This window comes from Denticeps clupeoides, chromosome 13 (genome assembly GCF_900700375.1).
Source record: "Denticeps clupeoides chromosome 13, fDenClu1.1, whole genome shotgun sequence".
NCBI lineage: Eukaryota > Metazoa > Chordata > Actinopteri > Clupeiformes > Denticipitidae > Denticeps > Denticeps clupeoides.
The window spans coordinates 19,071,999-19,316,702 of record NC_041719.1 but is presented as its reverse complement, the minus strand read 5'-3'; the positions used below and the strand labels follow the sequence as shown (position 1 = coordinate 19,316,702).

General features: G+C 41.4%; 17 protein-coding genes, 2 long non-coding RNA genes and 22 other non-coding genes across 66 annotated transcripts; 15 read left to right on the top strand and 26 right to left on the bottom strand.

Annotated features, from left to right (window-relative positions):
• Positions 1-457: 457 nt before the first annotated feature.
• Positions 458-528, bottom strand: trnaa-cgc (transfer RNA alanine (anticodon CGC)). Its single transcript has one exon. It is a non-coding gene; the product is annotated as a tRNA-Ala (tRNA).
• Positions 529-926: 398 nt separating this feature from the next.
• Positions 927-998, bottom strand: trnaw-cca (transfer RNA tryptophan (anticodon CCA)). Its single transcript has one exon. It is a non-coding gene; the product is annotated as a tRNA-Trp (tRNA).
• Positions 999-1,250: 252 nt separating this feature from the next.
• On the top strand, positions 1,251-1,336 carry trnar-ucu (transfer RNA arginine (anticodon UCU)). The gene is given in 2 exon segments: positions 1,251-1,287; positions 1,301-1,336. It is a non-coding gene; the product is annotated as a tRNA-Arg (tRNA).
• Positions 1,337-2,083: 747 nt separating this feature from the next.
• On the bottom strand, positions 2,084-2,155 carry trnaa-ugc (transfer RNA alanine (anticodon UGC)). Its single transcript has one exon. It is a non-coding gene; the product is annotated as a tRNA-Ala (tRNA).
• A 418-nt stretch (positions 2,156-2,573) lies between these two features.
• On the bottom strand, positions 2,574-2,645 carry trnaa-cgc (transfer RNA alanine (anticodon CGC)). The gene has a single exon. It is a non-coding gene; the product is annotated as a tRNA-Ala (tRNA).
• A 404-nt stretch (positions 2,646-3,049) lies between these two features.
• On the bottom strand, positions 3,050-3,121 carry trnaw-cca (transfer RNA tryptophan (anticodon CCA)). Its single transcript has one exon. It is a non-coding gene; the product is annotated as a tRNA-Trp (tRNA).
• Positions 3,122-3,376: 255 nt separating this feature from the next.
• trnar-ucu (transfer RNA arginine (anticodon UCU)) lies at positions 3,377-3,462 on the top strand. The gene is given in 2 exon segments: positions 3,377-3,413; positions 3,427-3,462. It is a non-coding gene; the product is annotated as a tRNA-Arg (tRNA).
• A 746-nt stretch (positions 3,463-4,208) lies between these two features.
• Positions 4,209-4,280, bottom strand: trnaa-ugc (transfer RNA alanine (anticodon UGC)). The gene has a single exon. It is a non-coding gene; the product is annotated as a tRNA-Ala (tRNA).
• A 416-nt stretch (positions 4,281-4,696) lies between these two features.
• trnaa-cgc (transfer RNA alanine (anticodon CGC)) lies at positions 4,697-4,768 on the bottom strand. Its single transcript has one exon. It is a non-coding gene; the product is annotated as a tRNA-Ala (tRNA).
• A 404-nt stretch (positions 4,769-5,172) lies between these two features.
• On the bottom strand, positions 5,173-5,244 carry trnaw-cca (transfer RNA tryptophan (anticodon CCA)). The gene has a single exon. It is a non-coding gene; the product is annotated as a tRNA-Trp (tRNA).
• Positions 5,245-5,492: 248 nt separating this feature from the next.
• On the top strand, positions 5,493-5,578 carry trnar-ucu (transfer RNA arginine (anticodon UCU)). The gene is given in 2 exon segments: positions 5,493-5,529; positions 5,543-5,578. It is a non-coding gene; the product is annotated as a tRNA-Arg (tRNA).
• A 747-nt stretch (positions 5,579-6,325) lies between these two features.
• trnaa-ugc (transfer RNA alanine (anticodon UGC)) lies at positions 6,326-6,397 on the bottom strand. Its single transcript has one exon. It is a non-coding gene; the product is annotated as a tRNA-Ala (tRNA).
• A 416-nt stretch (positions 6,398-6,813) lies between these two features.
• trnaa-cgc (transfer RNA alanine (anticodon CGC)) lies at positions 6,814-6,885 on the bottom strand. Its single transcript has one exon. It is a non-coding gene; the product is annotated as a tRNA-Ala (tRNA).
• A 411-nt stretch (positions 6,886-7,296) lies between these two features.
• On the bottom strand, positions 7,297-7,368 carry trnaw-cca (transfer RNA tryptophan (anticodon CCA)). Its single transcript has one exon. It is a non-coding gene; the product is annotated as a tRNA-Trp (tRNA).
• Positions 7,369-7,622: 254 nt separating this feature from the next.
• On the top strand, positions 7,623-7,708 carry trnar-ucu (transfer RNA arginine (anticodon UCU)). The gene is given in 2 exon segments: positions 7,623-7,659; positions 7,673-7,708. It is a non-coding gene; the product is annotated as a tRNA-Arg (tRNA).
• A 746-nt stretch (positions 7,709-8,454) lies between these two features.
• trnaa-ugc (transfer RNA alanine (anticodon UGC)) lies at positions 8,455-8,525 on the bottom strand. Its single transcript has one exon. It is a non-coding gene; the product is annotated as a tRNA-Ala (tRNA).
• A 416-nt stretch (positions 8,526-8,941) lies between these two features.
• trnaa-cgc (transfer RNA alanine (anticodon CGC)) lies at positions 8,942-9,013 on the bottom strand. The gene has a single exon. It is a non-coding gene; the product is annotated as a tRNA-Ala (tRNA).
• A 414-nt stretch (positions 9,014-9,427) lies between these two features.
• Positions 9,428-9,499, bottom strand: trnaw-cca (transfer RNA tryptophan (anticodon CCA)). The gene has a single exon. It is a non-coding gene; the product is annotated as a tRNA-Trp (tRNA).
• Positions 9,500-9,754: 255 nt separating this feature from the next.
• trnar-ucu (transfer RNA arginine (anticodon UCU)) lies at positions 9,755-9,840 on the top strand. Its single transcript is given in 2 exon segments — positions 9,755-9,791; positions 9,805-9,840. It is a non-coding gene; the product is annotated as a tRNA-Arg (tRNA).
• Positions 9,841-10,586: 746 nt separating this feature from the next.
• On the bottom strand, positions 10,587-10,658 carry trnaa-ugc (transfer RNA alanine (anticodon UGC)). Its single transcript has one exon. It is a non-coding gene; the product is annotated as a tRNA-Ala (tRNA).
• Positions 10,659-11,075: 417 nt separating this feature from the next.
• Positions 11,076-11,147, bottom strand: trnaa-cgc (transfer RNA alanine (anticodon CGC)). The gene has a single exon. It is a non-coding gene; the product is annotated as a tRNA-Ala (tRNA).
• A 413-nt stretch (positions 11,148-11,560) lies between these two features.
• trnaw-cca (transfer RNA tryptophan (anticodon CCA)) lies at positions 11,561-11,632 on the bottom strand. Its single transcript has one exon. It is a non-coding gene; the product is annotated as a tRNA-Trp (tRNA).
• Positions 11,633-26,605: 14,973 nt separating this feature from the next.
• dusp12 (dual specificity phosphatase 12) lies at positions 26,606-28,668 on the top strand. Its single transcript, XM_029001306.1, has 6 exons — positions 26,606-27,076; positions 27,161-27,274; positions 27,506-27,624; positions 27,713-27,800; positions 27,881-28,070; positions 28,498-28,668. Exons 1-6 carry the CDS (start codon positions 26,823-26,825, stop codon positions 28,645-28,647), a joined length of 915 nt encoding a protein of 304 aa, XP_028857139.1. The 5' UTR covers positions 26,606-26,822; the 3' UTR covers positions 28,648-28,668.
• A 799-nt stretch (positions 28,669-29,467) lies between these two features.
• Positions 29,468-36,644, bottom strand: olfml2bb (olfactomedin-like 2Bb). 2 transcript variants are annotated; one of them, XM_029001043.1, is made up of 7 exons: positions 36,269-36,644; positions 35,913-36,185; positions 34,296-34,403; positions 33,283-33,421; positions 32,482-32,886; positions 32,230-32,406; positions 29,468-30,197 (listed from the first exon to the last, which is right to left on the bottom strand). In XM_029001043.1, the coding sequence occupies exons 1-7, from the start codon at positions 36,413-36,415 to the stop codon at positions 29,596-29,598; spliced, it is 1,851 nt and encodes a 616-aa protein (XP_028856876.1). In that variant the 5' UTR covers positions 36,416-36,644; the 3' UTR covers positions 29,468-29,595. The 2 variants fall into 2 exon arrangements, with proteins under 2 accessions (XP_028856876.1, XP_028856877.1); XM_029001044.1 differs by having other exon boundaries at positions 32,482-32,883.
• A 3,191-nt stretch (positions 36,645-39,835) lies between these two features.
• Positions 39,836-54,983, top strand: LOC114802279 (ADAMTS-like protein 2). Of its 7 annotated transcripts, XM_029001035.1 has the most exons (18): positions 39,836-40,060; positions 40,809-40,945; positions 43,147-43,219; positions 45,280-45,382; positions 46,117-46,262; positions 46,606-46,729; positions 46,890-46,970; positions 47,486-47,661; positions 47,859-48,303; positions 49,773-50,070; positions 50,618-50,721; positions 51,278-51,404; positions 51,490-51,703; positions 52,101-52,256; positions 52,786-52,956; positions 53,142-53,318; positions 53,658-53,802; positions 54,609-54,983. In XM_029001035.1, the coding sequence occupies exons 1-18, from the start codon at positions 39,962-39,964 to the stop codon at positions 54,725-54,727; spliced, it is 2,895 nt and encodes a 964-aa protein (XP_028856868.1). In that variant the 5' UTR covers positions 39,836-39,961; the 3' UTR covers positions 54,728-54,983. The 7 variants fall into 7 exon arrangements, with proteins under 7 accessions (XP_028856868.1, XP_028856869.1, XP_028856872.1 ...); XM_029001036.1 differs by lacking the exon at positions 54,609-54,983 and having other exon boundaries at positions 53,663-53,796; XM_029001039.1 differs by lacking the exons at positions 39,836-40,060; positions 40,809-40,945 and having other exon boundaries at positions 43,179-43,219; positions 45,280-45,692; positions 46,606-46,724.
• Positions 54,984-56,418: 1,435 nt separating this feature from the next.
• LOC114802402 (tissue factor-like) lies at positions 56,419-58,609 on the bottom strand. Of its 3 annotated transcripts, XM_029001279.1 has the most exons (6): positions 58,439-58,609; positions 58,185-58,299; positions 57,890-58,083; positions 57,614-57,795; positions 57,287-57,455; positions 56,419-57,046 (listed from the first exon to the last, which is right to left on the bottom strand). In XM_029001279.1, exons 1-6 carry the CDS (start codon positions 58,494-58,496, stop codon positions 56,907-56,909), a joined length of 858 nt encoding a protein of 285 aa, XP_028857112.1. In that variant the 5' UTR covers positions 58,497-58,609; the 3' UTR covers positions 56,419-56,906. The 3 variants fall into 3 exon arrangements, with proteins under 3 accessions (XP_028857112.1, XP_028857111.1, XP_028857113.1); XM_029001278.1 differs by having other exon boundaries at positions 56,906-57,455; XM_029001280.1 differs by lacking the exon at positions 58,439-58,609 and having other exon boundaries at positions 56,906-57,455; positions 57,890-58,122.
• A 146-nt stretch (positions 58,610-58,755) lies between these two features.
• On the top strand, positions 58,756-61,467 carry LOC114802640 (uncharacterized). Of its 2 annotated transcripts, none has more exons than XR_003751749.1 (4): positions 58,756-58,891; positions 60,935-61,100; positions 61,202-61,307; positions 61,393-61,467. It is a non-coding gene; the product is annotated as an uncharacterized LOC114802640 (long non-coding RNA). The 2 variants fall into 2 exon arrangements; XR_003751748.1 differs by having other exon boundaries at positions 60,780-61,100.
• Positions 61,468-67,749: 6,282 nt separating this feature from the next.
• LOC114802729 (uncharacterized) lies at positions 67,750-68,688 on the bottom strand. The gene is made up of 3 exons (XR_003751772.1): positions 68,518-68,688; positions 68,313-68,425; positions 67,750-67,837 (listed from the first exon to the last, which is right to left on the bottom strand). It is a non-coding gene; the product is annotated as an uncharacterized LOC114802729 (long non-coding RNA).
• Positions 68,689-72,744: 4,056 nt separating this feature from the next.
• Positions 72,745-77,717, bottom strand: znf414 (zinc finger protein 414). Of its 4 annotated transcripts, XM_029001057.1 has the most exons (8): positions 77,608-77,694; positions 77,204-77,218; positions 76,613-76,759; positions 76,199-76,273; positions 76,007-76,114; positions 75,804-75,909; positions 74,745-75,181; positions 72,745-73,138 (listed from the first exon to the last, which is right to left on the bottom strand). In XM_029001057.1, the coding sequence occupies exons 4-8, from the start codon at positions 76,248-76,250 to the stop codon at positions 72,963-72,965; spliced, it is 879 nt and encodes a 292-aa protein (XP_028856890.1). In that variant the 5' UTR covers positions 76,251-76,273; positions 76,613-76,759; positions 77,204-77,218; positions 77,608-77,694; the 3' UTR covers positions 72,745-72,962. The 4 variants fall into 4 exon arrangements, with proteins under 4 accessions (XP_028856890.1, XP_028856889.1, XP_028856888.1 ...); XM_029001056.1 differs by lacking the exon at positions 77,204-77,218 and having other exon boundaries at positions 77,608-77,717; XM_029001055.1 differs by lacking the exons at positions 76,613-76,759; positions 77,204-77,218 and adding an exon at positions 74,416-74,489 and having other exon boundaries at positions 77,608-77,714.
• An 18,254-nt stretch (positions 77,718-95,971) lies between these two features.
• On the top strand, positions 95,972-96,840 carry LOC114802247 (proteoglycan 4-like). Its single transcript, XM_029000964.1, has 4 exons — positions 95,972-96,053; positions 96,296-96,412; positions 96,495-96,673; positions 96,826-96,840. The coding sequence occupies exons 1-4, from the start codon at positions 95,981-95,983 to the stop codon at positions 96,838-96,840; spliced, it is 384 nt and encodes a 127-aa protein (XP_028856797.1). The 5' UTR covers positions 95,972-95,980.
• Positions 96,841-98,019: 1,179 nt separating this feature from the next.
• On the top strand, positions 98,020-100,457 carry LOC114802246 (proteoglycan 4-like). Its single transcript, XM_029000963.1, has 6 exons — positions 98,020-98,125; positions 98,344-98,483; positions 98,889-99,045; positions 99,149-99,256; positions 100,044-100,172; positions 100,360-100,457. Exons 1-6 carry the CDS (start codon positions 98,020-98,022, stop codon positions 100,455-100,457), a joined length of 738 nt encoding a protein of 245 aa, XP_028856796.1.
• tpra (translocated promoter region a, nuclear basket protein) lies at positions 99,556-124,706 on the bottom strand. Of its 2 annotated transcripts, none has more exons than XM_029000664.1 (50): positions 124,526-124,706; positions 124,101-124,205; positions 123,950-124,017; positions 123,597-123,693; positions 123,162-123,265; positions 122,669-122,833; positions 122,383-122,475; positions 122,206-122,286; positions 122,041-122,128; positions 121,770-121,910; positions 121,588-121,682; positions 121,314-121,511; positions 121,098-121,205; positions 120,762-120,994; positions 118,982-119,145; positions 117,607-117,734; positions 117,123-117,271; positions 116,730-116,892; positions 115,551-115,685; positions 114,987-115,127; positions 114,687-114,846; positions 113,950-114,116; positions 113,477-113,629; positions 113,167-113,283; positions 112,405-112,608; positions 111,224-111,408; positions 110,983-111,130; positions 110,429-110,566; positions 110,122-110,253; positions 109,867-109,997; positions 109,568-109,778; positions 109,283-109,423; positions 108,764-108,941; positions 108,479-108,654; positions 108,178-108,251; positions 107,901-108,091; positions 107,565-107,795; positions 106,937-107,076; positions 104,040-104,120; positions 103,784-103,948; positions 103,514-103,645; positions 103,164-103,254; positions 102,823-103,001; positions 102,251-102,411; positions 101,924-102,030; positions 101,625-101,723; positions 101,332-101,473; positions 101,019-101,131; positions 100,833-100,904; positions 99,556-100,692 (listed from the first exon to the last, which is right to left on the bottom strand). In XM_029000664.1, exons 1-50 carry the CDS (start codon positions 124,674-124,676, stop codon positions 100,643-100,645), a joined length of 6,876 nt encoding a protein of 2,291 aa, XP_028856497.1. In that variant the 5' UTR covers positions 124,677-124,706; the 3' UTR covers positions 99,556-100,642. The 2 variants fall into 2 exon arrangements, with proteins under 2 accessions (XP_028856497.1, XP_028856496.1); XM_029000663.1 differs by having other exon boundaries at positions 114,693-114,846; positions 124,526-124,703.
• A 386-nt stretch (positions 124,707-125,092) lies between these two features.
• odr4 (odr-4 GPCR localization factor homolog) lies at positions 125,093-131,121 on the top strand. 2 transcript variants are annotated; one of them, XM_029001552.1, is made up of 14 exons: positions 125,094-125,266; positions 125,802-125,921; positions 126,014-126,151; positions 126,239-126,334; positions 126,499-126,605; positions 126,765-126,801; positions 126,917-127,048; positions 127,126-127,221; positions 127,293-127,349; positions 127,927-128,049; positions 128,301-128,388; positions 128,504-128,689; positions 129,033-129,149; positions 129,254-129,351. In XM_029001552.1, exons 2-14 carry the CDS (start codon positions 125,823-125,825, stop codon positions 129,325-129,327), a joined length of 1,350 nt encoding a protein of 449 aa, XP_028857385.1. In that variant the 5' UTR covers positions 125,094-125,266; positions 125,802-125,822; the 3' UTR covers positions 129,328-129,351. The 2 variants fall into 2 exon arrangements, with proteins under 2 accessions (XP_028857384.1, XP_028857385.1); XM_029001551.1 differs by having other exon boundaries at positions 125,093-125,266; positions 129,033-131,121.
• On the bottom strand, positions 128,400-131,870 carry LOC114802545 (phosducin-like). Of its 2 annotated transcripts, none has more exons than XM_029001555.1 (4): positions 131,753-131,853; positions 131,107-131,160; positions 130,763-130,893; positions 128,400-130,464 (listed from the first exon to the last, which is right to left on the bottom strand). In XM_029001555.1, the coding sequence occupies exons 2-4, from the start codon at positions 131,147-131,149 to the stop codon at positions 129,940-129,942; spliced, it is 699 nt and encodes a 232-aa protein (XP_028857388.1). In that variant the 5' UTR covers positions 131,150-131,160; positions 131,753-131,853; the 3' UTR covers positions 128,400-129,939. The 2 variants fall into 2 exon arrangements, with proteins under 2 accessions (XP_028857388.1, XP_028857386.1); XM_029001553.1 differs by having other exon boundaries at positions 129,140-130,464; positions 131,707-131,870.
• A 2,923-nt stretch (positions 131,871-134,793) lies between these two features.
• Positions 134,794-136,519, top strand: rwdd3 (RWD domain containing 3). Its single transcript, XM_029000546.1, has 4 exons — positions 134,794-134,950; positions 135,043-135,485; positions 135,582-135,697; positions 136,016-136,519. The coding sequence occupies exons 1-4, from the start codon at positions 134,872-134,874 to the stop codon at positions 136,125-136,127; spliced, it is 750 nt and encodes a 249-aa protein (XP_028856379.1). The 5' UTR covers positions 134,794-134,871; the 3' UTR covers positions 136,128-136,519.
• A 2,821-nt stretch (positions 136,520-139,340) lies between these two features.
• LOC114801983 (polypyrimidine tract-binding protein 2-like) lies at positions 139,341-146,685 on the top strand. Its single transcript, XM_029000545.1, has 14 exons — positions 139,341-139,525; positions 140,007-140,028; positions 140,106-140,166; positions 140,280-140,452; positions 140,534-140,677; positions 140,784-140,948; positions 141,599-141,709; positions 142,517-142,715; positions 142,861-142,976; positions 144,364-144,397; positions 144,919-145,011; positions 145,120-145,336; positions 145,474-145,551; positions 145,646-146,685. The coding sequence occupies exons 1-14, from the start codon at positions 139,518-139,520 to the stop codon at positions 145,773-145,775; spliced, it is 1,551 nt and encodes a 516-aa protein (XP_028856378.1). The 5' UTR covers positions 139,341-139,517; the 3' UTR covers positions 145,776-146,685.
• Positions 146,686-147,703: 1,018 nt separating this feature from the next.
• On the top strand, positions 147,704-160,465 carry LOC114802003 (pituitary adenylate cyclase-activating polypeptide type I receptor-like). Of its 3 annotated transcripts, XM_029000575.1 has the most exons (15): positions 147,704-147,811; positions 148,192-148,290; positions 150,818-150,927; positions 152,244-152,331; positions 155,351-155,461; positions 156,049-156,149; positions 156,220-156,317; positions 156,445-156,577; positions 156,667-156,820; positions 157,443-157,503; positions 157,605-157,674; positions 157,781-157,872; positions 158,357-158,486; positions 158,689-158,730; positions 158,935-160,463. In XM_029000575.1, the coding sequence occupies exons 3-15, from the start codon at positions 150,850-150,852 to the stop codon at positions 159,121-159,123; spliced, it is 1,347 nt and encodes a 448-aa protein (XP_028856408.1). In that variant the 5' UTR covers positions 147,704-147,811; positions 148,192-148,290; positions 150,818-150,849; the 3' UTR covers positions 159,124-160,463. The 3 variants fall into 3 exon arrangements, with proteins under 3 accessions (XP_028856408.1, XP_028856409.1, XP_028856410.1); XM_029000576.1 differs by lacking the exon at positions 150,818-150,927 and having other exon boundaries at positions 158,935-160,465; XM_029000577.1 differs by lacking the exon at positions 158,357-158,486 and having other exon boundaries at positions 158,935-159,099.
• Positions 160,466-162,418: 1,953 nt separating this feature from the next.
• On the bottom strand, positions 162,419-180,209 carry ghrhrb (growth hormone releasing hormone receptor b). The gene is made up of 13 exons (XM_029000470.1): positions 180,097-180,209; positions 179,453-179,561; positions 172,295-172,402; positions 168,429-168,529; positions 167,612-167,709; positions 167,293-167,425; positions 166,564-166,717; positions 165,416-165,476; positions 165,179-165,248; positions 164,840-164,931; positions 164,639-164,768; positions 163,730-163,771; positions 162,419-163,508 (listed from the first exon to the last, which is right to left on the bottom strand). Exons 1-13 carry the CDS (start codon positions 180,145-180,147, stop codon positions 163,326-163,328), a joined length of 1,332 nt encoding a protein of 443 aa, XP_028856303.1. The 5' UTR covers positions 180,148-180,209; the 3' UTR covers positions 162,419-163,325.
• Positions 180,210-184,011: 3,802 nt separating this feature from the next.
• On the bottom strand, positions 184,012-196,802 carry LOC114801841 (cytosolic phospholipase A2-like). Of its 4 annotated transcripts, none has more exons than XM_029000242.1 (18): positions 196,726-196,802; positions 196,265-196,359; positions 195,807-195,888; positions 195,571-195,719; positions 195,381-195,494; positions 195,254-195,291; positions 194,976-195,120; positions 194,362-194,498; positions 194,043-194,265; positions 193,649-193,763; positions 192,462-192,599; positions 192,289-192,378; positions 191,812-191,874; positions 191,426-191,653; positions 191,135-191,319; positions 190,607-190,796; positions 188,348-188,505; positions 184,012-184,356 (listed from the first exon to the last, which is right to left on the bottom strand). In XM_029000242.1, exons 2-18 carry the CDS (start codon positions 196,286-196,288, stop codon positions 184,276-184,278), a joined length of 2,160 nt encoding a protein of 719 aa, XP_028856075.1. In that variant the 5' UTR covers positions 196,289-196,359; positions 196,726-196,802; the 3' UTR covers positions 184,012-184,275. The 4 variants fall into 4 exon arrangements, with proteins under 4 accessions (XP_028856075.1, XP_028856078.1, XP_028856076.1 ...); XM_029000245.1 differs by having other exon boundaries at positions 191,426-191,650; XM_029000243.1 differs by having other exon boundaries at positions 196,265-196,356; positions 196,726-196,781.
• A 2,586-nt stretch (positions 196,803-199,388) lies between these two features.
• slc44a5b (solute carrier family 44 member 5b) lies at positions 199,389-233,965 on the top strand. 5 transcript variants are annotated; one of them, XM_029000237.1, is made up of 23 exons: positions 199,389-199,581; positions 213,430-213,478; positions 218,808-218,881; positions 222,826-222,910; positions 223,086-223,170; positions 223,251-223,379; positions 223,864-223,924; positions 224,001-224,124; positions 224,727-224,759; positions 225,916-225,999; positions 226,331-226,443; positions 226,537-226,668; positions 226,769-226,868; positions 227,342-227,434; positions 227,550-227,637; positions 228,560-228,822; positions 229,290-229,384; positions 229,458-229,561; positions 229,690-229,763; positions 229,848-229,918; positions 230,335-230,423; positions 231,209-231,293; positions 232,739-233,965. In XM_029000237.1, exons 1-23 carry the CDS (start codon positions 199,548-199,550, stop codon positions 232,873-232,875), a joined length of 2,202 nt encoding a protein of 733 aa, XP_028856070.1. In that variant the 5' UTR covers positions 199,389-199,547; the 3' UTR covers positions 232,876-233,965. The 5 variants fall into 5 exon arrangements, with proteins under 5 accessions (XP_028856070.1, XP_028856071.1, XP_028856072.1 ...); XM_029000238.1 differs by lacking the exon at positions 224,727-224,759 and adding an exon at positions 224,397-224,420; XM_029000239.1 differs by lacking the exon at positions 232,739-233,965 and adding an exon at positions 231,661-232,638 and having other exon boundaries at positions 199,394-199,581.
• A 1,207-nt stretch (positions 233,966-235,172) lies between these two features.
• On the bottom strand, positions 235,173-238,390 carry LOC114802223 (LIM/homeobox protein Lhx8). Its single transcript, XM_029000934.1, has 8 exons — positions 238,348-238,390; positions 238,184-238,267; positions 237,804-237,925; positions 236,951-237,171; positions 236,714-236,817; positions 236,207-236,302; positions 235,919-236,129; positions 235,173-235,661 (listed from the first exon to the last, which is right to left on the bottom strand). Exons 2-8 carry the CDS (start codon positions 238,265-238,267, stop codon positions 235,588-235,590), a joined length of 912 nt encoding a protein of 303 aa, XP_028856767.1. The 5' UTR covers positions 238,348-238,390; the 3' UTR covers positions 235,173-235,587.
• Between the last annotated feature and the right edge of the window lie 6,314 nt (positions 238,391-244,704).

The following is a 244,704-nucleotide window of genomic DNA, read 5'->3' as shown; positions in this document are numbered from 1 at the left end:
TCATACATGCAAAGCATGCGCTCTACCACTGAGCTACATCCCCACACATAAGGTGGCTGTGAGAAGTTGTTTCTGACTCCACATCTGCCACCATGAATTTTTCTAGTGAGAGGATAATATAAACAATACTGTTAACTACTATGTTTACTTTAAATGAACCAAGGTACAAAAGAAGGTACATAGGCCAAGTTTGGCTCTGTGACGCATTGGACAATGCATTGTTTTTTTGATTATTCATTTTACCTTTTGCCCTCCAACTACTCTATAAAAAATTCAAAGTGTTAAGTTTTGAAATGGATCATGATCCTAGCTTGCAAAACATGAATTATGATTGCCAACATTTACATATTAAGGACCACAACTTGATAGCCTTTCACTATGTCACAGAGAGGTTCAACTACTTCTAAATTTCTAAACAAAATTAGTAAGAGACTACTGCACTAAAGGGAAGTCACCATGGAGATGCTGGGATTGAACCCAGGACCTCATACATGCGAAGCATGCGCTCTACCACTGAGCTACATCCCCACTTATAAAGCATTGGTGAGATGTTGTGTCTGACTCACACATCCGCCACCAAGGATTTTGTAGTGTGAGGATTATATAAAAATATTTAAATGCTACATTCAGTTCAAATGAACCAGATACAAAAGAAGACACTTGGGCCAAGCTGGCCCCCTTGACACAATGGAAAATGCATTGGACTTCGAGAGTGTTGTAAGTCCCATCAGAGTCACATTTATTTTTCTCTGTGTGAGTCCTCAGCTACTTTGCTTCTTTACACATTACAGTGCTGATATGTCTATTCCAGTGGCTCCTACAAAATATTTAGTGTTTTATTTTGACATTCAAAACAAGTGTGAGGATGAAAAGGCCTTTTTGTGGTTTGCTGAACCTAATCAAAGATTTTCTTTAAAAAGATCACATGATCCCGACGTGATTTGAACACGCAACCTTCTGATCTGGAGTCAGCACGCTACCCGTTGCGCCACGAGATCCGCAAAGAAAGCCCTTATTCAACAACTCCAAGTAAACAACAGGACCCTAGATATGCCAGGGACCTTATGGATGAGAAGCCATGCTCTACCACTAAGCTACATCTCCAGCTGCTACTAATCAGACTGACCTTTAGTCTGACTCACACATATCTGCAACACTGCATTTCATGGTCGCATTGTTTAAAAAACATACGACCATTGTCTCTCTTTTTATTGTACAGGAAGGTTGAATACGTCTCACCAGTCCACCTAGGCTCTGTGGTGCAATGGATAGCGCATTGGCCTTCTAGACAGTCAAAGACATTCAAAGGTTGTGGGTTCGAGTCCCACCAGAGTCACTTTAGTTTACTTCCAGTGAGTCCAACGAAACACTTACTGGTTTAATGTTTATGCTCAATGCAAGTGTTAACTTTGAAAAGTCCTTCATCCTAAGGATCTCGTGGTACATGAATTATGATGGCCAGCATTTAATGATCAAGCACTACCCTTCAGACACAAACTTTCACCATGTCATAGAGATGTTTCAACTCTTTTTACAATCCTAGCTGAAAATGGTAAGAGACGGCTACGCTAATGAGTAGTCACCATGGAAACACCATGAATTCAACCTGGGACATCATAAAGCAAAGCATGCGCTCTACCCCTGAGCTCCATCCCCACACGTAGGTCTGTTTGTGAGAAGTTGTTTCTGACTCACAAGTCCGCCACTATGGATGTTTGTAGTCAGAGAATTATACAAACAGTATTATTAACATTCAGTTCAAATGAACCAAGTTGCAAAAGAAGGTACATAGGCCTATCTCGGCTCCGTGACACACTGGACAATGCATTGGACTTCTAGACTCTTTGTCTTAGCCCAAATCTACCCTCTGAAGACTCTCCAACTACTTTAGAACCATATTCAAAGTGTTAAGTTTGAAACGGTTCATGATCCTGTAAAGCGGTACATGAATTATGATGGCCACCATTGACAGGTTAAGGACTACAACCTGATAGACTTTCACTATGTCGAAGGGATGTTTTAACTACTTCTAAATTTCTAAACAAAATCAGTAAGAGACTACTACACTAAAGAGAAACTACCATGGAGATGCCGGGGATTGAACCCGGGACCTCATACATGCAAAGCATGCGCTCTACCACTGAGCTACATCCCCACACATAAGATGGCTGTGAGAAGTTGTTTCTGACTCACACATCTGCCACCATGAATTTTCTAGTGAGAGGATAATATAAACAATACTGTTAACTACTATGTTTACTTTAAATGAACCAAGGTACAAAAGAAGGTACATAGGCCAAGTTTGGCTCTGTGACGCATTGGACAATGCATTGTTTTTTTAGATTATTCATTTTACCTTTTTGCCCTCCAACTACTCTATAAAAAAATTCAAAGTGTTAAGTTTGAAATGGATCATGATCCTAGCTTGCAAAACATGAATTATGATGTCCAACATTTACATATTAAGGACCACAACTTGATAGCCTTTCACTATGTCACAGAGAGGTTTTCAACTACTTCTAAATTTCTAAACAAAATTAGTAAGAGACTACTGCACTAAAGGGAAGTCACCATGGAGATGCTGGGGATTGAACCCAGGACCTCATACATGCGAAGCATGCGCTCTACCACTGAGCTACATCCCCACTTATAAAGCATTGGTGAGATGTTGTGTCTGACTCACACATCCGCCACCAAGGATTTTGTAGTGTGAGGATTATATAAACAATATATTTAAATGCTACATTCAGTTCAAATGAACCAAGATACAAAAGAAGACACTTGGGCCAAGCTTGGCCCCCTTGACACAATGGAAAATGCATTGGACTTCGAGAGTGTTGTAAGTCCCATCAGAGTCACATTTATTTTTCTCTGTGTGAGTCCTCAGCTACTTTGCTTCTTTACACATTACAGTGCTGATATGTCTATTCCAGTGGCTCCTACAAAATATTTTGTGTTTTATTTTGACATTCAAAACAAGTGTTGAGGATGAAAAGGCCTTTTTTGTGGTTTGCTGAACCTAATCAAAGATTTTCTTTAAAAGATCACATGATCCCGACGTGATTTGAACACGCAACCTTCTGGTCTGGAGTCAGACACGCTACCGTTGCGCCACGAGATCCGCAAAGAAAAGCCCTTATTCAACAACTCCAAGTAAACAACAGGGACCCTAGATATGCCAGGGACCTTATGGATGAGAAGCACATGCTCTACCACTAAGCTACATCTCAAGCTGCTACTAATCAGACTGACCTTTAGTCTGACTCACACATATCTGCAACACTGCATTTCATGGTCGCATTGTTTAAAAAACATACGACCATTGTCTCTCTTTTTATTGTACAGGAAGGTTGAATACGTCTTACCAGTCCACCTAGGCTCTGTGGCGCAATGGATAGCGCATTGGACTTCTAGACAGTCAAAGACATTCAAAGGTTGTGGGTTCGAGTCCCACCAGAGTCACTTTAGTTTACTTCCAGTGAGTCCAACGAAACACTTACTGGTTTAATGTTTATGCTCAATGCAAGTGTTAACTTTGAAAAAGTCCTTCATCCTAAGGATCTCGTGGTACATGAATTATGATGGCCAGCATTTAATGATCAAGCACTACCCTTCAGACACAAACTTTCACCATGTCATAGAGATGTTTCAACTCTTTTTACAATCCTAGCTGAAAATGGTAAGAGACGGCTACGCTAATGAGTAGTCACCATGGAAACACCATGAATTCAACCTGGGACATCATAAAGCAAAGCATGCGCTCTACCCCTGAGCTCCATCCCCACACGTATGTCTGTTGTGAGAAGTTGTTTCTGACTCACAAGTCCGCCACTATGGTGTTTGTAGTCAGAGAATTATACAAACAGTATTATTAACATTCAGTTCAAATGAACCAAGTTGCAAAAGAAGGTACATAGGCCTATCTCGGCTCCGTGACACACTGGACAATGCATTGGACTTCTAGACTCTTTGTCTTAGCCCAAATCTACCCTCTGAAGACTCTCCAACTACTTTAGAACCATATTCAAAGTGTTAAGTTTGAAACGGTTCATGATCCTGTAAAGCGGTACATGAATTATGATGGCCACCATTGACAGGTTAAGGACTACAACCTGATAGACTTTCACTATGTCGAAGGGATGTTTTAACTACTTCTAAATTTCTAAACAAAATCAGTAAGAGACTACTACACTAAAGAGAAACTACCATGGAGATGCCAGGGATTGAACCCGGGACCTCATACATGCAAAGCATGCGCTCTACCACTGAGCTACATCCCCACACATAAGGTGGCTGTGAGAAGTTGTTTCTGACTCACACATCTGCCACCATGAATTTTCTAGTCAGAGGATAATATAAACAATACTGTTAACTACTATGTTTACTTTAAATGAACCAAGGTACAAAAGAAGGTACATAGGCCAAGTTTGGCTCTGTGACGCATTGGACAATGCATTGTTTTTTTAGATTATTCATTTTACCTTTTTGCCCTCCAACTACTCTATAAAAAATTCAAAGTGTTAAGTTTGAAATGGATCATGATCCTAGCTTGCAAAACATGAATTATGATGTCCAACATTTACATATTAAGGACCACAACTTGATAGCCTTTCACTATGTCACAGAGAGGTTTCAACTACTTCTAAATTTCTAAACAAAATTAGTAAGAGACTACTGCACTAAAGGGAAGTCACCCTGGAGATGCTGGGGATTGAACCCAGGACCTCATACATGCGAAGCATGCGCTCTACCACTGAGCTACATCCCCACTTATAAGCATTGGTGAGATGTTGTGTCTGACTCACACATCCGCCACCAAGGATTTTGTAGTGTGAGGATTATATAAACAATATATTTAAATGCTACATTCAGTTCAAATGAACCAAGATACAAAAGAAGACACTTGGGCCAAGCTTGGCCCCCTTGACACAATGGAAAATGCATTGGACTTCGAGAGTGTTGTAAGTCCCATCAGAGTCACATTTATTTTTCTCTGTGTGAGTCCTCAGCTACTTTGCTTCTTTACACATTACAGTGCTGATATGTCTATTCCAGTGGCTCCTACAAAATATTTAGTGTTTTATTTTGACATTCAAAACAAGTGTTGAGGATGAAAAGGCCTTTTTTGTGGTTTGCTGAACCTAATCAAAGATTTTCTTTAAAAAGATCACATGATCCCGACGTGATTTGAACACGCAACCTTCTGGTCTGGAGTCAGACACGCTACCGTTGCGCCACGAGATCCGCAAAGAAAAGCCCTTATTCAACAACTCCAAGTAAACAACATAGATATGCCAGGGACCTTATGGATGAGAAGCACATGCTCTACCACTAAGCTACATCTCAAGCTGCTACTAATCAGACTGACCTTTAGTCTGACTCACACATATCTGCAACACTGCATTTCATGGTCGCATTGTTTAAAAAACATACGACCATTGTCTCTCTTTTTATTGTACAGGAAGGTTGAATACGTCTCACCAGTCCACCTAGGCTCTGTGGCGCAATGGATAGCGCATTGGACTTCTAGACAGTCAAAGACATTCAAAGGTTGTGGGTTCGAGTCCCACCAGAGTCACTTTAGTTTACTTCCAGTGAGTCCAACGAAACACTTACTGGTTTAATGTTTATGCTCAATGCAAGTGTTAACTTTGAAAAAGTCCTTCATCCTAAGGATCTCGTGGTACATGAATTATGATGGCCAGCATTTAATGATCAAGCACTACCCTTCAGACACAAACTTTCACCATGTCATAGAGATGTTTCAACTCTTTTTACAATCCTAGCTGAAAATGGTAAGAGACGGCTACGCTAATGAGTAGTCACCATGGAAACACCATGAATTCAACCTGGGACATCATAAAGCAAAGCATGCGCTCTACCCCTGAGCTCCATCCCCACACGTATGTCTGTTGTGAGAAGTTGTTTCTGACTCACAAGTCCGCCACTATGGAGTTTGTAGTCAGAGAATTATACAAACAGTATTATTAACATTCAGTTCAAATGAACCAAGTTGCAAAAGAAGGTACATAGGCCTAATCTCGGCTCCGTGACACACTGGACAATGCATTGGACTTCTAGACTCTTTGTCTTAGCCCAAATCTACCCTCTGAAGACTCTCCAACTATTTTAGAACCATATTCAAAGTGTTAAGTTTGAAACGGTTCATGATCCTGTAAAGCGGTACATGAATTATGATGGCCACCATTGACAGGTTAAGGACTACAACCTGATAGACTTTCACTATGTCGAAGGGATGTTTTAACTACTTCTAAATTTCTAAACAAAATCAGTAAGAGACTACTACACTAAAGAGAAACTACCATGGAGATGCCAGGGATTGAACCCGGGACCTCATACATGCAAAGCATGCGCTCTACCACTGAGCTACATCCCCACACATAAGGTGGCTGTGAGAAGTTGTTTCTGACTCACACATCTGCCACCATGAATTTTCTAGTCAGAGGATAATATAAACAATACTGTTAACTACTATGTTTACTTTAAATGAACCAAGGTACAAAAGAAGGTACATAGGCCAAGTTTGGCTCTGTGACGCATTGGACAATGCATTGTTTTTTTAGATTATTCATTTTACCTTTTTGCCCTCCAACTACTCTATAAAAAAATTCAAAGTGTTAAGTTTGAAATGGATCATGATCCTAGCTTGCAAAACATGAATTATGATGTCCAACATTTACATATTAAGGACCACAACTTGATAGCCTTTCACTATGTCACAGAGAGGTTTCAACTACTTCTAAATTTCTAAACAAATTAGTAAGAGACTACTGCACTAAAGGGAAGTCACCATGGAGATGCTGGGGATTGAACCCAGGACCTCATACATGCGAAGCATGCGCTCAACCACTGAGCTACATCCCCACTTATAAAGCATTGGTGAGATGTTGTGTCTGACTCACACATCCGCCACCAAGGATTTTGTAGTGTGAGGATTATATAAACAATATATTTAAATGCTACATTCAGTTCAAATGAACCAAGATACAAAGAAGACACTTGGGCCAAGCTTGGCCACCTTGACACAATGGAAAATGCATTGGACTTCGAGAGTGTTGTAAGTCCCATCAGAGTCACATTTATTTTTCTCTGTGTGAGTCCTCAGCTACTTTGCTTCTTTACACATTACAGTGCTGATATGTCTATTCCAGTGGCTCCTACAAAATATTTTGTGTTTTATTTTGACATTCAAAACAAGTGTTGAGGATGAAAAGGCCTTTTTTGTGGTTTGCTGAACCTAATCAAAGATTTTCTTTAAAAGGCAAAAAGATCACATGATCCCGACGTGATTTGAACACGCAACCTTCTGATCTGGAGTCAGACACGCTACCGTTGCGCCACGACATCTGCAAAGAAAAGCCGTTATTCAACAACTCCAAGTAAACAACAGGACCCTAGATATGCCAGGGACCTTATGGATGAGAAGCACATGCTCTACCACTAAGCTACATCTCCAGCTGCTACTAATCAGACTGACTTTTAGTCTGACTCACACATATCTGCAACACTGCATTTCATGGTCGCATTGTTTAAAAAACATACGACCATTGTCTCTCTTTTAATTGTACAGAAAGGTTGAATACGTCTCACCAGTCCACCTAGGCTCTGTGGCGCAATGGATAGCGCATTGGACTTCTAGACAGTCAAAGACATTCAAAGGTTGTGGGTTCGAGTCCCACCAGAGTCACTTTAGTTTACTTCCAGTGAGTCCAACGAAACACTTACTGGTTTAATGTTTATGCTCAATGCAAGTGTTAACTTTGAAAAAGTCCTTCATCCTAAGGATCTCGTGGTACATGAATTATGATGGCCAGCATTTAATGATCAAGCACTACCCTTCAGACACAAACTTTCACCATGTCATAGAGATGTTTCAACTCTTTTTACAATCCTAGCTGAAAATGGTAAGAGACGGCTACGCTAATGAGTAGTCACCATGGAAACACCATGAATTCACCTGGGACCTCATAAAGCAAGCATGCGCTCTACCCCTGAGCTCCATCCCCACACGTATGTCTGTTGTGAGAAGTTGTTTCTGACTCACAAGTCCGCCACTATGGAGTTTGTAGTCAGAGAATTATACAAACAGTATTATTAACATTCAGTTCAAATGAACCAAGTTGCAAAAGAAGGTACATAGGCCAATCTCGGCTCCGTGACACACTGGACAATGCATTGGACTTCTAGACTCTTTGTCTTAGCCCAACTCTACCCTCTGAAGACTCTCCAACTACTTTAGAACCATATTCAAAGTGTTAAGTTTGGAAACGGTTCATGATCCTGTAATAGCGGTACATGAATTATGATGGCCACCATTGACAGGTTAAGGACTACAACCTGATAGACTTTCACTATGTCGAAGGGATGTTTTAACTACTTCTAAATTTCTAAACAAAATCAGTAAGAGACTACTACACTAAAGAGAAACTACCATGGAGATACCGGGATTGAACCCGGGACCTCATACATGCAAAGCATGCGCTCTACCACTGAGCTACATCCCCACACATAAGGTGGCTGTGAGAAGTTGTTTCTGACTCACACATCTGCCACCATGAATTTTCTAGTGAGAGGATAATATAAACAATACTGTTAACTACTATGTTTACTTTAAATGAACCAAGGTACAAAAGAAGGTACATAGGCCAAGTTTGGCTCTGTGACGCATTGGACAATGCATTGTTTTTTTAGATTATTCATTTTACCTTTTTGCCCTCCAACTACTCTATAAAAAAATTCAAAGTGTTAAGTTTGAAATGGATCATGATCCTAGCTTGCAAACATGAATTATGATGTCCAACATTTACATATTAAGGACCACAACTTGATAGCCTTTCACTATGTCACAGAGAGGTTTCAACTACTTCTAAATTTCTAAACAAAATTAGTAAGAGACTACTGCACTAAAGGGAAGTCACCATGGAGATGCTGGGGATTGAACCCAGGACCTCATACATGCGAAGCATGCGCTCTACCACTGAGCTACATCCCCACTTATAAAGCATTGGTGAGATGTTGTGTCTGACTCACACATCCGCCACCAAGGATTTTGTAGTGTGAGGATTATATAAACAATATATTTAAATGCTACATTCAGTTCAAATGAACCAAGATACAAAAGAAGACACTTGGGCCAAGCTTGGCCCCCCTTGACACAATGGAAAATGCATTGGACTTCGAGAGTGTTGTAAGTCCCATCAGAGTCACATTTATTTTTCTCTGTGTGAGTCCTCAGCTACTTTGCTTCTTTACACATTACAGTGCTGATATGTCTATTCCAGTGGCTCCTACAAAATATTTTGTGTTTTATTTTGACATTCAAAACAAGTGTTGAGGATGAAAAGGCCTTTTTTGTGGTTTGCTGAACCTAATCAAAGATTTTCTTTAAAAAGGCAAAAAGATCACATGATCCCGACGTGATTTGAACACGCAACCTTCTGATCTGGAGTCAGACGCGCTACCGTTGCGCCACGACATCTGCAAAGAAAAGCGTTTATTCAACAACTCCAAGTAAACAACAGGGACCCTAGATATGCCAGGGACCTTATGGATGAGAAGCACATGCTCTACCACTAAGCTACATCTCCAGCTGCTACTAATCAGACTGACTTTTAGTCTGACTCACACATATCTGCAACACTGCATTTCATGGTCGCATTGTTTAAAAAACATACGACCATTGTCTCTCTTTTAATTGTACAGAAAGGTTGAATACGTCTCACCAGTCCACCTAGGCTCTGTGGCGCAATGGATAGCGCATTGGACTTCTAGACAGTCAAAGACATTCAAAGGTTGTGGGTTCGAGTCCCACCAGAGTCACTTTAGTTTACTTCCAGTGAGTCCAACGAAACACTTACTGGTTTAATGTTTATGCTCAATGCAAGTGTTAACTTTGAAAAAGTCCTTCATCCTAAGGATCTCGTGGTACATGAATTATGATGGCCAGCATTTAATGATCAAGCACTACCCTTCAGACACAAACTTTCACCATGTCATAGAGATGTTTCAACTCTTTTTACAATCCTAGCTGAAAATGGTAAGAGACGGCTACGCTAATGAGTAGTCACCATGGAAACACCATGAATTCAACCTGGGACCTCATAAAGCAAAGCATGCGCTCTACCCCTGAGCTCCATCCCCACACGTATGTCTGTTGTGAGAAGTTGTTTCTGACTCACAAGTCCGCCACTATGGAGTTTGTAGTCAGAGAATTATACAAACAGTATTATTAACATTCAGTTCAAATGAACCAAGTTGCAAAAGAAGGTACATAGGCCAATCTCGGCTCCGTGACACACTGGACAATGCATTGGACTTCTAGACTCTTTGTCTTAGCCCAACTCTACCCTCTGAAGACTCTCCAACTACTTTAGAACCATATTCAAAGTGTTAAGTTGGAAACGGTTCATGATCCTGTATAGCGGTACATGAATTATGATGGCCACCATTGACAGGTTAAGGACTACAACCTGATAGACTTTCACTATGTCGAAGGGATGTTTTAACTACTTCTAAATTTCTAAACAAAATCAGTAAGAGACTACTACACTAAAGAGAAACTACCATGGAGATACCGGGGATTGAACCCGGGACCTCATACATGCAAAGCATGCGCTCTACCACTGAGCTACATCCCCACACATAAGGTGGCTGTGAGAAGTTGTTTCTGACTCACACATCTGCCACCATGAATTTTCTAGTGAGAGGATAATATAAACAATACTGTTAACTACTATGTTTACTTTAAATGAACCAAGGTACAAAAGAAGGTACATAGGCCAAGTTTGGCTCTGTGACGCATTGGACAATGCATTGTTTTTTTAGATTATTCATTTTACCTTTTTGCCCTCCAACTACTCTATAAAAAAATTCAAAGTGTTAAGTTTGAAATGGATCATGATCCTAGCTTGCAAAACATGAATTATGATGTCCAACATTTACATATTAAGGACCACAACTTGATAGCCTTTCACTATGTCACAGAGAGGTTTCAACTACTTCTAAATTTCTAAACAAAATTAGTAAGAGACTACTGCACTAAAGGAAAGTCACCATGGAGATGTTGAGGATTGAACCCAGGACCTCATACATGCGAAGCATGCGCTCTACCACTGAGCTACAACCCCACTTATAAAGCATTGGTGAGATGTTGTGTCTGACTCACACATCCGCCACCAAGGATTTTGTAGTGTGAGGATTATATAAACAATATATTTAAATGCTACATTCAGTTCAAATGAACCAAGATACAAAAGAAGACACTTGGGCCAAGCTTGGCCCCCTTGACACAATGGAAAATGCATTGGACTTCGAGAGTGTTGTAAGTCCCTTCAGAGTCACATTTATTTTTCTCTGTGTGAGTCCTCAGCTACTTTGCTTCTTTACACATTACAGTGCTGATATGTCTATTCCAGTGGCTCCTACAAAATATTTTGTGTTTTATTTTGACATTCAAAACAAGTGTTGAGGATGAAAAGGCCTTTTTTGTGGTTTGCTGAACCTAATCAAAGATTTTCTTTAAAAAGGCAAAAAGATCACATGATCCCGACGTGATTTGAACACGCAACCTTCTGATCTGGAGTCAGACGCGCTACCGTTGCGCCACGAGATCCGCAAAGAAAAGCCCTTATTCAACAACTCCAAGTAAACAACAGGGACCCTAGATATGCCAGGGACCTTATGGATGAGAAGCACATGCTCTACCACTAAGATACGTCTCCAGCTGCTACTAATCAGACTGACCTTTAGTCTGACTCACACATATCTGCAACACTGCATTTCATGGTCGCATTGTTTAAAAAACATGCAACCATTAAAAGCACAACAAATAGCTCCGCCGACATTTTCATGGAAAATAATCTTCTAATAGACGACCACCGATTAGAATGATTCAACCTTATTAAAGAGCTTTAATTATTCAAATTAATCTCATCGTCAAATCAATGTACTTGCGCTTTGGATCCGATTCCAACAGAGTTCCTTAAGCAAATAGCACCCGATATGATAATTTCTACCCTCAAAATTGTTAACTCGTCGCTTAGCACCGGCCACGTACCAAGTTCGTTCAAGGTAGCAGTCATTAGACCCCTGTTTAAAAAGCCGGATCTTGATCGCAGTCAGTTTTCAAATTATAGACCGATATCAAACCTTCCGTTCATATCAAAAATCTTGGAAAAAGTCGTAGCCCAGCAGCTGAGAGCATACCCAGACTGTAACAATATCCATGAAGTATATTAATCGGGATTTAGACCTCATCATAGCGCTGAGACAGCGCTGGTTAAAGTGGTTAATGACCTGCTGTTTGCCTCTGATCAGGGACGCATCTCGCTGCTTGTCCTGCTTGATCTGAGTGCAGCGTTTGACACTATCGATCATACTATTCTCCTTGCCAGGTTAGAGAATATTATTGGGATTAAGGGAACAGCCCTTGATCATATTTGACCAACCGATATCAGTTTTTGGACATCAATGGTGTTTCGTCTTCACATAATAATGTAGAGTTTGGTGTTCCACAAGGTTCTGTCCTAGGTCCGTTACTTTTTTCTCTATACATGTTACCTTTAGGTGACGTCATCCGCAAACATGGTATTAACTTTCATTGCTACGCTGATGACACACAGCTGTATCTGTCAGCAATGCCAGATCAGAGGCAGCAGCTGAACAAAATAGAAAATTGTCTGAAGGACATTAGACAGTGGATGCTCACCAACTTTCTCCTGTTAAACCCTGACAAGACAGAAGCGCTTGTACTTGGGCCTCAAGCAGCCAGGCATAAGCTGGCTGACTACACAATAACCCTGGATAGCCTTTCTATCTCACCGAGTATTGAAGTAAAAGATCTAGGTGTCATCATTGATGCAGGTCTCTCATTCAATTCGCACATAGATAATGTCACTAGGATAGCATTCTTTCACCTTAGAAATATTGCGAAAATAAGAAATATCATTTCAATGCATGATGCAGAAAAGTTGGTCCATGCATTTATTACATTGAGGTTAGATTACTGCAATGCATTACTGTCTGGATGCTCTAGTAGGTGCATGAGTAAACTCCAGCTAGTACAGAATGCTGCAGCCAGAGTTCTAACTAGAACTAGGAAATTTGACCACATCACCCCAGTCTTACGATCACTGCACTGGTTACCCATCAAATTTAGGATTGACTACAAAATCCTACTTTTGACCTATAAAGCTCTAAATGGTCTCGCCCTGCAATACCTGAGTGAGCTTTTGGTTCTTTACGAACCGCCACGCCCCCTTCGATCAATGGGTGCAGGGTCACTACTGGTATCAAAAGTACAGAAGGTCACAGCTGAGAGCAGATCCTTCTCCTATAGAGCACTGCAGTTGTGGAACGGCTTGCCTGTCAGTGTCCGGGACTCAGACACAGTCTCAGTGTTTAAATCCAATCTCAAAATCTGTTTTTTCTGGTTAAAATCCTAGACCCTCATTTCACTTCACTTTGACGCAGTGTCAATTATAAAGTGGTGGCCTAGTGGTTAAGGCAGCGGCCCCGTAATCAGAAGGTTGCTGGTTTGAATCCCGATCTGCCAAGGTACCACTGAGGTGCAACTGAGCAAAGCACCGTCCCCACACACTGCTCCCCGGGCGCCTGTCATGGCTGCCCACTGCTCACTCAGGGTGATGGGTTAAATGCAGAGGACACATTTCACTGTGTGCACTGTGTGCTGTGCTGCTGTGTATCACGTGTGACAATCACTTCACTTCAAAAAAAAGTATGTCGCTCTGGATAAGGGCGTCTGCCAAATGCCGTAAATGTAAAATGTTAATGTTAGACACAGACAAAGTTAAATTCACCCTAGTTAGGCTGTCCTAGTTAGGGTACCAGGCCACTGTAGCAACAATATACAGCTATAACCACATATCTCAGTATCGGTCGTACAGTGCAACCGTCTGCCACTGCTTCTGTTTGTTTTTCTCCGAGACACGGAATCAAGCACCCAGACAACTGGCAGACTACTTGTGAAAAGACCAGCAAATACATCCTGGTTCCTGACAACTGCTAAACAAGGACATCCCATGAAACAAACCAGCGGGTCACCACAACCACCACCACCGTTACAACTACAGCTTCAGGGATCTTCAAATGGACCAGTAAAATCATTGTGGACATGTAATCTAGAACATGACACTGACTACATCCTGGACTCCTCCAACCCTACAACTTTAGGACTTATTATTATATCATCCCTAACCCTGCAGGCTCACTCTACCCTGGAAGGGGGTCCCTCTCTGTATCACTCCTTCCCAAGGTTTCTTCCTTTCTTTTTTTCTCTCTCTCCTAGAGTTTTTTTTTGTGTGGAGTTTTTCCTTGTGTGCAGAAGGGTCAAGTGTGGGGGGTGTCAACTGTAGGGCCTGTCAAAGCCCATTGAGACATACTGTATGTGATTTTGGGCTAGGAAATAAATGTTGTTGTGTTGACAGCCCTGTGGTACACCAGTGCTGAGCATGACAGTAGTGGAACAGATGTGGCCTGACCTTACATGCTGTGGTCTGTTGGTCAGAAAGTCCATAATCCAGGTGCAAAGTGAGGTATTAATGTCCAGGGCTCTGAGTTGAGTGATTAATTTAGAGGGGATGACAGTGTTAAATGCTGAGCTGAAATCCGTGCATTTGAAAAACAGCATCCGTGAAAAACAGCATCCGTGCATAGAATGTTTTGCTTGTCCAAGTGTGAGTACAGAGTGCAGCGCTATGTAGACTGCATCCTCTGTGCTCCTATTGCTATGGTAAGCAAACTGGTGTGGGTCCAGAGTTGGTGGGAGAAAGTCCCTCAGATGTGCCAGGACTAACCGCTCGAAGCACTTCATGATTATGGGTGTGAGTGCTACAAGGCGGTAGTCATTCAGGCATGTTGGGCTAGAGTGTTTCGGCACTGGCACAATAGAGGTGGATTTGAGGCATGTTGGAACAGCTGCTTGGGTGTGGGACATGTTAAAAAATGTCTGTGAATACGCCAGCAAGGTGCTCTGCACAAGTACGTGCCCCGGGATTTTGTCTGGTCCAGCAGCCCTTTGATCCGGCTTTGATCCGGCTCAGTGCAGTGCAAACATCTGAGGAGGTGAATGTGATGGCTGAGTGGTTGGTAGAGGAGGAGATCCTTACAGCAGTTCGCTTGTAGTCTCTTTCAAAGCAAGCATAAAAGTCGTTAAGCTCATTCAAAAAGCGGATATTTGTGGTTGTGGGGGTTGAATTGCTGGGTTTATATTCTGTAATGGCCTGAATGCCCTACCACAAGCGTCAAGGATCAGCGTTGGAGAAGTACTCCTCAAGCTTTAGTTTGTAGCAGTGCTTGGCCTTTTTGATGCCCCTCTTCAGATTTGCCCTGGAAATGCTGTAGGCCAGTGCATCACCTGATCAGAAGCCATTGTTGCGAGCCTTCAGCTGGAGTCGCACCTCCTTGTTCATCCAAGGCTTCTGAATTGGGTATGTGGTGATCTGTTTCTGAGTGTCTATGGTGGTGTTCATTTAATCCAGGACAGAGGAGGTGTAGCTGTCTATGTCCGTGTGAGAGCCACAGGTGGCCTGTGAAGCAAACATCCTCCAGTCTGTGTGTTGGAACCTGTCCTGGAGTGTAATGTCAGCCACCACTGGCCACACTTTGATGGTCCTCACTGATGGCTTCACATGGTTGATGAGGGGGGAGTGAGAAACAAAGAAAGGCGATCTGATTATCCCAAGTGGGGGAGGGGGGTCACAGCATAGGCTTCAGCCATGTTTGTGTAAGCTTGATCCAAGGTTTTGTTTCCCCTGGTGTGACAGAGAATGCTTTTGTGAAAGCATGAAGTTCGTTCATAGCAAGCTTGGCATCAGCATCAGGGGGAATGTAAGCAGCAGTTATAATGGTAGATGTAAACTCCCGCGGCAGATCAAACGGTCTGCACTTAACCATGAGAAACTCTAGGTTAGCTGAGCAGTGTCTCCCAATGATAGTAGAGTTTGTGCACCAAGCTTTGTTAACATAAATGCACAATCCCCCACCTCTGGTCTTAACTGAGTCATTCGCCATTCTGTCTGCCCGGAGAATGTGGTGCTCAGCAAGAGCAATAGCATTGTCGTGTATTCCATTGTTTAGCCATGTTTCAGTGAAAATCATGACATTGCAGTTCCAGAGTTTCTTACTGTGATTGATTAGGACTTGAATCTCGTCCATTTTGTTCACCAATTACTGTACGTTGGCGAGAAGAATGCTGGGCAAAGAGAGCCAGAGTGGTGTTTGCTTTAGCTTAGCTCTTAGCCCTCCGAGCTTCCCCCGACTAGTGCTGTGCAATTAATCGCAATCGCAAAAAAAATCACGATTTAAGCACACGCAATTTCTAAACTGCTTAAGGCTCCGATTTTATAAATTAATTAATTTGGATTTTTATTCAGAATACGTTCTTGTGCGCATGATTTTAATATGTTAACCAATCAGAGCTGATGCAGCGCACCGGGCAATTACAGCTAAGCTGAGCGGGAGAAAGATGTTAACCAATCAGAGCGCACAACGAAGCTGATCGGGAGAACCAAATAGGCGAGCGGGAGGAAAGAACATAAAATATGGATGCAGGTCAAAATAAAAATCATTTGGTGCCAAAGAGAAAATCCGCATCAGTCGTTTGGGAATATGTTGGAATCAGGAGAGAGGATGTGTCACAGAGCAAGGTAATTTGCAAGACTTGTGAAATGATTATTCCAACGAAATGGAGCAATACTACAAATATGTTCCAACACTTAAAACCACGTCATAAAAAACTGCATGATCAATGCATGTTGACAAAGTCCATCGAAACAAACAAAAGCACACAAAGACAACCCAAACAGACTGAACAAGTATCCATTGTTCAAGCATGTGCAAGTGCCGTGGCTTATGAGAACGGATCAAAACGGCACAAAGAAATTACCAACGCAATCACCTATCATATATGCAAAGATATGATGCCTGCGCACATCGTCAGTAAAGACGGCTTCCGAAGACTAATTCAAACACTTGACAAAAGATACCAGCTGCCATCTAAGTGAAGTGATTGTCACATGTGATACACAGCAGCACAGCACACAGTGAAATTTGTCCTCTGCATTTTACCCATCACCCTGAGTGAGCAGTGGGCAGCCGTGTGTGTGGGGACGGTGCTTTGCTCAGTGGCACCTCAGTGGATCGGGATTTGAACTGGCAACCTTCTGATTACGGGGCTTCTTCTGTAATCACTAGGCCACCACTGCACCATCTCGCACTCCTTTCTTGCAAAAAACCTTTAAGAGAGAAATCTGTTTTTTGATTTTGATTTATGTTAGTTTTTATTTATTGTTATGACTGGAATTGAGTTTAGTTCATCTTTATTTTTTTCCATGTTGTCTGTTTTTAAGACAATTTATTACAGTTTTGATTATCAAGCAGTTAGTACTACTGTGTACAGTAGGTTATTAACTAGAGTTGAGGTTAGTTAATCTTAATTTATTTCACATTGTCTGTTTTAAAGACAATTTTACTAGTTTTGTTTATTAAACACAATACTATGTTATTTCATTGTGAAATGTTTTGTCATGCACTTCTTGTGCACTCAATACATTTAGAATGTATGTAGCTTGTTTGAAAAAGCAAAAACAGTTGCCAAAATCGCAAAATATAATCGCAATTTTTGTTAACATGATTATTTTGTCCATATTGCACAGCCCTAGACAGAACCCTCTGTGCTTTGAACCGATCTGTTATATATATATATATATATATATATATATATATATATATATATATTATAAAGATGCTGTGAAGGTCTCTTGATGCTTGCCACCAGCACCTCAATTCTGTTGGCCAAGGCAGCAGCTTCATTAGTGTGGGTGGAGGTTACTGTGAAGAGGAAACATTTATGTTCTAATCTTTATACAACATTGAATTAGCACTATAATGAAATAGTGGGATCCTATTTAGAAAATCACTAAATATGCCATGCAGGGAATGCAATGCATCAGAATATATCAACAACAACATTTATTTCTTATATAGCCCAAAATCACATACAGTATGTCTCAATGGGCTTTGACATGCCCTACAGTTGACACCCCCCACATTTGACCCTTCTGCACACAAGAGAAAAAAAGAAAGGAAGAAACCTTGGGAAGGAGTGATACAGAGAGGGACCCCCTTCCCGGGTAGAGTGAGCCTGCAAATGGTGTCAGTGCAGGGTTGGGGATGATATAATAATAAGTCCTACAGTTGTAGGGTTGGAGGAGTCCAGGATGTAGTCAGTGTCATGGTCTAGATTATGTGTCCATAATGATGCTACTGGTCCATTTGAAGATCCCTGAAACTGTAGTTGTAACAGTGGTGGTGGCTGTGGTGACCCTCTGGTTTGTTTCATGGTATGTCCTTGTTTAGCAGTTGTCAGGAACCAGGATTTATTTGCTCGTCTCTTCACTGGGGTCTGCCAGTAGTCTGGGTGCTTGATTCCGTGTCTTAGAGAAAAACAAACAGAAGCAGCGGCAGACAGTTGCACTGTACGACCGATACTGAAATATGTGGTTATAGTGGTATATTGGTGCTACAGTGGCCCGGTACCCTAACTAGGACAGCCTAACTAGGGTGAATTTAACTTTGTCTGTGTCTAACACCAGTAGTGACCCCGCACCCATTGATCGAAGGGCGTGGCGGTTCGTAAAGAACCAAAAGTTCACTCAGGTATTGCGGGGTGAGACCATTTAGAGCTTTATAGGTCAAATGTAGGATTTTGTAGTCAATCCTAAATTTGATGGGTAACCAGTGCAGTGATCGTAAGACTGGGGTGATGTGGTCAAATTTCCTAGTTCTAGTTAGAACTCTGGCTGCAGCATTCTGTACTAGCTGGAGTTTACTCATGCACCTACTAGAGCATCCATACAGTAATGCATTGCAGTAATCTAGCCTTGATGTAATAAATGTATGGACCAACTTTTCTGCATCATGCATTGAAATTATATTTCTTATTTTCGCAATATTTCTAACGTGAAAGAATGCTATCCTAGCGACAAAGTAACGGACCTAGGACAGAACCTTGTGGAACACCAAACTCTACTTTACTATGTGAAGACGAAACACCATTGATGTCCACAAACTGATATCGGTTGGTCAAATATGACCTGAACCATTCAAGGGCTGTTCCCTTAATCCCAATGACATTCTCTAACCTGGCAAGGAGAATAGCATGATCGATATTGTCAAACACTGCACTCAGATCAAGCAGGACAAGCAGCGAGATGCGTCCCTGATCAGAGGCCAACAGCAGGTCATTCACCACTTTAACCAGCGCTGTCTCAGTGCTATGATGAGGTCTAAATCCCGATTGATATGCTTCATGGATATTGTTACAGTCTAGGTATGCGCTCAGCTGCTGGGCTACGACTTTTTCCAAGAGTTTTGATATAAATGGAAGCTGACTGCGATCAAGATCCGGCTTTTTAATCAGGGGTCTAATGACTGCTACCTTGAACGAACTTGGTACGTGGCCGGTGCTAAGCAACGAGTTAACAATTTTGAGGGTAGAATTTATAATATCGGGTGCTATTTGCTTAAGGAACCTTGTTGGAATCGGATCCAAAGCACAAGTACATTGATTTGACGACGAGATTAATTTAATTAATTCATGCTCTTTAATAAGGTTGAATCGTTCTAATCGGTGGTCGTCTATTAGAAGATTATTTTCCATGGAAATATCGGCGGAGCTATTTGTTGTGCTTTTAATCTTCTCTCTATTCGCGACAATTTTAGTATTAAAGAAAGTCATAAAATCATCGCTACTATGATGATATTGAGTGGTCACATCCGTTTCTGTCTTATTCCTGGTTAGTTTGGCTATTGTTTTAAACAGCAATCCGGGATTATTTTTGTTTTTATCTATTAACGAGGACAGATACGTTGATCGAGCCGCGCTAAGAGCCTTCTTATAGTTAAGTACGCTCTCCTTCCAAGCTATTCGGAATATGTTTAATTTACTTTGACGCCATTTGCATTCTAATTTCCGGGCGGTCTTCTTAAGCGAGCGCGTGTGATCATTATACCAAGGAATTTTTATCTCTTACTATCTTCCTTTTGAGGGGAGCGACTATATCTAACGTACTACGCAGAGATAATTCTAGACATTTGGTCGCTTGGTCGAGTTCAGCGGGGTCTGACGGTGAGTTTATTAGCGTTTATAAATCTGGTAAGGTATTAATAAACCTCTTTGCCGTACTTGATGTAATTGTACGTTTGTCTCTATAACGATTGAGTTTGTTGTGTCTGAGACGTATTTTAAAAGCAATGAGGAAATTATCTGAGATCATTTCAGATTGCGGAAGAGTAATTATATCTTCTATATTTAAACCGAAGGTCAATACAAGATCGAGCGTGTGACCACCTTCATGAGTAGGTCCTGTTATATGTTGGTTAACTCCAACTGAGTCTAATAAAGACAGGAATGCTGTTATTAGTGAGTCTTCTAATTTATCACAGTGGATGTTAAAGTCGCCGTCTTCAGTGTTCAGTCATCTTCAGTCGTCTTCAGTCGTCTTCAGTGCTTCTGAATAAACCAGGCAAAACAGAATGTTACCAGCAGTTCATAACATCTACATAAATTAGCCTCACCATCTGCCCACTCACTGACCCACTCTTCCAACTGGGTGTCAGTAACTGCCAACTCTGCCTTCAGGGACTCCAGGTTCAGTAACTGGTTTTCCCAAACCTTTGTGGTCTATAAATGAAAAAATACAAATAAATAAATAAAGAATAACGATTATTTAACACATCAATAATGCAATTACTTCCAGATATCTGTGGCACAGTGAGGTAGCCACATTTTTCATCTTTTGCTGATTACAATGCATGGTCGTGCAGAGTGCTTCTTGTCCATCGGTGTATTTGTCTCTTCTGGAAAGGTAGGATCTAGACTTTGTTTACTGTCTGTTTGTACGCTCAGATGTAGGACTGTGTAGAACTATCACTTGTGTGGTGTGTATTGAAAGGTAGATTGTGTTTAAGCAGCACCAAGTGTTGTCATCATTATCTTACTCAGCTGGTCAATCACTGATAGTTTCAGGTTCACTGAGGTGTAAATTTCCTCACCTCACTTTCCCTTTCCATGGATCACCTCTGTCCTCTATCAACAAAACCCAAAAGGACTTCGCACCCTGGCTCTCCGATACATTGCACGGTAATCGAAGAGTACTTAGAGCAGTGGAGAGAAAATACAAGAAATCACAGCTTGATTCAGACCTATTACATTACCAGAATCTTCTGCGCAAATTGTCCACTAACCTTACTACTGCTAAAACTGCTTTCTACAAGATAAAACTGGAAGCCTCTGTCCACAACCCTCAAAAACTCCACAACATATTCTCAACCCTCTGACTCCCCCTGCCCCGTCCTCCCTAACTGCTGATGATTTTGCCAACTTCTTCACAGGGAAGATTGAAAAAATCTGTGAGACATTCTCCACCACAAATCCTACTCTACCCTCTGAAAATTCTACAACTTTCCTAGCTCACATCTGATGAAATCATTCATATAATATCATTCATATACTGTCCACTAGATCCAATCCCGTCTGCAATGCTTCAAACCATCTCTCCTGACCTCATCCGTTTCATTTCTTATATCATAAACAGCTCAATGTCATCTGGCCATGTACCATCTGCCTTTAAAACAGCCAGGGTTCTTCCAATCCTAAAGAAACCCACTGCTGGTCCTACAGACATCAACAACTACAGACCAGTTTCCCTCCTCTCATTTCTTTCTAAAATCCTTGAGAGGTGTGTGTACAATCAGCTATCACCTCATCTGTCACAGAACAACCTCCTGGATCCTAACCAGTCTGGCTTCAGAACAGCTCATTCTACTGAGACTGCCCTTCTGGCTGTTACTGAGCAGCTACATGCGGCCAATTTGGCAAAACTGTTATCGGTTCTTATTCTCCTAGACCTCTGTGCAGCATTTGACACCATTAACCACAAGGCTCAGCATTGCAGTGGTTTGCTTCCTACCTTGATGAGCGATCTTACCAAGTGACTTGGAAAGCATCCACCTCTACCTCACATAGACTCTCCACTGGTGTCCCTCAAGGCTCAGTGCTAGGTCATCTCCTTTTCTCCCTCTACACGAGATGGTAGTAGCCTAGTGGGTGGTAGTAGCCTAGTGGGTAAGACACTTGCCTGTGAACCAGGAGACCCAGGTTCAAATCCCACTTACTACCATTGCGTCCCAGAGCAAGACACTTAACCTTAAGTTGCTCCAGGGAGACTGTCCCTGTACTGATTTTGATTGTAAGTCGCTCTGGATAAGGACATCTGATAAATGCTGTAAATGGAAATCACTTGGTGAGGTCATTTCCTCACATGAATTATCCTACCACTGCTAAGCCGATGGCACACAACTCCTCTTCTCTTTTCCTCCTTCTGATCTACATGCTGCTTCCAAAATCTCTGCATGTCTAACTGACATCTCATCTTGGATGGCAGTCCATCACCTCAAAGTCAATCCCACCAAAAAATTCCAGCAGATTCTTCACCACATCAGGATCTTGCTATTTACCTGGACAACTCACAGCTCTCTCCTTCTACAACAGCCCGCAACCTTGTAGTAACAATAAACAACCAACTCTCCTTCTTGACTCACATCAGCAACCTTTCCCGCTCATGTAGATTCCTTCTCTACAATATCAGACAAATCCGTCCTTATCTGTCAACCCCGGCCACCCAGCTACTGGTTCAGTCTTTAGTAATCTCAAGACTGGATTACTGTAACTCCCTTCTAGCTGGTCTACCTCTATGTACCATCCAACCTCTACAACCCATACAAAATGCAGCAGCACGACTGATCTTTAACCTTCCGAAATTCTCCCACACCACCCTTCTGCTACGTTCCCTCCACTGGCTTCCAGTAGCTGCACGCATCAGATTCAAGATACTGATACTGACCTACAAAGCCAAACATGGAGTAGCACCATCCCACCTCACAGCCCTTATTATACCTCACACTGCACCCCATATACTCCGAGCCTCCAGTACTGCTCGCTTGGTCCCCCCATCACGAAAGGTCAAAGGAAGACATTCATCTAGACTCTTCTCCATCTTGGCCCCTCGGTGGTGGAATGAACTTCCCCTTGAGGTTAGAACAGCACAGTCACTGAGCACTTTCAAACGGCAGCTCAAGACCTTCCTAGAGAATATTTAGATTAACTTGTAACCTTCTTATTGTCTGACTTATGTATAGAAACTACAACAGAGTGAATAAAAAGATTCAGTGAGCAAAATTATGGCAACTCACCTGTTTTTGACATGTTTTGATGTCACTGCTACACGAGTGAGAAAGGCATTCCCCTGTTCCACCTCTTCCCCTACTGTTAATCCAGCCCCCTCCGGATATCCACCCCTCCATTTTACATGTTTAGAATACAGTAAAATCAATACATTTTATAAGGAGCGTTTAACATAAAGTGATTCTGTTACATTTAATAACTGCTCACTTCACATTTGAAGTCATGAGCCGTCTCATGAAACACACAGAAGAACAGAGTTATGTTCAGAACTCTGGGCAACTTCTTGCTACTCTCTGGAGATAGGATCAATATTTGCAGGTCACATTTATACAAAAAATGTAGTACTTAAACTACTGGCCAGTTTTTGTTGAATGTACAGGGGATATGCAAATATTTCTTCCCTGTACATACTGAGGGCACAGAGGAGCACTCCATGCTGACAGACAAAGCAGCAAGAAAAAAAAAACAATAGCATAGACAATAGGTTGAATGTATAATATAAAAGATCAATATACAAATAACTAGTCCTAGAGTATTCAGACCTCTTTAAATTTTCACTCTTTGTTATATTGCAAATCTGCAAAATGTCAACAATTCTTTGTTTTTCTGTCAATATGGGGTGCTGTGTGTACATTAATGAGGAACAAAAATTACTTAAATGACTTTAGCTAATTGCTGCAATATAACAAAGAGTGAAAAATTAAAGAGGGTCTGAATACTTTCCTTACCCACTGTACAAACATGAAATGGTGTAGAAATGGACAAGACTTCACATATTCTATATTTGTCACGACCGCGAGCTGACGGGGGTGAGAAGCGCAGAGGCGGGCCATGCTGGGAAAGGGGTTTTATTAATAATAATAAATAAACACAAATAAACACGGCTTGGTGGCCGAAATCAATTTAAATAAACGGGAGAACTCAAACAAACCCGCAAGCGTGTGTCTGCGCTCCCGAAGGGGCGGAAATTCCTGGCTTTTAAGTGCTGTCCGGATTGGGCCCAGGTGATGAGTCCTGGTGCCATCAATCCTGACAATATTCATGGTGAGAACCAGGTCCCATCTCTACAGGACTGAAATAGTTTAAATGCACAAACTGAAAAGTTTGCAAGAAGGCTTTGCATGTAATGATATGAGCAACTTTTAGAGGCGCACGTGCCTCTATCTAGTGATAGTGTGTTTTGCAATATAAGATGGTGGTTCTGAAACAAACGTAAGAAAAGATAGTTCTCTTCAACAACTCTCTGTGTGGTCAATTAAAGAACTTACAACATGAAATGAAACAATAACCTTTGGAAGCACAGTAGACATGGAGGTGTTCATGGCTACGTCAGTAAACACATTGGTTTACTGGTTGACAGCAGAAGTTTAAGTATAGTCTTGGGTCACAGTTGATAAAGAAAAAATATATTTTAGGAATCAAAGTCTCAATCTCAGCCAAGCTTTTATGCCACAATGCCTAGTTATGTCATATGTCAGTCTTGCCTATTTATGAATTATTTCATTCAGACTGAAATTGTCTTGTTTGTTGCAGTGTTTAATATGCAGTCTTCTTTATTTTCTATTGCACTTCACTGACTTGACTTACTGCTATGAGAGACTGATAGTGAGACATATAAAGGTCCGCACCTTCTTTAGCACAGGGCTCAGATGTTGCCACGTCTGTATCTGAGAGTGTGGGTGGCATATCACCTGCAGGCTCCCCAGCAACCGAGTCAAAGAGTGAGTCAAAGTCCTCCTGCATCATATCTGAAGTCCATTCATTTTAAATTCTGCAAGGAACAAGAAAAACAAGTTTCATGCAGCTCACTAAGGGTGGTGGGTCAAATGCAGAGGACACATTCTTTGGCACATTCTGTTAAATTGTTAACTGTTAACTGTTTAAATTGTAAATTTGTACATATATACAGATACATATTTATGTTATTTTTTGTGATGCTTTTACCTTCTGCTTCTGTCCACTTTCTGCCGTGACAAGTGCAATTTCCCACTTGTGGGACTAATAAAGGTTTATCTTATCTTATCTTATGTTACATTTAGTTGTGTCCATGTGCTGTGTTTCACAATGACAATAATTTCACTTCACTTCACTTGAAATTGCTGAAGGCACTGCTCAGCAGCCACCATGATTTTATTTCTCTAATGAATAAACTGCAGTTGAGGGCATAATTATTATACCCTCTTTGTGAAATTAGACAACACTCTTAATGAGTGTTTGTTATTCTGGAATCAAATACTCCATAAATAACAATGTCTACTAAGACAAATTAGGATATTTTATTGATACCTGGCCATTAACAGTCAACAGTGTACTCTTTCTGAGCCACAAATGGTAGATTGCTTAAGTTCACTGACACTATGGTCTTGTGATTCTGTGTTAGTTTTCACAAATTATTCATTATTATGGACTCACAAAATGTATGTGTGTGGGGGGGGGGGGGGGGGGGTGTAAAGATTATGAAACATTAAAAACAAAGATTATATTAAGCTTGGTTTATAAAGCATCGATTACAATGTTTTTACAATGTACATTAATTTCTCAATCCTGAGAAAACCTTTTTGACATCTTTACAGTGGGGCAAAAAAGTATTTGGCAGCCACTGATTGTGTAACTTGATGAGAGACATCTATCATTTTCATCATAGGTACATTTTAACTATGAGACACAATATGTATAAAAAGCCTTGTGCAGGTGTATAATCTTGAGCCTGGTCTACTTAGAGGGCTCACTGGTCTTGGCCATGGTGGAGGTTGGAGCCTGACTGTTTGAAGGTGTGGACATGTGTCTTTTTTTATAGATAACCAGTTCAAATAGGCATCATCAATACAGGCAAAGAGTGAAGGATAGAATAGTTTTTAAAGAAGCAACGGGTCTGTGAGAGCCAGAATTCCTGCTTGTTTGTAGGTGATTTTTTCTGCACCATTATGCAAAGAAATTCTTTAAAAATCATACAATGTGATTTCCTTTTCTTTACAGTCTCTCACACTTGAAGTGTACCTATGCAGAATTTTGGAATAATGCTGTAATATAACAAAACGTGGAAAAGGATATGTGCTGAGAATACTTTCTGGATGCACTGGCATTCTCTTAACTTGTTAAAGCAAGACAGGATAAAATGATGAAGATGATAAAATAAAATGTTTTGCCTTGATCCTTCGTCTTCTTCGTTCGCTCTTTATTTAAGCAAACGTCCGGCATGCTCGCTGGTACTGACGTCAATGAAGCGTGGTGGAATAAACTTGGAGCCCCTCCCAATATGGCGGCGGTATTGACGCATGCTGAGAGGCTGAATTCGACTCCTAGTGTTTATATCTATTAGTACAGTATTTCACAGAATCGAAAAACTATTCCGGCTCCAGTAGGTGGCGCTTTCCGGGTGTAAAAAACTAAAAGTCTTCGACATGAAGAAGGAGAAGAAGAATGACTGGTTCCGTTTATGCATAACGTTCCATGTTTTGGGCGTTTGTGTTCACATGGTCTACCGCACAGTTGAAGACGGCGTTTCACTCCAGTACATGGTTGTTACATCAGCAGTCCGATGATGATTGAAGTGGAAACAGGACTTTACATCGGTGCTGCATGTGACATCGGGGACGTGGAGCGTTTGAACCAGCTCGGCATCACTCGTGTGCTCACCGTGGACTCGCAGGCAGCACATTTACCTGAATTCATCCGCACTAAATTTGTCCAGGCCTTCGACGATTCCTCCACTGATCTGCTCAGCAGGTTCGACGAGTGTCACCAGTTTATCGAAGCTGGCAAGGGAGCGTCGTCTTCGGTCCTAGTTCACTGGTAAATTATAGCTACGCACTGAATGCGTTTGTCATGGGCTTTACCTGTTAATATAAGCCTTAACCTGTTTTTTATTGGGTGTAGTCATGCTGGACAAAGTAGGAGTGCTGCCATTGTCACGGCATATCTAATGAAAACTCATAAACTGTCGCTGGAAGAAGCGCAATGCACTCTTCTTCGGATTAAACCCGATGTGAGGTGAGTTTATTTATTCATATGTTTCTGTGCGACCTACCGACTTTAACCATAGCAACAAACAGCCTTCAATACGTTCAAATACACCCTGTAATTACTCTGTAAGCCTATAAATTGCGGCCTTCTGTGATCACATGACACATCAGGATGGATTTAATTTAATAAATTGCAGTATGTGATGTTTTTTTTCCTGTATTTTGAATGATTTCCATGTCTTCCTTTCTGCTCCTGTAGAATTAACCAAGACTTTCTTGACCAGTTAGCTTTGTATGAGTCAATGGGCTGTGAGTTGGATGCCACCACATCCTTGTACAAGCAGTTCAGATTACAGAAGGTCACAGAGAGGTATCCAGGTATTAGGATTCTAATAATTTATTTCTCAGCATAGGCAGACTTGAAAGTAGAACAGTATTTTCTGACCGTCTTCTATATCCATGGCAGAGCTTCAGACGGTTCCAAAGGAGGTTTTTGCTGCAGATCCTGGACAAATGCAGACATCTGAAACGGTTTATAGGTGCAGAAAGTGCCGGTGAGATTGAATAATAATGTCCCAGGGATTTACTCCTTATTTGAAGGCCCATTACAGTTCCATTTTATTCTGTCTTACAGACGCGTTCTGTTTCGTGGCTCCAGTATTCTCAGCCACTGTGTGGGCAGCGGACCAGTGTCATTTTCCCATAAGAAGTGTGAGCGGGACTCTCAGGTGTCCACAGCTGGAGGGCGTGCACAGTGCACATCCCTCTTCATTGAGCCAGTGCAGTGGATGGAGGAGGCACTGCTTGGTGTGATGGATGGACAGGTTAACTAAATTTTTCATCAAATCATATGTTGCTGGTACACTGAAATGGTACATGTGTGTGCAAAGCCTTATAGATTTACAAAATAAAGATAAATTAAAATGGATTTGCTCATCTTAAATGACTCACTTTAGTGGTTCTTTTTAGTTCTGTTATGATAAAATTTTGAAATTCATTGCAAATGGGTATATCTGTGGGCAAGAGATAACGTATCAATACGTCCTGGCTGATCAAAGTGGAAACAAGGACATTATTGCTGTTTTGAGAGATCTTCAATTTCTTGTGATAGCTTATTAGTTGAATTAAGAGGAATAGATTGATTTTTACTTTAGTGTGACATGTGACTGATAACTATCTACATGAACTTTATATTAAAGACTTTTAAAGGCACTGAAACACCATGTGACTCATTTTTCTTTTTGATTCTAGCTTCTCTGTCCGAAATGCAACTCAAAGCTGGGCTCCTTCAACTGGTATGGGGAGCAGTGTTCGTGTGGGAAATGGGTCACCCCAGCTTTCCAAATGCACAAGAGCAGAGTGGATGAAATCAAGCCTGTTAGTATATCTGCTTTAAGATAATAAAGAAAATGTATGCCTCCACTATTGCACTGGTTCCGTTTTAGATTACTGTTGCAAAGCCTGTTACTACAAAAGCATTTAAGAATTTAAAGATGTACTTTCATGAAATAAGCAAGAGGTCTATACCAGAGCTATACCAGAAAAATGAAGACATAAATAGACTAAAATGTCTTCCTGTGTAGACCACAAAGTATCAAGTTGTTATCCAAGTAACATGAACTGTTCAGTAACATGAATTATATCAGGTTCTGAAACACTATTATAACTAACTTACTGTGACTATAGAGACTTTGTAGTTTAGTAAAGAAGCTTATTGCATTTCACTTAATCCCTGAAGATAAGGAAGGTAGAAATTATGTTTCTTTTCTGAACAAACTGAAATAAAAAAAACTTTGGTATTTAAGCCCATGTCCTTAAATTGAAGATAAGTCCAGCAGACCATGTGGTGATTAAGAGGATTTCCGTTGCTTATGTGATAATGTAGGGAGGTAGTAACCTAGTGGATAACACACTCGCCTATGAACCAGAAGACCCAAGTTCAAATCCCACTTACTACCATTGTGTCCCTGAGCAAGACACTTAACCCTGAGTGTCTCAAGGGAGGACTGTCCCTGTAACTACTGATTGTAAGTTGCCCTGGATAAGGGTGTCTGGTTAAAGCCGTAAATATAAATAATGCATCACTCCCACACCAGATTGTAATTACAATCAGACATCAAACCTAAACATGTTGCCAGTATTGTTCTTCAAATGAAAACTTTATGCAGTCAGACATACTACAAATAACAACGTCTAAGCTGCAGAAAATATCTTTGGCCATAATAAGTCACAAAGCATAACATAACATAATTATTTCACATACTGTATCACACCTGTATGTCTAGTTCTATGTGTAGGAAATGAATCTACAAGACATCATAAGTCTGAAGGATTCATACATACTAAAGTTCAATATGCAAATTTAACTTCATAGGTCACCTGGTGACCATTGTCCCAGCCATACAGAACCCGTTCTTTGGGGTTGTACTCAATCTGAACAGTGTACATGTAGTTGTTAACCAAGGCAAGGCTGGGAACCATCTGAGTTTGTGTGTGAGTGTCAAAAGCATAAGACACATTGGCATGGGCATGGCCAATACTATCCACAGCATAAAGCACACCACAAATCATAAAGCAGTTGCCGTAGTGTTGTCTCCGCAACCCAGTGCGCCAGCTTCGCTCTTTCAGCAGGTTGTGTGGGTTTAGCCGACTCAGAGTGATCACCTCTGCGTGGAACCCATCCTCGTCCAGTGAAGGATACACCAGCCACACTCCGCTTTCATCCGCAGCAAACTCTATATCTGAGTGGCCTTGCCAGGATGCCGGGAAATCGGCGTCTCCCACAGACACTGCATCATGCAGAGTGCTCCACGCTGCCACGTAGCGCAACCTCAGGTCAAAGCGGATGATGTCTCGAGAGAACGCTCTGTTGTAGTAGAGGGCTCCTCTGTATACTGTGTGTCCTGTACCAGCCCAGCTATATGGGAGCTTGTAGCTGTTCCTAACCAGCCCTGTGGAGGCAGTAATGTTAATATTATTATTAATTTGGAGGATAAGTAATAATAACATTTTGTATTGTTAATTTATATATAAAAACTGCCAATTAGGAACAGGGGAGATGCTCCTAATTGGTTATTTTTCAAGGAAGCAGCCCCGTAATTAGAATGTTGCCGGTTTGAATCCCGAGCCGCTAAGGTGCCACTGAGCAAAGTACACTACTCCCCGGGCGCCTGTCATGGCTGCCCACTGCTCTACAAGGTTGATGGGTTAAAAGCAGAGGACGCATTTTGTTGTGTCACCATGTGCTGTGCTGCAGTGTCTCACAATGGCAATCACTTCACTTTCATCTTTGTCTTCCACACAAACCGCCTGTCCTCTCTTGCCACCTTCAGCATCCTTCTCCCAACACACTCAGTGTCCTCTACATCCAACTCAATCTCACGTCTCTGACGACTCCCTATCAGTTCCTCTAATGCGTTCATTCTTAATTGTGAGCATACAGTCCATAAATATTAGGACATCGACACAATCCTAATCTTTTTGGCTCTATATACCACAGTTAAATTGAAATTAAATGAATAAGACATTTTTACTGGAGACTTTCAGCTTGAATTTGAAATGGTATTTACGTCCAAATCAGATGAACAGTGCAGGAATTACAACAGTTTGTATATGTTGCTCCCACTTTTTGAGGGACCAAAAGTAAAGGGACAAATTAACACTCATAAATCAAACTTTCAGTTTTTAATACTTGGTTGCAAATCCTTTGCAGTCACTTACAGACTGAAGTCTGGAGCCCAGAGACATCACCAGCCACTGGGTTACATCGGTGGTGAAGCTCTGCCAGGCCTCTACTGCAACTGTCTTCACTTCCTGCTTGTTCTTGGGGCCTTTTCCCCTTCAGTTTAGTCTTCAGCGTGTGAAATGATGCTCGGCATCCCTTGTTCTTCAAAACCAGTACAAATTCATTTATTTTCCGCTCACACATAACTTTCCAAGATTGTATTAAACTATCTGGTTCAAAATTCCAATGCAATCTCTCTAATACACCTCCCTGCTTCCACAAAGTTGTCAGAGGGACCAACAGCCTTGTTCCTTAAGGCTGTCCTTACTTCCTCTTTGCTATGTCTTTACCTCCTGGATCACCAACTCTTCAAACTTTTTCTTCCTTCGTCAGCACTTCATTCATCAAAGTTTTCTTTCCATCTGCTCAACACCCTTTCCCTGCTTGTGAGGACATTTCCACAGTTCTCCTTTATCCTTATAACCTGCTGCACATATTTCCCAGCTGTCTCACTGCTTAGCCAAATGGTACAAATCCTCTTCTCCCTTCCTTAGTGTCAAGCCTCTAATACAACTCACCACGCCTGAGCTTATATGCTAAACTATATAGTTAAAATGTTATCATAAAACCCTGTTTTTACAATTAAACAGATCCTGAATTTTCAATATGTTGAGAACTATTGCAGCCATTTTAATGATGATCATCTTGAAGATAGAAGGAGGGCTCTGAACAATGCTAAAGGTTGTCCACCCATTGTAATGGGTGTCCATTTGGAAAATGTCTGCGATTGGCAACAGAAGGAAAATTCATGACTGTTCCCACACTGTGATTATTTTACATGCTTGTACAAGGAGTGTAGGAGATATGTGGGTTTCAGAGTAGAGTTTGATGCAATGTTCTCCCCAGTCTGAATGTATTCCCTTGAATATGTGGTGGCTGGTGACTGCATGCTAGTGAAGTAAAAAACAATGATTATATCATTACAATGGCATCTGGAAATAGCTCAACTATTTTAGACAGTCAGTTTTCAAAGATGAGGTATTAGAAGCTAAAAGAATTAGCAAATTTGATTCAGTAGATCTAGTAGATATCAAAATGATGGGGAACTTGTGAGGTGTGCTTATTTAAACTTACGTTGGTAAATTGTCAACTTATTTACAATTGTTTTCAATGGTTAACCAGCATACCTTATTTTGATAGACATCATGTAATGTGAATTTCATGTGAATTTTGTTGGAATTTAACAGAAAAGTTAATACCTTGTTTGAAGGTTTCCATATTTGAAAACTCCAGCAGGGTGTCTCCATAATAGTGGTTTGTGACATAAATGGCATTCCCATTGCTTGTTGGATCTTTCATCCAAGCTCCTTCTTTGTCACCATAGGTGTTGTGCGTTAAAGGCTCAGCGATAGTAGCAATTGTGTCTTTGCATGTGCCTATGGGTAGAACAGACAAACATTGCAGGTGCACCTTGACTAAGAATAAAAACAGCCCATATGTTGTAATCTTACCTGGTTGATTTGTGGTCAATACTTTGCTGGCTTCAGCAGAGTTCTGTGTCAAGTTCTGTTGGGGTTTGACTTTGGGGACCCGTGTCCCCTGTACTTCAGACTCAACAGTAGGACTAGATCTATCTATGTTCACCTGAACAGCAATCATGGCTGTTGTAGTAAGATTGCCTGTGCTCAGCACACTGACTTCATCCATGGTAAGATTTCTTTCAGATACAGTCGCAGGAAGAGGTGTGGTTTGTTCAGAGCTTGATACTTGGGGATGATCCTTGAGATGTTGCTCTGAAATGTGCAACTCGGTTTGAGAGAAGCTAGATGTATGCTTGTGTTTAGAAGGATGGTCATCAATCAACAGGTCAAAAGGTCTTTCATCACTTTCATCCTCTTTTGGCATTACCACAGCTGCTGGGCAGAACATAAGAGCCAAGAAGTGAAACTTTGCTCAAACATAATGCCTTTTATTCATTATATGTTCACTCTGAGCATTTTAAATAAAACAAACTTCAAGCCAACATTACTTTGAGGTAAAATATAGCTGTAACAAAAATGGTGAAAAAGTGAGGTGCTGTGAATATTATCTAGATGCATTGTAGATGCATGTAAATATGTATGTTTTCAGGAGAAAAACAATTGTGGCCATTGTGCTGAACACCTTCTCTGGCCACTACTGCCCTGCCTACTTCTCTGAACTATTATGGCTGCTGAAGTGATGTTTGTTTTATTCAGTGCTTTAAAAATGTATTGATATAAACTGAATTAAATGTAAAATGCTTTTTCATTCTTCATTTGTTTGTAACCTACTATCCTCATCCATGGAGCTATAGAATGTTACCCCTCTGATGACCATGTCATTGGGGCGAGACCTGTTCTGTGGCTCTTCCATGTTGTTTTTGAGCTTGGTGATGTTCTGGCCACCAACAGATTTCTCTTGATACTTCTTCTGTTAAAACAACACAGACAACATTTTAAGAGAAAAAGTGAAGTGATTTTTTGTGTCCTCTGCATTTAACCCATCACCTTTAGTGAGCAGTGGGGAGCCATGAAAGCCGCCCGGGGAGCAGCGTGTTGGGACGGTACTCAGTGGCACTTTGGTGGTTCGGGATTTGAACCAGCAACATTACGGGTATGCTTCCTTACCCACTAGGCTGTAATTAATCTATGCCAGATAAATATTAATAATAAAATTCACATAATAATCTAATGCATCTCACACTTTTTCCTAGTTTGACTTTATTTCTAGCCAGAGGTGATACATCACTGTTCAAATATTCACATTGCTGGAAATTTGCAGAAAATATGCAGAGTTTGAGCTGCACTGAATCTAAAGCACCGTCCTTCCCCAGCACCTTATGGGTTTTCCCTAGCATTTTTTTTCCTCCATAAACCATAAAGACTACCATGAAGCAACCTTCAACCTTGAAGGTGTATGCATTTCCTAATGCATGTGCAAGTTATCCACAAATGAAATGGCATTTATAAGAGCAAAGGCACAAATAATCATTTACTCTACCAATAAATCATCTCCATACCAACCTCCTGCTATTCAAATACTTCAGGGAATTAAAATGAAGTTGAAACATTTCTTTTGATTCAGATTTTATTTTACAAACTTGAATGAAATCATGTGCGTTTTATATTAAACTGAGTTGACTTCAGAATAAACAATGGCTTATTCTGAAATGGTAATTTTGCTAAATATTGCAAACCACTTCAGAAATGTGAATAAAGTTTACAGACTGCCAGTGATAAAGACAGGGCTAACAACATGCATGAAGACCCCTCTTCTTACATTTTAAAATCAAATCCTTGCATACCTTTTCAATTGCATCGACTCGATGGAGAAGATTTGTTGTGACTGAGTGCAACTTCAGTAAATCCATCCCATAAAAAGCTCCCTCTAGTAAATCCATTATTTTGGAGAGCTATAAAAATGTTAGAGAAAAAAACAATTCAGCATGTTAGTATGTGCACTGTCATTAAATATTCTTTATGAAGTATTTCACCACCACCATCAGAATATTTTCATTCCATCCTTCTGTGTGTTCAATCTGCCACATTTATAATGACGTTGTAAGCAATCACTATTGAGGCAATATTGAAGCACTGGCTGGAATTGCAGGACCACAAGGCCCTTTGTAACACCATAGATGAAAGAGTAAAATGTGAGAGTGAAGTGACGTCATTGTGAATCACACCACAGCACACCATGACACAACAAAATGGATGATGATGACACTTTATTAGTTTCACAATTGGAAAATTCACATTGTCACGGCAGAGAACTGCCGTAACAATGTGCCACCCACAGTGGCACTAAAGTATGCGCCCTCTGCTTTTAACCCTTGGTGAGCAGTGAGCAGCCATGAAAGGCTCGGGTAGCAGTGTGTGTGGAACGGTGCTTTGTGGTGCTCAGTGGTTCGGAATTATAACCGGCAACCTTCTGATTACGGATCCTTACCCGCTAGGCCACCACCGCCCCTAGCAATCTTAGTCATAGTCTGAATTCACCCTCATCAATTCTTCCATCACCACTGTGCCTCTGATCAAGGTATTAAGTCACAAAACACGTATCACTCGACACGTATTCTAGCATGGCATTGGTTTTGTATCCACGTTTCCATGGTGCGAGTCACAATAACTGATGTCAATCTAACATTTGTGGAAATATTCCTACAACCCTGCACTCTCAGGAGGGCATTCCTCAAGTTAAACTGTCGAAATAATCTCACCACAGAACATGTGAGGAAGCCAGTCTCTAAAATAAGTGCATTTAATTCAGTCTGGCTAAAAGTGTCGGATAAATTAGTAAATGTAGATTTCTTGCTTGTTTTCCAGTGCTGCTCGCTGTGGCCGTCTTTTTTTCCCATCCATTTTCTTCTTTATGGGTTTACCAGATGCTGGTGGAAAGAAAGCACAATACGGCCAATGCCATGCCTCACTGTATGCCTGGTTTTCTCATTGTCTGTTCAGCACATTTCTCCATCGAAAATCCACAGTGTCTGTAGTACCTGACGGGGTGTAACTCTTTTAGCGGTGCAAATGGTATCATGCTTTTTTTTTACCTGTTTTGTTTCAGGAACCTCGAATACTACTGTTCACTTCAAATGTGAACAATCCCATGCACAGGGTTCACAGAATAATAAAAAAAAGCCAGAGAACCCCAATAAGTGTGGGGTGGTAACACACTTGCCTATGAACCAGAAGACCCAGGTTCAAATCTGGCTTACTACAATTGTGTCCCGGAGAAAGACACTTAACCCTAAGTGTCTCCATGGCGGGGCTGTCCCTGTAACTAATGATTGTAAGTCGCTCTGGATAAGGGCGTCTTGTAAATGTACAAAATGGTGAATATCGTTTTGAAATGTCCAAGCACCACTTTATTTAGCACTTAAGTGTTTCTTTTGAAAGATATAGAAGTAGTTGTCCTTCACCTTAATGTCTTTTCCTCCAGCATCCCGGAGCTTTTTGAGCCTGATCTCCCCTTCGCACGGATTGAGGGCAGACGGAGGAGCGACGCAGACGCACTTTCTACAGTCCGAGCCCGACGCCACCGTCTCCAGCACCGCGTGGAAGAGCTCCGGGTCCCGCTTCTCCCGTCGTCCCGGCAGGCGACATGCGCTCCGGCCGAGCGGCCGGACCACGCATTTACAGCGACAGTCCGAGCCTTCGGACAGGCTCTTCACTTTATCGTAATCACCCAGCAGCTATTCATTACACATATTAACACATTTGTTAGTCGGGTGATAAGTATCATTCCGAATTTATATGAATTTGTATGAATGTGTACCTGCGTTAAAAGGTTTTCTTGATTATCCGTTTCATCCTCAAGCGGCGTCTCGGCTCCGTCTGGCTCCAGTTTCCCTGTCACCTCTGTCGCACCGGTCCGGCACAAGCATAAAACCAACCAAACGCGCCAGAATGACATTCGAAACATTATTTAGATTATATTATACGGAAGTCCTCCCTAAAAACACCCGAATCTCATTTATATTCCCATAAACGAACAAATATATTCATTAAAAGGTCAGAAATGGCAGTTAAAAGAGCGCAGATTCTGCTGCCAGTCTGTTCAGCAACTTCCATGAGAGGAGGCGGGAGCTGCTGGGAGGACCATCATGAGGACCATCATTCTCTCTTACACACAACTATGTATGTGCAAAATTCAAAACGATATCATTAGTAAAGAAATAACAACTCCTGACAAGCCATAACAAATTAAACCACGTAAATGTCACAAGAATGATTATTCTTGCTAGTACAAAAAAAATGACCACTAACCTGCTAACAGAAATTAGCATACAGAAAGTTGTGTGTTCGGTTGAGATAATATCACCTTAAGTTGAAGAAACTGTTGTAATGTTGTAAATGCTGTAACACTATGGCGGTTTTCCTTGCAACAAACAATTATAGATTAAAAAAATAGATTTTCATTCCCTCCCATGATGGAAATGTGGAGCTTTTGGTTGCTTTAATTGTCCCAACTATACCACACAGGGCACCAGTACTTCTATTTTCTATCACTAAGGGCAGGTCTGGAATGGACGAGATACCAGGCGCTGGGATGTTACACAAGGAGAACTGAACCTGGAGCAAGGAGAACTGAACCTGGGTGGTAGTAGCCTAGTGGGTAACACACTCGCCTATGAACCAGAAGACCCGTGTTCAAATCCCACTTACTACCATTGTGTCCCTGAGCAAGACACTTAACCCTAAGTTGCTCCAGGGAGACTGTCCCTGTAAATACTGATTGTAAGTCGCTCTGGATAAGGGCGTCTGATAAATGCTGTAAATGTAAATGTTCAATAGCATTATCCCAGCAGAAAGATCAGTATATGCTCTGTTTTGGTTCTATCTAAAGGCACCTGTGCTCAGAGTCCAGCCCCGTGCCACTGTATCGGCATGTACCATTTGAGAGCAAATGGTCTATGGAGACATATCCCTGGAGGGTCAACTCAACCTCCAGATGGTAAAGTATCTTGACTGATGTTAAGTACAAGGATGACGATCTCAAGTCCACAAGTCCATTGCCAGACCTGTCACCCAAGACAGGACAAAGGCTGGTCTCAGGTAACAACCAAATATAAAGAAATATCAATTGTCCTCAGTAAATTGTTACATTTTTTACATTTTTAAAAATGCAATGTAATGTCATGCAAGACAAAACATTATGTTAAAAATATATAATTTATACATCTGTTCTTACAGATTGTCTAAACAGCAGCAGCTAGAAGCTGTCTTTTAATTGAGTTGTTCAGTTATTGACCAGAAGGGGGCGCAGTTAGGCCACTTCTGAACTTCAGTAATTCACCTGCAAACCATTTAAAGCCCAATATTTCCACTGTCTCATCACTAATAGACCTGCTGTGTTCCGATATGGCACATCAGCAAACTCACTTGGCAGATAATAACGACCGCAACTGATTTATAGACATTCTGAATGCAGTGAGCATAACTGTGAGAAGGTTTCCACATCTGCACACCAGGCATTGTTTAGATAAAGGCAACAACACCTCTTTTCCTTAGTCTTATCCATGCAGTTACTTGAAAAATCATCCAGCGGTTTGCTTTTAGTCACCTGGAAAAATAATCTTCTGGAAATATATTTTTTCTTTTTCTACTCTCCTAATTAATGGTGTTCACATTAATTTTTTTTAAAGACAAACTAGTTAATTATTTCCATTACTTCCAAAACAGCCTATGATGTTCTTCATTCAACCCCAAACTCTGGTGTGTGTTGAGTTCTTGTCTTGCTCTGAAACATTATGATCACTGGTTTGAATTTTGAACAGACTCATAGATGGGGGGTGGATCACTTATCCTCCATCATTCCCTTGTTGTAGTTCTGGTGCATGCCAGAACATTGAATTATCCTTTTCTGGCCTTGTTGGTTCTACTCCCTGGTTGTGTCACTTTGCACTGGCCATAGACCTTCACAAATGCCGTCCAAATCAAATTCTATTTAGTAAAGTGTCTTCTGGGTCAGAGTCCATGTACTTTAACTCAATAATAAAGCCCTGTGGACTATTGCCATGCCAGCCCTATGGATTAGACAAAGCCAGTCCAAACTGTTCCCTGATCAAGATATCTTTTTTGGTAGATTTGGTAAACTACAATGCACTTGTAGTGCACTACAATGCACTACAATGTGACCCTCTTTAAGTTTGCCATGTTGAAGTGGCTTTTCATAAAAAGCCTGTGCCAAAAGAACTTAGTGTAATGTAATAGTCTAGAGCTCCCTTCTCCACTGGGTACTTTGCTGTGCCAACAAACACTGCTTTGCAGACAAAATATCTCAAAGAACAAGCCGAAGGCTCTGAGGAAGCATTCGTGATTCTTAGAAAATTGGAGCCATGTGCATGGGAGAGATCTAAACCCCATGGCCTGAGGAGAGTTCCCTGAAATCTTGAAAAATGCAGATGAAGATGCATTCTGACTGTGTACTAGTCTGAAAGTGGTAAATATGTTTTCTATCTCATTAACATTTGTTGCATTAGCCTTTGGCTTTTAAAAACTTCTTAAAACGTACATACGTTTGGGTGGAAGGACTTCTTTTGAGAGGCACAACCATGTTTTTTGTATGACGTCACCGAATGGACACAGAAATGGTTTCACTGACATCTCTAAAATATAACTTCATTTTTGTAAAATACTATAATGGGAATGTAACTAATATTACGTACAGTAAATATACATAAAGATACAGCCCTCTGTAAGATCGTTTCTCTACCTAAGAAAATACCTTTTCTGAGTGCAGGTTTTTAACAAAAAGTCCACGCAGCAGTGGTAGCTGTTTACTGTCTGATTTTGAACCTTGGTGCTGCTTGCTTTTTATTGTAACATATGGCATAACTTACAAACTCTGGATGGAAACAAACACAACTTAAGAAAGAACTTTTTTTCTTCATTTACAAAATCTGGGCTTGATTTACACAAGCCTCATTCCCAGAAAATATAGTTTTCACTGGATGTTCATGGCTTTAAGTGGAACAGAACAAGCCGCCACATGTGTTTCAAATAAGGCAAGGTTGGACCTTAACACTTAAAATTGTACTTTTAATCACTTAGCCTAAAATTAAATAGTTTATTAAGTACAGTTTCTTTCATTAATTTATCTGGTTATCTTAAAAAACCTAACTAAACTGATATTGGTGTCTCTTAGGGTGTTCATATTTGAACTCTTGCTTAACAACTTTACCTTTTTTATCTTGTTTGTCTCAAATGCTAAAAATGTCGTTATTTCAACGAATAACCACAGAATTGTTTTAGGAAATCGTTGTAGAAAAGAGGAACTGGTATTCGTATTTAATTTACTGGACATCGATCTGAATGGCTGAGAACCCGCCCACTCTCTCCTCGTGTGCACGTCGTAAAGCCATCAAAGGACCGGGGCTTCCCTGCCCAGAAGACCCCTCAGTGAGAGCCTCCCCCTTCCCGGTCCTGCTTCAGATTAGGGGACGAGGTCTCCCTGGTCAAATGAGCCATGTACAGTTTTCGGATCGCGAGATTCGGTCACGCCGCGCTTCCACATTGGCTCTTGTTTCTATGGATGTGCCATTCATCTTCAGGCGTAAGCTTTAAGGTAAATGAAAATGCTTCTGATCCAGTCTGCTCTTTTTCTTGGAGTTGTCATTGGGACCGGTCGCGGTGAGCTCGGGCTTCTCGCTCCCTTTTTTTCCCACCGTGGTTCCGGCTCTCTGCGGTTCGAGATCAAAGCCCAGCCGGAGCCTTTATATCCCATCGGAATTTCCGAAGTTGCGACAGCGTGGGGCTGCTTTTAACGCAGATCACCGGCTCGATTACTGCATATAAAGCCAGCGCTGTTCGTTTCAATTCACGTGAATGAGTCTCTTTACCTGCTGAAATGCAATCTGTTCCACTGTATTCCACATCACTGCTGCTCCACAATTTCGCAAACAAGAGACCTCGATTACAGAGACCTCGGCCATGAAATGCATCTAACACGACTGTCCTTGACGCAAATACGACGTGAAGCGTGAATATATTAGTGTTGTCCGATTCGCGAATGAATCGTTGTATCCGGTTCTTTTAAGTGAACGGTTAGACCTCTTTGTTGCATGCACATGTAGTGCGTTTTTTCCAGGGACTATTCAGACCTGTTTTATGTACCTTCTCAAGTGCTGATCCAAGAGTTCTGAAAAGCAAGGTCACTCACAGGCACAGCTGCTGTCTTCAGTTGTTCCCCTTGTGTGAATTGTATCTTGAAATAGGTCTGGGGACAGAAACGGATGTAAGCATTTCGAAACAGGACTGTCTCTGAAATCCACCCAGCTGAAATCTACTCATGGATTTAACTTTTTGTGCTTCAGGACAGTCGGGAGGACAGTTCAGTGCCACAACCCGATGAGGTGGCACAGTGGTGGGGAGAGTGGAGCAGCTGGACCACCTGCTCTCGAACCTGCGGTGGAGGGGTCCGCTCCCAGGAACGCCACTGTCTTCAACAAAGGTGAGAACAAAGAGACTTCTTTGAAGTTATACCTTGCACTTCAGCCATCCATTTGGTTGCTCGGGGGGGGACAGTGGAGGGGTGGTGGTGCTTGTCTGGGCTAATGCCCCATGTCAGGGCCACTGGTTGATTCATTGTGTCAGTTTGACCCCCATTTGAACCCTTGCTGGGTAATGCCACTTGTAATCATCTTTATGAAATTTGCTAATGCACTTGCTAATGTGGCCACTCTATTATTTTAGGTGGATATAATCTGTGAATAGTGAGAGAGGCGTTTCCCTCTTTTATCAGGGATCTTTTTTTAACTTGTGCTGTGCAACAGAGCCTTCTTGCACATTGCCTCCATGTTTCCTGACAAAGAAATCAAACGTTTGGAATTTTTTGTATTAATCATTTCCCATGCTCTTTTTGTGCATTAATATTTAAGTTTATTTGTTTATTTAAACATAGATGTCACCATGTGTGTGTGTGTGTGTTTGTGTGTGGTATATAAGTTTGAAGTTTTGATGTCTGAAGTTGACTTGTCATTTCAGCTATATACATGTTCGACAGTACATAGTGAAACAAAATATCATTTCTCTGGAACCTGGTGTTACATGTAACTTTTGAACAATGAAACCAAGTTATATACTGACATAAAGTGCGCGTGTGCGACACCGAAAAACTGGGCTACATAGAGTGCAAATGGTGCATTAATAGATAATATTACTTAATATAACAGAGGTAATGTGTGCGTGTTTGTCAGACCAGAGTGGAAAGTGTCTGAGTGTTCAGGTGTCTGATGGTTTGTGGAAAGAAGCTATTACACAGTTTGGTGGTGAGGACCCAGAAGCTTCATTACCTTTTTCCAGATGGCAGCAGGGTGAAGAGTTAATGTGAGGGGTGTGTAGAGTCCTCACAATGCTGGTTGCTTTCTGGATGTAGCGTGTGTGGTAAATGTCCATTATGGAGGGAGGAGAGATTCCGATGATCTTCTCAGATGTCCTTACTATCCGCTGTAGGATCTTGTGGTGCAGTTTCCATACCAGACAGCGATGCAGCTTGTCAGAATGCTCTCAAAAGTCCCTCTATAGAAGGTGGTGAGCTTGGGTGGTGGAAGATGGGCTTTCCCCAGTCTCCACAGGAAGTAGAGATGCTGCTGGGCTTTCTTTGCTGTTGAGCTGATGTTGAGATTCCAGGATCCAGGATTCTCCTTTAGATGAACACTGTGGAACTCTGTGTTCTTGACTATCTCCACATATGATCCGTCGATGTTCAGTGGAGAGTGTTCCCTCCGTTGTCTTCTGAAGTCAACAATCATCTCCTTCTTTTTGATGAAATCAGAAGTTTGCTGGTTCGAATCCTGAGGCGCCAAGGTGCCACTGAGGTGCCACTGAGCAAAGTACCGTCCCCACACACTGGTCCCCCGGCGCCTGTCATGGCTGCCCACTGCTTACTAAGGGTGATGGGTTAAAAGCAGAGGACACATTTTGTTGTGTGCACCATGTGCTGTGCTGAAGTGTATGACAATCAATTCACTTTCACATCACTTTCATACCACCATTTATTCATTCATTTTCAGATCATAAAATAAAAAAAAAACCTTCTCTTTCAATGTGTTTTCTTTATTTTCATGACCATTTACATTGGTAGATTCTCACTGAAGGCATCAAAACTATGAATGAACACATGTGGAGTTATGTACTTAACAAAAGTGAAATAACTGAAAACATGTTTTATATTCTGGTCTCTTCAAAATAGCCACCATTTGCTCTGATTACTGCTTTACACACTCTTGGCATTCTCTCGATGAGCTTCAAGAGGTCGTCACCTGAAATGGTTTTCCAACTATCTTGAAGGAGTTCCCAGAGGTGTTTCGCACTTGTTGCACCTTCACTCTGCGGTCCAGCTCACCCTGAACCATCTGGATTGGGTTCAGGTCCGGTGACTGTTGAGGCCAGGTCTCCATTTTTTGTTAAGTACATAACTCCACTTCATTCCCACCGTGTTCATTCATAGTTTTGATGCCTTCAGTAAGAATCTACCAATGTAAATGGTCATGTACTGTATATATTGCTGGGCCTCAATATATTGCCGTATTAATACTCTGACCTTCTTTTCGTTGTCACTGTATAACTGGTTTACGTGATATTTATTCACAAGCTTTATTTATTTTGTTGTATTAGTAACATGTTTTTGTTGTTTTTTCTGTTCTTGCTCAGACGTACAACCACACAGGTCAGTACCTCCTTATGTTCAGGATCATCAAAGCAATACCAGCTGTGTAGGAATCAGGTAAGAGAACATAAATCTTTCATAGTCACAAATAAAACTTAAATGTTATCCTCTGCTATGCAGTGCTTGTGTTTTTCTGTCACGATGGCTGGATATGGCGAGGAAGAAGGATGCATATGCACAACGTCGCGAAACGGGGGTTTAACACATGGTAGACAAGGTGGACAAGAACAAGGGGACCATCACCAAACAATGACCCGACACGAACAGACATAAACAGGGCAGCTTTATTCAATTATACATAGGTGATAACAATCAGGAAACATAACACAGGACCAACATGAAACTTCGGTCCGAACTCCAGACCCGGGGGACTGGATCATGACATTACCACAACTCGTGCCACCCAAAAACGGTCCATGAAAGGGGTGGAGGAAGTCCATAAGGACGAGTGGGGGCTGTCCTGCACTGACGGCTTCAGGCCCGAGCCAAAGCACGGCTCATCTGAGGGGGACCGGCATCCTGTCCGCCATCCACAGCGCTTGCTGCTCCCATCAGTCTCCTCCACGCTCCGCTGAGAAGTCCACACCTGGACTGTGCAATGGGTCTCCTCGACCCCATGGTAGCTTTCATAGGCCGTCAAGGTCTGGCCGCACAAATTTGTTGGTACTCCCTCCTCCGGAATTGCCAGGGGAAACATAGACAGTGTGACAGATCTTCTCGAGAGTCTGTCAGGCTTGGGGAAACAATAAAAACATGGCATGGATCTTGGCAGGAAACTGCCGATTAAAGGAGGTGCATAGCTAGAATCCAGACGAGACGGCAGCGTCAGGTGAAGTCCATACCCAGAATCGTCCTCTCGACAAACCACGGCTCCTTGGATCTCTGCGGGGCGGCATTGGCTACCTCCAAATTTGATCGGGTCATTCTGTCACAATGGCAGGACATGGCGAGGGAAAAGGATGCATACGCACAATGTCACGAAACTGGGGTTTAATACATGGTAGACAAGACAAGGGGAACATCACCAAACAATGAACCGATGGCGAACAGACTCGAACGGGGCAGCTTTATACAATCATACATAGGTGATAAAAATCAGAAAACATAACACAGGACCAACATGAAACTCCGTTCTGAAATAAGGACCCTGGAGTTGCCCCTGCCGGACTGGATCATGACAGTTTCAGATCCACCCTCGAATTGTGCTTAAATAGGTTAATCTTCATTCTGTTCCAGCTTTAGCACTCTTTCAATTGTTAAAAGGCCAACTTTGTATTAACAGTTCTTGGATATTTCTTGTTCATGTGTATGCCAATATTGTATTAACAATAACCAATGTATGTACTTACTATATAATTGTACTGTATAATGCAGTAGTGCAGTGCACAGTTCTGTGTACATCATTGTCGAGCTCTGTTGTTCAAGAAACACAGATGTACCCAGATATACAGTGCTTCTGGAAAGTGTTCACAGCACAAACCTTATTCCAAAATGTATGAAACTTTTTTTCTTCAGAACTCTACAGACAACACCCCCTAATGACAAAGTGAAAAAAAGTTTACTTGAGGTTTTGGAAAATGTATTAAAAATAAAAAGCTGAGAAAGCAAATGTAAGTATTCACAGCTTGTGCCGTGAAGCTCAAAATTGAGCACCGGTGCCTCCTGTTTCCCATGATCATCCTTGAGATGGTTCTGCAGCTTAGTTGGAATCCACCGGTGGGCAAAACAGTTGATTGGACCTGATTTGGAAAGGCACACACCTGTCTATATAAGGTCCACCTAATCTGAGTGATTGGGAGAGAAGGTCCTTAGTCAGGGATGAACCTGATGGTCACTCTGAGTGCCAGGGGTCCTCTGTGGACAGAGGAGAACCTTCTAAAAGGACAATGATCTCTGCAGCTATCCACCAATCAACCCTGTATGGTAGAGTGGCCAGGTGATTAGTAAAAGGCACATGGCAGCCCGCCTGGAGTTGGCCTAAAGGCACGTGAAGGACTCTCAGCTAAAATGTCAAGTAATTTTTTTTCACATTGTCATTATGGGGTGTTGTGTGTAGAATCATAAGAATTTCCCTTTGTATTTCATATTTTCTTTTTTTTGTATGTTTGCATGTATAGCCTTGTTCGAAGAGCAGAATAAGCTTCAAGCAGCACCAGTGCTCTCAGTTCAATGGCAAGGCATTTGGCAGAAGACACTATGTATGGGTTCCTCTATATCCAGGTGAAATCTTGATTTTCTTATTCCGCTCAGGAGAACTGTAGGAATTTAGTCGATTCAAACTTTAAAGGCACCTGCCTAATATGCAGTGCAGCTCTATCATGCCTCCAAAACTGCTCTAGCCTGTCAAAGCATGGACTCCACAGTACCTGGGGTCCAGGATCAAGATCAAGATCTTCAATACAAGATATCTTGTATTGAACAGTTGTATCCTGCTGAAAGAGGCCAAAGCCTCTTAATTAACCCAATATGCTTCACAGTGGGTATGGAGTGTGCCTATGATGAAAATGACACACCTCTCTCATCTTTTTAGGTGGGTCAACTTTTGGTGGCTGCCAAATTCTTTTTTGCCCCAGTGTAGGTGGTACATGACAAAGTAACATTTGCTCGAATGTCAGGACCCAAGGTTTTAGCATCGCCCAGTGTCATATTGCCCCTGCATCTACCTTTCACACGATCTACGAGAAAACATGATGCATCAGTCCGAGCCACTGTGCATAAATTAGCGTTTGTCACCAATTACTTTAATTTGCACTTCATTGGCCATTCTTTTTTTGTTGAAAAAAAGACCTGTCTAAGACCTGTCATTTTGATTCAAACTTGCACAGATTCTTCTCACATAGTGATTTTAATGAAGTGGCTGATTAGATAAAGTGATTAATTTACTGTGATGGACGTGCATTTGTTATGAAAAATGTATTTGTATCTTGATTGTATCCCTGGTGTCATCTTTTCAGATGACTACATAAGCATCTCTAACAAGCCATGTGACCTCCAGTGCACAACTACCACTGGTGAGAGACAGCTGCTGGTGCCAGCCCATGATGGCACATACTGCAGAGATGGCATTTTCCAGGGTGTCTGCATTGAAGGACAGTGCCAGGTACCCTGCTTTGCAATTTATCACAACAATAAGAAATGATTAACAATAAACAAAGATGCACTGCTATCTGATGGTTTTTCTGATTTCAGCATCACCAAGGTTAAATACTGAACCTCTAAAATATAAATATAATAGGAATAACATTTCTACATATGTAGTAATTTAATTATTTTGCTTGTTTCAAATGGTCAGTGGTGATGAACACTAGTTTTATTTCCATTAATATTTGTAACATTTTATATGATATATTTTTATTTAAAGTAAATAAATGAACAAGTGCAATACTGTTTATTTACAAAAACACCCTTTTTCCAATAGTATTTATTTTCTCTGTTCCACTAAGAGGGTGGGCTGTGATGGACAGCTTTACTCTAGGAAAATCATTGACAAGTGTGGCATGTGTGGGGGCAATGGAAGCTCTTGCTATCGTGTATCGGGGTCCTACCGAAAAGGAATCACACAGTTAGGTATACCTTCTACTGCACATACATTATTTTAAACTTTCTGTAACCTTTACTACAACACATCCATAGACTGTTAGGAAATAATACATTTCAACATTTTCTTAAGATGTACACACAACAGAAAATAAAATCCTGTTTCTGTACTGTACTGTGGTTTATACAGGATACTTGTTTATAACCAACATTCCCTCTGGAGCTACGGACATACAAATTATTGAACGTCGAAAGACAGAAAATATCCTGGGTAAGACCTTGAACAATTGACGTCACAATGTCCTCATGATTGTGGGAGTTTAAACATTCCAGTTAAACATGCCAGTTCAGAAAAATATTTCTGAAATCTTGCTACTTTTATAAAGGGATACTTGCTCATTTTGAATGTCTGCATTTGGGAGGGATGTTGGTCTCAAAGATGAGGTGGCAACCATTCAAAGTGCCAGACATCAGTGTAGCCATGTCAATTCTTGAAGATTTGAAACACCTTTGTATTGGTTACTTGTAGTGTACTTGTCTGCTCAGCACCCATCAGTGGCTATATAAAAATAATTTATAACTATGGGTGGGAGGGCTTTGATCTGAGTCTGGAGTGGGAAGCATGGGAGAGTTGTTTATGAAAAGCCCAAACCTGGTATTTGAACAGCACCTTCCATTCATTAAAATGATTTATGTGATGTTTAAATTGCATTTTCTTGGAAACTAGGAACAAGAAAAACTATTTTAACCCCTGACTTTTAAACAAACCCTATGGATCTTCTTCAGCTCTCTCAGATGAAGCTGGTAAATTCTTTTTCAATGGCAACATGGTATTTGACAATCCACGTAACTTTAACATTGCTGGGACAATCTTCAAGTACAGAAGACCCATTAGTGTCTTCTCAGATGGCTTTGAGTACATCATAGGCCAGGGTCCCACCAGCGAAGGACTGAACGTCATGGTAGGTACTTAGGTATGTACTGAACACTTACATAAAATGACCTTCTCATAATATGCTCAGTCTTTCAGCAATGGCTAATATCAACTGAATTCTAAATTAGAAATTATAATTAAATTATAAATTGCAATTCTGAGATGGCAGTGCTACTGTAAACGTATGTAAGATGACTTTCAATCCTTATTTATTTATTTCATCAGTACTATAATCAGAATGGGAAGATGCCTCACATTACGTATGAGTACACAGTACCTCACTACCCAGATCCCAATCTGGAAGTGCCACTGGCTGCAGCAGTGCTTGAAGCCAAAGAGAAGGTGGCACCACTGATGGGAACGCTGATGCTTTCTGCTCCAACTCCGGACCTTCCAGCTACAGTTTCACCAAGCAGTAACACAACTCCCAGCACAAGGTCGAGTGAGCTCTCCTTCACCCACAATGAAATCGAGAGCAGTGAGCATTACAAGAAGCATGGAAATAACCAAAGCATACCAATAGCTCCTCAGATCTTGGAGCCAGGAGACTGGGAGCTGCAGACTCCTCTCAATCTCAGTAGTGTTCCCAGCCTCCATCTGCTCTTTTCTTCTACACTTAATGAATTGGAGAAGAAACAGGGTCTGCAGAGGGTCCCAGACAGCAGGTTGGGTGAGTAAGTGCTGTAGGTGTTTCAGAGTATCATAATTTCCCAAGGACATGGAGATCATGCCACCAATCAGCAGTGCTTTTACATCGGCAATTCCATGTAGTCTGGACACACCTACTCTGTGAAGGCTACATATATTTATTTTACACTGCTTAAAAAAATAAAGGGAACACAAAAATATGACATCCTAGATCTGCATAAATTAAGTGTTTTTATCAAATACTTTGTTCTTTACATAGTTGAATGTGCTGATTACAAAATCACACAATTATCAATGGAATTCAAATTTATCAACCAATAGAGGTCTAAGTTTTGAGTCACACCAACTCGTGGTGTTGATGGATGCAGCGAGACTTGATGTCCCATGTGTTCAATTGGATTCTGAACGGTGGGCGAGTCCATAGCCTTCATCTTGCATGAACTTCTGATACACTCCAACCACATGAGGTCTAGCATTGCCTTGCATTAGGAGGAACCCAGGGCAAACCACACAAACAAATGGTCTCACAAGGGGTCCGAGGATCTGATCTTGGTACCTAATGGCAGTCAGGCTACCTCTGGTGAGCTCATAGGGGCTGTGCGATCCACCCCACACCATTACTGACCCACTGCCAAAGCAAGTCATGCTTGAGGATGTTGCAGGCTGCAGAAAGTTCTACAGACTCTGTCTTATCTGTTATATGTGCTCAGTGTGAACCTGCTTTCATCTGTGAAGAGCACAGGACACCAGTGGCAAATTTGCCATTCTTGGTGTTCTATGGCAAATGGCAAATGTTCTGCACAGTGTTGGGCTGTAAGCATAACTCCCACCTGTGGACATCGGGCCCTCATTCCAGCCTCATGGAGTCTGTTTCTGAACGTTTGAGCAGATGCATTTTATTAGGGATGCCTTGCTAATTGCCTATAATTTCCACCTGATGTCTATTCAGCATGTGAATTGATTGTCAGTGTTTATTCCTTAGTGGACAGTTTGATTTCACAAAAGTGTGATAGACTTGGAGTTAGATTGTGTTTAAGTGTTCCCTTTGTTTTTTGAGCAGTGTATTTTCAACAGAAAACTGTTTTGTTGATCTGATTCCGAGTCGCCCTGCTTTACCTTAATGACTGCACACTATGTGCTGTTTCATAATCAGAAAAATGTAATGAATAATTGTTTCCATAATTGTCACTTGTATTGAATGCATGGAGATCTGGGCTAGTGAGGTGTGTGTGGTTGGTAGGTGGGGACATATAACCTTTGTAGTTTTGTATTTTTTCTAATCTGAGTGTCACTGTTGTTTTTTTCTGCTAGCAGAGTGATTGAATCTTTACCTTTTGACACTTTTCTGAAGGTCTGCCGTCTGCTTTCACATAGCCATATTTTACATAAATACATTATTTACCTCCTTCATTAGTGCATTAAAAATTGTTATCACTGCTTCAAAATCACATAGTTCATGAGTGAATGCAAACCACTGCCATTTCATCACAGGAATGAAGTTTGATAGAAATGGTTCTTCCAGTCCGAGTGACCTGCACCATACCTCACAGCCAGAATTAAGAAGCCAGTTCTTCAACCTGCTGGCTCTGCCTGGCTCCTCTCTCAGGAAGCAGTGTAAAGACTGCTCTTTCCTGAAATTCAACTCCAGCAACTCCCTAGACAACAATCTGGCCTTGGAAATCTTTCCAGGCAGTATGAATCTCTATGAAGCAAACACTATGGAGAATGGAGAGGAACCATCATACAAGCTCCATCCGGTGGAGGGAGTCCAAGCCTCAAACACTGAAAGGTCAGATTGTGGGATGAGTTATGTTTTGTTCTTTCATATGTCGTAATAACTTTAGATATTTTTTCATAACAATAACAATGTTATACAAACTGCATTTTATGTTAATGACATTATCATAGAAATTCATTATTTTCTAATAATAATTAAATATTAGATAATTAAAGCAACCTAATTGGTGGACAAAATGCAGCATGCTTAATATTATTGGCATACTGTTTCTAAATGATTTATGGTCTGATAAATGTTCACAGTGGTGGCCTAGAGGGTAAGGAAGTGTAATCGGTAGGTTGCGGGTTCAAATCCCGAACCCCCAAGGTACCACTCAGGTGTCACTGAGCAAAGTACTGTCCCCACACACCATCCCTGGGTGATGGGTTAAATGCAGAGGACACATTTCATTGTGTGCGCCATGTGCTGTGCTTCATAATGGTGATCACATTCACTTATTACAGGAGTAATATCCACCGTGCGGACAGGCTTTTTAAATGCATGTTACATGATGCACATAACATACACATTAAATTTCCTCTGTGCTCTGTGTCTACAGTAACGAGTTTGAGGTGGATTCTCTGGATCATGATATTAGTCTTGCTGACATGTATAGATGGAAGGTATCAGCATATGCACCCTGCAGCTCCACATGTACTACAGGTGCTGAAATGAATCTGCTAATACACCCTATACTGTACATTATGCAATATTCTTATATTACCATTGTTTTAAATTAGTCCACCAATCATACACCATTTACTCATATACTTAGTTTAGTTGCATACATTTAACTGAAAGTTGCCAGCAACTAAGCTTTTGTGAAATCGATCACTGGATGGTGGAAGTAAAATTATGAAATTCCAAATTCTGTTAGTATTCTTCTGTCATTTACAATGAATAGAACCTGTATAAACCCCTGCTAAAATGCCAAAAGGCCATGCTGATACTGTCCTACCCAAGGAGACTGAATGCTGTAATTACATCAAAATGTGCTCCATTTCTTAGGTTTTTATTTTAATTTTAGGATTTATTGTGTCATTTTTTACATCACAGAAACCCGGCATTTTAACAAGGTTGTGTAAACTATTTATGTAAACTGTAATTCACATCATGAAACCAATTAAGACATTAAGACAACTGGTGAAGATTATTTTATTTTCTTACAGTTATCATACATGTACCTGATATTTAGAAATATTAATTTGGTGCATTACAGGTATACGCACATCCTATGCTTTGTGTGTGCGTTATGATGGCCTGGAGGTGGATGAGCGTTATTGTGATGCTCTGACTCGACCTGAACACACCCAAGAATTTTGCTCTGGCAAGGAATGCCAACCCAGGCAAGCCAGTTGATGGTACTCCTAATACTTAGATCTATCAGAATTTGAGAGTTAAAATGAACAAAATGATTTGTGTGTGTGGTAGGTGGGAAACCAGTCGCTGGAGTGAATGCTCGCGAACATGTGGTGAAGGGTTTCAGTTCCGTACAGTCCGCTGCTGGAAGATGTTGGCTCCTGGCCTGGACAGCTCTGTGTATGATGAACTCTGCCAGTCCACTGAGCTTCAGAAACCCATGGCCCGCAAATCCTGCCGGAGCAAAGCCTGTGGCCCTCAGTGGGAGGTCTCTGAGTGGTCAGAGGTGGGATTTACTTTTGATGTATTGTGATCTGCCATTTTTGTTACTATATCAAAATGAAAGTGGTTATCATGGATGCTGCTATTTTTGTAAGTAATGAAGAAATAGTACTTTTTCATTTAATTCCTAGATCTTGTCTCAATGTGTTTAGCGTGTCTGTATGAAAGTGAAGCGATTGTAATTGTAAAACACTGCAGCACAGCACACGGTTCACACAATGAAAGGTGTCCTCTGAGAAAAGTACCACCCGGTACTTTGCTCAGTGGCACCTTGGCGGCTCAGCATTCTAACCTTCTGATTACGGGGACGCTTCCTTAACCCCTAGGCCATAACTGCCTGTCAACTGGGTGGGAATAATCCCTATTAACTAATTTAATGTTATCTTTGTAATTTTTTGCAGTGCACTGCAGCATGTGGGGGAGGCGGATTGCATAGACGTGATGTCCGCTGCTCCATGGAAACGCGCTTGTGCAACGAGTCTGCTCGGCCTCAGAGTGAGAAGGAGTGTTTTGGGCCACCTTGTGACCACAGATGGACTGTTTCTGATTGGGGACCTGTGAGTCTACCACTGGCTTTTAACTCCATGTGGTTTCGTGAAGGGTCAAGTCAGTCAGTTTATTTTTCTAAGGGGTTCCCATTCCTCTCCTTGAACTCCCCCTGACAATGTTTTCGTTCTAGCACTCTGCCAGGAACAGGACTGGGAACCCTGGTTAAATGTCAGTTAAAAAAAGGGCTTTATGCTGTCAAAGTATAAATATAAAAGAAGAAAAAACATAGAAATAAAATTCGAACCATAACACAATTATAAGATAAGACTTTATTGATCTCACACCAAGAAAATTCACTTGATACAAGAGTGAGAGAGGGGGGGAGATAGATAGGTAGATTACATAAATATGTTTTAATGAACCAGTGTTTGTAAATATTATGGAAGTATAATACATAATATAAAATTGAAATAGCCTCAGAAGGTATGTAAGTAGGGAGCTGTTAGTGATCAAATGAAGGCTTTTTCCTTAACCCTTTGTCCTCCTCTCCACTTGCCTCGCTCTTTTTCTCTTACTGGCTTGGTTCCTCTTTCTAAGTGTTCAGGAGTGTGTAGGGAGGGCAGAATGATGCGATACGTGCTCTGTAAGGACAGCAATGGCAACATCATCCCCGATAGCCAGTGTGACCAGGACCTGAAGCCTCTGGGGGTGTACCCATGTGGGGACAGGAACTGTCCTGCCCACTGGGTCGAGCAGGAGTGGGAGCAGGTGAGAAACAAATAAAGGAGAGTTTTTATAAACCCAGTGGTTTGAAACATCATTACAACATTACAAACCCATAGTAATTCCAGAACTGGTCATCACACAACAGCAATCTCCAATCTAGTACAGCTGCAAGGTTTCAAGAAGCCTGACTGGCAGTAAAACCTTTCTAAACTGTATTACTTTCACAGTGCAATGCGACGTGTGGCCGGGGGGTGAAGAGAAGGCAAGTGGTGTGTTCTGGTCTAGAGAATGCGGTCTTTAAAGAGTTCCCTGACCAAGCATGTGTCCTTGGCCTGAAGCCTGAGGAGACGACCCCCTGCTTCCAGAGACCCTGTGCCAAGTGGTTCACCACCTCCTGGTCACAGGTAAACTTTAGTTAATAGAGGGATCTAGGCTGCCAATTCTGATGGGGTTATTGTGAAGCAAACAGGTACAAAAGCAGTACATCCATTTTAAATACCCAGTGAAGAATTTCTTATCATGGTTAAATGACAAAACAGCTCATTCACATTTTTTTTTTTATTGGTCCAAGAAAAATGTCAGTGCCACTGTGCAAACAGACTTGCAAAACAGAATTTAGAATGTGTTTGTTGTAAAGGATTTTCTGAAATGTACAATATTTTAAATACATTCTAATAGCTGTGCCCATGACTTCTGTCTGCCTTGAACCATGCCCTGTGAGTTAACCAGTTTGTCCTCTATAGTGCAGCAAGACTTGTGGTAGCGGTCTACGCGTTCGAGAAGTGAAATGCTACCAAGGGGAGGAGCTGGGCCACAGCTGTAACTCTGGCCTGAAACCCGAATCCATGCAGGCATGTGAGGTCCAACCCTGTCCAACAGAAGCCCCAGGTAGTCCAACAGGCACATCGTGGGCTGGCTTAATTCTATAAAATGATCATCAGTAATGTAAGGTTGAACATAATTCTACTTATACAAACTAAAAAACATGACATGAAAAAACATGAATCATTTAGATAAAACTATTTGGCAGATGAAAAGAGTGGCAACAGGAATTCTTAGGGAGGTTGAGCTGCTGCTTCCTGCCGTAATCCTCTGTGTGTGAGAAAGCAGCAATCCGGTCACTGAATTTGAACTGGATATCAATCTCCACTCCAAGGTTCTTACGGTGGATATAAAAAGTCTGCACACCCCTGTTAAAATGTAAAGTTATTGTGATGTGAAAAAAATAGGTTACTATAAATCATTTCAAACTTTTCCCAACTTTAATGTGATACATAAAAAAAAAACAGTAAGATGGTTGCAAAGTGTGCACACCCTTAAACAAATAATCTGTTGAGTCACCTTTTGGTTTATTTAAAGCATTTTTTGAACTTTACATGTCATAGGTCAAGTTCTGAAATGATTAATTGCATATTTATAATAAGAACAACCTGCCATTTTAACAAGGCAGTATGACTTGTATCCAGCCTGAAATTTTGGAATGCAGAATGCAGCTAAGGGCTGGATTGAGAACAAACTCTTAAACATTTTCTTCATATTTTAGTGCACACAATAGTAAACACAGTGTGACTGTTCAACTTCTAGAGTACATCAAAATGGATAGCTTTTTTCATTAAATATACTATATATTGTTAATAGATACCATTGTTGCTACTAAGATGTTCTGATGTTGCTCTTATCTGTCTCCTGAGCAGAAAACTCTTGTCAGGACAAGGCGACGGCAAACTGTGCCTTGGTGCTGAAGGTGAGGCTGTGCACGCACTGGTACTACAGGAAAGCCTGCTGTCAGTCCTGCAGGGGCAGGGCCGCCTGACAGCCTTCTCCAATCTGCCTCACACCCCAACTGGTGCTACAGCCCTCGAACTTGAAACACATCCCGAAGGCAGCTCGCGCGACCAGACAACAAATGTCTCACTGGATCCTGACTGGTGTGGGAGAAACCGGATCACGTCATCCACTGTTAGGCAAGACTGGTGCAGTTTTATTTCTTTGATCAAGTCTGTAGCTCACTCAGATTTCTGTGCTTGTGAGCAGCTGTGTTACATATCACTTTTGAATAAATCTGTGTTTAAATAAAAGCCCAAGCTGTTTTTTATTCCAACATTTATATGCCTTACTTATTCTTTCTTTATCTAGCTAAGTTACATTTATAGATATAATCCTTTTGACTGTTTGCTCCCCCTTAAAACCATATGTACTCAGTTTATAGCCGTAATGGGCTGAGCAATGACTGATATGCTAAAGAATTTCGTTCAGTCACATTAATCAGTCTTAATCAGTCAGGACTCTAGAGCTTCTCCAAAAAAGATGGTAAACATACACGGGCTCCAAACATTTACTGCCAACGGTAAATATTTGTATGCTGCTTGTACTGTCATTCTTTTTCTGAATAGCATTTGAATATTTCAGAACTCTGTAACTGGCTCAGGTTTTAGTAAGTTCACTGGCATTGCAATCTGAGGTCTGACATTTAAATGTTTACTGTGAGTAAAAATATTTGTATTTCTTTGGAAGGATGAGCGAGAAAGGGAATGAGACAAACAAATGTACGTTTTTAAGTGTGCATGCCAAATTCGCCGATCTGACTACTACTCTCCTAAGTGGGGAGGCTAGATGAAAGGAAAAGAGTAATGGGAAATGATATCATCCGACTGGTCCTCAAACATCAACGAAGAATGTTGGGGTGAATGTAGGAGTTTTCAGCTGATAAGGTAGCTTGTGGATCTTGTGCAGGCCCTGAGCAGTGTGAGGTTTTCTGGTGAAGGCCGCCTTTTTTATTTCTTTCCTGCAGTCACTCACCTGTCTTCAACCTGTCCACGGTCTGGCTTCTTTTCGTGTTTGTCTGTGTGAAGGTTCACAGACGGTTGTTCCTCACTTTCTCTCCAACTGCTCTGGAAGCTTCACATGACAACGCAGTTCCAGAGTGTCTTCCAGTGCAGACTGACATGATCTTCCAACAATATAACCTAACAAACAAGAATAACAGAGGCCATTCCAGCAGAGACCCTTTAGTTGCACATTCAGTTTGTAAAAACTGATTTAATTTAAATACATTTTGTGATATAGTGCCTCCTTGTGGCTGATATAAACCAAAACTTTGTTCATCTGACAGACTAATCGCTGGTTAGACATTGAGGCGGGGAAGATACAGAAAGGCAAACCGTGAAAACACAAGAACTGTCTCACCTTATTTGGCACCCGTGATATTCAAGAGATCATGGATTATGCCTTTCTTCACACCAATCAGTTTGAAAATGTACTATTTAATTCATAACCATACTTCATTTACATTGTGTTTATTTCCAAAGGTATCAATAATTGTAGCATCAAGTCTCTTGATAAGTCATATTCATTGTTGCAACATAAAGTAAAAGCAATAATACACCTGAGGTTGTGCTAGGTATACTAGTACATTTATTTATATTTACATTGAATTACACCTTTTACATTACAATTTTATAGTGACAAAAAAAAAAAAAAAAAAAAAAAGGCAAAGAACTCCCACTGGATTCAAATTCAAAGCAGGTCTCAGAAGTTTAGGCCTAATTTCAGCTTTTTACTTGCGTGAGACAGTGAGATGAGTTTACCAGCTCACTTTAAACATCTATCCCACACCATTTAAATGGATTCCGCTGCAATTTAGTCAGATCAATTCTAATGGCATCCCTTCTCCCATTTAATATTGGATATATATGAAACCAAGAATCACTGAGTTTCAAATGATCCCTGAAAAACTATATAATCATATCACAAAAAATAAAATATATAGAAAACATTTCAATAAATAACACATTATATACACAACTTTAAAAAAAAAATTATAAATACAAATATACCAGTCTTTGAAAAAAAACATGTATTTACTGGCAGAGTAAATTATGTATGTAGAATATATATATTTATGTTAGAAGGTTTCACAGAAACTACACTCAAATGGTGGAGCATATAGAGTGGGGGTTAATGTAGACCAGCCACACTCACAACTGCGCGTTTTACACTTCATCCGTGGCGACACACTTCTTCTGGTTCTGTCGCCTGCGTCGCCTGCAGCACACCACGGTCACCGTCACTCCTGCCAGCGCAGATATCAGCAGCAGGCCAATAAGACCCCCAATCACGTTCAGGTCATACTCTGAGAAAGACAAGACTTTCCATGTTCCCAGCAGGACACGAGTCCGCAGAGATTTATACAACGCTATTCAAAAACAGTTAAAGGGGACATTCTTGTGAAACTGTGTAAACATTCCCTGCTGCATTCCAAGTAGTTCAGCTGCTGCCATGTGAGGAATGCAGTGCTGCACTGTACAATAAGAAAAAAAACTAACCATGCCTATAAACATGAGCTGACAGAAACGACACCGTTCACACTCACCTGCCAATGGGGACCGGTCCGAGCGTGGGGAACATCGGAGGTGTGACCATGTCCCCAGCTGCCTGTCGGCTCTGCGGGAGGGAATGAATGCGGCAACGCTGAAACAATAGCTCCCGCTTTTGTCCAGCGATGCGAGCTCCACCATGCTGCTCTGTGACAGCTTCTTCTTCTGAAACCAGACAGACAAGAGAAGGACAATGAAGATTAAATCAGGAGGATCACCCCAAGGTCAAAGCAAACCAATCATGGTGTGAAAGTAGCTCTTTGAACCCGAAGGGTTGCTGTTCACCACTTTAGAGTGAGACTGAATGTAAAATGTCCACTTACCTTCCCAGTTTGTCCAGCTTTGTTGTAGAGAACCCGGTACTTCAGATCCTGTCTGAAGATCTGTCGGATGTTGAGAAAGATCCCATCTCTCTTGATTGCCGTAAGTGGGTCCTTAATATGAAGGGTCACCTTGGTGTTGTCATTGCTTAAGCTGATACTGAAGTTTGGTCGTCCTATTTGTGCTACAACAGAGGAGAAGAGGTTACTGCACTTCGACAACAGCGCGTTAAAAAGCGCTTGAGTGGGGAACAGAAGCCAGCAAGGCCGGGTACACACTGTCTCTGTACGGGCAGAACCTGGCGGAGGAGGAGTACGGAAGCTCCTCCAGGCCGGCGTGGACGTGTGGCAGTGGCTCTGACAGCACTACAGCGGTGTAGGTGGCCTTCAGGTCCTTCAGCTGGTCGGTCAGGTCGCACTCGGTCTCCATGCTTTGAATGCAGGAAGGGCTCCTCTGTCGGTCCATGCCGTCACTGTTGAAGACCCCGGGTTAGACTCAACGCTGAGCTGAGCTGGAAGGCACAGGGAAAATATGTGGATGGAGCATGGAAACAAGACGAAAGGAAATACTGACCTTGAAAATTCCACTGTGTAGGAATAATTTTTGGGTGGTGGGCTCCACATTAACATGGTCTTGAAATTGGAAGATGACCAGGTTATATTTTCTGCAGTAGGCAAAAAATCTTGTCCTGTTGAGGAAAAAAAAAAGACACCAATAGGCCACTGTGGAAAACCTAATAAAAGCGTCAGATCTGTACTCTTTTAAACCACCTAGCATGTCGAGTCAGGAAAAAATATGTCGACTGAATAAAAGTGTGTTCATTGTACCTAAACTCTGAGTAGCCAACGCGACCAGGGCGAAGTTCACCAAAGTCGCCGCGTCCATCGTGCGTCTGATAAAAATCTACAGTTCGATTGGGCGAAAATAACGGCAGAGCGAGCCTGTTACTTACACCGAAAGCACAGGGAAAAAATCCCACCGAGCCCCGTGGGCGTCACAGCTCCCCACCAGACGACGCTCTTCCCACCAGGCGACGGGCGCTGACCATATATGGTCTTCCGGAGCCCAGTGGGCGTCGCAGTTCCAGCCCCCTTCCCACCAGACGTCGCGCGCTGACCATTTATGGTCTTCCGGGGCCCGAAACACGTGCTTCTCCAGCCGGTCCAGAGTTGTGTTCTGTGTGCACGTTCTGGTACCACGAGGATTACCACACATCAAAGTAACAGCAACTAATTCCTGATTGATGCCTATAGTCAATTATACCACTTAAGACATCTGAAGTAAGTATGCGTTACGTTGGTGTTTTTTTTTGTCTTTAATTCTTACACAGACTCGCTTTTGCTCAGTGGCACCTCAGTGGCATCTTGGCGGATCGGGATTCGAACCGGCAACCTTCTAATTACGGGGCCGCTTACTTAAACACTAGCCCTCTGCTAGGGTTTTGCGTTTTGAACCAGCCACCATATATGAAATCATGTAGAACCATCACTGCTGACACGGGTCATATCTTTAATATTTACTCTCACCGTTGGACCGTTGAGTTTTCATGCCTGGTTTTCCTGGTTTTCATACTCTCCCCATGTTGGTGGGAGATTCCTCTGGTTTCCTCCCACATTCCAAAGGCATGGCAACTTGGCAAATTGTCTGTAGGTGTGAGTGAATGGTGTGTGTCTTTGTGCGTGTGTCTGTCCTGAGATTAGCTCCAGCAGCCACAACCCTCAGTAAAAGGACTAAAGCGCTTGTGGAAAGTGATTATCAATATTATGCAGCAAAAAAAAAAAGAATCAGAATCAGAAGAACTTTAATAATCCCAGAGGAAATTGTTTTGTGTGGGTTTCCAAGGATAGACACACAAATACAATTTTACAAGCAAAGTAAGGGCCTATACTGGTAGGATAAGCTACTCATTAAGACGACTCTGTAAACCCCCTTGCTGTTCAGGAACCAACATCACCATCCCACATTTACACATCCCTCATAAATTATTTCCTAATTCCTCACCGTTTACTTCACTGAATAACATTGACCCATTTTAACATTTCATTTGATATTATAATCGGTGTATTCCACAATAAACTAAATTCAGTTCACGAAGAACATCAACAATATTCTATGATGTCTATATACTTTCTTTACTTTTTTAAATTATGTGCAGTGTGTGTGCATGTATGTAAGTGTTAGATTCGTCTGAAGTACCTTTTGAATATGTGGGTTTTCAACTGCATCTTAAAGGTGGTGGTGGTCTCGGCTAGTCGAATGGAGCAGGACAAGTTGTTCCACCAGCCAGGGACAACAAAGGAGAACAGAGTCAACTGGGATTGGAGACCCCATGAAGAGGGAATTTTTAGTCTCATTTCGTTTGCCGATCTGAGAGGGCGTGCAGGACTGTAGCTAACTAATAGCGTGCTGATATATGAGGGTGCACTTCCATTTACAGCCCTATAGGCAAGCATCAAGGTTTTGAACTCAATGCGAGCAGCTACTGGGAGCCAGTGGAGAGAGGTGAGAAGAGGCGTGACATGGGTGTGTTTCGGCTGACTGAAGATGAGGCGAGCTGCCACATTTTGGACCATCTGGAGGGGTTTTATGGTGACTGCAGAGGCTCCAGCCAGGAGAGGGTTACAATAGTCAAGTTTCGAGATGACCATTGCCTGGACGAGGAGCTGCGTAGCCTGTTGTGAAAGAAAAGGCCGAATCTTGCAAATGTTGTAGAGAGTGAACCTGCAGGATCTGGAGATCGCAGCTACATGATGGTTCATGTACAGTTTGTTGTCAATCCAAACTCAGTGCATTTGCTGATGTAGCTGTTGACTGATGTCATGTACTCCTCGTTGGTGTTTGTGTTGTCGCCGTTAGTTGCGGCATCCCTGAACAAGTTCCAGTCAGTGCGCTCAGAGTAGAAATGGCTCCTGCTGGCCAGGTTCTGACCTGCATCAGAGCCGTCGTCCACATATTGAGCTGACTTCAGATTCATTGATTGTTGTTACCAGAGATTTGTCAGCTAGGGTCATTCTGCAGATAGCTCTGTACAGCGCACAGAGTGCCTCCTTAGCATGGGTGGAATGTCCATGCATAAATAAAAAGGTCTGCATCTCAGTCACAAACTCCACCAGCGATGAGCAGTAGACAACAGTAACAAGAGTTACTTTACTTTACTTTATTTTGCAGACGCTTTTGTCCAAAGCGACTTACAGGAGGAAGACACCAGCAATTCTCGTTCGATTTCTATAGATTTGTCTGGTAAAAACAAAAGCCATCACCACCAGTCTAACCACATGGCTGTAAACGATTAGCCTCAATGGACACTGAATTTGTTTGTGAAGCTACGTTGGTGAAGGTAACTCCAGGAGGCCATGGAAGATTCCATGAGCAAGTACTACAGTGTGAAGCCCCTCCACGCTGACCGATGGTGGCTTGTATGCTGTGATGGTGGAGGATGATGAGGTGCTGAGGGTGCGGCTGGATGAGCTTCTAAGGTAAAAAGTCAAGGTGGGTCCAGTGATGCTGTAACTAGTCATCTGGTTTACCTCCACACATCTACATTAGTTTCGGCAGAAGTGAACTTCACAAACTCCACTTGATGTGTTTAGGTTTATTATCATGGCTTCTCTGAGGCTGTGGACAAAGACAAATTAATGGAGCTGGATGAGCAGTTCCTTAGTCTGCCTTTCCAGGCATCTACCTGCAAGCTGACAGGTAACATCCACCAGAGAAACTCCTGTTAACCTCCTGATGGCTATAGACTAGCACCCATTGAAATGTGAATCTCCTTATGCTCCAGCACTGAGTCCGTTCTGTGTGGATCTGGAGGTGCTCCGTGTGCTGGAGAGCAAGGCCTGCGGATGCATTTTCCTGGCTGAAATCGTTGATCGAGATGTGCCGCTGGTGGTTCTGTATGACACATCCCAGGATGAGGACATCAACATCAACTCTGCCTGCCTCAAGTCCATGCAGGATATGTCCATGGCAAATCCACTGCAGGTAACTCTTGCAGCGATGCTAAACCTGCATTTAGTTTGAAGTAGTCAAAGGTTCTAGACGTTTTGTGTCTAGCTTTTGCTGCGCCTTTTCTGTTGTGACCGTCCGGTAACAGGTACACATGATGTCACTGCTTGTGATATGATAGTCCTTGAATATTGGCTTTTGAAGTGTATTGTTTGCCTGTCACCAAGTTTGTGTATGCAGGTGAACAGAACTTACCTGAATGTGTCTGTGACTAACATCTTCTCTGATGGTGCCATTTTCTGCCAGCTGCCATCACTTGGCCGTGCCAAATTCAGAGACTTAATGGAGAAAATGGAACTCCATATGAGGTCACAGATAAAAAGTCGAGTTGTTACTTTGCTGTATAAGATACAACTTTCGGTTTAACCCTTCCATATTATTACACGTTTAACTAAAAATTATGGTTTGTAAACCATAATTTTTAGTTAAACGTGTAATAATATGGAAGGGTTAAACCGAAAGTTGTCCTTCAAAGATAATGTATCCTATTCACTGCTTTTTACTTGTTAATTGTCACTTTAATAGTCTGGGGTGTTAAATCTGTCTGTTAAATAATTCAGCCCGGAGCTGCTGGTGGCCAAGCCTTTCTGTGGGAAGATATGTTTGGCGCATCACAAAGGAAAATGGTCCCGAGTTGAGGTAAGTAACCCCTTCCCCCCAAATATCGTATTTTAGTCTTGCTCCTGTGCATTTAGTTACAATCGGAGGGGAGAGATATTGTTTCCTTTTTCAATACATGCAGGAAGCATATTGGAGAATTTTTCAAATTGATGTAATGTCATTTATTAATGTGTATATATTACAGGTTTTCCGCCTGTGTTAAATTGGATTTTCTAAAACTAAGGAATTAAATATCATTAAAAATGTCTAGTAAGGTTCAAGGTCTTAAAAATGCCGCAGAACCTGTAAATTTATTTTCTGGTAACCTTTAAATAATTTGCCGGATTCATAATTGCGTTTGTGTATGAGATTGGAATTAGCGGAACAGCCTAGATGGCTCTAGATGGCTAAATTCTGCACTCGCTGGCTGACATGTTCTCCTAATATTAAAAGAAGATCTTTTATTATTTAGTCTTTCTACACATTGAGCTTCCACCAGAGAGGTCAAACAAAGTTGTATTGATGAAAAAGGTGCAGGTGTATTTACAGTGCGGAAAGTGCTCCAGAAACTCAGGAAAAAAAACGGTGTGTGTGTGTGTATGACACCCCTGTAGGTACATCTGTCATGCAGCATGATGTTGACGTTGGTGGTCATGCTCCCATCAGGCAGCTGAATCCAGCTAAGCGAGAGGTGATTAGGTCTGAGGTAGCCTGCTTGTTGGAGAACAATCTGGTTGTGCAGAGTAGTCCATGCCTACTGGTCCGTGAGCATGATGGGACGTTTGAATTGAAAACTGTGTAGACAAGGTTTGTTTAGCTCGAGTTGTCATGAAATTGGACCTTCTGCAGGTTACTGGCAGGTTCAGTTGACTTCTCGTGCTGCTGAGATCTCCGCCTTTGTTATGCATGATAACTGTCTGCAGTGCTCTGTGATGCCATTTGGGTTACGACAACAACAAAAACAACAACATTTATTTCTTATATAGCCCAATATCACATACAGTATGTCTCAATGGGCTTTGACAAGCCCTACAGTTGACACCCCCACACTTGACCCTTCTGCACACAAGGAAAAAATCCACAGAAAATAAACTCTAGGAGAGAGAAAAAAAAGAAAGGAAGAAACCTTGGGAAGGAGTGATACAGAGAGGGACCCCCTTCCAGGGTAGAGTGAGCCTGCAAATGGTGTCAGTGCAGGGTTGGTGATGATTTGTACAATATAATAATAAGTCCTACAGTTGTAGGGTTGGAGAAGTCCAGAATGTAGTCCAGTGTCATGGTCTAGATTACGTGTCCATAATGATGCTACTGGTCCACTGTGGTGACCCTCTGGTTCGTTTCATGCTGTGTCCTTGTTTAGCAGTTGTCAGGAACCAGGATGTATTTGCTGGTCTTTTCACTGGGATCTGCCAGTGGTCTGTGCGCTTGATTCCGTGTCTCGGAGAAAACAAACAGAAGCAGCGGCAGACGGTTGCACTGTACGACCGATACTGAAATATGTGGTTATAGTGGTATATTGGTGCTACAGTGGCCCGGTACCCTAACTAGGACAGCCTAACTAGGGGGAATTTAACTTTGTCTGTGTCTAACAGGGGGACTCTGTGATAAACTGGACTTTATAATTGACACTGTGTCAAAGTGAAGTGAAATGAGTGTCTCAGACTTTAACAAAAAGCCAGAGAAAACAGATAGGTTTTGAGATTGGATTTAAACACTGAGACTGTGTCTGAGTCCCAGACACTGACAGGCAAGCCGTTCCACAACTGTGGTGCTCTATAGGAGAAGGATCTGCTCCCAGCTGTGACCTTCTGCACCTTTGGTACCAGTAGTGACCCTGCACCCATTGATCGAAGGGGGCGTGGCGGTTCATAAAGAACTAAAAGCTCACTCAGGTATTGTGGGGCAAGACCATTTAGAGCTTTATAGGTCAAAAGTAGGATTTTGTAGTCAATCCTAAATTTGATGGGTGCAGTGATTGTAAGACTGGGGTGATGTGGTCAAATTTCCTAGTTCTAGTTAGAACTCTGGCTGCAGCATTCTGTACTAGCTGGAGTTTACTCATGCACCTACTAGAGCATCCAGACAGTAATGCATTGCAGTAATCTAACCTTAATGTAATAAATGCATGGACCAACTTTTCTGCATCATGCATTGAAATGATATTTCTTATTTTCGTATTTCGTATTTTCGTATTTCTAAGGTGAAAGAATGCTATCCTAGTGACATTATCTACATGCGAATTGAATGAGAGACCTGCATCAATGATGACACCTAGATCCTTTACTTCAATACTCGGTGAGATAGAAAGGCTATCCAGGGTTATTGTGTAGTCAGCCAGCTTATGCCTGGCTGCTTGAGGCCCAAGTACAAGTGCTTCTGTCTTGTCAGGGTTTAACAGGAGAAAGTTGGTGAGCATCCACTGTCTAATGTCCTTCAGACAATTCTCTATATTGTTCAGCTGCTGCCTCTGCCTCAGCTGTGTGTCATCAGCGTAGCAATGAAAGCAAATACCATGTTTGCGAACTTGGTACATGGCCGGTGCTAAGCGACGAGTTAACAATTTTGAGGATAGAATTTATAATATCGGGTGCTATTTGCTAAAGGAACCTTGTTGGAATCGGATCCAAAGCGCAAGTACATTAATTTGACAACGAGATGAATTCATGCTCTTTAATAAGGTTGAAGCGTTCTAGTCCGTGGTCAGCTATTTGAATATTATGTTCCATAGAAATATCGGCGGAGCTATTTGTTGTGCTTTTAATCTTATCTCTATTCACGACTATTTTAGTATTAAAGAAATTCATAAAATCATCGCTACTATGATTATATTAAGTGGTCGTATCCGTTTCTGTCTTATTCCTGGTTAGTTTGGCTATAGTTTTAAACAGGAATCCGGGATTATTTTTGTTTTTGTCTATTAACGAGGACAGATACGTTGATCGAGCCGCGCTAAGAGCCTTCTTATAGTTAAGTACGCTCTCCTTCCAAGCTATTCGGAATACAGTTAATTTACTTCGACGACATTTCCGTTCTAATTTCCGGGTGGTCTTCTTAAGCGAGCGCGTGTGGTCATTATACCAAGGAATTAAGTTTTTATCTCTTACTATCTTCCTTTTGAGGGGAGCGACTATATCTAACGTACTACGCACTGTTAATTCTAGACATTTGGTCACTTGGTCAAGTTCAGCGGGGTCTGACGGTGAGTTCATCAGCGTTGATAAATCTGGTAAGGTATTAATAAACCTCTGTGCCGTACTTGATGTAATTGTACGTTTGTCTATATAACGAGGGGGGTTGAGTTTATTGTGTCTGAGACATTTTAAAAGCGATCAGGAAATGATCTGAGATCATTTCGGATTGCGGAAGAGTAACTATATCTTCTATATTTAATCCGAAGGTCAGTACGAGATCGAGCGTGTGACCACCTTCATGAGTAGGTCCTGTTATATGTTGGTTAACTCTAACTGAGTCTAATAAAGACAGGAATGCTGTTCTTAGTGAGTCTTCTAATTTATCACAGTGGATGTTAAAGTCACCGACAATTAGGGCTTTATCCACAGATACAACTAAATTGGAGACAAAATCTGTAAATTCACTAAGAAACTCAGAATAAGGTCCAGGGGGTCTATTAATAATAATCAATGGAATGAATTTAGGATTTTTATTTTGTGAGACTACATGAGTTATATTGGTATGTAGAATCTCAAAAGAGTTAAATCCTTGTCCGGGTTTATGAGTAATACCGAGGTTATCCTTATAAATTACTGCGATGCCACCTCCTCTTCCAGTTAAGCGAGGTTGGTGTACATAGCTGTATCCAGGAGGATTAGACTCGTTTAATGCTACAAATTTGTTTTGTTTTAACCAAGTTTCGGTCAGGCACAGTACATCGAACCCCTGATCTGTAATAATTTCATTCACAATGAGTGTTTTAGGTGTAAGAGATCTAACATTTAATAATCCTATTCTTATATCGGAGGTGCTGGTGGTATGTTCAGAAGGAATGATAGTAACGGGTAGTTAGTTGCTGAAACAGACACCCCGTCCAGCCCGTGGAAGAGACACATTGTCAGCATATTTATGAGTTTTATTATTAATGTTTCTTGTAGAATCTCTTGTTTTAACTATATCTCTTGTTTCTAACTATAGAGTCGCCAATGACCATAGCCGGTCGTTTGTAGGACCCAGCAGATGCCTTGCTGAGGGGGCAGAAGCGGTTCTGAACGCGGACCAGGTGGTGGGGGAGCTTGGCGGGTTTTACGCTGAGCCGTCACCCAACTGCCCTGCTGTCCGGAGGGCGCTACTGGTACCAGCGCCGGGGTAGAGACACTCACCGGCTGACTGGGCTGGTGCGTGTCCGGAACTAGAAAAGAGTCAATTAAGACTTCTGTTTCCCTAATTAAATATACATTTTGGATGCGCTCCTCTAGCTCGGCTATTTTCTCCGTCATTTCAACTTCTCCTACACTTCCCACAGGTGAAATCCTCACTCACGGAGTTCGTCAAGCTGTACATTTCACATACTGCACATGGGATTAGCAAGGGAGCCATAACTTAGGTTTTGGTTAATTTGTGTGATTAATTTAGAGGTAATTCAGGGAGTCCTTGGACGTAATACCAGCTCGCACCAAACACACCAAACAGTGCAGCACCGGAAACTGCGCAATGCACCTGCTACTTTTTAGTGCTTAATATGTAAAATGCTTGCTGGAGTTCCTCTGTGAGGCTATCAAGATGATATCATCCATCCAGTGGGTCAAGTTCAGGCCGTCATGAATTTTCCCTTTTTTTATGGATTTCTGGATTCTCTCTGGGTTTTTGTCCGAACTTCTCAGACGTGGTCTGCCGTTAAAAGTTGGCAGTGCAACTTTTGGTCTCAGTACTGGGAGGAAATACAAGACAGACACCCGGTTCACAGTAGCAGTCTTCCCTGCGCTCTTTCGTGGCCTGACTGCTTTGTATGTCTTTGGGTCGAGGCTTAATTGTATTCTTTTTTTTTTTTTTACTGAAATAAACTGTAAAATCCCCTCCTCTTTAACAGCCACATTTAAACACAATAACCAGTCAGTATGTAACAGTGGAAGATCAATTTATTGCAGAATTTCAATTAAACCAAACAAACACACATCCTGATAATTATTTTACAGTTTTATTTGACAAAATATTTGTCAAATAGGGAATCTATGGGCATTCAAAAAAAAAATCTCAAACCAAAATTAACATTTTTATGTGTTTATATATAAATGTGTTTAGATAATAAATAGTTAAATTAAACATGTAATATGGGTCAACTATAATTTCCTAATATAAGTTCACAAGTTTATGTAACAGCAATTTAGTTCAAATAATTTAATTCAAATTCAAAATGGAACTATGTACAGTTTTAATAAGATTAATTGAATATACAGCAAAAATATAAAGTATAAAAAAAGGGCATTTCAACACCACGAAATAAAAATAAAAAAACAATGAGAACGCTTTACATAAATTTACAACACTTTAGACAATGCAAACAGGACAGAACAATTCTTTGACCACTGCAGGAGAGTTGGCTCTCAGTCCCAAACTCTCTCTCCTCCTCCTCCTCCTGGTCCTCGGGAATGACTGTCTGCCTGGTTTTCCTAGAAAGGATGGCAGAAAACGAATTACTATGAACACTATTAATTCCTACTAAACAGGTTTTGGATGTTCTCTTGTTATCTTCCACATATTTTCTGTGATCAAGACATACGACACACTGGACCATATGAGAGAACATTTTGCTTTAGGTATAAATTTGTTAACAATGTTCAAATTATTCACCCCACACCCACAGAACCTTCTTCTGTCAATTCTACTACCACAGCATTATGGCAGAACAAGAGGACGGGACAGAGGACCTGTTCAAAAGAATAAAAGCAGGTCTGGACCATTTTAGTCAGCAGACCAAATGAAACCCCATGTTCTAATGAGTGTCTCTCAGTCCCAATCTGCCTCTCCTCCTCCATCTTATCCAGCAGCGCCACCATGAGGCTACAGGATTACTGAATGTGTGTAAGAGTTGAAGGTTTATCCCTTGCTGAATTAATTTTTCCGTCACCCATAAAATGGACTCACCAGTGATGGTTACTGCTCCTGGATTACATTTTCTGGCCCATATCGGTATTGGGACGCTGCTCTTCTGCCATTTCTATAGCAGTGATGCGCAGTGACCAGATGTGACGAACCTCCTAGCCATCCAATACAATCACAAACATATATATATGAGGTCTGGAAAAGAGACCAACCCACTCAGTAGTTCCTTCCTCTCAGGAGGACTCACCAGTGGAGAACACCAGAGAGCTCGCTTCTTCTGTGTATGTCGCTGATGCTGACTGCTGCTCCCAAGTCACCTGTAGAAAGAAATGAGAGAACATTACACTCAAATTAAATGGAGTTGGAGGACCAGGGCAATACTCACCAATTTCCACTTCACCCTGCCTGGTAACCACGATGTTGTCGCTGTTGATCACCTTCATTTGGTGGAAATAAGGTAGTGGGCCACGGATGAGAGCAGAAAAGGGGGAGAAGTGGAAAGTGGCAAAGAAACTCAGCCGTCTGTCGAGAGGTTGAACCGGATGTGTTTGGCTTTGGGGGACTTTTCCCCCCAGTTAACCTGCTCTACAACACTATTACTATTATCTACTAAAACTACAGGATACGATAGGATTACTACTACTAATACTATTTTAATTACAATTTCCACGTGTTTGGCTTGTTTTATTCTAGGCCTGGTCACGTCGCATCTCTCATGTTAATATATGTAGTTGTTGCCGACCGTCGCGTGTAAATTCCGGAACTAATAAATTGAACTAAAAGAAGTGGAGCGTTTAAACGCTGCGTGGCGCTGTTCTCGGGCCCAGACGCGCCTTTACCGGCCCGCGTACCATCTCCACTTCATCCATGGCGCACCGCCGCGTTCCCTCCACCGGACCCTCCCTGCTCTTCACTGCCTTCACCGGCCCTCTCACCATCTCCACTTCATCCATGGCGCACCGCCGAGTTCCCTCCACCGGACCCTCCCTGCTCTTCACCGGCCCTCTCACCATCTCCACTTCATCCATGGTGCACCGCCGAGTTCCCTCCACCGGACCCTCCCTGCTCTTCACTGCCTTCACCGGCCCTCTCACCATCTCCACTTCATCCATGGCGCACCGCCGAGTTCCCTCCACCGGACCCTCCCTGCTCTTCACCGGCCCTCTCACCATCTCCACTTCATCCATGGTGCACCGCCGAGTTCCCTCCACCGGACCCTCCCTGCTCTTCACTGCCTTCACCGGCCCTCTCACCATCTCCACTTCATCCATGGTGCACCGCCGAGTTCCCTCCACCGGACCCTCCCTGCTCTTCACTGCCTTCACCGGCCCTCTCACCATCTCCACTTCATCCATGGCGCACCGCCGCGTTCCCTCCACCGGACCCTCCCTGCTCTTCACCGGCCCTCTCACCATCTCCACTTCATCCATGGTGCACCGCCGAGTTCCCTCCACCGGACCCTCCCTGCTCTTCACCGGCCCTCTCACCATCTCCACTTCATCCATGGCGCACCGCCGAGTTCCCTCCGCCGGACGCTCCCTGCTCTTCACCGCCTTCTCCTGCCTGCGGATCCGGAGGCTGCACTCGTCCAGCGTGTCCTGCAGCCTGAAGCGCAGCTGGAACGAGGTCCTCCTCCTCCTCGGCCCCACGACCTCCTCCACCTCCCGGAGGTAGCGCTCCACCCGAGACCTTTCCAGGGCGTGGCAGACGCGCGGCAGGAGGCCGCACAGGCACTCCAGGCTGTCCTCCGTGGGGTCCTGGAGAAGTTTCTGGATGCCGCTGTGGACGATGGTCTCCGCCACCAGGTTCACCTGGAAGAGCTCCGCGATGAACCTGACGACGCCCAGTTGGCGCTGCGGGGCTCGGCCTGCTTGTCCCGGCTCCCCGCGGAACTCCCTCCACACGCGGCTCAGCAGGACGCCGGCGAAGGTCGCGGAGGTTCCAGCTGGGCGTAGAGGCCGGAGAACTCGGGCTCCGTGACGGCCTTGTGGAGCACGGCGTCGACCACCAGCAGCAGCCGCTCCTTGGTGGTGATGTTGAGCGCCGCCACCTTCTCCAGCTGCTGGTGGAAGTTGCGCTCGGTGATCTTGTTCAGCGCCGTGCGGAGGTGGAGCAGCAGCGGCCGCGTTCCACTCACAAGGCCGCGCGTCGTGGTAGTAGCCTAGTGGGTAAGACACTCGCCTGTGAACCAGAAGACCCGGGTTCAAATCCCGCTTACTACCATTGTGTCCCTGAGCAAGACACTTAACCTTAAGTTGCTCCAGGGGAACTGTCCCTGTAACTACTGATTGTAAGTCGCTCTGGATAAGGGCGTCTGATAAATGCTGTAAATGTAAATGCGTCGCCATTATCCTTCTCGGCCTCCAGGCCTCTTAAGCCCGGTGGAGACCGAATTTCCACATCCTCAGTCCACTTTTTTTCGTAATTGTTAAATTAGAATTTGTGCCTTTGCGCCCCCTGCTGACACAGTTTTGTCATGACTAGTTTAATAAAATCAGGCGCTGAGGTTATGACATATACACACACACATATGTATATACACATACATACACACACGCTCACACACAGTACAGGCCAAAAGTTTGGACACACCTTTCTTTATTTTCAAACTATGAATGAGTTATGTACTTAATAAAGTAAAGTAAAGTTTTATATTCTAGTTTCTTCAAAATAGCCACCCTTTGCTCTGATTACTGCTTTGCACACTCTTGGCATTCTCTCGATGAGCTTCAAGAGGTCGTCACCTGAAATGGTTTTCCAACAGTCTTGAAGGACTTCCCAGAGGTGTTTAGCACTTGTTGGCCCCTGGTTTTACAGCTGAGACCAGATCAGGAGGCCATGCCAGCGAAAAACGCCCGGACAGGCCCATCAAAATTTCCTCTGGAATGTTGGTTTCTAGTATATAATTTAATCTTGTCTTTATTCCAGAAATATATTTAATTTTACCTGACAAGAAAGATGACAGTAGAATGAATCCTAATAAATATATCAATCATGGTAAATGCCTCTGCGCTTCCTGCCCCCGTCAGATCAGCAACCTGATCTAAATTCCTAAATCATTGTAAATATTTACTCAAATGCTGCACAGACACACACGCAGATAAACAAACTTTGAGCAAGCAAACAGCAACATTAAAATATGAAAACGCAAGATACTTCGAGATATACCTTAACAAGTAAAACAGACTATAAAATGGAAGAGTGTGGTGGACTGGTGCCCCGCCCTGGGTGAGTCCCCCTAATGGAGAGTGAGTGAGTGAACTGGAGAGAATGGGAGAATGGAGGTTTACTGGGTGACATGTTTTTTCACTGTGTTAAGAACATGTCTATTCTAATTGGAGAGAATGAACAGGAGAATGTAGGAAAAATACTGAGGGAGGGGAAAAACGCCTCCAGGATATCTGGAAATGTTGTTCATTCGGGACTGGGGACTAGAATATCCAACTGGAGATTAAGCACAGGTTCCTTGAAACCAGATAATAAATGGTTTAATAATTCCTGTATATCACAGAGAAAATGTTTGACTGGGTCAAATGTTTGAAATGCATGATGGAAATAATAAATCCAGAAAAAAATTGCCACGTAGTGATGGTGCTTATTAAAACAAAAAGAAGAAGGAAGAATATGAAGTTATGGGCACCCTTAAAATATAACCACTCATTGAAAAAAAAAGATAAATGAAATGTATTCTCCCCCAGGAAGAGTAGAAATGAACCGTTTTGTGAATTAACTGTAAAGATTAGGAATATATAATGTTATTATCTAAACATTATTTAAACAAATAATTATGTAGTGTGGGTGTACATAGGGTGTTCTTTCAATGTCTTCGCTTCTTGTGATCCAAGAAATGTGGTGACGTATCTGGAAGAAGGGAGAACGTCTGATCCAGTAATGAACATATTATATATAACATCAAATATAACATCAATGATGGCACTGGTCCACTGGTTGATATCAAGAGCTTTTTGCTAGCGTTTGGATCACGACTGCCATAGGTGACTGCAACCAACAGTGTAGGAAACTACACCATCTGCTGAACTAACCTTAAAAGTATGGAGAATACTACTTCATTCATAAAGTATTCATAGGGCAGTTGTGCTCTTTTAGGTTGCATGCTGCTATAGCTTTAAGGGTTACATTACAGGGTTGAGCGTCTTGATCTGGAATGTCAGTGTTGCTGGCATGTAATGGCTTTTGGTGGATCATAACCAGGTTGTAAGTACAGATTCAAAATGCAGAAAGAAGAAACAAGCACAAGAGACAATGTCATAGTCTTTTTTTCTCCCTTAGTAATAAAATCATCACTAAAACACATTTGGTCTGTGACTAACATTTTATATTTGTTTGGCGATCTGAAAAAAAGTCAGAAATCAGAGGGGAGGCAAACACTTTTTACACCACAGTTGTATTGGACCAGCTATGAGGTGTGATGTTAAATAGCAGGAACTGGAAAGTGAATGAACCAGCAAACACAGCAGCTAATATTAGTTTTATTACATAACTATAAAAACACATTTATTCTGCACAAACTACATAGACATTAAAATTCCTTGTACAATACTAGACACAAATTGCATTTTCTCTAGTCTTATTTACATTATCGTCCTTCAGAAAAAATACCATGCTTCAACAAATGTAGCATAAAAAGACTACGTGGTAATAAGTGAAACCTGGAACAGACATATTAAGCATTTAATTGTTTGGAATCCACATTCCAATTTCGCTGCTGACTCTGGCAGCAGGGTTTTTGTGCTGGTCCTCAATGTGCTCAGTCATCTCCTTGCGGCTGGGAGTATAGTGGCCACATTGCAGGCAGCCGTAGCGTCCCCTGGTGTGTTCCCACAGGATGCGGCTGTGGAAGGACTGCCCTGAGGCACAGAGAAGATAGGAGGAAGAGCAAGTCAGTGTTCATCCGGCACCACAAGACCAGTAACCAATGCAGACCTTCTGAATTCAAAGGCTTATTGTTTCACTTGAAGCTGCAAAAAAAAAAAAAAAAAAAAAAAAAATCACCTGTTTTGTCTGGGTGATTGAAAGTTGTCTGTCTGCAGGTGTTGGATTGTATTAGGATTTTTATTGATAATTTGCAAAGCACCATTTAAACAAGAATTTGCAGTTTCACACACTAGCGCAGTAGGAAGAAGGAAGGAACAAAGCAATTTTGAACTTCTCTTTACAGCACAGTCCAGGGCCACAAATAAGCTACATGATACAATCACATTTTCATTAGCACTGCAATATATTTAGCAATAGTCAATGGCTTGGTAATATTATTATAAGCCATTTTATTAATCATTATTAATTTTTCAAAGACAAAAATAATTATATGAAGTCAATAATTTGAAACAATATAACAATATTTATGTATAAGGTCTGTTGTTAAAAGGCCTATCATCACTGAAAAAGATGGTGGTCACAAAAATCTGTGAGGAATGAATAATAATAATAATGAAAAGACATACCCAATAAAAATAAAATACTTTATGGAAGTATTCTGAATATGTGATATGGTGTTTCTGAACAAGCACACTGACACAGCCTATGACAACACCTCATTCATATCTGACTTATTTTAAAACCACAAAGGCCTGCACAAAAGAGTTTAGATAATTTCACTTCTTAAAATAATGACATAGCACAGTGTAACTTCTCCCCAGTACCATGGTAATGAACCAGTGAATGAAGAAGTGTTGAACTACATTTCCAAAACAATGAATACTGGTGCAACAGCACAGGAGTAAGACCTAATGACATCTAAGGAGGGAAGAGAGAGAGGGAAAAAAACACAACTTCTGTAAGCCTGGTCTTGCAAGCTCTGCCACCCAGCCAGCCAGGTTAGAAACCACTGACAACCTGAGATCACCTACAATAAATTTAGGAGGGAGAGAAAGCAAGATGCAAAAGCTCAAAACATCAGCAAAATGCAGCCAGGATACCAGCAGCAGGTAGCTGGGTTAGTGCATCCCTGTCTTGTTGGGTCTGAGAGGTAAGTGTGTAAAGAAAGCCATATTTAATCCACCAAAGCACATGTGCCTGGTGAAGTGACGGGGACTGAGCAAAGAAGTGCCAAATTCAAATTTCTACCCCAACCCTCTGCTTATGCTGTGTGTGCATGTGGTGTTGGTTGGGTTTCTCTGTGCCTCACCTGGACTTCACCTCTACTTATAGTCTGACTGGCTGGAGAAGAGTTCCTTCTGTGCATTATGGGCCCAGGAGCGTCTGGCAGAACAGTGCAACATGACAAAACAGTTCACTCAAAAAGCAGCCAAAGGGCACTCCTACGTACTCATCAAATTCATATGACACTCCACCTCAGGGCAAGCAAGTCATGTTAGGTGAAGTCCATGGACTATCAAATAAAGGGAAACACAGGAAGTGGCACATGGAAACTTGGAGAAATGGATATTTATTAAAAACAATTCCTGATACTTTTTTAATTTGGCATGAACCAAACGAACAGTCAGGCCCAATCACCTTGGTTTTTCCTCCAGACAGCATTGGAACCATGTGGTCCAGGAAGACTCCCAATGGGAGTGTCTCTGCTGGATCGGAGCTCTGCTGGAGAAGTGACTGGAGGCACAGCTGCTGACAGTTGAGGAGAAGACTGGCTGGCATCAGACAGCGCCCTTCCAAGCCCGGCAGGATCTATAGCTTGGAGGTCAGATGAGTGCTCGTGTGGTATAGAGGAGTCAAGTGATGCTGTGGCTAATGGAAAGGCAAAAGTGGGTTCAGGTTCTGACTCCATCTGCTCCAACGTAGTCTCTGGTGGGGCAATATAAGGCTCTGCAGCATCTGGAACTGGTGTCTGAACTACGCCTCGACCAGCCTTGGTCTTGGCCACTTTGGCGCAAGTCTGGAGGTGTTTCAGGAGAGTGCGGTAAGAACGCAACTTAGCCCGACAGCTCTCACACCTGCAGGAGACAGAGAACATCCAGAAAGAAAGAAATGGGGATTTGGCATTTATTTAGTGCCTCTCTGAGTCACTACATAAAAAACAGGCAATGAGACAATGAAACTGAAAGACCTGGCCAATAGCGTTTGTGGACCAGCAAGTCTTGAGTGACGTATCGAGAGCTATTGTATCAGAAGTCACTATCTGAAAGGCATGTCCTGGTACTAACCCAGATTGCAGCTGTCCAACTCACAGCAATACAGGTCTTGCACCTAGAGACAGGTGTTCAGTTTCTTTGTATTTTACACACAAAAAGTAATAAGCACGTAATATTCATTGAAAGGTGCTATATAGGTGCTGGTTGATTATTCTCTGGGTGTTTTGTTTCAGTCAAGGTGAAAAATTTACATGCTTACATGCTGAGAAGTGCAAAGTGGCAAAAAATATGAGCCTGTTAACACATTAAAATCTTAAAATGTAATATCATGAAATATGATGTACAATGAAAGTGTGACTTTAACTGATTAACAGATGTCACGTAAATTAAGATTTTTACAGAACACCGCTCAATCATGGAATGCAACATGGCTAAAACCAAACTGTAAAATATACATGTATGAAACCTGCATCAAAACACTCACAAGAAGAAATAATTAGGTTTGTAGTGGTGCCTCATGTGATCCATCAACTGTTGCATGCTGGTAAATTGACCATTACACCCTGTTGAAGAACATAAGAACAATTTCCCTGTAAAATAAAAGATGTAAATGTTAGTGTTTTCATGCCACATTGGAATATTCTGACAAAATTTAAAATTTTAAGCCTGACTGAAGAAATGCCAAACCAGGAAGTGACTGTGTAGAGGCCTGGTGGTCTCGGAGGTGACTGCTTAACGACTCTGCATCAGTGAATGTCCTCTTACAACTGAAGAATGTGCAGGGCAAACTAGGACCTATGAAAAATACACAGCTACTGTTTGAGAACCAGAAAAAAATATGAAGGAATGCATATTTATGGGGGAAAGAAAAACCCACACCTTCATGGTGACTGCCAGCTTGTTGTAGTGTAGGATCTTGCTTGTAGTCCATTGTTTCAGTGGAAATTACCTGAACTGGATATGAAAAGATAAACATTTACCATTTCTGTGTCATAGCCACAAAAGTTTCTTTATGTATTACCTAATTTAAACAGTTGACATTGACCTTAACATTGCAATGTAATCATTTACAGGGGGGTCTTATTGATGGAACCGCATATAATGTACAGTACACGCACTGATAATGACCCAGTAGCCATGCAAGAAGCCATTAATATCTAGTGTATGTAATATAAGTTAAAATGTAACATTACTATATAATCAACTAAAAGGATTTAAATAGTCTAAGAACCATTGGATTAATATATTTACATTTACAGAATTTATCAGACGCCCTTATCCAGAGCGACTTACAATCAGTAGTTACAGGGACAGTTTCCCTGTGTCTTGCTCAGGGGGTCTTCTGGTTTATAGGCAAGTGTGTTACCCACTAGGCCACTACCACCCGTATATATTGTGTTCCATTTTTGGTGATGTTTTGCTGTCCAAGATTTTTGGGTTCTGCATGGGTACAAATTCATTAAAATTTATAGCAATTCCTGTGGAATTGGCAAGCAATGTATTGCATGGAAATGAAATTAATGCATTCAGCATCCCCATGATCAGGAAAGAAATCAGACACTTTTTAACAATAGTCTTCTTAAGCAGTATTGCATAGGAAACATAGGCTCACTCTCAAACCATCATAACTAGAACCATCTAATTTAGTATCAAAACCAGAATCTCAGTTTTGTTTTTTACCACCAAGCACACCTAAACAAAGGGCTTGAAAACTTTCAATGCTGTCTAATCATTAAAGATAAAAATGGAAACAGCATAATCAGCACGATACAGCATTATTATTAATGCTTAATTATTAATTATTATTTCTCAGTTAAATCCTTGAGATATTTAATCACTATGGTTAAGAAAGTGCCATGCTAAGTATAGTGAGATTTCATTTACCTTGCCCAGGGAGTGCTTCAGTTTTAGTGACACAAGCAGTGATAAATCAGCTCATAATTGTCCTTTTGAGATTTAAAATATTATGCTAACGCAGCATTGCCTCCTCAAAAATACGACGCACAGCACAGTTGAACATACAGCTAAACACATTTCTTCATCACCACGCTAGCCTACTTCAGATAGACTACGAGAGCAGATAAGGACTATGGTTGCCTAAACGTTGCACAAGAGACATTTTATCAACGCCTAAATGACAGTCAGAATTCTGAACATGACTGCTAATCTGCTCGCTGATTAGCTCGAACAAGCAAGGGGATCCCTGGCTCTTCGCAGACCCACTCAAATATGACACGCAACTTCAAGTAAGTCCCTACTTACAGAGTAGTATAATCTGTAAATAGTACCTGAGACGGGCACGATAATCCTGCAGACGCTAGATTGTACTGGACAATGTCGCATAAAGCAGTCAAAACACGAACGGCACGTACTGGATGGACGCATGCGCGTTTGACGCATGCGCAGATGAACTCAGTCAAGAGGACGGAGGAGGGCCTGGCTGCGGCCACTGTGAGGTGTGGTCACGTGACTGCCACAATAGGTGGAATTGTGGCATATTTGGAACGCAGTTACGTTAGTGATGCTTGTTTTGTATTACAATATATTACAAAAATATTAAATATTTTTAAAATGTTCTAGAATATATGATTAATAGATTAATACTCATTAATAGATTACTAAATAACAGTCGATTTTAACAACAAAGACGGGAACTAAATTGAGTGTTACTGTTGGTGTAGCTGAGAAATATACATGTTGCTAATTTACTTTTTTTACTTTAATTTAATGCGTAATTTATAGGGCTAAATTATTTCACAAAATCCTATTCATTTCTGGATAGTGTGACCAACCTCTGCAGTAACATGGATGAAAACATTAAGTCTATACATGGTTTTTATAATGCATTAAATAAATTGAGGATTAAAATGCTATATTGGTATTTCAGAAAATGTGTATTCATATTCTCAATGTGAATTGTTATAACCATGGATACCTGTCCACCCATTTACTATAACTACAAAACATTTTTCTAAATGTACACACAGCACCTCATATCGACAGAAAAACACAGAATAGTTTACATTTTTGCAGATTTATTAAAAAAAGGAAAACTGAAATAAAATCTCCCTTTGCTCTGTATTTAGTAGATGTTCTCTTTTGATCTATACTGCCAAGAGTATTTTTGGGGAAAATGAAACAAGTTTTTCACACCTTGTGTTGGGGATCCTCTGCCATTCCTCCTTGCCGATCCTCTCCAGTTCTGGCAGGTTGGATGGTCAACATTGGTAGACAGACATTTTTAGCTCTCTCCAGAGACCCTCAATTGTGTTTAAGTCAGGGCTCTCACTGGGTCATTCAAAGCCATTACTTCATTATTTTATCTGTGTGCTTAGGGTCATTGTCTTGTTGGAAGGTGAACATTCTCACCATCTTTGAGTCAGCCATTCAAATTTAGTTTTTTTTTTGCAAACTCCATGCAGGCTTTCATGTGTCTTGCACTGAGGAGAGGATTCTGTCAGGCCACTCTGCCATAAAACCCCAACTGGTGGAGGGCTGCAGTGATGGTTTACTTTCTACAACTTTCTTCCATCTTCTGACTGCATCTCTGGAACTCTTCAGGCAGTTCTTTTGACCTCATGATTCTTATTTGCTCTTATATAGGTGTTATATAGGGGTGTGGCTTTCCTAATCAAGTCCAATCAGTATAATAAGTACAGCTGGACTCAAATGAATGTGTAGAACCTCTGAAGGATGATCAGAAGAAATGGACAGCACCTCAGTTAAATATATGAGCATCACAGCAAAGGATCGGAATACTTAGGACCATGTGATATTTCAGTTTTTTTGTTAATAAATGTCAACAATGCCTTGTTTTTCAATGGGGGGTACATTGTGTGTACATTAACGAGGAAAAATGAACTTAAATGATCTTAGTAAATGGCTTTGGATAAAAGCGTCTGCAAAATAAAGTAAAGTAAAGCTAAGTAAAAAAATTAAGAGTGTGTGTGTGTGTGTGTGTGAAAATATCATTAACAAGAGTGTTTAGGATTTACAAGTTTTGAAGAATTTAATACTGAGGTGCAAAAAGATGCACAGCGACAATTAGAAAGTGAGGTCCAAGGTCATGAGTCCAGTAGTTTTGGTGATTGCTATTAATGGTAATGTATGTGCAGAATGTCAGTAGTTCAGAAGCCTGATAGAAACTGTCTATAAGTTGCTGGTCCAGATGCTCCTCTACCGCCAGCCTATTGGCAGGAGTGTGAAAAGACTGTGGCTGGGGTGGCTGGGAACAGAGAGAATCTGCTGCGTCTTCCTCCTACAGTGCTGTCTGTAGAGGTCCTGGATGGACGGCAGTTCAACACCTCTGTGCTGATCTGACTACCCTCAGTCCAGAGCTTCTGTGTTACAGCTGCCATACAAGGTGGTGATCCAGCAAGACAGAATACTCTCCATGCCGAACCTTCTCAGGTGCTGTAACTCCATGTGTTCATTCATAGTTTTGATGCCTTCAGTGAGAATCTACCAGTGTAAATGGTCATGAAATGAAAGAAAACACATTGAATAAGAAGGTGTGTCCAAACTTTTGTACTGTATATAACTATACGTATATATAATCAATGTATCAAACTATCAGTGAGTACGTGTACATAAATGAAATAATGACCATCCAATCCTCCATAATGAAAGCAAAAAAAAGTAAAACCATTTTTTAAAATTGTCTTGTTGATGAACGCACTGATCTGTACAGTGTGAACTGTAACTTGTAAGTCTACGAAAAGACTGCAGATGTGAAAAAAGTAAATGCTGAAAATGTCATGCTTTCACACCTTTATTTAACCAGAATCAGAATATTTTTATTGTCATTGTAACAATTACAACGGAATTAGGTGCAGTCCATTTCTATATGGTGTGTAGAAAAAAAGCTATCTTAAAATGAAGACTTATACTAATATAATACAAAAACTAATACAAATACAATACAGAATATGATACATCTAAAATTTTAATTAAAGGGTGAGTACTAGTATTTTTAGAGAGGTAGAAACCTTATTGCACATGAAGAAACCTTATTGCACATGAAAAAGGAATGGAGTTGGAAAGATGGAATAAATGTCATTAGAAGCTGTTGTTTAATCCGTTGGAAGTTGGAACAGGTCATGATCGGGATGTGAGGGGTCCTTAATTATATTTTGTGCTCTCTTGAGACAGCGAGAGCTGTTCAGTTCATTCGGAAAGGGCAGAAAACAGACAATGATTTCCTGGGAAGTCTTTCACAATCTGCGGCAGTGATTTCCTCCACACGCAGCAGCAGTAGCACAGGATGCTTTCAGTGCAACGGTGGTAGAAGGACGGCAGCAGTTTTTGACAGATGTTGTTTTCCTGAGAACTCCCAGGAAATAAAGTCTCTGCTGAGCCTTCTTCACCAGCTCTTCACCAGGTTCTCCATACACACAGTCCCCAGCTATGTAAAGGGGTTTGATATCGGTTTGCCTTTTCCTAAAATTCACAACAATCTTTGCTGTGTTCAGGAGCAGGTTATTGTCTGTGCACCACGCTGTCAGTGACTCCACATCCTCCAGAAATGAGCCCCACCACAGTGGTGTCATCTACAAATTTGATGATGGTGGTGTTGTGGGCAAGATCACAGATCTTTGTGTACAGTGTGAAGAGCAGGGGGCTCAGCACACAGCCCTGAGGGGAGCCAGTGTTGACGCTGATGGCCGAGGAGATGTGAGAGCCCGTCCTAACCATTTGTGTGTGGTCTGTCAGGAAGTCTTTAATCCAGAGACAGGTGGAACATGGGAGTCCCAGATCTGACAATTTACACACCAATCTGTGAGGAAGGATGGTGTTAAAAGCAGAGATAATGTCTATAAAGAGGAGGCGTAGCTCCCCTGGTGCTCCAGGTGGGACAGAGTAGCATGAAGAGCAACAGCCACCCCAACAGTGGACTGTTCTCTCAGCTGCGATCAGGGAAGCACTTCCGCTCCCTGAAGTCCAACACAGAGAGAATGAGGAGGAGCTTCTTCCCACAGGCTATACGAGCTCTCAACAACAACACTACATAGAACTCCAATACACTCCAGCACTTTCAATCACTTTGCGACTTAATCAGACCAGAATAGAATACTTGCAAACTTTTTACTCTTGCACAAATATTTTTACCTACTTTTTACTTTCATTTCACTTTTCCTTCACCCTACCTGTTACATATATTTTATATTAAAGACATAAAAGTGTAATATTTGGTTATGTTTGTATGCTGTCCTCACTACAGTGAGGCAGTGGTGGCCTAGTGGTTAAGGAAGTGGCCCCGTAATCAGAAGGTTGCCGGTTCGAATCCCGATCCGCCAAGGTACCACTGAGGTGCCACTGAGCAAAGCACCGTCCCCACACACTGCTCCCCGGGCGCCTGTCATGGCTGCCCACTGCTCACTCAGGGTGATGGGATAAATGCAGAGGACAAATTTCACTGTGTGTGCTGTGCTGCTGTGTATCACATGTGACAATCACTTTTTTTATTTATTATTATTATTATTATTATTATTATTATACAGTGTAGGAACTGAAGCTATACAGCTAGTTAAACTCTTCCTGCAAATAATGGCTTGAGTCGTCGTAAGCTTTCTTTATGCCGTTTACTGTGACTCTTCATTCATTTACAGAGAGAGTGAAAACTATAACACAAGAAAACATACATTAACCATCCTGTGTGTTTAACCATCATAAATAAATTGTCTTTGTAACATAAATTAACGTTTCTTTTCTTTAACAAATAATGCCTTTAACATTTACCTAACACTTTAATTTATGAAATGATGTAATCACGACATTGCATCTGTGGTGATTACAGTATGGATTACATGCGATGGACACAGATTACACACAAATGAATTCTAGTGTGGTCTTGACAAATTATAAGGAAACAAGATATGAACCATAACAACTTCCTGTACAAAATAAATGCACTCGCTAAAAGTCTCTTACTCTGAACCTTTCAAAATAAAGTTACACTCAAAAGATGCCTTAGAAGGCAGCACACTCCCCGCCTGGTCTCTGTGAGGTCACTAACCAGAGCTTATACATACTAGTCTTTACTCAAAAGCAAAACAACCTCCCTGATTGGTTGTCCTTAACTCCACCTTTCTTACCTTCCCGTCCCCTCCAGAGAACGCTTTCGTAATCACAGCCATAGGCCAGTTATTGCGGGCAGCTTGTCTGTCTTTAAGAAGCACAATGTCTCCTTCTTGCAAGTTCCGGTGCGACTTGTTCCATTTCCTACGATACTGCAAAGTTGGCAGGTACTCTTGCCTCCAACGAGTCCAGAATCTATTGGCAAGAACCTGCACTTGTCTCCACTGTTTGGTGAGAAGATCTTTGTGAAGTCTCCCGGTATAGGTGGGACTCCAACCTCCTGGTTTAACAGCATTGAAGGTCATAGGATGAATGGGTCCTCAGGATCATCTGAAACTGGGATTAGTGGTCTTGCATTGATGATGGATGCTACTTCTGCCATTAATGTGCATAGAACATCGTGTGTTAAACGAGTGCACTGATCGCGAAGCATTGCATCCAGAATCTTCCTAGCTACTCCGATTAGTCGTTCCCAAGAACTTCCCATGTGTGAAGTGTGAGGGGGGGTTGAATACCCATGAACACCCTTGTTGGCTTAGGAACCTCTGCACTGGGGTCTCAGGGTTGTTCCCACTCATTCCAAGCTCCTTACACACTCCTACAAAGTTTGTGCCACAGTCAGACATGAGCTGTTTAGCTGGTCCTCTCACTGCGAAGAAACATCTCAGGGCTTTGATACAGCTTGAAGAATCCATCGATTCGATGACCTCAATATGTACTGCTCTGGAACTCATGCAGCAAAACAGAATAGCCCAGCGCTCGCTTCCTGCCTGCGCACCCTTAGTGCGCCGTGCGATGATAAACCAGGGTCCAAAAACATCTAACCCTACGTAAGTAAAGGGAGGGCAGGTTTGGAGACGCACCGCAGGTAAGTCAGCCATGCGTCGTGTTTGCAGTTTGCCTCTGAGCTTACGGCAAGTTACACATTTATGTAAGGCAGAGTTAATGAGCCTTTTACCTGAGTCTCTAGTGAGTCGTGCCAGACTTTCCACCTGCCAATCTTATCTTCAGGGAGCGGCGTGTCCCAATCCGACAGTTCAGCTGTGAGTTCTCTTAGAAGAGCCCTATCCTGGATCGTAACTGGTGCAGAGAACCCCATTGGGTCGAAGATACTATTTATCGTGGAGAGGACACCATGACGGGTGAATGGCTTGAGGTCTTCTGCCACAGAAAAGGTGAATGTGTCACTTGTCACTCCCCACAGAAGACCTAAACTGCGCTGAGTGGGCATAACTTCCCCACTGAGATCCACATTCCCTTCAACTGCTGCGCGGTCTTCCTGAGGGAAAGCTTCCAAGACCTTTCAGCTATTAGAAGCAAACTTGTGAAGCTTGACATTTGATTTGGCAAATGATGACTGCGTTCTACTGAGCAGATCAATTGCTTCAGCATCAGATGGAAGGGAATGAAGACCATCGTCCACATAAAAGTGGCGCTCCACAAAGTCAACTGTGTCACTCCCATGTTCTCTCTCACCCTCTCGGATAGCTCTCCTGAGTCCATAAATAGCTATGGCTGGAGACAGGCTGTTCCCGAAAACATGGACTTTCATTCTGTAGTATATGACTTCTTTGGTCACATCATTGTTCTTATACCACAGAAACCTAAGGTAATTCCTGTGATCTGGGCGCACTATGAAACAGTGAAACATCTGCTGTACGTCTGCTAGTATAGCTACTTGCAGAACGGCATCAGTACTCCAAGCAGCATGTTGTTAAGATCAGGCCCTGTGAGAAGCACATCATTAAGAGAAACTCCAGAACACTTAGCGCTCGAGTCAAATACCACCCTGATTTGACTTGGCTTTCGAGGATGGAACACCCCGAATGTTGGAAGGAACCAACATTCTTCATTCTGTCCCAATGGTGGCGCTATCTCTGTATGATTGTTGTCCAAAATCTTCCCCATGAAGGCTACATACTTTGGTAACATCTCTGGTCTCTTTTTTAGACTGCGCTGGAGTGATGTGAAATGTTTGACTGCTTGCTCACGATTATTAGGTAAGTGTTGTCTCGGTTGTCTGAACGGGAGTGGAGCCACCCAACTGTTAGACTAATTTCTGTAGACCTCTTTGTCCATCATCTTCAAAAAGATGTCATCTTCGATTGAAGGAGCCAGCTTGTTGTCACGCTCCGTTTGATTGAAGACTGTTCGTCCTAACAATTCCCCTGCAGCTTGGACGGTTTTTACGTTTCTCTTCCTCGCCCCTGTGTCAGGATCTATCCTTTCTTTGATACACAGTTTGTACAAGGTTGGAAGATTGAAGGTCGACCATTTTCGAACACTGTTGTTTTAAATGAGTTAACCGTTGGCTTGTGTGTGCTCCCTAAGCAGACTTCCCCAACTAGAACCTATCCCAAGTCTAGCCGTTGTGTGAAGGGGGCATTGTGAGGTCCGTTAACTTGCTCCCTCACTTTATGTACTACATATTGTAGTACATATCATATTATATCTCTACCAAGCAATATGAGTATCTCAGCTGTAGGATCAACCTCTGGAATAAGCTTAGCTATCTTACGAAGATGGGGATGGTGACGGGATTTCTGACTGATTGTCGAGTATGTCGTCGCACTCTATGAGTGGTGGAAGTCGAACAACAACTCCTCCTTCATGAGACTCAACCACGAACCCCTTGGCTGTCCGTCCAGATAATTCCTCTGAGCCTGAACACGTTTTCAAGTAGTAAGGGTAGGGCTTGCTTTCTATTTTGAAGAGCTCAAAGAATACAGACTTTACTAGCGACCTATTGCTTTGGTCGTCCAATATGGCATAGGCTTTAATAGCTTTGCTCGGTTGGCCATCGGAGGAAACTTTGACTAAGCAAATCTTAGAGCATGACCTGCCAGCTTGTCCCATGCCACAAACCTCTGTGCAGCTGGAATTGACAACTGCTTCGCTGCTGCTGTGCTTTTCTCCCTCCCCGCCATCATGTGGTGGAGTTGTAGCCGCTTGAGGTGCTGGGCCGGGATGCATAGCAGTGTTATGGTGAGTGCTATCACATTCTATGCACTTAACTGCATTTGAACAGTCTTTTGCTACATGAGCAACAGAGATGCAACATTTAAAATATATTCTTTTTTCTTTATGAAAGGCTTTTCTCTCTTCTAGACTTTTAGCTATGAAGGTTCTACACTGTTTAAGTGGGTGAGGCTTGCCATGAAGTGGGCACATTTTATCTGGATCACTATAGGTTTTCACAGGGCTGCTACTTGTGTATGTTGAAGCTACATTTGTCTTATGGATCGAAATGGGGTTTCTTGTGCCTTTGGGAAGGAATTTGTCAGGCTTTGTAGGTGTGCCACTAACACCTGAGGAAGCTAGGGTCATTTCTTCTTCGTGCTTTGGAACCTACGATTTTGCTAAAAAAGACAAATGGAGGAAACTGTCCTCCGTTCTCTTCCTTGTACCGTGAACCAGTTGAAACCCATTTATCTTGGAGTCCATAAGGTAGCTTGGCCACGATTGGTTTGATGCCACGAGCTGTGTCTAAGTAGGAAAGAGCTGGGACACTGTACTTCCTTGGCACACTGTACTTACATTAACAAATCTGCAAGTTCTCTAAACTTTGTGTGTTCCTTGCTTGAAACTCTTGGGAAACTGCTTAGTCGATCAAAAAGAGACTTTTCGATTATCTCAGGTGCTGCATAGCATTCTTGGAGATGTTCCCGGGCCTTTTTAAGAGCCATGGCTGGATTTGTTGCGTATGCTGACCGTAGGCATCTGACATGGTCACCGGATTCTTTACTGAGCCATTTTACTAATAAGTACAGCTCCTCTGTAGCTGTGAGGTTCAGTCCTTGTGTCACATTAACATATGATGACTCCCAGGCACGATAATGTTCAGGCTTGTCATCAAACTGGTATAAACTTGAACTAACCAGTTCTTGACGCGCTAAATACTGCCCCAAGTGTCCAGCTGTTGACATATCATGGGGGAAAAAAGGCTGTGTCAACTTGTTTGAAGTGGAATGACACTCATTTGGACAGCTTTGCTGACTGGAATCTACAGCGCAGCCTGATTGTCCATTCTATTTGCTGATGTGAAATAGACAAAGTCATTTATTGGGGTATGCTGGTTGACGATATTAGCATACGCTGTCCGACATCCTTGGTAAAAAGGGTTGTGAGGACTGACCGTTTGAGGATTAACCGCTTCTTGGATTGAGCAGTATGCATGAAGACCTTTTTTCTCTGTGTGCGAGTTGAAATGGTCAGCAATATAATTACTCGTTCGCTCCATTTTATCTTCCTCTGATGGACCAGCTTCATCTAATACCAAACCGTTTCTCGTGACAGCTGCTGCTTCCCAGACGGCTGCCTCAGCTTCAGCTGCCACTGCTTCTTTACGCATAACAAGCGCTTCTAACTCGGCATCTCTCTTTACTTTTTCTATTTCTTCTTGTTCGGCGTATGCAAGGCGTGTTTTTGCTGCCTCAGCTTTGGCGTGTGCACGTATTGCTGCGCTGACAGAAGACATGGATGATCGGGAGTTTCTCTCACTAGCCATCGAAGCTATGTCACTTTGTCTTCCATCCATTTTACCACGATGTAACACCAGCTTTTCCTTGTCTTTTCACTATGCTGTCCTCACTACAGTGTAGGAACTGAAGCTATACAGCTAGTTAAACTCTTCCTGCAAATAATGGCTTGAGTCGTCATAAGTTTTCTTTACGCCATTTACTGTGACTCTCTTCATTCATTTACAGAGACAGAGTGAAAACTATAACACAAGAAAACATACATTAACCATCCTGTATGTGTTTAACATCATAAATAAATTGTCTTTGTAACATACATTAACGTTTCTTTTCTTTAACAAATAATGCCTTTAACATTTACCTAACACTTTAATTTATGAAATTATGTACTCACGACATTGTATCTGTGGTGATTACAGTATGGATTACATGCGATGGACACAGATTACACACAAATGAATTCTGGTGTGGTTTTGACGAATTATAAGGAAACAGGATATGAACCATAACAACTTCCTGTACAAAATAAAAGCACTCGCTAAAAGTCTCTTACTCTGAACCTTTCAAAATAAAGTTACACTCAAAAGATGCCTTAGAAGGCAGCACAGTTTGCAATATTTGCATATTGATTCATTGTATACTTGCAATATTGAGGTGTGTAGCAGTCGCTAAAGAATTTCACTGCATATCATACCGTGTATGTGACAAATAAAATTTGAATTTCTTATACAGAAATTCCTTTAATCTATATGGTCTTAAAATTATTATATAGAATGTACACACAGTATGCTGAAAGTGACGATACAACCATCTTAGAATCTACCTCAACTTGAGATCCCTCTGATCCTTAACTAGAGAGAGAATGCAGAGCTGGTTTTTTTGTAGTCTATAAGTGCACCATTTTGTTACAAATTCAGATAGGAATCAGAGCACAGTTTAATACTTTAGTTATAAACTATTTCTGTTTTAAATGTTTTTCTTGTTTAGTTGAGCCAAACATCATCACACCACATTTCTGATGGCTTGACAAGTGATGAAATCAGTGAAGATGAGTACGTTCCAGAATCAGAGATCTCAGAAGAAGATGAGATAAAATTATCCAAAAAAGAAAAACTGTCCTACAATCAGTACACGTGCCAGACAACGTAGATGAGGTAAACCTGTGCATAACCGCATTTCCAACTGAGGGTGACATAAAAGATGCATCAAACTGTGAGAACACAGTTTGAGTTGTCTGTCATAAAGCTCAAGAAGGCAGGACATGGTGGTAGGCTGTACAATAAAAAGCAATATTGCTTTTATTGTTCAAAACCTTTCCTCAATTTGGCAAGGCACCTTGAAAGAAGCCATAAAGATGAATTGGGTGTGAGTAAAGCCCTTAGCTTTTCTAAATGGTCAAATGAAAGAAGGATTCATTTGGACCTATTAAGAAATAAGAGGAATTATGCACACAACTGTCATGTTCTTAAAACTGGAAAAGGTGAACTGGTCCCACGTCAACAAACAACATCCAGAAAATAAGATGTGAAGGACTTCATGCACTGTATGAACTGTCAAGGCCTTTTCAGACAACATGCATGGTGGAGGCACATGACAAGGTGTAATCTGGCCAAGAAATGTACAGTAACAAAACCAGGTAAACCTAAAAAAAAGATTGATTCATGAAAATAATCCACAGAGTTACCTTAATAAACTGTTTAATGGGACAGCGTTATATGTAATATTATAGTGTGAAATATTACAAATCTTGCGACATCTTCGTTCTTTGCCATGAAGAAATCATAAAAAATGGCCTGTTCCTGAGATCTAAATTCAACCAAATAAGATGAAGGTCTCACTAGTGAATATTTAGGGACTTCTGAAATCCATTAAAGCACAATGATATTATAAATATTTTATATTCATTCTAAAAGCGCCATCAGCATTCTAAAGTAATGCTTTCGATTTCCATCGACAGAAACTGCAAGCATATCTGGGATGCATGCTGGACATATGAAGTAATCTTCCTTGCGAATGGTATCCACCTCATATTGTACAGCCTCCCACTCAAAGAAACTATTTATAGAAGGTGCCAGCAGAGATCTATCCAAAGAAAAGGCAAAATGGGCTTATCTGGTTTTAAAAACAAATGTTTAGAATAAAGATTTTCAGCAACAAAACCAAATAACGTCAACTCACACGACCAAAGCTTAACAGGACAGACCAGGGGCAGCCATTTTCATTTCTTCAAATGAGAAGAAAACATCTTTGGCATAAATGGTGGCAACATGAAGGCCAGCTGGCCAGTAGTCACTTTGCAGTACGTCATCATCTCCAGCACTTCACGTCGCATTGCAGGTTTCACAAGCCAACTGAGGCATACTGAGCTCCTGACGTCCATGGGGAAACATTTTATACACTATTTAGATTTATATATTTAAAAAATAAAAAAATTATAAACAAACTCTTTGAAGTTGTTCGAAATTAAAACAATTCACAATCCCACCATTCATTATGATCACAGCCACAGCTTTTCCTCAATGACTCTGTGGACAATCACAAATTTTGCCAGGATCTCCACTGGTACAAGCCGTACCAACAAACAAACATGAAGTCCAACAAGGAACTAGATTTTGTACTCAAACCAGAACTCACCACAAGGGCAAAGGGTCCCATTTAGTACAAAGGTTGTTGGGGGCAATGGTTGGAAGAATCCTATAGTACTAGCATCTCTGTTGTGGAGAGGGTGTCTGGTGTGCATGCTAACATCACATGCAGCACAGAAGAAAGGACGTGATCTACAATCATGACAATGAATGGATGGCTCCAACACTGTTGGCAGATTTTGTTTTCCACCTTTTCTTTTGCTACTGCAATGGTAACCAGACGAGGTCTCTCTGCTCTCACCCTTTCTGAAATTTTTTTTTTTTCGTGTGAAGCTGGTGACTGGACACCATCTTCTCTTGCTTCTCCTGTTGCATCACTAAGTGAAAGCAGAAGCTCTTGTAGAAACCCCTCTGATGAAAAAAACTGAAAAAAAGTCAAAAGCATATAAAGATGCAGTTTACATCTTTATATCCCATCCACCATATAGATACTAGCACAAATATATATATAACATTACAATGGAGGACTAATGGAGCCAAATAAAGTACATACCAACAGTCTGTGGAGCAAAGATCGCCTCAGAGTTAGTGTCGGGGGAGTTGACTTGGGGACAAGTTGTCTGACTGTAACCAGCTGTTTAAAGTATTTACAAAGTATACAAAAATATATATAAAAATTGATAAATGTTACACTTTTCGCAACACTACATGTTACAAGCTCATGTAAAATATAGCACAACTTCAGTATCAAACATTCATCTACATAGGTGTTTGGTGGAGCCATATCACCAGAATAAAGGCAGTGATACCTAAAGTAATCCTCCACGCTGGATTGTCTTTCCTGGTACCATGCTTATCAAGTGTAAGGTTTGTCTTGATCTTATAGAAGTGCCTTTGTTTTGTTAAGTGTTTTATAATTTTTGACCAAATGACAAATTTGCAGTACCTGCTGAGAAAATGAAACAGAATTGAGAAACTCAAAACTGTAATACATAAATTCTGCATTTTTTATTGTTTATTTACATCACCAGTCAATTGGTCAACTAGTCAACTGCTAATGTAACATAAATCACTGCATATATATTTTCCTACAACAGTACACTCATACATAGAAGATGAAATTATATTTGAAGATAACTTATGCATGAATAAATGATCCATGGAAAACAACACAAAGACTTTTTCTAAATCAGTAGCACTAATCACTAAATCATTTGTGATTAGTGGCCTTAATGCTGACAGTAACTTGTAACACAATTAAATCAGATCCTCTAAAAATCCACTAAATCAGCTCAACTGAAAAAGTTGAATTACATCATTATTACTGGAAGACTCTTATTTAATGTTGTATGCTAATGTTACTTAGCTAATTTAAAAAAACAAGAAACCCCTACTGTAGAGGGTAAACCTCTATTTAAGAACAAGTTCTCTTTAAATGTTCCTCTAGATTGCTTAAACTACTATTTTGAGAGGTATTTTCTTTTATACATCAAAATGATCAGGAACTTTGGATTCACCTTACATGGCCGTGAAGGCACGTACAACGTGAATCTCGTGTCCCATCATGTATTGCGATTTACGTCCAATCAGCGATCTTGAAGTCCGGTGAACTGAAAAACTGTTGAGCTGAAAGTAGCCAACGCGTTTATATTTTTACACTTAAGTTCCATAACCTCTGATTAGTTCAAGTGTAGTTTTATTTTGTAATGCTCCGTTACTCCTAATCTGAGGATTGTGGGTAGTGTAGTTCTACTCAACATTGACAAAAATCTGTTATTTCTACCTGAACTATGTGTACAGAGTTGCTCTGTTTATGGCGCTGTGCCATAGAAGTGTTATTTTACTGCGACCAGTGAACGTTGTTTGTGCATGCGTTTAACAAATCTGCAATCTTTTACAAATTATTGATGGTAAAAAGGTGCGCATGCGCACGCAATATGGCAGCAGCAGGGACCGACGCTGTGAGCGCCGCGGTCGGGTTAATACTGAAGTGAAATGGGCGGCCTGAGAACAATCACCATTAAATCCTTAGAAGAAAATTATGTAATATCCCAGGAACAGGAAATACAGAATAAAATCCGTAAAGCAAAACTAGATCTAGTTTTGTTAGAAATTATCAATAGAAAAATTGATTTTTAGCACAAAGACTTTGTTGGCAAAATAATGAACATGATAACAAATCGGGTAGTTTCTAGCCAACCAGTTTAAAGTAAGTAAAGGAAAACTATATGCGCTGTTAAAGAGTTCAATGGGACACAGTATATGACCCTGAAACAATAAACAACACTTTCAGGGACTTTCTTTGCACTCACCACAAATAAATTGAAATTTATACATTTCTTGAAATAGTATGCCTAAAAAAAGGCCCCAAGTCCAGATGGATTTCCAGAATTCTGGACAATTCTGGGACCAACTTTTTTTATAGAACATTACAGGAAAGTACAGAAAATGGTAGATTTCCAAATGGTAGAAACCCTCTTGAGCTTTTCAAACACTATGGTGGATGATGCCCGTGTCTGGGGCCAGCTGCCCAGTAGAACACTGGCACACTCGCGGGGACTGCTTGGCATGTCGTAGCCCTGCTGGCTGTGTTGAGTCCTTGACAGGGGGTGGGGTCCTTGAATCTCTGGGTCGCTGGGCCCATTACCTGGTCAGCCTGGGCCTCCTACATGTTGGCTTCAATTGGTGCCACATGTGAGTTATAAACTTAACAAAAAAGGTGAAATAACTGAAAACATGTTTTATATTCTAGTTTCTTTGCTCTGATTACTGCTTTGCACACTCTTGGCATTCTCTTGATGAGCTTCAAGAGGTCGTCACCTAAAATGGTTTTCCAACAGTCTTGAAGGAGTTCCCAGAGGTGTTTAGCACTTGTTGGTCCCTTTGCCTTCACTCTACAGTCCAGCTCACCCCAAATCATCTCAGTTGGGTTAAGATCTGGTGACTGTGGAGGCCAGGTCTCCACTTTTTGTTCAGAATATAACTCCACATGTGTTCATTCATAGTTTTGATGGCTTCAGTGAGAATCTACCAACGTAAATGGTCATGAAATGGCTGGACATGGTGAGGAAGGAGGACGCATACGCATGATGTCACGAGACAGGGATTTAATACATAAACCACACACGACAGGGGAACCATCACTAAACAATGACCTGACAGCGAACAGACACGAACAGGATCGTTTTATACAATGATACACAGGTGATAACAATCAGGGAACATTACACAGGACGAACATGAAACTCCGGTACACTCTGGACCGGATCATGAAAATATATATAATGGCAAGCCAAACAGGAAATAAATAATATATATAATGACAGGGACCTGAATATATGGAATGGAACCTGAATATATGGACTGAAACCTAGAATATATATATTTCTCAAGTACTAAATGAATATTTAGTTCTTTTAGGCTCCTCCCCAGACTCGGGCTGAGAATGATTGACGTCCCCCGTGCCATAATATATATAAATATACATAATATATACAAATTACACTGATATAAGTACTAAAAATATACAAATTTCACTGGATTTTTACATTTTAATGCACGTTGTCAGAATATATTCCATGTTTTTGGAGTCATTAATTTCTTGATTTGCCAAATTTTACTTTTATTTGCAGCCCTGGTAGCAGTGTGTGGGCATCATGAATACCACACATCATTACAACTATTCAACATTTCAGAGTATTTCTGAATGACATAGGACCATATCTCACTGATCACAGCCTCAAATTTATGAAAACCGATTCCAATCATCCAATCATACAAATTCATATGTTAATATTATTCCTTCTTTAAAAGAAGGTTGTGTGCCACTGGCAGGAACAATTCATACTCATTTTGTACATGACTATTCTGAATGCAACTAAAATACATATTCTTTTACCTGTTTGTAAGATTTAGGATTTACATAAATGAACAGATGATGTTCACATGTGATCTGTTGACAGGGTGAGAATGTGAGGCACATTTAAGACCAATAATTTCTTTATTTACACATATATTTACATTTTGCATTTACTGCATTTATACTTATTACCCCGTGTCTTCTGGTTCATAGGCAGGTGTGTTATCCACTAGGCTACTACCACCCATTATCGTTGATGACATTTTTTTTTAGAATTTAATGCTGTGACAGACGCTGACTTAGATGTACTCTGCATCTCACTGAATGGGTTGATACCTTAGTGTACATTTTAGATGAATGTAGGATAATCTGTGTAGGCAGCAAAATGGTCTGTTAAAGATCTCTTCACTTTCCTCTGCTCCTTTAATGAAAAACTGAGCACAAGTTGAGACAGTAATGCTTCATTAAGTCGTCTTATGAGAGCTTAAATTAAAGGAGTGTTTGACTGATTTTTAATAGAAAAGACATTACCTCAGAAGTTATTAAGTTAACATTGCAGCCTCCGCAAAGACAATATGAATCATTGTGGTCCAGTTCTTACTTTTATTACGTACATATGGTAGTTTTAATTGGTCCTTAAAACACAAAGAATGTTTTCACAGAGCAGTGGACAGACAATGAGCAGGAAGTCTGTGGTGCTGTGGTTTTGGCCACCCTCTTGGTCTTCTGTTTTTTCAGATTCAAGATGAAAGGGGATACCAAAAAATATTCTCAAAACAAATATTCTTAAAATATTCTCAGAATTACACATTGGAAGAGGAAGTGAAATATTAATTAATTATACAAATATGTAATATCTAAATATGATATATAAGATAGTTACACATAATTTGTTTTAAAAATGCACATTTTCCACCAGTATGCAGAACAGAAATCAGTTACAGAGCGCTGTCAGCATTGCTCCAAGATTATTGGACTGTCTGTGAGATCCTCATCACACATCTGTGACCAGCAGACATGGAGGTTGCCACTCAAGGTCACACACGCTAATCTCTGCCTTTGAGTGGCTCCCCTCCAGACGCCGGCTCTGATGCCCCGGCTGCAGGACACAGAGGGGGAACGTCACCTTTGATCCTAAAGCTGCCCTTTTCTGCCACATGTACAGGACATACAGAGAATTGAAATTGCATTACTCTCAGACCAATGGTGCATACAAGTAACATTAAATACAACAATAACATTAAATACAAGGGTATAAAAATAAGCATAATATATCACATTTATATACAAATAAGGGCACATGGTGGAGAGTGCAAACCACGTAAACAATGTGAACAATGTAGTGCAACAGAGCTTGTAAAGTGTAAAAAGTGTGCTGCACAGAGTGACTGGTGCAGGTCAGTTTGTGTGTGTGTGTGTGTGTGTGTGTGTGTATGAGAGTTTGTGCGGCAGAAGAGGGGAGTGAGGAGAGTGGGGGCAGAGCCGGGAGAGAGTTAAGCTTCCTGACAGCCTGATGGGTGAAGCTGTCCTTCAGTCTGCTGGTCCTGGCCTGGAGACTCCACAGTCTCCTCCCTGATGGCAGCAGGCTGAAGAAGGTTTGCATTGGGTGGGTGGGATCGGCTGCTTATTATACGTATTATACGTGAGCTGCTCCACTGTGCCTTCTAAATTGCCCCTCAGGGACAAATAAAGTTCTTTGAAATTGAATCTGTCTTCAAAGAGATGAAGACAAAGTATTACCATTTGACATGGTACTGACCAGCAAATAACAGCACATGTAGTATTAGTAGCAGGAGGTCTCGTGTAAAAAATGTTCAAGGTTTAATTTGTCTGGCATTGCTTGTGAATGTCTGTAAACAGGAGAAAATCAGAACCACAGTGGGATGTGGCACTTTGAATAATGATAATAATAAAAGCAGCACATTGTCTGGTTTCTCCTCCTCCTTTTCTGGTTCGGGGATATTTGGAGGAGGTGGTGGTGTTCGGGGAAACTAGTAAACTTCCATGTGATGTCATTTGTGTCTGATGTCCATTGTGAAATCCACCGCTTGCTCTCCTATGTGTGTGGGACGTCTTCCTCCTCCGCTTTGCATCATTTGTGGTTTAATTAAACCTAGTTAAAGTAGAGCACCTACTAGACCTCCAAACTGAACCATGTACCAAGCATATATAACACCCGTTCTTCAGCACAGAGAGCAGCATAGGCTGACGGGCCCAAACGCTGCAAAGGTAACAATTTTTTTTCTGTTTTATGGAAAACTGCCTATATTAAGTTGTTTCGTAGCCCTAGTATAGTTGATATCTGAGTAGTGTTGATTTTTAGATTCTCTTAATATAACTGGGATGGAGAAATTATTAATTAAATTTGATGTGGTGAAACAAGCCACATGGCCTGGCTAAAATATTGTGACTGTCAACCCTAAAAAGATTGGTCACACATACAGTCACTAAATGTGATATGCTGCATCAGCACCCAATAATTACTACACCATAGTAATGCAGGAGCAGGATAATTTCTTTGTGGTCTAGTCTAGGGGACTAAATCAGTTAAACAATGTTCCCTTTTCTAGCAATTGTAAAATGAATGCATTTACATATGTATTATATATGTATACTTTGAAAAGTTTGTTTCATTTTTTGCAGTTGCGTTTTATTTGATCCTATGACCATGTCACCTTTACGGCTGTGTCTTCTGCTGCTCTCTTGCCACATGCTGCCATTCTTCACTGCTCAGGGTCAGTCCTGCTTTATTCTGACAGAATTACTAATTTCTTTGCCTTGAAGTTCCTACTTAAATCAAATGTGTGTATTTGATGTAAACTATGTTTGCATTGAGAACACAGTCTTTAGTCTGGGTCTGGACCAAAACAATGTTTCATGTATTTATTTTATGTCACTAATTAGTAAAATGTTATAATGACTATATTTTGAAGACTTGTTGAAGTGGTTGGATGGGATTGTCTCTGTCTCTCTCTAGCGAGCTGTGTTGGCCGCTGTGGAGAACCATTCTCTAGAGGTCAGCTGTGCAACTGTGATGACAACTGCCTTGCCCATGATGAGTGCTGCAAGGACTTTGAGGCTGTCTGCACCTCCAGTAAGATTTATTCAGCATTGCAATGCAAATACAAACTGCATCGAGCAATGATGCATGATCATGATGCTCATGTCTGCTGCAGGTAAGTCCTGCAGCGGGCGATGTGGTGAGAAGTTCCTGCGTGGTCGGGTGTGTGAGTGCGACTCGGACTGTTCCCAGCATAACACCTGCTGCCCGGACTACCAGGCACGCTGTGGCTCAGGTACAGAATATAAACCTAAACCGGGAGTCTTAATTCAAGGAACCCTCAGATTGCGCCAAGTATACTGCAAGTCCAACAGGGATGTCTTTTTATACCAACAGCACAGATGCTTGTCTTCCGAGGTGGTTGTGCTTTTAAATGTTAAAACTTAATAAAGACACTTGGACCACTTGAAGGTGTAAAAAAATCATGAACACCTATTTTGTTTCAGATATTTGGATCTTGAGAGGCGCAGGTAAGCAACCTTTACATTTCCTAATCCTCCTTAGTAGAATTTACAGAGAAATTGCACTTAAACACAAATGAAATGCCTCCTACAGCGTGGAGGAGGCATTTAAAACGCATCAACAGTGATGATTCCTGGGTTCATTCACAATATCACACCCTCACCAAAGCAGCAGCCCAGCAGGATTTGATCAAGCCAGTGCTTGTGTACCAGGAGCATCAATCCACAGCTGCCTGTATCCTCTCACTGCTGCCTCCGTTGCTGCCCTGATGGCTGATCTACTCAACGTGTAGACGCTGCTCAGTGGCAGTATGCTACCCAACCCTTTTAACCACTTCCAGATGTCCCTGGTTCTCGCCAGACTTCCTCTCAAATGCTAGCTGCTTTCAGACCTCTGACGAAAGTAGAGGAGAGTAGTCATTCTGTAAATATACAGTAATTTCATACCTTTAGGCATGACAATGTCAGGAACGTGAAATCTGATCATCCCTGTGGATAATTCCTGGAATGCTCTGCATTTTTCAGAGAACTCTAACCAGGCCCTTCCATCCATACTCCTCCCTCACCAGCCCTCCCAAAAGTCATCTGGAGATGGTGAGTTCCAGCAGCAGAGGATGTTTTCCACCCCTCACATCTTTCACATAGCTGTCACTTCCACAAAAAATGCAACTCTTAAACTGTGACGTCTCCGTGTTTAGGGCCCATTCTCCCTTCCAGCTGTATGGTTGTTTGTCCAGATGTGCTGCCGCCCGCAGGTTTCCAGGCTCCAGCCCAAAGTGCCTCAGGTTAATTTTGACCTCGCAATCAAAATCACACAATGTCATCTTCAACCATGTCCATGGTTTCTTCTGTTTTAAATAATCTGAACACTGTTTCTCTCCAGGAGCAAACTCACCTGGCGAGTCTCCGCGGAGTCCAAGAGGCTCAGAAGCAGCCATGACCCAGGATCAAGCAGCACAGCCAGGGATGTCTGGATCTGGGATGCCCATGTCCATTCCAATCCAAGTATCCTTCTCCCTCGGCACAAATTCTGCAGGGAATGCCAAGCCTGGCAATCTAGAGGATCAGTCAGGTGAAAGATCACCAATTCTACTTATATCCTGTACAATACAGCTGATTTTCTGCTTTATTCCTATTTAATTGTTTGGTTTTATTTGCTAGTAAAACCATGACGTTTTTATGGAGATCTTCCACCTTCTTCTAGGTCAGAATGCTGAGCTCTGCAGTGACCAGCCCATTGACGGACTGATCGCCCTGCGCAATGGATCCATTCTGGTCTTCAAAGGTGAGTGAAATGTAATTACTAATTTTATGTCAGCAGAGCTCCATAAACAGTCTGATTCTGTGGAATCATATATTCTTATGACCATATGTGTTAAATATATTTATTTACTATATTTACCATCAGTCAGTATCCTTGATAAGCCTACAGTTGAAGATGATCAGGTCCTAAGCAGTCAAAAATATGCAGCATTAAAACCAATACATGTTTTTCTTCTGCAGGTCACCACTTCTGGGTTCTGGACCCCAAGACCAGAGCTTCAGGCCAGACTCGGGGCATCACAGATGAGTTGGGGATACCCTCCCCGATCGACACAGCCTTCACACGCTGCAACTGTGAAGGCAAGACTTACATCATAAAGGTACATCAAGGCACAGGATAAGTTATACATTTTTCATGTATGAACCAAAAATGCTTACTTACACAATACATCTTTCTGGGTTCTGTCTTTTCTGGTTAGTGAAAGTGAAGTGATTGTCCTTGTAAAAAAAACTGCAGCACAGCACATGGTGACACAACAAAATGTGTCCTCTGCATCACCATAGCGACCATGACAGGCATCCGGGGAAAAGTGTAGGGGGACGGTTCCTTTGTCAAGGGGACCTCAGTGGCATCGGAGCAATTTGGGATTTGAACCCGCAACCTTCTAGTTACGAGTCCACTTCCTTACCCGCTAGGCTGTCCCTGGTTAGTTGAACAGGCCACCAAATACTGCAGAACAAACTAAAAATGTTAAGTGACTGATATTCAAAATGTGGGTTACCAGGGAGATAGCTACTGGAGACTTGCTAATGGGGTGGTGGAGCCTGGGTACCCCAGATCCCTTTCTGCTGACTTTGGTGGACTCAAGGGTGACATCACAGCAGTGCTTCCAGTACCAGCCACCAGAAAAAGACCTGAAGCTCTGTACTTCTTCAGAAAAGGTGACTGATACAGTTTCACTTCAAACCATTGCTGCCACGAGCCAGTTGCTGGCTCACTGGGACATTACAAAGAAAAATGAGAATGATTATAATCTGCCCACAGGAAACATGGTGCAGAAACTTACATACCCACCTGGAAGCACCACTTCCTGTGGCAAAAAAGGCAAAAATCCACCATCTAATGGCAAGAATTCAAAGGACCACATAGCAGGTTTGTATACAGGCCATGGAGTTTAGTCCACATAATGTATTACAACACTATTATACAGAATGCACCAGTTATTGATCTAATACAAATGAAAAATAGATAATGATTAATTCGACAGGTTAGTGGGTTTCATTTGAACAGGTATAAAATAAAAAAAAATCATATAGCAGTGGGCAGAATACACATATTCAGAGGCCAAATTTATTCTGCATGTTTAATATGCATGTATTATTGTGAAAGAGATTTAACTTGTGATAGTAGTAAAATGAACAAAAGTATCTACCAATTTACAGAGAAAGGCATCCAAATTAATAAGAAAACTTTATTATGCAACCAGACAATAATCCAAAACAGAGATTAACAGGCAAAGCCAGACCATAACCCAACTGAATACACATTTAACTGAAGGGTGAAACAGATAAATGAAGAATGTTGCAGTAAAAAACTGGACAAGCAGAATCAATAAAGATACAAGGAATCACAGGCCTGATGCAGTTATTGCAAACAAGGGCAATGAAAAGAAATATGTAGTATTTTGTCTAATTTAGTTCCTGGAAAAGTGGTTCCTGGTTCAATTTGAAATGTGTTCTAGTCTATTTACACATAGATGGCAATACCTGGGAAATACCTAAAAGTGGAATATGAAAGAAAGATCATCATTTTATATTTTAATAATCAAATGTGTAATTTACAGAGGAAAAAAAGCCTTGCTGTTCCAATGCCTTTACTGTACTGCGTGACATCTAATTTGTTTCTAAAACTAGCTCTGTTTTTTACTCATTTATTACAGAAGTAATCGTGACTGGAGAAATCAACATGAAGCTCTCCTGGAAGGGATTTCCCACCCCTGTAACCGCAGCCATGTCAATCCCCACACCAAAGAAGCCAGACGGCTACGACTACTTCATCTTTTCTGGGCGTAAGTTAGATCCATTCCTTTTCCACCTTCTTTTCCTTCCTTTATAGTGACAAAGTGTTTCACAAGAAATGACCCATGGCTTCAGACATTTAGCCTAATCTGAATTGAAATGAGATGAGAGTTAAAGATGCAGAAATTGTTGTACAGCTCCTAATGACCCCACCCTGATGCTTTCTTGTCTTCACAGCTAAAGTTTTCAGTGTTAAGATCAGTGATGGCCCCATGATAGCATCCCCAGCCAGCTCCCAGCAGAACCAGATCAAGGACTTCCTCAAATGCCCTTAGTCTCCAGTCCAACAGATTCATAACAAAAAATAAAAGCTTATCCATTTATTAGATAAGATGAAACATCAAGTCTAAAAATTGTTTCAAAGGCAAAAGTCATAGGGAGAAATGCAAAAAAATATATATATAAAAAAAAAAAAAAAATGCACAAAACTGTTGATTCACAATACAATTAGCCATGAGAATCAGTGTAGGTTCCCTCTTGAGAAAGCGCCACGGACGGAGCGAGGGATTCCTGCAACAGAAACACAGGAATAAGCCTCAGCACCATCAATAATGCTTTTTATAAACTGATTTTGCAGCAATCATTAATAAACGAAATTTCAAAGAGAAGCTTGTGTCTGAGCTTTACATTAATAATGAAAGAGGTCTCACGTCTTTGAGTGCGGGTGTGAAAAGGCATCCTGCTAATACGAACTTGGGACTGAGAAGTTGTGCTGCTGGGGTCTGACGGGAAATGAGAATGTATTTAGTAGGGAGCAGACAACCAAGTCAAGAGCAAGACAGACAAAAATATGCATAAATAGAGAGAGAGAGAGAGAGAGAGAGAGAGAGAGAGACCTGTTGAGCTGGAGGTAGGCTCCTGGCTAGTGGAGGGCAAGTTCGCCTGGTCAGAGGAGGGAGCAGACTCCATCTCAGAAGAATGGCTCTCCATGGAGACATCCCCACTGGTCCTGACAAATCACATGTAAACACAAACATCATGTTAAATAAAATGCAGACCAGTATACGGTGCACCATGTATGACCAGAAAAGGTCACAGGGTTTAACAGGCCACTGAAATTAAACTGGAAAAAATGTTGTGGTTTGTAATGTCAATTTGATTGGATGGAGGAGGATTCTTTAACTGTTAAAAAGTGTGTGTGAGACTTACTCTTCACTCTCTCCCACCATGAACACATCATCACTGTCTTCTCCTGGCAATGGTGCACTGGCTGTAGAGGTGGTTACCATGGGAACAGATTGCGAGGCTGACTCAGGAACATCAGAGGAGTGGCTCTCAGCAAAGACTGACACTGGAGGAAGAAAATGAAAATGAACGTCATATTTATAAATTTGCTTTGTTAATACATGGTATTTATTTATTAGAGTGGATGTAAGTATATTTTTTCACACTGATAAGTGTGTTAATCAGGAGTAAAAAATCCGTTCAACTGTTCTGGTCACCTGGAGCAGCAACCTGCAGGGGTGTTGTTGGGACACTCCGTCCACCTGACTCGTCCTCATGGGGAGCCAAGAAAAGTGGACTCTCGTACATCCCCAGACCTAACACACACAATTAATGGGCTGAATTAAACATTTTCTGTAAATGAACACAAGCAGGGTGCCAATCAATCCATCCACAAAGAGTAAAGGCCTCTGGGCAGTGGGAGGAAACCAGAGAACCTTGAGGACACCCACACCAACATGGAGAGGGACATGCACACTCCAGTAACAGAGATCATACCTCCCTATTCAGTTCATACCTCCCTGTGATGCCAGTTGTCCAAGGTCCGAGTGAGACGAGCTGGCCTGAGCAATCATGTCCTCATGACCAAAACGAAACCGTGGAACTCCAGCCACTTGTGGGGAGCTGAGAGATTGGGAGACCAAAACCGCACAATAATCTCCTTAAATGCACAAAATGTCTAACGGCTTTATAAATTAACAAATAAGCAAAGCTAAATGAATCAAATGAATAAACTTTGTAGTGCATATGTTGTCAAACCTAAAACTAACACAAGTATAAAGACGATATGTAATTGGTGTAAAGCAGATAACGGTGAGATGATCAAAGACCCCACTGCACTCACTGTATTGCCTCTGCAAAGCCATCAGTGTGACGCTGGACCATCAGTGTGGGAGTGCTGGGCACCATCCGGTCATCCTCATCAAAAAAGTGTTGCTGTGGAATCCCAGGAGTGAGCTGAGGAGCTCTGCCTACAGACTGTCGCCTGTTCTGACTTGCTTGCCTCTAGAGTCAGGAGCGCGCGCACACACACACACACACACACACACACACACACACACACACACACACACACACACACACACACACACACACACACGCTTTATCCAAAGCACAGGTTACACACCAAAGCCGAACATAACAACAAGCCTCAAGTATTAGCAAGTATTTTCCAATAACACCTTCAATCAGACTTGGATTTCAATTTATTCCCATTTCCTCCTCATCAGACAATTTTAGAACTGTCAGTGGAAAAGGTCTGGCAAGAAGTAGTCTTTCATGGAAGCCAAACCTCCCGACATGGAAACAAGGCCAAGCATCTCAACTATGTATGAAAATGGCAGACGTTTGTCTGTAGCAGAATGCAGTTTAGGCCTGGACTGCGGTACAAGAATGAGTGTCTGAGAAGAGTTTTACCTGGGCAGGTGGGGGTCCCAGTTCAGGTACAGGAGGTTGGATATAAAGTCTAGGTGGCAGAGAATGAGCCAGTCTCCGTGGAGATGGAGGCAGGCGTAGAGTCGTAGTGCTGGGTAGGGCCTCCACACATGAAACTGTCTCCACTGTGCTGCTGTGGCCCTCTCCTACAGATTGAGCCTCTGAATAGAGAAAGCGTTTTTTTTTTTTTTTATAGATTTTTTTGTATCCACAATAAAACGTGTCATCTGTATTTAACCAGTCACACTTGGTGAGCAGTGGGCAGCCATGAAAGGTGGCCGGGAGGCCAGAGAGTGAGAGTGAGAGAGTGAGAAAAACATCACCATTGCTATCCGAGTCTGCTGGCTTCTGGCTGGAGGCAGTGGCTCCCTGACTTTCCTCATTTTCTGTACCGGGGTCAGTGGCCTCCGCACCCTGACAACCAGTAAACACACATATTATGCCTGGTCACAGCAGTAGTGTGCATACATTTCACATTTATTTAATGTAGCAATATAATTTTTTATATTGAACCAAATGAACAGAAACTTGAAACTACTTGAAACACACTAAACTGGCCAGAAGGATTTCAAGTGGGGAAAAATTTTTAAGTTATACAAATAGTCACACAGATAAAGACATAACACAAATTAGTACACAACTGCAATCGTAACAAATTTGCAAGAAAATATACCTCTGTATCTTCTGCCTCATAAGCATCATTGGTATCTCCACTACCACTGGCTCCATTGCTCTCCTCCCCATCTCCTGGAATCTCTGCCTCCTCATCCTCATCACCTTCATCCTCCTGTTCCTCTTCATACTCCTGGAAAAGTAAAGAGGGAAAATGACTGAAGTAAAGACGAATTCTCATTGGAAAATTAATTACATGGAAACTAATGTTAAGGTGAAATAAATGCTGACATTTCAGTGTAAGAGCTTTGACTGTAACTAGAGATCATACCTGTTCCTGCTCGTCCTCATCGTTGCTCTCACTTCCTGTGTCCAAGACAATAATGTCCTGTGCCTGTGGTTCCGGGGAGCTTTGAGACTCAGATGTTTGTGCAAAAGGCACAGATAAAGTCTGGCAGTCCTCAGCACCCTCCCGGACCAGTGTTTCACTGGCTTCCTGAAAATAGTAAATAAAAAGTTGTGGTTAGATCGCTATTGCAAAGGGGGAGTAAAGTTCTGCACTCAGAATGGATTGTGTACATTTTTACCTGGTTGGTATCCGGTGCCTCCTGATTGCCAGTGTGAGCATCCACTTCAGTGTCTGCAATTTCTTCACTACCAGCATTTTCCTGCAAAACACACATTCAGACATCTCCTTACTCAGTTGCAATCAGTAAAATATTTTAATTTTAGTTTTTGATTGACACTTGATTGACAAAATGTGTCCAATATTCTTTAATCACCTATAGAATATTTTTTAAACTTTGAATTGGAGCATGGGCAATAACAATATTCTCAGGAGGTTTCAATAGAAAACGGCTCAAACAATCCCCAATCTAGACCCCAATAAAAAAAAATCTAAATAAAAACAAAACCAAACAAAAGGAAAAGAAAAATACTATATTAAAGAAAATAAAATAAAATAAAAAAACCTATACAAAACCACCACTGTAGAGCTCCACCGAGACATGAACTGTATCACCCAGGAACAGTAGTAAAATTCTTACTCTTAACCAGGACACAAAATCTTTTTAAATGTCTTAAGGGAACCCCTAAGTGAAAGTCTTATCCTTTCCAGTTTAAAGAAATAAAGAATATCTTTATTTGAATTTAGTGAATTTGGCTGGGAGGTTTAGAGGATTTCCAGTTTGTCGTAGTTAATCTTCTCGCCAGTAAGGTAGAAAAGGCCAGCACGTCCCTTTGATGCACAGACAGCGAAGGAGGTGAGGAGAAAACCCCAAATGCCCTGAGCGGGTTGGGCTCTACTCTTTTTCCACACAAATTCTGACATGGTCAAATATCTCAGTCCAGTACTGGTGTAAAGAAGGGCAAAACCAGAACATATGGATAATATTGGCAGAGGACTGCTGACATCGATCACACAAAGGACTGTCGCCCTCATAGATTTGTGACAGCCGCACCTTAGTGTAAAATGAACGTTGTAAGATCTTAAACTGTATGAGGCCAAGTCTACTGCAAATGGATGATCCATGAACTCGCAGCAGAACCTCCTCCCAATTCTAATCAGAGACGGAGTTGGTTTAAGAAGGCCCTCTTAAAAAAAAGTCTGGGGGGAAAATATGATGAGCAATGCTACGCACTTGCAAGTATCTAAAGAAATTATGCTGAGGAAGAGAATATTTAAGAAGCAGTTGTGAGAAAGAGGCAAAGACATTGCCTATGTATAGGTCTTTAAAACAGTGAATGGCAGCTTTTGACCATATAGAGAACAGATCATCAACCAAATATGTAGGGAACTGGTGATTTGCAGCCAGCGGGGCATAGGTGGAAGAAGTTTGTAACCCAAAGTAACGTTTAAACAGATACCAAATTCTGAGAGAAGTTTTAACAATCCTATTCTTGGTATAAGGTAAAGTGGAAGACAGAATAGAAGAGTGCACTAAAGCTTTCAGAGTTACAGGTTTGACTGAATTTGCTTCTATTGCCAACCAATTCATTTGAGCATCTGATGCTTCGGACTGAAGCCAGTATTTGAGGATACTAATATTAGATGCCCAATAATAAAATGTTTTCTTGGTCTTGCGTAGTCTGGAACCTTCTTGTTCCAGAGAAACTCAGAGATCACAGAGTCAACTTTCTGAAAAAATGACAGAAATATTGGTATGCATTGAAATAAGAAAAACGTGGTAGAATATTCATTTTCACCGTATTAACACGTGCAGTCAGGGACCATTCAATGAATTTTTGATTTTTAAAAGAATTGTACCAATAAAGTCAGACTTCTGATTGCTAAACCTACCTTTTAAAAGGTTCCCTGACATGAAAAATTATGTTATGTTGCAATAACAACAATTAATGCAAATTCAGCCCATCTGCACAAATTATATTTTGCACTTTATATACAGTACAGGCCAAAAGTTTGGACACACCTTCTCATTCAATGTGTTTTCTTTATTTTCATGACCATTTACATTGGTAGATTCTCACTGAAGGCATCAAAACTATGAATGAACACATGTGGAGTTATGCACTTAACAAAAGTGGAGACCTGGCCTCCACAGTCACTGGACCTGAACCCAGACAAGATGGTTTGGGGTGAGCTGGACCTCAGAGTGAAGGGGCCAACAAGTGCTAAACACCTCCTTCAAGACTGTTGGAAAATGTTACGACTTCTTGAAGCTCATCAAGAGAATGCCAGGAGTGTGAAAAGCAGTAATCAGAGCAAATGGTGGCTATTTTGAAGAAACTAGAATATAAAACATGTTTTTAGTTATTTCACCTTTTTTTGTTAAATACATAACTCCACATGTGGTCATTCATACATTTACATTTACAGCATTTACCTTACCCAGAGTGACTTACAGTCAGTAGTTTTAATGACAGTGCCCTCTGGAGCAATTTAGTGTTAAGTGTCTTGCTCAGGGACACAATGGTAGTAAGTGGGATTTGAACCTGGGTCTTTTGGTTCATAGGAGAGTGTGTTACTCACTAGACTACTACCACCCATTCATAGTTTGACGCCAATTGAATGAGAAGGTGTGTCCAAACTTTTGGCCTGTACTGTATATCTATTTTTATGGCTCAGGCTGATAACACACAGCGCTCAGTGCATATGCCACCAAAGTGCACACTGCATTGTGGGATCTGTAGTTTGTGTGCTATCAGCGCTACATATTGGTGGGCCATAATTGTAGATCTATACAAAGCGATCTCACGGGATGTGGCCCAGATGAGGATGACATTTTTTGTGGTGGAACAAACAAAAGTAATCAATTGAAAAACATAACTAGCCAAGACAGCCTGACTAAGTGTTTCTCACAAGAGCGGTTCTTGTATTAAGTCAATGTCCTTTTTCATTTATGTTTGTTATTCTAGACACCGCAACTTCAGGCATTTAAGATCGAGGGTATTTAATACAGGGTCAAAACACAAAAGAAAGGACAAAGCCTGATTTAAGTGTACTTAATTGCTGAAGCAGGCTAACCTCTGTGTCTATTCTCTGGGTGATGCGGATCTTCTTGGGAATGGGGTGCTCACTGCTGTCATCTTGGGTCTCTGTAGTCTCTGATGAAGCGTCTTGTTCCTCCTCACGCACACGTTTGGGACCCATAGAGCACGGACCAACTGACAAGAGAAAAACAATAAGATGGAGGAAAAAATAAATGTTTCCTGTTCAGTTTGTCAGTGCTATAGATGCTAGCGATGGGGCCAAAATCTTCACAAAGCCCAAAAACTGAATGTTCTGGTCACAATAAAGAAAAAACCCAAACCGGTTTTCTGAAGTAGTTTATCATTATCAGTAGTTGATCCTAAAATCTTGTGAATGCACCAAATGCACACAAAACAGAAGTATTTAACTGCCACACCTACTGAAACCTAGTGTCTGCCACAGTTAAATGGTAAATTTAACTGTGGGAATTAATTCTGAATTGAAATTTACATTTACAGCATTTATCAGATGCCCTTATCCAAAGCGACTTACAATCAGTAGTTACAGGGACAGTCTCCCTGGAGCAACTTATGATCAAATGTCTTGCTCAGGGACACAATGGTAGTAATTGGGATTTTTGTTCATTTGGACCCTTCTGTTACTGCGAACATGTAGACTGCACCTGCTGAGGACGTGGATGGTCTCTCCATCTGGGTGCTGACACCAGCCTCCACTGTGGTGGCTGTGTGCTCCTGAGCGGTTTGCTGCTGGGTGGGCTGGACAAATGCAGTGGCCTGGCTCTGCTGCTGCTGTGTGAGAATGGGTTGGCTGAGGCCAGGGCTACTTGAGCGCACCGAGCCACTAGTGCTACCCAGAACACTGACATGCTCTACTGCAGCCTCAGAGGGTAGTGCTGTGGCACAAACAGAAAATATGGTGCCAGAGTTATCATCTATATTGAATTTCCAATGATGGACACTCCGTGGCTCAGAAGAACTATTTTCTGTTCAGCACTCACCTTCCTGTGTGTCCACTTGAGTTGTGGGCATGACCGTGGCTGTGGGTGTGGCCACTGAAGCAGGAGTTACCATTGGTCTTATGCTGGCCCTAGGCGTTGACTTGCTGGTGGGAATAGGGGAGGGCTTACTGGGGGCTCCTGCCACTGGGGTTGGCTTTATATTAGCAGTCGGTGGTTCTGTGGTGCTGGTACTATAGATAAAAAGCAGGAACCACTTCATACAGTGACTTCAATATATTGATTTATTAAATACTATAAAAGGGGGGAAAACTGGTACCTCCCCCTGTCACAGGGTGGAGTAGTCTTCAGACTGATCTGTCTGGTATCGGGGGTACGCTGCTGTTCTGAAGCCTGAAGAGGTTGGGGGGCAAGGTGGGGAAAAAAAAATCTTAAAAGCCACCATTTGTTTGCTTGACAATGCTCTACACCTTTAAGACCATGACACAATAGTGGGGTTTGAACCTGGTTCATAGGAGTGCTACTACCATTTTACATAATCTATATAGTTATGCTAGTTTTATTTATTTTAGATCAATTTTGAGTGTTTTAGATTGTATAACCAGCAAGGCTTTTCCCACCTTCCCAGGTTGGTCCTGTGGCTCGTCTCTGCTTTCCCCGCGTAGCTCCCTCATTTCCCGTTCATGTCGGCAAAGACGTGCTTCATACTGCGATTTCAGCGCACTCATCCGAACATCCTGCTCTTCGCGCTGCTGCTTCAACTCATCGTTCTCCTTACGGATCTGCTCCCTCTCACCTGATGCGCACAAAGAAGCCAATGAGGATATAACTTGACAAAAAAAAGTTTGCAGAAAAGCAAACAAGCAATTTACAGTTAATTATGACAGTTGAGCTCTTATACTTACTGGTGAGCTGGTTAATTTTCTGTTTAGCACCCATGATGGCTTTCTTGGTTTTCTCAGTCATCTCGGATACCTGCTGCCGGAGTTTCTCCTCACCCACAGCCTTCTCTTGGAGCTCCTGTCTGAGTCTGGACATCTGTTCCTGCTGGTTCTGGACCTCAGCCTGTCGCTCAGACTCTGCCTGTCAGTCAAACATCCAACCATTCTTAAACAAGTGAAAGTGATTGTTTTTGTCATTGTGATACACTGCAGTGCCAGCACACAGTGACAACTCTGTATTTAACTCAACACCCTTAGTAAGCAGTTGGCGCCCATGAAAGGCGCTGGGGAGCAGTGTGGGGATCATACCTTGCTCAAGGGGACCTCAGTGGCACCTTGGCAGGTCGGGATTTGAGCCAGTGACTTTTTTCAAGTCCACTTCCTTACCCACTAGGCCACCACTGACTATCAGAGCACAGATCCAACCGTGCAATCAAATAATAACGGAGGTGAATTAGTGCTCACATAACCCAACACACATACCTTCTGCAGGTTCTCCAGTTGAGTCTGCAGCTCTGTGTTTTTGGTTTCAGCCTGGCTGAGGGAGTTATTCAGGCTCTGGATCTGACTCTGAAGTTGGACCTCCAGCTCCTGTGATTGTTTTGTAGCCATCTCTGAAACCAACTGAAGAACAAACCATGAGCAGCAATTAAGTTACATCAATCTTTTCACAGTCATTCGTAAATGCAACTCAAGCTGAACAGCACTTCGCAGCATCTACAATACATGAAGGTAAAACAATCAAAACTATACACACAGTAACTATACCTTATCATGCTGCTCCTTAAGCTCCTCATACTGAGTTTTGTAACGCCGGCCAATCTTCTTGACCTGAGTGATCGTCTTTGCTTTCTCCTGGATGTCCAATACTTTGGCCTCTAGGTCCTTTTTGATATTGTCCCTCTCGGCGGTGGCCTTGCTAAGGCTGTCCTGCAGGCTCTGCACCTGGCTTTGTGCTGTGGTGTAAGAGGTCTGGGTTCTGTTCACAATAGGGTATAAAGTTTGTGACACTGAATATGAATCATAATGGAAAAAAATTAAGATGGTAATTTATGGGGAACCCTGACCTTGCTGCTTCACTTTTCATTTTGCCAACCTCCTCAGTCAGGTGCTGGATGCGTTTCAGGTGTGCCTCCCTCTCAGAACGCAACTTCTTACTCTCCTCTTGGTCTGTGTCCTTCTGCTGGCTCACCAGCTGCTACATGAAAACAACACAGACGTGTCATTTGTAAAGGACCCCAACAAAAAGGGTCTTGGAAATATAAATATCTTTGTTCAAGACAACTTAAAGTTATTAGAATCGAATGACTGAGCAATCAAACCTGCACACGGGCTTTCCACTTCTTTAAATCCTCCTCCATTAGCTTCATCTCTGCTTGAAGCATCCCACTCTTCTCACTTAGCTCATCATTGGACTTCTGCAGAGGGGTGATATCAGCTTCCATCTTAGTGACCTAAGAAAAATGGAGGAAATAAACCAAAATTAAATATGTACATCCAATTTTTTATTTTTTTTTTTACTTGGGAATCAGATAATCAGTTGGTGGGTCCCACACAAGCAGAGTTGGGGGACTTTAACAGAAGGATATGCAGGAAAAGGAGGAAAGGCAGTAGTTCATGGTGTCTTGCCTTAGCTTGGGTCTGCTGAAGATTCTGTTCCAAACGTCCCTTTTCTTCCTTCAATATTTTGTTGGTCTCAATGAGCGCATTCATGCCCTCAAGCTTCTTCACCATTTCATCATGTTGGGCCATGGTTTTGGCTGTTACCTGTTCACAGATAACAGACCATTAGGCCACAATGCAGAGAGAAAGCCAGCAGTGTAGTAAAGAAACAAAACTGGACATTACTTAATGGAATATCTGCATTCATGTAGAGAGGAACGTAAATCAAAAACAATTAGTCTAGTGTTCCAATGGAATTCTGGGTTTGTTAACCCAAGTATGTCACTTTAAAAGCTTTAAAATCAATAGAAAACCATTTTCAATGATCTTAGTACAGCTGAAAAAAGTATTAAAGAGAGAATAAAACTAGCCTTCTACACGTGTCTACTGCATCAGTAAATGTGGATTAGACTACATCATTATTTCAAACTTAGTCTATGATTATTCTTTTTGTACTTTTCTATTTAAACCCACATGAAAAGATATAAAATACTGATTGATAATACTGATCTTGCACACACCTGCAGCTTTTGCCGCTCTGTGTTGATGCTCTCTTGCAATTCTTTAAGTTCTTTCTCTTGGAACTCCAGCCGCTGCTTGCACCGCTGCGCCTCCACTTTCGCGACCTCACACTGCGCCTGTGCGATCTCCTTGTCACGTCGTACAAACCTGTTCAGAGATTTTTCAAAACTCCTTCAGTACTTTGTGTAGTTACACTGATACCTATTTAAAGTAGACAAAATATTGCAGCGTGTGCCTCACCGCAGAATCTCAAGAATCTCTTTAGTGCTCTTGTCCTCCTCGATAAAGGACATATTCAGGCTGCTCTGCACACCCTCCTGCACACTGGCAGCCATCTGGGTTCCAAGGTTCTCCATCTGCTGGTGCAAGAGGCTGTTTTGTGTCTGCAGCTCCTCCAATCGCTTCGCCTGCTTGAGCAGCTCCTCCTGAATGAAACAAGCCATTAGAAAAATATGTTCATTACTAGAACAACAATCCAATACAGGATTCAAGGGATGGTTTAGGACGTTTGAAATTATATTGATTGAAAATATTCAAAAGAGCACCCCCCAGGAAATTCAATCTTAAATTTTAAACTTTTTAAGACACTTTAAAACCAACATCATAACTTTCCTGGCACATGAAGAGATAATCGAAAAAATCAATTGATTAAATTATACAAATAACAATATGCCTTGTGATAGAAGCAGATTTGTTGCTTCCACATGAGAAAGTTGCCGCAATTTCAGAGTCGGGGAACATGATGTTTTTAAAATTATCAATGCCCTCAATGGAGGTTTATGAGCGGTGTTTACAGTCGACTTAAGAGTCCATAAAGTATATTACCTGACCATTGTGCCTGTAGCAGTGTATTGGTAGTGCTAGCAAAGGAGGTTAACTAGCAAAGAAGGTCAGTGGTGCCTCCCTCAAACAAACTTCCACAAATGCCGTGTGTTTTGCACTCTTCATGAGAGTCCAAGGGCATATGCCCCATGGTTCCTAGTTTAAATGTTTTTCGGAACAAAATGTACTGTGCCACACATTACACAGATTCACTGGCACAGTCATATTTGGTTCAGAATTGGCCAAAAAAAATTATGACGTCCTTCGTGGGTGAGTGACTTGATTTCACTGTGCACATACTCTGATGGGGCAAGGACCACTAGTGAAGTTCCAACCTGAATGGAGTACAGTGCTGCTCCAGGTACAAGTTAAACGCTGCGTGGTGTGTCACTCGGCAGACTTCCGTAAAGATTTTTTTTGCTTTCAGAAACTGTAGTAATTTTCTATTGCACAGTTCAAAAGTTATGGTAATTAAACTTGATGGCTGTGGTAGCAGTCTGGGAACAAAATTTAAGAACTATGAAAAATAAAAAAACATTTTCAAGGCCTTAATTTACTAGTTAAAGTTTTTAAAGATCCAGTGGGTACCCTGAACCCACCTTGAGCTGCTTCTCTTGCTGCTCCCAGACAACACGGGACTGATTTAGCTCCATTGCTGCTTTTTGGGCCCTTTCATCTAGCTGTGTGCAGTTGTGAGCATTCTGCTGGCTCTGGCGCTTGGCCTCCCTCAGAGCCTCCACATCAGCTGCATGCAGCATTAGCTCCCGCTCGTATTTATTCTGGGCCTCTGCAGCAAGAACCGCCTGTGAATGAGAAATCAATTAAATCCACACTGAAGGAAAGCATTATACAGGTAAGAATTATACAGCAGAGTTAAGTGATTGCAGTATGACTGTAATTTTAATAACAGATTTAAATTTATATATAAAAAAGTGCATTTTGCACAACAGAATGCTAATCAAATCCCCTATGCAGTATAAAAACTTAAGACATAATGCTGTAGTGGAGACACATGCAAATCATTGGAGGAATACATGATACCCAATTCTGAAATGACTACCAAAACAGGCACAATTAGGTAATCCATTTATCCAGCATTATTCTAAAGGCTTCATAGAACTTGATTGACTGCTGTGTAGAGTAGGTCCTCAGTTATGAACAGGGCTGATAAATTGTCCTCATTGTTCTTCTGACCTGATTTCTCACCATTTTTTATCATTTTTATATTGTGAATTGTTTCACCTGCATGGAACTTTTAACCATATTGTTTCAATCAGTATTTTAAAATGTTTTATTAATATACAATACAAAATAATATTAATGTTTGTATACACATGTATAACAGTCTTGCTTGACCTCACCTGTAACTTTCTGTCCTGTTTGGCCTTTTGTTCCTCAGTGACTGCTTCTGCTGCTCTATGTAGTGCATCCTGCAGTTCAGTCTGCATACTTGTCAGACTTCTCTTCAACTCAGTTACCTGCAAAAACACAAGAACAAGCTCACCAATGTCAGTACACACAAGGTTCTGGAACAGGACAAATCTACAATATAACAGTAGATGTATCAGAAGATGTTAAAAATAACTAGTGACCGTTATTTCAAATTTGAGTGCAAAGTGAATTATGAATTAGCGAGAGAAAACAGGTGTAAAGTCAAGCAAGATGCACAACCTGTTGCTCTAAAGTCTGGAGAGCCCTCTGCTTTTCTTCCTCAATCTGCTGTTTGTCCTTTTCTGCCTCTACCAGCTTTTTCTCTAACTCAGTGTTGAACTCCTGCATCTCCTTGGAAGTGGTCTCCATGGACAAGTGTGCTTTTTCGGTCACCTGGAGTACAGCAAATAGACAACAGACTTGTATTATTACTCATCATAATGGCATAAATACATGAACGTTATCCACCCCATAATAAATTACATTTACAGCATTTATGGCATAATGTCCTCATCCAGAATGACTTAGTCAATAGTTATAGAACTCTCATTTATCCAACTGTAACCCACCCTGCAGAGAATCCCTCCTTAAGTTTAACTACTAATATAAGTCATATTTTTGACAGCTGTGAGCTCTGTTCCACTGTACTCATCCTAGTGAGAGCAGGCTTTATACACAACTTTCAGGGTCGCGTGTTTCAGGCCAGACCTGACCTGTTTTTCCTTGCTGAGAGACTCCTCCAAGTTGAGTACCAGAGCTCTATACTGCTCCACACTAGTAGTAGCAGCCTGCAAGCGCTCCTTCAGCTCATCTCGCTCCTCCTCAGCCTGTTTCAGAAGACTGCGCAGATCCTCCATGTCCGCCGGACAAATTTCAGGACCTGTCGACAAAGAAAAAGAATAGGAAGTAAAGCTATGAACAAGCAACATTTCAAATCTGAATCTTCAGAGCATAATGGCATTTGTATAATCAATTCATTGTGAACAATTCTGAATCAACGCAGCGCAGACCATAATCGTTGTGTATGATGGTAGTAGCCTAGTGGGTAACACACTTGTTCAAATCCCACTTACTACCATTGTGTCCCTGAGCAAGACACTTAACCCTAAAATTGCTCCAGGGGGACTGTCCCTGTAACTACTGATTGTAAGTCGCTCTGGATAAGATAAATGCCATAAATGTAATCGATTACATTGAGCTGCCGCATGAAGCCATGGACATCTGAAACAGGTGTTTTTCTGGCCATTTTTCTGCTCATTGTAGTCCATGTACGAGACCTTAACTCTTGTATTTCAAAACATTATGAGACCATGTAGGAAATGTATGGGATGCATTGTGATTCATCGATATCAAGGCAATGATAATTGTAATCGAATTCACACCTCTAATGGGCATACACTGCATAAGGGCTGAAAATGGTTTCTTGAAAGTGTTCCAGTTATATGTGTACCTGTACCCTGGGTTCTAGCACCAGTGGTGCTGTTCTCTTTGCTGCTGAGCTGTTGTCTCAACAAAGTGACTTGCTGCTCCGCTGTCCTCAGCAACTCTTTAGTCTTTTGGTGTAGAGATGTCTGAGTCTCCAGCTGCCTTCTCACTTCAACAACCTGAGTCTGAGGAAACACATTTAAAAATCTGGTAGTGCTGAAATAAAGCTGCATTCCCTCAAGCTTGTTATACAGAGTTCGACTCACACAATACATCTGGAAGGAATTCAAGTCATTTAAAATGTTAGAACAGACGGGTTTCTTACATCTTGGTTGCGGCTGATGGCATGCCTCTGCTCCACCTCCTGCTCCAGCCTCCTTTTTACCTGGACCAGCTCCCGTTCCAACCGCTCCACCTGACTGCTTTTGCGTTGACTGGACTCGGCATCCACACGCTCCATGCTTAGCTGCAACACAGGCAGGGTCATGTGACTTGTAGACATGAATTTACAGGAGATTGTGCATTTTCTGTAGCAGCAACAAAACTGTTGCCTTTAGATATTAGATCTGTTTAAGTTTAGCTGATTATATACTGTTTTAAGTTTTAAATATTGTTCATTTTATTTATGCATGTGCTATTTTTATTTATTGTTCTCGCTTTGGTCCTTTGCTGGTTGTTTTAAAGTGATTCATATATAAAGTTTGAATTAGTTTGAATTCAGAAATTTGTAAGTAAGAGTATCAACATGTGACCCTGGCATTGGGCAAACTCAATATTGGTGCATTCCTACTATTTAATCGAAAGAAAAAAGAAAAGAAAAGCTTTTCCTCGTTTTGTTACAAGCTTGTAACGACTCACAAAGCACTACCTACACATCCAGAAACTGTACCTGCATGGTTTTAAGATTGGCGAGCAGCAGGTTCTGCCCACGCTGCTCAGACAGAATAGCTTCCTTCTCCTGGACCAGTCGAGTCTCTGCCATCTTCAGTAAGTCACGCTCCTTACTCATGGTCTCATTACGAACCTGGTAAAATATTAAATACAAACAGAGCTCAGAAGAACCCGGCCGGGACACCTGTACGCATTGTGCGTTTCTAAAATAAGACCTTTTTTTTTCTGAAAACCCCCCTGCCTGTGTCCAAGACAAGCCAGGACACCAACCCAAATTCCTTCCCGCATACCGGCATTAAAAGAATAAAATTATTAATTACAAACTTCTATTTGCAAGAAAATAGACAGACATTGTAGGTTTTTGTTCTTTTTCTCCTTGTTTTAGACTGCAGTCTATATAGTCTATAATAGAGCTATAATAGTCCCTAAAAAGCTGGGGCCCACACTGTTATACTGTGTGCTTCATTAAAATAAATAAAACTTTTTTTATTTTTTTTAAACTACAAGTGTTAGACTAAAATGGAAAAGAAATGCACGGGTTTCAAATGTAGTCGCCAGATGCTTTCCGCTATTTCTTAAAGTGAAAGTGAAGTGATTGTCACTCGTGATACACAGCAGCACAGCACACGGTGCACACAGTGAAATTTGTCCACTGCATTTAACCCATCACCCTGAGTGAGCAGTGGGCAGCCATGACAGGCGCCCGGGGAGCAGTGTGTGGGGATGGTGCTTTGCTCAGTGGCACCTCAGTGGTACCTTGGCGGATCGGGATTCGAACCGGCAACCTTCTGATTACGGGGTCGCTTCCTTAACCGCTAGGCCACCACTGCCCCTCACCATCCATTTTTGCTTCTCTCTCACAATAATTCAATTGCCTTGCCTGATGACGGAGGCCGAGAATTTCAAATCAAACAAACATTTCAAAAATAAATAAATGCTTCTACCAATAACCTTAACAAATTCACAAGAAGCAAATCATATGGACAGGATAGGCAATAGACCAGAAATTCATGTTTGCTGACTGAGCCCGAAAAAAAATGGTACAAATTGATCACGAACCTGACCAAACTCAGGTAAAGACTTACAGCTCTAGTCTATATAACAAACACGATTATACAATTACATTTAATTCTACTCCTTCCCTGTGATCTCTGGCTGTTCTGGTGCTGTGCCTCACCTCTGCCACCACAAGCTTCTCATTGGCAGCTCGAAGATCTTGAGTCATTGTGTGGATGATCTGCTCAAGCCTCTGGCTGTTTGAAGACATCTTCTGGGTCCTCTCACATAGACAGGCAATTTCACGCCGGTAGGCATTAACATTGTTCTGAATCATGTCATTCCTGATGCCACAATGCAAAACAGGGGTGTGTAGAAGAGCAGAAAAGTAGCAAAATACTAAAAAAATGTTTAATTATATTCCATGAATATAAAATATTTGACTTCAAATAAAATGTCTTCAAATGGAAAGCCTTTATAGTACAGATACATAATTATACTTCTTTACAGTTCACCCCAGGCAAAGCGCCACAGGAAAATACCTAAATGCAACTTTATAGTGTCAAGCACATACCGCTTTGAGGCAAACTCAAGTTGTGAGGACAGCTTGGCCTTCTGGGATATCAGCTCATAAACCCGGGCCTGTAGTCTGTCATTCTGATCATTCAGCAGCTTGTCGTTCCCCGCTTTCTCTTTCTTGTATGTGCTGAAGGCTTCGTTTAACTTTATAATAAAAGAAAAGTTGCTGAAAATATTTTGCAAAAAATGGCCCTATTTAAAACCAAAGTATAATGCGTATTACAAACATGTCAAAGAACATTTAAAGGGCTTGATTATCTGATGACCTGAATGAGGCATTTAGGGACCGTGAAAACGTGGAACTGGGAATAAGATATATTAGCACTATTAGACTAGTTTTGTATAAATTTGTAGTTGAGCAACTCTAAATCACTACAGGCACATTGCTGTATTCAGTATTGTAACTAACTGGTAAATGTAATAAGTTGGTAGTGGTAATCTACAGGGTACGATGTGCCAGTGAATTACGCTACTCCTACCTGTTTGAGAGCAGCTTTAGTCTGTGCAGCCTGGGCTGATTCTGAGGCCAGAGCTCTCAGAGGGATGGACCTACTGGTGGTCAAAGGGCGAGGTATTGTGGGTGCCGAGCTGCTGTCGGCATCGGGGGCTGGAAAACACAAATATCCACAATGATCTTAGAATACTTCAGCAGGGTATTGTGCACCCTAACCATGGGATATAAAGTATTTCAGGTATAAGAAGTATAGGTGATGCTGTTTTCCCATTTGGTGATCTAATAAATGTATACATTTTTTTACTTTGTTCAGAAAAAAAAAAAAAAGTCAGAAACAATGCAAAGAGAGCGATACAGCTAGAAATGTTACAAAAGACAAAAAAAAAAATCCTCCTCACAATCCAGGAAAGCAGCCAGTTCAAAAGCAAACCATTATTGTTAAACATGCACAAGACCCTTGCACCCCCCCAAATGTCCATAAACACAGTCAGTTTCCCCACCAATTTGTAATAGGCTTCGTCCATGCGCAAATGCACCACCAACCCCTTAAAAAACGCAGTGACGTCTGTTGTGTCCTGGCCAATCCAGTGTTGTCCAAATTGACAACAGAAAATTTAGTAACACTATCCTTTCCCTTGACTACTTGGGCTCAAAAATTACCACCACAAAAGAAAAACTCAGAGCCCCCAAACCACTGGGACAACAGCGAGAAAAGATCCCCCAGCTTGGGACATGAAACAAACAAATGAGGAAGTGTCTCATCTGCCTGACCAAAAAAAAAAAAAAGCCAGGGCCTAAAAAATCCTGACCATCTGGGTGACAACACGCCACCGCGCCCCGATGCATTCACACATGCAAACTGGAAATATTTGCCTTCTCAAAATTGGTCTGCGCTGGAACATCCAGGGACAGCAAAGGCCCCACAATGGCATTCTGGTCCAGCACCACAATTGCAACAATGAAAGATGGAGATGGGTAACTCCTCCCCTCCTTCCATGAGCCACGGGATCCTCAAGGATGTTCTGCAAGACTGGTGGTAGACAGCCACGCACTTGTCACCATCTCTGCGCACACTGAGATCGGCCGGGTTCGAGCCTACAACGCAGAGTGCAGTTTTTTTTCTAGCACTCAAGGTCCAGGATCCAGCATAGACACTTGTTGCACCATAAGGACCTTCCATGCCTTGAGTACAGACTATAAAAAGGTGAGAAGTCCACCGGTGCAGCCTTGAGTAGGAACTCAAGAGTGCAGCTGTAGGGTCCATACCTATAATAGTGGAAGGTACATAGTGGACGGTACATAAATAGATCCACCAACATCGTCTGGATCCGCTGTACCAGTCCTGACAGAGGCTGCAGTCCTGACAGAGAGAACGAGCCAGAGAGAACAACGTTACTAACCTGGAGTGGGCAGACTGATGTCGCTGGTCTGGAACAGCAGAACGCGATACATATCACGCTGGCGGCCCATCGATTCGGCCAGCAGCTTCTGCTGCTTCGCCTGGTCTCTCAGCTGCTGTAGCTCCTTCTGGGCTTCCTCCAGAGCCTGTTCTAGCTCTGCCTGCCTGTAAACAAGCACACATACAATCACTTGTTAGTGAATGTGGAGTTCAAGAACCAGGGGTCTAACTATGGATAACACATTGCCCAACTTTAAAATACAGCTGTCATTCATATCAAGTTAGACGAGACAGGATGTGGGCGAACAACCAGGGTGGAGAAGAGAAAAAAATCTGGACAACAGAGCGATCAGTCACTGGGTGACTAGAATTCCCTTCTGGCATGTAAATGGGATTACATAATATTCTAATTGCAAAGAGTACACCGGTCAAATTTTGTAAATATTTTATCTTTCAATATTGAAGATATGACACTTCAATACAATGCAGTCAGTGTACATTTACATTTACATTTACAGCATTTATCAGACGCCCTTATCCAGAGCGACTTACAATCAGTAGTTACAGGGACAGTCTCCCTGGAGCAACTTAGGGTTAAGTGTCTTGCTCAGGGACACAATGGTAGTAAGTGGGATTTGAACCCGGGTCTTCTGGTTCATAGGCGAGTGTGTTACCCACTAGGCTAGTACCCACTAGGCTACTACCACCCCAGTGTACAGGTGGTACAACAATGTAAATTTGCTGTCCCCTCAAAAAAATTAACTTGCTGTCACCACTCATATAGTGGTCACTGTAGATCAACATTGGGGCAGTGGTGGCCTAGCGGTTAAGGAAGCAGCCTGAATCCTGATCCGCCAAGGTGCCACTGAGGTGCCAATTAGCAAAGCACCGTCCCCACACACTGCTCCTGTCATGGCTGCCCACACGGTGCACACACACTGCACCTGTCATGGCTGCCCACTGCTCACTAAGGGTGATTGGTTAAATGCAGAGGGCAAATTTCACTGTGTGCACCGTGTGCTGTGCATCACTTCACTTTACTTCACTGGATTCAAAATGGCACCTCATTTAAAAAACAGCACAGTGGCCCAGACCATACAGCGGTTTAACAGGACAGGCTCCAGTCAGAACAGGCCTCACCACGGTAACCCAAAAAACTTGAGCGCATGAGCTCAGCGTCATATCCGGAAGCTGTCCATTGAAAATAGCCTTATGACTATTTCGGGGGGTCAGGCTGTCCGAGCTCCTTATGCCGCATCAAATTGGCCTGCATGGCTGTCATCCCAGAATGAAGCGTCTTCTAAAGATAATGCGCAACAGCTTGCTGAAGACAAGCTGACTCAGGACATGGATTACTGGAAACATGTCCTGTGGTCTGATGAGACTAAGATGAACAATCTTGGTTTTATATGGTGTTCTCAAGGTGAGGAGAACAAAAGCAAGTGTGTATTTCCAACGGTCAAGCGTGGAGATGCCTGAGGGCCGTGCTGGCCTAGTATGTCTCTTGCTTCATGTCTCATGAAGAAGTGGAAGAGGATTCCAGTGGCAAGCTGTGAAGCTCTAGTAAACTCCATGCCCAAGAGAGTTATTAAGGCAGTGCTGGAAAATAATGTTGCCATACAAAACATTAATGGCTGTGTTTTCAGTTATTTTGAGCGGAAATCAAATTTACACTATAAATTTACTCAAGCTGTACGGACAACATTGTATCAAGTATTTACAAAAATTTCGTGTTTCCTACAGTTACTGCTGTTAGTGATGAGTTTATACGGCACGCGAACCTGCTTGCTGCAGCCTCATTCAGCTGGTTGGTTGTGTTCTCCTTTATCTGGTGAAGTTCTGCCAACAGGCTCTGGTTCTGCAGCTGCAGCTCCTCTACATTACGGAAGGTTATGTGTTGACTGCCATCTTCCACCTCTCCTTCATTTTCTGGGGGTTGTGAGCTGCTGATCTCTTCCTCCCGAAGTACTTGCTTACCCCTTGCTTCCTCGATCTCCAAAAGTAGTACACGTACCTGCCAAAGCATCAACGTCATGATCTTTGCCATGATTGTATACCAAATATTAAACCAAGGGTTACAAATGCTGTGTAAGTAAGGAAAAAAAAAAAAACTGTACCTGATGGGACAGGTCAGCTCCCTGACTCTCACACCATTGTTTCTCTTTCTCCAGGAGGGACACACGCTTGTTGGCCTCATTGGTCTCTTTCTGCAGACTTCGGATTTCCTGAGGTAATAAGACAAAGATTTCTATTAAATAAGAAACCTGCCAGCTCTCTCACTCCTAACAAAAGAGGACAGCACAAGCATGAGTGGCGATGAACTGGTGCCGTACCTTCATGGCTTGCTCTAGTTTCGCGCAGAGGCTGGAGGTGGACTTCTGCATGCTCTCGTACTCCTCCCGCTGGCGGCGCAGGATGGGGGCCTTAGTTTCTACCTCCAGCACAATCTCATCTAACAACTTGTGCATGCGCTTGTTCTCTAGCTTCTCCAACTGCAGCTGGTCCTGAGCCTCCACAAAGGCATTATAGAGCTGTAACCAAAAAAAACCTCTGTAAATTTTAGGAGTCATTTCAAGGAACCTTATTTCTATATCAGGTTCGTCAGACCTCCATGAGTTTCATTCCAGGTTTCACTATTTTGGCCACAGCAGCAGCAGTAGGTGACAGGATATTTAGCTCTTCCTCAGTCATCATGGGAGCACCTGAAAACAGAGAACATAGATAATAAGAATTCTAGCTGCCCGGTTAATGACTGCAGTACCAGCCAGTCCACCAGCGTAAGTGCTTGCCTCTTTTCTTGGAGTCAGACAGCTGGGCGGTGGCGCTCTCCATCGCTTTCTCCAGGGTCTCAACCTTCTCATTCATCTCTTCTTCCAGCTTTGTCTTTGCCTCTTCTGCCTCCAATAACCTAGCTTCTGCAGATTTGGTAGCTAAAGGATGAAGAATAATTTTTACTTTGAGTCCACACAATGTCAAAAGATAAAATGGTCAAATGGAAATATAAAACTTTTTTTCTGGACCCACACAGTAAAACAGAACAGAGTGAGACAAGAATCGTACCTTCTCCAGACTGCTTCAGCAATGTGCTGATTTCTTCCACGGCCCGACTAAGCTCAACATTCTTGGCCTCAGTGTCTGCTGCTGCAACCTGCAAACATATTCAATCATGAATGTGTCACCCTCAACATGGCTCAATAATCTCTATTAATAAAGGTGGGAAAATACCTTGTACAGGTTGGTGAGCTTGACATTGGCACTCAACTCGTTGCTGTATTTCTCCTCCATGGCGGTATACTGATCTTTGGCCTTTAATCAGAGCAGAAGCATTAGAACCCTGTAGTCGAAATACAGTTTCTGCTCTTAAAATGCTAAATGGAACAGCAATTATGAGTTATGAGTTACTTCTTTCAGTTTGCTCATCAGGGTTTCAGTCTGTTTCTGAAGATCTTCATTTGTATTTCTCAGAGTGTTGACTTGTTCCTGAAGTCGGGTCACCTATACACAGCCAAAAAGATTTTGATATGGTCAGTGATTATTTGAACTTTTTTTTTTTTATTGTACTAAAGGACAAAAGTACTGAGCCATTTTAAAATGTAACTGAAAAAAACTCCATCAATAAAGGGTTAGTCCACTACCTCAAAACATGCAGTGCCTAAACAAAATGTCGAACTCCAATTAGCAGAAATACCTCTTCTTTTTTGTTCTCCAGGTCGCATTTTAGCTCCAAAAGATCCTTTCCTTTCTCCCGAGAGACTGACAACAGCTCTTCTGTCTTACTCTTTAGTTCTGAATTCAGCCATGTGTTCTGGTTCTGCAGCAGCTCCTTCTCCTGCTCCATGCGTTTCTCTCGATACTTCAGTGGATGGAAAAAAACAACACACATAAGGTAGAGAAATATGAAATCTATATGAAAATTCCTTCCCCCTACCATCCCATTCCTTAACAGCTGTTAGGAGTGGGACCAATGGACAGTCAACTACCTCATACTGACATTCTTTATTGATTTAACTTATTTTTCTTTTATATTTAAAAGTTTAGGATTGTGTGACAAGCAAAACAAGATTTTCATTACATAGAGAATGCTTATTTCTATTGTACAATAAACAATTTGAATCTTGTATAAATGATTCCACTAAAAAACAGAAGACATAGCAAATCATTATTCAACCCGGAAGGCTCACCTGAATGGAAATCTCCGAAGACTGTAGCTCATCCAGTTTTAACTGGAGTTCCGTCTTCATTTTACTGGTTTCGGTCAGCTTCTCACTAAGCTGCGTCACATTATCTGTACAGAGCCCACCCCAAAAATAATGATTCATACTTTTATGATTTACTTTCATGTCAAATATATATGGTGTCAGTTAATGTTGAGAAGAGTAGTGCTAAAATATATATATATATATATACACAGCTGACATTACAACGATGTCTGCATGTCAATTAAACCATGGAATATTATTTTATTAATATGGCTTTGAGGCAACACTAAAATTAGACAGCTTTTGCAATGAGATCCACCATCTAATGGGTTTTATGTATGTCTCCTAATACAGAAAATTAAGCATTTAATGGCCCCCATTCTAACCCCTGCCACTCAAACAGGAGAATTGCCATACCGCTGAGATGCGCCACCATCTGAGTTTTCTTCTCCAGCAAACGGGACAGCTCTCGAACCTCTGCCTCCAGCTCATACTTGGCTTTCGTGACAGTTGTCTGAAAACAAGGTCATGTGACACCGAGTAACTTAAAATAAAATTCAACAGCAGGGACGGATAAAGACATTTTGAGGCAAATTGAGTGCTTGACGAGTACTTAGTGTGCTGGTTTTTATATATCCAACAGAAATCAGGAAATATTAAACAGGTTCTCCACCAACTCCTGATTAGAACCAGGATCCTTGCGTCCATGCAGTAGCCACAATAAGAGCGGCTCGGAGTTCACGCTCTCAAGGGACGATGTAAAATCTTACCGGCTGAGATGGAGCGCTGCCATCCTTCAATTCAAGCTCCTCGCCTTTTAGATTTTTCAACTCTTCTTCTGTGCAGGAAGATTGTGAGGGTCAGTAAATAAGAAACTCTACCAAGCCAGCGTGAGAATGAGAACAAGTTGTGGGTTCTTACGGAGACGACTGTTTTCCTCCTTAAATGCCTCATGTTCTCGGCTTTTGGTCACAAACTGCTCCTGAATCTCAGACAGCTTCTTTTCAAGATTGAAGTATTGTTGCTCTGGTAGAGAAAGGGGGATTTCAATTAAAAAACAAAGACCAGTGCACAGTTCTATCCTTTAATTAAAACATATAACATATACGGATAAATAAGCAAAACCAGGTCATTTAAGGTCTCATGCGGCAAACAGAAGCAGTTAGTGAAGAACGTACACAAATTACAATGAACAGCGAGCAGGCTACACTGCAGAAACCGGCATTACTGGCTTCAGCACACGTAAAGTTCGCTGCATGGACGGACAGAGCCTGGACCTGCCTGGCTGCAGGGGGACCTTTCCTGCACATGCTAATAAGAAGGACGCGGAATAAACCAAGGCTCACCGGAATCTGCCTTGTAGCGTTCATGGCTCGACTTGAGAGCATCAATTTCCGCCTGATGGTCAGAGAAGAACTTCTCGAGTTTAAACTGCACGGCTTTGGGAAGTTTGTTTAACTCAGCCCTCTCCAAAACCTGCTGTAAAGATGCCGCCATGGTGACCAAGTCGGCGGGGAGCTCGGAGGATGCAGCCTTTCACTTCCGGCGCGTCACTTTAGGGGAAATAAAAATTACTTTGGAGAAATATTTAAATAGTAATCTCAAAACATATGGACTATACATTTAAAATGTGTTCACAATGAAAAAATATATATACACGTGAAAAAATAAATATTAAATAAATGTTTAATAGTTGTCAGCCTTTAAAACCTTAAACGCCTTAAAAAACCTTACTTTGCAAATGTTAATTTCCGAGACTTATCAAATATGAAATCTCTGTAAGAAATTTCAGGGAACAAAATATAATGAGTGTGAAATATTGATCGGTATATTACAGGAAGACCCTAAATTCCCCTGCAGGAAATCCCTGGCGATGCAGCACTGGCCGCCATGTCGCGATACAGTAACTCGGGAGTCGCATGTAATTGAAACTTAAATAACGGCGCTAAAATAATGTGCGTTGTTTTATCCCGCTCCCCACGGCCACGATGAATGACGTATATCTTCTGCGACGCGTGATCCGGAAGTTACACGTACCCCTTCGCTTTTCAGTGACAGGTTGCTGGTGCTTGTGGCTTCTACGCATGGTAAGCAGGTCGAGAACCTGAATTCTGACTTCGCTATAATGCATGTTACTTTTTTACCAGACGTCCTTATCCAGGCCGATTTACAGTCAGTAGATACAGGGACAGTCCCCCTGGAGACACTCAGCGTTAAGTGTCTTGCTCACGGACACAATGGGGATTGAACCTGGGACTTTATGGTCTTCTGGTTCATAGTTCATTAATTTGTACCACTCATGACATTCGGACGGAGCTGTTGGGAAGCTGTTTATTAAAGTGAAGTGATTGTCATTGTGATACACAGCACACAGTGAACACAGTGTCCTCTGCATTTAACCCATCACCCTTAGTGAGCATGACAGGCGCCTGCCGAGCATTGTGTGGGGACGGTGCTTTTGCTCAGTGGCACCTTGTCGGATCGGGATTCAAACCTTTTGATTAAGGGGCCACATCCTTAACCGCTAGGCCACCACTGCACCACTGTCTTCGGAAGTGTGAAAGAGATGCAAAGTGACGTGTGTGGGACAGTATTGACAATATATACCGTTGACTCTTACAGGATGCGGTTTAATTTTTAAACATGGGAAGAACCTATGTTGCTGATGATACGGTGCAGAAATATCTCTCGAGCCTCCACACAGCAGGTGGTGTCTGTATCACAGGACTTCTGATTGGGCAGGTACGAGTCTAATTCGTTCCCTTCAAAATGTTTTTACACCCACGACATTCTGATAGATAAAACATTCCCTTTTTTTTCTTTTGCATTAAAAGTTGTCTCTCCAGAGAGATTATGTGCTGCTGTCCACCAAAACTCCACACAGAGATTCAGATGGACCTGGAGAAGGTCACAGTTCCAGTGGACTGTTGGATGACGCCGATTTGGAATGGGCCACCGAACATGCAAAACAGGTGACGGACTGGTTAGAATGGACTGGTTATTTCAGTATACTTCGTTGTCTCTCTTTGTGAACCTTGTCTTGCCATTGGCAATGTCAGGTTTCGCAGATGTTACCCGGTGGCATGTCAGTGCTTGGCGTTTTCCTCATCGTCCCCCCTGAGCTCTCTAAAGAAGCTCCAAGTACACTCCGCAGGGTGAGACACTCATATTGCACAGGGTAGGAATGTGGCAGAATGTTACTTTTATCATTTTTTCTTTGTCATGATGCAGGCTAGAGGGCAGTGACTTTTTTGGGTGCTTTGTTTATATAATGCTGTTTGGATGTTTCATATACTCATATGTGATTATGCTCTTATAGCTGGTGTTTGCTATCGAAAAGCACATATCTAAGGGGCGGCTGTGGGATCTAACTGAGGAGGACATCACTGAGAGAGTCACTCTCCAGATCTGCTCCAAAACCAAGAAGTATCCTTGATCACCTTAAACTGTGTGTGTCTGTGTAATTTGTGTGTGGGTTTTGGGCTGGAGGTGCCCCTCTCCCCAGTGTTATTTGATAGGAATTGTTCGTGATGGAAAGCAGGGCCTTCATTTCTCTAAGTACTTTCCTTTACTAACTGTCTATAGAGCCCTTTGTAGATCCTTTGATATAAAAGATCCTAAGGTAGAACTTCTTTTCTTTTTATTTGCTGTGGGTGCACGGCATTCCATACTCACAATTCACTTCCATAATATTCTGCATGGATAGTCCATTTTGATTTGATGTTGTGTGCCCTCAGAGCTCAGCCAAGCCAGCTGACTGGAAGTACCAGCCAGTGTCATCTTCTTCATGGCCGCTGGTGACCTGTACAGTAGCCCTGGACCTACAAATCTCACTTCCTCTTAAGTCCTTGGATGACATATGCATTAAGGTAAATAGTGGTGGCTGTGTATTTACGTATCCCTTTTACAGGCACATTTATCATTTTTTTGACTGCGTGTTCTTTAGGAGGGGCTGCGGAGTTGGGCAAACCGGATCAAGGCAGCTGTGTGCCTCATTAATGGGAAACTGGTGGCAGACGAGTCAGAACTGGTGCCCGGCCAGGTAAGGGATTCGGTTGGTCTGCTGTGGTTTTGTGATAATGTCTATCAGCTAATTCTGAGTGTCTTCTCTAGAAAAAGAATCCAAAAATGGGCAAACAGAAGTTCCAAGTCCAGGTTCTCCTGCAAACCGTAAGTATGTTTTTGCACAGCCTATGGACAGATTGGTGACATGAGCACATTAGTCTTAGCTTCCTTGCACAATCCTGTACAGGATTTATTTTAAAATGCTTTTATTTACCTTTAAATGTCTGAATGGCCTTGCTCCTCAGTATCTATCTGATTTGAGCCCTACATTCCTTCACGCGCCCATAGGTCAGCTGATCATTCACTGCTAGTTGTTCCTAAAACAAGGAGAAAGCTTAGGGGAGACGGCGCTTTTGCCTCTGCAGGTCCGAGATTATGGAATGCACTGTCTTTGCGCATTAGGCAGGCAGAACCGCTTTTAAAAGTTTTCTTAAAACAAAATGTTCTTGGCTTTTAACTAGATTTGCGATGTTTGGTTTACTACTATTATTTTTATAGTTTGCATAGATATTTTATGTCCTGTTTTAAATAGTTAATTAACTGTAATTCTATCCTGTAGAATTTTAACTACGTTTTGAATTGAATTCTGTACAGTACTTTAGTCAACTGTGTTGTTTTTAAAGAGCTTTAGAAATTAAATTGACTGATTTAATACATGAATACATGCTTCTCCTTTCGACAGTTGGAGGACATGGGGTCATCAGCAGTAACGCAGTGCTGTCGCTCTTTCATCAGCATCAGGGGAGCAGTACACTGCAGGGCATACCTCCAGCCCAACAAGCCGCGTGCTAAGCACGCCGTGGAGGTATAATTTTATATAAAATACATATATATGTGTGTGTATGTGTATGTATGTACAACACAGTAGCACCTCGAATGAACTTACAGAGCCACTTGCGTGAACCGTTAACCGCTAGATATCATTGGAGACATAAATGTTGGTGCCAGTCCAATTTTCAGCTGGGATGGCAATGTAATGATCATATCTGTGTTTATAGTGTTTAAAACTATTCCTGAATGCTATTTTACGTGTTTGTCTGTTGGTAATGGTTACAGGCCATTAGGAAGGATCTGATGAACACAGTCTCCTGCAGGGTTAATATGCTTATGGAGGACCTACTTATGAATGAGTTCAACGATCAAGGTAAGACTTCATTCTCTGTGAATATGCTGTTTATTGCACTGCACTGTAATTACACTGTATATGTGAAGTGGTGTGTGGGGTGCTGTTGGAGGTTGATAGTCTTTGCAAAACACAGGTGTGATGACTGGAGTGCAGCCCCTCCCCCACAGGGTCTTTGTGGCCTTGCCAGCCTCTGACTTCAGATTGTGTGACTATGTGTTTCCTGATGAGAGCATAGCTGATGTGGCTGAGAGACTCCATGAAATGTTGGACAGCAGGGTAACCGAGGAGAGCATTGACAGCAGCCTTGAGCCGACACATGGTACACACACACATACACATACACACACCTTATTAACCATACACATATGGTATGTACACTGACTCACTCAAATATACATAAAATCGCATTAATGCATACTTTACAATAGGGGCTGAAAAATGGTCTTTATACATAATATGTATTAGAAACATTTTACTTCTATTTTTTATTTTTTTTTGTTGATGTGAGGTTGTTGTAATGCCTTTAGCTCACTAAATAACTGTTGGCTTCACAGAAAAGGGATGATTGGTATCTCTGTGTATTGTCGCTGTATCTCTCCTGTTTATAAGATTTGTTTCCCTGATTATTAAGTATTTAATTTCTTCTTTTTCTTCAAATTTAGCGAAGACACCAATGAGCTCCCGGACCGCTGATCCAATACAGCATAGCAGAGCTTCTAAACAGCACATAGAAGCCCCCAAGGACATAAAAAAATCCAACATGCAACAGTATTATACAGGTGATTTTTACATTCCTTTATTAATTTATATATATATATATATATATATATATATAAACAGAACAGTTGTTATTTAGATAAAAATCTATTTTTCATTTGTCTAGGTTTGCTGCTTGCAGCTGGAATAGCCTTCCTTGCCATGGCAGCCTCCTTAATTTTCATCACTAGATTACAATAAATTATTAAAGTGGAAACCAATGGATCCTTTAATTGAATTCTGCTTATTTGACTGAAAATCTTTCAATATTACTTTGTAAAATTGCTTTGTAAAATAATATTAAATATTCACAAAACTTGGTTGAGCTTAACTATGAGAACTTTCAGAAAAGTTAGTCCATCTCAATTTTTAGCTTTCAATTTCAATGATTTAGGCTTTACATTATGCTTCACATTAAATACATTAAATTAGTGTATTATCTATATATACACATTTTCATTTACTTATTTTCCCTGGAATGCGGCAAGTGCAGTCTTCAGGCTCTGAGCATATTTAAAAAGCATTCATAATAATTACATACTACTGAAGGTCTTCTAGTTGATTCTAGTAGAACATGAATGTAAAAAAAAAAAGATAAATCTTTTTTTATAAGCTCTTAAGGAGCTCTCTTAAATCACAGAATAAAAAATAAGTGTTTAAAATTAATTTGTGATTGATTCACTTCAGGTGCTTAAGTATCGTTCAGCTAGATTATTTGGAGAATTTTGACAGATTCTGGATCCCAGATTGATTAATAGCATGTAGACCCCATGGCTAGAAATGCTTTTGTAAAATGAATTTTGTGAAATCTCTTTATTCCACATCGCTTGCCGGATTTCCCTCCTCGTCAGGGCAGGCCATGAACTCTTTCTCGGGCAGCAGGCCATACTCGTTGAGGAAAGCCTCAACATCCGTGGCAAAGAACTCCTCGTTCAGGTGACTGGTGACATGCAGGAAGTTCCCGAGCAATTCTCCCGCCTTGTAGACGAGCAAGGCAGGTAGGACGTCATCTGTGAAGCGCTCACTGGCGCCGGTGGCGTCGGCGTGGATGCGGCAGAACTTGACGCTGGGGTATTCGCTGGCCAGGCAGTTCAGGCAGCTGTTCAGCACTTCGCATCCACTGACGCTGTCGGCGTAGACATGGACTACCACAACTGTGAGGTGGTGCTCCTTCTCGATGACCTCCAGGAAGGCCTCGCCACTCTCTAGCTCATACAGACCTTCAAACTTGGGCCCAAAACTGAGACGCTCGTGCATTTCCTGCATGCACTGCTTCCTGTAGCGGCGCATGGCACTCTCATCCTCCTCCTGGATGAGCTCATACTCTTGAATACTCATCTGCACATGAAAAACGCGCTACCATAAAATCATCAAATGTTAGAACAACAACCCTAACATGTAAATTGTCTGGCAGGTTTTGTGAATTTTTTTTTTTTTGTTGACATGCATTGACATTATTTGCAAAAATATGAAATATACTACCACACTGGTTCACACATTTACACCAGACATGGGGGGGTGAAAGTTCAGGAAAAAACATTTGGGAACCCTGTACCAACATGTGAAATGTTTTGGATGTTTGACAAAAGCCAACTCTACTTCTCCTGGGAAGAGTTCTGTTGCGTTGAACACTAACCTTGCGGTTGAGTCTGTCGCGGGACTCCTCAGACATCTGCCTCAGCAGCTCCCTCTTGTTTGGAGTTGCTTCAGCCTGGTCTTCACTTTCCATTTTAAACTTCCTCCAGTCACTTATCACCCCTTTGGGGCCTATGAGCCATTGAAGTATTAGGGTTAAAACAGCGTCATTACGAAGCATCTTTATCTTTTCAGAATTGCTTTTAGGTTTTGCTCATTTTATCTTAATGTGGTTATTATTAACAATAAATTTAACTTTAGTACCGTGATACAAGCATATATTCTCTGATCATTAAATAAATACTTAGTAGTTTATTAAGCAATAAAATTAGACATTTTCCAAACCTGTTTGCGTTGCTTCATCTTCACTATTGGCTGGACCAGACATGCTGACTGTACCTATGAAGGATAAAATAATTGAAGCTACTTTCATCCAGATCTATTGATCTATCATAATCAGTTTCTTTGGACTTTTGGACTTGTTTTCCCTGTTTGTGTTTTATAGCCATGCAATGGTGGCCTTGCAACAAGAATGCTTTGCTTGGTGCTCTGGCATGAAGTTCTCCCAATGTAGCTGTGGGTTTGATTTCTCACTCAAAAGCAAATTAGGTATATCAGCAACTTGATCCAAGAGTGAGCAAGTGAGAGTCAGTATGTGCATGTCCCTCCTGTAGCTCCTGGCACTCCTAGATTACAATCACTTGCAATTTGGGAAGCTACTATGTATTCACTTTGACTACTAATGTCGTAATTTTGAATTAGCCCTCTTCTAAAGGGAGATGCATATGTGGCCAAAGTGACAGAATACAAACAAAATAGGCACAAACCCACAGTAAAAACATACACAACTCTGAAGGCACAAATCTGTTTGCTGTAAATGTAAATGCTGTAAATGTTAGTAAAGTGACAGTTCTCATTTGACCTTTCTTCCAGTTGCCTCCTTACCTGGTTTGGTTTGGTTTGGTTTGGTTTGGTTTACTTCTGTGCGTACCTGAAGAGATTCCTTATCTCACACCAAGTGAGATACTTCAATATATCTGGATGCTGTGGAGAAATCCCAGTGTGTGATGTGCGGTGACCAGGGCCAGATGGACTTACACTGTGGCATGATATTATCACCCCAGACGTAATGCAGAGGATAATAGGATTAAAGCCTCTTTCTCAATGTCAACCTGCTGCAATACAGAAAAGAGAGATTTACCACAGATGTACCATTGCAACAGGAGCAGCTTCTGCAATGTCATTGCAATGCATTTGTTTATTAATTTTGCATTGATGTTGTTGCACTGATGTCCTCATATTCAATTTACTCAGCTCTGCATTGCAAATGGCATATGTAACTGTTCCTTAAAAACACCAAAATATTTTAATTTTGGACAACCATAAAGTGCATAATGGGAGCACTGCAGAAGCGATAACTGACCAGAAGCACTGGTGTGATGTTTTGCTTTTTAAACTTTATCATTAAATACTAATAGACTAGACTGGATGGGCTAAACTTCATTCCTCATGTAGAGCAGTGACCCTGTCCCATGCCCCTATTGTCAGTTCACTTTTTGTCCTTACTTGGACAGCTTTTGTTAAGTGCCATTCCGCTGCATACTGGGAACATCCTGCAGGATAGCTTGCACAAATCAAGTATGTTTGCCAATTCTTTTCTGCTTCCATCACACCACTGCCATGTAGATGTGTAAACTGCTGCATCAGTGCATTTACAGGCTTAAAAGCTTACACGATTGGCACAGACGTCCCACGTCACAGCATTGAGCGAGAAGTGATTATGGCAAGGCTGCAATCCTGCACATCATTACAAGATGACATAAGCTGGTAAGACTGCATGAAGGGGCTATGACTTTGCTTGGTGCCATTAGTGTACTATTATTGGATATTTTTGGAAGTGGTTTTATCTTACAATGAAAAAATATATAAATTCCAACCTTGGACATACGTTAAAGAAATTCCGAACAACAAATCAATCAATGCACTCAAGCTGAGGTTCTTGGCTCCTCTGAGATACAGAGCCCCCTAGGGCACATGTAGAAAAAAAAAAAGATTTACTGAAATATAAATATCCCAAGTGGGCCTTTAACAAAGCAAGATCCTCCTTCAAGAAAAGGACCACAGAACAACCTGAATCCCAGGGCCAACAGAACAACCTGGACCTTCCATACATGGCTGGTGTGTCCGAAAGACTTAAAAGAATTTTGGGAAACACCATATTCCTGTCCATTTCAGACCTGCAAACACACTGAGACAGAGACTCGTCCATCCCAAAGACCAGACACCAAAACAGAAGAAGAGCAATGTAGTGTTTGCTGCCCAGTGCGGTGAAGACTGCTCTGAGCTGTACATCGAGTAAACCAAACAGCTGCTACACAGGAGGATGGCCCAGAACAGAAGGAGCAACACCTCAGGGCCAGAATCAGCTGTGTAGCTTCACAGGACACTCATTCATTTTTGGACAAGAATGTTCAAATATTGGACAGAGAAGATAGGTAGTTTGAGAGTAGGGAGTGAGGGAAGCTTTGCATGTGCAAATCAACAAACCCTCACTCAACAGAGGTGGAGGCCTCAGACACAACTGATCTCCAACTTACTTAGCTGCCCTTTCATCCATCCCCAGGAAAATCAGGCCCAATTCACACGTCCACCAGGTTGTCTGTGTGGTGTTGTTTAAATGATTCATATTTATTTTTGGTTTTGTACAAGTACATTACCAAGGCTATGTTTCCTAAAGTGGGAGTCTAAAGCTGTGGCAAAAGGTTTTGAGAATGACACAAATGTGACACCCAAAGTAAGTGTTGACCAGCACAAGGCTGGAGATCATTCTGTCATGCTGATTGACTGGATGCTTTAAAAGGAGAGTGATGCTTGAAATCATTTTCTTCCACTGTTAACCATGGTTACCTGCAAGGAAACATGTGGAGTCATCATTGTGTTGCACAAAAAGGGCTTGGATATGGTAAGGACCATATCACCTGGTGTCAAAAAGTGCAGCAAAGAAGCCACTTCTCTACCAAGAAAAACATCAATGACAATAAGTACAAGGATTGGACTGCTGAGGACTGGGGTAAAGTGGGGTAAAGTGGTACCATTCTAATTGTTTGAGGCATCTGGAAAAATTATTGTTTGGAGAAGAAAAGGTGAGCACCACCATCAGTCCTGTCTTATGCCAACAGTAAAACATCCTAAGACTGCGGAGCTGCTTCTCATCCAAGGAAGTGGGCTCACTCACAATTTTGCCCAAGAACACAGTCACGAATAAAGAACAGTACCAAAACATCCTCCAAAAGCAACTTCTCCCAACCATCCGAGAACTGTTTGGTGAAGAACAATGCCTTTTTCAGCATGATATTTATCACTTTGGCCTTATGGCACAGTGCTCTAAGTTGCTCGGGGAACAAAACATTGAAATTTCGGCCCATGACCAAGAAACTCCCCAGACCTTAATCCAATTGAGAACTTGCGGTCAATCCTAAAGAGGAGGGTGGAAAAACAAAAACCCTAAAATTCTGAAAACTCCAAGAACTGATTATGAAAGAATGGGCTGCCATCAGTCAGGATTTGGCCCAGGACTTGATTGGCAGCATGCCAGGGTGAACAGCAGAGGCCTTAAAAAAAAAGGGCCAACTGACAAAAATATCTAAAAACACTGAAGCAAACAGAAAAGCAGTATTTGTGTTACTCAAAACTTTTGGCCACGACTGTATTCTCGACTACATTGTTCACATTGTTTACATGGTTTGCACTCTCCACCATGTGCCCTTATTTGTATATTGTGTTTTTTAAATTGTATTTATACCTTTGTATTTAATGTTACTGTTTGTATTTAATGTTACTTGTAAGCACCATGGGTCTGAGAGTAACGCAATTTCAACTCTCTGCGTGTCCTGTACATGGGTATATACATGTGGCAGAATTGACAATAAATTGACAATAAATTGACTGATTCATGGATTCCAAAATTTGCGGCGCTTGTTTCCCTCCGAGCCAGCAGGTGGCAGTAAAGGATCTTCAGACTTCGTGGAAACTTTATCAGCAGGACTAGCAGTCGACCGCCCTGGAGGGATCTGTCTTTATCTTATGGCTTTTCATTTTTCATAATGCATAATGTCTGCGTCAGATGAAGTATCTGCGCTTTCGGCGATTTACTGCAAGAAGGACGAGTTTTTGTTACTCGAAGAGTCAGGTAATGCAAACTTAGTTGGAATCAGGTGGTTCGTGTATTAAATCTGAACCCTTCGTATATATTTGTAGAGAAATGAGAATTTGGTTTAACAGGCGACAGGGGCTATGTCTTCTGCGTAAATACTCTGCTGGAGGGCAGGCCGGTGAGCGTGCTTTTCCGCCTGCCGCCCGAGTATCCCCGGTGCGTCCCGGAAATCTGCGTCCGCTCGGAAGATCTCTCCAGGGCGCGGTGCCAGGAGGTGAAGGAGCGGCTGCAGGAGAAGGCGGCCCGGCTGCTGCCGGAGCCCATGGTGCAGGAGCTGCTGCTGTTCCTCCAGCAGGGCTCCTCCGACTGGACCACAGCAGCCAGCCCCGCCCGGCCAGACGCGCCGCAGCAGGACATGTGGACGGCTTTGCTCCTGCTCGATCACATGAGGTCCAGAGCCAAATATATCAAGACTGTAGAAAGATTTGCAGCTAATCTGCATCTTACTGGAAGACTGTTTGTAGGAAAGCCTATTTTAATTATTTTGCAAGGAACTAGAGGAAATGTTAAGGTGAGAATTGAAGGTTTACTAGATATTTACTAGATATTGTTCATAGTAAATATGGTTTCACCCAAATGATCCCAATAATTGTCTTTTCTTCCGAAGGAATGCATTAAACTACAGAAAACAGTGAAGGTAGATGTGGATTCGGCTGGTAAACGATGCAAAGAGAGAATGATGACGGTTCTATGGGAGTCACAGCTGACAGAAGACCAAAAACAGTTAAGCCTTGCAAAACGGCACCATAAAATCACCTATAACATTCATTGTCTCAGCCGTGTTTTCTATTTATTTGCTGCAATAAAATAATGACAAGCAGGTGAAATGATGCCTGTATATCCAGCCTGGTATTTTTGTTTTGTTCCCATTGGTTAAAAACAGAATTCTATTACGGTTATTCTGAATAGCAGAGTGTCTGGGGAAAGCGTTCTGAGACTAATCTAGTGTTCATTTGAACGTAATCCTTTACCACTTTCACCTGCCATATATTTGGTGTATATACTTGAAGACCTTGACAATCACTTTTTCTGTTTCTTTAGGCTGCCCACCTTTGAGGTGAAGGAATTCTCCTCTATTGAAGAGCTAGAAAGGGAATTTGAAACCGATGGTTTGTTAAGTCTATATCATAAATTTGTGCCTTCATTACTGTAGCATTTTCAAAGACCTTTTACACACTACTCCACACAACATTTTAAAACCCCTCTCCAGACAACGCAGAATACTCCTTAAATCATTCAGGTACTATTGTACATGAAAATAAAATTTCCTGAAACCTCATACAAGTTTGGTGTGCTGCAGAGCAATTTGTGTACCTAAATGACCAAACTGAAAAGTCAGCCAAATCAAGAAAAATATCTTTTTTTTTTTCTTTCCCAGTCATGTTCTCCCTCCTACCTTCTGGCAGATCATTTCACAGCATCAGAACTGTAACTGCCAGACACTGCAAGAGCTTCTTCTCCCAAGTAGTCAGAGCTCTCATTGCACTGTCATTATTAAAAAAAAAAAAAAAAAAAAACAGTTAAACTCAACAACAATACACTTATGCTCCTGATAACATACTGACCGTTTTGCATATCTCTGCAGAGATGTCCTGTACATTTTGCACATGTTTGTCTTGTCTTGTGTGATCTGTTTGAAATATCCAACATATCCACTTACAAGCTTACAATCCACTTACAAGGACAGCATGATGTTGTCCTGTTCGACCTGTTCATTGTGCATAAATGTTTTACTTTTCTCCTATAGAGAAAACCTGTACAGTATTTAAGTTTTTCTTAGTATATAGTTTAGTGTGTATATACATATATTTTTCTTTTATGATTGCACTATGGGGCTCTGTGTGAAACATTATTTCAATACATGGTGTATACTGTTGTACTGACAATAAACCAATCTTGAATCTCATATATGGCTCCCCGAGGCTTAGAAAGTCCCTTCATTTGCCCCTTGCAAATTACTTTTCCCATGACAATAGAGTTTGCATGTTCCTTCTCCCATGGTCCCAAGGAGGGGCTGTCCCGTCCATACTCCTCCAGCACAGCGCAAGAGCTCTCCTAGCTTGAAGGATACCAGTGGTTTAGTGTCTTTCTCTTTTTGTGTAAATTCCACTGGGTAAATTCCCAGAACACAGAGTTGAACCTTTGGAGGGATTTTTACATGAAATAGCTGTGACAGGCGTTTAGTAACATTTTCCCAGAATTTTCTTGAGACACCTCCATAAACAATGTACAAGAGTTTCATTTTCAATTAAACATTTCGTACAAGTATCTGGTATGCCACTGAACACATGGTGTTGCCTGACCGGCATTATATATGGTCTCGTCAGCCATTTATATTGCAGGAGTTTAAACCGTGTCTTTATCGTTTGTTTCTGTGCTTTTAAACCAGCCTTATTCCAATCCAATTCATCTATGTCTTCTTGTATATTGTTTCTCCAGGAATATACAGTGGGTACGGAAAGTATTCAGACCCCTTTAAATTTTTCGCTCTTTGTTATAATGAGGCCATTTGCTAAAACCATTTAAGTTCATTTTTTCCTCATTAATGTACACACAGCACCCCATATTGTCAGAAAAACACAGAAATGTGGACATTTTTGCATATTTATTAACCCAAGAAAAAAAGTATCCAGACCCTTTCACACCTGGATTTGGAGATCTTCTGCAATTCCTCGTTGCAGATCCTCTCCAGTTTTGGCAGGTTGAATGGTAAGCGTTGATGGACAGCCATTTTAAGGTCTCCAGATATGCTAAATTGTGTTTAATTCAGGCCTCTGTCTTCAGGCAGTTCCTTTGACCTCATGATTCTCATTCGCTCTGACATGCATTGTAAGCTGTAAGGTCTTATATAGACAGGCTTTCCTCATCTTCATTTCTTCCTGTGATACTGTAATCTCATATGAATCTCATATATGAGATTCAAAAAAGGTGCCACTGAGATAAGCACCGTCCCCACACACTGCTCCCCGGGCACCTGTCATGGCTGCCCACTGGTCACCAAGGGTGATGGTTAAATGCAGAGGACACATTTCGTTGTGTGCACATTTGTGCTGTGTTATACAATGACAATCACTTCACTTTCACTTCACTTAATGATGGGGCATCAACAATCTGATGACATTAGGTTTTTAATTGTAGGCATTTTAAGAAGTGCGATATTTGGTATTTTTTAGACAGTTGATCAAATGTGTTGTACATGGGGGCTGGCTGATGTGATGAATAAGCATGCAGATATTGTACTTTCTGAATGCCTTTATCTTTCCATATTCTAAAACCTCCATCTTTTTACCAGGTGTAAACTTTGCACTACCCCATATAGGTGTAAACTGTGAGAGTACTGAATACAAAAGTTTGGGAAATGTTTAGAATTTATACGACCCATCATGCATATGGGCAAATTAGACCATCGATTGAGTGCCTTTGTTACTTCTTCCATGAGGGGGTCATAATTACTGCAATTATTTAATAAAAGATGATCTTTTAAAAAATCTTGCTAGTGTTTCTATTTTCTCTTCTTATCAGTCTGATGAACTAGTCTTTACATGCGATATTGTGATACTGACTAAACGAAATATTTGTATTTTGTGTATTGTAGTTAATTTATTCACGCAAATTGCAATTGGTCCCATTGACGCGCCTAAACATGCCCCCGGTGCCGAGGCTGAACGCGCCCCTGAGGTCCGCCGTCAGTCCCCGCGGAGACGCGCCTGAACATGCTCCCGGCGCCGAGGCTGAACGCGCCCCTGAGGTCCGCCGTCTGTATTCGCGGAGACGCTCCTGAACGCGCCCCTGAGGTCCGCCTTCTGTATCTGCGGAGACGCTTCTGAACGCGCCCCTGAGGTTCGCCGTCTGTATTCGCGGAGACGCTCCTGAACGCGCCCCTGAGGTCCGCTGTCTGTATCAGCAGTGACGCTCCTGAACGCGCCCTTGAGGTCCGCCGTCTGTCCCCGCGGAGACGCGCCTGAACATGCTCCCGGCGCCGAGGCTGAACGCGCCCCTGAGGTCCGCCGTCTGTCTTCGCGGATACGCTTCTGAACGCGCCCCTGAGGTCCGCCGTCTGTATCAGCAGTGACGCTCCTGAACGCGCCCCTGAGGTCCGCCGTCTATACCCCAGAGACGCTCCTGAACGCGCCCCTGAGGCCCACCGTCTGTATCCGCGGAGACGCTTCTGAACGCGCCCCTGAGGTCCGCCGTCTGTATTCGCGGAGACGCTCCTGAACGCGCCCCTGAGGTCCGCCGTCTGTCTCCGCGGAGACGCTTCTGAACGCGCCCCTGAGGTCCGCCGTCTGTATTCGCGGAGACGCTCCTGAACGCGCCCCTGAGGCCCACCGTCTGTATCCGCGGAGACGCTTCTGAACGCGCCCCTGAGGTCCGCCGTCTGTATTCGCGGAGACGCTCCTGAACGCGCCCCTGAGGTCCGCCGTCTGTCTCCGCGGAGACGCGCCCGCCGCCATTTTGTACTTGCAGCGTTCGATGTGAGGGTGAAGACTGAGGCCGCAGCCCGGGCATTCATCGCAGCAGCACGGGGTAAACCGCGTCGGCAATGGACGGGTACGTGCTGGCGGCTTCCCGCCTCCCTCATCTCTCCGTTTGGGTCCGGGTCGGCTTTTAAGATGCTCGGGCGATGTAGAGGCGTGATTCGGTCCAAACACTTCATGTCGTCATAATGTTTTTAGGTACGACCTAGACGATTTGAAGGTAAATGTTCGGCATTTTTTGATGGGTAACGAGTTGCGGGGCTCGTTCCTTTGTGCTGAACGAGCTGAAGAGAGCTGAACAGGCCGCCGCCTTCTGCCGGATACACGCCGGGCTTCTGGCCCCAAATCTCGGCCAAACGTTCAACTTTCCAAGCAGCATCCTCATTTCAACGCAATGCAGAAAATTCCACTGGGATCTTTTTTTAACTAAATTCCATAAACGCACAGACTCCCGCATCAATGGGCGTGTCTGCGCGCAGACGGATTATTTACGTCCCGTTACTGAATGAACCAAATTCTAATTCTGCTCTCGTTTTATTTCTGTCTCTCACCAGTGATGTTGCAGTTGGTGTGAAGGTAAGAGATCTTGTAGGAACCGGCAGTGTTTGTGATCGTGGTTCCCGTGAGTGTGATCACGTGTTCCGCTCCCTCAGAGAGGATCAGATGAGCTCTTGTCTGGAGGTCTGTACAGCGGTCCCAGCTCCTCAGTAACAGGTGAGTAGAGGACCTTCCTCCTCCTCCTCCTCCTCCTCCTCCTCCTCCTCCTCCTCCTCCACCACGCGCGTACTGCTTCCCCGCATGAACCGGACTCCTCTGCGTTCGCACAGCAAATGGCAGTGACAGTAAAAAGCTGCGAGTAGAGGACAGGATGGAGAGCGTCCCTTCCAGGGTCATCCACATCCGCAAGTTGCCCAACGAAGTGTCCGAGACAGAGGTGATCGCCCTGGGGTTGCCTTTTGGGAAGGTCACCAACATCTTGATGTTGAGGGGGAAAAACCAGGTAATTAACAACCGAAGGACGTCCCAGTTGAAACTGAAGTTCGTACCCTGTTACTGAGACGTGGCTCTTTATCATCTTCAGGCCTTTTTGGAGCTGGGTACGGAGGAAGCAGCTGTTACCATGGTGAACTACTACGCTGCGGTGACGCCGCAGGTTCGCAACGTTCCCGTTTTCATCCAGTATTCCAACCACAAGGAGCTGAAAACCGACAGTGCCCTGAATCAGGTCAGCGCGCGTCCGACCTACGTGAAACAGGCTGGTGTCCTCACATGGTTATTTTGACGAGAGCGGATGGAAGACGAGAGGGTGTGACCGTTGTTCTGTTCTGCAGCGAGCGCAGGCTGTCCTGCAGGCAGTGTCCGCGGTGCAGGACGGAGGCTCTCCCAACTCCGAGTCGGGGCCTAGCGAGAGCGTCCTGGCCCCGCCCCCAAGCCCAGTGCTGCGCATCATCATCGACAATATGTTCTACCCAGTCACACTTGACGTTCTCCAACAGGCACGTAGTCACTTTTCCATTAGAACCAGGCACCGGTGGGATAATCTGAAACGTGTGCCAATTTATAGAGATTTATTATTATGGTCCAGTGATATGACGCGCTAATAACACAGAAACTACAGATCCCATAATGCAATGCCACTTTGACAAACTGAGCGCCCTACGCACTGAGTTTGGAGACTTTGAAGCACAATGAAAGAATTTCGAGCTGCATCACATCCATCACGTCGGGGTCATGTGGATTTTATGGGGCAGTGGTGGCCTAGCGGTTACGGAAGCTAAGGTTGCTGGTTCGAATCTCAAGGTGGCACTGAGCAGAGCGACGTCCCCACACACTGCTCCCCGGGCGCCTGTCATGGCTGCCCACTGCTCACTCAGGGTGATGGGTTAAATGCAGAGGACAAATTTCACTGTGTGCACCGAAATCACTTCTCTTTATCTGTGGCCGACATGGAACCTGCTCCTGTATGGGTTCAGCTGCAGTTTAAAGATGGCGTTTGGCAAGGCAACTGAAACGCTGCATTATTAGATCTGCAGTTTGTGTGTTATCAGCACTTCATGTCACTGGGCAGAAAATATCGAACTGTATAAAGTGATGTCACGGGATGCGGGTTTGACACCCCTGATCTAAACCATCTGTGCCTTGGCAGATCTTTTCGAAATTTGGAACGGTCATGAAGATTATTACGTTCACCAAGAACAATCAGTTCCAGGCGCTGCTTCAGTTCAGCGATCCGGTGAATGCGCAGCAGGCCAAACTGGTGAGTAAAACCTGCAGCCTTTTCTGTTTTCCTTTTACCTTCGAGCTTCTTTTACTGCTCGTAGACTTGTATTGTGTGTTATTACATTGCATTGCATGTAATAGCTGCGCTACAACTAAGGTCAGGGGTACTGTGGGAAACTCTGAAGTATTTAAAATGGTCACATGAATACATTGAAACTCGCCACATTTTTTTTGTAATTGTTTGTTTTGAATAGCGTTCTGTTGTAAGTCCAATGTCATGGGTGACTTACTTTTCTCCAGTTTTTGATTGGGTCGCCCAGTAATTTAGCTCCTTCATTAACGTATTCTCACTCATGAACACTTGATCATATTTAAGGTTGATCAAGTTTAAGGTTGGAGACACCAATGTGGTTTTGTCCAATATTTTTTATATGGGCCGATTAACAATATAATGTTGCCTGAATGAGTTGTAAGAGGGGGAATAAACTATTGCTTGCTTGTGGTTTTAGCTTTTTGAGGTCCCCTATTATGAAAATGTGACTTTGTGAGATTATTTAACATTAATACGAGTTCCTCTAACCTGTTTATGGTACTGATGTGGCTAGAAATGTATAATGAGTGGTTTGGTCATTCTGCTCAGACGGTCAGATCTGGAATTTGTCCCCTTAAATTGTCATAAGGGGAAAGGTTACCCCCCTTTTCTCATGCTCTTTCCGCCGAGAGAATTTCCCACCCCTCCCCTAAAACATGATCTCCACTGACCGTCATGGCTTCCAAACGTGTGGATGTTTTTTTTTGTTTTGATTATTAGAGCAATTATTGCACGTTTCTCCCCATCTTGCAGTCGTTGGACGGTCAAAACATCTACAACTCCTGTTGTACCTTGCGCATTGACTTTTCGAAGTTGGTCAACTTGAATGTGAAATACAACAATGATAAAAGTCGTGACTACACACGCCCTGAACTCCCCGCCGGAGACGGCCAGCCGGCGGTCGACCCTTCGGTGGCTGCTGCCCTCAGCAAAGACTCCACCTCCTTGTTGGGTAAGCAGCGCTGTTTTATATTTGCCTTAAAATGATTCTCACCAAAATGTGGTCGGTGAAATAATAATGATAATAATATGGAATTGAAATCGTGTGTGTGTGTGTGTAGCTGATAAAATGAACTCTCCTACCTGCTGTCCTGCAGGTGCCATCAGCCCTTTAAGCGCGGCCGCAGCGGCGGCGGCTGCCGCGGGTCGGGTGGCGCTGTCGGGCCACTCGGGCAGCGGTGGCGTGCTCCTGGTCAGCAACCTGAACGAAGAGGTCAGTGTATCTGCATGCTCACACGCTCCCTCTGGCACAGGCGCGAGTGCACACACACACACACGCACACACACTCACACTCACACAAACCCTTTATATTTTCTTATTTCGTATGTCATTAAAATTCTCCTCGCTCTTCTGGTACCAGCTCTCTTCCCCGATCCACTGTTCTCTGCTAACGTTCTCGTCTCAGCAGCTTCTCCGTGTTAATTCATTTTTGGCAACCCTGAAATACGTATTACTGATATTTGCCACAAAGCCTTTGATTTGCACAGCTAACATTTCCATTGTAACTTTTTGTTTTTAGTCATGCCGAGTGAAATGTGTTCAGTATTTTGTATGAATTGGGACGCGTTGTCCCCTTTTCCCGACTCGTTATGGTAATATGGTCGAGTCTGAAGTAGACCTTCGTTTTAGGTTCGTGCGCGTCTCGCGTTCCTCTTCTGAGGAGCTAATAGAAGATGTGGCAGGTCACAAGTGACACCATGTTGGTTTTTGTTAGGACCAACCTGCAGAGTATATTATGTGCAAATTTTCATCTCTCTCTCTCTCCCCCCTTCTCTCTTTCTCTGTGAGAGAGGAATAGCGCTATTCAAGTTCTCTATTTAAGAATTTCTGTCCAGCTGCTCTGCTGCTTCTCTCTTTACCGTTCACATGTCGGTATGAACTGTTGCCGCCCATCGACCCTGCCCCGCCCATCGCTCTCTCTCTCTCTCTCTCCCTCCCTCTCTCTCTCTCTCTCTCTCTCTCAGTCTTTCCTCTCTCTGTCAGTAAATGATTAAGTTGTCCTCAGTGTTTTTGTCTGTGGATTTTAATGCCATAACTCTGCAAGGTGGTTTTCTGGCCCGCATGGCAGCTACGGCGCCTGGTGCCCGGCGGGCATTTCACGCACGGCACGCTCAGGCTTCTACTGCCCCCCATCCACCTTTCCTGCATGCACTCTTCTCCTCCATCACCTGCTGCAGTTAGTTCTAGTGAGAAAGTTTGGTGCAGTCTTGCGTTCAGATGACACAGGAACCAGCGAACCCTACTGTTTTCAGACTGAAGTCCTGCATTTCCTGTGTACTGACCTGTATGTTGTTTTTTTGTTCTTCTCCCCTTCCCTCCCCCCTTTTTTATTGTTTGCTTTTTCATCCCTCCATTCAATCCCCTCTCTGTCTCTACCCTCAACTCCCCAAAACATGTACATGTTGATGCGTATGCCCGAACAAACACAAAAACATCCCTCCTCGGACCAACTTCCCTAATTAACCCATGCCTCCATGACCACCTCCTCGCCATACTGCGGGAAACCACCCTGCGTTATGGACGGTCTCTTCATTTCTCCGCTTTCTGCAACTCTTCTCTCTCCCTGTCTCACGCTGCTTGCTCTTCTCTCCTTCTAAAGATGGTTACGCCCCAAAGTCTCTTTACCCTCTTCGGTATGTTATTATTAGTACTCTAATTTGATTTTTTTTTTTATTTTTTATTTTTATATATTTTTGGTAATTTGCAATAGACAGCTTCAATAGTTCAACATTTTTGTAAAAATGTGTAGATACATTTGTGTGTGTGACTTTGATAAAGGAGAAAAAATATCCTTCTCTCTCTTTCTCTGCTTGTGGGCAGTTTCACATTAATGCATGCCTGTAATTATGCATGTTGTTTTTTTTTCATAAAACTTGCTTTTATTTATTCATTTTAATTTTTGTCTTGAGGGCGTATCAGAGTTTGATAAATACATTTATCTCTCTAGTCTCAAAAACTGTTGGAACTCTTTGATTGGAGTACATTTCGATTTGATTGTTCCATTCTTTTATTTATTTTTTCCCCTTTTACCTTCTTATGTCTGCATTAGACTCTGAAGCACTAACTTGTCCTTCATGATTTCATCTCCTCTGTCTCTCTCCTTCCCTCCATATCTCCTCCTCCTTGTCTGTCCATCCTTTATTTTGGTCTTAAGGTGTGTACGGTGATGTGCAGCGTGTGAAGATTCTCTACAATAAGAAGGACAGTGCCCTCATTCAGCTCTCCGATGCTAATCAGGCCCAACTCGGTCAGGAACTCCCTTCTCTTCGTTGTATTTTCATGTTAACGCTATCAGAGTAAGGCATTTGACTCGGTTTTTGCATGACTGCTTTCCCCCCGATTGTCGCCAAATCAGCCATGAGCCATCTGAATGGTCAAAAGATGTATGGGAAGATAATCAGGGTCACGCTGTCGAAGCACCAGACTGTGCAGCTGCCCCGGGAGGGACTGGATGACCAGGGCCTGACCAAGGACTTCACAAGCTCCCCACTGCACCGATTCAAGAAGCCCGGCTCCAAAAACTTCCAGAACATCTTTCCTCCTTCAGCCACGCTGCACCTCTCTAACATCCCGTGAGTTTGGCCGTGGTTTTTAGGGGATCGTGTAGTTTCCTTCTGTAGAACAGTGGTTGTCTAACTGTAACAGCGATGGTGATTGAGGATAGTTATTATGTTCAATAAGCTTTGTAATTCATTTTTTTTATTATTAGGGAGGATGTGACTGAAGAGGACTTGAAACTCCTTTTCTCCAACTCTGGGGGAACTGTGAAGGCATTCAAGTTCTTCCAGTAAGTGCGGATCAACAATCAAATCACAGTCAAACCAAGATTACAAGCAGCATTTTTCGTCTAGTTTCTGACATTCGGTCACCTTCTAATTCAGGGATCACAAGATGGCCCTGCTGCAGATGTCCACGGTTGAGGAAGCCATACAAGCGTTAATAGACCTTCACAACTACGACATGGGTGGAGGCCACCGCCTTAGAGTGTCTTTCTCCAAGTCTACCATCTGAAGACACAGCCACTCCAAGCCCCTTCTTCTCCTGTGAAAGACTGCATTTCTGAAACAAGTCCTTTATTTATTAGTTGGTAACACACTCCCTGATCCGTCTCCCTTTAACCGTTCCTCGTTTCCATCAGTGTGGATTGAAAGTGCCTTAATTAGCGAAAATAGCATTATCATTTTGCTTCCTTGTGTGTGAACAACGTAAACTTGGGCACAAGTTGGTGTAAGGTCCGGAAACCATCAACCCGTAACCCTGTCTTTTCACCCAGTAATGGACTTGTAGACTTCATCATTTTTTTAGCTCGTGAGGAGGAAATAGATTTTGATCTTCAGTCAGAATGCATAGACCAGGTTTGGTTTTTCTTTAGGTGCAGATCTGAAAATTAGCATGTATTTGTAGTTGCTGTTCACTGTCTGAAACCAAATGTTGGCCAATGAGTGAGGGACACACAGAGGTGTTTGTTCCCCTGTTAGATTTAATAAATTGATTTGTGTAAACAGGATTTGCCAGTTGGTTTTGTGTCAGCTGAGGCCATAGTGATGAGAAATCTGGGACCAAAGTAAATGTGCCTTCAGTCTTACTTCACTCTGAGTCGTCAAGTGTCCGAAGCACCCGTGTCGTTCTGAACGCAGGTCCTGATGCTGCCTGAAGGTCTGGGCCCACCGTGAGCTGGATTTCTTCTTTTATTTTTACATTTCCACAGCCTCTGTTTTGCCCTGGAATAGCTCTGGTTTGTCTGGAAAGAAAATGCTGTTAGATGTGGTCCTAGAACCTTCAGTGGAGGCTCTGTTCATTTGTGCGTGTATATATGTATATATATTGTTCTTTTTTTAAAAAAAACATCTGTAACATTTGAAATTCATTATAGTTTGGAAGCAGCACAATTAAAGTTTTTCTACTGAGTTGATGTGATAAATATACGTGTTGCTCTGTCTCTATATTCTCTATCTATCTAGCTCGCTTCCTCCATATTTCTTCTGTTCATCGTTCTGCCCTGTAGTTTCTTTTCTAAATGAATTTGTGGAAAGGATGTTCCACTTGATCTCAGTTGCTGTCCACCCAGTCACCCCCATCTATGCAACACCAGTCCTTAATGTAAAACCAGTCTTTAAAGATGCCATATTCATAATGTGCACAGTAAAGAAATTGTCAAATGAAATTTCAGCTTTAGAGGAAACCAAGTTAGTCTGTATCCTCTCTTTTAATGTTTAATATTGTCCATTAACTGCCTGAAATTGAGCAAAGGGCATCACAAAACATGCAGTACTGTATAATTTCAGGTGCTGGCTGAGATGAAGATGGAATATAAATAACGAACATTTTTTATATTTGCCGGCGCTTATGGAATTACAGAAACATTATGTTATTGTTCTTGAACAGTTAAGTTAAAATAAAAATGCTCCCAGTACACTTCAGTCTTCTTGAAAATGGGAAGGCGGGGGGGTTTCTACCTGCTTCTGTGATCTCTGCCCCTCATGACCTGGGGTCTGTAGGTTGAACATGAACAGTTATTCCAGAGTCAGTGGACCTGGTCCATTCCGCTTCCGAAAAGAGGATAAAATATCAACTACAGTCAAGATTAAATCAACTACCAGCACAATATGTAAATCTCTCAAACTCACTGGTGTCCTTGTTCTTTGGTCAACTTTAAATTGTGAAGTTAATTACATACGACTATACTGTTGTAATTTATATATAAAAAATGTTATAAATAAATTGAATGTAATAAATATTCATTTAACATTAATCAAGTATGCTATTTTAAATGCATCTATAAAATAGAACGTGATTAATTAATCATGTATAATGTGGCTATACTCCAGTATAATATACTATAACTGTATAATATAATAATGTGTGTGTAGTTGCTCCTTGTGTTGATATGCAGATTTTCTCTTTCGTCTGAAAGAGAGAGAGAGAGAGAGAGAGAGAGAGAACGAACCCCCACTTTTCTCTGCTCGTTTCGGGGCGTTTCTTGCTGGATCTGCCGCTTCTCCGACTCGTTCACCAGCGTCTCGGCGTTAAATTGTTAAGTTGCTGGGGTAAGATTGTCTGCGCTTTCTCCGAACCCGTGGGATTTACAAGTATATAGAAATACCGGGAGGTGGTGGTTCGATCGCGACATGAAGCGTGAGATGTGGAGCATGAAAGAGAAGCAGGCGTGCTGCCACTCGGCTTGGCTCCGCTAACAAATGGCTTGAATGTTGAGTCGAACTGTGTTTTGCATGTTAAACCAGCGTGCGTGGCAATGTACTGAAACGAGAACATCCATAATAGACATGATTTCATTATCCAATTATTATTGGTGCAGTGATGCCTGATGTGATGAGCTTTGCAAAGTGTGTGGCTCATTAAAACTAGTGGTTGTAGTCACTAGTTGTCTAACAATTCGTTTTTTTTTCCTGTTACTGTTTCTATAAAGGTCTATGGACTGTACATACAGCCAAAGGCAAGAAGTCAATTGAACAGTCCGTCCCCGTACTAGACAAACATCGGATCCCTTTCAATCCAGAGTGAAATGGTAATCACCGAGGACTAAGACAGAGTGTTTATTCCCATGTATTTATTTATTTCAAAGGTTTGGGCACACCTACCCATTTATGGGTTAAGTTTATGGGTTTATATTGTAGAACAAAACTGACGACACAGAACTATGAACCAACACACGTGAGGTCATGCAATAAACACGCAAAAAAGGAGAAAACATAGTTTTCTAGTAGTTCATGTACTGGAACTGTACATTTGCAGTGAAAAATGACAATCTTCGCGTGAAGCTTTTAATGATGCGTTGTGTAAGACCTGACCACCCACCTTAGCTCTAGAAAGATGGGGTGTCCAACTATGAAACAAGGGATGAATCATCACCACTCTCGTGGAGTAAGAGAATACCAATTTTGATAAGACTGACAGGAAATGCATTAATTTGTTATTCACTGATAACTACCTCCAACATTGTAATTGGACGTTACTAATTGGTTGGTGTTATGTTATTATTGTAGGGTAAATTGAGCCCAAATGTGTGGTTATAAATTAAATTCTGATTTGAATCATGATTTTCAGTAAATTATTTTTAAATTTTGCAGAGGAAGTCTCGTGGTAAATTGAATAATATGCTGATCATAGCCATGTGCAAATAAAGAGGACATCCCCAGAATTATTTATGATTATGATAAAAGAGCTTAATAGAGTGTAGTTTGATGTATTGAGAGTGTAATCAATATGTAATTTTTAAGGTGTAGTGACCTTATATTTAAAAATATAAATACACTTAAACAAGAATGTGATGGTTGAATGGTCAATATCTGGTTCAAGTCCTGCAAGTGTCTGGTCCTTTTGGGTTCTGGGGTTTTATTGATCTCATCAATGTCTGTAGTGATATTCATCTAGCGTGGCGCCCCACCTCGTCTGGTCCTCTGGCCCTTCCATAGTTATATCAGGTGGCCTGTGGATGGTTAGATGGTGGATGGTGACCAAATTGACCAAAGTGATAGGTCCATGCATCTGGTCCCTGACCTCTGGGTCTCTGGGTCTGGGTCTCCCCTGAAAAGGGGAGTGGGATGCCCATGACGTGATGGATGTTTAGGCAGCTTAAAAACCTACATTTTCTCCATCAGCACCTGCTCTTGCTGTAGATTCTTGTTCCTGAATGTGGAGAACCTTCCAAAATGTTTGCTCCTTCTCCAGCTTCTCTCACCATTGGATTTCACTGGTGGTGAAAGCATCTATCACTTGTCCAGCATCTATCAACTTGTGATCGGTCAGCAGCTTGTCCTTTACTCTTTTGGGATGGAGATGTTTCTTCCGCATTTCTGCATTGGTGTGGACAGTGGTCCATAGCTGTGGTAGGCAGACATGCAAACAAGAGGCAATGGAGATGGGCAGAGCCAGCAGCTTATGTGATGCAGGCCATCTACAACATTGTTACTGATCAGCATGTTGCCTGCATTCTTCATATTCCTTTACCTCTTCCTGTCCATCCAGCATTCTGCTCTTGTCCAATCCAGGGCACTGATTCAGCTATTTATTACCAAACATGCTGAGCCCATATGCTAAAGAGACAGTAGTCACTTCTCGTCATGTATGCTCTTGCGGTGTGCTGTAGACTACGGCTGTGTCTTTTACCAGCATTTCACGTGACACTTGGTGCACACAGTGAAATTTGTCCTCTGCATTTAACCCATCACCCTGAGTGAGCAGCGGGCAGCCATGACAGGCACAGTGTGTGGGGACGGTGCTTTGCTCAGTAGCACCTTGGTGGATCCAGATTCAAACCGGCAACATTCTGATTACGTGGCCGCTTCCTTACCCGCTAGGCCACCACTGCCGTTTAAACTACAATATGTCTGCTTGTGCAAATATGTTGAAGAAATTAAATATTTCCATCTCGTGGTTGATCGATGATTTTTCATGACTACACATGGAACTTGTGTTGGGGGTATTAAATGTTTTACAGTACCATCAGCAAGTTTCCATACACATGCCCCCCCAAAACATTCTGTGGATCTTGGTTTGCGTTCATAACTGACAGATACTTGCAGAAGAGATGTAGAAGTCTTGGCGAAATACATTACGTTACCTCACGCCAGGTAAACTCTTTACTGCACTCTGCATTCCTCATAAAACCTAAAGCATGCAAAATTTCAAAAACCTCTTTCATTGCAGTTGAGTGTATGGTTGGGCGTCTTCTGTACTGTGGGAATATTGACATGTACTCTGTTCTCTGCATGTGTGCAGATTTGTCTGACCCTTGGCTTTGGTGTCTGCACCAATCTGCCCTGTAGTCTTTGGATGCTATTCACTGAACTGTGACTGGTATTTGTCCCTGGCATTGTGTCGGCCATTGCCATGGCAATGACATGCCCATGCCAGCCTGGTGCTCCCTTTGTGACCTCTTTAACCAGACCACAGTGGGATTTCAGAGAAGGGGATTGTGCATTAAATCACTTTTGTGAGAACAAAATCAAATGACAAGATTCAAATCACCAATGCACGATCCATGTATTCCTAGACATTGTTCTAATTTCTAACTTTTGCTTTTTGTGTTTCAGACCAGTTAGTACAAGTTCTTGGAATAAATACCATGAAAAGCACACTGAGAAGTAAAATGACCACTACAATTGGAAGAAGTGTTCTTGTGATCTTCGCTGTACTACCTCTTGTAGGTAGCGCCTTCTTTCATTTGACATGCAAAGCCCATGGTATTATTTGTTAAATCGTAATCATTTGGCTCATTTTGAAATATAACCATTACAATGTGGATTTCACATGAAAACTAGCTTTAGGCTAACTCTGATACAATAAATCAAATTTGAGCATTTAGCTTGTATTATATTAAATGATATTGTTGGATAAATTAAATTGCATTTGAAAAATATACATGATCAAATAAATAAGAAAGATATTTTCATATATTTTTACACTTTTCAGTAATATTACCAAAAACTGTTTTTCTGGTATAATGTAACAACATTTAATACATATAAAGCTATGAACAACTCCAACACAGCAACCATTGCTGGCCTTTATTACAGCATCACAGCAGCTTTTTATGCATGCAAAGTGAATATAAATACACACCTTAGATGTCTTTGTGTCTCAAGTCATTTTTGTGTTACTAAAGACTATATAATATTGCAAAACCAGTCAGTTACATTTGCTTTAATTGTTTTCATTGTTTCAGTGTAATAAAGCTTTGAAAAAGCAGCATATTATAATATTTTAAATCAGTGGGGGGGCCCAGACACATTCAAGACATATATTGCTATATTGCCCTAATCTGACAGTAAAGGAGCTGTTTCCACAGTGCGTATCAGTCAGGCAGTAGTTCTTATTTATTTAGACAACTTGCACATCCAATCCTGATGTAATTTTGACTGTGAGCATAATAGAATAAAGCATGGGCAGGGAGGATGCAAAGCAAGTACTGCCATCTGTAGCAAATGCTCTGTAATAATGGTAATGAAAATCATTTACTAGCTTCATATTGGAATTGGTTTGCAAAAAATAACTTACATTTATAAGTTGATTTCTGTGTTTGCTGAAAGTAAATGGTATGATCTATGGTGTCATTCACAAAAACATAGTTTTTTTTATCACTCGCAGCGTTACATAACACAGTGTTGATACAATGGACCCTCATACTGTGGGCTTTGGGGGAGGGGCATTAGCGGGATCATTTTGTGATCACTTTCCACTCGTCCTTCTGACAGTTATTAGTTATTTTTAAGATCAAGATAAGATCAACCTAACCTAAAATATATGTATAAATAACCAAATAAATAAATTATGCACAAGTCTTTTTTTGGTTGTGGTAGTTTAACACCTGTGAGATTCAATTGAATACATTGTTAAAATTTGACATTGAAGTTCATTTAATAATCACATTTTCTTATTTGTTCTGTACTGTGACACCAGTCTGGTGTACATCCTGTGACACCAGTTGGTAAGACACGTAAGACATCTTTGTTTCTACAGGTTTTATCCAGCTGTGTGATCAAAAGAGAGCAGGAGAAATGTATGGAGATGATGGCAGTGGATGGCTCAGCCAGTGATTCGGAGACTGGTAAGACATCAGACATTTTTAAATAAATCTTTAGGCTTTTAAATGCACATGTGAAATGAGGTGGCTTTGAGTGAAACCTGCTACTCAGGGCTGAATGATCAGAATAATGTGATTTAACCACTGATCAAGATGAGATCAATATGGGCTGTCTTAAAAGATGTGAACCTTTAGCGGTACCCTATACTGGCTCACCTGCAGATTTGCACAGTAGTCAGCGCCTGACTGAAGGAAAACCAGAGCAGTTTATGCCTCAGGGTGACCAAGCCACCTGCCAGAAAGGCACCTCCAGCACAAGCTTTGGAGCTGAATGATGGGTTGTGACCGTGTGAAGGCCATGAGAGGGGGCATTCCTGTTTGAGAAAAAGAAACTTCCAGTAAAAGAAAACATTGGCAGCTTAATTAAGCAGTGGGAGACAAAAGGTTCGAACCACCATGAGGCCAGAGGTCAGCCCATTCTCACAGGGCAGCAGCAGACAGAGGAAAAACACGAACAAGAAGACACACATGGAGTGAAGGCATTTGCACAGAACCTTTATGCTGTAGTACAATAACTCTCCATGCTGTCATCATTTAACGATTTAGACTTCCCCCTAAAGTTAGGCATGCTAGTGTTGATTACTTGGCCATAATTCTTATGTGAGCACTGTGAGTGTCATTTAGACACTCCCTTGATGTCAATGAAAAATTTAAAAGGGCTATTTTTACTATGTGCTACATTCATTCTGTCAGGACCTAACATTGGTTCATACTAAAAAAATTTATGTGTATCGTTGTAGTTGCTCCAGACTGCAGTAAGCAGTTAAGAAATCTGAGACCAAAGAGAGACATCTGTCACCAGCTGTCACTTCTGCTTTACATTGACATTGGATAGCCCCCAAAATGAAAAGATTTATTGAATTATAGGTTCAAGCAGAATGTTTAATTGCTGTTAACCCATAATTCAGACTCCTTTTTTTCCTAATTAATGTACTTACAGCACCCCATATTGACAGAAAAACACAGAATTGTTGACATTTTTGCAGATTTATTAACAAATAGCCGTTTATTAACAGCAATTGCATTTTAGCAAATGGCTGCAATATAACAAAGAGTGAAAAATGTAAGGGGGTCTAAATACTTTCCATACCCACTGTATACTTCACAGCCAACTGTAATTCTGGTCTCACAGTATGAACCAGTCAGACAGCTGGTTGTGTGTTTTTATGCTGTGCTTGAAGCCTTGGCAGAATAGGGACATGATGGGGACTGTGAGGAGAGATGGATGTGTTAATGTGACAGAAGTGTTGTTTGATTGTCATTGGGAGGACATTGTGTGACAGCATGCAGATATATGGGTGATCATACAGTAATCCGCATGCATCACTTTAAATCTCTGTTTCCTCTAGCGTTGTGTAATCATTTCACATTGCTGACTTTTCAAGGAATTTTCGTTGTCATTTTGATTTAATTTTACTGTATGTTGAACATGCTTGGATAGACACTGCCGTTCGCTCACACACTCAAAGGACTGACAGTAAATCTGAAAAAACGAGACGTGTTGAAAACTGGAAGGAGACAGAGCAGGCAGTCTGCTGTGCATACAAATGTCGGCATCTGGCAGGAGACTCCAGCTCTCCTTTTTAATCCACTACAGCTTCACACACACATACAAATAAGCAAAGAAAAATACTCACTGTTATTTTTAAGATGAATATCAGGATTAAATGACATGGTGATTTAGTAAATAACAAGAACTGGAAACAGGAAAAGAGGGCCAAAATGTAGGGACATGCACCACAAACGACAGGGAATTAATCAACTTGGGAGCTAATACAGTGGGACAAAAGTATTTGACAGCCACAGAGTGTGCAAGTTGTCCCACTTGCATGAGAGATGAGATGAGAGATCTGCAATTTTCATGATAGGTACACTTCAACTGAGAGAGACAAGGTAAAAAAAGTGAGGAAATCACATTGTATGATTCTTTATTTGTATTTATTATTTGTAAAGAATGATAAAAAAGTTATTTTCAAGCAGGACAAAGGATTGCAGTACCACAGAGTGCAAAACATGGGAGGTTCAAGTATGACATGAAGTCAGCAAAAGTCACTATTCTGTATTTAAGTATTTTCATAAATTTAAATAGTGTAGATGCACATATGTTGGCCCTTTGAACTAATTAAGTATAATTTCCAATGTCTTTTATTGAAATTCTTTAATGAATTAATTATACAATTTATGACATTTTTTAAATTACTGATTATTATGCCACTTGACATTTTTGGCATGACTTTGTCATGATGTGGTGGGGCATCATTTTACTGCTAGGTAGAGACTTGGCTACCAGCACGTTCATCCTGACACACATATTGCTTTCAGCATGGTATGCTGAAAACTATGAGATGCAGCACTAGGCACCCTAGGTGGTGCTCAAGCACCTTTTGGGCTCTGATATTTTTTGTATGACAGGTTTTCAATGTCTTTTTTATCATAAAAAGCTCACTTAAAAAGTGGCCCCATGACAGTAATTCACAGTTAATTTATGTAATGCCCAATTGTTTTTGTGCAGTTCTGCAAAAGCACACATACCACTGACTTTTCTTTTTCATCATAAAGGCTATTACAGTCAAGGCACCCAATACAGGCACTCTGTGGAGCAGCTTTTATTGGGGTGTTACCACAATGGCTCATCTTTGTTTGTCACTGCCCTGCCTCCACCCTGGGTTTACCACAACCCTGATTAGGAATAAGTGGTCATGGAGAGAGTATGAGAGAGTACAGACCACCATTATAATGTTTTTCCATTATTTGGGTTGTGGGTTTGAATCTCTAGCTGCCAAGGTGCCACCTGCCACATGGCAAGGTGACAAGGTCCCACTGATCACTAAAGATGGTGGATTAAATGAACATTTTGTTGTGTGTGCTGTGCATGATAATAATAATCACCTCACTTAATAACCAGTAAGCAATGCTAATTTAAAGATTGCTTAGCCTCCTAATTACATTCAATTAATATATGTGTGTGGTATTCTTTCACTAGTGTGCCCGTGGATGTGGGACAACTTAACCTGCTGGCATCCAGCGCGTCTGGGAGAGATTGTGGTTATGAAGTGCCCTGATCTGTTTGAATTCATGATTGAGAAGGAGGAAGGTGAGAAAAGAGGGTGGTAGTAGCCTAGCGGGTAACACACTCGCCTATGAACAAGAAGACCCAGGTTCAAATCCCACTTACTACATTGTGTCCCTGAGCAAGACACTTAACCCTAAGTTGCTCCAGGGAGACTGTCCCTGTAACTACTGATTGTAAGTCCCTCTGGATAAGGGCGTCTGGACCTGGTTTCCACAAAAGAGAAAGCTCCAGGAGCATAAAAACTGTTAAAACTGTTGCTTGTGCAATTGTATATATGCAAAGAAAATAGTTTGTGAAGTTTGTACATGTGCGGATGGGTTGGGGGGGTGAATGCTGCCAGAACACGTTTTTTTTTTCTGTGTAGAAACTGGCATTGGTGAGACATATTTTGAGCGACCAAAAAATTCAACACATTGCATTTTAATGTTACAAGATTACAATAAAACAACAGATAAAAATAACATACTTAATTTGTCAGTTATTTTCCAAAGCCACAGGGAGCCGCAGCGTAAGGATGACAGAGCCACATGCGGCTCCAGAGCCCCGAGATAAGCAATCATTCAGAAACGACAGACCACGAGCTGAGCTACAGTGTGTGTTTTTCACAGTGTTGGGTGAGGTGTGGCGCAACTGCACCGAGGAAGGCTGGTCAGACATTTTCCCCCACTACGTGGATGCCTGTTTGTTAGATGACAATGGAACAAGCCCAGTAAGTGACAGCCGTTGGATGGAGTTCCATCAGTTAGGACATTTGTAACCCTGGTGGTGCACTACTGCAGGACTCTTACTACATGTTGGTGAAGGCCCTGTACACAGTGGGGTACAGCACCTCCCTGGTGTCCCTCACTTCTGCCATGGCCATTCTCTGCAGGTTCAGGTGAGCCTGTCATATGTAATGTAACGTGACCTTGCAACTAATCATTTATCTACTGCTAATCAGTAAAAGGCAGTGACATGCATTATCAGTTGGACAAATAGTTTTAAAGGTTTACATTTGCACACAGGAAGCTCCACTGCACTAGAATCTTCATCCACATGAATTTATTTGTGTCCTTCATCCTGAGGGCCATTTCAGTCTTCATTAAAGATGCAGCTTTGTACACGGAGGAGGAGACTGGACATTGTTTCATACACACTGTGAGTGACAGAGTGTCCATGTCAGTCAGAATCCCTTCTTCTGATTGGTGTGAAATAGCTAATGTATTTACTTTATTTTTTTATACCAGATGGAGTGTAAAACTGTCCTGGTATTTTTCCACTATTGTGTTTTATCCAACTATTTCTGGCTCTTAATAGAAGGCCTGTACCTCTTCACACTACTGGTGGAGACCTTCTTCCCAGAGAAGAGGTACTTCTACTGGTACATCCTCATTGGTTGGGGTAAGACACACAAAATACTCATTTGTATTTATACCTTTGTGCATATTTTGTGTGAGAATATTTCTTCCCACAAAATCACATACAGTGCTCCACACATATTGAAATATTTGTAGACAGATGTAAACCAGCTGCTGTCAATACAACACACACAAGCAGGCGCAGGTGTCATGCAGCGTCCCACATCCTCCCTGTCTTCTCCATTTCCCTCTGTTCTGTCTCAAGCATCATCTCACATCTCTGGACAGCAGCCGCTGTCAAATCAAACATGAAGTAGCCTACTGGGTAACACACTCGCCTATGAACCAGAAGACCCAGGTTCAAATCCCACTTACTACCATTGTGTCCCTGATCAAGACACTTAACCCTGAGTTGCTCCAGGGTGACTGTCCCTGTAACAACTGATTGTAAGTCCCTCTGGATAAGGGCGTCTGATAAATGCTGTAAATGTAAATGTAAATGTCCATGCTGATGGCCGAACTTGTCAATGTGACATTAGTTATTGCAAGTGTCTTATTTAGACCATCTGTCTCTCAAGCAATAAGAATCCTCCCGGCCACACACACACACACAATTTTAACAATGCAAACACCCTGTTTATCTCCATTTATCTTCCTTCTGCCAGGCACCCCTACAGTATGTGTCATAGTGTGGGCTGTCCTCAGACACCATTTCGACAATACAGGGTGAGTTCAGCCATCCGGCTCACGACAAAAGAAATTTCCCAGTGGTGTTTGATGAGCTGTCTTACAGTTAAAATGAAAGCACTAAATCACCTTCCTTGCAGATGCTGGGATATGAACAACAACTCTGCCACCTGGTGGGTCATAAAGGGACCTGTGCTCATGTCCATTATGGTGCGTAGAAAAATCTGTTGCGTGAGCTGTTCACGTCATCGCTTCTGTGCAAGTTTCGAACAAAACTCACACTTGTACTCTAAAGTGGTTTTGCGTTTCCCTGCAGGCTAATTTTGTACTCTTCATCGGCATCATCATCATCCTCGTGCAAAAGCTGCAGTCTCCTGATGTTGGAGGGAATGAGTCCAGTATTTACCTGTGAGAAAAGCTCTGAATAGAGTAAAAGTGTCCTTGCAGCTAATATAGGAAGGAAAGTGATATTTACTGTAATAAAGTACTAGCAGATTAGGCCACATCACACCACAGCATCACATGTGTAAATGATTCTGGAATTTAAAATCCCACATTCCATACCTGGCAAATACATTTGTGGCATGTGAGTGGCATGTGAGAATATGAACTGGGTGAAATGTGTGTGCATGGTAAGGGCATGGGACTTGAGACCCCTGACATTGCCCCCCCTTGTGCATGAACCTGTCATGGGGTGATTTTTGGAACATTAATAGTACCTCAGATCATCCAAGCACAAATTAGATTTCAGTTGGAAATTGTCCTAAGGTAGATTTTTGTTTATTTTATTTTTTTAAAAGCTAAATGCGGTCAATCGTGGGGGTTTCCTTCTTTGTTGGTTATTTGTGTTAATGAATGAGAGCCTGACGTTGGGACACTGCTGTGATTTCAGACGGCTTGCACGCTCCACTCTACTGCTGATCCCCCTCTTTGGGATCCACTACATGGTGTTTGCCTTTTCCCCAGAGGATGTCAGCAAGAGGGAGCGGATGGTGTTTGAACTGGGCCTGGGCTCTTTTCAGGTCTCACCCAGTGGTTTTCAGGACTTTATAGGCTTGAACATAAAGCCTGTGGATTGAACTCAGTTTCTCACTGTAGCTCTTTGTCTGTGCCATGATCTGCATAATTAAACAGTTTCAACCTCATTAGCCTAGATAGTCTGACTTGTATGATGTAAGACACTGAAGTGAGTTATCTTAATGATGTTTCCGCTTTTGTCCATAGGGATTCGTGGTGGCTGTTCTTTACTGCTTTCTTAATGGTGAGGTAAGTTTGATTATAAAAAAAGATATAAGAATGCTTTCTTACCTCTGGACTCTTCCACTGTGCATTTTTCGTTCTTTGAAGGAAGGCATTGATTGGAGGGATTTAAAGTCTTGGATGAATATTATGGATGAATTATATGTATTTTTTTGGAATTTATGGATGAATTATATGTATTATATGAACTAGTGTGATTTGTTGAAACAGGTGCAGTCGGAGATGAAGCGGAAATGGCGTAGCTGGACGGTGAACCGTTATTTCGCGGTGGACCATAAGCATCGCCATCCTTCTCTGGCCAGCAGCGGGGTTAACGGTGGGACCCAACTCTCCATCCTGAGCAAAAGCAGCTCCCAGATCCGCATGTACAGCTTGCAGGCAGAGACACCAGCCACATGATGGATGCTTCCCTGTGTCTGCTCACTCCATTCTTCTCATAGCCTCATTCCAGCATGGAACATTTTGAGTGTTGCCATTTTCAAAACGTGAGAGTCAACCCCCAGAAGGCATGCACTGGTTTTTGATTAATTTTCAACATATTGAAAGGAAAATGGTCAGTGCCATAATATCTAAATGGTTCCTAATGTGTGACCAGATGGATTAAAACATTCTTGGGGTTGCATTCTTGTAAAATGAAGCAAATAATAATATTTTTAATTGGAACACATACCTCAAAATACCGATGATCTCAAAAGCACTTCTGACAACTGACAGTTTGCAGTTCGTTTTTACTGAACCTTCTTGATTAAAGCACCGATTCACAATTACTGCACAATTTCTTAGCGATTCCTCAGTCTAACCTGTAGAATGTATGTTATTTGGGAGAGTTAATGTTTTATATTTCAAATGATGAAGTGCTCTACTGTGAAGTGATATTCTTAATGTATGCACTTTGTAAGTCTAGTTATGACTTTTATTACACTGTTTTTTTATCCTGCTTGTCTTTATATGATTCACTGTTAATGAACCTGGGTGAATGACTTGTTTTATGTTTTTACATTTTTTAAGCTAGTTTCAGTGTTAATATAGACCAAAACTTGATTGATTTTTTGTCTGCCATAGTGGTGTTTCTTACTCAAAAACTGTGATTATTACAAGGTGTTTTGTAACTTTTAATTATTATAATTAGTTATTTTAAATATTATTATTTAGTGTGTTTGGATCTAAAACCGAAAAATAAAATGTGCAGAACTGTTCAAAACACAGTCCTGATTATAATATTGTGAGCCAATATTTTTGACAAATGAGACTGTAGCAGACATGAAAGAAAATCCCATGGGAACAATTTGTCATTTAATTATAAAAAATAAATAAAAGATTCCATACAGTTAGCTGAGAGATAAGGATGATTGTGCGTTGGCTCATCAGGAAATGTTTTTTGCCCTCGTGGGCATGGAATTTTGCATAATGTTTTCTTTGCATAATTTTTTCTGGAGGCGCTACCAGGAGACAGGCCAGTACACCAGGAGACGTGGAGGAGGCCGTAGGAGGGCAACAACTCAGCCGCAGGGCCGCTACCTCCGCCTTTGATCAAGGAGGTACAGGAGGAGCACTTCCAGAGCCCTGAAAAATGACCTCCAGCAGGCCAAAGATGTGCATGTGTCTGCTCATACGGTCAGAAACAGACTTCATGAGGGTGGTATGAGGGTCTGACATCCACAGGTGGGTGTTGTGCTTACAGCCCAACACCGTGCAGCATTTGCTACAAAACACCAAAATGGGCAAATTCGCCACTGTCGCCCTGTGCTCTTCACAGATGAAAGCAGGTTCACACTGAGCACACGTGACAGATGTGACAGAGTCTGGTGATTCTGTGGAGAACATTCTGCTGCCTGCAAGATTCTTCAGCATGACCAGTTTGGCAGTGGGTCAGTAATGGTGGGGTTTCATTTCTTTGGGGGGGGTTGCATGTGCTCGCCAGAGGTAGCCTGACTGCCATTAGGTACCGAGATGAAATCCTCAGACCCCTTTGTGAGACCATATGCTGGTGCGGTTGAAACTGAGTTCCTCCTAATGCAAGAGAATGCCAGAAATCTTGTGGCTGGAGTGCGTCAGCAGTTCCTGCAAGATGAAGGCAATGATGCTATGGACTGGCCTGCCCGTTCCCCAGACCTCAATCCAACTGAGCACATCTGGGACACATGCTCCAGCAACCAACACCACGTTGCACCACTGACTGTCCATGAAATGGTGGGTGCTTTAGTCCTAGTCTGGGAGGAGATCCCTCAGGAGACCATCCGGCACCTCAACAGGCGCAGTATTGTGAAGATCATACACACTACTGAGCCTCATTTTGACTTGTTTTAAGGACATTACATCAAAGTTATTTTTCCACCTTTATTTTGAGTGCGACTCAGGAGTTTGGTCCCGGACCCTCCGGCAACTGCTTATTGCACCCCAGCATGGTGCCTTCTGGGCACGTGCAGCCCCTCTCCTTGCACGACCCTGGTGCCAGTGTGTGGGCTTCACCGGACCATCCGCTCAACCTCTTCTGCATCTGTTGGGACAAGCAGGCCTGAACACACTGCTGGCAGTGTGTTCAGCTCTTCCTGCCTGTCCCAGCTGGATCATAATGCCATCCAGGGGGCTTTGTGGTGCTCCACCCCTCTGGAGGCGGACCCAGGTCCATGCCCTCAGTAGCTCCAGGAAGTCCCGGTAACCCATTCTGTCTGTCTGTCCTCCCTAGCCCCATGCTGATCCAGTCAGACACGAGAGTATGGTATTAATTTAGTCCGCATCTGAGTGTGAGTACACACCACAGGTTGTTAAGAAGGGTTGTCATGTCCCTGCTGCTCCTGAGAAGGGGCCAGGCACCCTGGGCACTTCCCACATGGGGCTGGCCGCTTTGTTGGAGATGGTGGTGGGCGTGTGGCGTGGAGGGTGGTGGACGTTCTTGAAAGCAGGCAGGGGTGCTGGTGCTGCCCTGCCGTTCTACTGGGGTACGTCCGGGTAGAGTGTAGGTGTGTCCGCCATCGGAGCTGGAGAGGCGGATTCCCCTCATGTAATCGTCGCTCTCGTCATTGTCCGTGTCCTCCCAGTCCACAGGGAGGCTTGCCAGCAGAGTGCAGAGATCCTGGCCTGACATGGAGAAGAGCTTGGGGGTCCATCCTCTGCACTTGCTGCCCACGTCACCTCCTCTCTGCTGCCGACGTCTTCTGGGTTTCATGGATCACCCAGGGATCGCAGTCACACCGCGGTGCTACCCACCATGGCCCGACCCCCATCCCACCAGGAAGACACCACTCAACCAGCTCTTGGGGGGTGTATCCCGGTCCTGGCACGTCTCGCAGTGGAACTCCGCGACTCCACGACGATCCACCAGCGCCCATACTCACCACGACTGGCTGAGTTCTTCCGCGTGGTTCTCCTCTGTCTTTTTGCTCAGCACTTCTTCTGTGGGCTGCGACATTCTGTCACGTCCACGAGCTGACGGGGGGATGAAGCGCAGAGGCGGGACATTCTGGGAGCCCTGATGTCAAGCAGATTGGCGCCAGGTGCGTCTCCAGCCGCACCCAATCGTGACAGATGTCTTATTTTTGTGAGCCCCCTTTTTTGCATTTTTTTTTGCAAGTTTGCATTAAAAGTTTTTTACATCTGACTTCATGTGATTCTATACGTCTATACGTATACGTCTATACGTCACACATAGACAAGTGTACACAATCACACCAAAAATTTAAGTATATTTGCACACTTTTCATGATATTAGCCAAATCTTTATTTTCACCAAAATGCTCAGCAAAGCTTTAGGACTAATAGTTGTTCTATCACCTAAACAGGTTATTTTAGTAATCTATGTCTACAGTGTAGAAAATACACCAGAAACCCTCTAACGTTCAGCAAAAATAAAAGATTCATACAAATAGCACAATTCTGCCGCAACAGATTCTGTTCAGACTCCTATATTCATACAGAAAGCAAAACCTGAGAGAAGACCTGCACACTATGGGGCAACTTGACACTATGGGGCAAGCTGACAACTGCAGTGTGAAAACATTTCTTAATCTTTTTTCATTTAGCATTTTGGTAAATTAAATCTCTGACAAGCTTACCTCCTGGGTGTACCAAAATATAACCCCATATAGAGATTCAATAGTAACTGAAATTAAATTTCGTAATTGTTTATGGATTTATCAAAGAACTCATCATGTTCATATTCCATTTTGTTTCTCCAATTTTCCAGTTTTCCAGGTCCTACCTGCTCTGCCCGCTGCGTAGTAATCTCATCCTTTTACGTTTCACATTTTACGGCATTTATCAGACGCCCTTATCAAGAGCGACTTACATTCAGTAGTTACAGTAGTCCAGTAGTCCCCCTGGCACAATTTAGGGTTAAATCTTCTGCTTCTTACTCACTATGCTACAACCACCTTTTTCCTTTTAACAGAATAATTTTATGAAAAAAACAATCAAACCATTCATTTGGAGGCCTGGGCACATCTGGGCTGTCTTAGCTGTTGTTTAGATCCGATTTTTTAATATGTCCTGTCTGAGAAATGTCTTTGCCAATATAATTATACAAATGAATGGCTATGAAGTACCAATGAGCTGGAGTCAGACAGACATCAAGCGAGTGAGCAAGAAAGAATTTGGTTTGGATTTCAGACAGTTGTCATGCCTTTCTGGCCCTCTGGTAATGGTTGCAGCTTTGGACTGGACTTCTCCAGAACAGAGATTTGTGTGATGGTGCTGCCCTCATTGAAAAGAGTTCGCCGGCGCCGGCTGTATGTCAGGTAGCTCTGTGTCTGCCACTTCCACAGCCTCTTTTTAACTTCTGCCAGCACCTGAGCACAACAGGTATGAATCAGTGTTCATACACACACACACACACACACACACACTCGCAAACACTACAAATACATACAATGCTAAAAATCATAAAGCCATAAAGGAATTTGCAAAAGCAATAAAATTTCAGAGCATGCACTTGTACAAATGACATCAATTAACCATAAGTACAATACCAATATACAGATTGTTTTCCCCACACTTCATCATGACTTACCTCCCCATTGAGGAAGCAGTACAGCAAAGCCACCACAAAGCCCTGACACACGAAAACAGAGCACTTCAAAAATGTAATGTAACATCTATTACTGGCTTTACTGGGTGAAAGTGAAGTGAATGTCATTGTAAAGCACAGCACACGGTAGTGGCCTAGTGGTTAAGGAAGCAGCCCTATAATCAGAAGGTGCCAAGGTGCCAAGGTGCCACTGAGCAAAGCACCGTCCCCAAACCGCCAAGGTGCCACTGAGCAAAGCACCGTCCCCACACACTGCTCCCCGGGCGCCAGTCATGGCTGCCCACTGCTCACTCAAAGTGATGATTAAAAGCAGAGGACACATTACATTGTGTCACCGTGTGCTGTGCTGCAGTGTTTCACACTTCACTTTCACTTCATAGGAGGCATGCTTTAATCACACCCATTGGAGGCATAATACTGTGTTTAGTTGTCCCCAGGTAGCTGAATTGTAACTGAATTAAACTATAACTGTGAATAAAACTCAAAAGGGAATTACATTTACGGCATTTATCAGACACCCTTATCCATAGTGACTTACAGTCAGTAGTTACAGGAAGCAATTTAGGGTTTAGGGCTAAAATGACAAAACTGAATACTCAAAATCGCATGACAAAAATAATAATCAGGTAAAATAAAAAAAGAAAAGAAAATATGTCATAGTCATTTCAAAGTCAAAAACAATGTTGCTGTTGGCTTCTTGCAACAATGGGCGTGGTTTTTCAACAGTCCTGAAATAGTTCCAATGTTGGATGCTTTTCTTTCACTCTCGTTAATGATGATTGATAAAGCTGGTTATGATTAGGTAGTTAGAATTTCTAATTAGCCTCCAAATTAGTCTCCATGGAGTATATTTTTACTATTGTGTGTGTGTTGTCGGGGGTTCTAGTTCACCTGAAAGGATCCCAGCCCAAGCTCTAGGTAGAGACGGGCCTGCTCTGCAGTCTTCTCGGGCAAAAAAGCAAACACCATATAATGCATCCCAAACAGAGGGATGAGGAATAGGGTGGACTTGGCCAACCTCCTGAAAAACATTTGTTGATCTTTATGACTGTGTAAAAGAGTAATTTCATTATCTCTTTTTAAAAAACTTACATGAAATGACTTGTGTCATTTCCGCCAACCCCAGGAGACTTGAGCTTCTGGACCAGAACACGTATCACATTTATGAAGATGACGAAATTCACCTAACCACACAGAGATTTATCATCAGTATAGTATATACATACACACACACTTATTGTTAATTTTATATTAGTAATTTCCATCCTAGAGAGAGTACTGTGCCCAAACTCACAGCTCACTGAACGGTGCGTGGAACATGGAAATGGTGTCAGCCTTTGATGTCACAATATCTCATCCCAACTGAATACATATTTTCAGTTCTATGATCATAACACCAAATAAGGTCAAGAATTCTCATCTCTCACTTACCAATAAGGATGCAGTTATGGGCCCTTTAATTATCCACCAAATGAACACAACTTCAGTATCATCCCAACACCTGGACACAAATGCATATTGTAACTGAATCTTCATCTAAATTATTACTGTACTATTCCATCATCACCCCAGTAACCATCATTATAATGGAAAGTAGAAAGACAGAAAAAGTCCCAACGTAAGATGCCTACATCTAGATGCTTTGGATATTCACATTCTCACCCTCACCCTTTGTTGCTGTAGAAATTCCAGGCTATGACCCAGACTATCACTACAGCGGTGGGCAAACCTACAACATACAGGACAGGACAGTGCACAGAAAAGTGAGTAAAGAGATAGCAAGAACATTTGTATATGCAAAAACTCAATATTTCCATCAGGAATATGGTTTGATACAGTTGTGGTCATGAGTGGTTGGTCATTGGGTGAAGGGCATGTGGGGTACCCACATACCATTCATGGACACAGTCACACCTATGGCATATTTAGAGTTACCAACCCACACAGTGGGCATGCCTTTCAAAACAACACACACACAAGGCTGGTGAATATAATTGCAATATTGGATTTTAATGTTTTTTATAATTACATTTTTTTGGACAGACACAACCACTTTAGTGCTAAATAAAATTTCTAAATAGCAGAGTATTCCACATTCCCCAAACAAGATAGGTTAAACTTACTGGCCAGACTATACCCCTCTTTACAAAAAAATAAAAGCAGCATGGGAGCAGGACCTGAACCTTTCATGAAGTGAGAAAACGTAGAAATTAATCTTTGAATCTATTAATGCCCTTCTGTGCTCTTCATTGTTTATTCTAGTTTAATATGATGCATCTAATCTTTAAGTACAAAGTTAAATTGTCCTATTTATTCAGATTATGCCCTGAATGTGGTACAGATACATCTCTTATCCATACTGTATGTACTGGTCATGCGATTTGAAATTGGAGAGATGTTGTTCATATTGTCTTTAGCTTTTAAACAAGATATACAGCCAGACCCTTTGATAGCTCATTTTGATGCTGTTGGAGAAGGAGCAGCTCATCTATTCAATGTCATGCCCTTTTCTTCTCCTCACGTCTGGCCAGACAGGCAGTGTTTCTACGATGGAAGGGTAGTGACCCGCCAACCGCAATGCAATGGTTGAGAGATGTGATCTCAAGCTTAAGCCTTGAAGAAATTTCATAAAATGTAGGAGCCTCTCAAAATAGGAAAATGAATAACTGTTAAATGTTCAGTGCTTAAACATTCTTACAGAAGATACATCTATATTGTAACTCTTCTGTTTGTCCACAAATGTATATCAATCAGTTTTGTCCAATATCCTGCTACTCAGGATATTTTCATTATAGCAATAACAATAATATACTGACCCCAACCAATGAGGATGTACCACCAGAAATATTTTCTCTGGGAGACGAAGGTGAGCGCAAGAAGTGTCTGTAGGTACATCCCCTCCACCAGAAGCCAAAAGTAGTTGGCCAAGATGCTGAACTGGAAGAAGGCAACAGCTGCCTTGCATGAAATCTGAGGTGGAGAGACACACACACGTTACCAAATATATGAGTGAAAGCATGTGGTGGATTGTTGTCTACTTAGAAGTACATTAAGTTTTTTCAATTGCTAACATGCATGGATCACACAGTCAACAAAACATGTCTGTCTGTCTAAACTGTAAATCAGTTTACAGGCTAAAGGGCCAACACTGCAAATATTGACTCTTTGCATAAACTTGATCTAATTATCAATAGAAATTTATAAAATGCTTGTAATTATACTTCAGTAAACATCTTAAATCACTGAACCAGCAAACTTTGTGAAACCCGGTAGTTGTCTCATTCTCAAAAAACATTTGCCCACGACTGCAAACAGTCTAAAACCGAGCATTAGAGCAAGCGCACAGTGAGCTGGAGGGCAAAGAGCAGGCCTTCTGCAATAAAATACACTGGATAGTGATGACTGGCCCAGTAGCAGCATGCAGAGTACATGCAGCATCTAATTTCTAATTGAGTGCCAAAATTTAGTGGAATCCAACACATCATTCTCATGATCAATTAAACCGCAACCATCGTAACGGTGACTGTAGTCGTGTGACAACTCACCGTGGACAGAGAGCAGTGGTCAAAGCTTTCATCGGCAAAAAGAACAGCGTCTTTGATGAAGACAGCACTGGCTCTCAAGACGAAGGAGACAAACAGGTTGATATGGATGTAGTTCCTTGTGCAGTGGAACTTCCTGTTTCAGCAACAGTTTTAAATTTTTTTCCAGTTAAAAGCATAGACCAAAACAGTTTTGTCTTGTTACTCCAGCAAAATAAATGATCAGAATAAATCTCTTCTGCAAAATGTTTGGTTAAATGATGGCAGTGTTTGGTACAAATAAAATATTTTTGACAAAATTCACATTGCCCTGAGACATTACCTGAAGACAGTGAAGATGAATACGGCTGAAATAAGGGAGATGAGTGAGGCAGCATAACCAGCTGTGTACACCTTGTGGAAAACCCAGTAGTACTTTATCTATAAAATGAAAAATAAATAAATCAACCAATTCTTATTGTAGGTTATTGGAAAGTGGACTTTTCATATAAGTTGTGTGAAACCTGTAGGTGTTCATATTGAATTTCAGTAATGTTAACATCGTTTTTTCACCGTCTGTAAGATTTATTGCTTTATAGTGCTTGTAGAATAAAATCTGGAGAAAACTTCAACTACAAACCATTTGATTGCCTTTTAACATGATTGCCTTATATTTGCAGTGCTGTTAAAAAGTGTAGGATACTTTACAAAATGTTCTAGTTTTTGATGGTAAACAGTCCAAACATGGTTCATGTTGTAAATTGTTGTTGTTGTAAATTAGGGTGCTAGTAGCCAGTTGGTTAATACACTCCCCTATGAACCAGAAGTTCCAGGTTCAATCCCCACCTACTACCATTGTGTCCCTGAGGAAGACACTTAACTCTGAGTGTCTCCAGGGGGACTGACCCTGTCACTACTATCCCTGTAGTCTTGAGACCCTGAAAAAGTGACTCTCACCTGGTATAAATGTTTAATTTTATTATGAGGTCCTGCTGTTAAAATACTCTAAAGCAGCAAGATTAGAAAATTCCACTGGGTGGTGATGGAGTACCAAGTACAAATCAATCAAAGCTCTTTGTGTGACAAATGATTTGGAGTGCAAATGCATAAACAGAGCAAGACTATAAAGCTGAAAGTTATTTCAAATAAATAGGGCTCACCCCTGTTTCCGACACATTTTCCTCAGCAAATGTACACGCTTTGATATAGGATGGGTATGGATCTGTCCAGCCATCTTCAGTGCAGTTCCTGAAGATATAAGCTGAAACATACAATCAACTACAAGCCTTTAGTAAAGCTACATGATTTTTACTTCCTTCCCCTTTCATGACACTTTCAAACATTAAGCAGGTTTCTATGGCATGTGCTGAGGCTTAAACCCTTCTGTTTAACTTCTATTCAGAGAATGACCTGGCATTTTCTTAATATTTTCTCAGCAGTCCTTTTGACGAAAGGGGTAGTCTGTGTCTTGTTAGTGTACACATGTAAAGAGTATCTACCAGTGTGGTGCACCCAGTAACATGGCCAAAAAAATAAGGCATCTAAAGCAACTCAGAAGAACTCTTGTAAGAAACTATACTTGCTAGCTGGGGTGAATAGTGAACTGCATGTAGTTTGTATCTAGATTATTTTTTTCCAAATGTTGTCAATCTGTCTTTGCTAAAATATTTTAAAGACTTTTTTCAGTAACCGTCCCATAAAAGAAGACATCAGCATGCATACCTCCATCCAACACCACTGGTAAAGTATCTGTTCTGCAATGTTTCTGCTAAAGCAGAATCCGACTGTAACAGCTGGCTGGGAACATGCAGCAGTTCATTCCATTCACATAATCCAGTTAGTGCCAAATACTAGAATACGAAATTGTGACTAATAAAGACTTTCAAAGAGAGCCAGGCCACTGATAATGAATATATCAAGAAGAGGCAGGTCTTAACAGTGCCATCCACTAGAGGACTCACTGCAAATGAACTCTCTCTTGGGTAGGAGTAAAATATGTAGAGCTTGTGTCATGAAAAGATACTCTCTGAAGCTGACTCTTGGCATCATGATAAAGAGGTTGGTACCAATCCTAATTAACATTGATTCGTTTTCACAGATTGAGAATGTGCTATGTAAACAAAACTGTATTAGTAGATATAAAGTTTAACTATTAAATTAACTATTAAATTAAATGCACATTTTTCTCCTTTCTGGTTGATGAACAGTTAAATGCAGCATGTCTGAATGGAAGTAATGAAGAATTGTTCATTTGAAATCTAACACGGAACTCATACTGCTCTCTAGGGCACACAGAAATACCAACTCCATCGTAAGAAATGAAGTGGAAAAGTTTCAGAAAGCCTCATGGACAAGTGTGTGGGTTTCCAGAGTTCAGATGTGGATTTCTCAGGCAGCGTTGTAGGAGTGCAGAGGACAGAAGAGTGGGTGGCCTGCTAATCTGCCATCGGGGGAGTTTTATAACAATGTGCAGTGAAGGAGCGAGGTGTGTTTGTCATATTTTGCTCTCCCTTAAGCAACAGGCAAGAAGGGCAGCAGGGCATCCGATTTGCCTCTCTGGCACCACAAAGCCGAGCCCTTTTGAGATCTCCAGCCTCCTCGCTGCCGGTGGTTTACTGAACGGCCAACTGCTGATCTTGACCACGCAACCTCTTTGATTTTTCCATTATTTCGTTATTTTACTGGCAGGGTTTCTGTCTGGAAAATGAAGCTTGGGATTTATTTTGGTCTTCCATGAAGGCGGTAGAAGAAGGCTGTCAGCGTAGCCCTGAAAAGCTCATGAATGTTCATACTACCACTCCTTCAGCTCATCCCACACAACCTCATAGTGACTAAAGACTTTTTATGGTGCAGCTTATAGCAGCAGTGCCTGCAGAACACCTTACCAGTGTTTGCAGATGTCATGTTTATGGCCAGTTGAGGGCTAAATATCTCTGTTATCATTCCCAATGTCACGGTTCTGCTTTGCATTGTACGGGAAAGAGTCTCATGGAGTCGCTCTGCTGCTGGGAGAGCACAGCTTATTTTTCGTGGTTTGACGTGTCCACCTCCAAAATGAATGGTGACTGAGGGAATCTCTTCCCTTGGTAGAATGGCAGGATTACTGATTTGAACAATTGCAGGAATTGGTCATATGATGCAGACCATGGTGGTCAGTCATGGTCAGTCAGATCATCATGGAGCTTCATGGCCCGACACCCATTTACACCTATTGTAAAAATTTGCCCACCAAAAAAACTAGGGCTGAATTTTTTTTTTTTAGATTAATCTACCTTACCAAATTACCTCAGTGTCCTATACTACCTTCCATTTTTGTTTTCTCATTAATGCTAGCATTCATTCTTAAAAGTGATACACCTCCACCAAAGGTCAGCGACTAATTAACATATTGAAAAAATAGACAAGTCGGCTACAAAACTATCCCAACCTACAACTGACATCCATCCTTCCTCTGCAAAAGGAAGAGCAGAGGGAGGTGGAGTGTCCAAGACCCTGCGAGATCCTGGAGACAAGGCTTGGTATCCTATAATAACGACCAGATGACCAAAGTGGCAGCATGTCTAAACACAAGGATGTGCATTAAGTGACTGTCCCCTTATAGAGCGTGATAATGATGGAGTCCAGGTGTAAATGGTTTCATGTTGGCGCTGTGACATGTAGTCTCTTTCTCATTCTTCCATGTTCTAATCTCTCTCTGTCCCCTCTGCTCTCTGCTCCATCTTTTTTCCCACTCTATAACCGCTCTGTTAATATCAAACTGTTTTTGGGGAAACACAGAAATGAGCACCAGAGCTGGACCACAGAGGATGCCCATGTGCATGTGTGTCATTTACCTCAGGATGAGACATGGCACAGGATGCACTATGGGAAGAAGGTATTAATCGCATTAATGTGGACATTGCTTTAACACGTACCACCTACCTAAATATTCCTACACACCAAGCAGACCTCATGGAAACTGTATTCCCTGACAGCATTATCCTCTTTCTGCATAATTCCACACTGGCCTCTGAACAGTTGAGAATCTGTAGGATGATCCATGGACACACCACATCTTCACTAAATAGGACTAGTGGAAAAGTCCATATCTTCTATTTAAACATGTTTTGAGAGACTGACCACATACATAAGTACATCATTCATCAAGGGACAGGGGGGCACAAAGTCATTCTCTGTAAACTGTTGGGGGAAGTTACGTGCTCTAGGACATCTACACACAACGGACCGTTGATGCTGTGGGAATATTTTACATTTTCAACCATTGACGTGGAAAAAAGCATGGAAATTACTATTGTCCCCATGTTTGTGCAGACCTGTAAATCGTAGGCCTTTCCGGGTCACTCTTGGAGCCCTCCCTTGCATTATGGTGCAGGCTAAAATTGCTGATCGATGCAGCTTAAGATTTCCTGATTGTAACAATTTTCTCTTTGATTAAACGTTTCTTGAATTGTGACCATTTTTTAATCAAGTTGACTTTTATTAACCCAGTTACTGTCAGCGTATTTCTTGTTGTTGATCCCAAGCCCAAGTGAATGGGGAGGGTCGCGTCCGAAAGGGCATCTGGCATAAAACTTTTTGAAAATCAATTGCGCAGACAACCAGACTGCTGTTGCAACCCCAGGCGGGAGAAGCTGAAGGGAACAGAAGAAGAATGACACAATAGCAATGTTAAAACTAGGAAACAAATCCAGGATGCCAATGAATTTAATGAATAAATGAATTTGTTGATTTAGACTTGCTTATTTGCACAATTTCACAGATAATTCTTGATATGAAATTGTCTGCTGTTTACTATCACTGTGCCCTTCACCTTGCTCTGTAGAGGCAAACAAATATGGTCGATTTGTGGCATGCTTGTGGTGTGTATATTTGTGTGTGCTTTATATGTGCCCAAACACCCAATGTGTAGTGCTGTCATGAACATATTCCCTCGCAACATTACATAAGATTTTAGACCGAAACATTGGGCCCTTATTCGGCACACAGCAGTTTAAAGTTTACACGGATGTGTCTGTGTTTATTTTACCTTGATTATCAGCAAATAGCTGGGACACCTCAACACAAGAGACATTGACCACCTGTCCAGCCTCAGCCCGGTTCCAGCACCGTATATTGTCCCACTCTGTCTGGCACCCTGAGACAAAGGCAGAAAGAAAGTTGGACTCAGAATCCTGTGCGTGCCAGAATTATTTAATATACCTTTCCAAAAAATATGAATGGTGCATCAGTTAACCAACATGCAACTGATGAATTCATTAACTTGCATGATTGCCTACTCCATTCGAATCCTGTGGAATTACTGTGGAGAAACTACAACAACCTACACAGAACTCAAGACTGGCAGAAACTGAGGAAATGGCCTTTAATACCATGAAGAACAAAGGAGAGACAGCACCTGACACCTGACAACCATCATCAAACATCAAATGACAACAAGAAGAGGGAGATAGACCGGTGAGGGGATGCATTCTCGACGGTGACGCAGTGGCGTGCGTCAGCAAACCGGGTGTGTTGTGCAAGGATGAGATGGACGATAAGAATGTCTGCTTGCCACTCTATACCTACTAATAATCAGATGGGTTCATGGACCCCCGCTTTTTCCAATGAATCTACTGAGGAGAGCAGCCTGAGTGACGCGTGGTCTCTGCCTGGCCATCAAGGGACAAGACCTGTACCCAGGTTCCCCCTCAACGGCCAAGCCCAGCATCCATAAATAAGTAAATAAATAAAGGCGTGTCTTCTGTGATTGTTCTTTATATGATTTAACAAATCCCACACACAAATGCGTGCAAAACCACACCAGCACATTTCCTCCAAATTGGCATGTATTCTGTGCTCTCAACATGCAGAGTCTGCAGAATATACTACCCTGCCCCATGGGAGCTTTTGTGAAAGCTCGACCCCTGCATCTGGGAGCTCAGCTCCTACTGGCTCCCACATAACTCAAAACCAGCCGACACATAACTCAAATGCGAACAAAAATGATAAAATGATGCACCTCCATTTGTGTTACAGTGCTACAGCGATTTTCCCCCACACAAGCCAGTGCAGCATCATATCCTAAATCTAATACCCCAGATTGCATAAATAAAAAATTCAGATATGTATCAAAATAAGCAAAAGGTCAACAAATAATCAATGCAGTTCTTAATACTACTACTACAAATAATAACAATATCGAGAAACAAAACTTTTGGAACTATAAATGCACAGACATCATGTAGAGTAACAATAATAAACAATATGTACAAAGAAGAGCACAAACAGAAACCCCCTAAAATCTCAAAAGTGCACCATGGGTTTGAGCCCGGAATGAAACGCACAACTATTTCTACTTGCGTATTATTTATTTCTCTAATTTTTGAGCTCAATGTCTCCCTCCTTCCTGTGATTTTCTGAACATGGCCTCCCATGGTTATTACTCACATTTATCTTCCCCAACTATAACCGTTGGACAGCACCATTACACAGTTTTGTTTACACAGCTGTCGCTTGTGGAAGGATGCTTTCTGTCCTCTTATATTAACATGCGGTGGAATTTAACAGGTTTGTCACATAGAGTTTATAATAAACAACAATTTGAATAATATTTTTTATAAGCTACAACGTTGCTGTGATTGTACAGAAAGTAGATAACTGTATAAAGAAGTAAAATATACAGATTAAAATGTTTAGTGACTTCTTATCTTTCTCATTCCTTCCCATTTCCATCTCCACCTTCATACTTTTTTATCTTGTCTCCCTTTCCAGAAGGGTCCATTCTAGACAGAACAAGCTGCAGAACATTCTTGACCATCAGTTCCAGCCCTATCTCTGTAGGACAGCATAGTGACCATGACCAGACACTTTAACTCTCCTGCTCTCCAGTTACATGCTTCAGTGCGTATGTGGATCTCACCAGCTGATTGCGACTCGAAAACTGCCTTGCTTATTCATTATTAAACTGATACCAGTTTATTCATTGTCATCAAAAAAGTCTGCTTTCGTCGAACAGCATTGTCAGACAGGACAAATGCAATCTGTCACACTGAAGTGGCCCTCAGGGTAACAAGGTGGTTAAAGTGTAGAAAGCCAAAATGAAGAAAACCAAAGCATGGCAATCACTGCCAATGAACTCACCATCTCAGTCTGAAGGGAATCTAATCAAACGTTCATTTCCACTAGGCCTCTATAAATAGCAATGTCTCCCTCCCTTTCCTTAATGATAATTTCTTGACTGGAGAACATGAACATAGTGAATGTTAGATTAAAGCAATAAGCCACGAGAGACCATGAGTTATGTGATTTTATCACAGTGAAGGGGTGTTCTTAGGCATGATGAAAAAAAACTCTATATATAATTTTCTTATTGCTTGAGTACAAATAATAATAAATTATATTGATATTTTAATCAGTACAGAAACAGTAATCTACAGATAATATGTTACTTTACAACATATCACTTGAATACAGATTTCAAATAATTTGCATCAATGGGTGCCACGTTAGTGAGAGAACCCAGTTGCATAGTGAGGTTTATTAGAGGCCAAACAGAAACAGAAACAACAAGCCCTAAAAATGTTGCCCAGGGGTTACACTGGTTTAACATGGCGAGGAAGAAGGACACATATGCACGACGTCATGAAACAGGGGTTTAATAGATGGTGAACAGGACTGGGGAAACATCAAGTAACAATGACCCAATGGCAAAAAGACACGAACAGGGCAGATTTATACAGGCAGACACAGGTGAACACGATCAGGAAACATAATAGCACAGTATGAACATGAAAATTCGATCCGAAATCCGGATTCAGAGTAGTGACTGCCAGACTGGATCCTGAAACCAGGTTCCTCTTTTCAACAAGAGGGAGGAACACAGAGGTTTAAATATTACTTCTAATCACTCGTAGTACATGTGACGGCAATTAGGGCAGGACAAAGCCAAGGCACCATCAGGTGGGGCAGGGACGTCAGGACGTAACCTCCCCCCTAAAGGTACACCCCAACTTGCTAATATTTAAACACAAATTTTTAATATCACAAACTTAATCAGTAAAACTAATTTACAATATGCGAAACACTTTTACCAAACACTGTTGAAATTAATCATATAATTGATGCATCACCATGCAGGTGTGGACGATTCTGCATCGATTAAATGTAGAACATAATCGATTATATCAAAATGATGTTGATTTGTGGTTTTCTGGTGGCGGTATTAAAGTTCTTGTTAAAAATATGTGCCGTTAGTGACTGTCTGCATGATCTGAGTACAGCGTCGCTCCGAGTTTCATGCTGCACGGCGCCCCACTCAGTGGCCTTGTTCTCGCACCTGAACTTGTCATATTTGATGAATATGTCATGCTCCATGACATATTTTTGCACAGCCAATACAATTAACGCAGGCTAGTGTTCTTTCTGCCATTTTGAAACACACACATGAAGCATGCGTGGAGGAAAAGCTGATCTTAACAGTCTCTGAGTGTCCAGAGATCTAGAGCAAGACATGTACATGCACATGCAGCACTGCCACATTTGGTCTGAAAGATAATTTTTATTTTCTCCAATGAGCAAAAAAAGCGGTCTGTGTTCAGTCCGCATTCACCTGACACCATGGACATCTGAACCAGGTGATTTTCTGCTGTTTGTGGCTTCAGGTTGTAATTGGTTTGGGTCGGTATGTAAAGGAGGAAACTCTGGTGAAGCATGCAGAGTGAGGTGTGAGAAGAATCTCATGTTGCTGCTTGGGTTTACATCATGCTCTCTATTTATTATGCTTACAGCACCTCAGTTCCACTACGCCTGGGTAAATGTGGTGGTAGTAGCCTAGTGGGTAACACACTCGCCTATGAACCAGAAGACCCAGGTTCAAATCCCACTTACTACCATTGTGTCCCTGACCAAGACACTTAACCCTAAGTTGCTCCACGGGGGGACTGTCCCTGTAACTACTGATTGTAACTTGCTCTGGATAAGGGCGTCTGATAAATGCCGTAAATGTAAATGATAAATTCCGTAAATGTAAATGTCAGTAACCAAATGAGATGGGGACATTACATGTACAAAACATTTCTGCTTTTATGTAATACAAAATGATATAATAAAGGAATAATAAATGAGCTTGGACCAGTCTGCTCTTAAAATGATTGTATTTTCAGAAAAATGATCATACACACACAATTTCCATTCAGACGTTGCTTAGAAAATCTGCTTCAATAACCTCTACCTTTAACCTGAGCACCTCTACCTAAAAACTATGGTCTTTCTCCCATTCATTTCTGTAAGTCTAATGGCTTAGACCATAACTGCAACTCCACCATGCAAATCCGCACTTAAACCATTCATCATTGTTTACTTTGTGCATCACATGTTCAGCAAGGCAACTGAAACACTGCATTACAGGATATGTAGCTTGTGTGTTATCAGCGCTTCACATATAGATAATAAATCTTTATTAAATGATTGCGAGTTTGAGGCCAATGTATTCCATAATGCAGTGATTGGCTGTAAAGGCATGAAAGATGACTGCGTATTAACAAGCCAAGTATGTCTGCACATGTATGTATGTCTGTATTTCATGGTGCCAGTCCCAAGCCCAGGTAAATGGGGAGGGTTTAGTCAGGAATGGCATCAGACATAAAACTTTTGCCGTGTCAGACACTGTGACAGAATATCTGTCAAAATTAGCAACATATGGTATGTCTTTACTTTACTTTACTTTACTTAGCAGACGCTTTTATCCAAAGCGACTTAGGAAGACATCAGCGATTCTCGATGTCTGTGTGTCTTCTCTACAAAATCGCATTTTTTCATTGTCTGCAATATTTAAAGGTCCTTTGACATGTCCCCCTAATACTGTATCTGAAGTCTCTTTCCGAAATTCAGCCATGTCATGAGATTTCCCCAGGACGCCCCGTTTTGGTGTCTGTAGCTTTTAATGCAAATGAGGAGGAGAGAGACAGGATGAGGGGCAGAGCACATAGATGTTGAGGGGGCATTTGAGAAATTACGTCATCAACATAATTTACCATTCACCTTTCCCCTTATGATGAGATAAGGGGACAAATTCCAGATCCAACTGTCCGAGCTGCTGCTCTCTGAATGGCAAAGCAGAATGGTCAAAGCACTCTTTACACCTACCGCCATTTCTAGCCACTGCAGGACCACAGACAGGTTAGTGGAACTTGTCCTAAACTCATCGCAGGAACCAGCAACCTTGATGGCCGAATCAAAGAATCTGCTCCACTCTGCCCGTCTACTCACCGTGGTCCCATCCACCTATCTCTACCAAGGACAGTACCACCCGACAGTGCTACCCTTCCTTGCTCATTAATAGTGAAGATCCCCTTGAATTCAGGTTACAATTTGCCCTGTGTGATTACATTTTGAATCTCATAATAAATGTCTTTACGTGTGCACTATGTCATCTCCTGTGTTCTTCGTGTCACCCAGACATTAATAAACATCATTTTAATGAGTTTACTGAATGTTACTGATCCCGTATACATATATTAATAACCTTTTTATGTTCAGCAGCAGCAGCTGAAAAGAGTGGCGTATAGACAAGAGGCCAGACAGACCTACTAAAAAAACAAGGCATTTTAGAGGGCACATTAAGGACAGAGACAAATGTCTGGACACATGGGAGAAGAGACCATTTGTACCAGCATGAGTCCTCCTGTGATGCTTGTGAGGGAGAAATTTGATCCACCCAATCGGATTTTGCTATTAATTATTTCTTTACGACTCACACCAAGCCTGTTGGGCAATTAAAATAAGCCAAATAAAAAAGCATCCCCACACACCACTGCTTTCAGCAAATTTGAGCTGGTTTTGACACTTTAATAATTTCTTCTTGGATTCAGATATTCATTTAACTATTTTTGTATGATACACAATTGTAGCTCAGCCACTGGGATGCATGTGACCGTGCGTTTCTTGGTGCCAGTCCCATGTGGCATAAAACTTTCGTAAAGGCATGCAGAATGGGAGTAGCCAAAATGTGACAACTATATACACAAATATCTGTATTCATATTTTCAGGTTAATTATTTGGTATGTTAAATATAGCTCAGTGCAGTTTTTTAAATATAAATACACTACCTGTTAAAAGTTTGGATATTTTTACTGTATAGAACAACACTTAAAGAGACATAACTATGAAATAACACATGTGAGGTTATGTAATAAAGTAAAAAAAAAAGATTTGCTCTCTAAATCAGGAGCGTTTGCTGTGATGGTAGAATTTCACACTCTTGTCGTCTCTCCACCGCCACCATACTTAAGATAATGGGGACAGTTTCCAAGAGTCCTGGAGGTTAACACTTATCATTCACTCATGTAAATGATCATCAAGCAGCTTTGATAATTACAATAGTGAAGCAGCCATGAAAGTAAAAAGAGGGAAAAAAATGATTTATCAAACATACTTCACTTTATCCATATACAACAAATGTTTCTTGCATTTGGTTCTTCAGAATGGTCCATCTTAGTCTCTACTGCAGTGTTGGTGTGTCAAAACTTTCCAAAGTATCGAACACCCAACATCACGCTGGTCTGGTTTGTGGACCAACTGTCCAGTCTGTATCAAACTGAAACGATTGTAAAAGTGGAACAATCCCGAAAAACATCTATACTATACAGCAAAAACAATGTAGAAAATGATCTTGACCTTTGGCTACAAAACTCAAATCAGTGCTTGACTGAGTGCGAATTAATATTTGTGCCAGGTCTGAACAAAATGAAGCTCCAGTGTCCATGTGCATGAATGGAAGGTGTGAAGCCAAAGCCAGTAAAGCTGTGACAAAGTAAATTATCTGAGAGGGTAAACATAGAAGAGAACAAACAGGAGAAAAACACACACCTTTACAAAATGCAGACCCACTGCCTACAAAGCACTCTGCAAACCTGTCTCATTTCTTACCTGACAGATGCTCTCCAGAAGATAATAATTTCATAACAATATTTAATAACAATCACTGAAGGTTTCGTTTTTTTTTTTGTTAATTTTAATGAATGTGGCATTTTTTTCATCCTTATATACTTGTTTCATAGATCGTAGATTTCATATAGTGGGATTCTCTGCAATTTCCCTTCCCCATCCATCAGTTGGTAAAATACATATTAGACCATTAAAAGAAAACAAATATCTTTAAACATGTCATTTCATTGAACCGATTAATAATTGATGTAATCCACTCACAGGTCCCACTGGATGTATCTTTGGCTTCTTCCTCCTGTGTGTATGTGCATAGCTCCTGAGCCTTCATGAGCTTTTCCACCAGAACGCAGTCTGGATGAATGGGCTCAACCTGTCACGGTGGCCCAAAATAAAGTAAAAAATAACAGTGCATCAAATCAGAGTTACAGATGCATTAATGTTGACCTTAAAACGGTCATTCCATTCCAAGCATAAAAATGTACATATTCATGCACTGTGCAATTATAATATTTCTTAAACTTTCATACCTCGAACTGTGAAAGTTACCGTTGCATAAATGGTTAAACGAATAACTGGGCACAGTCTTCGTTTCCTTTGCCAGGCTGATCCACAGTTAAGTGTGGATTTTCCGAGAATTTAAGTCTGCAGTACTTTGCCATTTCAGTTCTGGAACAAAATAACAAATCTACTCCAAGAATCTATACCACATCACTTACAGGTGTCTGGTGGTCCAACTACAGGACGGTTTTTATCTGAAGCTTGCTAGTTTTAGGCTTCGTTATGGCAAATGTCCCCAGTTCCTGAAAAATGATCTCCGACAACATTTTATTTTCAGCGAAGCTGAACGACCAGTTGATAAGAAAGGCTCACTGTACACGGTATGTAAATGTTATTATATAACTCACCGTCGGCCAGAAAGTTTGGAGGATGAGCGCAGGCAGCAGCATCGCCGGCATGTTCGTCCCTTCGCCGCGAGACGGGAGCGCGCGCCGGTCGGCGGCGGGGACGCGCGCGCCACGCTGGCCACGCCCCCTTTTGTCGTTCCACCGCGCGAGCGCCCCTTCACTCGATTATTACCGTATTTACAATTCGGAACAATGGCCTTCAGACAAAATTGTACTTTTCTCTCTTGTTAAAAGTGTAATATTAGTTAATATTAGTGTAATATTAATATAAGTAAATTCCATTTTTTCCCTCAGTTTTATGCCGTTCTTTCAATGGCTAAAACTGTGGCACATTTCGCATATTCTTAATTCCTCAGCCGTCCAGGACAATTATCACACGTAGCAGTATTTCACCAGCATAGTGCAGACACTATGTGGCTAGAGAAACGATGAAAGTAGGGCCACGAGTGAAGGAGTTGGCACAGACGTGAAGTGGCTGAAAACTGCAAAGCAGCAGTTCAAAATTACTATAACAGAAAGTATCAAAGGCTTTATGAAATCTGGACCACCGTTGAGGGGTATCAACACTTCTTATGAGTTGGCATGTGGTGACAGAGCCAAAATGGCATCTGACTCATCCAAGATGACACTAAGGTGGAGCTCCAACACCATTCCTTCAATCTTCATCGTCTCATGGGTCCTAGAAACCATCTGTCACTTAAGGTCCAATTTAAGTCCACCAGTCTTACCTGCCCATTCTCCTGTTCATCCCATGTGGGGTTCCTCACACTCATCCCACCTACACCTGAAGGTTCTCCCATGCCCATTCACAGCCCCCACCTCCTGGCTCACCTGGCCATCAGCCCCCATATCAGACCCTGGTCAGCTTTGTTTTTTTGACCTGCATCCTCCATCTCATCCTGAATCTGTCAGGAAAGACTGCAATCCACTGGTAATTCAGAAAAATGACATCAAATGGGTAAAAACTGGAAATGGCTGTTAATTGGAAAATTAGTTTTGTGTTCCAGTGGAATTCTGTGTTTGTTAAACCAAGTCTGCCACTTTAAAAGCTACATTAATTATTAGAAAAACCTGAAAAAAAATGAAATCAGCAAAAGCAAAAATGGACTTGCCATAATTGTTTCCAATGATCATTTATTTTTCTTTAAAAATGTTTTCCCATTTAAAGTTTTTGTAGGATAAGCAAAGTCAGTTCTAAATGATCCTAAACATTTGAACAGTAGTTTATATATCTCTATTCTTTAATGTATATTTGAATTTTCTTGGTTAATTTAGATTGGATTTTACAATATATGTGGCCATTTCCTCTAACCACACAGTTTTTTTTTCATTTGACATGGTTACCAGGAATGTATGGCAACGTATGGAATGTCATTAGTTACTATTTTCCCCATAGGAGAATGATTGTACTTTTATGAATGAGCATGCATGTGTTCTGTAGGTTTCTTAAAAATCTTGCTTTCAGCACCACAAAGAAGAAAAGAAATATTGATCTGTTTGACATTTGACCTGGCACTTCAATGACTCAGTCTCTAATAGTGAAATTGGCAGTAATGCCCTGAGGGCTAATGGGTGAAAAGAGGAGCCACAGCAAAGTGTATTATGGGCCACTCATTATTTGCTGGAGTCTTTGTTCCTTTCAGTGTACATCTTTAATTAGGTTAATGTAAAGACTGGCGAGAAGAAGGAGCTTAGAGGGGTCTCTGTATACTGATGTTTTTGACATCATTTATCCCTGCAGTGACTACATGCTGTATGCTAATTCAGTTTGTACTGTACTTTCTGGTGTGAAAAACAGATGGACCTGTGTCATCACTGGTGTGACCTGTCAAAATACTCTGGTTTAAATACTATTTACTACAAAAAGTGAAATGTGAAAGTGATTAATTGTCACGTGTGAAACACTACAGCACAGCACACAGTAACACGGTGTGTATTTAACCAATCACCCTCAATGAGATGTGGGCAGCCATGACAGGCGCCCGGGGACCAGTGTGTATGGATGGTACCTTGATCAAGGGAACCTCTTAATCAATTTGAACCTGCAACCTTTTGATTGTGGGTCCACTTCCTTACCTGCTAGATCACCACTTCCCTACTGCAAGACCTTACACATGCATAGGGAGCTTGGTATTTTCTGACAAACTAAAAGCAGTATATGAAGCATGTACACTATTGCAGAAAGATTCTCATATAATTTGATTTCTGGGATATGGGACCTGTGGAATATTACCACAGAGAAGACAGTCAGTCTGACGCCCGGAAGAGCTTTAAAGGCCGATTCATTCGGGGAGGCTTCAGAGGCCATCAGAGAGGCTTGTGTTTATGTGACAGTAGGACAGCAGAGAGCAGTGTGCAATATTAATTGTCCAGATTGAAGAGCACTAAAAGATTATCAAAATATGAGGACTTTATTGCTGGATTTTTAGAAAATGCTGGCAGCTTTGTTTAGCTCTGGGTGAATTGGGGAGTAAAAAAAAGGAGCTATACCAACTATAACAAGCAGCATTTACTAGATCATGCTTTCATTTATGATAATGTGGATGTATTTCTCATCAAAATATACAGAAGGCATCATGCCCTGTACACCATATTTAGTCAAAAGAGGGTCTGGGGAGGTAATACGTTTATTTGCAAAGATAATGTGCTTCATATTTTGTGTCCTCCCAAGATTGGTTACTTTCAAGGATTTTGCTCAGGCATAAGGCAATGCAAATATGAGAGATTTACTTGTCAAAAGTGCAACACAAGGAACCAAATGTGAGATTTAGAATGAGAGTTAAAGTATAATGTAAGAATGCCCTATTTGATATATTGGTGTTATCTGGACATTTTTGACATTCAGGATGTTACACGTTGTTGTTCTTGAAATCCTGCATCTCATCACTAATGAAAATTATAACTGATTAAAATAACTGATTAACACCAAGGCAAGTATTTACTTTGCATTATTTAAATCTACCACATATCTGTCACTCTTTATCAGTATAAATTACTGTTTTGTACATATAGTAAATATACAGAAAATAATCAGACTATTCAGTTTATGAAGTTGATATTTAATAAATAAAAAAAATAGAATTGAGGATATCCTGTACTTATTTATTTTATATGGATAAGAATTTTGAAGATTTTGCTATTTCCCTCTCTCACTGCCATCCATTTCACTTTAGGTACCAGCTTCCTCCTTCTCTAACTCTTTTTCTCCATCTTATTAAATTAAACATTCCAGGAAAAGGATTTGCTGTGTCTGGCCTTCACTGATTAGCATTACTTGCTTAAGTCAGAGCAGCAGGGAATATTTGTAACTCTATGTAATAAACTGCATAAAACCTAACATGCCCACCACATGTCAAATGATTGGATACAAAATAAACCATGGTGGACTTGATATGATGTCATGTGAGAAATGGCCCAGATTTTCCCCAAGCCACATGGAGTCATGTTTGAAGGAAGCATGATCAAATCTTCTAACATGAAGATCATAGGGCAACACAAACCTGTACATTTTCACAAAACATATTATATTTAAACTAAAATGCATAGTCAATCGTTTAATGTACATTTTTGCTCATTTCTCTACTAAAAGGGTATTATTCTTAAAAAAGTTTGCCATAATAAAAATAATTCCATAATAATGGAACAATATAATGCATTGTTCCATTTTTATTATGAAAGTGAAGTGATTGTCATTGTGATACACTGCAGCACAGCACATGGTGACACAACAGAAGATGTATTGTTCCATTTTGATTATGAAAGTGAAAGTGACGTGATTGTCATTGTGATACACTGCAGCACAGCACATGGTGACACAACAAAATGTGTCCTCTGCTTTTAACCACCACCCTTGGTGAGCGGTGGGCAGCCATGACAGGTGATCTGCCATGACAGGCGCCGGGGAGCAGTGTGGGAGGACGGTGCTGTGCTCAGTGGCACCTCAGTGGTATCTTGATAGCTCGGGATTCGAACCGTCAACCTTCTAATTACGGGGCCGCTTCCTTAACCGCTAGGCCAACCACTTATTTTTTAATCAAACCGGATCCATATGCGGTACCAAACATAGATTAACAGGGCTTTAGTTCAATAATTGTGATAAGTGAATCAATAAACATGATATTCTCAGCACTCCCCATGCATTATGTCTTACATATTTTTTGGAAATACTAACATGCCTCTTCATAAACTTCTTTTTTTGGAGTAATGCAAAGTCTTCTCCCTCCTCTGAATAATGCAGTCCTTCATCGCCCCCTTAATCACCTGGAGGGCAAAGACAGAAGCAGAGAAGGACAGAGAGAGAGAGACAGGTTATTGAGAAAGATTGTTTCATTTGTGGAAGAAAATTTTAAACAAAAGCAGTTGCAGGTCATCAAGTCTTGTGTCTTTTAGACCTTTATAAACCGATTGACCGATACAACAGCAAAGAAAAATGGTGAATTACAAGGAATGCATAGTAATAATACAAGGATACAGGCAAAAACATGGTAATTTTCATTTAGTTCATTTAAACACAGTCAAGAAAATATTTATTTCTGGGATTTTCTAGGAATTATGTCTGTGTGAGGAGCAGCCTAAGACACAATTACATTAAAAAGCACAAACATATACCAATAGACCTGTTGACCAGAACTGACATCCCTGTTTAAGGTTTTGGAAGTTTGGTATAATTTTAATCTAGCGCCACCAGATTTAGTTTCCAAATTAGTGGAAGGTCTTTTATTGAATGAATGAAACAAGCAGATGGATGATGACTTCTGCACAGAATATAAAAAAAAAAGAACCAACTCATTCCTGTCACAACAAAAGGTTGGATGAAAGCAGGGAGTTTGCTCTGGGTTGTTCTGGGTCTAGAGCTATATCAAATAAGAACTTTAAGTGTCTTTTAGTTTCTCAAAAAAGGTTATTCCAAAGGCAACTGGACTTGCTTTGTTTACTTGACAACATTTCTTGAGACTCGAGAAAACCCTCTGGAATGGAAGAGCAAAATGTTGTCAAGGAACCAAAATGAGTCCAGTTGCAATTGGAATAACCTTTTTTGAGATAACCATGACCTGGATGACTGAGAACCTGAGATAATTCTTTCCATTCATTTGTATACAGTGTTTCCCAGCTGTCTTAGATAGTCTGAAAGCCTGAAATCTGATGCCATACTGCCATCTGCTGGAAATTTAAAAGAGTAACATTTAATAGAACAGAATCTTTTTAACCAGTATTTTTCATGTATGTTCAAGTTTTTGTCATTGTGATACACAGTAGATGGTTCGTTGCTCAAGGGGACCTCAGTTAAACCATGTTAGTTCAGTATTTGAGTCCACTTCCTCCTTTGCTCGTACTTTCTCAAAATGTAAATACAGTGGCCAGAGGTCTATCTGCAGCCTCTGGCCACTGTTTCACACACTGGCTTCACTGGGCCTCCTGAACTGTGTTCCAGTTCTTCATCAAGATGTACTGACCCAGTGGGATACTACCCACAAATGAAGGAGGTACTTTTTCACCACCCAGAGGACCAGCCAGCACATATTTTTGTCATTAACATTTCAATTTAAGTGATAACTACATAATGTTGCTTAAGCAGCACAAAAACATAATCATCTCAAACATGGATTCTTTCTTTATGCAAGAAGCTCATTTCTGAATTTGGAATTTCAAACTTACTTTGAAATTGAACTTTAAAGGGAACATTCTGCATACAGAACAAGAGTAAATGGTCCTTTTGTGATTCTCTTAGTTCAGATAAAGTTCTTATTTGTACAGTGCATCCAGAAAGTATTCACAGCAAATTACTTTTACCACATTTTGTTAAATTACAGCCATTGTCCAAAATGGATGAAGCTCAAAATTGCTCTGATCATCCTTGAGATGTTTCTGCAGCTTAGTTGGTGACCACCTGTGGAAAAAGCTGATTTGGAAAGGCACACAGCTGTCTATATAAGGTTGACAGTTCATGTCAGAGCACAAACCAAGCATAAAGTCAAAGGAATTGTCCGTAGACCTCTGAGACATGATTGTCTCAAGGCTCAAATCTGGGGAAGGTTACAAAAAAATGAGGAGAGGACAGAGGAGAACCTTCTAGAAGGACAACCATTTCTGCAGCAATCCACTAATCACGTCTGTATTGTAGTGGCCAGACGGACGACACTCCAGGGTAAAAGGCACTTGGAGTCCTGAAGGACTCTCAGCCCATGCGAAACACAATTCTATGGTCTGAGACAAAGATTGAACTCTTTGGTGTGAATGCCAGGCTTCACATCACGTTTGGAGGAAACCAAACACCAGACCTGTTTTTTATTTTTAATAAATAAGTAAACCTTCATGTATTCATTGTGGGGGTTTCTGAGTGGAAAAAAAAGGTCTGTAACATACAACGTAGAAAATGTGATGCGCTGTGAAATATATAAATATTCAGTTTTTTTTCTAATTATGGGAGGAGATTTTAATATTGTTCTAAATAAAAATCCTTGACAGATGACCATCAAAAATATATCCAACAGGAATTGAACCAATTAAATTCAACTTTTTTATATTATGGATGTGTACAGGGAACAATTTCCAGGTGTTAGAAAATATTCTTGGGTTAATAAAGCTGCTTGTCTAGATTTGACTACTGGCTGATTTCAAACTCCTTGAGGCACAATGACATTTTTTTATTTTCATCCCTTTGAACTTACAGACCATGAAGCTACATCTACCTTCATTAAACTATCTGCAAATGACAATATATTTAATGGCTACTGGAAATTAAAAAACTCATATTTTTCTCTCATATTAAGAAGCTGTCTTCTTACTATTTCAATAAACAGAAAACTATTGGGACCTGTTTAAACTTGAGTCTGCCAGGTTTTTCTGAAATTTATTTAAAAAGAGAACAGTGGAAAAACAATATTTCATTTCGAAAATTGGATGCATTGGTTACTTGGTTTGTAATAATATCTCTAGGAATGAAAAATGAGCTGGCTGTTCAACTTGATAACCAAAAGGAATGTGAAGTGATTGTCACATGTGATAGACAGCAGTACAGCACATGGTACACACAGTGAAATTTGTCCTCTGCATTTAACCCATCACCCTGAGTGAGCAATGGGCAACCATGACAGGCGCCGGGGAGCAGTGTGTGGGGACGGTGCTTTGCTCAGTGGCACCTTGGTGGATTGGGATTCGAACCGGCAACCTTCTGATTATGGGGCCGCTTTCATAACTGCTAGGCCACCACTGCCCCTTGAGGATGGAGAACAAAGCATGGCCTATTTCATTCATTCATTCATTCATTCATTCATTCATTCATTCAGCAGGCAGGGTCTAAATAAATGGTTCGATTACACAAGACCCTAAACTGACCCTAAAATAAGCACAACATTGTACAGAATTTAAAGCAAACTATATAGTTCCAACCATTTCTGAATCTCCAATAATTTCCTTTATGAATAATTAAAATAAATTAACTAAAGTTTGTCAGTTTAACTAATGTTTGGCAAACATTAAACTGACAATCTGTCAGGGATCCAAAAGGGCAGCAAAGAATTGCTCGACTCACAAAAAACAGGGCACATGGACATTGTAATATTCGCAAAATCAGCTTTTTCAATTCAAATGGCTCCTCCATACACTATAATGAGTTTCTAATCACTTTTTAACTTGTTCACAAAGATAAGCATTTAATGTTGTTAGAGATGCAATTTTTGGTGGTGTAATTCTGCTCCACAGGCTTACAATAAACCTGCTTTGATCTCTTTAATACAGCTGTAGGAAAACTATACTTCCCTTCAACCTTGAAAAAGACTAATAACAATAATCCTGAATTATTCTGGAATTAAATTAACTTTTTATTTTCTTTCTCTGAAGTTATTGAACATATATTATATTTATCTCTTTTAGCTAAATCTTTTATCTAGTTTTGTTATGTAATGTAACTGAATATTTATTTTTGTTATTGTCTTGTCAATGTTCTTTTCTTTCTCCTTTCTTTCTTTCTTTCTTAAGCCTAATTTTTTTCCCTTCAGCCATTTTTCATTTTTTTCCCATGCTCCACCTGTAACATATGTATTCTCTGTCCCAGTGAGGTTCAGACTCCCCTGAGAGACTTTTGGCCACTGTGATTATTTTGTGTGGTGTTTTGTTTAATTTTATAATAAAATGTCACCATGTCATGTACATCTTCCCTCAGACGTGAAGATTATAGTCATGAGTCCATGTCACTGATGGTCACAGGGTAAAATGTACTATTCTGTTCAGTGTTTAGAGGTATAATACCTACCTCTATGTTATTGAGAGTGTTAAACTCCATGAGGCTGTAGAGCTGGTTAAATGCCTGGTTAGAATATTGGAAGTTGAATGTAGAGTATGGAGATGCAGGGTCATCAAATATGTCAAAGTCTGCAAACTCTTTCTCTTGTTGCGTTTGTCGTGGCACCCCTGTCAAGCAGGTTGTTAGCAAGAATTTACAGTTAAAATCAATTATCTATTTAATATATTGCTATTGCCAATGTTTGATCAGACTTGTCATCCTGGGCAGTAACACAACAGCTTTCAATATGAGTTTCAATATAAAATAACATTTTCTACAATTTTTTTACCTTTACATTTTTTTTCTTACTGTTTGATATTAAATCATACAAAACCCTTTCAGTTTTTGGCCTGTTCGGATTCCCAAAATAATTTCTATTTGCTAAATGTCAAATTATTTCTTTATTACTTCTTCAAAGTCAAAAATGTACTTACACTAAGGTTACTATATCTTTAAACTGTTTGGGAAAGCCCAGATGATGATGTCATGACTTTGGAAGTGTCTGATAGGTGAACTGACACCACTTGAGTTGATTGGAGGCACACATGTGGATGTATTTAAAGGCACACCTCAACACACTGCATCCTTTCAGGCCCAATGGGAAAGTCTAAAGAAATCATCTAAGACATCAGGAAGAGAATGGTGGACCTCCACAAGACTGGTTCATCATTGGGGGCAATTTCCAGATGCCTGAAGGTGCCACTTTCATCTGTTCAAACAGTTCTATGCAAGTATAAACAAGGGAATGGGAATGTCCAGCCATCATACCGCTCAGGAAGGAGAGTCCAAGAGATGAACGTGTTCTGGTGCGGAATGTGCGTATCACTCCCAGAACAAAAGAAAAAGACATTGTGAAGATGCTGGCTGAAGCTCGTAAAAGTGTATCACTATCCACAGTGAAACGAGTCCGGTACCAACATGCACTGAAAGGCTACTCAGCGAGGAAAAAGCCATTACTCCAAAAGTGACATTTGCAAATACACACAGGGACAAAGACCCTAATTTCTGGAGACATGTCCTGTGGTCTGACGAAACAAAAATGTAACTGTTCGGCCATAAAGACCATCGTCATACAGTACAGGCCAAAAGTTGGGACACGCCTTCTCATTCAAAAAAAGGCTGATCGAAAGAATGCAAAGCAGTAATCAGAGCAAATGGCGGCTATTTTGAAGAAACTAGAATATAAAACATGTTTTCAGTTATTTCACCTTTTTTTGTTAAGTACATAACTACACATGTGTTCATTCATAGTTTTGATGCCGCCAGTGGGAATCTACCAATGTGAAAATAAAGAAAACACATTGAATGAGAAGGTGTGTCCAAACTTTTGGCCTGTACTGTATATGGAGGAAAAAGGGGGGAAGCCTTCATGCCTGAGAACACCATCCCAACTGTGAAGTCTGGAGGTGGCAGCATCATGTTGTGGGGTGTTTTGCTGCAGGAGGGGCTGGTGCACTTCACAAAATATTTCTATATATTTCTATATAATATTTCTATATCTATATCTATAGAAATATTTCTATAGAAGTCGAACGAGAATTGCTGGTGTCTTCCTCTTGTAAATTGCTTTGGATAAAAGTGTCTGCTAAATAAAGTAAAGTAAAGTAAAGTAAAGTAAAATAGATGGCATCATGAAGAAAGAACAGTATGTTGAAATATTGAAGCAGCATCTCAAGACATCAGCCAGGAAGTTAAAGCTATTGCGCAAATGGGTGTTCCAAATGGACAATGACCCTAAGCATTCAGCAAAATTGGTTACAAAGTGGCTTATGGACAACAAAGTCAATGTTTTGCAGTGGCCATCACAAAGCCCTGATCTAAAGCCCATAGAAAATTTGTGGTCAGAGCTGAAATGACGTGTGAGAGCAAGGCGAGCAAGTTCTGTCAGAAGGAATGGGCCAAAATTCCGTTAAACTGTTGTGAGAAGCTTGTGGAAGGGAAACCAAAGCATTTGCGTCAAGTCATTCAGTTTACAGGCAATTCTACCAAATACTAAGCAAATGTATGCAACCTTATGACTTTAATGAATTCTCTCACACATTATTTGACATTTAGCAAATAGAAATTATTTTGGGACTCTGAACAGGCCTAAAACTGAAAGGGTTTTGTATGATTTAATATCAGACAGTATATATATATATATATATTTATATTTATACAGTGTATGTAAACTTTTGGTTTCAACTGAACTGACTGAACAACAGTCCGACTTGTGTTCTGTGATCTCACCAGGAGCCTTGAAGTTCCTGAAGTCAATGTTGGCTAAAACATAATGAATCACTGTGGGGCAGTTCTTGTCCTGTTCCTCAGATTTGAACACGTAGCACTCTTTAAGACCCTCACGGTCAAAAATTTTGGGGTCAATTCTGGGGAAGGGTAAGTTGTTCATACGTGCCCATTTTTCTGCCAATAGAAGCTCCTAGAACAGTCACGTCATAAGACTCATTCACAAAAACATAGCAAGAGAAAAAAATTCTAATATATACACAATGGTGGAAGAGCATTATGTTTATACTTATTATGTTTATACACTGTTGCATGGCAACCACAAGGCATCCCACTGTCATCAAACCTGCGGTGTGGTCTCTGTCTGTCTCTTTTCCTAGCCCACCAGATCTGCTTTGCATTATTTACAAAGATTCAACAAAGCACACGTGTCTGGAGTTTTATATAGTGTCAACTCTTAATTTTTACAATTTGTTTTACACTAGAGGGTTACATTTAATAAATGATCTTTCAGTGTTTTTCATTGCACACCTTGAATGGTGGACTTGAGTCACTGGGACGAGCAGAGAAGTCAAAGGATATGATGAGGTCAACTCCTCGTTGGGGTCTCAGGATAAGTGGATAGGGCAGATTAAATGTTAGGCCACTATCCACAACATGGATATTTTTGCTCTTCACATCCATAGGCTCGTAGATCCGATCAAATTCATCAAGGTCTAAAATGATCAGCCACAAAAATCCGCTATTAACTTAAAAGATCTGGTTTTGAATTTTTGCCATGTATTGTAAGCTTAATACTGAGAAAACCTCATCTTGTCATACCTGTGACAACAGGTCCTTCATCCTCTGCTCTTGTCTGGTACATGGGGCAAAGGGATAGGGACTGGTCGAGTTTAAGGCCCAGCATGAAGCTGTGCACCTTGCCTGCACGTCCCTCCCGGGAATTGAACACAGACTCGCCTACCAATGAGGTGAGCATGTACTCCTTCCAGCTGGCCTGGGCCCTGCGCTGGTGCTCCTCCTCTGCCTTGACATTCTCTGTGCCTGCTGCTTAAATCGGTTCAGTTCATCCAGTCAGTGTAAAAAACATTTGGCATACATAAACATTCGGTGCTCGTATATGTGTGTGTGTGTGTGTGTGTCTATATACACACACACACACACACACACACATATATAACTAGTTACATACAAAGAAAATCACATACATTGCTGTGGTTCCTCTTCAGTTTCAACGTCATCCCCAACTATTTGCTCCAGTTTTATATGTTCTGATAAAAATGTTTTAAAACACAAAGTTCACATACACAGATACATAAAATAAAAAAAACACAACACCTTAGCACACAATATTCAACTGTATCTTCCTCATGTATATGCAGGATTCAAATTTAAGATGATCTAGTTACATAATAATATACCACTAATGTACAAATATTTTGTTGCTGCTCGCCTTTTCTACTGCTCATGTCAAATTTGTCCTCCCCATGACAAGAATATATGAAAAGTTTTTAAATTAATACAACTGGGAACTAATGACACTGCAAAACAAAACAAAAAACCAGCAAAAAAAAAAATCTGTTCTAGTTTGTGAAAGAATGCTTCCACTGCCCTTTCACTCCTCTAGTTCATTTGCATTGGAAGTTCTGAGGTACTTTAAGAATTGTAAAGTAATTTTTTCTTACCAAGCTCTTCCTCCATAGTACTTCCTTCAGCATTTTCCTTTACATTCACAATACGGTTAAGGAGGATGGAGAAAGCACTTCCCCACACCCCTGTAAATATACAGATTCAAATGTTTCATGCTTTGCACTCACTGAACCATTTATACAATAACAAAATATGGTAGTTTTCATACCCATGAGGAAATGCAGAGGATTCTCCTCATAGTGCTTGACCACACAACCCATGAAGAATTTGCAACCAAACAACTCAGGAGGCATGAAGGTTCGATATTTAGCCATGCCAATCTCATAAGGGCTGAACTCCACCCAGTCTATAGAAGGTAAATGAATCCATAGGCATTTTGTTTAACACACAACCTAATGAAACTCACACCAACAGACAAAAAAAGAGCCTAAAAAAACACAACTACACTGAAAAGATGCAGTTATGACCTATGTATTAATGATACGCATGCACACCAATGGAGTAAATCCACCTCAGTAAAGACAACGATGTAGCACAGTTTTTCCAGAATCTGCATATGTGGCCAAAGCCACCATAGTAAACACACATGCTCCCCCCGAATCCTCCTTAGCCAGTCTGCAGAGCTGCCAGTTTGCAACAAGAAGGTGGAGTCAGTGAGAAAGCTAATTCACACATGGTCTTCAGCCAAGTTAATAAAATGAAATAAAGTGAAATCTATGGGCAGGCCGGATTAACCTTCAGGTAATTCTTTCGCAAGGTTGGAATCCCTGGAGCAAACTGGCAGTGTCAAGTAAACACAGTCAAGTGCAGACAACTTGTCAGCCGCTCATTTTGAAAAATGCAAATAATTGATTACACTTCTCTAGGAATGAATGAATAAATAAACGGATCGACGGCTGAGTGGATTAATTTTTCAAGACTCTACTATACTTTAGTTTCTGTATTTATAAAGTATAAACTGTGGATTAATACAAAAACATATTAACAACATCCATGCATCCTTTATCATAAAAGTTAGGACTTGCGACTGCACTGATTTGCATCTTCCACAGCTATAAACAAATAGAAACAAATGTGCAGTCATAGTTTCTTTCAGAACACAATCTAATGCAAATGCAAAACTGTTGCAAACATACACATTTTCACCAGATATACTTTTTTAGAACCTTTTGTAAGGGGTAATATTGGCTGATAGTAGCTTAGTGGGTAATACACTCATCTAAGAACCAGAAAACCACAAAGTCACAGGTTCAAAATCCACTTACTACCACTGTGTCACTGAGCAAGACTCTTAACTGTGTCTCCAGGAGGACTTTAACTTCGGGTTGTAATTCAATAATGGCATCTGTAAAATGACATAAATGTAAATGTGATTATGTTTAAATGTTTATTTACCTGCAAACATGAGCTCAGACACGTCTGGCTTGACATGCAGACAGGTGAAGAGAGGCAGGGGACTCTGACCCTCATTAACCTTCTCCTGCATGGAACTTAGTTTGCAGTCCATCCTCTATGAAAAGAATAGTTGAAAAGATTATTGTAGGAATGCTGTATGTGAATAGGGCAAATAATTAAAACATTAAAGCAATTAACATATTATATAACACAATTTTGTTCATTTCATCAGTGAGTTGTAACTGACAAATGTCCTGACTGTTGCTTAAGAATGCAATTTAAAAGAAATACATCATGTCTATGTAAGTGCATTTTTCATTAAATGATTTTAGTTTTATTGTACTTGCATATATATTGCCTATATATTTCCTATATATTAAAATAGGAGTCTCACCCCTGGAATGAGCATCTCCCCAATAATCATGCCAAAAATGTCAGCAAAGGTGACCGGCTGACCAGTCGCCTTCTTTCTCCAGAGGGCAGAGACACATCGGGTCATGTGGTGTGGATGGAGGAAGCGCAGGGGGTTGTTGCTTACTCTCTGCATCAGCTCATCCTTCATCTCCCCGGGACCACTCCTTGGGAACCCAGGGTGTGAATACAGCGTGGACATGCACCTGCGCCATGACAGCATCATAACACAAGCAGAATTTATGGACAGGCATTATGCAGCTGGCATATATTCTGTGTGTTGATAATATTGCCATACTGACCATGTGGATCCGGATAATCCCGCAACATACGTTGTGCAGTCAAGCACTCCAGAGTCATAAAGGGCTTTCATAACTCCAGAAAAACCAACCATTGCTCGGAACCCACCACCTGAGCCAACCACAGCTATTCTAGGTACCTGAACCCACACACACACACACATTTATAATCCATCAAAAAGGCCTCTGACTTTAAACATATTTCATTGCATTTAATGAATATCTCTTAAATATTGAAGCAATATATAAAAACAACTACGAGGTTTAGCAGCATTTCACATCCATGTTTCATGTCCAATGTTTTCTGAACTTTGAACATTCTATAATGTTCTAATGAAATGTTCTAATGTTTGTTAGTACCTTAACAGTCTAGTGGCATATTCTCCATACGTAGAGTTACATCCAAATCCTCCAATTAAGAATGTCATAATTTTTAAACATTGACTAAGCATATGAAATGGGAGTTTGGTCCTATTAGTAGGACCTCAGATAATAAATATACTATACAATGAAGTACACATTCAAGCACACACACACACACACACACACACACACACACACACATAAATCTCTGCACACACTTAATGGAATAGTAGTCCTTAATCTTTAATTTTAACCTCTTTGGGTGACGCAGGCATGTAACGGGCATCCTCCAAGTGGAGGAGTTTCTTGATGGCCAGCATAACTCTCTCCTGTCTCTTCTGCATAAAAATCTCCTCCTTGTCACAAAGTGCTGTGCCGAAGCGAAGATCAGTTGATGAACTAACAATAAAAAAATGAAATGTACAGTATACAGATTATTTTATTATTTAACTGTTGTACTGACACAACCTGATTTTTAGTTCTTTAAATCCGTCAGCAGGTCCACAAAAACAAAATGCATGTCAAAACTCACCATAATTCCAAAGTCATCTCTAGATATACCGTAGATCCCTGGTAAGACAGCAAATGTAAGAAAAAAAGCACCAATGCTGATGACCTCTGCATGTTAAAGAAACAGTGCAGTAGAATAGTTTCCACACCTTGCCGAGGCGTAATGGTACTACACGTGTTTGTCCAACCTTCATCTGGGAGATTTCATATGATGCTGTACCCAGTTTCTCATACATCAGGAAATTAGCATCCATCAGAGTGACCTGGTTTGCAGCCACATCCAACAGAAATGCAGTTAGTGTTAAAAGAATTGCTTTTGCAATGTGAATTAAAGTTTACCTCCAGCACATTATTCAGATTGGGATCCAAGATGAACTCAAAACTCTCATTCCAGATTGGATGAATGTTGTTGTTGATGTGACGTGTTCGTTTTCTGGACTCTGGAGTTGTGGAAACAAACAGCTCCACGTACGGGTCAGGAGTGTCCACTGTAACACCAGACAAATGTACACTGGCATTTCCTAACTATAATACATTAATGTATGTACAAGGAACAAAACCATACAGGAACTCACACAAATCACCCAAGGTTCCTTTAGTCACATTCGCCGCTCGTACCACTGTCACTTTAAACTTGTGTGAATTCTGAAGTTTCACCTGTTCCATTTCAGTGCATTAATATTTAGTCAAATGAACATGAAAAACAAAATGGATTCACATTTCAGTCATGTATGGTGGGCTGATGGATAAACTATAATTACAGGCCAGACGTTTCAAGTCAGATTTCATGATGTCTCTCTGCCACCCTCAAAATGTTATTCAGGGATGCAGATGAGGAACTACTTTTTAAAGAACAAACAGTACATGAGCAGTAAAACATTGATGCAAAGACAACTGGCTTACAGGGTGCAAATAACTAGTAGTCCATATATGAGATGAAGAAAAAAGTGACCAAGGCAACAGCGAAAATCGCAAAGAAATATAAATTCTGAATTTGTACAATGAGACACTGCATTTCAATGATAAGGCTTACCATGTAAGAATCTACGGAAGACATTTCTCTTTAGATGTCTGGCGCACTTTCAAAACTAGGAAGTCCAATGCATGCTGCAGGGTGTTGTCTGTCTACTAAATAATAAAAAAGCAGTTATATATAATCAAAGTTATATAAGAAATAACATACAAGATATAAATCTGTGTCATATAAAGTAGATGCAGTAAAAAAAAATCGCTATGTTTGGAACACAATAAAAAATGTCATAAATAAAATAACGAATTTAATGGTGCTGTAGTTGTAAAATGCTATTTCCACTCTTGCTTGCTTTTTACTAAGCAAACAAAGATTTCTGACTAAATTAAATTAATAAAATATGGTTACTGAATTAGAAAGAATGTTACCATAACCACAATACTCACTAAGAATGTTGTAAAACATCAACCTATTATATAGAATAATAATTTTCGAAGAAAAAAGAATCCTTGTAAATGGCTTACCTTAATGTAAAAATTCACATTTGTCTGGTGAAATGCAACAACTGCAGAAACAGAGGCTTCCTTCTTGCAAATGTGGCATAAAACAGTGTGCACCTTCCTGGTGATGCAAACTGACCTGAAGGAACTAGGCAACTTTGAATTTTATTTTACTATATGAAGACTAGCAAAAATCCAAATGGTAAAACTTTTTAAAATCATTTAATCAAGACAGAAAGGTCAAATTTTTGCTAAATTTTTTTTGCCTATACAGAAATTGAACAAATTTACTGCAAATACAAAAATATGTAGTGGTATGTACATAAAAGTTTGTAGTGGTGCTGTCCAAATTTAATGTGACTTCCATGAGCTTGAAGGACTGCATCCATGCGGTCTGGCAAGGATTCATACAATTTATTGATGAAGTCATCAGGAATAGCAAAGAAAGCAGTCTTGCATGCCTCCCCGAGTTCATCAATTTGGTTTCGTCTTCCATGCTTCCTCTTTCATCCTACCCCACACATGCTCAATTATGTTCATGTCTGGTGACTGAGCTGGCCAATCCTGGAGCATTTTGATCTTCTTCACCTTGAGAAACTTTGATGTGGAGATGGAAGTATGTGATGGAGCACCATTCTGCTGCAGAATTTGGCCTCTTTTATGGTTGTGAAAAGGTAGCTAAGATATCTTGGTATTTCAGACTATTGATGTTGCCTTCCAACCTGCAGATCTCTCACACACCCCCATACTGGATTTAACCCCAGACCATGATTTTTCTGCTACCAATGTTTTCTGGGTGAATCTCAGTAGGCTCCAGTAGATCTCCTGCAATATTTGCTGTGACTCTGGTGTAATTCAACAGATGATTCATCTGAAAAATCCACCTTTTGCCACTTTTCCAGCATCCATCCTTTTAGCAGGCTGTGGGCCTTGGCAAATGCCACATGGTTTTTCAATTGTCTTTTGTTTAGTGCTGGGCACTGATTCGACCATGGAGGCCATTTCGAGATCAGCAGTAGATCTGGTCTTCAGCCTCTTGATAATGAGCACTTTATTCTCAGGGTGAATCTTAAGGCATGTTTGCAGAGGTCAAGTTGCAGATGATGTGAAGGTCTAGTGTACTGGGGTTCTTTTTATACACACCTGAGACCTAATTGATCCATTATTAGTCACAGGTGACGTTCATATGACAAAGTGACAACACTTATGTCTTTGCAAAAATTGACTCAATGGGCTTTACCCAGCTTTGAATATTAGAATCCTTTTAGACAGTTTCATTTTGCACTGAAACATTACTACAAAAGCTGTTGGGAATAAAATGAGCCATTTCTTGTAAAAATCTTGATTAGAAATATATTTCAGTGGCACTTGAGGTTAATTTGTACACAAGCAACAAGACTTTTGTCAGGGACTGTAGGATATTGCACAAGCTGGCATGTATTTGTCATGTATTATTTTCTGCCCTCCACATTTCAACCTGACATGAGAGAAACTCCATTCAGTCCCCTAATATTTTTAAAATTTTATTCCAAATGTAACCATGACGTATAAAGAAATCAATTTCATATCAGGTTGCCTGGATGTTGCCCACTACGGTTGATTTACCTTGTACTGCCACTAGGAGGCATTGGAAAGCAATGAATAGAGTTCTTTGTTCTCAGGATACAACATTTTTTTTTTATGGCCTTAGGAGTAGGACAATACAACAGTGTGTATCTTAATTTTCTCTACATCTAACCCCAAAATAAATTAAAAAGTTACTATTCACTATACTATACTATTTGGGCTTGATTATTAATATAATCTGATCCACACAGACTGTACACAGCATCTTGTATATCAGCTATGTTTTTACATTTTCAGTGAACTGTACATTTACATTTACGGCCATTTACAGTCCCCTGTCTTTCTTAGGGATCTGGGTCTTTAACCTGGATCTTCTGGTACATTGCATCTGGTTTGGTTTGCAACATGTCCCACATAGTTTGACTAAAATGCAAAATGAAATTTTGGCCAGTTTTGCCAATTACATAATGTCATTTTAATAGCAACAATTGATTAAACACACACTTTGATAGCACATGGTATATCCCAGTGACAGATATACAATAATTAATATGTAACTGTTGTGGAAGTTTTTTCCTTTTTCATTGCGGAGGGGATGTGGTCAGGGGGCACTGCCATGGGGTGTTTTACATTACATGATAAATAAATACATATCGTCACATACTGATCATAAGCTATAAACATTTCATGTCATCCCCAGTGTGAACACTGATTTACATATCACAGCAACAAGCAGTAACAGCTAGATGCATCATAGTAAAACAATTAAATGTAATTTAAAGCGAAATGATGAGGGTCTTTTTCATTTTACATTTACAGCATTTATCAGACGCCCTTATCCAGAGCGACTGGAGACAATCAGGGTTAAGTGTCCTGCTCAGGGACACAATGGTAGTAAGTGGGATTTGAACCTGGGTCTTCTGGTTCATAGGCGAGTGTGTTACCCCACTAAGCTACTACCACCCCTTTCATCATTGGTTAGTGTTGGTGCCGGTCCACAAAACAGGATTTCCCAGTAAACCGGATTGCATTACTTCTTACTTCCGTGGCTTCTGCCCTTAATGAATCCAGTTGGGATCTTTCTGATTTGATGTGATTTGTCCGTCTCCTTTAAGGCCACTTCCGGCGTCCTGGTCCAACCGCGTCGGTGACGCGCTGTCGCGCTGTAAACACGGCTGACGTCGCACTGCGTGGCCCAGGCAGCGCAGCTCAAATCCGCGCCCGCGTCCGACGCCTCGTACGCGCCCGCGGGAACAAAGAGGTCCGCGCTCCGATGTGCCATGGCCAGGAAAAGCGACGTTCCGTCCTACTACGGTGAGTCCCTTTCTTCCCGAGCTCCGGGCTTTTACTACTTCCAGCACCCGGGGCGAAGTTTACAAGCCCGAGTAAAGCTGGAGGAGGCTGTTAGTGGGGATGCGAGGTGACGTAAACTTTTACATTTACAGCATTTACCAGAGCGACTTACAATCAGTATTTACAGGGACAGTCCCCCCACCCCGGAGCAATTTAGGGTTAAGTGTCTTGCTCAGGGACACAATGGTAGTAAGTGGGGTTTGAACCTGGGTCTTCTGGTTCACAGGGGAGTGTGTTACCCGCTAGGCTACTACCGCCTTGTCTTGGTTGAATTTGTGTTGAAACGGTCGTAATTACGGCTATTCCCCCCCCACCCTGCTGGGATTGGCGTGTTCTGCTCCACCCTCTCTGTGGTACGCGGCTCTGGTTCTGCCGTGAAGCGGTGGCGCACGGGACGGACCGACACCGACACCCACAGGGTGAGCTCAGGGCAAGGGTCATGCCTCCCTGTCCCCGGCGCTGTCCCCGGCACTGTCCCCTTCTGCTGTTCATCTGTCACAAGCCAGCAGATGCGGAGTGCACGGCAGGACGCAGAGCTCCAGACCGTGAAAGTCAGGGAATTTGAGCATTTGGGTGCCAAGTCAGCGAATTATCCGGGAATTTAGTTAGAAGCGTGTAGTACAGTAGCCAAGAACCTGATGCGGATTTACTCATCTTTGTTCGAGAACGCAAACTCTTTTTGCGAGGTCTGTGTCCACATACATCCTTACACGTGCTAAATTCCCAAACGTGCCAGGCAAGTGTTTGGCTTGAAAATGAAGAATTTAAGGACTGGCTCACCAAAAGCGATCAAATAGAAGATGCATTTAGAGGAATGTAGAGGATGTCAGAGATGGAGTTTCGGTTTGTTCCATTTGGCAAATTCTTACCTTTGAACAATTCTACCAGTTACGTTTCTTTGTATGGGAGATCATGGAAATTCGTCTCTTTGCTCAGGGAAAGCCGTGGAAAATGTCCGGGAGTTTTCAGTTTGACTCAGAGTAAGAGCCCTGAAAGCACGATTCTCCGTTTGTTCTGTACGGAAGCACACAGTACAGCCCTGTGTTCTCTCTACGCCTCCATGCCTTCAGAACCTCTCACGGCATAGCTGATTTTGGGACTGGCGCCGCGCGTCAATGGCTCTGAGACGGAAAGCACCCGTCCCTTGGGTTCGATTAGCGGGCAAACTGATAATGAGATTGATCTACTGAATGGAACCCAGAGGCTCGCACCCAGGAAGGTGGAATTGGGGCTTTGATTTTCCTGTCTGTTGGATGCTGATGAGTCGTGAGAGGCAACAATATTCAAATCAGTCTGAACCGAGTGGAAATTTTTTTTTCACTATGGGTGTGTATTGGCAAAGATCTCATGATGCAATACGTGACGCGATACACGGGTCACCATACGATTATATATATATTGCAATATTCTACAGTTCACTGAAAATGTAGAAACTGAGCTGAAATACAAGATGCTGTGATTGATCTCTTCTGTTTTTTTTTTATTTCATTCATCCTGAAATGTCAGTCAGCATTTCAAAGTACTTGACTGTACAGCACCATCTACAGGAGTGGGTGTTGCAGTCGCATCTCTGCTGTCTTCACTAAAGAAAACGCTGGACAGCATCACCCCTGTGGACCAAATTTATATAACAATATAACATGTGCCTATATTAATACAATATCACAACATATTGCTGTATCAAAATATCTTTGGCTATGAAGTAAAATTGGGAAATATTTTAATGAGCTGCCCCTTCAAGGATCACAGTTAATGAAAAGAGATTTTTTTCCTTTGTGTCGTAATAAGTTGTGGTTTTAGTGGATTTTCCAGCTAAATTTATTCCATTTTTTTGTTATTATTGATTCATAACATGACATAACATGATCCTTATTGACTGAAACCCCCAAGTCATATTTCTGCACTGCACATGAAAATGTTTCATTTTTAAATAAATTACTTTCAAATGACTCAATATCGCCACATAAATCCCCAAATAAAAGGTCTCCTCCAGATCAAGTGTCGTTTAAAAAAAAAAAAAAAAAAAAGAGCCGTCTGTGTGCCCAAGGCAAGTGTCACAGTCACACTTTCATACCAGAGCCTGACAGGAGCTGTCACTGGCGCTGCTGAAGCACTGGCGCCAAATCACTTCCGTGTTGGGATTAGATTATGATATAAATTGTCTTGTGTCGGGCATATTTAGTTATTAGCAGTGAACACAAACTTTCCCTTGGCCCCCTGATGACAATGCCCTAGAAAAAGACGTCACCGCTACCGGACTGCACCACACAGCACAACTGCTGAGCAAGGCCGCTGGTGAGCCTCGGTGGATTTAGAGGTTAAACCCCCCTATTTGTGCGAGGCCTACTGTCTCTTAGATCTATTGTGCTCCGGCTTTATTCTCTACAGAATTCAACGGAACAGGTTACATTGCGAGTAAAAATGTAAAAGTAATTCTAGCTTTGAACCGTAATATGGTGCTAGTAGGGTGGTATTAACACACTTGCCTCTGAACCAGAGGGCCGCAGGTTCAGTCCCTGCTTGCTACCATTTTGTCCCAAGAGTAAGACACTTAACCCCAGCTGGCCAGAGTAAAGATAAGTTGATTTTAATTGTGTTCATATAAATTATTCTGTTTTATGCAAACATACTGACACTTTTTTTTTCTGGCACAGTGCTAAATAAATTGGGTTACAGTAAATATTCCTTCTGGATTAGCAAAAATACATACAAGAGGAACTAGGATTTCTAATTAAGGGGACAAACCCACTGTAACGTCCTGCCACCTCTGGGCCACCATCCTGGTTTGTCTCCATGTCTCAGTCCTGATTAAGTGAAGTGATTGTGATACACAGCAGCATAGCACACGATGCACACAGTGAAATTTGTCCTCTGCATTTATTCCATCACCCTGAGTGAACAGTGGGCAGCCATGACAGGTGCCCTGGGAGCAGTGTGTGGGGACAGTGCTTTGCTCAGTGGCACCTCAGTTGCACCTTGGTGGATCGGGATTCGAACCGGCAACCTTCTGATTACGGGGCCACTTCCTTAACCGCTAGGCCCCACTACACAGTTTCTCCATTCCTGGTCGCTTGTCTGGGATTCTCACAGTGTTGGCTTTACATACTCATCTTGAAATTGACTAAGTTCTGTTTTGCCGCTCCATGCCCATCTTCAATTCCTCTTCATGTTTAGTTTCTTTAACAAATTAATAATGTCTTGTTCTGTTGTGACTTGTGCCCTGTGTCACTCACTACCCACCCTGCTGTCTTATTGGTTTGTAACTATTTCGCACATTCAGATGACATACTTTAATAATATTTAAAAGGCAGGATGATTGCCAGCTCTCTGCGTTCTGTATAATTCATAATGTCAATGTCACATGGCCAGGTGCCACACAAGACCCCAGTATCCCAGTGGATGACACTGATTAATCTGTGAATGCTATGATGTTTAAAATGGACTGTGTTCTGTAACTAGTACATTATACATTTATTCCTGCCTAATTTGAAGATTGTCTATGGTAGGACCACATCTCTACCCTCTACTATCCTTGTGAATGGTGGTAACCTTAAGCAGACCTGTGACCTGAAAACTTTAGTTCATTGGCCCCTCTGATTGTCCGACTCTATTTCCAGGCGAATAATCCGCTGGTTCCTGTTTCCATGGCAACAATGTACAGAAAGTGTCTGATAGACCAGAGTTTCAATGGACCAGAAGGGACGTCCCTGGCCTCTGTAGTACATGTTGGCCTCACTGGAATCTAGAGAGCTCAAAGGAAGCGGAGAAAGACTGTAGACTTTCATTAACTTACTTAGCAGCCAGCAGTGAAATAACAGGCTTGTTATTGACTATTTACATGGTGGTGCTTGCATAATTTTAAATTCCCTTGCAGAATATAGAATGATGCTTCCCGGTTTTGGCAGATGGAGAACAACAGGAATTTTCATGTTGCTGTAAATGATAATGTTTCACTAAGAGGGGTTCAAATCACGAGCAAAGCACCGTCTCCACACACTGCTCCCCAGGCACCTTTCATGGCTGCCCACTGCTCACCAAGGGTGATGGGTTAAAAGCAGAGGACACTTTTAGTTGTGTGCACATTTCACTTTTACTCACTCACTCACTCACGTTTGACTTCTGACAAAAGGCATGAAAATGCCCGTTGAAGGGGTTATTCATGCCTCTTTTGGTTTAATGTTTTCTTTTTTTAACATACATTTCATTAGGAAACTAGTTACATGGTAATGGTTTGATTATGCTTTTAATGTCTTTTGGCTGTCAGACAAAGCATTCTGTATATAAACTCGGCTAAACCGCTGTGTTTTATTCTCTGAATTGTAGGCGGGTACCCAATTGTCTCAGCAGAGTGCGTCCCGAACATTCTCTTTGCTGAAACAGACAGACACAAGTAGGGCTGACCCAGACGTCAGTGAGTCAATCAGTCGAGCAGGCACCGTCTTCTTCTTTCCATGAATTCGTTTTGGTAAATAATATATGAGTACATCCATCTTAATGTTAATGCACACATATGCAAATACAGGAGAGACCATGCCAGTGAGTGTACCAGCTTGCATATTTGCTGACATCGGATTCTGTACTGTGCAAAAGTCTTAGACACAAATACAAACCAGTGAAAACAAAACCACTCTTTATCTGCAACAAACAAGCTGCAAACAATTGTGTTAAACAAATGTTCCTTATTTTCATGAAAAAATTGACATCATGTGTGTAGAGAAAGAGAATAGTGTTCTTTTGTAGCATCGTTCATTATTGTATTGAGTTGGGAGAGACCAACCCTTGTAGTCACATTGTTGTGAAGCCACTCCTTCATTATTTTAGCTGAAAGCTCAGGGTCATTGTCTTGTTTGAAAGTAAATCTTCAGCCCAAACTGAGGCACTGAGCACCCTGGAGAAGGTATTGGTCCAGGACATCCCTATTCTTAGCCGCATTCATCTTTCCCTCGATTGCAACTGGTCCTCCTGTCCCTGCATGATAGCATGATGCTGCCAGCACCATGCTTCACTGTTGGGACTCTATTGGACAGGTGATGAGCAGTTTATGGTTTTCTCCACACATACCGCTTAGAACTTTTTGGCCTTAATTCTATCTTGGTCTAATCAGACCAGAGAATCATATTTCTCACCATCTTGGAGTCCTTCAGGTGTTTTTTAGCAAACTCCATGCAGGCTTTCATGGGTCTTGCACTGAGGAGAGGCTTCCGTCGGCTACTCTGCTGTAAAACCCCGACTGGTGGAGGGCTGCAGTGATGATTAACTTTCTACAACTTTCTACAACATCTGTGCTTTTCTGGGCAGTGGTGGCCTAGCGGTTAAGGAAGCAGCCCCATAATCAGAAGGTTGCCGGTTCGAATCCCGATCCGCCAAGGTGCCACTGAGGTGCCACTGAGCAAAGCACCGTCCCCACACACTGCTCCCCGGGCGCCTGTCATGGCTGCCCACTGCTCACTCAGGGTGATGGGATAAATGCAGAGGGCAAATTTCACTGTGTGCATCGTGTGCTGTGCTGCTGTGTATCACAAGTGACAATCACTTCACTTTTTTTTTTTCTGGAGGCCACTGGGCTCCTAGGAACCCTAAGGGCAGTAGATTTTTTTTGGAACCTTGACCACATCTGTGCTTTGACACAATTCTGTCTCTGAGCTCTTCAGGTAGTTCTTTTGACCTCATGATTCTTGACCTTATATAGACAGGGGTGTGGCTTTCCTAATCAAGTCCAGTCAGTATAATTTAACAGCTGGACTCAAATGAAGGTGTAGAACCATCTCAAGGATGATCAGAAGAAACAGACAGCACCTCAGTTAAATAAATGAGCATCAGAGCAAAGGGTCTGAATAGTTAGGGCCATGTGATATTTCAGTTTTTCTTTGTTAATAAATCTGCAAAAATGTCAACAATCCTGTGTTTTTATGTCAATAAAGTAAAGTGAATGTCACTTGTGATACACAGCACACGGTGCACACAGTGTCCTCTGCATTTAACCCATCACCCTGAGTGAGCAGTGGGCAACCATGACAGGCGCCTGGGGAGCAGTGTGTGGGGACGGTGCTTTGCTCAGTGGCACCTCAGTGGCACCTTGGCGGATCGGGATTCGAACCAGCAACCTTCTGATTACGGGACCGCTTCCTTAACAGCTAGGCCACCACTGCCCCCGCGAGGCCACCACTTACTAAAATAACGAAGGAGTGGTTCACAACAATGTGACTACAAGGGTTGGTCTCTGCCAACTCAATACAATAATGAACGATGCACTACAAAAGAACACTATTCTCTTTCTACACACATGATGTCATTGTCCATGACTCCTATTCTCGTCTGGATTATTTCCTTGTCAGCAGTTCACTGATGATTGATATTTCAGACACTGAGATGCAGCCTATAGCTGTCAGCAATCATGCATCTGTGTCTTTAACTTCAATGCATAAGAAGATCATTCCACCAAGTTGGACAACAAGCAGGAAACCACGATGTGGGAAGGAGAGGTTCAGAAGGTCTTTTCTTCCAACTGCTGTTAGACTCTATAACAAAGACCTCACAGTTGATCCATTGCACATGTGTAGATTTCAATTTTACATTTGTAGATATATACATTTACATTAGGGCTGCAACTATCTAATATTTTGGGATTTTTTTCATTGAGTAATCGGATAACTCATACTTTTGCGTTTTTAAACAACTCTGTCAATAGTTTGTTATGCAACATGAAAATCCTCTTAAAATGTTATTCCTCACAAAAAAGTTTTTTTATTCAAACTCAATACTTTTATTAGATCAAAGCTTAAAACCATTGGGTTACTGGCTCCAGAACTAATTTAATCAATCTTTCTGTGAAACATTCATGATGTACATGAAAAAAACTATGAAACATAGGTTAGCCTATTTGTCCTTAGTTTTTTTTTAATTAAAAAAAGGAAAAAGGGGTGTACCCCCTGCTATAGCCCATCTGAGAATAAAGAGAAAAAAACAAATAGGTACAAAATAGTAAAAAGAAAATATAAATAAACACTTCAAGTAGGGCTGCAACTAACGATTATTTTAATAATCGATTAATCTGTCGATTATATTTTTGATTAATCGGATTTTAAAAAAAAAACAAGAAAAGCATTCATTTTTAAATAAAGTGCCACCTGAGCTGCCAGAACGATAAATAATTTATAAAAAAATAAAGAAAAATACAATTCAGAAAATTTAACAGGATTTGTTTGAATGTCAGAACTTGTTCTCTACACTACACTGCAGATGCACACACTCACAAACTCTCACACTGACACACACACACACACACACTGCAAAAAAGGCTTTTCTAACTTAGTAGTTTTGTCCTGTTTTCAGTCCAAATATCTAAAAAATCTTAAATCAAGGTACATTTACTAGACACATGAAATAGCATAAGAAATTGTCTTGTTTTCTGAAAAACCATCTCAAAATTAAGTGATTGTTTGCTTAAAACAAGCAAAATTATCTGCCAATTGGGTAAGAAAACTAATCTTAATGAGATATAATCTTTAACAGAAGTTTTAAGCATCACTTAATTTTCTCATTTTTCTTGTCTAGTAATCTTGATTTAAGATTTTTTAGATATTTGGACTGGAAACAAGACAAAATTACTAGGTAAGAAAAGTTTTTTTGCAGTGTAGATATACATGACATTGAAAAATGAATGGTCCAAAAAAGGCTAGTGAATAAAAACATGTCTTTAGTCTTTTAATGCAAAGTAACTATAGCACCCCTGCTTTACTACTGTTATTAACATGCTAACGTTAACTTGTCATGCTTGTCAAGCTGGATGACGGGTAAACATGTACATTTACAGCATTTATCAGATGCCCTTATCCAGAGCGACAATCAGTAGTTACAGGGACAGTCCCCCCTGGAGCAACTTAGGGTTAAGTGTCTTGCTCAGGGACACAATGGTAGTAGGCGAGTGTGTTACCCACTAGGCTACTACCACCCTCCGTCGTCCACGCGGAGACGCAGAGAACGTGTTTCAGCCCCCCTCCACACCTGTAGGTGGCGCTGTATGTCTAGTTCTCCTCCGCGGTGAGTTAAACACCAGCACCAGGGACATTACGTTCCTCACTTCAAAACGGAACTAAAGTAGGATTCTGTAGCGACTTACCCTGCTGCTGAGCTCCCTTCCTCCTCATCAAACACGCGTTTCAGGTGCTGGATCATTGCCGTGGTGCTCCCGTGCCGTGCCATGTCGCTTTTGCATATTTTCACACAGATTTCTCTGCCTCCGCCATGTATCTGTCCTCTACCCCTGCTTGTTTTTTTTTTTTGCTCCACGCTTTCCATGAGGCGCCAAACTCTGCTAGCATCTCTGCGCGAGAGAGAGAGAGAGATGCTATAAACAAAAGTAAATCTATATGCTAATGAATGTAGATTTGTCCATCTGTTGCATTTATTATTACTACCTTATGTATGGGGAAGGCGTGTTTTGAGATGTTATCTATCTGTGTGTGTGTGTGGCCTGCGGGACGGATGAATTACATGAGTGAGATCTCATACCTTATCATGCCTCGTCACTATCGCCTCATAACACAAATAATTACGAATAATGTACGTTCATAAAAATATGATACTTTGTAGAAGCTCAGAGTTTACACACACCGGTATCTTCATTTTCCGCCAATAAATCGTGCCTCCTTAAATCTTTGAAATGCGCCAGTTAAAACAATCCGTGTAGAACAATGATACCGGAGTAGCTCCGTGCTGCTACGCGGGAGTGATATGATAATAGATGGACTTTGGTGACAAATTAAACGAAGCCTCGAGGCAAAGAATTTTCCTCGAATATTTTTTGTAATCGAATCATTTGAGTTATTCGAATAATCGTTTCAGCCCTAATATACATGTTTACTTTTTTGCTGCTATTACCTCTGTTTCTATATACTTTCTGCCGTGACAAATGCAATTTCCCACGTGTGGAACTAATAAAGGTTGATCTTATCTTAATTAAAATGGAAATGGCCCTACCCAGGACATACACATGTGTCAACTGTGTTACTCAGAGGCCAGGAAAAAAAATTCAATAGATCAGGGGTCTGCAACATGTGGCTCTGAAGCCACAGGCGACTCTTTTCTCCCTGCAGCTCCCTGTATCTTTGGAAAATTAATGTGTAAGGTTATTATATTTTTATGCTTAGTTTTTTTGTTGTTATTGTGATCTTGTAACATTAAAATGCAATGCGTAAATTTTTTTTATTGCTCAAAATATTTCTGCCCGCCACCCTGTCTGGCCCTCATCACAGCTGTTTAACAGTTTATTCAATTAGAGTCGCGTTTCATAATCTGATGCCCCTTGGGGTGCGTAAACAGTTGTTTGCAATATGTACTGTTTAATGGTTTGCATTTTAAGTTGATGAGTAAATTGTGATCCCCGCTTTTCCCTGACATGTCCGGCCTTGTCTGGGTGATTATACTTTCCTCACATCATCAGCTTTGACATGCACATTTGTGCTAGATAAAAAACGACATTCTGGCAGCATTCACCACCAACCCATCTGCATATGTGCAGTCTTTGTACAACATTTTTTTTTGCATAAATAAAATTTCTCAAGCAAACAGTTTTTATACATAGCATAAAAGTAGAAATAATATGTGCAGTGTTATATTCATTTTACAGAATTTGCAGAATAGGATGATCAGTGGAAGATTGGTCCAAATTACTTTTAGTGTTAAACCCCTGCAAAAGAAGAACTTGGTGTGTTCCTGAAAACAGTTTAAAAGCAGCCTTATCTTTTACCTGGAGATGCTTTGTTACTTTAGGCAGTGAATGAATTTAAATGTTGTCAACAGTTTTATACTTTTATATACCTGTGATATTCCTGATTTTCTTTAGATCGTTCATTCTGTGAAAAGGACACTTTGAATTTGTGGAATGAACATGGCTGAACTACATGGAATGAATAAAGTGTGTCTTAAAATAGAATAGAAGTGTTTTGGTTGGTGGTGAGGAAACCTGACACTCCCATATCAATTAGAGTTTAATTGTTGACTTCCATTTAATTTACTGTCATCACTCCCCGTCTCAGCGCACAGTTTTAAATATGCATTATAACAAGCTTTAGACTTCATTTATATTAACTGCAACATGTGCAATAAATGAGTTACATGGATAGCCTAATACTTATATTACACTCTCAGCAATGACAATATCAGCATTGGAAGTGCAGCAGGAGCAGTTGGTTTAACAGCCTGCTGTGGGCCCTGGCACATGACAAGCAGCGATGTGTTGTCTGTCACTGTGCCTCTGAGCTTTTCTCCGAATGTCCTTGTCATGGCTACGTCTGTTGAGGTTATTCCAGTGCTGTGCTTTTACCACTTACCAAAGGAAAGGCAGTCTTCAGTCTCACAAAGTTACATTTGCTTGCATGTGCTAATTTTTGAAAGAACCGAATGAACTTTTTATACGTTATGGTCAATTGCACCAAAACAACCGTTCAGAGCAGCCTCTAGTCCTATCAGGAGTAAATTCTCAGCATATACCCTCCCTCTCACTGCTGTTCAGTCTGATCTCCTCTACTCTTCAGACAATTTCATCTCTCCCTGCCATAAGGAATGTCTTTTAATAAGAGGCTGGCTTTCATGCCGCAGTGTGAAAATCCTCTCAGCCACTTGAGTATCTGACCTTCCCTCCATTTGCGCTCTGCAGCTTCCAGCTCAAAATGATGCAGTTCATGTTGTAATTACCTTGGCTTTTGCAGTTTCATCGTTTCTGCAGTAAATGCCAGATTAGGATGATCCTCTATGGGGATGTTGGAAAATGTATATAAGATTATCACACAATCACCTTGTATATCTTCATGTATGGCACTTTTATTATCCCACACATGTTTTCCTTACATACCACATATATTATCTCCTCCATATATTACTACACATGTTAACCTCTAAGACACCAACCATGTTAAATCACCTAGCTGCTTAGAAAAGATGCCGTAAGACAAAGGATGTTTTGCAGGACATGAATGTACCAGGAGAGGGTGACCGGGACCTGACTCGACCTAGGGAGACAACGAACGAATGAAGGGAGGCCTGGATATGGTGCAATCAGGAAACCATCAACCATGAGCTCAGCAACCATGTAGAAGAAAGCAAGTCCACGTGCAGACATTAATTATTATTGTCTTATATGGTGTGGCAAATGTACTGCCCTGCATTGAATAAAAGGAGGAGGCACGTCAGAAACCACAGAGCCTTTGGAAGCAACATGTAATGTGCGTTTCTGATTGCTTCAACATGCTTCGTGTCTTTCTTCTCCAGTTATTTAATAAGTGTTAGAACGACGTATAACTCTGACAGGGGAACTGCATGGTTAAACCCAGCTGCACAGTAAACAGGCTGGTGACATAAATTAGTGGGGTCTGAGGGTCCTTACTGGTACTCTTCACCACAAGACATTATATTCGTGTTTGAAGGGGAGAGCAGAGGAATCGTAAGGCTTGATGAACAACAGATTCTTATGGTTAATTACATTTTTGTTAGTTAGGTGAATATTGGTTAATATATGGTGGCTGTTTCTTATTTAGAGTGTAACTTATGGTATGTTTTCAGTTGTGCTTCTTCAGGAGGGTTTCAATACAGACCTGAAAAGAATGGCAAATAGGGTTGTGCTCTTCCTTTTTTAACAGTTTCATTATAAATTACGTATTAATGGCTTGAACAGGCTTAGCATGGCATCACTCAATTTGAAAGTAATTACAGAGAAAGATGAATGGGGATGAGGAAAGAGAGAGAATAAAAAGGGTGAGAGCTGAAGCTTTCTGGCCCAGAAAGCTAAGACGTGTCACAGCATGGTAAAGACCGCCGTCCACTCATGAGTTCCTCGACCCAACGATAATATTACTGTCATCTTTGCCAATAATATATCAAAAATACAATGAGACAGATAGACTAATTCATCTTTTAAAAAAGAGATCTTTATCGTGACCTACATTCATTGTACCGCTGGCCATAATAATAACCCAGCACTGTGTGAAATACTGTGCTCCTGTGCTACAACACAAAACCAGAAATATATTCAAGTAAATATTTCTTTTTTTAGCCGATTAATACAGGAATAAATTTGTTTATAATTCTCAGATTTTTTTTTTAGCTTTTTTTGTTAATGTCCAAGGGGTGCATCTCTTTTTCAATGGGAACCACACCCATTTCAGTTCTATCCAATAGGTATATCGATATGCACAAAATCAGCACCACTAAATATTTAAAATGAAAAATACATACAGTGCATCCTGAAAGTACACACAGCAAATCACTTTTTTCCATATTCACAGCCTTTGCCATGAAGCTCAAAATTGAGCTCAGGTGCTTCCTGTTTCCCCTGATCATCCTTGAGATGTTTCTGCAGCCTAATTGGAGTCCACCAGTGGAAAAAAACAGTTGATTGGACCTGATTTGGAAAGGTACACACCTGTCTGAGTTCATGTCATGTCAGAGTTCAAACCAAGCATGAAGTCAAAGGAATTGTCTGTAGCACTCCGAGATTACATAACCTAAACTGAGTGATCAGGGGAGAAGGGCCTTAGTCAGGGAGATGACAAAGAACCCGATGGTTCCTCTGTCAGAGGTCCTCTGTTGAGGACAGCTCTCTCTGCAGCAATTTTAAAAGACTTTAAAAAGGCTGTGCACCATTGCTTGTCATCCAGCCTGATGGAGCTTGAGAGGTGCTGCAAAGAGGAATGGGCCAAACTGGCCAAGGATGGGTGTGCCAGGCTTGTGGCATCATATTCAAAAAGACTTGAGTATTGAGTTAAGGCTGTGAATACTTATGTACTTGAGATTTTCTTAGTTTTTTATTTTTCATAAATTTGCCAAAACCTCATATTGTCATTATTGGGTGTTGTGTGTAGAATTTAGATTTTAATCCATTTGGGAATAAGGCTGTAACATAACAAAATGTGATGAGCTGTGAATACTTCCGGATGCACTGTACACCATGAAATGTCTGTTTTATGTGTTTTAGACGTCATACAATTTTGGTGATAAATGTCTCACCCCTCTCCTTAACCTAGTACCCATTTTTCAAAATGGTATTCTAGGTGTGAGGGTATTACAAGGTTGTTATGAATGTCTGTGTGGTCCAAAATCAATACTGAGGCATTTGTTTTTACATTAAAATGTTGAATGTGAAGAAAGTTATTCAATTGAAAGGTTTCTAATTGTTAGAATGGTGATGCCCAAACTATTTAACTTTAATAGAATTTTTTTGATTGATTTAATCACTCAATAAAATCCTTAAAATCGAAACTAGTTCAAATCCACTAAAGCTATTTTTGGTGGGGCATTGGTGGCCTAGCAGGGCTGTGGTGGTCTAGCAGTTAAGCAAGCAGCCCAGTAATCAGAAGTAATCACGATCTGTCATGGTGCCACTGAGATGCCACTGAGCAAAGCACCGTCCCCACACCTCTTCCCGGGTGCCTGTCATTGCTGCCCACTGCTCACTAAGGTTGATTGGTTAAAAGCAGAGGACACATTTTGTTGAGTGCACCGTGTGCTGTGCTGCAGTGTTTCACAATGACAATCACTTTCATTAATAGATGCTGTTGGATTATTGAAGTTGACTTTATTGTCATCTCAGCTATGTATGTGTACATAGTGTTCAGATACATGGGGCTACATGTAACATTTTAAGAATGAAACAAAGTTACATTCTTACATGAAGTGCGACACAGACAAACAGGGCTACATAAGTGCAAACAGTGCACTGAATATTTGATAACATCTGATAATATTTGAACTGATAATATATGGGTCATGGGCCATAACAATTTTATAATCACTGTCTATTTGCTTTTATGACAGGTGAGCCACAGAAGTTTGATCCAACATTCAGAGGTCCCATTCATAACAGGTAGGTGAAAATATCCTATATTTGCCTCTGAAATGTTTTTCTCTCATTACAACCTGGTTGTTACTGGTCTTTCTTCCCCCTATTTAAAGTAAGTTCATGAACCTGTTAGCACTTCTGGCTGAGGTTCGTTCCCAGTAGGCAGCTCCCCCTCCCTGGCGTGGCTAAATCAATTCTATGTCAGGGAATGATAACAGTGTGGAGGCCCGCAGCGGTTTGTCACACAAATCAATGATCGTCACATGGTTGGTAGGACGACACACTTTATGAAAAGACCACTAGACTGGTGGAACACTAACCCAGGCAGACTATTCAAACTATTTTCTTTTTTATATATCGCACCCCATTGTTCCAACTCGTACTATTTTAGAATAGTCAAGAAAGAGCTTTTAATTATAACATCACTATAATGTAATATATATTAATATATATATTACAATATAATGAATCTCTAATATGCAGTTGGATAAAACCTAAAACTATTACAAGACTGCCAGTGGACTGATGCTTGCAACTGAAAGGCAATTGCATCGCTGAGTAAATGACATGATTATGTCATTATGCATAAATGTGATTTAATTTAGTTTTTTTACAGTAAGACTATGATTCCTCTTTAACTTTGTGGTTAAACGTTGAAATATTCATTGTGAGACAGGGGTTAAATATTCTTAAAAAATGGCATGACTATTTCCCTGTTGACCTCTAAAAAGATTCCCTGTGAGAGGATCTTTGAAGTGCAAGAGTGTGTCTGAAACAGCATGACTGCTGAATAGATAATGACTTTTAGTATGTACACTATTCATGCACTTTGATGAAGAATAGATTACAGAGTGGAGGTGTCAGCGGTTCTGCACGCTGCCTTCTGGAACTCTGGTGAGGTGAATGGACTTGGCACACTTGTTCCAAATACACAATCTTTGTTTTTGAAATCTTCTCTTCAGCCCATGCACTGATGTATCATGCAGTGGGTAATTGTAGCTGTGGCAGTACACACATCTGAGGAGAACAGATGGTTTTCTGTAATGAGTTTGTAAGGAGATTTATGGCTAATGTATAAGTGGAGGATTTGTCTGATATCGGATCTCACATCCTTTGGATGTATTGTTGAGGGAAATTAAAGACATTTTTCATATGCAGCTGAGAGGAAAAGGTGCTGCCTCTTCTGCTGCCTCTGCTGACTACAGAGCAGATACCACTTCGGCACTGAGACCTGCATTGGCGAGGCTCATTAAAATATCCTCAGCCAAAAAAGGGCCACTGCAGGTACCTGCAGTATTTCTGTCTCCACATAACACTTGAGGTTTGTGGCAGATGTTCTCATTAGATCAAATCTGTCCAGCATTAGACGGGGAGTGAAAATATGTGTGTTGATTTTTTTTAAAAATGTATTTATTTATATTCTGTCATGATGTGATATAAATATTAAACTATGAAATAATATATAAACTACATGAATTCACTTTCAAAGCTTGGTATAATTTAACAATAGACTTCCTCATACAATAATAATACTCACTGGCTGCATGCATTTTTAAGACACTGTTGTTTATCATATTTGGAATGACTGTGCCAGCTGTTCATCCCCCCAACCCCCCAGATTAAAGGATTAATTATTTTAAGCAAACTCTTATCTTCCTACTTACCTAAGGCTTGACTCATAAATCACCACAGGTTTTTGTTGTGATGCTTTATATAGTGGTCCATGCTCCTGGGTTTCCAGACCATGTTTTTGGACTTTAACTAGTCTTGTTTTTCTGGTACGCTGGTACCTTATGGTGGGCACCTCTCCCAAATGTGTGGACACCCTTTTATGGCCAGTCTATAATCGTTGTGTGTATAAATAACCTTTTGGGAATTTGAAACAATACTGGTTGCATATGGTTTTGACCATTATTCTAGCCATTTAAGATGAAGTATGAAGTACATAACTTGCTGCATTGCAGCCTCACTTTGTGACTCTGATTGCATGTCATGTAAGACTATGCATGGCCTTAATTCTACATTGATTAAATCAAATGCATTTATAAATCACAATTAAAAGAAAGTCACACCAATGTGTTGTACAGTAACAAGCAGAGATATTTAAAAAATGCTAAACTGAAAATATGATTTTTATTTGCTCATGTACAGTAAAGGAATAAGGGAAAATGTGTTTTATGTTTAAATGCTTGTGTTGCGTTCCATAATGTCGGTGCTTTTCTTTTAGACTTTTAGACTGCTAGTTTACAAGTTGCAATTTGTACTTCTTGGAAGTCAGTTGCAGGACTTATCAAAGGTGCAGTTATTTATCCTGTTATTTATCCACATAAAAATGTCATGTGCACATAAATTTATTCAAGAATTTTCACAATTACACACTGATTGAAAACCACACACTACAGTCAGGTCCATAATCATTGGGACATCAATTCTAATTCACCTGACCTGAATCCAATTGAACATGCATTTCACTTGCTGAACACTAACCTGAAAGGACAATGCCAAAAGTGAACCTCAGTTGCACCTTGGCAGATCGGGATTCGAACCGGCAACCTTCTGATTACGGGGCCGTTTCCTTAACCACTAGGCCACCACTGGCCCGTACTTTAGGTAGAGGCCTAGACATGGAGGGCAGGGGGGCACCTGTGATCCTTTCTGCTGTCCGTACAGTCCACTACAGGCTGATCCTGAAATAAGATGAAGACAGTTTGAATCTGTTGGTATTGTTCTGTGCTCCTCCATCACCGCCTGGTATGGAGCAGCCACTAAAAGAGACAGGATCAGACTGCAGCGGACTGTACGGACAGCAGAAAGGATAATTGTGCCCCCTGCCCTCCATCCAGGACCTGTATCCAGGAAAATCATCCCTCTGGCAGACGTTATAGAAGCCTTCAGACCAGGAACAGCTTCTTCCCCCCGCCATCTCCCTCCTAAACAGCTGAAACTGTCACACTGCGAATCACCTTCAACATTGCACTGCACTTTATGTACACTCTGTAAATAGGATTTAGTTTTTTGCCTATTTATTTATAGACCTATGTACATTCTTACATATATGTATTTATACTCAGTAGATATAGTAATTTATAAACAGTACAAACAAATTCCACAACTTAACACTTCCACACATTACGCACATTGTTGTTGTTTTTTGTTGTTGTTTTCTACACTGTACATCTACTGGAATCCAATTCCTTGTATGTGCTTGCACTTACTTGGCCAATAAATACGATTCTGATTCTGAAAACAAACAAATTAGACATACAGAGGTCATACAGAGACAGGCTTTCTGGGTAATTCAGGGGTTTTAAATGCTATAAACTCACACATTCAATATAAATTAGAATGGAAACACATCATGTTTTAATGTATTAAATAGACAAATAAATTGACATTTCTTCATTTAAAATAGAATTTAATTTCACCATTTATGTATATCATGGTCAAATGAAATCATACCATAGATTTCCTGGCACCAAGCTCCATTTTAATCTGTTTATCTTTTTAATATCCAGTGTGCTCAAACTGGATATTTTGTGGGCGTATCATTGGCCCTGAGCCCCATGGGACCATCTGCTATTTAATCACAAAATGGTGTTTTTCAGGATCTCACATTTCACTACTCTATACTGAACCACTTCAGGCCAGTTTTTGGTGTGAACCACTGAATTGCTTCCTCTCCCTTATGGAGAGGAAGATTATGGATGCGCCGATTTGAACTGGATGAGGCTGCTTAAAATAACTCCATGTGGGATCATAACAATGGTGCCGTGGTATCACTCTGTTCAATCAAAATCAAGTTTTTGTATGTTTATTAGTGTCATTGTGCGCAACGGATAATCCACATTGGTCCCCTGTGGAAAAACAAATACAAGAAGGCTGCCCGAATATGGAGTCACAAACAAGCAAATACATGTGAAGAAATATATAAAAATGGCGCAAATTGGCAGGGAGAAATTCCATGCTGCTGAAAGTGTCAGAATATTGCAGCCATTTCTGCATAGAAGCATAAACAGGCAAAACCACAACGATCTGTCTTCCAGCACCTGGCTCCCCTGCTTCTTTTTTTTTTTGGGGTGTCTGTAGAAAAGCGATGCACATCCTGCCCATCAAGAACAAAGGACTGCCAGGGGATGTGTTCTAGCACCTCCAGTAAATGACTGATTGCTACTGAGGCCATGGAAGGGTGTGACTGATGGGTCCTGTGGGGCTTGTGATGTAAGCTGCTTTGTGAAATCTCCGCTGAGGGAGAAAAGTTTAAGCTTGGCTCATTAGAGATACTTCAGTGGCATCTTGGGATCCTGTGTCTGATGACAGCGTCTAGGCTAGCAGAGGAAGCGAAACAGGATTGCAACTCCTCCATGGCTGAGGAGCACGAGCCGGCATTCTCTGTGTCAGTGTTCCTGTGGCGGACGAGCGGCTCGGTTGTTGGTATCTATTCTGGCTGCCAAGCAGGTACCTGCAGGGTCTGGGGAGAAATCAGCAAATGAATCTCGTTTCTCCAAATCAGACACTTCACCACACCAAAGCTTGTCAGCAATATCAGGGATTTAATAAAAAAAACCCATAAAGGGTCATAAACTTTAAAAACCTGCTCACTTACTAGAGCAGTTTGTGGTATCTTTTTCAGTCATGTAAAAAACTTTTCACACTGAAAGATTCTGTGATTTTATATTTTTCTACTGCAGTGCTTAGATTCCGACATTGTCAGTGAACATGTCCAACTTGACCTATGTTGAGGACGCAGGGTAGATTTATGCAAATCAATGCTGTTCAGCTGTGTATATGAATAATTAATGCCAGACTTCTTTTTTTTCTGAAATAATAGCTGTTTCAGTACCACATGCTAGCTGTTTTTACATGGAGGATTAGATCATGTTTGTCGGAGTAACTGAACCGGCTAGTGGGGCTCTGGTATAGTGTTGTCATCCCACCAGGTTTTTGGTTTGGTTTGCTTGGAAAGGCTACCCAGGGAAGAGCTGGGTTCAAACTTCCGACCTTCAGCTTAACACAGTTGGTTGACCACTAGCCCACTATATTACATGCATGTATTTCTGTAATACATGCATCCATTCGGTCATTTTAAACCTCCTGGTACATGTAAATGTTGCACACATATTTTTCTGTCTCCAGCAAAAATTACCCAGTGAAATATCCCCTGAAAATTCGGACATTGATCCAAGATTTCCTTGTTGTTGCTGTCACCATACTGTGTACTACATACATTGTTGATGTAGGGGCTATAGTAATATGTAATTGTAAGAAAGATTTTTTTTAATGTGCTAATGTTAAAGGTAGATTTGCCAGTCTTGTACCCTCTTTCTGACAGTCTTGGTTTGTGACTGTTCTCTAGGAGTTGCACGGACGTCCTGTGTTGTGTGATTTTCATCATTGTCATCCTCGGCTACATCGCTCTGGGAACCGTGGGTAAGTGTTGCCAGCCCGTTGCTTTTTGTTTCGTCAGATGCAGTTATGTAAGAGTCCTTATCTGCTGCTGAATGCTGACAGAGTTCCACTGGGCCGGAACTGGAACTGAACCATTTAATAAAAAACATATCAGTGTATAGTCCTCACTTTTCATCCTGTCAGACACATGCTGCCATTGCTCTACATACAGATATGGATGTCAGTAGAGGCATTAATCAAAATTTAACAAATGGGTAAATCTGAGCCATTACTGGAGCAAAATGAAGACATTTTACAGACTGAGGCTGTACACTCCACTTTAAAATAATGGAGCTTGTCCTGCCCAGCTTCACAATAAGTTGAATTTCCTTGTTTATGATTCCATGTTTTTGGAAAGTTTGACAAGGTTCTGTGTACTGTACCTGAAGTGTTCCTTAACTTGTAATCCCCAGATTTCTTTTACATGTAGTGGAAAAATGTTTTAACTGTAGATGCAGATGCTGTTGTGAGGAGGGTTAATATGAAATATGCTGAATAGCATGCAGTGGATGCCCGGTCCACGACGACATGCTTCTCATTGTTTTCTGTAACAGGCTCTGTCTAGAGAATCTAGAGATACCTCCATTGGCAGTAGTCTCACGTCTCTGTCTGGGCAGGGAAAAGACTTTGCTGCCCAATTACTTTAAAAGAAGGCCCACTTTGCTTGGGGGGGAAAATGGGAACAACTTCAGGCGGCTGTCAGTATTGGCGTAATTAAATGCTCTCAGTTCATTTCACCATTTATGTATATCATGGAACTACTCCCTGGGCACCATTTAAGGCTGCTCACTGCTCACAAGGTCATGGGTTAAATGCAGAGGAAACTGCATTTGTGTTGTCACCATGTGTGTAGTTCTTGCTGTGTATAACAATGACAAAAACACTTTTTTATGATAAGTGTAAGTCAACTAAGGCCCAGCTGTCATCATAAATTGTTTTCAAGCTACCCAGCCATTATGTTTTTAATTGGCAATTGTCATGATCAACTTGGAACTGTTCAGTAAGGTATTGTTCACCCAGCTGCAACAGTTGACCATTCTCTGGGGCATACCAAGCCTCCCCATCATTTACTTCTCACAATTACTTTACTTTACTTTACTTTACTTTACTTTATTTAGCAGACGCTTTTATCCAAAGCGACTTACAATAGGAAGACACCAGCAATTATTAGGCCTTGCTGGGCCCTGCTAGTCATATCTTGGTTCTCCATGGTTGACCTGTCGGCCTTCACTGCACACCTTCAATGCAAGGTCACATGGACTTTTCCTTAAAACTGTGTGAAAGGTCAAAGGCTCATAATAAACAATACCTCCTCCACAATCTCCACACAGAGAGGAACCTTCCAGTCGCCTCTTCAATGCTGACTGTATGATGCTGACTGGCATCAATCCATAACACGTTCACGTAACCCAGTATTTACAAAATCTTGCTTTTTTAAGAAGAATCTTAAACAAAATGTCTCCATTGCAAATATTTCAAAATCAATACTCAAAAATTTTGTAAGGTGGGTGGGGCAGGCATATTAATTACATTATTGGGAAAATTCCCCCAATAACGGACATGAAAAGTTTAGGGCATTCAGAGGATCGGTGCTCCCTCCAAAGATTTATGTATTTCCTGGCAGAATTTACAAAGTACTTCACAACCCCAAAAACCATGGCATTGGTTCACATTCAGTTCACCACGATTGCTCCAACGTACTAAATTCTTTGAAAAGTTCTTCTCATGTTATGGTGTTACAAAAAAACTCATTACATTACATTCTTCCAACAGAACTCCCTGCAGACATTAGAAAGTTGATGCCCACTGAGCAGTTCAAATGTCTTCCCATAATTCCTCAGATATTTGTAGTTTGCTTTGCCGTTCCTATTTTGTTTTTAATATAAAGTGAGGACTGTAGATCATTGTAGATACAACCTGTTATACCCCAATATGTAGAGATTCTGTTTACAGACCACACTTTGAATCCATTGTTCAAAGTACCAGGAACAAATTCTATATCAAAGGAACACCATTGTAGGATCCTGAAAGGTTTCTGCAGACTGTGAGATTTAACAACGTTGTCCCATATTTTTAAAAATAAACTAATTCATGGGTTTTGATCTGAGAGCCAGTGTCTCAACTTTGTATCACACAACCACCTCATGGCCTCCTGCTACCCCTACACCATTCTCAACGTCTCTAGTCCCACGTGTCATTGACAAAATGTAGTAAATGTAGTGTGAATTCAATAACCACTTCAATAACAAATGCCCTTTTCTGCTCAGCATCCAAATGTTATATTGTACATTTGTTTCATGGAAATGCTGCTCTTTGGTCAGAAAAAGTCATGGAAATGTCAGGGAATTTGAAGTCTGACTTAGAGTGGAAACCCTGCTTCTCGCTTCCAATAGCTCGGTGGCGGGCCCCCAAAAAGCAACATTGCTTGTGTTCCGACATTAAATGTAATTATTTATTATCCAGGAAGTTATCATATGCAATGATGGAAACAAAGAGCAAAACCTCAGTTCATTCTTTAGTTTATCCCAGCGAATCACTGTTCTTCTCTGAGAGTTGTTCTCTTGGTGGAACCTTCACTGTAATTTACCCTGAGCCATGCTGGAAAAAGAGATCTGAAGGGAATCTTACTGGCCTTCACAGTTTTTTTTTGTTTTTGTTTTTTTTTTGCCTCTGTGCAGTTGTGGCCAAAAGTTTTGAGAATAACACAATTACTGGTTTTCACAAAGTTTGCTGCTTCAGTTTTTTTATCATGGCAATTTGCATATACACCAGAATGTTATGAAGAGATGAATTGCAAAGTCCCTCTTTGCCATGAAAATTTAATTCTGAAGAAAAAAAAAAATTTCCACTGCATTACAGCCCTGACACAAAAGGACCTGCTGAGATCATTTCAGTGATTCTCTCATTAACACAAGTGAGAGTGTTGAGGAGCACCAGGCTGGAGATCATTCTGTCATGCTGAATGAGTTAGAACAGCAGACAGGATGCTTTAAAAGGAGGGCGATGCTTGAAATTGGATCATCAAAAATGTCAAGTGTTGTGAAGAATGCTTCAGGACCAAGAAAGTCCAGCAGCAGGACCGTCTCCTAAAGATGATTCATCTGCTGGATCAGGGTGCCACCAGTGCAGAGCTTGCTCAGGAATGGCAGCAGGCAGGTGTGAGTGCATCTGCACGCATAGTGAGGTGAGACTTTTGGAGGATGACCTGGTATCAAAAATGGTGAGTGCTTCCATCACTACAGTCTTGTGCCAGCAGTAAAGCATCCTGAGACCATTCATGTGTGGAGCTGCTTCTCATCTAAGACTCACTCACAATTTTGCCGAACAACACAGCCATGGATAAAGAACGGTATCAAAACAACAACTTCTCCCAACCATCCGATAACCAAGTGAGAACTAAGTGGCTTGGAGGACAGAACATTGAAAATTTTGGATCCATGGCCAGGAAACTCCCCGGACCTTAATCCAATCCAATTGTCATGTTCAAAACTTTTGGCCATGACTGTATACTGACCACATTCCTTTAAAGTCTCTGGTGCATAGTCATGGTCAGAACTGATTCTTTTCCCTTGCCAGGTAAGACGTTTTGAAGAATCAAGTTCAAGCTGTGATTTTAGTAGCTCTTCTTAGAAGACTGTCGTTGTTGGGTTATTTTCCGGAAGCCCAAAAATCCTGATATTTGCCTCTGTTCACTTGATCAAACAGTCTGCTGCAGAATCTGTCCTGTGACTCCATTAGCTCCAAAACCACGACCTCTGTATTCTTGGCTCGAACTTCTAGAACCTCAATTCTAACTTTAGCCTTCTCTTCGTTTTCTGAATTTCAGTTAAATAAATGGGGGGTTGTGAACCTTTTGTCTGTATCACTATTGTTTTTTATGATATCAATACTAGTCATAGTCCAAAAATATTTTGTATTCTCTCTAGCTTGGATTCACGGTGACCCCAGGAAGGTGGTGTACCCTACAGACAGCTATGGGCAGTTCTGTGGACAGCATGGAACCCCCAATGCGTAAGCACTCACCCTGATTAATAAGCTGCTCAATTACAATCATCATTCATCTGATGATCTTTTGACCCTGAATTACCCCGAATTATTAGCCACCACCCTGTAATCACCATGTATGATTGTAAGTCAGTTTATTAAAATGTGTGTAATTAATTCTACCTTTGCATTTGTTTTGCAGAAACAAAGCCATATTATTTTACTTCAACATTTTACATTGTGCCAATCCTGCAGTTCTCATCAACCTGCAGTGTCCTACAACTCTGGTGAGATGTCCTTCTGACAGCTGTTGCTTTTTTACAATGACCAATCCAAAGTTAATGGACTTCACTCCTCATTTCCACAGCTATGTGTTTCCAAGTGCCCTGACAGATTTGCCACATACCTTGACATGCAGTACCAGTACAGATACAACAAGAGCTACTGGGAATACTACCGGCAGTTCTGCAAGCCAGGTTTTGACAATCCAAGAAAGGTACTGTCCTGTGATGACCTTTCCTCACTGTCTGCTGTGTGAAGTCCACCTCAGAACTCCTGCTCATGTTGCTGGACTTTGCTGAAGTGCTTTTAAAAGACAGGCCAAGTAGGGACATTCCGAGGCATGAGAGCAGATGCTTGTGTGACGAAATTCTGGTGTGGGAAACCATGAGACATCATTAACACAGAGATTTTAAACCTGCCAAATTAGCCCAAGTCAATGTAAAGCATTGCCAAGCTGTTAGTGCTAAACCACGTCATCTCCCACCCACACCAGAGCATGTGGCTGTGTGATACACACACACTTCTCTACAACATGGCAGGATTCCCCACATTGTTACCAGGCAACAGCCTCTACTTTTTCCAGATTCTAGTGGCTCCCGTGTCTTGTGATATCATCACAAAAGTCCCATCTTCCGAAATTGCTTCATATGTTCTGCTTCCTGATGCAGCCTGAACTTGGTCTGTCTCTCTTTTTTCAGTCTATTGCACAAGTTTTACAGGATGAAGACTGTCCATCTATGATCGTGCCAAGCAGGCCATGTGAGTTTCTTTGCAGTCAGAATTTGCTGTGGTTTGTGTTTTTGTCCCAGACTAATTTTTCCCATGTGTATGACAGTTCTACAGAGATGCTTCCCTGAGTTCATTACTAGAAACGGAACTTTAACCGTTGCCAACAGAACCGATTTCAAAGATGGCTTAGGTAAAACCAGGAGCGTCACTGACCTTAGAGAAGCAGCCAAGTAAGTCTTAAATACATCAAACGTGACTCCGTGACGTTCCATGATTTTTGCATTTAAATGCGTTATTTCTATAGATCCTCTCAGTGGGAAAGTTGTCTTTTTCCAGCAGAGCAGTTGAGACTGATATAGTAGGGATGAGTGGCCCTGTACTGGATGAGCAGGAGTTTATCCTGATTCCTGCTAGGGATGTGTCCTTTTCATTTTCTGTCAAAATAAGTTTCCAAAAATGTTTGTTTTTGTGTCTGTTAAAGTGATGATTTTTTTCCATCTAGGGAGGTCCAGAATGCTTGGCTGGGGTAGGATACTTTGCTTGTAGTGCAGGTCTTCAGGCTTAAGCACGTGTGGCATGAATGTGGCAGTGATTCTTTAGCCAGGGCTTGTCTGAAGAATCACAAAGGCCGGCATTAATTAACCTCATATATATTTATATAGATTTTTATATACTTATTTTTTTTTAGTGTCAGATGGAAATGTGACACTAAAAGAACTTTTCACGAAGAGTCTTTGCACTGCTGTCCTTGTGGACATTTGTGTTGTTTTCTCCATAACCTCTATGTGCCAGGGTCTTAGAGTATAATGACCTGAATGATTTCTTTTTGTAGCCAAGTTACAGCCATGCAGCAAGGAGTAAAAAGGTCTCTCTTTTTTTTCTTGCCTTAGTCCTGAGTTTCCTCCGCTAACCACCCCAAATAACCAGCCATCTGTAGCTACACCTAGAAACTCTGAAAAGGGAAGAAAATGTCTAGAACAGAGCAGTGGGCACATAGAAATAATCACTGGCAGCAGAACCTTCTTACAATTTTATATTAAATGTAAACAAAGTAATCATGACAGTAAATGAAAGGAGAACCGTGTAGGGAATAGGGAGATTTATTATCCACGAGTATATCTTCATTAGTGTGACTGAATTGAACTTGGCTGATACACTGGGTGTAGAGAGCATGTTTGATTCAAAATGAACAATATTTTGCATTAGAAAATTGGATTTGGATGCAGAATGCAGTGTACATTGCTGCCATCCTTAAACTAGTGCCACATTAGGACAACTTCAGTTGTGTCAAATGTGTAAGTGTGAGAATGGTCTTCAAAAGCTGTAGCATCACACATGGGCTGTGCGTATGTATTCACTTTTCCTTTTTACCAAGGCACCTTATGTGGAATACCAACCACCAAATCTAAAATAACCAGTTGAGGTTTATGGTTTACATGTGCTATGCTCATTAAACCCTGCGCTTGTGTAAAATAATGAATTAGTATGTGTAGCAGGCATTTGGTAGCATATTGCTGCTATTCACCTGGAATAACACACATTTCTTCTACTCTGCTTCAGGTATCTATTACACACAGTTTTTTACTGATATTGGATTGACCTCGATTTATTGATCTGAAATTTTGAACTGTTTACTCGGGTTCTCATTGCAATAGACACCTGAAGTGAGTTTTTGGAAGCATTATGACGGCCTTGGCTTTTCTTCCTTTTGTGTACATGGGAAAACCCTGTTCTGAATTTCAGTCCATGTACTAATAAATTGATAAGCAAAAGCATAAGGCACCGTCACTAAAGTGCTGTGCATTTCTCTGACAACCAGGGAAGGGTGGTGACCACCGTTGCTTTTTTCTGACTTCCGCGTTGGAGCACTAACCTCTCATGAGTTGGTTTTTATGAAGGAGGTCTAGTCTGCTTGAAACCTGTGCAGTAGTCAGTAGTCATTGCTTTGCCTCCTTCCAACGCTAGATGCCGTGTGGTGATGTGAGTTTGTCAGATTCTGACTGAGCCTCTTCCCCTCACAGTGGCATTGTGGGTCTGTTAGATGCCAAGGAAGTGGGAATTAAGATCTTTGAGGACTATGCCAGCTCCTGGTACTGGATCCTGCTGTAAGTACCACACTAAACTGTCCCTTCCCTTTTACATGAGGCAAAATCTATATAAAATATTCTCTTGTACTGTACTCATATCATGTGACTGATATCATAACATATGCACATACTAAACATATGTGCAGTATTCAAATAGGCGGTGATTTTTTTATTTTCATGATGCCCTGATAAGAGATCATGAATCACCACGTAAGCGTAATGGTACATTACGGTACAGTGTTTAATACAATGTAAATATCATAACAGTCATGATGATCATGGCCATATGTGAATGTGCATGATGAGCCTGGTGAGTCTGTTAATATGCTAATAAGATCTGTGTCAACAGGGGTCTGGTAATAACAATGCTGGTTAGCCTGGCCTTCATCCTGCTGCTGCGTTTCACGGCTGGAGTGCTTCTGTGGTTGGTCATCTTTGGAGTCATTGCAGCAGTGGGTTACGGTTGGTACCAACACCTCCTGCCGAGGTAGAGTTACTGTCATTGTCATAGGATGTCAAATTTTTATCTCTCTTGCTCTCCGCTCACACACTTAGGGATCTGGCATTGTTATTGGGAGTTCAGCATACTTAAGGAAAAGCCGGATGCTGATATCACCATCTCAAACATTGGCTTCCAGACAGACTTCAGGGTATATCTGCAGCTCAGCCAGACATGGTTTATCTTCAGTAAGTGCAGCAGGTTGCAGTCCGGTGCAAAACTTCCCAAAGAACAGCATCATGAAAGTCATGAACAGTCTGATGTGTTGTTGTTGGCATATTGTTACAGTGATATCTCTGGCAGTCACTGAAGTGATCATCATAGTGGTGCTGATATTTCTCAGGAGAAGAGTGCGCATCGCAATCGCCCTTCTAAAGGAGGGGAGCAAGTAAGTGGAAATGTGGAATCAAGAGAAAATTGGGATTTGTGGTTCCCATACCTGTTTCTGAAGGGCCTTCCAAGATATTCGTTGTGAACCTCTGGACAGTCCTGGTGATAGTCCAGCCTGATGATGGTATAGTATGAATGCAAACTACTCAATCGTGAGAACTACATGAGTAGAAGCTCCTGAATTAATGTGTTACATGAACTGATAATGATTTAACTCAGGATATATGATGGAGATTTGTCCAGAATGCGTTTTGTTTCCATGTCAGTCTCTCTAACTTCTCTGAAATTTCAATATCTTGTTCATATATGATGTGTAAAAAGAACACATACTATCCAAATACAACTGGATCAGACCTGGGTCAGTCACACCATCTTTGAAGTTAGCATTGAAAGTAAATGCAGCGTGTAAGATGTGAACATAAATCTGATTAGGGTTTTTATTCAGACATAACATTTTTTTTACTCTTTTAGGGCCATTGGTTACATCATGTCAACTCTTTTTTACCCCATCATCACCTTCTTGTTATTGGCAATCTGTATCGCCTACTGGGCGGTTACAGCTGTGTATCCTTTCCCAGTCGGAAGTGTCATTATGACCTTGGCGAGTGGAAGTGAGAGACGCTGCGTCATGATCTCCACACATTTACAGCTGCGTTTCCTTAACGTGCGTCGTTCCCAGCTTCTTAGCATCATCCGGTGACGCTGTGTACAAAGTCATGTCGACGGATCCCAAATGCCAGTACTCCAACATCACATGCGATCCTGAGGTGAGCTGGGATATGTAGCTCTTTTATTCGTGTCTAAAATGTAATTATATGCATCATATTTCATGAGAAATAAACAAATACATGCACGAAGAAAAAAATGAACAACAAAATCACAACATTATTAAAAGCATGTTCTTTAATGAGTGTTAATTAGGTCACCAAAGAACAGTAGCCATGAGTGGAAAAACACATTTTTAATAATTTAATTAAAAAACACAAGCGCATACCAAGACTCGACAATATTCATGACTAAACTGCACACATTTGTACTACAACACATATTAATACAATCAGGGCAAATGGGAACACAATATTGACAATACGAAACTCCAGGCCGAACCCCTTGGAGTCAGGTCATGATACAGAGCAATGAATATAGGCAGCAAAATAATACAATTGTGAAACAAATGCAGGATGTCAGGGTGTATTTATTACATGGAATTTAATTTGTTTATTAATAAGTATTGTACTTGATTGTAAACATCGTGTTAATTACTAGGGGTGTTACTAGCACGTTCAGTCTGCGGTCACCTTACACCACAAACGCCAAAACGTGTGGTACAGACATGAGTGTGAACGAGGACTCCCTGTCACCTATCACCTCGCTGACATATTTGAAAATATAAATATATATTCATTCTCTCTAGAGGTCAAGTTTCAGTTTAATATTTTATGAAATAAATGCATGTCAAGAATAGGTATCGTCAAACTCATTTCTTGTTTAAGTATAATGCAGTCATGCGTTGTAATATAATTTTGGCAGCTTTTGGCAACACTACTAATGCTGTGCTGCTCTTAACCCCATTTTCCTACTGTGTTGCACCGATCTGTCAATAACATGTCTACTTCCAGAATCATAAGATTATTGACTTAAACCTGTTTCTTTTTCAAGTAGCCCACTAAGACTTAGAATTTGTTTCAGACATTCAACAAGACCAACGTGACTAAAGTGTGTCCAGGAGCACAGTGCACCTTTGCCTTCTACGGTGGAGAAAGCATCTACCACCGCTACATCTTCATCCTGCAGCTCTGCAACCTCCTAGTCTTCCTCTGGCTGGTTAACTTCACCATTGCTCTGGGACAGTGCACTCTGGCAGGGGCCTTTGCCTCGTACTACTGGGCCCTGCAAAAACCAGCCGACATCCCAGCATGCCCCCTGTTCTCTTCCTTTGGCAGGGCTGTACGGTACACACACTCAATAATGTTGCTCATGTTTGATGTCCACAGGGCTGTGCTGCACAAATAATCATTAAATCAGTTCATTTAAATATTAGCATTATTTTTCACAAAACCAGACTGAATCGTTATATCACACGATATTTAACACAAAATTATGTGTTATTATGTGGAAAGAATCTGTTATTAAATCAATGCAAATACTATAGACGTTTTGTTTCTAAATATTAAATATATCATTGTACTGTGGTGCAGATATTATAATGAGTTAATTATGAACAATGAATAGCTAAACTGCTCTATTGTGTTCATTTTTTGTCATGTTTTATGTTTGGTACATAGCTTTATTCATTTGTCCACATGACTTGTCTGTGCTGTCCACAGAAGTATTTACCAAAGGCCACGCCTAACATAAAAATATTGTTTATAGAGTTTATATGGATCAACAACAAAAAAATTGTCTGTTTGGCTTTCAGGTATCACACGGGATCCTTGGCCTTTGGCGCGTTGATCCTTTCTATTGTCCAGTTCTTCCGAATCATCTTGGAATACTTGGATCACAAACTGAAAGGTAAAGTGTTGTGCAGTGCTGCTTGTTCGATATTCCGAGCCGTGCGTCTGACAGCGTTTCCATTTCTCTCCAGGTGCTCACAATGCGTTCGCACGCTTCCTGCTGTGCTGCCTCAAATGCTGCTTCTGGTGCCTGGAGCACTTCATCAGATTCATGAACAGGAATGCATACATTATGGTAGGCTGTGGCCAGTGTTTCTTTCAACTAGGCACATGAAACTGAGAATTTGATGTGCGATTCTGACGGTCCTTGCGAGCTGTGCATCTTTAGATGTTCTGCGCAGCTTAATGAACCTCTCTTCCCAGATTGCAATATATGGCAAGAATTTCTGCACGTCCGCCAGAGAGGCTTTCTTCTTGCTGATGAGGAATGTGGTGAGGTGAGACACATCACGGTTCCGTTGCTTTTTTTGGACTTCTCTGAGTAGTTCAGAGCCCTCATGTTTCTTGTCTGCCCACGCCAGGGTTGCAGTGCTGGATAAGGTGACCGACTTTCTACTGTTCCTTGGAAAACTGCTGATTTCAGGAAGCATGGGTACATCCTAGCCTAAATAACTGTCACTAACATGCTCAATAATTAATGTGCTTAAAGGTTTTTCCCTGTGTGTGTGTCAAGTAGGACTGCCTTGGTGACATTTATGATTAAGATGTTTAGAATGTGTTCATCATACAGTTTCCACCCTCTTTTTGTACTGTGTGTTTTGTTGTCATGGCACAATCATACTTAGTACAACCAGATTGTGGTCCTGGCCACCACTTCTCAGGGCAAAATGCATAATTGAGAATAGAAAATTAAAGGTAGAATAAAAATTAAGTTACTACAACAATAAAAAAGACAGATATCATACTGGCATGGAACGTAGTATGAGGAAATGTAGCACTGTTTCTAAAAGGATTCTGTTTAGAGTCTGTGGTAAAAATTGTTCATTTCGAAATATGATTCTCCTGCAGGTGTCTTAGCCTTCTTTGTCTTCACACACAAGATACCAGTTATTCAAGAGGAGGTGCCATCACTTAATTACTACTGGTTACCTCTCCTGGTAAGAAAAGGAAATGGATTGTTACTATTGTTCCTGTTCCATAAAGTTGGATGCATGGCATCATATCTCAGAAAGAGAATGAAAGAATCTGTCTGGAAAAATAGGGTCTCTTTGGACTGGTAAGCTAAACACAGCACCTAAAATCTCTTATAATTTCTACTGATAAAAGCAATGACAGTGAGATTCACGCAAGAGATTCTCTACTCAGGTCATTTTATTGTATTACTTTTTATATTCATGTTCCTCACTTTTTCTTTTGCCTTACCTTTTAAGAATCCTTTGGCTTGATACTCTGTCAATATGTTGTCAATGATAACAAAGGCTTCCTGCAATATTCAGTATACATATAGAATAACATGTGTCTGCAATATTCATGGTATCTTTTTGAAAATGAACAGGAAAATCCCTCAAAAGAACACATTTCAAATGTTAAAATGCAGAATTATATAAATAAGTACAGTACATATTGGTATCATTATCATCATGCATTTTTATTTATCCAACCCTGGGGCAGTGGTGGCCTAGCAATTAAAAGGTTGCCGGGTCGAATCCCGAGCCGCCGAGCCGCCACTGAGGTGCTACTGAGCAAAGCACTGTCCCCACACACTGCACCCTGGGCACCTGTCATGGCTGCCCACTGCTCACTAAGGGTGATGGGTTAAAAGCAGAGGACACATTTGTTGTGTACACCGTGTGCTGTGTATCACAGTGACAATCACTTCACTTTCACTTTTCTGCTGTATGATCAGCGCTGACTGGCTGAAAAAATTTCTCTCTGTCAACAGACAGTCATATTTGGATCCTACCTGGTCGCTCACGGCTTTTTTAATGTCTATGCCATGTGTGTGGATACGCTGTTCCTCTGCTTCTGTGAGTATCTGTGGACGGCCGGGGTCTCGTGTACTAGTTTGGAATGGAGGTGGTGTGAGAGGAGCAGATTTTGGTTTAATGTTGGGACATACTTCCCCTGTTGCCTTTGAACTTATTCCTGTTTAGCAGTCTATGGTTTTCCAGCCTTGTTCAATTCTTTTCCAAATGCATGATTGGTCTAATTTAATTCACTAAATAATTTTCTTGTTTCAGTCCCTTGAACTTTGCACTAACATGTTTCTTACTTTCCCCACTTTCCCCTCTCTTTGTCTCTGTCTTGTCCAATTTTGTTCTTTCATGTTTCCTGCTCCTGTCTTTCTCTCTCTCTCCTGTGGCGTTCTCTGTCTGCTGACCGGGTCTTGATCAGGCGAAGACCTGGAACGGAATGACGGTTCACCCGGCAAGCCTTACTTCATGTCACCGGGGTTACACAAAATCCTGGGGAGAGCGGATCAGGCTGGCAAGCAGCACACGGGCTCCTGAGGGCCCTGGATGGACCCGGATACTGGACCGTAGCACGTGTTAGAGTAGTGGCCTACGGGATCGTAGTCCTGGGCCCTGTGGGGTCCACCAGGACCTGGACTGAGCAGCGTCTCCAGTGTTGAGGGTCTCTGTTCTCCTCTCATTTCTCCACCACCGCCTTCTACCTTCACGACTCCGGCTCCCCCTTCTGTCCACTGTCTGTGCCACGAGTGTCACTGTCGGGGGTTTCAAACACGTGAAATCTGGGACTTGCAATGCAGTCACCTGTACTCTCGCCCTCTTTCCTCTGCATCTCGCATCCTACATCCACAATCGCCCGCAAGGTTTCTGCAGCCTGCGCTTGGTGAAGGATCCTCAGCCTCATGTTTCACTCCAGAATGTTTCGTTTCTCACCTCCAGAAGTGAGGAAGGATTTACGTAACTGGCATTGGGTGGCGCCACCCACGTTTGCAAGAACACGAATGCTGGTTTTAGCAGAATTTTAACTAGCTGGGCCCGAACACTCACACCTCGATCTGAAACGAGGAGATTTGAAGCGAGCCAATGGATTTTCAGGAATTCTGAAATAAGTTTCTAGTTTATGTGCCTCATTTAAAATAAAGGAAATGTTTCCCCTCTCTCTCTCTCTCCCCCTCTCTCTCTCTTTTTCTCTCTCGCTCCCTGTCTCCTTTGTTTGCCCTTTCATTTTCAAGGCCGTTTATATATCTAAGGATGTAAAAGCCATTTTTGGTAATTTTGTATTGATGTAACAGACATAGACATTTTACTACTAGCTGAGAAGCCTGTTGTGGGGTGGGTGTGGTGTAAATGTTTTCTATGGTTGACCTTTTGCATACAATAAAGGAATCAGTGGAATTGTCAATGCATTTTACTTGAAGGAAAAATACAATGCTGAAATTTGAAAATGTCCGTGTAGAGTACTGTCCCACAATGTAAAGTTCTCCTCGTGTTCCTGTTTTCAGTGGTGGATCTTGAGAGGAATGATGGTTCTGCAGCTCGACCCTACTTCATGAGCAGCACGCTGAGGGGCATCCTCAACAAGAGGAATGTCAGGAAGCGGGAGGACAAGAGAGGATACAGAGTGAGGAAGAAGAAGTGAAAGACAGCTGTCACACAAATTCATTTTTACTTAAAGGGAATCTTAATTTTGAACAGTTCCTTCCAATTCCATGGTGGATGTTCACAAGAACAGCCATTGCACACAATGACACCATACCTTCCCACCATTGTCATCAACTGTCCTCTGTCCTGGAGAGAAGGGTGACACTCAAGCACAAACAATGTGGTGCTCTGCAATTAGTACAAATGTGGGTTTTTCCTTATATTGATATTGTCACTTCTTTATCTAATTGAGGGTCAGCATACGTATTTCAATGGCTTATGTAGATTTGTTTAATTATATTGTCACATTCTTTATTTTTTGCTGATTTAACATGTATGTATTGTTAGCATAAGCATATTTCCATTGTCTCTAAACCATATCAACTTGGTTGTGTCATGGCACATTTCATAATTTTTTATCATTTAGTAGTGCCAAAATGATATTATTGCTTATAACCTATTATATCCACCAGGTGGCAGTGCAGTATAAGCGTAAAAGGCGTTTGAGTTCTGCACCTGTAAATATGCAGAAAACAGTGTGTCATATTTATATATGCCTACTTATAAATGAAGGAATTGGTTTTATATGAATATCGAGTGAAGAATTTGCCTTTTAATCACTTCAGAGCAGCTGGCCTCCCGTGCATTTATGTCACTTAGGTGGAGGGCTCTTTTTCTTCTCTCATATTGAGAAAATTATTGGTAACACACAGAACATAGCATTTTTTTTCTTTCCCCAACTTCAAGTCAATAATTGATACCCTGTTAAGTGCATGCTGGTCTGAATGGCAGTTGCTGCCCTTTGTATCTGAGTCACTTTCTGCCATGCAGAGTTAGTTACACACTGAGTTCTTTTTGTCCTTCAGGAAAAGTGAATTTAATTTAGCAGGCATTTCCCTTTGTCATCTAACATGGTCGTGTGATGTGGTTCAGGAACTGACTGGGGTTAGGTGGCTGATTTACATACCACCAAATGTTCTGTGTGTGATTATGGTGTTAAGTTAATATATATTCATGTTCTGTGAATGTATTCATATTATTGAATGTTATTATAGTTCAATAATAATAAAAAAACTTTGGACGTGTAATCCTGATGAAAACCAAGTAAAACTAAGTAGTGAGAGGCCAGGAAATTAAGTTTGGAATTAAAACAGGATGCCTGGTGGCAAATTCAGTGGAGGTTGGTTAGCATGGTAACTTAACTCTGCAAATATCAGCAAAACTGATGATTCATTTAGTTACGTTTTTGTATGTCTAGATCGTAGATTAGCAGGTTTGAATGGTGTCCAAACCAGGTTTTATTGTCCCATGCAGATCAGAAGAGCTGGTCTGCTACTGCTCTGCAAGTCTCAGATCAAAAGGTGTCACTCCTCCACTTGGAGCATTTAAATGAATTTACTTACAGTACAGGCCAAAAGTCGTCACCTGCAATGGTTTTCCAACAGTTTTTAAGGAGTTCCCAGAGGTGTTTAGCACTTGTTGGCCCCTTTTCTTTCCCTCTGCGCCCCAGCTCACCCCAAACCATCTCGATTGGGTTCAGGTCCGGTGACTGTGGAGGCCAGGTCTCCACTTTTAGGTAAGAACATAACTCCAAGTGTTCATTCAAAATTTTGATGCCTTGTGAGAATCAACCAATGTAAATGGTCATGAAAATAAAGAAAACACATTGAATGAGAAGGTGTGTCCAAACTTTTGGACTGTACTGTATTCTGATGAAAGTGGCTGATGAGAGTGAAGCAAACGTCAGGTGAATATTTTCAATTCTACATTAGCCACCACCCCCCCTTTAATCAGTCATTGTTCCATTTTATGGCTTGACCAACTGTCAACCAGGGTTTTCATGAGTCTCATACCAACAGCGCACTTTTGGAGAAATTCTTTTGTAGAACATATGTGTTCTGGTCCCACGTTCAATGAGAAACAGCCAGTAAACTCCCACCCGCTTAATCGACCAAAATCAGGTAGTAACCAGATAACAGAGGTTACCAGTTCTTAGTTGTAATCCTTTTCATAGTAATTTTTAAAAATAAAACCAGTTTGATGAACTTCTACCATGTATCAGTTTTTCCTGTAAAATGGATGTTGTGTGTTGTGTTATGGGAGCTCCTTTTAATGTTGAGGTTTATAAAGAAAAGCGCATTTCACGTACGTTATTAATATCAAGCCAGCATCATTATCAATCTTTAAAAAATATTTATTATAAATATGAACATATGTCAATAATTCAAATAATATAGAATGATAAATAAATATTTAGAGACAATGCATAATATAATACAACACACTTTTGTCCCATTCCGCCAAAAGTAACATTCTGACTGATTAATGTGGGATTACAGACCTCAGTTGCCATGTGTCAGTTCTAGATTGAGCACTTTATCATCTCCACCCTAAATGCTTCATGTGGTGTAATCTGTAATAATATTAATACAGTCTACTCAATTTAATATCATATCCTGTTACACCACTGAGCCGAACGTGTCTGGTTTTGTTGAGGTAGCGGCCACTGTATCTTGTTGTTTTTCGTAGCAGTTAGACTTCATTTTTTTATCTTGTTACAAGATCCAATATCCTTGCCTGATCCACACATAAAATCACTGCTGTTCACTGGAAGCTGCAGGACTCTGTATACTGTACTCACAACCTTACACACACTGGGCAGAAAAGCCGTGTTATGTACTGGACTCCGTGGTAGTGATGTTCCTCCTCCTTAGGCATGTGTGACCGGCAGAGTTGCTGGATGTGACAGCAGTGGCTGGAACAGCACCGATGATGGCGAATGCACTGCGGTAAATTTAATACGGTCAAATAGTCAAATTAGTCCATGCATTCATAGGAGATTAAATAACAAAGAATGTTTCCAGTCTCTAAATTTTTTTTTTTTTTTGTCAACCATGAAATTGAAATATACGGATTCATTAAATTTACAATTTATTAAAGAATCGTTACCCAGGCGTTTGTAATCAGGTTGAGCAGGAGGTACCTGGAAACTTCTAGTACTTATTTCTGCTGAAAGAGGAATATAATAATAGAATAGTTACGGTGTATAAAGCTGTTCTCTCCATCGATGTAGGAGTGCAGTGCTGTGAACATGGAGCCCTCTGAGCTCCTGTAAGATGGGTACTGAAGCTCCTCCAGTTCGGCCCGAGGCAGCCCGGGGGGCTGCAGGGACGGGACGTGGGCTGCAGACGAGGGGAAGTGAGACGGGCTGATGTGCCTTTTGTGTCGCGCTCGGCAGTTCTGAAACCACACCTGCCAAGAAGCAGCAAAGGGGCAACGCGTAAAGCACCAGGAGAGCAGAAGAACGTGGGCAGGGAAACGCGGCGTACCTGGATCACCCTCCTGCTGAGGCCAGTTTGATCGGCCAACTTCTGAAGTGTCTGAGCATCCGGGTTATTGTCCTGGGCAAACTGGACTTGCATGATCTGTCCAGTAAAGAGATCGCAGATGTCAGGTTTTCCAGTCTTGGAGGGAGGAGATAAACTCCGTCCCAGTACTGCTAGAGGTGGAGCACCAGATGCTGAAGACATCCATGTCCCCCCACATCTGCCATGTTCTCTCAATTTGGGTACAAACTGTTCAAAGAACATCAGCTTAGCTTCCCACTGAGAACTAAAAATTATAATTTAGATTTTTTATTGAATATTCCATAAAGAAATGTTCCTGAAAAAAAATTATATATACATTTTTTTTTTTACTAGATTAGATTTCATGACATGAAATATGCCCTAACCATACTACGATCGAGAGTTTGATGTGGTTTTGTGGGAAAAAAAAACCCCACTAGGGTCATTTCATTCTAAGCTTGATGGTTGCCGTCCACATGAGCCACTTGCCTGAAGCTGGTCTGCAGTGAAGCTCGTGCGGGCCCGCTTGGACGGCTTTGTTTGATTGACTTCCTGTTCTGTTGGCACCGCCCCCTCCACACTGACCACGTTTCCTACGAGCAGAAGAACAACGTGTGAACGTGCAACCAAATAACTGAAGAACAAGGCAGCGCGTTGCTGCTCTCCTAACATCTAGCACCGCTCAGCCAGGCCCACGGCGAAAGCGTGGCGTCCCAAATACCTCACCTTTCTCCACAGCGTGGGTGAGGTTGTCCAGCAGGCAGTCGTAGTGCACCCTGCAGAGGACCTTCTCGTCCACCAGGGCAAACTCCTCCCCCGTGGACAGCTGCCGTTTGCAGGAGAAGCAGGCGAAGCAGGCCAGGTGGTACACGTTCCCCTTCGCCCGCCGCACCCAGTCAGTGGAGTGGATGCTCCGCCCACAACAGGCACACCACGTCCTGTACCGCCTGCCGAAAGAACAGTAAACGATCATGCACTAGATACTGTACTAGTGCAAATTTGGCCAGTTTTATTGATCTCCTTTAACAAGCTCTACTAAGATCATTCTAATAATGAAACAATACTTTTAAATTGACAGAACTGGGTTCCACTGGAACTCCAGACTAATACAGTTCCTCTTTACATGTATGCAGATATCCCATCATTAACAGAGATTTCCAGCCACCACAGTCAACCTGAACAGTGTCTGGTCTGGACATTTTGCCCATTTGATGTCTTTTATTGCGGCAAACAATTTGTACCTATCATAGACAAGAAAATCTCTAAATGAGCCTAAACTTTTAAATGGTAGTACACATCTGTAATATTAAGAGTGTTCTTCTCTCCACCATAACCTGAGCTCTAAAATCTGAAATATCGCATAACTTTGTGCCTTGTTAGTTCATCACAAAGCTTGTTTCAAAAATGATCTAAAGTGAACTGAAATACGGTATTTTATTGCTGTCTGCATGTTTTCACATAATAAAATAAGACAGTGAACGAGGTATTATATAGTATATTATATGGTTATCATACTCAAAAGGTCATTCAATGTGCTGTACAGGAAGTCAAATAAAAAAAGAAAGAAAAGAAATCTCACCTGAAGTAGTCAACCTTGCAGAGCACCTCCTTCTCTCGGATGTAGCAGGTCGTGTGCTCGTCCAGCGACGTCTGGCACACGCTGCACGACAGACAGCGCACATGCCAGCACGACTCGTTCACCTGGACGCCGCATAGAGTCAGTCAGGACAGTCAGGACAGTCACAACACATTTACATTTATGGCATTTATCAGGCGCCCTTATCCAGAGCGAGTTACAATCAGTAGTTACACTGACAGTAGTTACAGGGTTAAGTGTCTTGCTCAGGGACACAATGGTAGTAAGTGGGATTTGAACCTGGGTCTTCTGGTTCATAGGCGAGTATGTTACCCACTAGGCTACTACTCCCCCTACCACGACACAGAGGAGAGTTCTCCTACCTTCAGCAGGTATTTATCCACGATGTCCTCCTGGCAGCTGGCACACACCGTCCTGCCCGGAGCATCAGCCTCGTCCGAGAGCATCTGAATAAGTAAAAAAAAAAAAAACATGGAACATCGACTAAAAAAAAAATTGAAATAAAAAGTAGAGAAAGCGTGATTACCGGGCTCCTCCGGCAGCTGGCCCTGGGCAAAGCGTCTCCTCCGCAGTCTCCGCACATCACTCCTGCAGCCCGGGAGCAGGCAGCCTTTAAAGCCGAGCCCCCGTCCCCCGTCCCGTCCACTTGTCACCTCACCATGACAACCTGCGCCATTATTCCAGCAGGCCCTCGAGTATCTGCATCGGGGATCAGGAGACAAAGCTGGACCCCCCAAACGTATCAATTTCCCCCGTCACTCATCACCAGAGAAGGGAGTTGATTTGTTTAATTACAGCAATTAAAAGGCCAAGTTTGCCACAAATGCCTGCCCAGGGCAACCTAAAGGTGAAGAGGTCTCATTAACCACTTAAGGCTTAATTACGGGATGTGGGGGACGGAGGCTGAAGACATGGAGGAAACCTGACATCGTACAGCCTCAACAAAAAGATTTCCACTTTCACTACATTTATTTTGCTTTTAATTGAGCTGCCAGAATTTCTGAATGTCAGATTGCATTCTGATGCTGCAAAGAAAGCCAGAAATGTGACTAATCTTCCATTCATTCTCTTAAATCTTAAAATAACCAAATCTCATTAACACTATACAAGAACATTGTTCTTTTATTGAATTAACTAATTGTAATTTGGATAAAATCCTACACTCTTCCCTGGGTTACTGGATGCTATTGCGTTGTTTTTTGCTCAGTTTAATGACTTTTGAAATTTGTAATTGTGGGTACGTACAGATTTCACACAATGTGAATTAATATTTGTAGAGATGCTCATAAATTTGTTCACAATAACCTGGAATCTTACAATTTTGTTGTTTTAAAATGGAGCCCTGAATTCATTTAAACTCAAACATGAGAATAATTAAATGAGGAATTCAGGGATCCTACAGCTCCAAATGTGCTTTTCAATCCAACATAGTTAAATATATTTTACTAATATCTTTCTACAGTTCACAGCCCACAGGACGTTTGCACATATTGGTATGAATTTACAAAATATAGATGTGGTGGATCTAAACCTTATTGTGTCTTTCAGATTTAATATTAAATGAAGGCAATTCAGTCACCATACTAGTTATAAACCTTATATGTAATTATCAAATCAAAACATCACGATCAATGACAGTTTCAATGACGATCAATCACAGTTTCAAATGAGATCTGCTGGTAAACTCATCCATGCATCCATCCATTTGATATTCATTCAGCGCTTTATTGGTTGTCTGTGGTATGGACCTTGCCTAACCCTTTTTCCTAACCGAGGCCTGTCCTTTGGTGAGTTTGGTGTAACCTTTTCTCCTTGTGGTGAATGGACTTGGTCCCCGGCACCATCTGAAGGACGGTGCTGTAAGTGAAAGTGTGTGTGCTGTAAAACGGTGTGAGAGGCTTGTGATTGCAGCAGGATGACTTGCGGGAGGGTGAAACGCAACCTGCCCAATCAGAGGAAGCAGGAAAAAAGGCCCTAATCAGGGAGTAATGGGCCACTCGACAATCACACTGGCACAAAACAGCAGCGTTTAACACTGATTGCGGAGCAGTGACCCCCCGCACACACACACACACACACACACCACCGGCACCAACTTCCAGATCCCAGGACTCCTCAGCTCCTCCATATATCGCTGCCACCCCCTAACACAATGATGCCACATTTACCTGAAAGGAATTTATAATCAGTAGAGGACTATTTGTAGGCTAATTCTTATTTAAAACCTCAACTAAAAGATCTTGCTTGATTTGAACGTTTAATTCACACGCTGAAAGCATTTAATGAGTCATTGTCCTCTGGTGCCCTGATAAGGGCTGCGTTCCACAGTCATTGTTGGTCTTTACAGAGATGCTGGTCTGCTTGCAAAAATGTATGATTTCCTTTAAGTACAAGTCCAGAGATGGAAAACAATTCTGGTTTGAGGTTTATCAAGCAGCTCAGAGATAACATGAATGAAGTTTTGGGCTCTGTTTTCCTCTTACTGGTAGTCACATTGAGGATGAGGAGAGATGAATGCTGAATTTGTCTCAGTCAAAGAAGCAAAGAACAGTTTTTCCTCGCAACAGTAAAAACCTTTTAACCAAGCAATGAAATAATGTAAGCATCTGAAAACTGCAATTTTTAATGCAATGTTATGTTTAAACTTTTGTTATTAATATATAAATTTGTAACTTTTTTTTTTTTGTTTTTTAGAATTTTATTTAGAATTTCTTTTACATTTTATTTTATAATTTTTTTCTGTCCTTTGTCTATTTACTAATAATTTTAAAATTCTGGTTAGAAACAATGAATTCTGTAAAAGTAATATATAAGTCGGGTGTTTTTCATTTTTTGTGCGTATATGCCGATACGCTCAGCCCCACCTTATTTGTGTGACGCGCTATGTCCTTAAATGTTTTCTTTTATTTTATATGACAAATTATCATTAAACATTGTTTTTTTTGTTCTAGATCCTATTAATTCGTAGTACAATATGAAAACACTTTAACCCTTAACCCTTTTGGATTTGTTGAATGAATATGGATTCAATTTACTAGAGAGCATTTAGTCTTTTTTTAAAAACTTAATTATTGTTAAAACAACCTAAAAGCAAAAATTGCCTCTATGAGTCAGTTATTGTTTAATTCATTTGGGGTAATAATTTAATTAAAAAGATTATTGTAATGATGATATTTGTTGAAGTGTATTATTCTGAACACATTTTAATGTGGCAATAAACTGACATATGATCCTAATGACAAAAAAAATTATTTTGCCATTTTTAATGCAATGCAATTTTATGTGGCCTGCTGGATCCTTTGTGTATCTTAATGCATTCCTTTTAGAAGATTTCATAATGGACTACTAGCTTTCAATGTCACATTTTTAAACATTTTTTATAAACATTTTATATATTTTATAAACCAGATGCCCCTCATTTTTCCTTCTCAACAAAGTTTAACATTTTTTTTGTGTAAGGCTGCCCTCCTAATGAAATGTTTAGTGTATATCAATATTGATGTTAGACCGATGATATGTCAGAGAAGTTTCCAACTTCTAGTAATAATAATGATCAAATGTATTTTTTGGAGATTATTGTAGGTTCCAAAAAACAGAAAGCTATGGAGTTAAAAGCTGTGGACCATTCTGGCCTTTTAATTTCATTTAATTCAGGCTGAAATACTTGTTTAAAGTAAAAGGTGGCCTTTTTGAAAGTTTCCTGGCCCTGGGGCACTGAGTGCAGGCCGCTCTCCTTCCCGATTACCTGGTCTCCCTCCTTTTAAAGGAGTACCTGCACCAGTGTTCTGAAATGGAGAAAATGGACTTAAAGAAAAAAATAATTAGAGTTGGATTCTGAGGAGTCAGCTTTAGAAATATTAAATTACTGTTTTAAACTTGCGCCCACAAAACATGTAGGAAACTGTTATATCCCTAACCGCCAAGGTGCCACTGAGGTCCCCTTGGTCAAGGTACTGCCCCCACACACTGCTCCCAGGTACCCTGGTATGGCTTCCCACTGCTCACTAAGGTTAAATACAGAGGACACATTTCATTGTGTCACTGTGTGCTGTGCTGCCGCGTTTCACAACAGTAACTTTACAATCACTAACTTGGGCCCACAGGAAAATTTTTTTTGGATTTCATAGTATCTTTGTAGTATCTCCCCCTGATCAGATGAATGCATACATGACAATTTTTGCCAGTTTTTCCTCATAGTTTGATGACACGAAACGCAGAGCTAGAAAACGAACTTTTAATTAGTAATGTAGACGGTATATCGGCACACAGCCAGGTGCAAATGGGCAATAGAAAAAAAGTAATTAAATAAAAAGGTATTATTTTGCTGATGCCCATGATTCTGCCCATGTCAAAAACTGACTTTGCAGAAATATTTTGACATTTCTTTTTTCCGACTTCGCTATGATGCGATGTGAATGATGTGTGTGAACTTTGACACGCTGGCAGCGTCCGATGAGAGAATGTTACAATGTTACGTTTTTAAGATAGATGTATACAAATCAATGTTTTTAAAATAGAGCAATCTGACTGGTTGCATTTGAATTTAGGCGTGTAATAAATAATGATACTGTTGTGTGAAGATGCTCTTCTTTTCTCTGAGACCAAGACAAGACCGAGACCATGAAAAATTGTTCTCAAGTCTAAGCCTGATCTCGAGAATCTACAAAGTATATTGAGGAATGTCACTTTCATTCATAGAATACTGTTAACATTTGGTTTGGTTTCTGTGTTTTATATTTAATTGTGAAATAACTTTTTTAAAAACTTTATTGTAATTTTATTGTATGACCTTCCTTTCTACTATACCTGTGCTTTGTGATGTACTACATGAACAAAGAATCTCTGTTAATAAACAAAAGCTTTAATAAAAATGAAAAAACACACACGCACACACACAGTGGATGGCCTAGCGTGTGAGGAAATGGATCTATAATCCCCCCACTGCTCCCCAAGGGTGATGCAGGGTAAAAAAGCAGAGGACACATTTAGTCGTGTGCACTGTTGTGTTTCACATTGACAATCACTTCACTTTCACACACACACACACACACACACACACATACACACACCTGCAGATACAGCCCCTACTGTGCAAGCATTGCATTTTAGGGTCTGGATTTGGAAAAACACACTACAGGCTTCTCCAACTTTGCTGTAATGTCCTTAAAGCAACACGGATGGTCTCCTGGACGAAAGCATTCTGCCAACTCCTGGACAGTCTGTGGTGCAATGTGACGTCGGTGGATGGAGTGAAACATGATGTTCCAGGTGTGTTTAGTTGGATTCAGGTCTGGTGAACGGGCAGCCAGTCCATAGCATCAATGCCTTTGTCTTTTAGGAACTGCTAACACTCCAGCCACATGAGGTCTAGCAGTATTTTGCATTAGGAGGAACCCAAGGCCAACCGCACCAGCATGTGGGTTCACAAGGGGTCTGAGGATTTCATCTTGGTACCTATTGGCAGTCAGGCTACTTGAGGGCTGTGCGTCCACCCCAAAGACATGCCTCCCCACACCATTACTGGCCCACTGCCATGGTGGTGGATGTTGCAGGTAGTAGAACTTTCTCCATGACTCTGTCATGCCGGTCACATGTGCTCAGTGTGAACCTGTCTTTATATGTGAAGAGCACAGGGCTCCAATCTTGGATTTCTCTGCACAGTGTTGGGCTGTAAGCAGGTGCACTACCTGAGCCACTTGTGTGGGTTGTAGATGTCATCTCATGCTACTATTAGAGTGAAAGCACCATCAGCATTCATGTTCATTTTTACATTTACAGCATTTATCGGAAGCCCTTATCCAGAATGACTTACAATCAGTAGTTACAGGGAAAGTCCCCCTGGAGCAGTTCAGGGTTAAGTGTCTTGCCCAGGGACACAATGGTATTTAAACCTGGGTCTTCTGTCTTACATCAGCCAGAAAGCATAGGAACTGAGGAGTGGTCTGTGGTCACCACCTGCAGGACTGCGCCTTTACTGCGGACGTCTTGCTTATTGCCTATAATTTCTGTTGTCTATTCCATTTGCACAACAGCATGTGAAATTGATTGTCAGTCAGTGTGTTGTTTAAGTGTTCCCTTTATTTTTTTTGAGCAGTGTATATCAAGAATTATATATGAAGAATGAAAATGCTCAAATGCAAAATTTTCCATATGAGAGGGTTGTTTTTAATGTGGATGTAAAGAAGCAATATTACTAGTTAGCTGGTATTGATGTTGCACAAAGTAGTCACTTAGACACTGGAGATAAATGCTACCAATTCTACACAAAAACCCAAATCAGCAAATCAGTTATCATTCCCAGCATATGACCAGCTCTGCCTGCCATAGCGTCTGCTGGTCCTGGTCCTGGTCCTGGGTCCTGGGCCCCTGCTGGTCCTGGTCCTGGTCCTGGGCCCCAGTTGAACCATCCTGCACTGTTTTCCCCCGAACTGTCGAGGTGTCACTGAGGTCCCCTTCATTAAGGTCCCGTCCCCACACACTGCTCACTAAGCGTGATGGGTTAGGAGCAGAGGACACATTTCATTGCGTGTGCTTGCTGTGCATCACAATGATAATCACTTCACTTCATACTTATCAGCTATTTCCAGCTAGGAAATCAGGTCCTTAAAGGTTAATAATTAAGGGGGAAAGAGTCTACCTGTTCTTTACTAACCCATCCCTTCTAAAATATGATTGAACACATAAAAATAATGAAGTGATTGTGAAACACTGCAGCACAGCACACAATGCAGACAACGAAACGTGTCCTCTGCTTTTAACCCCTTGGTGAGCAGTGTCTGGGGACGGTACCTTGCTCAGTGGCACCTTGGCAGTTCGGGATTTCTGCTTGCATGTCCTTACACGCTAGGCCGACGCCTGCCACATAGCAAATCTCATGCTGGGT

Coding starts and splice junctions, on each gene's coding strand:
- LOC114802545 (XM_029001553.1), bottom strand. CDS start 131,149: ATGTCTGGTCCAGCCAATAGTGAAGATGAAGCAACGCAAACAG. Junction 130,894..131,106: donor AGATGAAGCAACGCAAACAG/GTTTGGAAAATG, acceptor AATGGCTCATAG/GCCCCAAAGGGGTGATAAGT. Junction 130,465..130,762: donor GCGACAGACTCAACCGCAAG/GTTAGTGTTCAA, acceptor TTTCATGTGCAG/ATGAGTATTCAAGAGTATGA.
- olfml2bb (XM_029001043.1), bottom strand. CDS start 36,415: ATGTTTCGAATGTCATTCTGGCGCGTTTGGTTGGTTTTATGCTTGTGC. Junction 34,404..35,912: donor CTGGAGGAAAAGACATTAAG/GTGAAGGACAAC, acceptor ACATTTTTATAG/CTCTCCAAAATAATGGATTT. Junction 32,887..33,282: donor TAGCTCCATGGATGAGGATA/GTAGGTTACAAA, acceptor TGTTCTGCCCAG/CAGCTGTGGTAATGCCAAAA.
- LOC114802279 (XM_029001035.1), top strand. CDS start 39,962: ATGTACAGTTTTCGGATCGCGAGATTCGGTCACGCCGCGCTTCCACAT. Junction 52,257..52,785: donor CTGTTTCTGATTGGGGACCT/GTGAGTCTACCA, acceptor CCTCTTTCTAAG/TGTTCAGGAGTGTGTAGGGA. Junction 52,957..53,141: donor TCGAGCAGGAGTGGGAGCAG/GTGAGAAACAAA, acceptor TTACTTTCACAG/TGCAATGCGACGTGTGGCCG.
- dusp12 (XM_029001306.1), top strand. CDS start 26,823: ATGATGATTGAAGTGGAAACAGGACTTTACATCGGTGCTGCATGTGAC. Junction 27,801..27,880: donor TATAGGTGCAGAAAGTGCCG/GTGAGATTGAAT, acceptor TCTGTCTTACAG/ACGCGTTCTGTTTCGTGGCT. Junction 28,071..28,497: donor TTGGTGTGATGGATGGACAG/GTTAACTAAATT, acceptor TTTTGATTCTAG/CTTCTCTGTCCGAAATGCAA.
- LOC114802223 (XM_029000934.1), bottom strand. CDS start 238,267: ATGCTCTCGGACGAGGCTGATGCTCCGGGCAGGACGGTGTGTGCCAGC. Junction 236,818..236,950: donor CACCCACGCTGTGGAGAAAG/GTGAGGTATTTG, acceptor TTCTGCTCGTAG/GAAACGTGGTCAGTGTGGAG. Junction 236,303..236,713: donor TCACTGCAGACCAGCTTCAG/GCAAGTGGCTCA, acceptor TTTACTGGACAG/ATCATGCAAGTCCAGTTTGC.
- tpra (XM_029000664.1), bottom strand. CDS start 124,676: ATGGCGGCATCTTTACAGCAGGTTTTGGAGAGGGCTGAGTTAAACAAA. Junction 111,131..111,223: donor GAGATTCTTGAGATTCTGCG/GTGAGGCACACG, acceptor ATCTCTGAACAG/GTTTGTACGACGTGACAAGG. Junction 100,905..101,018: donor GCCTACCTCCAGCTCAACAG/GTCTCTCTCTCT, acceptor ATTTCCCGTCAG/ACCCCAGCAGCACAACTTCT.
- LOC114802247 (XM_029000964.1), top strand. CDS start 95,981: ATGACCATGTCACCTTTACGGCTGTGTCTTCTGCTGCTCTCTTGCCAC. Junction 96,054..96,295: donor GCCATTCTTCACTGCTCAGG/GTCAGTCCTGCT, acceptor GTCTCTCTCTAG/CGAGCTGTGTTGGCCGCTGT. Junction 96,413..96,494: donor TGAGGCTGTCTGCACCTCCA/GTAAGATTTATT, acceptor TGTCTGCTGCAG/GTAAGTCCTGCAGCGGGCGA.
- LOC114802402 (XM_029001278.1), bottom strand. CDS start 58,496: ATGGACGCGGCGACTTTGGTGAACTTCGCCCTGGTCGCGTTGGCTACT. Junction 58,300..58,438: donor GTTGGCTACTCAGAGTTTAG/GTACAATGAACA, acceptor TTTCCTCAACAG/GACAAGATTTTTTGCCTACT. Junction 57,796..57,889: donor GTTCTGCCCGTACAGAGACA/GTGTGTACCCGG, acceptor CCTCTGTTGTAG/CACAAATAGGACGACCAAAC.
- slc44a5b (XM_029000237.1), top strand. CDS start 199,548: ATGGCCAGGAAAAGCGACGTTCCGTCCTACTACG. Junction 226,000..226,330: donor TCCTGGTACTGGATCCTGCT/GTAAGTACCACA, acceptor CTGTGTCAACAG/GGGTCTGGTAATAACAATGC. Junction 229,919..230,334: donor GCTGATTTCAGGAAGCATGG/GTACATCCTAGC, acceptor ATTCTCCTGCAG/GTGTCTTAGCCTTCTTTGTC.
- LOC114802246 (XM_029000963.1), top strand. CDS start 98,020: ATGGAGATCTTCCACCTTCTTCTAGGTCAGAATGCTGAGCTCTGCAGT. Junction 99,046..99,148: donor TCTGTACTTCTTCAGAAAAG/GTGACTGATACA, acceptor ATCTGCCCACAG/GAAACATGGTGCAGAAACTT. Junction 100,173..100,359: donor CTACTTCATCTTTTCTGGGC/GTAAGTTAGATC, acceptor TTGTCTTCACAG/CTAAAGTTTTCAGTGTTAAG.
- LOC114802003 (XM_029000575.1), top strand. CDS start 150,850: ATGAAAAGCACACTGAGAAGTAAAATGACCACTACAATTGGAAGAAGT. Junction 156,821..157,442: donor GTACATCCTCATTGGTTGGG/GTAAGACACACA, acceptor TCCTTCTGCCAG/GCACCCCTACAGTATGTGTC. Junction 158,731..158,934: donor ACTGCTTTCTTAATGGTGAG/GTAAGTTTGATT, acceptor TTGTTGAAACAG/GTGCAGTCGGAGATGAAGCG.
- LOC114801983 (XM_029000545.1), top strand. Junction 142,977..144,363: donor TCAGCAACCTGAACGAAGAG/GTCAGTGTATCT, acceptor CTCCTTCTAAAG/ATGGTTACGCCCCAAAGTCT. Junction 145,337..145,473: donor CTGCACCTCTCTAACATCCC/GTGAGTTTGGCC, acceptor TTTTATTATTAG/GGAGGATGTGACTGAAGAGG.
- odr4 (XM_029001551.1), top strand. CDS start 125,823: ATGGGAAGAACCTATGTTGCTGATGATACGGTGCAGAAATATCTCTCG. Junction 127,049..127,125: donor TGGATGACATATGCATTAAG/GTAAATAGTGGT, acceptor CGTGTTCTTTAG/GAGGGGCTGCGGAGTTGGGC. Junction 127,222..127,292: donor CAGAACTGGTGCCCGGCCAG/GTAAGGGATTCG, acceptor TGTCTTCTCTAG/AAAAAGAATCCAAAAATGGG.
- rwdd3 (XM_029000546.1), top strand. CDS start 134,872: ATGTCTGCGTCAGATGAAGTATCTGCGCTTTCGGCGATTTACTGCAAG. Junction 134,951..135,042: donor TTTGTTACTCGAAGAGTCAG/GTAATGCAAACT, acceptor TTGGTTTAACAG/GCGACAGGGGCTATGTCTTC. Junction 135,698..136,015: donor CTGACAGAAGACCAAAAACA/GTTAAGCCTTGC, acceptor CTGTTTCTTTAG/GCTGCCCACCTTTGAGGTGA.
- ghrhrb (XM_029000470.1), bottom strand. CDS start 180,147: ATGCCGGCGATGCTGCTGCCTGCGCTCATCCTCCAAACTTTCTGGCCG. Junction 165,249..165,415: donor AATTTCTACAGCAACAAAGG/GTGAGGGTGAGA, acceptor ATTTGTGTCCAG/GTGTTGGGATGATACTGAAG. Junction 164,769..164,839: donor AATGACACAAGTCATTTCAT/GTAAGTTTTTTA, acceptor AATGTTTTTCAG/GAGGTTGGCCAAGTCCACCC.
- znf414 (XM_029001054.1), bottom strand. CDS start 77,704: ATGCGTCCATCCAGTACGTGCCGTTCGTGTTTTGACTGCTTTATGCGA. Junction 76,274..77,607: donor GATTATCGTGCCCGTCTCAG/GTACTATTTACA, acceptor TTTCATATCCAG/TTCAGGTAATTTCCACTGAA. Junction 75,182..75,803: donor AAACCTAATTATTTCTTCTT/GTGAGTGTTTTG, acceptor TGTCTCCTGCAG/GTGTGAGAGCTGTCGGGCTA.
- LOC114801841 (XM_029000242.1), bottom strand. CDS start 196,288: ATGTCTTCCGTAGATTCTTACATG. Junction 192,379..192,461: donor TCCTCTGCATTTCCTCATGG/GTATGAAAACTA, acceptor GTATATTTACAG/GGGTGTGGGGAAGTGCTTTC. Junction 184,357..188,347: donor ACACTCTCAATAACATAGAG/GTAGGTATTATA, acceptor TTTGCCCTCCAG/GTGATTAAGGGGGCGATGAA.